Genomic DNA, 262,548 nt, shown 5'->3' with positions numbered 1-262,548 from the left:
ACAGTAAAGTCCAATAAGTCTTCTTTCTAATGATACATAATTTGTGTTTGTAGCTCACTGGGATCAAGAACTGTTACTATTTATAGTGAGGAATGTTTAAATCAATTTAACAATGTGCTTGACAGTGTAATGTGCAACGAACAACTGTGTTTTCAATAACTAACATTAACAAAGATGGAAAAACATACTGTAATTAATGTATTTTAACAGTTTGTTCATTTTAGTACATTATCTATAACTTATTTTTATTAATGGAATCTTTATGTGAAGTATTAAGAGCATATGTTTTATGCTTTTAATCTGATGAAAAAAAATCACAATTTCAAATATATATATAATAAAAATAATATTCATTCAATTATTTTCCTTCAGCTTAGTCCCTGATTTATCAGGGTTCACTACAGTGGAATGAACCACCAATTATTATTCCAGCATATGTTTGGAATAGTTACTGTATTTTCTGGAAAATAAAGTATAAAAAATAATAATATAAAAAAATTGATTCTGGATTTTTTGAAAATGACTTAAAAATATGTTCCTGACATCAATTTAAAACACTGCCTGATAACAGTCACTTTTATTATGTACCAATTATGTATCTTTTTTACTGACTTTGATTCTGCCAACAATGTATGAGAATTTTTCATTCATTCATTTTATTTTCAGCTTAGTCCCTTTATTAATCCGAGGTCGCCACAGCGGAATGAACCCCCAACTTATCCAGCTATTTTTTACGCAGCGGATACCCTTCCAGTCGCAACCCATCTCTGGGAAACATCCACACACACATTCACACACCCATTCATACACTACGAACAATTTAGCCTACCCAATTCATCTGTACCGCATGTCTTTGGACTGTGGGGGAAACCGGAGCACCTGGAGGAAACCCACGCAAAGGCAGGGAGAAATGAGAATTTTTAATTTAAATAAATATTATGAGCATTATCACCTTTCTCTTGATTTTCCTAGGGTTTTTTAACCTTTAATGGATAGAACAGTGAATTGAGAGGAAATCATGAGAAGAGAGGAATGATCGGCAAAGGACCTTGAGTTAGGAATTTGGGTCACTGTGAGCACCTTGATGCTATATCTTTACCTGGGAATTATAAGGTTGTATCTGCGTTCTGAATGATTTCAAGATGTTGAGCTTCAAACTTTTTGCATTCCATAGCAAGCAGTATGAGTGTAACATTTAAAAAAAATAAAAAGTCTTAAAATGTTAACAACTTATTTAAAAACTCCCATAATGTAAATAAGTTGTTATTTAAAAAGTATATGTTAGTAATTAAATTTTCACAAAAATGCCAGATAGAACCTTATAATTCTAAGGTGACGATATGTCACCTTAGAAGAAGCACACTAAACCACTAGGCTGGAGGCGCCAACGTCAGACCCTTTTTTGTTTCAATTTAACTTGTTTTAATAACTTCTATCAGCACTGAAGCTAGTGATAAATGATTCATTTTTATTTTGTTGAATGTTTAATTATTGGTTATTTTTTCACCCCATTAACCCTGACATGACATACATTTGCATTAAGTGCACAAAGATAATTCTGTTTTATTTTAGGATTTCTTCCTGCAGTCTACTTCCTTCATTCTTATGACAAATTATTTAACAATGAAACCAGAAAAAAAAAACAATGTAAGCTGAGCGATGATTATGCTTAGCTGTAGAAAAATGTGGATAGATCAGATGGAAAGCATGCATTGTCATGCGGGCAAAATTTCAAAATAATTTCTTAGTTATGACATTCAAGCTTTTTTCAAGGAACCGGGAACTACGGTGTTATGTAATCTACCTTTTCTAATGTTTGATATTGAACAGTCACTTCTATATTGAGTCTTAAGATATTAACATCCGTTAGACAAAAAACGTAACATTTGTTAGTGTTAGTTAATTCATTAACAAAGACATTTATTAGTTTATGTTATTTTATATAACATGATGAATGTAAAGAAATACACGCTTTGATTTAATTTATTTATTAGTGAAGTCACAAACTTTAAAACTTTTTTTCTTTACAAGTATGTTTATTTAAACTTTGTGCAACTAAATAAAGCAATGCATTCATGATTAGCTTGTCAGGTTTAATGACTTTACAAGGATAAACAGATGAATAATAAAAGTCAGGATAAACAAATATATTAGTAAAAGTAAAAGCTAGAATTAAGATGAATAATTCCTTTAGATTTATATATTTTTATGTCTTACTTGTTTACTAATGTATTCAAGAAATCAAATATTACAAAGCGATCCCATTAAATTTTGTTATATATTTTTTTTTCTTTTTTTTCCTTTTTTTTTCTTAATATATTACTAAAATATCTTTTTGTCTTTTTTTATTTTGATGAAATGGGCAGCACAGTGGCTCAGTGATTAGCACTGTCACCTCACAGCAAGATGGTTTCTGGTTCTCCCCGTGTTTGCGTGGGTTTCCTCCAGGTGCTCTGGTTTCCCCCACAGTCCAAAGACATGCGCTATAGGTGAACTGGATGGCCGTAATATGAGTGAGTGTGTGTGTGTGTGTGTGTGTGTGTGTGTGTGTGTGTGTGTGTGTGTGTGTGTGTGTGTGTGTGTGTGTGTGGGAGTTTCCTAGTACTGGGTTGGGGCTGGAAAGGCATCCATTGTGTAAAACATATGCCAGAAAAGTTGGTGGTTTATTCCTCTGTGGTGATGTCTGAAATTGAGACCAAGCTAGAGGAAAATGAATGAATGAAAAATTAAAGCAATATGTTCATTATTAGCTCATGTATTGTCAGGTTAAATGACTATTATAAAACAATAAGACTTTAGATATTTTCAAGACCACTTTACAAGGATGAACAGGTGAATAATAAAAGTCGGTATAAGCAAATAAGTAAAGCTAAAATTAAGAATAATAATTCATTTAAAAATGTCAAACTAATTTTTACTTGTTACAGTAATGTAGTTATTTGATTTGTTATCATCTTATATTATTTATTCATGTCATTGATACTTTAAATTTATAGATAAATCATGTTTGGTAATAATAATAATAGCTCCCAAATACATCGTAAAATATGAACTATTGAATCAACGGGTTACTTGTTTATTATATTTTAATATTCAAATATATACTTGAATTTCTTTTATTATTATTATTATTATTATTATTTAATTTAGATTTTTATTTTCTTTGAGACCTTTGAGCTGAATCAGGTCAGGTGTGTTTTTATAAAGCAAAGATTCATTTATACAAATTTTAAAAATAAAATGTATTTTCAATTATTTAAATAATTATTTAATTGTTTGAATTATTAAGTTTAAGTTTTTTTAATGTATAACATACATTTAATTTGCCTTTATTTCAGGTATTTTCTGGAAGGAAATCTTTTTAGGGGCCTTGTTTCCGTGTTCTCAAACTAAAATGAGGAACTAATCTTAATGTTAATTATAGACTAATGTTATAGCAACAGTAAACTTACCGTACAGATTTTTAGATTCGCTTTGTTTTCATTTACGGTTTGATTGACAGGAAGTCAAATGGACCGTGGGTCGGATTTCACCTGAAGGAAGTAAAAAGCTTTTAAAATAAGCACTTTAACCAATGACTCATTGTTTTCAAACATGCCAATACATAAGTTAAACAAAAGCCCTGATGAGGTGAATGACGACAGCATCTCTTGCATAAAGAAACTTCTTTCCAGGAACTCGCAGTGAAAATGCAAGACTGATGTGTCAGGTTGTTTAAGTGTTGATTTTTCATGTGGTGTTTTTTGAGGAGGTCAACCAATGACCCTGCCCTGCCCGTTTATTTGCTTGCAGTCTATGATGAGCACAACCTGTTCTTTGAATTCTCAGATTCTGTCATGATGTCTCATGCAATTGGCAGAACGTCCTAGAGCATCCTGTTTACAGTGGTTTGACTCTGAGAGTGTGTTCACAGTGCAGTTTGGGTTACCATAGCCCTCATTTTCCACACCATATCAGTGACTAAGAGAGTATTGTGTGCTAGAAACTGCTATAGTCCTAGTTGGCAACTTTTCCTTATGGTGTCGAGGATTCCGTGTGATTGTGAAAGCTGAGAGAAGCTTGGCCTCTGTAACCCAAGCTCCATAGTGGGACAGGTGTCTGGAGTGTAGGGTGTTTACAGTAAAGGGACACATAAAAAGAGGTATCTGGTTTGAAACAGCATACTTTGCTTTTATTGTCTGAAAAACGTGAGGAGAAATAACAAAAGAATATCTGGTTGGAAATTCCATCCATGGAGACAGACTGGATGACAATTACAGTAAAAAACTGCCATTAATAGAAAGCAGTTATGATGCTTTGAGCAATTATGTTTAATCAGAGTGATTATTTTTAATCAGCAAAGTGTCTATTATAATAGAACAGAGCGTAACCTAGGAATTATAATTGAATTGATTAGGGTTGAGATTGTTTTTTTTTAGATTATGAAAAGGAAATAATGAATCACATAAGTACCATGTACTGTAACAAAAAAAAAAAAAAAACTAATTTTACAGAATATATCCCTAAATTTTTAACAGTAAATTTTTGTAATTTAAAATTTTATATATATGTATTAAAATTATATTATATGTAGAACTTAGTAACATGACAAACAATCTCTCTAAATTCACAGTTTGACTTTCATTTTAGATACTTTATCATTAAAGACAAATTACTGACATTTTTGTTTTTTATACAGGGAAATTACAGTATTATTTATACAGTATTTTTTCTGTTATTTTAAATTATATTCAAAAATCCGTAAAAATTACAAACAATATCTGTAAATTAACAGCTTGACAGTTATTTTATGTACTTTATAAGTAATGACAAATTAAAGCAATTTGTCTGTTTTATACAATAAAATTGCCGTATTATTTATACAGTGTTTTTTCCTGTTTTTTTAAGTACATTTAAAATGACGTAAAATGAAAGTAATAAATTTTAATTACTTGCTCTGTAAAAAAAAATAAAAAATTGTAAAAAAAAATGTCAAATTACTGGCAGCTACGGCTGCCAAAAAAAAAAACATAAAATTATGGTAAAATTTCTTTGTTGAAATAAAGTTCAAAAAATAATAAATCTAGAGATATTCTCATTAAAATGTTTACAGAAAACCACTGTTATTTTTCAGACTTTTCCTAGATTATTACGATCAAATACGTTCAATAAAGTTATACACTAAGTGCGCTCACATGCACCTGTTCCGGATTCCGCTGATTGCACACACACAGTCGGAGGATCTTTATGAACTGATTACAGGCACTTTAAAAGCAGCATAGACCAATTGCTTAGTCTTGTTATACTGTTACTAAGAACATTATGACGCGTTTCTCTTCTTTTGCCTTGCCTTGCTTTGTTTGTTAATTGTTTACATTGTTTGCTACCGGGACTGACCATTTGCCTGTTATTTGACCATGACTCTGGATTCCCAGCATAATGTTACATCTGTTTGCCCCTGTGTTGACTGTTGTTTGCCTGACCATCTCTGTGTAATAAACCTGCATTTGGATCTGCACTCCTTTCTCAGCGTCCCATTCACGTTACAGTTCCATTTCATTTAAGATTTGGAACTGATCCATTCCATATAACTCAAACATGTTTTACATAAATACTATTCATTAAAATGCAACAACTGTAATTTTAAAGTTGAGAATTTTAATCAGTTGTATTTCGTTTGTTGTTTTTTCCAAAATTTTTTGATCCAAAATAAAACTATTAAATTATGATCATGAGCATGTCTTGGCATGTTATTGGCATGTTATTAAAGGTGTTAATGATTTAGGGAAAATTCTTTTAAATAAAATAGTTTTCTCTTGAACTTTTAGTGCAGTCACTTTATTGATGGTGTTTGATCATAATAATCTAAAGTCTGTATAATAACAGTGTTTCTTTGTAAAACTCTTAGCATGTAACTTTATGGAACAGATTTGATCGTAATAATCTAGGAACAGTCTGTAAAATAACATTGTTTTTCAGTAAACATTTGAATGAAAATATCTGTAGATTTATTATTTTTTACACTTTATTTCAACAAAGACATTTTACCATAATTTTATGGTTTTTGTTTGGCAGCCGTAGCTGCCAGTCATTTGACCTTTTTTTTTACGATTTTATTTCTTACAGTGTGGCAATATGATAATGTTTTATAAATAGATTTCTGCCTAAAATATTTCCTTTGAATCTTGACACATCTTGACATACTTTCATAAGAGTTTTGGAATGTTAGTGGCGAAAAAGGAAATAGAAATTCAAACATGATGTCACTACGTGTTCATAGATATTTTATGTTGAGCCAATTTTATGCACTGCTCTCTCCTAAATAGCTTTAAAAATAAAAAGACGAGCTAACATTTTCTTTTAAACAAAACTTTGTAAGATGAAGAACATCTGATGTCATCTTGATATTGTGTTATTCTGTGTTGTATTTAAGATGTGAAATAAATTCATCATGCTAGCCTACACTGTAAAAAGAATCGTATAATTTACGGTTTATTTCCGGCAGCTGCGGTGCCGAAAAAAGTAAAATAACGGCTGTTAATTACAGAAATATACCGTAAAATAACAGATATTAAATTACAGAAATTTCCTCAAATTTAAATTTCTAGTAAATTTCTGTAATTTATATTCTTATTTTACGGTGAATTTCTGTCATTTAATGATCGTTATTTAATTCTTTTTTACCCCAGCTGCCGGAAATTAACTGTAAAATTACAGATTTTTTTTTACAGTGCATACATATAATATAATATTAATTTATTCATTCATTAATTAATTCATTTTCCTTCGGCTCTATTTCAGAGGTCTATTTCAGACAGTCTAATACTCAATACTCAAAAGGACCATCAAAAAAAGTGTAACCAAATAGATAGATTAGATAGATAGATAGATAGATAGATAGATAGATAGATAGATAGATAGATAGATAGATAGATAGATAGATAGATAGATAGATAGATAGATAGATAGATAGATAGATAGATAGATAGATCGATAGATAGATAGGTAGATAGATAGATAGACAAATAAATAAGTAAAGTAAGTATCTTTTGACTTTCAGAATCTCTCCGTCACCCCGGATGCACATCATGAAACCAGTTTATTACCTAAGCTGGGAGAGTGCTTTATGGTAACCCTTGATGAATATATTTCTGTGTAAAATATTTCCTTCAAATCTTGACACTGCATGCTTTCATAAGAGAGTTTTGTAATGTTAATGAGGAAAAAGGAAATACATATTAAGCAGTAGATAATCAAACATTATGTCATTACGTATTCATACAGTAGGTGTTTTATTTTAAGCCAATTTTATGCACTGCTCTTATAAACAGCTCTAAAAATAAAAAAGAAAGTCCTCAAGTAAACATTTTCTTTTGAACAGAACTTTGTGAGATGAAGAACTCCATTTGATGTCATTTGGGTATTGTGTTATTTTGTGTTATATTTGAGAAGTGAAATTCAGCAAATTAACCTATATAATATAATATAATATAATATAAGATAATATAATATAATTGTTTTTAAAGCTGTTTTTATGTAAAAAAACAAACAAAAAAAAGTTTATTAATTTGCTAGTAAAAAAATCAGTATCAAGTGAAGTTTTATAAACTTCACTTCTAAATGTTCTTGAGTTGAGAAGGCTAAATTATCATTGGCAATCACACTTTTATACAATCAGTGTTAAAAACACGAATAAAAAAAATTATAATAAAAAATAAATAAATCACCCTGACATAACATCTCTAAACTAGTTTATTATCTAAGCTGGGAGAGTTTTATTCATCTTACTTATTCATCTTTCCACACTGACACCATGCATGTCTTATATTATTATTACATACAGTTGAAGTCAGGATTATTAGCCCCCTTTTTAATTTATTTTTTCATTTTTTAAATATTTCCTAATGGCAAGGCAGTGGTTCAGTAGGTAGTGCTGTTGCCTCACAGCAAGAAGGTCGCTGGTTCGAACCTCGGCTCAGTTGGCGTTTCTGTGTGGAGTTTGCATGTTCTCCCTGCCTTCGTGTGGGTTTCCTCCGGGTGCTCCGGTTTCCCCCACAGTCCAAAGACATGTGGTACAGGTGAATTGGCTAGGCTAAATTGTCCGTAGTGTATGAGTGTGTGTGAATGTGTGTGTGTGAATGTTTCTCAGAGATGGGTTGCGGCTGGAAGGGCATCCACTGCGTAAAAACTTGGTGGATAAGTTGGCTGGTCATTCTGCTGTGGCGACCCCGGATTAATACAGGGACTAAGCCGACAAGAAAATGAATGAATGAAATATTTCCTATATTATGTTTAACAGAGCAAGGACATTTTCACAGTATGTCTGATAATATTTTTTCTTCTGGAGGAAGTCTTATTTGTTTTATTTTGGCTAGAATGAAAGCAGTTTAAACATTTTAAAAGCCATTTTAGGGACAGAACTATTAGCCCCTTTAAGCTAATTTTTTTCAATAGTCTACAGAACAAACCATCATCATACAATAACTTGCCTAATAACCCTAACCTGCCTTGTTAACCTAATTAACCTAGTTAAGCCTTTAAATTTCACTTTAAGCTGAATAGAAGTGTCTTGAAAAATATCTAGTAAAATATTATTAACTGTCATCATGGCAAAGATAAAATATATCAGGTGTTAGAAATAAATTGTTAAAACTATTATGTTTAGAAATGTGTTGAAAAAATGTTCTCTCCGTTAAACAGAAATTGAGGAAAAAAATAAACAGGGGGGCTAATAATTCTGACTTCAACTGTATCTTTAATTAATATAACTTAATTTAAAATAATTGAATTTGGAAAATTTGTCCAACTGGTCCAGCACATTTAGGTAAGTCAACCAAAATCCATTATTTCCATGTCAGTTCCATGGTCAATATCTTCATTTTTATATTATTGTAAAGACTGACTGAAGAAAGGGTTCTATTATAGTGATAATGAATGATGGATAAACGTTAGCGAATTGTTCACATGCATTGAACATCAAAAAGATATTTTTTGCCAAATTTGGCTCAATAAAGTGATGTTTTGCTTGATGAGTTTTGGAACTACTTTTGTTTTCCAAACTCACATGGAAACACATCTTTCACCTGAATCATTTTCAGGGGTATTTATATATGGTATTCATATTCATAATGTTCATTCAAGTCCACACTTTTGTAAAGGAAATGCTATGTATGTATGTGTTCTAGTATCTTCTTTTCCCCACAGAATGATTATTGAAGTCGTGTTTATAAATAGTACATATTTATGGAACGATTATCTGCATACTTTCACGCTGTTTACATGTTGTATGTAGTCAAAACATAGTTCTATATATTCATGTAGTTTGCAAATGAATGTGAATTTAGATTACAAGATTTTATTTGTATTTATGTTCAGACTGTGTTTTGCATATATTTCCACAGTTTGGTCCTTTGATGTGATAGCATCCTTAGAAAGGCCTTTTAATTAATTTAATGACAGAAAAATCTTTGTTAGAGTACTTTATTAGACATTCAATCATACATCACTTCTCAAAACAGAAATTCCTCATACATGTCATCATTTAAATTGTTTATAATATACATAAGCATATGCAAAGATAATTTAAATCCACATTCCTTCATGTTTTCACTGAACATTTCATAGCTTTTCTGTATATTTACATTTAGCAAAGGCATAAACCATTAAAATAATACATAAATAACAATACATTAATAAAACACTTTAATATTACATCTTTTTAAACCTTCATACAATAATAACAACATTTTTTCGACAATGACCTGCAGTAAGGTAGCTAATGCTTACTTAATTTGAACGAATAATGTCAACTTCAATATGTGGATTCTTGCTCAGAATAATTAATAATGCAGTAAAGCAAGATCCAAAATGTATCTATTTACATGTCAAGTGTTCTTAATGTGCAGTCTGAAACATTCTTCCATTAACCAAAGAAACAGGAGGTGCTGTCAAATCCGATGACAGTAAACCTAAAGCATGCTGTTTTTCACTCGTTCGAAGATTTGCCTTACTTTCAGTGCAGGCACACAACCTTCACGAAGAATACTGATAGCCCCTAAAAAAGGAACATAATGCATGTTATTACTAATAACTAAATACACACACGCGTGTATATTATGAGGTATCAGCTGAGATATGAATTTACCTTCATCTATTTTCAAGCAGTTCACTACAGTTGACGCAACCACCTCATTAGATTCTCCATCACAGAGGACTCCTTCAATCTTGTGGCCAAGACGACTGTTTCAGGACAAAAGAAAACAATGCTCAACATTTCTCAAGTGAATGTAACAGACTGGATAATGTAAAACATAAACCGATACAAACCCTTGTTTAGGCTACATTATGTTTCTGTTCAGTGAAGTCTGTATTCACTTATATAACTGTATCTGAGAGTTTGTATACTTACTTGATGACCATATCATGGTGAGTACTGTCAGCTTCTCCACTTGGGTTGGCAGATGTAATGGCCAATGGACCAGTGAATTCGCACAAGTGAGCAGTAGCGGTGTGGTCAGGAACTCTGATCATAATGCTTTCTCTCGTCCCCACACGGTCATACGCAGGACCCACACCTGCAATCAGCATAATCAGTGAAAATTACAGAAGAAAACAGTCAATCATGTGTATTTGTATAGCACTTTTAAACAGTACACATTGTCAAAGCAGCTTTAGAAAGAAAAAATCCAAATAGTAAAATCAGATAAGTAACAGTGCTAGTGTTTATGTGAAACAACTTCAATATAATTACAAATTCTTAATTAAAATTTTTATTTGGTTGGATAAAAATATCAAGTTTTAAAATATAGTTAGGCCATATTAAAACAAAATGTTGACAATGACTGTACCGAGTTTGAGGAGCCAATCTCCCTTTGGAACAATGCAACTAATTCCTCCTGGATAGACGTTCCTCATGAACTCCCACAGCAGAGGGCTGAAGGGAGGTTTAGCTGCTACTAGCTGCTCCACACTTGAGATACAGATACATATTGGCTTCTCTGCAGGACGGTCCTAGCAAAGACAGAAATCAATGAGTCGGTTGGCAAAGGGCTAATACGTATTCAATTTTTAGGAAAACCGAAAAGTATGTACTTTGATAGTGTAGATCTTCTCAATTGCACTGGGGTTCTTGCATGAAGCAGCCAAGGCATAGACAGTGTCTGTAGGAATACCACACACTCCATTGTTTTCCAACAGTTTTGCAATCTTAAGGAGTCCGCTGGTTTCCCGGGAATTAGCAATTAAACATGGATACGTGGTCTCGGATTTGTTCTTTTTCTTGTCCTAAGATATGGAAAATCCATTCGTTAGTAGGAAGCTTTTATTTTCAACATTTTGTCATCACTGATAAATCAAATACCTTAATAAGGGCAGGTCCTACTGGTATCAGAGTCTTGGAGAACATGCCATTCACAAGTGATGCTAGCATTCCATATAAACATATGATGGCAAAAATTGCTAGCATGGCAACTAAAAAGATAAAATGACACATTATTTTATGCTGTTGCATTTTTATTGTCTACAATACTTTTCATTACAAAATGTATTGTTTTGCTGTACCTTCTAGTTGATAGGGAAGCCTTCCAAGAGTAGAGAGAAGAAAACAAACTATGATGACCTCCATGACAGTGATCAATGCCAAGTTAACAAGATTGCCATAGGCAGCTGTGAAAAAATCAAAACAGAGTCCAATTGTAAACTCCAAGATACTTTTGTGATAGGCTATCTCATGTGTTAAGAAACAAACCTACCAACTAGAATCAAGAAAGCATTGATGACCAGGAATGCTATAGCACCAGCAGCAAATCCGTATGCTGACTCTGTGGATAATTGCAAGCGATGTCCTGCAGGGAAACAAACCATCACATTAATATTCTAAATTTGAACATTTACTTGTTGTATTATTTCTATTTATTGTTCACATGACATATTATCTTTTCCTACCTGCAAACCGAAACCAGCACCAAGTTGCCCAAATAGCCACATAGAAGGATGGAACAACAGAGCCGAATTTCTGGCCACCTTGTACTTGTAGTCGACTGATGTAGGCCTGCATAATGGCTCCTGGGATGAGCACCCAAGGAACAGTTAGGTCGAAAAAGGCCAGGTTGGACTGATTATTGTGAATAGCTGAGAGCGCAGCCAACCCATTGCAGAGGTAGAATAAAGCATCGGGGATCTGTGCACCTTTATCCTCAGGCTCAATCAGTTTAGATTTCTTGAGGTAACTGAGATGTTTCTGCAGGGATTCATTGGAGACAGGTTGGGGTCCAACTGGAATCAAGGACTTCTCAGCAATGGTATTGATAAGGCGTGCAAAGGTGCCATAGAAGGACAGGAGAGTGAACAGAGAGCAGGCCACTCCAAAAAACATGTAGTAATGCTTGACTGGAATCTGGGATATGGTTGATATTGTCACCAGGGCAAAAAATGAATTGTGGATTAGCTCAAGTGTGTCTTTGTTTAGACTCGCGATGCAGAAAACCAAGGCAGCAGACAAGAAGAACCAGTTGCCAACCATGGCAGGTCTTACATTATCGGCTTCGATTTGGCCAGTGGTTGCAGACACCACATATTCTTCCCAGGTCTTCACCAACCAAAACATGCAGTGTAGGCCAAATTTGGTAGCATGGTAGCAGTCTTGACGCAGATACGCATAATAGCTGGATAAAAGTTGAGCAGCGGAATTTATGGTTATCCAGATAGCAGCTACCGAGTTTGATGGGAAGTAATGGAAGGCATAAAAGGCGAAAATAAATGGTGAGACTGTGTCGCAGAAGAATCCCAAAGCCATTGGTTCAGCATATTTTGTATTCTTCTTTTTCTCTTGACCTAGGCTTTGGGAGCTGCCGGCATTGGTGGTTCCTAGAAGCAGCACGTTAAAGAGAGGGTTTCCAAAACCCTTTAGCACATAACGTTGGGTCAGTCCTTTGATTAGCAGTGCTGATGAGCCATATATGGCAAAGAGCAAGATTAGAAGCTCCAGAATGCCAGAGACAACTAATGCCCACCCTGCTACTAGACCCACAGCTTCAAATATGAGCGTGAGAGTGATGGCACCAAACACAAAGGGCATTATATAATTTACTGTTGCTGAACAAAAGGCCAGAAGGAAGGAAAGCAGGATGTAAGGGACCAGCCCAGCGATGGCAGACTCCTTGATGTACAAGGGAATGTCAGTTGTATTGATACTGCCTGTGTTTGTGTTCATATCTAGAAATGTACTATTTGCCATTGATGATTCATTGAATGGGTTTGGACTTTGTTGGTTAGCACCGAGATAAATTCTTGTGGCCCCATAGCTCGCCCACAGAGCTGCATATCCTACAAATGACGTTCCACTTAGATGGTCATATTTTCGGAAGGACAGCAAGCCTGCCACAAGCTGACACAGCCCACCAATTAGAATAAGATGGACACCTGTATAAATGAACATAAGATTATTTACTGAGTTAAGCTGAAACTGAAAAAATTTTGTTAAATTATACATTAATTATATATTAACTATTTATAAAATAAATATTATATCAATGCACAACACCTGCTAATATATTCTCCACTCCTTCTGCAGGAACACCAGTCCTGGCCCCATGGAAGTTCTGCAGTAGCACAAGGAAAGCACTGATGCCATTGGCCAGGAGCCCAAGGACACCCGGTTCACCATAAAAACTTGCCGGAAAGCCACCGTCTGATGCCATGACTTTCCCCTTAAGTGTAGCTTTTTACTGATAAAAATAGGTTGTGTAAAGAGGACATAATGATTAATGGAACAAATTCACACAAGCATTTTACATTCTTTGTCAAGTCACCTCCAAATCAATGATAAAAAATTACATTTGTGCTTAAATTTACTTTGATTATAGCTGTCTAAGACAATTGAATCATTATGTGTTGTATTTAACAGAAGTTATGTGTATCTCGTGGATATCAGGCAGATAATCAGCACGATATAAAATATTTGTACTTTTAGTCATGATTAACATAAAATAGTTACTTAATTATTAATTAATAATAATAATATTACTAAATGTATTTTAAGAATTGAATATTTTCATGTTTTTGTCCTCGAAGATTTTAAATGAGACATTAAAAATGAACCAAAAATAAAACTGCCTATTCATGTGTGTTTAGTTTCATATTCTCCCACCTCCGTAAGCAAGTAATGCAGCAGTCTGGTTCAGCCTACAGCTGAGCAGTAGCCAAAAGTATTTGACATAGTTTATGTATCAGCCTTCAGGCTATTAACTAAAACTGTGTCTCTGGTGTAGAGGTAAGTCTTAACTGCATAAAATGTACTTTGTTCCAGTTCAGGTGTCAGTAAAGCGACAGGTTCTGTCATTTAATTTGTGTTATCTCAAACTGCCAGCAAACAGATGCCAATCTACACAGAGAGCTGTCTGTGGACAAGACTTAAGGATAACCTTACGGTAAGTTTGAGCTGACAGTAATGTCAAATTTTCAACCTGCTTTACTCCATATATTAACATAATCAATTGAAATTCTTCTGGCAAAGACATTTTGTTGTGGTGTATATATTCATAATAGGTCACACTTTATTTTGATGGTGCGTTTTTTGAATTTAAGCTACATTGCATCTACATGCCAACTAATTAGATTATAAGTAGAATGTTAGGTTGGGGTTAGGGTTAGTGTAAATTGACATGCACTTGCAAAGTTTCTTATAGTCAGTTAAGTAATTGTTGAAGTAACAGCATCAACAGATATTAAGCCGACAGCCTACTAATACTCAAATGGACCATCAAAATAAAGTGTTACCTTATAATATATTTAACATTTTTAATTGTATGTATCAATAGTATGTTTAAATAAAACATAAAAGAAGAACAAATCTTTAAAGAAATACAAAACACTTACCCAGTGAAGATCCTTGGTCTGGAATTAAGTATTGAGATGATTTTCAAAATGCTTTAAGTTTATAGAAACATTCTTGATGGACATGGGAGGAGTTACTGTGATGTCAGCCAGCCCATGCCCATCATTAACAGTGACATCATTGACCCTGTCAATAAACACTTTGTTTCCTTCTGTGAAAATCCCACCCAAGAACCTAAAAATAACACCTGGGAAATCCAGCCCCGCTTTTCTGGGTTCAGTGGGTGTATTATTGTCTTTTGTAGTCTAGGAACATATAAAAGAGACAGGCCATAGCTGACTCTATCACAGCAGCATCCTCTATCGTCAACCAGTCATCTCTACATTCAGTTAGAGAAAGGAGAGAGACTTTGAAAACAATCTTCATATCCAGATCCTGACCACAACAATCATCTTCAACATGCTTTCAGCGGTACAGGTATAACATTGAATATTATCATCGTCTTCATAGTCTTGGAGCTTTTAGAATTTTGTTTGTTTTCTCAATGTATGAAGAAAAAATTATAAAATTTTTCATTTAATAACTGGAATTTTTAAATAACAGAATAATAATAACCATGTGCTATTACCTATAATAAGTATACTTTAATATGGATTTAAGACATGCTGAATTAAGAAAAAAAAAAACGTACTTTAAACTCTGATGTGTCATGAATTTATTTAGATAGAACACAGTTGTCACTCAAACATAATTGTTTGTACACAGAGATCTTCCAGATACCTGACTTCCTTCTCGGCTGCCCGAGGACTGCATAAATCTGCACTAGATGGTGAGCAAGCTCTACGTGTTACAGCTCTCTACCTTTCCTCTAAACTACTGTTTTTTAACTCATGATTTAGATTTTAATAGAGATTTAATTTTAGATTAATCAGAAATGTTAATACATTTTTGTATAGACTGCCTTTTGAAAATAATCAAGTGAATTATGTGAATTGTTTCAGATTCATTTACATTGTCTCTTGTCTGTTTTCAGTGGCAGAGCGTCCTGCTCCTGAGGAAACAGTCACTAGCAGCTTTGGCAGGTTTATTCAGAGCGTACAGCCAAAGAATCTGACACCAACAGTGCTACAGCGCAGCAAACGCATGGTTTTAGACAGCATTGGAGTTGGGCTTGTGGGAAGCACCACTGAGGTGTTTGATCTTGCCCTTCAGCACTGCCAGGTAGGACAAGGTCCAACAGTAAATAGTAAATATAATAAATCAAAGCATGTCAAAAATGTATTTCTGATATGTTCTTGTGAATTAGCTGAATTTTCTGACCATCCATTTGTCTTCTTACCCCAGCACATGTATGCTTCTGACGACATCAGTTTTGTCTATGGGCGCCAAGGTGTGAAGCTTTCTCCAACGCTTGCTGCTTTTGTCAATGGAGTAGCAGTAAGTACTGCCTAATGTGTTGAGTTACCTGGACGATTTTGACACTTAATCTAACATTCCATATGTAATTTGACACACTTTTTTTTCTTGTGAAAATCCTGTTCTGCAAGTCCTGAGATTAGCAGCCTGTCAAAAAGGCGTATAAATTAAATTTGTTTTATAACATTGTTTTTGGCTGCAAATGTAGTAATGTGAAAAACTATTTTAATAAGTAGTGCAATGGCTCTTTTTATACTACCTGCAGTCATGCACAGCTTATCCTATGTTGTGTTTTTTGCTATGTGAGAAAAGACGACACTAACTATCGTTGAGTAACTGCCACAACAGAAAGACACTGTGTACATTTATTGACATTTTGGTTTTTGCACAGGCTCACTCGATGGACTTTGATGATACTTGGCATCCTGCAACTCACCCCTCTGGAGCAGTACTGCCTGCCCTCCTGGCTATCAGCGACATGCTGCACAGCAACAGCAAACCAAGCGGGCTTGACTTTCTAACCGCATTCAATGTGGGCATTGAAATACAAGGCCGACTGATGAGATTCTCCAATGAGGCTCACAACATCCCTAAGAGGTTAGAGAGAGTCCATCCATTTTTTTTAGCACAGCACAGTATAAACATTGCTGCATTACATAATTTTTGCACATTTACACCAGGCTGAGTAAGAACATTGCAGATTTTGTGCAAGGCTGTCAAAGCTCCTTCAGAGACAGGTGGTTATGCAAAGCAGCTCTGTTTGTGCTCCAAGAATATAGTTAAAGACTCATAATTTGTTATTTCCTGAGTACTGTGAAAACAAAAACCACCTGAATTCTAGAATAACATCTGAAACTATGTGAAGACTCAAACATTACGATTTGTCAAATTCAAAAGAGTTGCTGAGGCAAGATTAAAAACAGCTGTCTAAATATTTGATATACTCATTTTTGAAGAAGCAGCACACATTTAAAGAGCAGGGGAGCTATTTTGACCTAAGTGCAAATTAATCTGAAGATGTTTTGTCTTGCGTTAAGTGATGGATGTGCAAATTCATATCATGTGAAGATGTACGGCCAACAGAAGATTGAGCTTATAAAATAATAACAATGCTCTTTTCTGTCTTTTCCTTAAGGTTCCATCCTCCAAGTGTGGTGGGCACTCTGGGTAGTGCTGCTGCCTGTGCTCGCCTCCTTTCTCTGGATCGCAACCAAGCCAGTAATGCTTTGGCCATTGCTGCATCTTTGGCAGGTGCACCAATGGCTAATGCTGCAACACAATCTAAACCTCTTCACATCGGAAATGCTTCACGTCTAGGTCTCGAAGCAGCCCTGCTGGCATCTCGTGGGTTAGAAGCAAGTCCTCTAGTTTTAGATGCAGTACCTGGCGTTGCTGGCTTCAGCGCTTTCTATGAAGACTATGCCCCACGTCCCATTGGATCCCCTGAGGAGGATGAACACAGCTTTCTGATAGAGTCACAAGACATCGCTTTCAAGCGCTTTCCTGCACATCTGGGAATGCACTGGATTGCTGATGCTGCTTCTGTTGTGCACAAGACCCTGGTTGGGCTAAAAGGAGGCAGCATTTCTCCAAATCTGGTGCAGGACATCCTGCTTAGGGTGCCACTCTCCAAATACATCAATCGTCCATTCCCAGAGTCAGAGCACCAGGCGCGCCATTCTTTCCAGTTCAACGCCTGCACTGCTTTGCTGGATGGAGAAGTGACAGTGCAATCCTTCCACCCAGAAGCCATTCAACGGCCAGAACTTCATGCACTTCTCTCCCGTGTCCGTTTAGAGCACCCCAGTGACAACCCAGCCAATTTCAACATAATGTATGGTGAGGTTGAGGTTACCTTGGTAACCGGAGATGTCTTAAGAGGACGCTGCGACACTTTCTACGGTCACTGGAGGAACCCTCTTAGCCAAGAAAGCCTCCATAAGAAGTTCCGTAACAACGCAGGCACAGTGCTGTCCACAGAGAAGGTGGAAAGGCTCATTGAAGCCGTTGAGAGCCTGGATCGATCAGATGACTGTAAACAACTGCTTGCCCAACTGCAATAAAAAGTGTAATGTTTTAATTAAATGACATCAAAAAATGTAAAGCCAGTGAATTGTTATATAACTATACTTGTAGAATTTCTTTAATTATAAATACTTCTTAGATGTTACATTGTCTTACTTGCTGTACACACTGTAGATTGACAGTATGGCCTTATCTATTTGTCTTATTGCACATTTTTACAGTATTTATTTACACCGAATCTCATAATGTCTGACAAAAGTTGTTTGTGTTTGTAAATATACAAATCTATCTAGATATATATGAGTTGTTTCCCTCTGTTGAGCTCTTCTGACATATTGTATCATGTTATAATTGTGTAAGATTTTATTGTTTCAAAATCAATAAATTTCTACTTTTAAAACTATACATGTTTCATCCATTTTATTTTTTATTTAAATTATATAAACAATAATAACTAGGTTATTTTTGTGATTTTCCATTAAATATGTAGTATATTACTTTATACATTAGGTAGTGGAGCTTCAAAAACTGCCTCATACCTCAACAAGTGTGTGAATCGCATAACACACACGACAATATTTAGTATGAACTCAAGAAGATGGGCTGTGATAAAAATTCAAGAACAGGAAACACCACAGGACCACCTCATTCCACTGAGAATATATAATTAATTAATATTAATGAAAAGATTTAGAGTCAAATTGTAAAGATCATTTAAATATCGGGAGTGAAACATTGGGTACAGTTGCAATGTCTTATACTTCATACTGACTGAAGAATCAAAGCTTTACAGGGATGAAATACTTGATGAGTCAATATTTTTCCAGTTCTGGTGTCCATGAATGTTAAAACATCTGATGAAATACTCAATACTCAACAAAAATATTTGGTTGTTCAGCAGTTTAGAAAGCAAGCCTGGAGTGGGACTCCCTGGAGACTCCCTTTGCATCTCTGTAGTTTTAGACCAACCTTAGTTTATGACTAGGCCCACACGGAATCTGTGCATGCAGATTTCTAGATTTTTAGCCCATCTCTGGGTCTATTTATTTACTTGTGTAAATGTGTGTGAATTTATATTTATTCAGTTTTTAGTTAATTTCAATAATTTATTGACAAAAATGTTCATATGGTTTATTTATATTACAGTTTGTAAAGTAATATTTTATGTCTTGTAGTAGATATACATTATATGACAGACTTGCTTTGTTTACCAAAAAAGTGGTTCTAATTGGATATGCATTATAAACTTTAAATTCAATTCACTTTAATTCACCTTTATTTGTATAGTTCAGTGTGGTTTAATAATCACTACTGAGGGTCTAAACACTGGAGAGCAATCCATCGATGCATAGCTCTACCGATCCCAAACCATGCAAGCTAGTGGCGACAGTGGAGAGGGAAAACAAACTTCACAAATAGGCGAAAGTGAAGAAAAGAAAAAAAACCTTGAGAGAAACCAGACTCAGTTGGGCACCACCATTTTAATTTCTCCGCTGGCCAGACGTCTTGTGCAGAGCTGTAGTCTCAGCAGCGGAAGCTGGAAGCTAGGCCTCAGCAAAGACTCGTCTGTCCCTGGGGCGTCACAGGAATCAGTCTCATGCTCTCCACTCCTCCATGGCCACCGCAGCAGCTGCTCAGGATATGGCCAGGTCCAGGATATGGGAACCTTGGGATCATCTTGTCTCTGGTCTTAAATCGAATCAGTGTCTCTGCATAGTCTGAGGGCCTCGGGATGAGTAACCCCAGGTGGAAATGGAGAATAAAGAGAATAACTAGCTTAGCTGCTGTTCATAGTTTATATAAACTAGATGCAGAAACCTGTGTGAAAGCCCACTGAGTGTATGCTTTACTAAACAGATAGGTCTTTAATCTAGTTTTGAATTGGGAGAGTGTGTCTGAGCCTCGGAAGTTATCAGGAAGGCTATTCCAGAGTTTAGGAGCCATAAATGAGAAAGCTCAACCTACTTTACTCGATTTTACTATTCTGGGTACTACCAGAAGGCCTAAGTTTTGAGGTCTTAAATAAAAGTTAAAAAGGTTTTATTTTTCATTTAATATATTAAGTTTTTGGTTATGATACTCCAAAAAACATTCAGCATAAATCTGTAGATTTTATTTTACAAAATTATCCGCAAAAATATCAAAAAATATTCTGTCTAGCCCTACTTATGACTGACTATATTAAAATAATTCTGTCACATTATTTTAATTGTCCCTATAGCACGTTTGTTGCCTTTAAGTTACATGTCAACTACATGAATGTATAATAATTCTAATCTCAAATAATTCTAATTACAGTATTAGAACAGAATAGTAATTAGAATAGATTGCTTGACCCTACTGGCAACCAACAGATACTGAAAATAAGAGAATCTGCAAAGTACATCAACACTAACCGTAACCACAATGTGTACAATTAACAAAGACAACACAATATGAACAAAGAGACATAACTTACATAAAGTTACATAACTTAAATCATAAAAGGTTTACACCAAGAATGTGTAGTAATAAGAAGTATAATGGCTCATATATATGATATATATAATTGCTCTAGCAATATAACTACTAGAGTCTTTTAAATAGTTAAATTAAAATGTTTTTTGAAAATAAAAAGTAAGGGTGTATAGATGCAAGATTTACACAGGAAAAGCTATACATTAATAATACATTTACGGTGAGGGGGTTAGGTTCAAAAAGTAAGAAAAGAATACAAGTTTTGGAGGTATATAAAAGTTTAGATATTACAAAAATATATTTACATACTGTGACATGCTGTGAAAATGCCCTTGCTCTGATAAAAAGCATTTGCAAAATATTTTAAAAAGAAAAAAAAATCAAGGGGGACTAATAATTCTGACTTAAACTGTATATCTCTTTCCTTTACAGAATATTAGTAGTGGAATGGCTCAAATAGTACAATTATGTTTATTTCCCAATAATAGCATAAGTGTCTTATATGATACAATTGGGTCCTGAATCTTTTGACACTAAATGAAAAAATAAATATGATCACACCACAAATCTCTGCTTTTTACAAATATTTCTAATCAAGTCAAGACGTAGTGCTACTGAATCATCCAGTTGTATTAATTATCTTTATTTTAATTAAGCAGGTGTACACCATGCTTTTCTTTAATACTAATCCTTCTAGTCCTCATATTACGTCAATGCCAGTCCTACTTGCCCATTCTTTAGTGTTAGCCTCATGACAGGTGCTTGGCAATATTTCTAGATCTGCCTATTTATTGTTCGCACCAAACAGGACTAGTGGCTCCTGAACAGCTAGAGAACAAGTTTGATTATACACAAACATTAACAGTTGTTTGCAGACAATGTTGTCTTGCACTGGTGTAACGTCTTATCATCGTCAGTTGCACTCTCGCTGATTTTAATGAAAAATGTACTCAGTTTAGTACATTTGGCAGTGACAGTTTTGAGAGCTTAACTTTTTTTAATTCTAGCTTTTCAAAGCCACCATTGCGCTTTCTATATAGTCTAATTTTTTTATCACGTCACAAACAAGTAATTTGTTATATTTTAGCAAGGTGCCACTATGAAAAAAATGGAGAAAATACTGAGTACAAAGAGTTGGGGGATAGAAAAATAATAATAAAAAGAGTTGGGAGGTGGAACGGTGGCTCAGTGGTTAGCACTATTACCTCACAGCAAGAAGATCACTGGTTTAAGTCCCGGCTTGGCATTTTTTGCATGTTCCCCCTATGCGCTCGTGGGTTTTCTCCAGGTGCTCCGGTTTTCCCCACAGTCCAAACATGTGGTATAGATTAGTTCATTAAACTGAATTGGCTGTAGTGCATATGTATGGGAGTTTTCCTGTACTGTGTTGTGGCAGGTAGGGCATCCTCTGCTTAAACATATGCCAGAATAGTTGGCGGTTAAGTTTTCTGTGGCAACTTTAATAAATAAGGGACTAAAGCGAAGGAAAATGAATGGAAGAAAAACATTTGAGAAAGAGCTGCAGTAAAATAAAAATGAGAATGGCCCTGCTTGTACAGTCAGTCTGTAACAGCTTCTGTATTTCGACACAGTGGCATGACAACACCGTCACCGTCCTACGTAGCCAAGAAACACAGACACAAACTCTCCCACTGCTGCCAACTAGCCATTAGAGGTGTAGCAAAGCTGAATTCAAAGAAATAAAGTTAAATGTTTGAATTCATCTGGAAACAATTGGGTATTTTCCGTAATAAGAGTACTTTGAATGCAAATGTTCACTAAATTACTACCTTCATGAAAAATGGTTCAGGATATGGGTTATCTAAACAAAAGGTGGCTTTACTGTTAGTTAGCAGACCTGAATGTAAATGAAACGTTTCTGAGGACATTTTCCTGTAGGAATTTCCAACATTACTGGCAATAGATACAGTTCACGTGTTGAAAACACAATAGTGTGCTCTCTAGGGTGCTCAGATTCACTGACTCTCGTGATGATGTTACCTTTGTTTGAGTTCAGTGTTCTTGTCTTACATTGTTCCCTACCACAATATCCAGACTGTATTTGAGGCATAATCTATAGTGAGGACTGTCGTCAATGGCCAAGCCTTTACAATTACTGTAAACTATAAGAAATTCCAGCAAAGAATTAAATGACAGCTAAGAACAAGAATTAGATGACACCATCAATGTCAATTGTCACATTGTAAACTGAACATGTGTTTTGGTATTTCAAAGTGTTCCTTTACGTCCTTTACTAAGACAAAGATTATTAAAACTCGCATAATCCTTTTTAATATAGTAATTATATGACTGCACAGAAACAACTAAATCAGAAGGAATTTATAAGGCTGTCACTGTCAAAAATAAACAGCACTTAACAGATTATTTTGAGGGTGGGGGTTCAATTTTAACGAAGAATGACGTAAAAGCTTTTTCTAAATAAATACATTTGGCAAAATAATAAAAAAAATACCTTGTTAAGTCTGAACAAACAAAATAAAGAAAAAAGGAAACTCCTGAGTCCAGAGTCCGGTTTCTTCATGACTTCACTGTGTCTTGATGAGAAATCATAAAACTAATGCTAGAAAAAATCTCATTGAGTTTACAGTAATACAAGATAAACTCTGAATAAATACACCGATATCTTAAACAAGTCCAGCTCATTGCTTTACGAGAAGGAAGAGAAAGCTTTTACCTTTAAAAGGAATTCCTTCACAGGAATGTTTACATGCTGTTAATAAATGATCTATAAAAATGTATTGTCATTTTTCCTTTTAGTTTAGTTCTTTAGATACATCTAGTTAAATGAAAATAAATAAGAATTATTTCTTGGCAACTATCAGAACAAACAAGAAGAGTAAATTAGATGTTACAAATTGGTATAGAATTAAAAATCGCAAAAAATGTTAAGTGAAATTTATATTCAAATGTGAAAGGAGAATAATAAAAAGTAATTGCTAACAAGAATCTCCATTATACTAAAATAACAATTAATAACTTATTTGTTGGGTTTTGTATGTGTACACTGTATTAACAAAAAATGTACTTAATAAAAATATGTATCAGGTTCAGGATGTAGAATGAACTTAATGGCATGAAGAACAGGAAAATAAAATAAAGCATAACATATGGATTATGCCATTAAAGAGTGATTTATTTAACCTCCTGGCAGGCACAGGACATCAACAGGACGTGGGGACGTTGCGTTTTGTTAGGAAATGAAAATTAGGTTGATGTCAGAACCCAACATCAAGCCGAGGCCAAGGTCCAATGTCCAGCCTAAAATAAACCAAATATTAATGCCTGATGTTACTTATGTTAGCTTGACGCTGTGTGGACGTTACCACTATGACGTCTATCAGATGCTGGATTTTGGTTGGCTTATCTGATAAATATCAGTATTTTATGTCATAATGACTTTGGTTAAAGGATGTTGGATGTTGGCTCGATGTTCGATTTTCGAGCGGGGATGCAGACCTGGTGCTGTGCAATCTGAGCTGCATCCAATGCTTTTTAAAGGGCTCACCTAACCCTACCCGTCCCGTGACATCTCTCCCTCCATTTGAGTGAATTGTGTCTGACATTGCATCGCTGAGTGATGCAATCTCAGCTTGCATCATAAAGGCTTCATCCAGATACTGTTAGGATTTTCATCACTTTCTAACAACCTAAAATCAAACAAAAATCAACGTCATTTGACGTCATTATTGTACATCAAAATAACATCCTTATACGCTGCATGGTTAGATATTGAATTTTGGTCACCTGACGTCACAACCTGAATATAAACTAATATTAATGTCATATGATTTTGTGTCCCTGCTGGGCTAAGACATTTTAAACTGCACACTCATTATATTTCCGGGTATTTTTGACACTTTAAATTGAACAAACATTGCTTAAGTAAATGAATTGCTTGTGAGGTCACAATAAGACTTTAAAGACTTCACTCACAAGAGTTACACAAATTGTCATGGTTTGCATCTAAAATCTCTTAGTGTTTGTTTTTTTTCTTTTTTTTGTAATTAGAACCCCTTAGTTGTGTCTTGTTGATGTTGTTTATAATGAGATAGCTGTAGTTTAAGCAATATCTGTAAAAACATGCTTGTAAAATCATCACTAAAGTCCGATCGTTTAATTTGAGTTATTGATATTTGATTACCAATTGCATAATGATTACATAACAAGTGATTATGTATCCTGCTGAAAGTAGGGCAAGGAAATAGTTTCCTGTCAAGAAAGAAATACTCTATATATGATCAGTGACATAATGCTGTCTTGTTGCCTAGTGAAAATGTGACAACAGGAAATACTGTAATGCGATAATAAGCAACTGACGGGCATACGGAAGGAGGAAAACAAAGCATGTTTTAGATTCTTTAGCTCACTGTATTTCAGGAAATATTAGAATTGTTCTATTATTAGTAGTAACAAAATTATGAGGTCAGTAGATATACTCACAGTGCATTAATTCATGTTAACAAGCATGGATTTGATTATTAATAATGCATTAGATTAATTGTTTAATTATTGTTCATAATTAATTCATGTAAATACATTAACTAATGAAACATTATCAATGAAGTGTGACCATACTGTTTTCTAAATCTTCTCAGGCCAATTATTAATGCTTTGGACACAACATTACAGTACAGTGTTTTAGCATGACAAGACTCAAGCTAGGACAAAAGAGTTTGATATTGAAGAAGGAAAAAATTAGCTCAGCTGAACCAACCATAAAAATGTAAATTTAAATATATATTTGGAGAGCATTTGAGTTCACACTGGTTGTGAAAACAGACAATGTAAAATTGGGAAATGGCAATATTTCATCTAAAATGCAATTACATTTATACAAGTTAAACCACATTTTAATGACATTGCACTGCATTTAAACATGGTTTAGAAAAATAAATAGCAAGAGAGTACTGATATTTTATACTATTTCACATAGTATCTTCATGTGTAGTTACTTTGTGTATTTATTTATTTTTGTGTCTGTCTGTCTATAATTTGGTATTTTCTTTTTTTTTTTTTTTTTTGTAATTTCATTGACTTAAAATTGTTGAACAGTTTGTAATTACCGTGTACTAACTAAGAATGTATTGATAAATGGATCTACAGTATATGAACATGTTTGGCCATTAAATCTCCTAAAATTGGAGTTAGAATTTCTAAACTGGAATTTAATTTTTTTATTATAACCACTTGATTGTGTCTTCTTCTTCTTATGAAAAAGTTATGGTTTAAGCAATATAAAAGGTTAATTCATGCTTGTTTTGTAAAAACTTTGGCTTAAATCAGAACTTTTGAGAGAGCTGTCGATATTCGTTTATTATTTGCAATTATATTGTTATTTATACTGTATAAAGGTAATATTCTGTGAGGACATCTACAGAAATAATAATAATGATGTATTAATAATGGGTGGGGGATGTTTATATGTTTAGTGTTCAATATTTAGTGCTCCTACTGAAAGTAGGACAAGAAAATGGTTTCCTGTCAAAAAGAAATTATATAATCAGCGGTGCACCATTTGTAAAATTGTTAAAACAGGAAACAATGTGCCAATGAGACAGTGAATGACAGTACGGAAGAACTAAAAGATAAATATGCATGTTTCAGATTCTTTCATTTACTGTACAACATCCAGAATAAGTTTGATAACACTTGCTAAAATGCACATGCAGAATCAACTAAAATTATACATTATATAACTATAATTATTAATAATCTTGCATGACATTTAAGACATACTGATGCCTTAGATTTACTCAAATGTTCAAAACACTATATACTGTACATTGTTTTATGAGTATTAATCAGTCAGTCATGATTGTATTAAGGTGCAATCTGCAATGTTTATGTTACAAAGACTCATTAGTAGTGAGCTAGCATACAGTAGATTGTGCTCTGTCAAACAGGCGAAAGGCTTTATATTGTAGATTAGAGCTGTTGCCTTTTAAACACTTATTGTGAGTCATAATGCAATTACTAACCTCTTCAAATCAAATCAAATCACTTTTATTGTCACATTCTCAGCAGCACGTGTGCTATGATGAGTGAAAAGCTTAGGTGCTGGCTCCAGCCATTGCAAAATACAGACAGTGCAAATACAACAACAGTGCAAAATACAGAGAGTGCAAATACAACAACATACAACAGCATACACCCAAAAAAAAAAAAAAAAACAGGAAAATGTAAAATTGGCAGTGTTGAAAGCGATATGTACAATGAATAGCTATACACATAGTTGTAGGCAGTATTGTTTTAAGTATGAATTGGTTAAAGTGCAGTGCGTGCTACATATTGATGGGGAACAATCCTATGTAGGCCTTTGCGATTGCTGCTGGTGCTGTTTCCATGCCAGGTGGTGATACAGCCAGACAGGATGATCTCCACAGTGCAGGTGTAGAAAGAGCGGAGGATGTGGGGGCTAATTCCAAACCTCCTGAGACGCCTGAGGAAGAAGAGGCGTTGTTGTGCCTTCCTCTGCATCCTTGTGGGCAGTCAATATCAAATCCTCAGCGATGTGGACTCCAAGAAACTTAATAGTGATGACTCTCTCCACTGGTGTTCCGTTGATGGTCATGGGGGTGTGTTCTCTCTTTGCTCTCCTGAAATCCACCACCAGCTTCTTGGTTTTGCTGAAGTTGAGTGAGAGATGGTTTTGTGCACCTCCTCTCTGTAGGCCGTCTCATCATTATTGGTGATTATGCCCACCACCGTTGTGTCATCAGCAAATTTAACGATGACGTTGGAGCTTCATTTAGCTGTACAGTCATGTGTGTACAGGGAGTACAAGAATGGGCTGAGAACACAGCCCTGTGTCTTTAAATGTATCATACAGTAGGTGACTTTAAATAAACTTTGTCACATTTAAGTTTCATATTTACTTTAAGTGAAAAGAGTATACACAGTTTCCACATGCAAAGTTAAAAAGTCATGAGTATTTGTATGTATTTTATCTAAAGTGCTTCTACCATTTGTACACTTACTTTAACAAAGACACCAATACATAAAATAGAGACATATTTTTAGCATCTGATATCCAATACTGATATTAAATACAACAACAATGCAAGTGTTACATCCATACGTTTTAGTGGGTAGAGTTGAGAAAAGCCTGAAGTAGAAAGCTGAGTAGCCTCTGGGTCAGGCAGCTCTGGTTCTGTGGTCTCGGACAGATCTGGATGCTCTGGCTCAGGGGTAACTAGAGGATCTGAGGTCACTGGCAGTTCAGGAAGCTTTAGCAGGTCTGATGGCTTTTGCAGTTCTGATGACTCCAGCAGATCGGATGTGGCAGGTGTGATATCTCTGGTTCTGGTAACAGTTCTTTTTGGACCTCTAGCAGTGGCTCTTCTTAGAGCTTGAAGCTGACATCAGCGGCTCTGGCAGAAGGGGCTCTGGTGCCTGAGGCTCTGGAGATGGTGACTTTGACAGTGGTGAATGTTCTGGCAGTTCAGATTGAGGTGACTGGTCTGGTTGTTTGGCTGATGGTGGCCCTTTTTCCAGCTCAGTTGATGGCAATACTTGTAACTTGGGAATATGGACCATGGCAGGGAGAGATTTACGACAAGAAGCCATTTTGTAAACTGACTGTGGATTGGTGGTGGCCATCTTTGGAACTGGCGGACTGATGACATTTTTGGATAGTAGTAGACTTGTGGCAGCTTTCTTGGGAAGTGGAGGGCTGGCGACAGCCATTAAAGACATGCAGACTAGGATCTCATTGGCACTGATTTGGGTGGATGCATCCACACTGGAGCTGCCAGAGTAGTACTGGAGGTGCAATATCAAAGAAAGATGCTGCAGGAGCTGTGTTTGCTAGAACGCCAGCAAGTGTTGGTGCTGCAGGAGCCAGACCAAGAGAGTTTCCCTTAGTATGCTTGTTTCCAGTGTTCCTCATTCCACTTCCTGCAAATTATCAAGTCTTCAGTGTTTCCTGTTCCACGTTCCTGCATGTCATGCATATCAGAAGACAAAGACTTACTTACTGCCATCCATCAAACTTGTCAAACTTGCACAACTCTCTGATTGTTGTCTGTGATGATGTGACACAATAGATGCTGTAATCCCCTAGGGTTGATGAGTGCATTATCTAATGTGAAGAGTGTCATCAATGACCGACTTGATTCAGTGCAATCAGTGTGGTAATGGGAAATTCCAATTATGTGAACACCTTCAATGCATTCTTAACCTAAATAGTTGACTGTGTTAGAAAGTCAGTAGTTCACTTGGTTTGGAAACTCTTTAACCATTTAACATGATTCACAAAGTAAAACTGAACAGCACTAGTTGAATTGAAATAGAAACAAAGGATGTAAGTTTGTGTTCTTTCAACTGTGGGCTGTTTAATGTCATTTTGTGTAAAATGTTGAATTAAGGGAAAGTCTTTCCACACAAATGTCTAAGCCTGTTCCAAAATAAAAGTTTTGGTTAAAAGTTTGGTCTGTTGATCGACAAATTGAGTGTACAGTTTTTTGCTAGGAAATGCAGTCTTGAATTTACAAACAGTCAGCAAGTATACAGCGGAGAACAGATGTAACACACTGATCAAAGTTAGTTTTTAGTCACGCTCATAAAAGTAATATTCAACTTTAGTTTAGTTTTGCAATTATTTATTTTTGTTTTCAGTTGTGACATAAAGCACGAGTCTTCAAACACATGATTTTTTTTACAATACGTTTTTAACGTTATCAATAGTTTAACTCATTAATAACTACTTTTTTGCCTTTCATTTGGTGACAATGAGTGCATAATATTTTCCTAGTTTTTTTGCAAGATAGTGGTATTCAGATTAAAGTGTAATTTAAAGACTTCACTAGGTTATGTTTACTAGGAAAATTAGAATAATTAGTCAGTTATTGCATAACTGGTTTGTTGTGTAGACAATAAAAAAAATCCAAACATTTCTTAAGGACGCTAATAATACGGACCTTAAAATAGCTTTTTTTAATTATTAAAAACTGATTTTATTCAATACAAACTGTAAGAAATAAGACATATTGTGACTCCAGAATAATTATTTTTGTTTCATAGGTAATACTATGAACATTTCCTTGGTTTGTTAAAGATCACTTGGGAAACATTTTAAATTAATAGGAGAACAAAAAAAATGGCTTCAACTGTATCTGTTAAGGTTTACAGGTGTGCCTTGATGTACTTGAATGTTAAAAAATGTGTTATCCTACAATACAAAGTTTCTTCTCAAATAAATCAACATGGAAGATTATTTTGTGTCTAAGTTACCTAGTTAGTTTGTTTATGAAGACTGCAGAGTGATGCATGAAAAAAAAGTCTTCAAATAATTGTTTAAGATCTTGTGATGTATGTTGAAGAAGACACACATTTGGAAACTTGGTTTCATAACAGTATCTTTAAAAGTCATTGCATATTTTTCCACAGTATTGTGAAGAATCGTTTTTTCAAGTGCTGACTAACGGTTAGTAAATAATTTATCACTGATGTTTTTCTATTTTTACAAAATAAATTGTCTTGAAAACAAAAAAATTAACAGTCAGTGGGAATTAAGGAGACTATCAATGACAAAGATAAATATAAGTAGAAAAATGAAGCCGGACACATCATGGGGAAAAAGTTAATACCAAAAAGCTTTTGTATGAGAACAAAGTTCCTGTAAAGCCCAGGTTTTGAAGGTAATAGCATTCTCTTCCTTCTTAGTTTAACAATGAGTTAAACTTGTTTAAGACAAAGACAATGATTTCATCTAAAGAATGTGCTTCTGGCTACATTTGATAATATGCTGTTCAGACTGAACAAACTAAATAAAAGAACTAGAATAAAGCTGAATCATTTAAGGAATGAGAGTCCATTAAAAGATTTAAGTTGTACTGCAGGGACTTTCATAACTTGAGGAAAACTATTTAAAGAAAGACTGAATAAATGAGAATGAGTTTTTAGTTGTGCAAGTTAAATTGTGCATGAATAAACTCTGATTAGACTCTCTGATATCTAAAGATGACAAACCCGTTGTTGTACCAGGAAGGAAGAGAACTTTTTTAGTTTTAGAACTTATAGGCTTTACGGGAACGTTTTACTTAAACTGTTACGTGATGGACTATCAAAATATGTCTATATTTAGTCAAGTGTTTATTATATAACATCATCTACTGCTGCAACAAGTTTTTCACATATGTGAAAGTAAAAGCAACATAAAATCCACATGCTTTCTAAAATTTATCAATCAAGAGTTTAAGAAATGCTAAATAAGCAATACTAAACTTTGCACTATTACAGACATGTTGTCTTCAGAGCTGAGCAAGAGACAATGACTCTCCTCTATTTGCATCAGTATTTTGCATAATTAAAAAGGAAAATAACTCAATCAAGCATCATCAGCTGATAGTCACAATGTGTCATGTAAAAAAACATTTTAAACATTTAAAGGAAAAACGTGGAGAGAAATTTCTGCTTGAATATTTGATTATATTGTTGAAAGAGAGCATGATAAAAGTGAAGTAATGACATATTTAATATATGATTTGGTATAAGACATGAACTGTTTGCAGTGATTTTTCTTGTTTACCTGATTCACATGACTCCTAAGCAAATCTCACGAAACAAGAAAGGTTCTGTATTTTGGGTATACAAGTACACTTTAAAAAACAATTAGTCACTTTACTTGAAAAGTGAGCAAATCTGTTGCCTTAAATGTGAAATGTTGATTTTACTTTAAAAAAAGGAAGTTAACCCGTTGTAACTTGGAACTGTACCCATTCAGTAAAAATAATTGTTTTCATGGCCTAAATATATTTTAAATACATATTTAATATATGTTGTGTCTGTGTTGTTCAATAAAATATAAATTTTAAGTCAAAAATATATTTCTTAATATATTTTAGGGTGAAGAAAAATATATTTTTAATGTACCAAACAGTAAAATGTGTGAGGAGATAACAGTGTTCCATTATTTTAAATTTTTTTTAATGTATATATATATATATATATATATATATATATATATATATATATATATATATATATATATATATATATATATATATATATATATAGAATTAAAGTCAGAATTATTTGCCCCCCTTGAGTTTTATTTGTTTTATTTTGGCTAGAATTAAAGTTTTAAATTTGTTAAACATTATTTAAGGTCAAAATTATTAGCCCCTTTAAGCTTTATGTATTTTTTTACCTGACTAGTTAACCTAATTAACCAAGTTAAGCCTTTTAATGTCACTTTAAACTGTATATAAGTGTTTTGAAAAGTATCTAGTCAAATATTATTTACTGTCATCATGGCAAAGATAAAATAAATCAGTTATTAGAAATGACTTATTAAAACTTATGTTTAGAAATGTGTTGGAAAAAAAATCTCTGTTAAACAGAACTTGAGGAAAAAATTAAACAGGGGGCTATTAATTCTGACTTCAACTGTATGTGTGTATGCGTGTTTAATTTTTTACTGTTGAATCGAAAAGAAAATAAATTGTGTAAATAAAAACTTAATATTAATTACTTATTTTGCCATATTGGTTACATTCACCTAATCAATATAATTAAGCACATACTTTATAATTTGAAGTCAACAGGTTCACTCACTTTTATAATTAAAGTCAACAAATCGATAAAAAGCTATGGGTTTACTCACTTTCCTCTAGTAACATCAACTAATCACTTTTCATGGTGAAAGAGTGATCATTTCAAAAATTGTTAGCAAATTGATCAAAATAACTTACTTTCAACTAGATTTAGACCTACAGTTTTCATCACTATTCAGTTTTTATTATTTTTTTTACAAACAAAATGGTTCCCCTTCCCATATTCAAGACATGGTTACAGCTTTTGAGCTAGAAATAAAATGGTTTTCTGTCAAGAAGAAATTATATAAATAATCAGTGATGCACCATTTGTAAAAATGTTAAAACAGGAAACAATGTGCCAATGAGACAGTGAATGACAGTGCGGAAGAACTAAAAGATAAATATGCATGTTTTAGATTCTTTCATTTACTGGACAATATCCAGAATAAGTTTGATAACACTTGCTAAGAAGCACATGTGCAGAATGAACTAAAAGTATATATTATATAACTATAATTATTAATAATCTAGCATTACATTTATTTAAACTTATCAATAAAGACAATAATATAATATAGGCTACTGTATTATAATAACAGTTAAGACATAGTGATGCATTACATTTACTCAAATGTTAAAAACACTATTTGCTGTACATTGTTTTATGAGTATTAATCAGTCAGTCATGATTGTATTAAGGTGCAATCTGCAATGTTTATGTTACAAAGACTCATTAGTAGCGAGCTAGCATACAGTAGATTGTGCTCTGTCAAACAGGCGAAAGGCTTTATATTGTAGATTAGAGCCTTTTAAACACTTATTGTGAGTCATAATGCAATTACTAACCTCTTATCATACAGTAGTTGACTTAAAATAAACTTTGTCACATTTAAGGTTCATATTTACTTTAAGTGAAAAGAGAATAAACATTTTTCACATGCAAAGTTAAGAAATCATGAGTATTTGTATAATTTATCTTCAGTGCTTCGACCATACGTACACTTACTTTAAAAAAGACACCAATACATAAAATAGAGACATATATTCAGCATCTGATATCCAATACTGATATTTAATACATCAACAATGCAATTGTTACATCCACAAGTTGTAGTGGGTAGAGTTGTGAGAGGCCTGGAGTCAGGAGCTGAGTAGCCTCCGGGTCAGGCAGCTCTGGTTCTGTGGTTTAGCAGTGACCCTACTTAGAGGTTGACGCTGAAATCAGTGGCTCTGGCAGAATTGGCTCTGATGCCTGAGGCTCTGGAGATGGTGATTTTGACAGTGGTGAATGTTCTGGCAGTTCTGATTGAGGTAACCAGTCTGGTTTTTTGGGTGATGGTGGCCCTTTTTCCAGCTCAATTGATGGCAATACTTGGTACTTGGGAATATGGACCATGACAGGGAGAGATTTATGACAAGAAGCCATTTTGTAAACTGACTATGGTTCCTTTTTTGACACTTTTTGGATAGTAGTAGACTTGTGGCAGCTATCTTGGGAAGTGGAGGGCTGGCGACAGCCATTTTGGACATGCGGACTAGGATCTCATTGGCACTGATTTGGGTGAATGCATGCACACTGAAACTGCCAGATTAGTTTTGGAGGTGCAAAATCAGAGAAAAATGCTTTAGGAACTGTGTGTGCTAGACCGCCAGCAAGAGCTGGTGCTGGAGGGGCCAGACCAAGAGAGTTCCCCCCTTGATGCTTGTTTCCAGTGTTTCTTATTCAACTTCCTGCACATTATCAAGTCTTCGGTGTTCCCTGTTCCACGTTCCTGCATATCAATCATTTTAGAAGACAAAGACTTACTTAACCATAACCAGATCGGAATGCCATCCATCAAACTTGTCAAACTTGCACAACTCTCTGTTGTCTGTGATGATGTGACACCAGCGATGCTGTAATCCCCTAGGGTTGATGAGTGCATTATCTATTGTGAAGAGCGTCATCAATGGCCGAGACTTTGCAATCAGTGTGGTATTGGGAAATTCCAATTATGTGAACACCTTCAATGCATTCTTAACCTAAATAGTTGACTGTGTTAGAAAGTCAGTAGTTCACTTTGTGTGGAAACTCTTTAACCATTTAATATGATTCACAAAGTAAAACTGAACAGCCCTTTGAATTAAAGAAGAAACTAAGGATGTAAGTCTGTGTTCATTCAGCTGTGGGCTGTTTTCATTTTGTGTAAAATGTTGAGTGGATTAAGGAAATGGCTTTTCACACAAATGTCTAAGCCTATTTTGAAAAAAACATTTTTGTTGAAAGATTGGTCTGTTGATCAGAGTGATTGTGAATAGTGAACTGACCATAGCGAGGCAGTGGCACAGTAGGTAGTGCTGTCGCCTCATGCTGGGTCGCTGGTTCGACTCAGTTGGCGTTTCTGTGTGGAGTTTGCATGTTGTCCCTGCCTTCGCGTGGGTTTCCTCCGGGTGCTCCGGTTTACCCCACAGTTCAAAGACATGCAGTACAGGTGAATTGGGTATAGGCTAAACTGTCCGTAGTGTATGAGTGTGTGTGGATGTTTCCCAGAGATAGGTTGCGGCTGGAAGGGCATCCGCTGCGTAAAAACTTGCTAGATAAGTTGGTGGTTCATTCTGCTGTGGTGACCCCAGATTAATAAAGGGACTAAGCTGACAAGAAAATGGATGAATGAACTGACCATAGTTTTTGACCTTTTGTACAGTGAATCTCTAAAAGACAAAGATGAAGAAGAGGAGGAAGAAGAAGAAAATGAATAAAGACACAACTTGGAAATTTGGTTTCATAACAGTATCTTTAAAAGTCATTGGATATTTTTGTACAGTGTGGTGAAGAATCGTTTTTTTCAAGTGCTGACTAAAAGTTAGTAAATCATTATCACTGATGTTTTTTCTATTTTTACAAAAATAAATTGTCTTGAAAACAAAAAAATAAACAGTTAGTAGGAATTTAGGAGACTATCAATAACAAAAATAAATATTAGTAGAAAAATGAAGCCGGATACATCATATTTAAAAGACTAAAAGATCACATAAAAAGTTAATTCATTTACCTAAAAGCTTTTATATGAGATCAAAGTTCCTGTAAAGCCCAGGTTTTGAAGGTAATAGCATTCGCTTTCTTCTTAGTTTAACAATGAGTTAAACTTGTTTAAGACAAAGAAAATGCTTTCATCTAAAGAATGTGCTTCTGGCTACATTTGTTAATATGCTGTTCAGACTGAACAAACTAAATAAAAGAACTAGAATAAAGCTGAATCAGTTGAGGAATGAGAGTCCATTAAAAGATTTAGGTTGTACTGCAGGGACTTTCATAACTTGAGGAAAACTATTTAAAGAAAGACTGAATACATGAGAATGAGTTTTTAGTTATGCAAGTTAAATTGTGCATGAATAAACTCTGATTAGACTCTCTGATATCTAAAGATGACAAACCCGTTGTTGTACCAGGAAGGAAGATAACTTTTTTAGTTTTAGAACTTATAGGCTTTACGGGAAAGTTTTACTTAAACTGTTACGTGATGGACTATCAAAATATGTCTATATTTAGTCAAGTGTTCATTATATAACAGCATCTACTGCTGCAACAAGTTTTTCACATATGTAAAAGTAAAAGCAACATGAAATCCTCATGTTCTAAAATGAATCAACTAAGATTTTAAGAAAAGCTAAATAAGCAATACTAAACTTTGTACTATTACAAAAACTCAGTTTGTCTTACAGACATGGTGTCTTCAAAGCTCAGCAAGAGACAATGACTCTCCTCCATCTGCATCAGTATTTTGCATATAGTTAAAAAAGAAGATACTAGTTACTCAATCAAGCATTATCAGCTAATAGTCACAATGTGTCATGTTAACAATTATTTAAACATTTAAAGGAAAAACGTCGAGAGAAATTTCGGCTTGAATATTTGATGTTTGAATGTATTGAATGTTTGACGTTTATTGTTGAAAGCACTGAAAGCACTGTATGAAGTAATGAAACAATTATTATGTGATTTAATACATGACATTAACACTTTTATGACAAAACATCAGTATGTCCAGTGATGCAAACTATGATTCAGGTGAATCCCAACAGACAGGTTTTGTATTTGGTAAAAATCTATTAGTCACTTTTCTTAGAAAGTGAGCAAACCAGTTGCCTTAAAAGTGACATGTTGACAATGTAACTTGTAGCTGTTCCCATAGTAAAAATAAATTTGAAGGTAAAGAAAATAAATTTTCAATATACATTATAGAATGTGTGAAAAGATAACAGTATTTCATTATTTTAATGTATTTTAAATAACTAATTATATAATATACACTGTTAAAAATTGTCCTGTTAAAAAACAGTAAAATACTGGCAGCTGCAGTTGCCAGCAATGTACTGTTATTTTACAGTATGTTGCTGTAAAAATACATGGACTACATTGATTTACACAATACTCAAGTGAACTCATTTTGCTCACTGAAAGCAACTGCCTCAACTTGGTCAACTGCTGAATGAGTTTATGAAGTAATGTGCTATATATGCTTAGAAGCATACTTATAATGATAACTTATTTTAGTTAATTAGAAAAGTTTGGTTTAACTCTAATGTCTTATTTTTCACAACAGCACACATACATGTAAATCTGGAGTCACCAGAGAGATTCTGACTGCATCAGCAACTAAACAGCCGCTATCTTTAAATAGAGAAACATGCAGAATAACATCAGCAGTTCATTGTTCATCTTTAACTCATACACTGGCTCTACTCTCCTCCACAACAGTGACAGACAGAACAAATTAGCTTCAGGTTTTACAGTAAAATACTGTTTTTTCCTTGATTTAACAGTAATCTACTGGCAGCTGTGGTTGCCAGCAATATACTGTTTTTTAACAGTCTACTTCCATAGTTTAAATTAACAGTAAATTACTGTTAAAATACATTTTTACACTGTGTTTTTACCTCTCACACCTTTAACCCTTTAAACCCCAGAGCATATACTTCAGTTTTAATTGAAGTGTCCACACTACTGAGTGTTCAAGAAACATGGAGCAAAGCTGAAGTAAATTCATTAATTAACTGACTAATTAAATGATAATTGAGGATTAACAATGAACAAATGAAGAAATACTGAAGGGAAAAAACAAGAACAGAACATACAAAACTTTAGTCACAGCTTTATAATGAAATAACCTGAAGAACAACAAATGATTAAATCATTGAAATGATCAGCGGATGATTAAACAACTCTACAAACATCATCACCAGCTACACTTACTTAATACATGTATTTTTGTATAACATCTACTAAAGTTCTTCTTGAGAAAAAGTTAAAGTTTTACATCACCATCATGGAGAACAGAGTTTACTTTAGTTGGGCTCTTAGCCCTGTCATTTTTAACATTTATATATCGTGGCTGCTGCAATTGTTAAGAACTTTGTTTGAAAAGCTCCTTTGTTGAGGCAAGCCAGCCAAAAACCTAAATAAGATCTGATGATGTTCATGTTGCTATTAAATGGTAGAGTCTGTTCTCATTTCGTATAATAAAATTTACTGCTCCTATTCAATGTTAAATCTATTGTTTTACATTATATGTAAATATATATGGCAATGATTTCTGGAAGTTTTTAAGAATATCTTGGACAATAACACTGCTCTATTGTGTAAATTGCACTCAAAGAGACATCAATAATCAGCATATGAACCTCAATAATGGTGACAACAAATTTAACAAAATTAACTGTTTAACTCACAAACAGGCAACTGAAAGTCTACATAAACAACATAAACAACAGCAGAATCAAACACAAATAAAGAAAACCGTTAGACCATTATACAACATTTATTTATACCGCAATGCATGCTGGGATAGTTGTACAGTGCCACTCCCAGCATGCATTGCAGCATGAAACATTTGAGATGTTACCATTGTTGAGATACAAGGTCAGATTCATGAGGTCTGAGTGTGTATTTGTCATAACTAAACTGTATTTGTATGTTACTTCCTAACTGTTAAGTAATTACAGAGGTATCTTATCTGTTTCCACTTCTCATTAATTAAATTAATACCTGCAACTAGCATAATATCTATTGAATGAAGCCCTTCTTCCAGATTTATACCAAAACATTTATCAGAACTAATTTCAGATAAATAGAATTCTCTATTTATTGACTTCCCAACTTTATTGCTATAGTACAAACATTTTGTAAACTCTGTATTCAAGCAGTTGGAAAGTCTTCTTAAATGAGTTCAAGGGTGAAGAGCCCAACTAAATCAGCCCCTCACTCCACTACGGTGACACAAAAAACACCTTAATTTCTGTTGGATCTCAATGAGAATAGTATGGAAGTCAAATCAGTCAGTAATAAGTGTGTGTCTGCTGTTGTTTGTGGAGTTGTTTAATGATCCTCTGCTGAGACTGAAGCTGTTTTATTTGATTTGATTTTATTTAATGCTGTAACTTAAGTCGCTAATTGTATTTCTTGTTTATTTTCTTCAGTAATTGTAATTATTAACAGCAGGTGTTCATCAGTGTCTGAATTCACTCATTAGTGTTCATTAAAACTGTCAGGTGAACTATATTAGTTAACTAGTGTATGAAATAGTGAACAAGGACACAAAGTGTGATTTCAAACACAGATTTCAAAACATCGAATCTGAATCTGTTCGCTCACAGTTTTCTGCAGTTGGTTACTTTCTCGAAAACAAAAATGTTACCCAGAAAGCACTGTTTTTAACAGAATATTACTGTTTTAGTCAAAAAACATTATTTTACCGTAGAATCTGACCGTTTTTTAACAGCAATTTTTTACAGTGTAGTCTCACCAATTTCTGTTTAAGAAAAATAAGATTTTTTCCCCAACTTATTCCTAATCATAGTATTTTTAATAACTAATTTTTAATGACGGAATTCTTATTTTTTGCCATGACGACACTACATAATACTAGATATTTCTTTTATTTCTAGATATATTAAATACTAGATATTTCTCAAAATACTAGCATGCAGCTTAAAATGCAATTTAAACGATCAACTATTACACACACACACACACACACACACACACACACACACACACACACACACACACACAAACACACACACACACATATATATATATATATATATATATATATATTGCTTAAGAGGGCTAATATTGACCTTGAAAAGGGTAAAAAAATCTAAATTAATAATAATAATGTTAAATGTAAAAAATAAATTTAAAAAAACTAAAAACAAAAACAGCTTATATTCTAGCAGAAATAAAACAAATTAGTCTTTCTCCAGAAGAAAAAATATCATAGGCAATACTGTGAGAAATCCATTGCTCTGTTAAACAACTATGGAAAATATTTGAAAAAAAAAAACAAAACAAAAAAAACAGGACTATATATGTACACAACCTGTCAAAAGTTTGGGCTCAGCTTTTTTTCATGGTTTTTTATTATTCTGTTCATCAAGGTGGCATTTATTAAATGTAAAAAAAAAAATCATTTAGAAATATTTATTAAACTTTTAAATAACTTTTATTTTTATTTATAATAATAATAATAATTAATATTAAAGTGATTTCTGAAGGATCATATAACTCTGAAGACTGGAGTAATGAAGCTGAAAATTTATCTTTAAAAACTGGTATCAATGATTAATTTGTGATTATAAAGTACTTTTGAACAGTTATTTTATAGTGCAACAACATTTCACAATTTTACAACTTTTCCTGTATTTTTGATTAAATTAATGCAGCCTTGGTGAGCAGGAGAAGCTTATTTTAAAACATTTATAATTTGTACTGACCTCGAACGTTTGATCGGTAGTGTATACACTTTTAGATGGCACTGAAGTTTTTGGATATGAACTTTTTAAAAGTATGTTGATTAGTTGATGTGCAAATACAGATTTGTAAAAGATTTTTGAATATATTTTTCTTGAATTTAAATATATGCAGGGTAAACTATATATTTAAATTATGAAATGTATTTCTAAAATATTTTTAAAATATTTATTTTTACCATATATGGGTTAAATTGACGACATAATGGATATAACTCGAAGTCAACAGGTTTATCAATGTTTTATTTTAAGTCAATAAATGGATTTAAAGGCTATGGGTTTATTCACTTTAAGTAACATCAACTATCCACTTTTTATAGTGTAAAAGTAATTATTTCAATTATTATTATTAGAAAACTGATTAAAATAACTTTCAACTAAATTTAGACCTAAACTTTCTTCACCATTCAGTTTTCTACAAACAAATTGGTTCCTTTCCCCATATTCAAGACATGGTTACAGTTTTTGAGCCTTAAAAAATACTGACTAATAAAATATATCTATATGCACTCATCATGTGTTGGGGTTGAGTTTTTGCTTATGTACCCAGTTTTTGAGTATAATATTTTTTTCTAAAATTACCCCAACATTAGAAAATAATGAATCATTTCTATTTTTATACTTTAAAAAAGGTTGTACACATTTAGGGACGACACTGCTGGCACACATATGCATACTACAACACAAACTCTCAAACCAGATAACACTCGTTTTTGTTATCATGATTAACCACAAGAATATGTTTTCATATTTTTCTTTGACTAACCTGTGCCTTATAGTTACAATGAGGGGAGGGGTGGTGGGAGAAAGAAACCATTGTTCTATAATTGCTAGTACATTTTCATTTGAAAAAGGTATAACAAGACTCATGCTTGGCCCAAAATAGTTTGATACTGAAGTCATAAAAAATGAGGAAATGTTAGCTCAGCTGAAACTACCAGTAAAACACTTGGCAGGTGTTGTAATTGTATAATAAATCTTTAGAAAGGCATCTGAGTGTAGAGAGATTAAGATGCATGACATTGATGATAGAGCACCTCCTTCTGTTTATTGCTGGTAATTGGAGAATTACAAAAAAGTGATATCATCAGGGTCACAATAATCAAGCCACACACTGCCGGACACTTCTCTATTGTCACTCCATAAGCCGCCAAACACAACGAAATCAAATTAGTCTGCTTCAGTGTTTTGTCCTTTATGGTTTTGTTTCTATTCAGAACTGAAAAAAATAAAAATAAAAATAAATAAATAAATAAAAGGCGAACATCTTTTAAAATTCCAGTTCAAATCTTGAATTAGTAGAAAACTATATATAAGAATTGTACATATCCAGCATACGCAGAAAAAATTGTGTAAAGGTAAGGTGACATTAGTAATGTTTAGAACAAAATATAAACATAAAGGCGTCAACATCTCAAAAAAATATATTATTTTATTAACTTCAAAAGTCTTTGTGATGGCCTTTTTAAGTTAATATATTCATACTTTTGGGGCTTTTATGTTGCCGCTTTCATGAATATATGTTGTGACGGTGGTTGTTTGTAATAAATAAATCTTATATACAGTTTATAATAAGAAAAAAAAAAATAATTCAAATCTCAAAAACTGAACTCCGCGGGATTCGAACACGGGACCTCCTGCACCGCAGCCGAACGCTCAACCGCTGGTCCACGTGGGTACTGCACTAGCTGGCTTTCACACGTCCCTTAATCCCACTGCCAGCGGACCTCAAACAAAAAAAAAAAAAAGATAAATAGTTACCAGAATTAATAAATCTTTGGGCGCCAGACAAGATTAACTTGCCAAAAATTAAATTAAAACCCTGGATAGCCGCGGCAAACACTCAACCACCATACACACAAAGAGAAGAAAATAAAGATAACCCAACACACACTTTAAATTAAATTAACTGGTATATTTTTAACAAGCAGTACAACAAAAAGGTTTTCTAAATCAAAATATATACTTTTAATCACTGTTCAGTCATAGATCATGGTCAAAATTAGCACTTCTTAGGTAACAAAAGGAAACATCAAACAAACAATTCAAACACTTCAATAATAATGTTTAGATAACCCAAAAGAAAACAAACAAACAAACAAACAAACAATAATAATGTGTGGCTGATCGACTGGAAACAAGAGAGGGAAAAAAATGTAAAGAAAGCCTATGTGATAATGTTGTAATGTGTGTGTGGAATGTGTGGGTGTATGAATGGATGCAAATGGACAAAAGTTACTGACCCAGGGACACCGAAGCCGTTCTGCACAGGTCCACTTTTTCCATCGAGAATTTCAGACCCCTCGCACACAATACTTAGAGAGATCGCCTGGTCACCACGTCCACAAATTGCTTCCACCCCTCAGTTTTTTCCTCACACAGTCATTGAAACCAACAAGCTCTCCACCTTACACCGTTCTTCTCCTCCTTCTCCAATTCTTGCCACCAAATACCCGACACCAAAACAACCAAAAGCCCCTTCTCTGGCCTTTTCTCCCTCTTTTATAATCTCAGATTGTTTACCTGCCCTTCCGCTTCCTCCCGACCCCCGGAAGTATTGTCTGGAAGCGATAGGAAGGACCGGTCGGAGCAGCGCCCCCTAGTGGCACTTGAGAAAAATAAACAATAAAAAGCATCCATCTCGCCACACTCTCCCCCCCTTCGTGAGAACAACCCATGTTGTTCAATGCTCACGAGGATTTACATTTTTAAAATCTTTTTTGATCCTGCTGTGGGAGGATCTTTGTGCAATTCTTTCTCCCTTGCTTCCAGCTCCTCTGCCGTGGGGAAACATGGTTTAAGATTACACACATGAACATTTCTCACATCCTCACCAGTGTCTTCAAGAGATACCTGGTAGTTCACAGGGCCTAGTTGCTGGATAATGCGGTATGGTCCTTTCCACTTTGGAGCTAGTTTAGCACTGAAGTGATGTTGTGCACTAGAGATGGGAAAATTACGGACCCATACACGCTCTCTTTCTCTGAAGAACACGTCTCTTCTGTTCTTGTCATAGCTCCTTAACTGCCGTTTTTGAGCTTTTGTGTAATTTTCTTTGGCTTGCCTTTGTAATTGTATTATTTTGTGTACCATGTCGTATGCAGGCTTGGTTGGTGAGAGATCACGTCTGTGCAGCAGTTTATCCATGGGACTGTGGATTTTCCGACCTAGGTGAAGTTCGGCAGGCGTCATCCCAATGGATTCCTGTATTGCAGAATTTAAAGCAAAACGTAACTCTGGTAAGTATGTATCCCAGGTCTTGTGGTTGTCCTCCACAAACCCTGCAATCATAGACTTCAAAGTGCGATTCACTCTTTCTGTCATGTTGGTCTGTGGGTGATAAGCAGTGGTAAGCTTTGGAGTGATGTTCCATTTTCCACACAGCTCTGTGAATAAAGAAGAAACAAACTGCGCTCCTCTGTCTGACAATATGAAGTCAGGGACTCCCCACCGAGTCAACATTTCTTGTCTTAGTATGGTGGCAATGGTCTGTGCTGTGGCATGCCGCATGGGAAACAGTTCAACCCATTTGGAGAAATAGTCGACAAATACGAGTAAGTACTCATTTTGTTTTCCAGACTTCGGCATTGGACCCATTATATCCACTCCCCACATCTCATTTGGTCGTGATGTTGTAACTTGTTGTAACTTGCCAGCAGGTTTCCGGTTGTCCCATTTGGTGACTTGACATTTGGCACAATTTTTGACATATTTTTTTATGTCTGTCCACATTCCTGGCCAATAAGCAACATCTTGTATTCGCTTGTACGTCTTGTAAATTCCCAAGTGTCCGCTTAAGGGAGTATCATGGTACCATTCCAGTACTGTTGGTCTAAGAGTAGATGGAATGACTACTTTGTAGTGAACAGTTTCATCTGCTAGGTGGGTGATGTGATACAGCTTGTCTTCCAACACAGTGTACTGGGCTTGTTCCTGTTGCTCATTTTTGGCCAGAGCTTGAAAGATCTTCATAATGTCTGTGTCTTGATGTTGTTCCTCCCAGATGGTTTGTGGGGTGACAGGGAAATCAGGCAGATCCTTTTCCGTGGTGTACAAGTTACAGCCTGGCATGGAATACATACGGGACAACGCATCAGGAGCAACATTCAGCCGTCCTTTTCTGTACTCGATTACAAAATCATAGCGTTGCAAGCGCAAGGCCCATCTCATGAGTCGACTGGCTGGTTTGGTGGAATTCATGACCCATTGCAGAGCGGAATGGTCTGTAACCACTGTAAACATTCTAGGTTCCAGGTAGTGTTGCCACTTGTCTAAAGCCCACACCACAGCCAGACACTCTTTCTCCGTGGTGGAGTAATTCACTTCTGCCTTAGTCAAGGTTCTACTGGCATAAGCAATTACTTCTTCGCCACCCTGCTCTTTACGCTGGGTCAAAACAGCCCCTAGTCCTGAGTCACTGGCATCAGTATACACAGTAAAAGGTATGTTAAGATCTGGATGGCCCAGGATGGGAGGTGTGGTAAGACAGAACTTTAGATTGTCAAATGCTTGCTGGCATAGTGAATCCCACTTGAATTGTTGTCCTTTCTTTTTCAGATTATTCAGTGGTTCAGCAATGCGTGAAAAATTTGGTACAAAACGGTGATACCATCCTGCCAGTCCTAAGAATCGCTGAACATCCTTAAGGTTTTGTGGGACTGGGTAAGCGTGAATGACCTCCACCTTCTTGGGGTCAGCTGCAACTCCTTGGTGACTCACTACGTGTCCTAGAAAGGTAATTTCAGGTAGGCAAAAGGAACATTTTTTTAGGTTTAGGGTTAGACCTGCTTTTTCCAGTCTCTCCAAGATGGTCTGGATGTCGTGAAGATGTTGGGTCAAGGTGGGTGAGTAAATGACAATGTCGTCAATATAGACGTAGCAAATTTTCCCAAGTAAATCTCTCAGGACGATTTCCATCAAACGTTGGAAGGTAGCAGGAGCATTTTTCAGTCCAAAGGGCATAACATTGAAATGATATAACCCTCTAGAGGTGATGAATGCAGTCATCAACTTGCTTTTGTCATCCATTGGTACCTGCCAAAATCCACAGTTGAGGTCCAAGGATGAGAATGTGGATGCTCCAGAAAGAGACTCTAAAATCTCTGTGATGTTAGGTATTGGATAAGCATCACTTTCTGTCATCGCATTCAATTTTCTGTAGTCCACACAGAACCTAAGACTGTTGTCTTTCTTGGGAACAAGAACTACTGGAGATGCCCATGGAGAACAAGACTGTTCGATGACACCAGCCTTTAGCATCTCTTCAATCTGTTCCTCTACTATGGCTTGTTTTCCAGGTGTCAACCGATAAGGACGTTGCTTAACGGGTACTGGGTGAGTGGTGTAAATGCAATGTTGAAGAACAGTGGTTCTTCCAAGCTGAAGAGTACAGACTTTTGGGTTTGACTGGAGAAGATGAAGTAACTGTGGCTTACTTTCTAGTGGTAAGTGTGCTTCGGCAACAGCCATCTCAATCAGAGCTTGATCATCACTACTGGGTGCAAGTTGGGATACTACTGGAAACGGTAATGGTGGAGGAATAGAGCTGAGCAGAGATAGTGTCTTACTTGAATGTTGGGTTTGTGCATTTTTGTTCAAATGTTGGGATCTTCCCACAGGAACACTAGCATGTCCAGGTTGAAAAGGGTACTCTTCATTAGGGTTGGACTTAAAAGAGTATGTCTGGTCAACTACATTAATCTGTAGACCACTTGAATAAATGAAATCTAAACCCAAGACTACAGAGTAAGCCAAGGCTTTTGGAGTGAGAATGGCAGCTTGAGTAGGAAAAACTTTGTCATGCAATATGATTTCAAAATTAGTCCATCCTAAAGGAACTTCGGCTTCTCCATTGGCCAGATAGAGTGGGCCAAGTGTCCAGGGATGGAGGCTGGCTTGGGGATCGATCTCCTTCCACAAACTCTCATGGAGTAAAGTGTAACTGGCACCCGTATCCAATATGGCTTTTCCTCTCCAAGCCCCAATGTAAATTGGAACTATCAGCTGTTGTGGTATGACCACAGATTTAGTAACAGTCGACTTGGGTAATGGCTTTGAAGGAAGTGTAATAGACATGGCATTGTTAGATGGATTACCTCCGTGCTTTTGGGTCTGAAAATGACGTTTATTTCCTGTAGGAGGAGGGTGACTAGATGATTGAGTGGTTTGCACAGAGGAGGAATAGTGAGGACAACTACCTGGTGGATGCAGACCTTTGCATCTCCAACACAAAACTGGAGGTTTCTCAACTCGGTTGGGGGCAATTCTTTGTGGTGAGGGTTGAGTCACATGTTCTACATAATGTAACTGCTGAACATAATCCTTCTCAAGCTGAAGGCCCAGTTTAACCAACTCATCCACTGTATGGACACGGCTTCGAAGTTGGCTGGCTAGGTGAGGTTTTATGTTTTTTAGAATCATTTTTACTAATTCACTCTCAGTTAATGTGGGCTTCCATCGTTTACACATTGCTCTGTATGTAAAAGCAAAGTCTCTAATTGACTCTTTCTCTGCTTGTGTTCTAGTTCTAACCCTCTCTGCCAGCTCATCCTCATAGTCTTCTGAAAGGAAAGCTGAGAGAAAAGCAGTTTCAAACTCACTCCATGTGGAAATAGCAGAGCGAGCCACTTCCCACCAATCCCGGGCTGTACCGTACAGGACAGTGCGGAAGGTAGCTAGGATGTCTGGATCATCTAGAGGGTGTAAGGCGAGGAAATCTTTGCAGCGTGTTACATATAGCAGTGGATCAGCATCATCCGAAGGTCTTCCAAACGTTGGAAAAGTTAACTTTAAATGATCACTTTTTATAACAGGTGTTTGAAAAGGCATTGGAGCAGTCACTGAAGATGAAGACTGTGTTGAAACTGATACAGGTGCACTGCTTGGAGGATCAGACACTTGCTTTATAGGTGGGATGACATCACTTATTTCTGTTTGAAGATTGTCAAGTTGGTTTTTTATGGCATTAATTTCAGTGCTGCAGTGATTTAGATCACTGGAAAGGCGTTCAAAATTCTTGTCAGAGTGTTCCTTGGTAGCTCGAATATCCTTCTGCAATTCCAGCTGAGCTTGTTCTACCATGAAACGAATCTCTGAAATTAAGGTACTTTCACTCCTTTGGATTTCTTGTGTCACCATCACCTTCACAGCTTTAGTGAGTTGATCCGCTGTCTCTGTGTCATCTTTTCGTTGTGCAGTTAATGTGTTCAGGAGTTGCTGATAGGTGGATTCCATTTTTGCAAGCTTTGCTTCATGCAGGGAAAAAGATTTAGCCGATTTTTCGGTGAGTTCCTTCACAGCTTTATCTTGCCGTTTCAGACAGTCAAATACACGATCCCAGTTTCCTTGTACATGAGCAGTAAGTTGATGAATTTCTCTTCCAGGTGTAGGGAGGTATCCAGGAAGAGCATGCTGGGTTGCTGTGGAGGGCGGTGATTCTACCGTGGATGCACTTGTGCACAGTTGCATTGGGTCAGGTTGAACTGTAGAAGTAACACCTGGAGTGGTGGTGTGGAAATGCACTTGAGTCCTTCCATAAGGGTCTAACTGAGTGGGTGTGGAGTGGTATGTGGGAATGTTGGAAGGTGATGAGAACTGTCTTTGCTGTACTGGTGGCCAAACTGGAGTGGCTATATCTGGTGGATCAATATCCACGGAAGTTGAAGGGGAAGGATTGACGTTGGCCATGTTTATAGTGTGTATGAGTGTAATCTAAGGGTTTTGAAAAAATTTAAATCAAAAAAGAAAATGTTGTCTTTTTAGTCAATGTGGTCACAAAAAATATATATATAGAGAGAGATGTCAAAAGTACCACAAGTACCAAATTCACAAGGTATTCAAAATCAGTACAATTCCTGTACAATGACACAAATGTTCTATAACAACTTTTTTTTTTTTTTTTTTTTTTAACAAAATTGTTTTTTTTTTCCAAAGTCTTTGTCAGTAAAGCAAAACAGTTCAAAAAGTCAAAAGGTTGTTGTCAACTGAAATCAGTCAAACAATTCAAATGAGTTTCAAAGTTCAAAATTTCCCAAAATAAAGTAAGGTTTCAATGGTGTTCAATGTCTTATAAAGTGTTCAGTTTTTTTTTTTTTTTTTTTTTTTTTTTTAAGTGTTCAGGGCCCTACGTTGGGCGCCACTTATGTGACGGTGGTTGTTTGTAATAAATAAATCTTATATACAGTTTATAATAAGAAAAAAAAAATAATTCAAATCTCAAAAACTGAACTCCGCGGGATTCGAACACGGGACCTCCTGCACCGCAGCCGAACGCTCAACCGCTGGTCCACGTGGGTACTGCACTAGCTGGCTTTCACACGTCCCTTAATCCCACTGCCAGCGGACCTCAAACAAAAAAAAAAAAAAGATAAATAGTTACCAGAATTAATAAATCTTTGGGCGCCAGACAAGATTAACTTGCCAAAAATTAAATTAAAACCCTGGATAGCCGCGGCAAACACTCAACCACCATACACACAAAGAGAAGAAAATAAAGATAACCCAACACACACTTTAAATTAAATTAACTGGTATATTTTTAACAAGCAGTACAACAAAAAGGTTTTCTAAATCAAAATATATACTTTTAATCACTGTTCAGTCATAGATCATGGTCAAAATTAGCACTTCTTAGGTAACAAAAGGAAACATCAAACAAACAATTCAAACACTTCAATAATAATGTTTAGATAACCCAAAAGAAAACAAACAAACAAACAAACAAACAATAATAATGTGTGGCTGATCGACTGGAAACAAGAGAGGGAAAAAAATGTAAAGAAAGCCTATGTGATAATGTTGTAATGTGTGTGTGGAATGTGTGGGTGTATGAATGGATGCAAATGGACAAAAGTTACTGACCCAGGGACACCGAAGCCGTTCTGCACAGGTCCACTTTTTCCATCGAGAATTTCAGACCCCTCGCACACAATACTTAGAGAGATCGCCTGGTCACCACGTCCACAAATTGCTTCCACCCCTCAGTTTTTTCCTCACACAGTCATTGAAACCAACAAGCTCTCCACCTTACACCGTTCTTCTCCTCCTTCTCCAATTCTTGCCACCAAATACCCGACACCAAAACAACCAAAAGCCCCTTCTCTGGCCTTTTCTCCCTCTTTTATAATCTCAGATTGTTTACCTGCCCTTCCGCTTCCTCCCGACCCCCGGAAGTATTGTCTGGAAGCGATAGGAAGGACCGGTCGGAGCAGCGCCCCCTAGTGGCACTTGAGAAAAATAAACAATAAAAAGCATCCATCTCGCCACAATGTGTGTGTGTGTGTGTGTGTGTATATACATATATACATACATAAACATACATATGTATATGTATATATATGTATAAAAAATAAATAAATCAATAAATAAATTTTATATATATATATATATATATATATATATATATATATATATATATATATATATATATATATATATATATATATATAATTTTTTTTTTTTTTTTTTTAGCCGAGCACCTACAGTCAGCCACTTTATTAGGACCACCTTACTAGTACAGGGTTGGACCCCCTTTTCATTGTCATGTTGAAGAAACTATATAGCTATATTGAAACATCTGTTTATATTTTCCAAAACAACTAACCACCAAGTTAAGAGATCAGAAAAATGTGAATCTGTAAACATTTTTTATACTTTAAATGAGGAAAATATGTGACTGAATAATGTGACTGAAAACGTTTACAGTATACAGCATACTTTGTAGAAATTCTGTTAATTAAACTGTACAACCTAAAAGAAACAATACTCATCAAAAGGATAAGAATTAAGAATTGCTCTCTCAGAACAAAAATGCTTGATTTTATTTTGTTTTACATTTTTTATTTATGAGAAAATGATTTTCATTTATGACTTTTATGTTATGGATGTGACGGATGTGAAATTGCCCCTTTTGTGAGTTTGGTAAACCATAATTATTTGAGAACTTTGGCAAAGACAATTTTGAGTATTTTTTACATTCCTGTAAAATACAAGCCTACAAAAAAAAAAAAAAAACTTAGAAAGGGTTTTGCTATTTTGCTAAAATCTTTTTTTTTCATGGCAAGGTTGACATTCTCATGGAATTGCTCATATATATATTATTGATTTATTTTTTAGCTGTAAAATGAACCATACTATACTGTATTGGCAATACTGCTTCTAAAATATAGGTTTCTAGCATAAATTATTGTTTACCACTCAATAGTGTGCTCCCTAGAGGTGTTTAGATTCCCTGAATCTCTTGATGACTGTGATACTGTTTTCTTTTTTGTAAATTGTCTCTCAGAAAGTATACGCTGTTCTCATCTTACATCATTCTCCAACAAAATCCACAAAGCACCTACGTTGTCTATTGTAAGGAGTGTCATTTTTCTACCTTGACTAATGATTGCATTATTGTCACAATTGTCTATTGTGAAGAGTGTCATCATTGGCCGAGCCCTTGCAATTACTGTGGAAATAGGAAATTCCAGTTGTGTGACACCTTCATGATTCTATTGATTAGTAACCTATTTGAAGGAAAAACACACACAAAAAGCACAGGGGATTTTGGTTTTGAAACTGTATTAAATGATGCGAATTTCACGTGCTGTCAAAACACTGGTTATTGGTTTACATTAAAAAAAGAGAGATAAAAATTAAACGTGACTCAGTCAGTAGGAGGCTGTCAACGACTAAAAATAAATATGACGAAAACAAAGAAACCTCAAGCACATTCTTGAAAAGAATGAACATTTTCTTCAGGGGAAAAACATTTTTTTCGAGCTTTTGTGACTATGCTGTATCTTGAGAAAAAATCTTTAAAACAAATACTGCTGTTAAAATGTGGACGAGTTTACGATGATACAAGTTAAGATAAAGTGCTCTGATATCTTAAACTAGTGCAACTCATTGTATACCCAGAAGGAAAAGATAGATTTTACCTTTGAACCTAGGCTTTACTGGAACTTTTTACTCACTAAGTGATGAACCACCGATTAAAAAAAAAAAAAAAAAAAAAAACATTAAACTTGTGGTCAAACGTTTAGGGTCAGTAGTTTTTTTTATGTTTAAGTGTTTCAAAACAAGCCTCTCCTGCTCACCAAGGCTGCATTTATTTAATCAAAAATACAGGACAAATTGTACAATTGTGAAATGTTATTGCACTATAAAATAACTGTTCAAAAGTAGTTTATCATTTAATTTAATAATTTATTCCAGCTAGTTTTAATAACTGTTTATTCCAGATTTTAAAGCATTTATTCTAGCATATTTTTAATAACTATTCCAACTTTGAAAGATTAATTTTCAGCTTCATCACTTCAGTCTTCACAGTCACACAATCATTTAGAAATTACTCTAATATTAATTATTATCATTATTATTATTAATAATATGGTCACACTTTACAATAAGGTTCATTAGTTAATGTTAATTAATGCATTTACTAACATGAACAAACAATGAACAATACATTTACTACTGTGTTTGTTCATGTTAGTTAATGAAAATACAGTAGTTGATTGTTAGTTCATGTTAACTCAGTGCATTAACTAATGTTAACAAGCATGGACTTGGATGTCAATAATGCATTAGTAAATGTTCGATTATGATTAATAAATGCTGTACATGTGTTGTTCATGATTAGTTCATGTTAGTAAATGCATTAACTAATGAACCTTATTGTAAAGTGTTACCAATAATATTTATTATTATTATTATTATTATTATTAATGGTAATAGTAATAAAAGCAATAATGACTGGAGTAATAACAATTTGAAACTCAATCATTTAAAATAAGTTATTTAAAATTAGATTTTTTTATATTTAATAAATGCTGCCTTGATGAACAGAATCATTTTCGTAAAAAGAAAAACATGAAGAAAAAAACTGACCCCAAACCTTTGACCGCTAGTGTACACATAAAATAATAATAATAAATAATAATAATAATAATAAACATTATTTGTGTAATAATTTAACACATCTTCTATTTTTTCTATAATTAAAAAAAACAATTTCCTACATGAATTTACTCTGTACCAACATGAATTAATCTTGAATCAATATAAATAAATGTAGAGAATGTTTAATTAAAATACACTTAAATTATACCAAATATATTTTAGTCAACTAAATCTTGAGTAAATTTAGTCGACTAAAACTAAAATGAGTCAGAACACTAAAATAGGACTAAAACTAAAATGGAATTTTAATCTAAAGACTAAAACTAAATCAAAATTTGCTGTAAAAAATAACACTGCTTCAGAGCCACATGTTCAGAAATCACGCTGATAGTAGTTATTATATACACTGCAAAAAATTGCTGTTAAAAAACGGTCAGATTCTACGGTAAAATAATGTTTTTTCACTAAAACAGTAATATTCTGTTAAAAACAGTGCTTTCTAGGTAACATTTTTGTTTTCGAGAAAGTAACCAACTGCAGAAAACTGTGAGCTAACCGAGTTCAGATTCGATGTTTTGAAGTCTGTGTTTGAAATCACACTTTGTGTCCTTGTTCACTATTTCATACACTAGTTAACTAATATAGTTCACCTGACAGTTTTAATGAACACTAATGAGTGAATTCAGACACTGATGAACACCTGCTGTTAATAATTACAATTACTGAAGAAAATAAACAAGAAACACAAACAGTGACTTGAGTTACAACATTAAATAAAATAAAATAAAATAAAACAGCTTCAGTCTCAGCAGAGGATCATTAAACAACTCCACAAACAACAGCAGACACACTTACAGCTTATTACTGACTGATTTGACTTCCATACTATTCACATTGAGATCCAACAGAAATTAAGGTGTTTTTTGTGTCACCGTAATGGAGTGAGGGGCTGATTTAGTTGGGTTCTTCACCCTTGAACTGATTAATTCAGACTCTCCAATCACTATAATAAAGAGTTAACAAAATGCTTGTATTATAGCAGTCAAGTTGGAGAGTCAATAAATAAAGAAATATATTTGTCTGAAATTAGTTCTGATAAATGTTTTGGTATAAATCTGGAAGAAGGGCCTCATGCAATAGATTTTATGTTTAGTTACAGGTATTAATTAAATTAATGAGAAGTGAAAACAGAAAGATACCTCAGTAATTACTTAACAGTTAAGAAATAACATACAAAAACAGTTCAGTTATGACAAATACACACTCAGACCTCATGAATCTGACCTTGTATCTCAACAATGGTAACATCTCAAATGTTTCATGCTGCAATGCATGCTGGGAGTGGCACGGTACAAATATCCCAGCATGCATTGCGGTATAAAAAAATGTTGTATAATGGTCTAAGAGTTTTCTTTACTTGTGTTTAATTCTGCTGTTGTTTATGTTTAGACTTTCAGTTGCCTGTTTGTGAGTTAAACTGTTAATTTTGTTAGTCGTCACCATTATTGAGGTTCATCCGCTGATTATTGATGTCTCTTTGAGTGCGATATACACCATAGAGCAGTGTTATTGTCCAAGATATTCTTAAAAACTTCCAGAAATCGTTGCCATATATATACATAATGTAAAACAATAGATTTAACATTGAATGGGAGCAATAAATTTTATTATACTAAATGAGAACAGACTCTGCCATTTAATAGCAACTTGAACATCACCAGATCTTATTTTTTCAGATTTAGGTTTTTGGCTGGCTTGCCTCAACAAAGGAGCTTTTTAAGCAAAGTTCTTAACAATTGCAGCAGCCAAGATATATAAATGTTAAAAATGACAGGGCTAAGAGCCCAACTAAAGCAAACTCTGTTCTCCATGATGGTGACGTAAAACTTTAACTTTTTCTCAAGAAGAACTTTAGTAGATGTTATACAAAAATACATGTATTAAGTAATAAGTGTAGCTGGTGATGATGTTTGTAGAGTTGTTTAATCATCCGCTGATCATTTCAATGATTTAATCATTTGTTGTTCTTCAGGTTATTTCATTATAAAGCTGTGACTAAAGTTTTGTATGTTCTGTTTTTGTTTTTTCCCTTCAGTATTTCTTCATTTGTTCATTGTTAATCCTCAATTATCATTTAATTAGTCAGTTAATTAATGAATTTACTTCAGCTTTGCTACATGTTTCTTGAACACTCAGTAGTGTGGACACTTCAATAAAAACTGAAGTATATGCTCTGGGGTTTAAAGGGTTAAAGGTGTGAGAAGTAAAAACACAGTGTAAAAATGTATTTTAACAGTAATATACTGTTAATTTACACAACGGAAGTAGACTGTTAAAAAACAGTAGATTGCTGGCAACCACAGCTGCCAGTAGATTACTGTTAAATCAAGGAAAAAACAGTATTTTACTGTAAAACCTGAAGCTAATTTCTTCTGTCTGTCACCGTTGTGGAGGAGAGTAGAGCCAGTGGATGAGTTAAAGATGAACAATGAACTGCTGATGTTATTCTGCATGTTTCTCTATTTAAAGACAGCGGCTGTTTAGTGGCTGATGCAGTCAGAATCTCTCTGGTGATTCCAGATTTACATGCATGTGTGCTGTTGTGAAAAATAAGACATTAGAGTTAAACCAAACTTTTTTAATTAACTAAAATAAGTTATCATTATAAGTATGCTTCTAAGCATATATAGCACATTAATTCATAAACTCATTCAGCAGTTGACCAAGTTGAGGCAGTTGCTTTCAGTGAGCAAAATGAGTTCACTTGAGTATTGTGTAAATCAATGTAGTCCATGTATTTTTACAGCAACATACTGTAAAATAACAGTACATTGCTGGCAACTGCAGCTGCCAGTATTTTACTGTTTTTTAACGGGACAATTTTTAACAGTGTAGAATATAAAACAATTTAACATATATTTTTTTAAAGTTACAAAAAACTGCCTTGAAGAACAGAATCATTTTCTTAAAAAAACATGAAAAAAAAAAAAACTGAGCACAAACTTTTGATCGGTGTACCAGAAATCGCTCTAATATGAATTATCATTATTCATTCATTTAATTAATTTTCTTGTCGGCTTAGTTCCTTTATTAATCCGGAGTCGCCACAGCATAATGAACCGCCAACTTATCAAGCACGTTTTTACACAGTGGATGCTCTTCCAGCCGCAACCCATCTCTGGGAAACATCCACATACACTCATTCACACTCATACACTACGGACAATTTAACCTACCCAATTCACCTGTACCGCATGTCTTTGGACAGTGGGGGAAACCGGAGCTCCCGGAGGAAACCCACACGAACGCAGGTAGAACATACAGACTCCACACAAAAACGCCAACTGAGCCGATGTTCGAACCAGCGACTCAGCGTCCTTCTTGCTGTGAGGCGACAGCACTAACTACTGCACCACTGTGTCGCCCATATTAGCCCACTTCAGGCCCACATTCATTTCGTCAGGGCCAAATGAAGACCACAAGTGCCGCATAACTACCTAAAGTGGCCCACATTTGTATGCTATGGGCTCCACCACCAGTCGAGATCTTATGGCAGAGTGGCCCGTCACATGAAAGCCAGCATGGAGTTTGCTAAAAAACACCCAAATGACTCCAAATTGGTGATAAATAAGATTCTCTGGTCTGATGAGACCAAGATAGTACTTTTTGGCCTCATATTCTAAGTGGTTTGTTTGGAGAAAATCAGGCACTGCTTATCATCTGTCCAAATAGCCCCAACTATGAAGTATGGTGGTGGCAGCATCTTGCAGTGGGGATCTTCTTCAGCTGCAGGGACAGGAAGTAATCAAGGGAAAGATGAATGTGGCCAAGTACAGGGACATCCTGGATAAAAAACTTCTCCAGAGCGCTCAGGATCTCAGACTGGGCCAAAGGTTTACCTTTCAACAAGACAATAACCCTAAGCACACAACTAAAGTAACAAAGTGGCTTCACAACAACTCTCTGACTGTTCCTGAATGGCCTAGCCAGAGCCCTAACTTAAACACAATTGAGCATCTCTGGAGAGATTTAAAAATGGCTGTACACCAACATTTAACATCCAACCAGACAGAACTGGAGAGGATCTGCAAGGAGGAATGGCAGAGGATCCCCAAATCAAGGTGTGAAAAACGTGTTGCATTTCCCCCAAAAAGACTCATGGCTGTGTTAGATTAAAAGGCTGTTTCTACTAAATACTGAGCAAAGGGTCTGAATACTTAGGACCATGTGATATTTCAGTTGTTCTTTTTTAATAAATCTGCAAACATGTCAACAATTCTGTGTTTTTCAGTTAATATGAGGTGCTGTGTGTACATATATGAGAATAAAAAAGAACTTAAATGATTTTAGCAAATGGCTGCAATATAACAAAGAGTGGGAAATTTAAAGGGGTCTAAAAAACTTTCTGTACACACTTATTCTACTGTAGCGACACACGACATAAATAAACTCATTACATTAAAGAAGGTGAGAAGATGAACAATGTTTTTATTGTCATTAGGAGGAAAGAGGCTTTGCCAATAACAAAGAAAACTTTGCTAATATACTTTTACTAACAAAATATTGTAGCATGTCATAACATATTAACATCTCCATAACAGAATTTCAGTTCACAAGATGGTGATTTGACCCCACAACATTATTACAATGTTAAGTCATATACATTATGACAAGACTCCTGCTATACAGAGAGTAGATTTGTAGCTGATGATAGAGCACCTCCTCCTGTCTATTGCTGGTAATTGGACACTTCAATCAAGTTGTCATCAGGGTCACGAAAATAGAGGGAACTGATGGGACCCACAGCACCAGTCCTGTCAACCGGACCCTCCTCTATTGTCACTCCACAAGCCTGCAAAACACAACAGCATCAAAATATGTAGGACATAATACTTAAGCTACACAACCTTCAATATCTAATGTCTCGTGAAATTAGGACAATCATCTAATGAATAGTAAAAATAAAACAAAATTACATTTTTAACCCTTAACAATATTTTATTTGCTTTTGTTGTTGTTTCTTTATTTTTTATAAAGTGTTGGCCAAATGAAATCTACAGTTGAAGCCACAATTATTAGCCCCCCTTTGATTTTCCTTTTTTAATACTTCCCAAATGATGTTTAACAGAGCAATGAAATGTGCACAGTATGTCTGATAATATTTTTTCTTCTGGAGAAAGTCTCATTTGTTTTATTTTGGCTAGAATAAAAAAAGTTTTAAATTTTTTTTTAACACCATTTTAAGGTCAATATTATTAGCCCCTTTAAGCTATTTTTTTGACAGTCTACAGAACAAACCATCATTATACAATAACATGCCTAATTACCCTAACCTGCCTATATAACAGAGGCCAGTTAATAAGTGCTGTGCAGGTAAACCTCACTCCTCTGACCTCTAAAGGTGCTCTTGCGACAGACACTAGAAGCCATGGTCTTTAGCCTCCTTGGTAGAGCATCCGACTCCCATGCCTAAAGTCGCCGGTTTGATAGCAGCTCGGAGCTGGTTGGGTGGCATAGGACTGGCAGGGTTACACCTAATTAACCTAGTGAAGCCTTTAAATGTCACTTTAAGCTGTATAAAAGTGTCTTGAAAAACATAGTCAAATTTTATTTACTGTCATCATGGCAAAGATAAAATAAATCAGTTATTAGAAATGAGTTAATAATAATAAAAATGAGATGGGTTGCAACTGGAAGGGCACCAGCTGTGTATAAACGTGCTGGATAAGTTGGCGGTTCATTCCGCTGTGGCTACCCCGGATTAATAAAGGGACTAAGCCGAAAAGAAAATCAATGAATGAATGAACGAGTTAATAAAACTATTATGTTCAGAAATCTTTTCTCTGTTAAACAGAAATAATAATTCAGATAGGCTAATAATTCTGACTTCAACTGTATATGTAGTGAGACTTCAATTCTACTTCTCTTAAGCTGAAGCCATTTATTAAAGTCAATAATGGGGATATTATGTGAATAAAATCGTGTTTTACCTTGAGATGATCAGCAACAGCTTTCAGAGGGGTTTTGGTAATAAGGCATAAGTCGGCAGATCCTGGTGTTGGTGTTTGTGCTTTAGGTTCAAACTCCTTCCCAACCTGATGCAGGTTAATTTTTTGCTCTCCAAAACTCAAAGCTTTACGGTCACCCTATAATGGCAACATGAATAATTACACTTTGCTGCCACCAAGTGGTTTTGTTTTAAATGAAGTTGTGTATATGGCATTCTAGTACCTTAAAGGTGACGACCTCCATGCCTAAAACCTCGGAGTAAAATTTTGTAGTTTTGTTAAGGTCTCGTACTGTGAGCACCAGGTGGTCCAGATGGCTGATGAGAACTGGACAGGAACTTCTAAACCGGACTGATGAAAGTCCACTTAGAACTGACTGGAAGATAAACCAAGAATTTAACACATCATTTAGCTACATGAATGAATAAAAAATACAAAATGTATGTATTGTTGAGAGTTGTACAAAACCTCACAAAAGCAATTTTTTTATATTTGCATTTAGATCAGAGATGCCCAAACTAGGGCCTGCAGGCCAAAATTGGCCCACTGTAACCTTTGATTTGGCCCACCATCTCATCCGAGAAGAGAGTAAAAATGATAGGCAGGGTCGGGTTGAATCATTTTAACCAAGATCGTCCTTTCTAATTTAAAAGCCAACTGAAACTGTTTCATTTACATGTTAATTGTAAATATGTAAATAAATATTTTGTAAAAATGTAAATACTGTCACTGGAAGGATAGAGGACAATTGAGAAGACATCTGCAAGCAAATCAAGGCAAAATTTGGTGCAGCTTGACTAGGTTAACTCCATTCTGTTATACTGTAAATGAGATTGTTTTTACTGTAATAAGTTCATTATAAAACGTAAACATGTATAATGTATTAAGTTAATACAAAGCAATGTTTTCTAGTTATTTTTAAAAATCCATAAATAAATTTGGAAGTATCCATGACAACTATATTTACCTTCGGACTACTAGCCTCAATCTAGTTTGGCCTTTTATAAGAAAAAGTTTGGGCACCCCTGATTTAGATCATTTACATCACTTTTCAGACTATATATATATTTTTGCTATTCTTGTAACAGTAATGATAAAAGAAAGGGTGCTGTAGTTTGACAATTCATATTTTGTATGACAGCAATAAAAAGAGAAGACTGAAAGAATATAATAGAAAGAGAAGTATACTGTCCCATATATTCCAAATTCAGCCAGCACAAGTGCCTCTGCTTGCCTCCTCCTTCCTCCATTTTAAAAGACAGTATGAACATTAAATTATTATACTCATCCATGTTTTAAAGAAAAATTTATTTTCGCTATCACTTTATAAGTATTGTTTCCTACAAACTATGGCTTTATATTTATAATGTTGTATTGTCTGTTTAGTAGGATTTATTATTAAGTATGACTTTATTCTTTATCCCTAATCATACCTAATTGCTAAACTAAACTGCTTAACATTGTTGATGTGTGTGTGTGTGTGTGTGCGTGTGTCTGCTGTTTTAATGCATAAGTTCCCTACTGAGGAAAAAACAGCTAAAACCAGCCTAGGCTGATTGAATGGTTTTAACTGGTCGACCAGCCTGGTTTTATAGGGGTTTTGGCCTTTTCCAGCCTGGTCTTTGCTGGTCAGGCTGAGCTAAACCCAGCTGAAACTAGATGGATAGCTGATTTTGGCTGGTCTCCCAACCTGGATAGGCTGGTCAAATTAGTTCTAGCTGGTCATCTCCCAGCCTGACCATTTAAGACCAGCCTGGCATGGCTAAGACCACTCTAAAACCAGCCTGATCGACCAGCTAAAACCAGCCAATCAGCTTAGGCAGGTTTAAGTAGTTTTTTTCAGCAGGGTTATCATAATTAAATAATTTTATAATTATCATAGTTAAATAATTATTCATAAAGCATTACTGTCTCGCTCTCAGCAAGCTGTCATTCGTTTGACAATATAAGGAAAAATGGCTTTTTGTATTTGTTTTTTCACACACCCGCGTGGGTTTGTTGCTGTCGCTTTTTTCACAACACCATCCGTAATGACGTTGCTTCAGATAGCTCCTCCTCCTTCCTGGAAGAAAGCAGCCACGTGACCGTACCTTCCCTTACAGCTCAAATTTTCGAGGTTTTACTCGAGGTTTTAATAAAACTTTAAAAAAGGGCAGAACCACTAGCGTCTTTTCTAACCAAGTATTGACGAGGCATGCCCTGTACATAGATCGAAATCTGCCTTTGACCATTTAGAGCCGTTAATTTAAGGTGTTCCGTTATTAATATTTATGAGCCCTTCATCATAGTCCGATTCATAAATACCCTTTAAGGAAACATCTGAAAATGTGTTGTTTATAGTAACAATAGCATTAATCAACATCTAAGTAATATTCAACTTGTCTAATAGCATAACCATGTGCTACTTTTACTTTTCAGCTTTCTGAGTAATTATTATCAAATAAGGTACAGAAAGATAATGTTACCTTGCTGTTGGACGAGCAAGAACGCAGAAAAGTCGAGCAAACGCGTAAAGTCAAAGCCATGTTAATCAAAGTCAAATATCTCCGATTATAACACCTGTATAACCTGTCTGGAACTCCGAAATCATTGAAGTCTAACCGGAGAACTAGCCTAAACTCACCCTGCCGTAATAACCCTATTACACAAGCCATGCACAAATCGGATGGCTGAAGTAATGCCTATATATATATATATATATATATATATATATATATATATATATATATATATATATATATATATATATATATATATATATATATATAAACAATAAATCAGTTTACTATATATAAGTTTAGATACATGGATACATAAGTGAACATTGATGTGGAAAAAAAAAAAGTTTTTGTCCTAAGAAACAGAAACAGAGAGAAAAGAGAATATTGATTGACTGATCAAAAATATGTGTAGTGTGTGTGTGTGTGTGTGTGTGTGTGTGTGTGTGTGTGTGTGTGTGTGTGTGTGTGTGTGTGTGTGTGTGTGTGTGCATATACATTAAATTACTCACTACTAAAGCCGGATCTTTGTTATACAAGAGTAATAAATACAGACTTTTAAATGAGGAAAAATCAAGAGAAGCAAAAAATGTGAAAGATTTAGTTGAAATTTTGTAGGTTGGAATTTTTTAAATATATGTTTTGCAATATTTAGCTTGAATTTAATTGTATTATCTTTTAATTTCTAAATATGTTTGGGGACTAAAATATTAGTTTATTTATATAATAAAAATGTACTTAATAAATATATCTGTTTAGTAAATCTGTTTTGTTTAAATGCATCAAAATACATTGCCTATATTTATTTATTTATATAAAAACTAAATAACATCACATTTGATTATTAGTTTAAAACTAACTTATTTTTATCCGATTCAAACTTGTTTAAAATCTTATTGTATAATAATTTAAATCCTATCTTATTTTTAAACTGATCATATTTAAATATATAATAAATAAACATAATTCAATATTAAACATAACTTGCAAGAAAACCTAGCAAGATTACTAATACCTGCAGTAAACTACAATTAAAATAAAAAGTGAACATTGAATATTAGATTAAAAGCTTAACTTGAATAAGCAATCAGTTTTAAAATGATAAAGATCGCCATAGAAAAATTGCTGTGTTGCATTTAATAAATACTACAAGAATATTAAAAGCCCATAAATAATGCTGATTTTTATATTTATTTGATCCCAAAGTCTGAACTGAACTGGCTGATGAGGCTCTGGATGCAAAGTTCATGTTTGCCTTTAATCTTTGACCTTTAAATTCCCATCCAGCAGTACAGTATGTTGTGTCAGTATAAATCTGGCTATTATTAAGCCTCATTGAACAATTTCCCAAAAGCCAGTGCAAGGTGTAAAGACAACTGAGAATTGACTGTGTTTGTTGTGGGGCTGTTTGGGTTGCTGTTGATAAGCTAATGTGTGTGTGTGGTGCATTTATTTGCATCTAAACTCTCTGTATGTGTTGTATTTTGGACCTCTGTATTTAAATGTGCTCTCTCTCGCAGCATGTTTCCATCAGCCGTTTCGCCTGAATACGAGTTGCTTTGTTTAATGGTTTATATATATTTGGCTAGAAGAAAAACAGTTAAATTTTTTCAAACCATTTTAAGGTCAATGTTATTAGCCCTCTTAAGCAATATTTTTTGTATAGTCTACAGAACAGACCACTGTTATACAATGACTTGCCTAATTACCCTAACTTGCCTGAATAACCTAGTTAACCCTTTAAATGTCACTTTAAGCTGAATATTGAGAAATGTCTAGTCAAATATTATGGACTATCTTCATGGCGTGTCATTATTAGAAATAAGTTATTAAAACTATTATGTTTAGAAATGTGTTGAATAAATCTGCTCTCCGTTAAACAGAAATTGGGGAAAAGCATACAGTGGGGCTAATAAGTCAGGGGTGAATAATTCAGACTTCAACTGTACATCAAAACGAATATTTGCTGAATGTGAATTGAATGTCTTGATGTAGTTACCCTCTAGATCAGTTTGGGAATGTAAACAGTTTGCTGGTGTGACAGGCAGGATTGCAGAGTCGTGCTGTGTGGCGATCCTTCATTCACTCCGGACGGTCTCATTGACACACTGATTACATTACAGCGATCCAGAGTTCAAGCCAATTGAAGGACAGAATCGAGCTGAAACAGAAACAGCAGGAAAAAACCAAATAATATTTTTTCGTCTTGTTTGCACTCACCGGCCACTTTATTAGGTACATCTTATTTATTTGCCTTCAGAACTGCCTTAATCCTTCATAGCATAGATTCAACAAGAGATTTTGCGCCATATTGACATGATAGCATCACACAGCTGCTGCAGATTTGGCGGCTGCACATCCATGATGCGAATCTCCCGTTTCACCACATCCCAAAGGTGCTCTATTGGATTTAGATCTGGTGACTGTGAAGGCCATTTTGAGTACAGTGAACTCATTGTCGTGTTCAAGAAACCAATCTGAGATGATTCACGCTTTATGACATGGTGTGTTATTGCTCTTGTTAACACTGTTGTTATAAGGAATGGACCACCACAACCAGCCTGAACCGTTGATACAAGGCAGGATGGATCCCTGCTTCGCGTTTTTGTCGCCAAATTCTGACCCGGCCATCCGAATGTCGCAGCAGAAATAAAGACTTATTAGACCAGGGAACGTTTTTCCAATCTTCATAGCGTTCACTTTGTTAACGAGCAGTTGAACAGGTGTACCTAATAAAGTGGCCAGTGAGGGTATGTGTGTGTGTATTGACTTTACTAGTTTTCTCTGCGACACTCATTGCTCCAGAAACTTTCCATGGGCCCTATAGTAGATGACTATTTTTGTGTTAGCAGCTGCCAGCAGTCTTAATAACAGCCGGAGAAGAATGTGTGTCTATAATCTCTAAGCTTTTACTATGATGATCATATTATTTCTTAAATTTCCCATTAATTAAAACTCATTAATGCCTACCCCTACCTTAACCGTCACAGTGATGTAAAACAGATCTGGACTCTTCTCTATTATTATAGCTGATTATTAATGTGAATGGGCGATAACAGCCTTCTGAGTGACATTTACGGAGCGGAAGGCCCCTACTGGCCCATATCTATCAGCTATGGCACTCTATGGCACTGGACTTTTAGGTATTTTAGAGATGTGTAATAAATGAATGTATGATGTGGTTTTATGTGTCTTTGGCAGCGAGAAGAGGCTGAATCCAAAGCCCGAGAGGAAGCAGAGAAACAGAGGATCGAACGAGAGAAACACTTCCAGAAGGAGGAGCTGGAACGCTTGGAAAGAAAGAAGGTAAAATAAAAGTCCACCAATCAAGCTGAACACAGCATCACGCTCTCTCATTCACACACACACAAAGGCGTGCTCGCTCGCTTGGGAGTGATATTGTTAGACCGCCGGCTCCCGTTCAAATTACACCAGTTACCGACCGCTCCCATGCTTTATCCGGAAATTAATCCCACACTGCAAGAAATCTGGTCGGGCCCCGCAGACCTCTAATCTGGCATTACGGTGGCTCAGTGGTTCGCCTCAAAGAAAGAAGGTCGCTGGTTCGAGTCCCGGCTGGGTCATTTGGCATTTCTGTGTGGAGTTTGCATGTTCTTAGTGTGTGTGAATGAGTGTCTATGGATGTTTCCCAGTACTGCTTTGCAGCTGGAAGGGCATCCGCTGTGTAAAACATATGCTGAATAAGTTGGCGGTTCATTCTGTTGTGGTGACCCCTGATAAATAAAGGGACTAAACTGAAGGAAAATAAATGAATGAATTTTTTTAAATTGTTAAATATAGCACTTGGGAAATATTTCTAAAAGATTTAATTTCACAGGAGGGCTCAAAATTTTGTCTTCAATTGTATTTGAGATTTTAGTTCAGCTCTGTTGGTTTAACGTTTGTGTTTACATTTTTAGCGTCTGGAAGAAATCATGAAGAGGACTCGTAAGAGTGACGCAGGAGCACAGGTGAGATGTGTGTGTGTTTCATAAATTCATCTTAAACACACACAATGAAAGGAAATTAACCTGGTTTATTTATTTCTTTACAGAAAGATGTTAAAACTCCAACTGAAGTGAATGGCAGAGTCACTGACAGCGGTAAAAATCTATTTATAGTACTGTGAATATTTAAAAATCACTCTTTTATTAATATCATGTAAGTAGGGTTAAAATAAAAAAATACAATGTTGTTTTCCTCTCGTCTTGCTGTAATACAGAGAAATCCGTCAGAAGCTCTTCATACTGGTGCGACAAACCAATCACCAATGAGGTAATCGAGACGCTGCATGAATTGAAATTGACATGAAGCTGCATGAATTATGTTTTGCTTATTTTCCCGTTTGTGTGTCTTCCTCAGCTCTGTGTCCTGGGATGCAGCACCGGTCATTAACGGAGCTCCGCCCACTAAGCATCAGAATGGACTGTCCTCCAATGGAGACGCAGCAGACTTTGAGGAGATAATCAAGCTGTCCAATCACAGTGGGAACAGTGGGCAGAGTCAACCGGCTGACCCAATCATGACCTTCGAGGGAGGAGAACCGTTCATGATGAAGGCGGGGCCTATGAAACCTCAACATGTGGCAGGTAGAATCAGATTTTGTTAGATTACGTACAGTTGAAACCAGACGTTTACATACACTTTATAAAGAGGCACATAATTAGTTTTTTTTTTTTTTTTTAATGAGACTAAACTTATTTTTTAGGTAAGTTAGGATGATCAGATTTGTTTCTGTTCTGCTTAATAGCAGAATAATGAGAGATATTTTTGAGAAATAGTTATAACCTTTCTTGAAAGTCAAGTTTACATACAGTAAGATTATTCTGCCTCTAAAAAAGCTCAGATGATGATGTCAAGCTTTTGGAAGTTTCTGATTGGCTAATTGACAACATTTGAGTTAATTGGAGGCACAACTGTAGAATAGTATTGAAGGAAAACCTCAAACACACACTGCTTCCTTGTGTGACAACATGGGAAAATCAACAAGTCAGAATCAACAACAAAGCCAGATTACAATTTGCTAAATTACACTGGGAAAAAGACTAATATTGGAGACATGTCCTGTGCTCTGATGGAACTAAGATTGAACTTTTTGGCTATAATGAGCAGTGTTACATCTGGAGGACGAAGGGGAAAGCTTACACGCTTATGAACACCATCCTAACTGTGAAGTATGGGGGCGGCAGCATCATGTTGTGGGGCTGTTTGGCTGCAGGAGGGACTGGTCCACTTCACAGCATAGATGGCATCATGAAGAAAGAACATCATGGAGAAATACTGAAGCAACATCTCAAGACATCAGCCAGGAAATGAAAACTTGGCCACAAATGGCTCTTCCAAACAGACCATGACCCTAAGCATACTGCCACATTAGTTCAAATGTGCTTTAAGGACAACAGAGTGAATGTTTTGAAGTGGCCATCACAAAGCCCTGATGTCAATCCTATAGAAAATTTGTGGGCAGAGTTAAAAAAGCGTGTGTGAGCAAGACATCCAACAAATCTGACTCAGTTACACCAATTCTGTCAGGAGTAATGAGCCAAAATTCCAGCAAACTATTGTGAGAAGCTTGTGGAAGAATACCCAAAACATTTGACCAAAGTTAAACAGTTTAAAAGCAAAGCTAAACAAATACCAAAGAAATGTGTGTAAACTTTTGACTGTCTAGAAATTATTAAAAATTTTTTTTAAAAAATCTCTCTTTATTCTGGCATTTAGCAAATGTAAATCATTTAGGTAATCATAACGGACTTAAAATAGTAAACGTTTAGTATCATTTACCATCAGACATTTTTTAAATGATTGTGTTTCTTTTTTTAGAGTGTATGTAACTGGTTTCAGCTGTATGTTAGATCATATATGGATCAAATCTGGTCACCAGTGGAGTTGCTTTCCAGTGTTTCGTCTTTCAGCAGTGACATTTACATTATACTGAACTGAACTAAACTGAACCTAAAATAAAATGTTGAAAATAATGTATAAAGGATGATTAAGAGAGTCTCCAAGCTGATATTTTCCATGCATGAAACTGATGATTTCTGCAGTTTGTTGACTTTAGGACAGTGTGAATGACTGAAAAAAGCAGCCTTGGCATTCTGCAAAGTGTCTCTATTTTCAGTTTCATAATACCAGTCATAGATGTTGTTGGCAAGCTTTTAATAGTTCAATAAATCATCTTCTCACATGTGTTTCTGCTGTTTTCCTGCAGAGGTGCTGTGAGAGATGAGATATCAGAGTCTTCTGGATATAGAGAAGAAGAGAAGCCTTACTCTACCACCGCTTCCACCCTGACGTGTGCCAAACCAACAAAAACAGACTGCTTTAACTTTAGAAACACAGCCGAGCCGGACGCGCTCTGGAGAAAGTGCCAGAAGACGACCTTAAAGAGACACTTACATACATATACAACGTTTGCAAAAAGTCTCTGTCTATTTCACTGTGTGTGTCATGGTGCAACATTTGTTGAGTTTCTTTAACAAGTCACCTGCCGATCATGTGGTGCACCTTAAAAGAGTCGCTATATATTGAATTTTAGAAAAGACAACTTGGCTTATCTTTATGATATGAATTATTGTTGTAGTTGTTGTTGCTCTTGTTATGATGTATTGTTATCGTTCTTTTAAGTAGAGAAAAAAAGCAAACGTGTGTCTTGAACTATTGCGTTATTTAACGTGTGTCGCATCAGAAGAGGCCGATATTCTGTATGTTAATGTATATTTGCCTGATTATGACAGACCTGTGAATTAAATCTTTATGAAAGGGGCTGTTTGTCTAGAGTGGAGTGTTCGCTGTAGTTTAAGCTAATCGTAATAATGTGATTTTCATTTTAGTCTGGCTATATCATGATGGTAGAACAGTGCTTTATAATAATAATAATAATTCCTTACATTTATATAGCGCTTGTCTTGGCACTCAAAGCGCTTTACACATAGGGGGAATCTCCTCATCTACTTTTTTTTTTAATGCAAGAAAGAACATTACAAAGATATAATATGAACAAAGAGACAAAGAGGGTTACATAAATAGAATTCCAGCAAATTAAACAAGTTTAAATGATTTACACCAAGAAAGTATTTTACATGCAGTGTAATTGTTAGAGTCTTTTAAAGAGTTGACATAAATTTCAAAGTCCTTTCTGAAAATAAAAAAGTAAGGGTGTTTCTTTGAAAATTAACATATATGGAAGTAAAATGTTGCTATAAAAAAACAATAAATCAACAATAAATGTTCAATGAGAAGGATCTACACACAGAGAGTAACCAAAGAATACAATTTTTTGGGGAAATACAGAAGTTTGGAAATAAGAATTTTTTAATGAAATTGGAAAAGTCAACCCAAAACACTTTACAGTAAGTACACTCCCAAAATAAATGCTTTAGTGTTTCATCATATTGAGTACAAAATTAGCATTTAGGGGAAATATTGTTATTAAATTTAGCTAGTTTGGTATTTATTGGGAGGCAATCTCCTCATCTACCACCAGTGTAGCATCCACCTGGATGCAGCGACAGCAGCCGTTTTCCACCAGACCGCACACCACAGAGAGAGAAGACAGAGAAATGAAGCCATGATGGACAGAGGCCAGTGGGTAAATTTGGCCAGGATGGCGGGGTTAAACCCGTACTCTTTTTCGAAAGACAATCTGGGATTTAAGGGTATATGCTGAAGCATGTTAATAGGACTTTTAATTTACCAGTAACCTGGGTTAAGCGCTTCCGGCGAACTGTATGCCAAAGGAAAAATCTGCACGTTTTTAAGGTCTGTTTTCTTTAAAAATCAGCGATCTCCACTGGTGGAGTGATATCCGATATAAAGTAGGTCTCAGATTGTACAAGAAGCACTGCATTAAATTATATTTCCCCCGCCATGTCTTTATAATATGAGCATTTAAGTTATTTTACCTCATTGTATTCAATGGAGCGTCTGCGCTAGTCTGCCGATTCTGACGGGCGAGTGCGAGTAAAGGGTCTTTTGTCTCGTTTTACGCTTGAACAACTAAATGAATGCCAAAATTTATTTAACTGAATGTATTTTAATTGCATCACAACATCAATGCTGTAAAAGGAACCGTATAAAATGGAAAAAAAACCTCATAATAACCGGTCACCGGAAGTTAATAAGTATGGGAACAACACTAGCTCGGCATATATCCAATTATATTCATCTGTCTCCATATTCTACTGCATCCCAGAATATTACACAGCACCAAAAATGTAAAAATATATATTTATTATATTTAAGATATTTTTGTCAACAGCAGACGGCAACTAGCCGTGACGCAAATTCCGCGTCTCTGTGCTCCAATCAGATGAGCCCTCCTCAGCGCTCGCCATGACAACGAGACAACAGTGACGTGCCTTGTAAAAATTTGCATATGCATTCCTATAAAGCTCGTGTGCTCTCAGTCAGCGTTGTCAGTTCGCCCGGTGTAGCTGTTTGTACTTGACCAAGGTGAGTTCAATACCGACGGTACGAGTGGAGCTACGCCAAACTCACGAAGTCCGCTTCGTGATGCTTCACCCGGGCCCGTCTGTGCTGTAGTTCCTTGCGGTTTGCGTACATAAACGCAATATCGCGAAGAATATTACGTGTTTGTTGCTCGAAATGTGCCGCCGAGCAACATCCAGTGAATACTGGCACGGCCTGGCGCCCGGTCTTTCCGTGCACTCCCTGGGGCGAGGCGGCCTTTGAGCCCTAGGCAGGGAACAAACAACCCCCGAGGACCCTCAGGGAAACACGGGGGGCCGGTAGTGGGACCTCGCTGCGAGGGTTATGGTGGGTGGGAGTAGCGAGGCCCACTCATCTTCTATTTTAAACTATAGTTTCAAACTTTAGTTTACTATAGTTTGAAATAGAAACCATGATAACTGTTATGATATAACTATGCAAAGAGCCTAGGATGACCAAGAGCAACAGATTCCGCCATTTTGAAGTGAAAGCGATCGCTCGTGCATTGGATATCATTGCTGTCGCAATGGCAAACAGCGGCTTTGTTTTTATTTAATGTATTCAAAAAGCGCGTTATTGTTTCCCAAATTGCACTAGAGTATCGCCTCTTGGTGATTCTATGCTCTCTGCTCTTTGTCTGAATGTTGTAATGTTTTGCTTTGTTTTTCAGATGAGTTGTTGAGCAAAGATGGACTATTGAAGACAACAGTTGAAGACGACCGCGGGTTATCTCCACGAGCGCGCGCATCATAATGTTTCCGGTCTGTTTTCTGAGAGTTTGTCTTGTTTTAGATAAGTTTGCAGGTCAAACAAAATAAACTATACTCTTCCTAAACACCTGTCTCGTGTTTTATTTGTCCTCTACAGCAATACACTGTCATTTAAGTCTGTTGAATGCATTTGTATGCAACATGGTTTGATAATACAGTAGTCTACAAATAAATAGTTGTTATAAATGTACCTTCAATAGTCAGCATTTAGTGTAGGTAATCAAAAGTTAATCATATTTGTCCTAAGACATAAGAGTAATGTTATGGTTGTTACATACCTGTATTTATTATTATGCTGTATGTTTAAAACCAGCAGATTTACTATATATGTACCATGTCATTAACTTACTGTTATTCAAAAAATTGCTTAAAATATCTTAAGACAAGAATGGGTGTTGTCTTTGGTTTTATGTCAACCTACTGTAAGTTTTAGGGTGAATACAGCAGATATAGGCAACCTATATCATAATATTGGTAGTCGGAGTTTTTTAATGACCCAAATCAAGTAAAACGTCTCTTTCCAACAATAAAAATTTGTCTTGTGAAAAAGACCAGTGGGTTTGGTAAGAAAAAAAGTTAATGTCAAGTTATATGTATTTATAAAATAAGTTCATAATATTTAGTCATTAGATTATGTGACCGCTAGATGGCGCTCGTTTAAAAGGAGCGTTCATTTCAAAGGAGCGTTACCCTGTACTAAAATGGCGGATTTGTTGACGCATTCCGTCCAAAAGACAACATTAGGGTAGGCGACATTTAACGTATATAACAATGGACGCTAGTATTCCCATCGTATCATGCTCAACTCTTAATACTCTTTTACGCATTTTGAGAGTGTTTGCGTTATTTCAGAGAGATATTTAAGCACAATGAAGTAACAGTGCCATCTGTGTACTATATAGCTACACAATGCAGCATTTAGCTCGCTCGTAAACATCTCTGCTGTCCTCAGATCATTGTCTGAGCAGAAGTTTCATCATTAGCCCTGACTGTCAGATGCTCTTCATCTCAGGAGCTGTATTTTTAGATGCTTGATAACAGATAAAAGGTGAGTTATGGCAGGAGTGGACGCTGCCAGACGGGCTTATATCAATTTTGGCATGACAGCGAACAGGATACTAATGAGTGACAGAGAGTCCACAAAAACTGCTCTCCGGTTGCATTTCATTTGATGAATATTATCATTTAGAGCTTCAAGTCTTGCCTCAGGTTTTTCCCTCAAGTGTTTTCCGTCAGATTTGTCTTAGAAAGGTGAGAAATGTCTGAGTTTAAGACATACTTAAATTAATATAAGTACTGAAATATCCAATAGTACCTTTGTATAAGATTTTAGGTAGATCGTAAACCCATATTATGAAATCATGATCGACTTATTGATTGACTTATTTAAATATATAATAAATATAATTCAATATTAAACATAAATTGCAAGAAAACCTAGCAAGATTACTAATACCTGCAGTAAACTACAATTAAAATAAAAAGTGAACATCGAGTATTAGATTAAAAGCTTAACTTGAATAAGCAATCAGTTTTAAAATGATAAAGATCGCCATAGAAAAATTGCTGTGTTGCATTTAATAAATACTACAAGAATATTAAAAGCCCATAAATAATGCTGATTTTTATTTTTATTTGATCCCAAAGTCTGAACTGAACTGGCTGATGAGGCTCTGGATGCAAAGTTCATGTTTGCCTTTAATCTTTGACCTTTAAATTCCCATCCAGCAGTACAGTATGTTGTGTCAGTATAAATCTGGCTATTATTAAGCCTCATTGAACAATTTCCCAAAAGCCAGTGGTCAATGTGTAAAGACAACTGAGAATTGACTGTGTTTGTTGTGGGGCTGTTTGGGTTGCTGTTGATAAGCTAATGTGTGTGTGTGGTGCATTTATTTGCATCTAAACTCTCTGTATGTGTTGTATTTTGGACCTCTGTATTTAAATGTGCTCTCTCTCGCAGCATGTTTCCATCAGCCGTTTCGCTTGAATACGAGTTGCTTTGTTTAATGGTTTATATATATTTGGCTAGAAGAAAAACAGTTAAATTTTTTTCAAACCATTTTAAGGTCAATGTTATTAGCCCTCTTAAGCAATATTTTTGTATAGTCTACAGAACAGACCACTGTTATACAATGACTTGCCTAATTACCCTAACTTGCCTGAATAACCTAGTTAACCCTTTAAATGTCACTTTAAGCTGAATATTGAGAAATGTCTAGTCAAATATTATGGACTATCTTCATGGCGTGTCATTATTAGAAATAAGTTATTAAAACTATTATGTTTAGAAATGTGTTGAATAAATCTGCTCTCCGTTAAACAGAAATTGGGGAAAAGCATACAGTGGGGCTAATAAGTCAGGGGTGAATAATTCAGACTTCAACTGTACATCAAAACGAATATTTGCTGAATGTGAATTGAATGTCTTGATGTAGTTACCCTCTAGATCAGTTTGGGAATGTAAACAGTTTGCTGGTGTGACAGGCAGGATTGCAGAGTCGTGCTGTGTGGCGATCCTTCATTCACTCCGGGCGGTCTCATTGACACACTGATTACATTACAGCGATCCAGAGTTCAAGCCAATTGAAGGACAGAATCGAGCTGAAACAGAAACAGCAGGAAAAAAAACAAATAATATTTTTTCGTCTTGTTTACACTCACCGGCCACTTTATTATGTACATCTTATTTATTTGCCTTCAAAACTGCCTTAATCCTTCATAGCATAGATTCAACAAGGTACTGGAAATATTCCTCAGAGATTTTGCGCCATATTGACATGATAGCATCACACAGCTGCTGCAGATTTGTCGGCTGCACATCCATGATGTGAATCTCCCGTTTCACCACATCCCAAAGGTGCTCTATTGGATTTAGATCTGGTGACTGTGAAGGCCATTTTGAGTACAGTGAACTCATTGTCGTGTTCAAGAAACCAATCTGAGATGATTCACGCTTTATGACATGGTGTGTTATTGCTCTTGTTAACACTTGTTATAAAGAATGGACCACCACAACCAGCCTGAACCATTGATACAAGGCAGGATGGATCCCTGCTTCCTGTTGTTGTCGCCAAATTCTGACCCGGCCATCCGAATGTCGCAGCAGAAATAAAGACTTATTAGACCAGGGAACGTTTTTCCAATCTTCATAGCGTTCACTTTGTTAACGAGCAGTTGAACAGGTGTACCTAATAAAGTGGCCAGTGAGGGTATGTTTGTGTATTGACTTTATTAGTTTTCTCTGCGACACTCATTGCTCCAGAAACTTTCCATGGGCCCTATAGTAGATGACTATTTTTGTGTTAGCAGCTGCCAGCAGTCTTAATAACAGCCGGAGAAGAATGTGTGTCTATAATCTCTAAGCTTTTACTATGATGATCATATTATTTCTTAAATTTCCCATTAATTAGAACTCATTAATGCCTACCCCTACCTTAACCGTCACAGTGATGTAAAACAGATCTGGACTCTTCTCTATTATTATAGCTGATTAACAATGTGAATGGGCGATAACAGCCTTCTGAGTGACATTTACTGAGCGGAAGGCCCCTACTGGCCCATATCTATCAGCTGATAACCACTGATAAAGCTGATTGAAGCAGCTGACTGGACATGGTGAAACGACATTATTGGACCACACTAAGCAGCCAAACGTGGGGTCCCATATGTGACATGGCACTAGACTTTAGGTATTTTAGAGATGTGTAATAAATGAATGTATGATGTGGTTTTATGTGTCTTTGGCAGCGAGAAGAGGCTGAATCCAAAGCCCGAGAGGAAGCAGAGAAACAGAGGATCGAACGAGAGAAACACTTCCAGAAGGAGGAGCTGGAATGCTTGGAAAGAAAGAAGGTAAAATAAAAGTCCACCAATCAAGCTGAACACAGCATCACGCTCTCTCATTCACACACACACATAGGCGTGCTCGCTCGCTTAGGAGTGATATTGTTAGACCGCCGGCTCCCGTTCAAATTACAACAGTTACCGACTGCTCCCATGCTTTATCCGGAAATTAATCCCACGCTGCAAGAAATCTGGTCGGGCCCCGCAGACTTCTAATCTGGCATTACGGTGGCTCAGTGGTTCGCCTCAAAGAAAGAAGGTCGCTGGTTCGAGTCCCGGCTGGGTCATTTGGCATTTCTGTGTGGAGTTTGCATGTTCTTAGTGTGTTTGAATGAGTGTCTATGGATGTTTCCCAGTACTGCTTTGCAGCTGTAGGGGCTTCCGCTGTGTAAAACATATGCTGGATAAGTTGGCAGTTCATTCTGTTGTGGTGACCCCTGATAAATAAAGGGACTAAACTGAAGGAAAATAAATGAATGAATTTTTTTAAATTGTTAAATATAGCACTTGGGAAATATTTCTAAAAGATTTAATTTTACAGGAGGACTCAAAATTTTGTCTTCAATTGTATTTGAGATTTTAGTTCAGCTCTGTTGGTTTAACGTTTGTGTTTACATTTTTAGCGTCTGGAAGAAATCATGAAGAGGACTCGTAAGAGTGACGCAGGAGCACAGGTGAGATGTGTGTGTGTTTCATAAATTCATCTTAAACACACACAATGAAAGGAAATTAACCTGGTTTATTAATTTCTTTGCAGAAAGATTTTAAAACTCCAACTCAAGTGAATGGCAGAGTCACTGACAGCGGTAAAAATCTATTTATAGTACTGTGAATATTTAAAAATCACTCTTTTATTAATATCATGTAAGTAGGGTTAAAATAAAAAAATACAATGTTGTTTTCCTCTCGTCTTGCAGTAATACAGAGAAATCCGTCAGAAGCTCTTCATACTGGTGCGACAAACCAATCACCAATGAGGTAATCGAGACGCTGCATGAATTGAAATTGAAATGAAGCTGCATGAATTATGTTTTGCTTATTTTCCCGTTTGTGTGTCTTCCTCAGCTCTGTCCTGGGATGCAGCACCGGTCATTAACGGAGCTCCGCCCACTAAGCATCAGAATGGACTGTCCTCCAATGGAGACGCAGCAGACTTTGAGGAGATAATCAAGCTGTCCAATCACAGTGGGAACAGTGGGCAGAGTCAACCGGCTGACCCAATCATGGCCTTCGAGGGAGGAGAACCGTTCATGATGAAGGCGGGGCCTATGAAACCTCAACATGTGGCAGGTAGAATCAGATTTTGTTAGATTACGTACAGTTGAAACCAGACGTTTACATACACTTTATAAAAAGGCACATAATTATTTTTTTGAAAAAACTCAGATGTTAATGAGACTAAACTTATTTTTTAGGTAAGTTAGGATGATCAGATTTGTTTCTGTTCTGCTTAATAGCAGAATAATGAGAGATATTTTTGAGAAATAGTTATAACCTTTCTTGAAAGTCAAGTGTACATACAGTAAGATTATTCTGCCTCTGAAAAAGCTCAGATGATGATGTCAAGCTTTTGGAAGTTTCTGATTGGCTAATTGACAACATTTGAGTTAATTGGAGGCACAACTGTAGAATAGTATTGAAGGAAAACCTTAAACACACACTGCTTCCTTGTGTAACAACATGGGAAAATCAACAAGTCAGAATCAACAACAAAGCCAGATTACAATTTGCTAAATTACACTGGGAAAAAGACTAATATTGGAGACATGTCCTGTGCTCTGATGGAACTAAGATTGAACTGTTTGGCTATAATGAGCGGTGTTACATCTGGAGGACGAAGGGGAAAGCTTACACGCTTATGAACACCATCCTAACTGTGAAGTATGGGGGCAGCAGCATCATGTTGTGGGGCTGTTTGGCTGCAGGAGGGACTGGTCCACTTCACAGCATAGATGGCATCATGAAGAAAGAACATCATGGAGAAATACTGAAGCAACATCTCAAGACATCAGTCAGGAAATGGCACAAATGGCTCTTCCAAACAGACCATGACCCTAAGCATACTGCCACATTAATTCAAATGTGCTTTAAGGACAACAGAGTGAATGTTTTGGAGTGGCCATCACAAAGCCCTGATGTCAATCCTATAGAAAATTTGTGGGCAGAGTTGAAAAAGCTTGTGCGAGCAAGACATCCAACAAATCTGACTCAGTTACACCAATTCTGTCAGGAGTAATGAGCCAAAATTCCAGCAAACTATTGTGAGAAGCTTGTGGAAGAATACCCAAAACATTTGACCAAAGTTAAACAGTTTAAAAGCAAAGCAAAAAAATACCTAGGAAATGTGTGTAAACTTTTGACTGTCTAGAAATTATTAAAAATTTAAAAAAAAAATCTCTCTTTATTCTGGCATTTAGCAAATGTAAATCATTTAGGTAATCATAACGGACTTAAAATAGTAAACGTTTAGTATCATTTACCATCAGACATTTTTTAAATGATTGTGTTTCTTTTTTTAGAGTGTATGTAACTGGTTTCAGCTGTATGTTAGATCATATATGGATCAAATCTGGTCACCAGTGGAGTTGCTTTCCAGTGTTTCGTCTTTCAGCAGTGACATTTACATTATACTGAACTGAACTAAACTGAACCTAAAATAAAATGTTGAAAATAATGTATAAAGGATGATTAGGAGAGTCTCCAAGCTGATATTTTCCATGCATGAAACTGATGATTTCTGCAGTTTGTTGACTTTAGGACAGTGTGAATGACTGAAAAAAGCAGCCTTGGCATTCTGCAAAGCGTCTCTATTTTCAGTTTCATAATACCAGTCATAGATGTTGTTGGCAAGCTTTTAATAGTTCAATAAATCATCTTCTCACATGTGTTTCTGCTGTTTTCCTGCAGAGGTGCTGTGAGAGATGAGATATCAGAGTCTTCTGGATATAAAGAGAAGAAGAGAAGCCTTACTCCACCACCGCTTCCACCCTGACGTGTGCCAAACCAACAAAAACAGACTGCTTTAACTTTAGAAACACAGCCGAGCCAGACGCGCTCTGGAGAAAGTGCCAGAAGACGACCTTAAAGAGACACTTACATACATATACAACGTTTGCAAAAAGTCTCTGTCTATTTCACTGTGTGTGTCATGGTGCAACATTTGTTGAGTTTCTTTAACAAGTCACCTGCCGATCATGTGGTGCACCTTAAAAGAGTCGCTATATATTGAATTTTAGAAAAGACAACTTGGCTTATCTTCATGATATGAATTATTGTTGTTGTTGTTGCTCTTGTTATGATGTATTGTTATCGTTCTTTTAAATAGAGAAAAAAAGCAAACCTGTGTCTTGAACTATTGCGTTATTTAACGTGTGGCGCCTCAGAAGAGGCCGATATTCTGTATGTTAATGTATATTTGCCTGATTATGACAGACCTGTGAATTAAATCTTTATGAAAGGGGCTGTTTGTCAGTGAGTGGAGTGTTCGCTGTAGTTTAAGCTAATCGTAATAATGTGATTTTCATTTTAGTCTGGCTATATCATGATGGTAGAACAGTGCTTTATAATAATAATAATAATTCCTTACATTTATATAGCGCTTGTCTTGGCACTCAAAGCGCTTTACACATAGGGGGAATCTCCTCATCTACTTTTTTTTTAATGCAAGAAAGAACATTACAAAGATATAATATGAACAAAGAGACAAAGAGGGTTACATAAATAGAATTCCAGCAAATTAAACAAGTTTAAATGATTTACACCAAGAAAGTATTTTACATGCAGTGTAATTGTTAGAGTCTTTTAAAGAGTTGACATAAATTTCAAAGTCCTTTCTGAAAATAAAAAAGTAAGGGTGTTTCTTTGAAAATTAACATATATGGAAGTAAAATGTTGCTATAAAAAAATGTTCAATGAGAAGGATCTACACACTGAGAGTAACCAAAGAATACAATTTTTGGGGAAATACAGAAGTTTGGAAATAAGAATTTTTTAATGAAATTGGAAAAGTCAACCCAAAACACTTTACAGTAAGTACACTCCCAAAATAAATGCTTTAGTGTTTCATCATATTGAGTACAAAATTAGCATTTAGGGGAAATATTGTTATTAAATTTAGCTAGTTTAGTATTTATTGGGAAGCAATCTCCTCATCTACCACCAGTGTAGCATCCACCTAGATGAAGCGACAGCAGCCGTTTTCCACCAGACCGCACACCACAGAGAGAGGAGACAGAGAAATGAAGCCATGATGGACAGAGGCCAGTGGGTAAATTTGGCCAGGATGGCGGGGTTAAACCCGTACTCTTTTTCGAAAGACAATCTGGGATTTAAGGGTATATGCTGAAGCATGTTAATAGGACTTTTAAGCTGGGTTAAGCGCTTCCGGCGAACTGTATGCCAAAGGAAATATCTGCACGTTTTTAAGGTCTGTTTTCTTTAAAAATCAGCGATCTCCACTGGCTGAGTGATATCCGATATAACGTGGGTCTCAGATTGTACAAGAAGCACTGCATTAAATTATATTTTCCCCGCCATGTCTTTATAATATGAGCATTTAAGTTATTTTACCTCATTGTATTCAATGGAGCGTCTGTGCTAGTCTGCCGATTCTGACGGGCGAGTGCGAGTAAAGGGTCTTTTGTCTCGTTTTACGCTTGAACAACTAAATGAATGCCAAAGTTTATTTAACTGAATGTATTTTAATTGCATCACAACATCAATGCTGTAAAAGGAACCGTATAAAATAGAAAAAAAAAACTCATAATAACCTGTCACCGGAAGTTAATAAGTATGGGAACAACACTAGCTCGGCATATATCCAATTATATTCATCTGTCTCCATATTCTACTGCATCCCAGAATATTACAGAGCACCAAAAATGTAAAAATATATATTTATTATATTTAAGATATTTTTGTCAACAGCAGACGGCAACTAGCCGTGACGCAAATTCCGCGTCTCTGTGCTCCAATCAGGTGAGCCCTCCTCAGCACTCCCCATGACAACGAGACAACAGTGACGTGCCTTGTAAAAATTTGCATATGCATTCCTATAAAGATCGTGTGCTCTCAATCAGCGTTGTCAGTTCGCCCGGTGTAGCTGTTTGTACTTGATCAAGGTGAGTTCAATACCGACGGTACGAGTGGAGCTACGCCAAACTCACGAAGTCCGCTTCGTGATGCTTCACCCGGGCCCGTCTGTGCTGTAGTTCCTTGCGGTTTGCGTACATAAACGCAATATCGCGAAGAATATTACGTGTTTGTTGCTCGAAATGTGCCGCCGAGCAACATCCAGTGAATACTGGCACGGCCTGGCGCCCGGTCTTTCCGTGCACTCCCTGGGGCGAGGCGGCCTTTGAGCCCTAGGCAGGGAACAAACAACCCCCGAGGACCCTCAGGGAAACACGGGGGGCCGGTAGTGGGACCTCGCGGCGAGGGTTATGGTGGGTGGGAGTAGCGAGGCCCACTCATCTTCTATTTTAAACTATAGTTTCAAACTTTAGTTTACTATAGTTTGAAATAGAAACCATGATAACTGTTATGATTTAACTATGCAAAGAGCCTAGGATGACCAAGAGCAACAGATTCCGCCATTTTGAAGTGAAGCGATCGCTCGTGCATTGGATATCATTGCTGTCGCAATGGCAAACAGCGGCTTTGTTTTTATTCAAAAAGCGCGTTATTGTTTCCCAAATTGCACTAGAGTATCGCCTCTTGGTGATTCTATGCTCTCTGCTCTTTGTCTGAATGTTGTAATGTTTTGCTTTGTTTTTCAGATGAGTTGTTGAGCAAAGATGGACTATTGAAGACAACAGTTGAAGACGACCGCGGGTTATCTCCACGAGCGCGCGCATCATAATGTTTCCGGTCTGTTTTCTGAGAGTTTGTCTTGTTTAGATAAGTTTGCAGGTCAAACAAAATAAACTATACTCTTCCTAAACACCTGTCCCGTGTTTTATTTGTCCTCTACAGCAATACACTGTCATTTAAGTCTGTTGAATGCATTTGATCGAGTTTATATGTATATGCAAGTGTGTATAGGTTTGTTTGCATGCAGCAAGTTTATATGTATGTGCGTGTGTATGTGGGTGTATTCATGCGTCAAGTTAATATGTATATACACAAGTTTCATCTATGTTGTTTCGAACATTCAGTAGTATAGGTGTATATGCGAGTAATTTATAGGTGTATATACATGTGTTTTATGTATGTGTTTGTAAGCAAAGTTTGATTTAAATCCTACACGGCATCTCATATGTGTATATATATATATATATATATATATATATATATATATATATAATTATTTTTAATGTACTACTACTATTTATTGTTTTTATTTATTTATTTATTTTTTAAATAAATATATATAAATATATATGTTCTTTATAATGTAAACTTTATCGATGCTTTGCTTTGGTTGCAATACATTTGTCATGTCAATATACCAAATTGAACTGAGAGAAATATGCAACATTGTAATATGTGGAACTTCTCAAGCCAATATATCAAGTTTGAATTGAATTGCGAGATACAATGTAAAAATCCAAAAATAAACAGTTATACTTTGTTTCTTATATAAACTTTATTTGTTTACGCATGATTATTGTCACTTTATTTGCGTCTTTGTCAGTAGTCATTCATGAAGCCACTGTGACGCCTAGCGGTGCTTAAATGAAATACAAGTGTACAATGTACAAGACGTACCTAATGATACAGTATTATTGACACCGTGACATTTGATTTATGCTGTTCATATATGACCAATCTTCTGCGTCACTACAATAAATCACTCTAGTATAGATGTATGTAATCTAAACATACATCGTCAACAGGTCTGGATTTCTAAAATATCTTGGGATGGCAAACATGGATAGCAACAACAAGGTCTGATAACAGTCACTTGATTATTTTCCAGAGCTTATAGAAACTTGCGTTTGGATAATAATGGAAAAAAAAAAGTTTATTTCCCATAAAACTACACATTACATTTGTTTTGAGTAGTTTTAAATTGCATCTTGATATAATTCTTAGATTTAATTTTGATTTTAAAAAAGCTGACTTCAGCTTAAGAAAAAAGGCCCTGTTCAGACCTGGTATTAAGACATGTTTTTGTCAATCAGACCAAAAGTTTAGAATGCGAAGTACTGGCGTGAACAGGCTGTAAAATATTGAGTTTGTCAATTACAAAGAATTACAGGATAGTTGGGTTTAAATGAAAACTTCATTTCTTAAATTAATAATAAAACATAGCAGTTTTCTTGCCGCCCAAATTTTATTGTAAATTATAAATTTGATGATGCCAGGACAGAAAAAATCTGTGTAAAGCAACATCTGTGTAAGTAGTTAGCACTTGCGTTGAACCATAGATATTTACACTAGATATCGCATACAGACCCTAAGCATGTGTCAATAGCGCCGCCACATTTGTACAGTGCTCCCAGGACAAATGTCATTCAACTCAGTATCTGGATTCACTTGTTAATACTAAAGCCAATGTAAAGATGCTGGACCCGCTGTGCACGGGTGTAGAAAGAGCAAAAAATCAAAGCATAAAGGCAGAACATTTCATAGGTAAGATTTTGTTTTTTGTGCTCAACAAGTAATGTTATTGATGATAATAGTCACTTACTGCACTGAAAATGAGGCAAAATAGCAGCAACTCAAACTAAATACTAGGATTATGCTAGTTTTGTTGAAAAAAATAAGCAATGTAAATCAAAGATGACAACAAAATACTGCAGTGCCAGAAACTTATTGTCGGCTAAGTGAACGAGTTGTTTTCGATCATAGATATATGTAAATGTGTATTTGTCTCAGGCTCTGGATTCCCAGTCCTCCACTGCACCTTGGTCCCACATTCATTTCAAAGGAGTGCTACCCTGTACTAAAATGGCGGCTCTGTTGACGCATTCCTTCCAATAGACAACAATAGCGTAGGCGACATCTACGTTTCTGACATTTACGGTGCCAGAAACTTGTGTTATTGTTGGCTTAGTGAACAAGCCGTTTCCGATCATAGATATATGCATGTGTATATGTCTCAGGCTCTGGATTGCCAGTCTTACACTGCACCTTGGTCCCATATTCATTATATATAACCTATTTAATTTTACATCACAGCTTGTTCTTAAGATGTCCAAATATGTATTGCTAATTGGATTCATCAATTGTGAGGCTGGAAGATATTTTTCTTTATTCTGAAGCAGCACTTAACAGGATGGGGACACTGGTGAGGCCACAGAGAAAACGGTCAGGTGAGGAAATAATTTTATTCATTTTAAACACAGCAAAGTGGAAGCTAGTCAAAATCTGACTCAAAAATAGGCTATAAATATGATGCTGACAAAATTAAGAAATTCTATTGAGGAGCTCGCTCTCATAATACATGACCTCAGAACTGAAGAAGAGTGTGCATTTAATGAGGGTTGGCTTGCTTACGAGACATGAAATGTTGATGTATTCGAGAACATTATGCTTAGGGTTAGTCTCCCAAGTGAACAAAGAAACAATGAAAATAGATCGTTTCTAAAGGACACTGCATTTCTCACTCACATCAGCCTTAATAACCTCAGCTCATATAAGAAACCAACCATTCCATGAGAAAAAATAATTTCCTCCTCAGACGTTAATGATAAATGGTAGATAAATGGTGCTATTTTCAATGTACAGAACTGTTAGAAAAACTTCCATTTAAGTCTTCATTTTAAATGTTAATATTTACAGACTACAACATACAAGTCAATCTGGCAAAACATCCTTTACATTTTCCTTATTAGCATTGCACAACATTGCCTATACATAGCCAAGTTTATTACTTAAGATATATGAAAGATGCTTTTGAATCCGCAGACTGATGCATCATCGTCATTTGGGAAGACAGGCGAAAATACAACCTGATGTGTCCGTGTAGCATATTTACAGCCTTGTTGTTGGTTGGTTTGTTTAAAAAGTGTCTGATCACATGGCTTTTAAAACCAGGTTTACAGAAAATGGTTAAATGCCAAATCAAAGTCTATTCTACAGAGTATGACAAACTCACTTAAAACTATTGCATGAAATCTTTTTCGGATCATCTGCATTTCGTCATTTATGATGCAACTGGTACAACACATACTATGATTTCATACCAACACAACCAACACTGTATGAAACCACATAAACATATGCAGCACAGTGCTCTTTTTTTGAACAAAGTAAATGTACCATACAAAGGGATCTCTGCATTGCCTTAGAATTTTGTCAAATGTTGATATTTAATAGAAGTGAAGAACCAGGGCTGGAGCATGGCCTTCACCGTTTTTGTCCTGCAACAATACTTATTCCACTGTAAGATGTGTCAAAACACACTGCCATAAAGTTTGGGGGTGGGGAGATCTTGGCACCAGCAAATCTGATAAAACTTGATGGCTTTATATAAGATGTATGGGGGGGAAATCTCATTAAGAGTCCTCACATGACTAGGTAAATATAAAGCAAAGGGCAGAAAAATCTCATTTTAGCTAGACAACACTCTCACGGTTGGTGGAAATGAGCACCGCCCTGCGGCAAATAGGGCAGGTCGAGTTTTCTGATAGCCAGCGGTCGATACAGTGCACATGGTACTCATGAGAGCAGGGCAGCTTCCGCAGTTTGTTGCCTTCAGCATACTCTGTAATACAGACACTACAAGTTTTGAATGCATCGCTCTCGCCAAAGTTTCGCATGGATAAGTTGTCAATCTGCTCTTTGGTGAGACCTCTGGGCTGGTCGTCATCTTCCTCGTTGAGCAAGAAGAAGTGCGCAAGTCGCAGGAAGGGCAGTGATCCAGTTTCATCCAAGTTGATCGGAGCCCGTTGTCGCCCTCGGTTCTCCCGAGGTCCAGCAGCACCAGGTAGTCCACCTTCCACTTCCCTTTCCTCAGTCCTTGCCTCTAAACCACCCTGGTTCAAGCCTCCATGGCCGGGAAGATAGGGGTCTGCTTCACTTGCACCAGTTCCAGTAGAAGCATCAGGGTTTCCCAGTGCGTCAGAGAGGTCTGCTGGTGGGTTGTCTTCACGATTTGAGTCTGGAACTTCAGCTTCCATAAAATAGCTAAGCTCACCAAAGCCAGTCATGATCTGACGAATCATAGACTGCAGAGCCAAAGAAGTGGCTTCCCCAAGTCCTGCATCCGAGATCCTACGAATGGGAATGCGGATAGTGCTGACGTATGTTCTTACTCCTGCTCGCTCAGAACGGGAGAAGGTCCGGCGAAAACCTCCACGCTCAGTCTCGTATAATAAAGTGTTGTTTGAAGTCTGCGAACGAGACCTTGTACGATTTGCAATGCTGTCTCTCTGACGATACTCTCCGGGACGCACCCTACGTACCTGCAAATCCAGCATTATGGTTGGAGGACGACGTCCTGAGGCCCCTGCTTCTCCAGTAGTTGCCTCTCTTTCTTGAGGTGCTTCAGGTACGTCAGTTGCTGATCCCAAAGTATGAGTTTCCGTTTCCACTGTGCTCTGCCTAGATAAAAACAGTTGCCGAGTCCTTGAGCTTCCCTCAACCTGTGGCTCAGGAAGTATCTCAGGATTATGAGTAGGTATGCCGTGCTGGGTAGGCGGGAGTCCATCCAATCTTTCAAGGTTGATCGGTGAACGACCTCTTGCCGTGCGAGCCCTTGTCCGTCGCTGCTCTGGACTTCTGCTACGAGCCCTTATTTGACCCCTACGGGGTTGTTCCACTGAAGGCAAGTTTGGAGGAGTTGAGGTTAGTGGATTTGGTGCATCTACTGGTACATTATCATCTCTGTTTAGAGTCAATGTGCTAGGAACTGGCAATTCTGGCTCTACAATAACAGCCAACTCATCCACAACTGGCTCCTCAACTACCTCTGCAGTCTCCATAAGACTCTCAGGCTCAGAAACAGAGCCATCTGGTCTTTCCTGGCTGCCTTCCAACCTTTCTGTCTGTGTTTGCTGCTCAGCAATGTTACGATTGACATTGATCTCCAAGCTGAAACGGAAATCACCACTGTTGGGATTGGTTTGGCTCACAGCCCGCCATGACTGGTTACCCCGGTAACCACTCCTAGTTGTATTCCCCGTCTGTCGTACTGTGTTCAGCCAGTCAAGAAGGGTCTCCCCACTTGGGTTTTCTTCAGTGCCCTCAACCTCTGTCGCTGGGAATGACAAGAAATTGATTTTAAATACATGATTATCACAGGAAAGTTAAATGAATGATACACAAAAGAAAAAAAAAATAGCAGCTGACGTACCTCCAGGCGCTTCCCTTCTTTCTTCAGTGATGTTACTGCTGGGTGACTCAGGGCCATCCTTGACCTGCCTAAGTCGGTTCAACAGTTCATCTGCTGTGATTTCACCTGATCAAGAAACATGAGGGTTAGCATTTTATGCCACTGAAGGAGTGGAGACTTGCAGAAAACTTAAAAAAAGCAATTCAACTGATCAAAAGCATTGTTTACTGTGGTCAATTCCAAACATTTATACACACACAAATGTTCAATCTTTTCTCCAGCAGCAACTTCTTTTAAAACCCCTCAACCCTGATTAAATGAATAGCTAGTAGTCAGATTCTTTTTATCCTTAGTTAGTTTTAGCTGGCTATTGTGGCTATCTATATGTATTAACGGTTTTGATTTGGGAGATGCTTAGATATGCATGTGTGGGATCATTTTAATAAATGCATGCTTTCCCATATGCATTCATCAAACATCTAAAGGTAGGTGTAGTGTTATTACTAGGCAATTTAAAATATTATTAAATGTCATCTAGATAGTCTACATAGCTTACCCGAGTTGCGAGTTTATTACGGATTACCTATGATAACCACATATATATATATATATATATATATATATATATATATATATATATATATATATATATATATATATATATATATATATATATACATACACACACACACACACACACATACATACAATGTTTTACCATACATAATTAAATTTTTTCTTCACAACACAATATTTTTTAATTAAAATCTATGCATATATTAATATTTATATATTATTTGTAATACAATATTGTCATTTAATACAAGCCGTAAGATATCTATCTATCTATCTATCTATCTATCTATCTATCTATCTATCTATCTATCTATCTATCTATCTATCTATAGTTGTGTATATATATATATATATATATATATATATATATATATATATATATATATACACACATATCTTACTGATTGTATTAAATGACAATGTTATAATACAAATAATATATAAATATTAATATATGTAGATTTTAATATTAAAAAATTATTGTGTTGTGAAGAAAAAATCTAATTATGTATGAAAAGCATCGTCAATGCACCGTGATGCACCAAGATATCGAATTAAACTGAATGGATGGCATGATAATCGTAACTAAACCAAACTGTAAGACCGGTGTAGGTTCACACCCCTAATATAATGTGTTTTCATTATATAAAGTTATTTGTTTTGTAAGTAGTGGTGCCAGTAACTGTGTGTTCACACCGAAAGCAGTGAGAGCGTCCAAGGTCGCTCTGGCCGCCCTGGTGACAACGCTGGCTGCCTGTCAAAATTCGCTACATTAATCTCGTATTTAAAGGAGCAGTTGCAGCATATCAGTTACATTCCTGCATAAAACATGCTTTCTAGCGTGAAAACGTTGCACACTTCTTATCGAATTCATTTTACAATGGAAGATCAAGTTGCATGTGTTCTGGGTTTGCTCCATTTAATTATCCAATGTGTCTATGTCTGAAATATCCTAAAGCAGCAATACTATTTTGTACTGTTGGATGAGATTCCCGCTTTTTTAAAGATAAATATATAACATTAATGCACATCAGTAACTCGCCAGTAACGTATTTAATGCATATTTATGCAAGTAAGCATTGTAAATAATTGAAAATCTGGCGACCCCAATAATCAACCCCTTGGGAACAACCCTTTGGTCGGTACCAAAGTTCACAGGTCTGTGTTCTCTGAACTCCTCTCAAGCGATGGACTTCTTCATTCTGATTGAAGGTCATTCTACTGTCATAGCTCATTACCATAAAGTTGAGTTGATTTCAACTCTCCTCGATGCCCACAACGGCAAAGAGGTGCCATGCCGCTCCTTAAAGCTTATCGTCACCTCTTCTCATTGAAAATGAAGGACTTTCGGCTACTTTGACGCTCTCACCGCTTTCGGTGTGAACGTTACAGTAAACCTTGGATTTAGTTTAATTCAGATTTTGTTAATTTGGATGGGATTAAAATGTAGCATGCTAATTGTGCCCCTCTGTCTTAATATCAGCTTTTGTACATCACAACATAAATTGACATCCAATATTATCTCGGTCGTAGAGTTAGTCACAGAACTTATTTGTACTGACAAAAGTATGTGTTTCATTTGTTTTAAAGCCTTGCCAGCTAAACGTTAACGGCAGCTCTGCATTTTTTTTTCAGAGCACACACCCGACAAAAGGGACAAGAGCATTCCCCTACAAAGCCAGTCAAACATAACCAAAATACAAAATCAGGCTATCTTTAAAGTCTGATCACACCAAAACTGCCAAAACCATACAAGATTTACATAAACACAATTGAATGTGGTGTCTAGATAGAAAGGAAACAGTTATTATAAAAATGGATGCATTATGTGTGGGTCTTAAAGGGCCAGCAGACTAATAATCAACATGGTGCTGCTTGTCATTAAGAGACAATAAAAAATTTGTATTCTGTCAATATTTGCTAATTTTCACCTAGTCTGTATTCATTAATTATTATCAATTTGATGTTAAGGTGACGCGGTGGCGCAGTAGGTAGCACAATCACCTCACAGCAAGAAGGTCTCTGGTTCGAGCCTCAGCTGGGTCAGTTGAAATTTCTTTGTGGAGTTTGCATGTTCTCCCCGTATTTACCTGGATTTTCTCCGGGTGCTCTGGTTTCCGCCACAGTCCAAAGACATGTGGTATAGACAAATTGGGTATGCTAAAGTTGACCGTATTGTATATGTGTGAATGAGTGTGTATGGGTGTTTCCCATTGATGGGTTGCAGCTGGATGGGCATGTGCTGAGTGAAACATATGCTGGATAAGTTAGCGGTTCATTACGTTGTGACGACCTCAGGTTAATAAAGGGACTATCCAAAAGAAAATAAATGAATGAATGAATTTGATGTTAATAAAACTAAATGTTTTTAAAAATCATAAAGTATATTGTGATTTTTTTAGCAAAATAATTGCCATATTGCCCACCTCTAGCCACAGTTATGAATTGATAAATCATGTATGAATTGGACAAACAGTGTATGCATGCATACAATCAAATACTTTTGTGACGGAAAACTGACACACTGTAAAAATCTAATTTCTGCACAACCTCAGCAGAAAACCTCTACTCATTCATTTGAACTTTTACATTGCATTCATGATGAATGGTGTACCACCTAGTGTTAGCACATTGAAAATTAAACTATATTTTCCCAAGTTCAAACTTGAGAGGGGGATATAAAACAAAAAAAGGATGTCATTTTGGCATTAGAGCCAAATGTGAAAGCACCAACTGATTGCATGGACCCAAATATAAATTATATATATTAAGGGTGTCATGATCCTCCAAATCCTCGATTCGATTACATTTTCGATTCTAAAGGCACGATTCGATTTTCGATTATGAATAATTAATTAATTAATTAATGACCAATTAATTTTTTGTAGCCTACCGTTTAAACTACCTGACCTGGATGGTCTTTGTTTTACCCATAAACAAATCGTACAATAAATGATTAAAGGCAAGATACACACATAATTACCACCTGTCAATCACTTTTTCTGCGGGACTCGTGAATAGGCAGCGATCTGTGTCGTTATAATGGCATCGGTAAAAAAGACGCACAACCAACAGGAACCAGCCAACAGTATCTGAGGTGTTCACTAAAATGACTAAGTACAAGTGAGTGAAAGATTGAAGCAGTCCTCTGACTGCCTGGACCTGCTTTCTCGAGCGCATGGCTGTGTATGCGTCTGTGTGGTCATGTGATTGGCATTTTCCGCGAGCGGATTTGCAACGGGGGCGGGCGGAGGATCGCGATGCCGGTGTTGTCTATTGGACGAACCGTACGTAATACATACATAGCAGAGCTTGCAAAACTGTGTTTTTTTGTCGACAACACGAAATCCAAAATGCTTACACACCGGCGACATCATTGAAAGAGGAGAGGGTTTCTTTCGACAGGTCTCCTGCTTCTGCAGTTTAACAAGCACTTCAACAAGCCGTTTTTTTTCCCGCTTGGCAAGCCAAGCTGACGTGACATGGGGGCGTGGCAGCATCAACGATTCTATTTTTTGATTCGATAATCGAAATTGAGCATAAATTTCGATCGATTTCGATTAAAAATCGAAATCGTGACACCCCTAATATATATATATATATGGTATTCATATCACAGCTTATTATGTTCCCTATCTATCTCTTACTTTGATAATGGGACAGGCAGTAGCAGAAGTCAATATATCTTATAAGCATCTCATCTGTTACAATTACTTGTCAACACATAAAAAAATCAACAAAAAAGACGGATTACAAATGTATTTAACTCTAAATACATCTGTATTTATCTTATGTTCTTGTAATTATAATTTAGACTATATTTTATCTCCAATACCCAACTCAACAGAACTTAAGAGGGCTTTAAAGTGAGCTGTACTGTTGTCAAAACTTGACGTATACACACTGCTGATCACCAATTTGACCAAGAGAATTATTACTTGTAGAGTCATTGGATTTGCAACATGTGTTATTGCTTGTTTTGTATTGTGCGTTTATGTCACGTTTACAAAGATGTCACAGCAATAAAGGCGGTGTAAATAAAGCAATATGACTACTTACTTTAAGCAGTACTAAACTGCTGTAGAAATTAACTGAAACTGAAGCAACCTGAACTTTGCTGAACCATACTAAACAGTTCTGAGAGCTCTGCCAGGAAGCATGAGGACTCGACATGGGACGATAATCATTTTCAAGGTATACCGCGGTTTGGAAAGATCAAGGTTTTAAAACTGCCAACATATCCTCCTATACCGTTCCTAAGATACGAATTAAGATGAGAGATATAAGATTTTTTTATAGTTTTTTTTTTTTTGGTTTGTTTGTTTTTTTAGGACAACCAATCTCCATCTGTAAAGCTATCCAAAGATGCCGTCTTAAATTGTAAAGAAATCTGTTTTTGAAACAAGTCAATAATTTCTTTGATTTCTTTAGCCTGACATGTTTACTGCTCAAAAATATCTTAAATGTTTCTCAAAATAAAGTATATTGTTCAAAGTTTTTTTTACCCAGATATTTAGTTTTTTTTACCCAGATATTTAAAAAGAACTTGTTTTAGAGCAGTAAGCACAATATTGTCATACCGTGAAGTCGTGATATTTTTATCTAAGGTTGTCATACCATCAGAATCAAACACCAGCCCATGCCTAATAAAGACAGAGCTTATTAATATTCATAACCCTTCCAAATAAATTACAAACAAAGCATTACGATTATATGGCTAAATCATAGTGAGGAAATTAACTTCCCATTCTCTAGATTTTTTGCACCTTCCCAAGTCAAATGCATACCTATGTAGATATCAATAAAATGTAATCCTTGTCTAATGTTCAAATTGACGATCCTTTCCTTATGTTCATGGCAGTTTTTTGCCCACTGACCTCCATTTTTACAACATTTTTGATTGCAAAGCCTTGACAGCATACAATTGTATAATCAATCAGGTAAGTGTCATTTTACTGTTTGCATGTGCTAAAAAAAGGTTTCTGGCTTTTATATGAAGTTCTATAGAGTAAAACAGAAGATTATTGTGGCCTTGAGCATTTTGCACACTGCTTATGTACCCTGCACGCCTTGCATTTTATCCGCCGGCTGCACCTCGCGTTTTTGCCATTGCGCATTGATAGTTTACAGTTAAAAAAAGTCAACTCTAAGGGGAAAAAACAAGTCATGTCAGTCACATCTCTCAGCATTCAGTTTGATCGGCCCCTTACTATGTTTACAATGTTCTGAGAGCTGAGCTGCTTATTTTCATTCTCTCAGGCATATCAAAATAAGTGTGCAAAGATCTCTTTCACACACATACACACATAATACTCCATATAGAAGCCAGAAATTATGCTATTTTGCACTGCAACTGATGATCAACAGTAATCAAATTACCAGAAAGTGCCATTATAATGAAAGTCAATGGGACAAAAAAACAGCCAAGAAAATAACGAAAGTGTAGTTAATTTACCCAGAGGGTATTATTGAGTTTTCTAAAGCATTTTCCCAAAATATATGTCAAAATAATGTGTCACTAAAAATTGTTGCATTTGCTAAAACACAGACGAAGTCTGGATTATAACTCATCATTTCGCATGTGTTTTTTTTTTGAGGCCTGTGACTGTCTGACAGCTTTAAAAGCATTCAGGCATAAGAAATTGTACCGTTTGGAACTTTGACAAATTAACAACAATTAATTACTGAACTGTTTATAAAACGAAAACTATGCAGTAGAGCAGCACAATTAATTGAAAAGAGATTGCGATCTCGATTCGACCCCCTAGACGATCTTAATCCAGCATTTCTACGATTCTGTCAATCATAGTTTCAAGTTCAGCAGAGAAGCAAAAGTCGGCTGCACGAGTCTATTCATTGTTTCACACGCGTTGCTTAGCGACATGGACACCTCCAAATGATGTTAAAAGAATCACATACTGTATTTAATACTGTATTTATATGGTGTAATTCACCTAAAAATGTCATTTTTGACTTCATATAATGCTGTATTCGCGGCCGGGAAATCACACGTGACGTGAGCATATGCTCTGAATAATAGGTAATAAAGTTGTAAATAATGTTCAGTTTTTGGCACAGAGTGATCGTTTGAGAGCCGCGCACAATGTATGAACAGCACTTAGCAGTCAAAATGAAGCCGAAAGCGTGCACATCACTTAAATAATCATTTCGCATTTTAGAGTTTAATCAATGACAATAAATGTTTACAGTGTCAGTATAACTACTCTAGCCTATATAATGTAGATTTTACCAGTGAATTAAATGGTCTAATTATGTTCTCAATGACAGATTGCAAGCACAGGCCTATATCATAAACATAATTCAACATCAGAATTCATTTAAGTACAATAATTATTTATAGAAATAGACCTACACAATATTAATGTTGTTGTTTTACCACATGTTTGAGAAAAAAACAATAATCTCATATTAAGCTTTATTTTACATCTACAGAATCGTGAGAGAATTTTGATCTTTATTTTGAACAAAAACATTGTGATTCTCATTTTAGCCAGAATCGTGCAGCTCTACTATGCAGTATCATTTTACATTTGATTATTCAATTACTCTACACCTAAATAAAGTTCGACTTCTACAAAAAAAAGGATTATCTTTTTCTTTATTGAATTTATCTATGCTCATTGATTGTTTATTATATTTTACGCATTCCCCTACAGAATAATCCGAATCGAAAATTAAAAGTAGTTTCCAAACAGTTATTCAACTTCTCTTGTAAGATTTTATTCATATCGGCCGGTACTAGTTTCTAACAATATGATAACCTTGGATAGAAATATTACGATTTCATGATATCATGGTATTGTGTAGTCACCATTTTTGACTTTAACAATTAAATATTTTATTGAATTATTTTTTTTTATCATTCAGCTACTGTATTTGAATACTGTTAGACTCAGGAAACAAACAAACAAACAAAAAATTATTTCAACTGCTTTTTCTTGATTGTATTTATAGATTGTTATGCATCAAAATACTCACAAAACATGCAAGTAATAATATTCAAATTAAAAAATATATATCGCAATGCTAGATTTTCCAATATCGTGCAGCTCTAGAATTGTGATTACTGCACTAAAATAAGTTATTTTTAAATGTCTGGGTAAAAAACAAAAACTTTTTCCCCTATTAAATGCACTATATTTTATTTTAGGAAACATTTATAACATTTTGGAACGGTAACATGTCAGACTACATAATTAAAATAAATAATTGACTTCTGCTGTCTTCATTAGCTCCAAAAACACTGATTTCTTTACAAAATATTAAAGAAACACATTAAAAAATCTTACATATACCTTAAGAATGGTATAACAGAAAACCTTAGCAGTTTTAAAACCTTGACTTTTCTAAACCTCGGTAAACTTTGAAACCAATTATCATGCCATGCCTAATCGCAACATATATCGCAGATTAAAAAACATCACAATCTTTGATTTTTCCAATATTGTGCAGCCCTAAATCACAGTCAAATAAATAGTGCTGTTGTTTGAAAGTCATGTGCAAATATAAAACCAACTTTACCTCAATAAAAGCACACAGAGGTTTAAACAAAGTATCAAATGCATTCTAATGCACCTTTAAACGCCTCCAAAAATGTTACAAACCATAATGACCACAATGTATCCAAGTAAAGCACTTTAAAAATCATTTAAATTGTCTTGCATGATAAAAAGATGAATGAAAATTGTTTTTACCAGGGGTGCCGAGTAGATTGTTGTCTCTCATGAGCCTATAATCTTCCTCGCTAAGATTGTTGACAAACTGATAGAAAGCCTCCTCTCTGTCCAGACGGTCCAGCTGCCTTCTGCGTTGTATTTCAGACTGATCACTGCTGCCTTGATCTGCATTATCCTGACCCTCCATCACTGTGACCCAGGTATCAGATCCAACTTAAACACAAATCAAGAAAGAGCATTGTGTCAACTTGTCACACGCATCGAGAGAAAAATACGCATTAGCAAAACCATTCTACGTTACAGTCAATTGTACACGACGTTGGCTGCTATATACATAAATATAGCAACCATATAGGATTGTTTGACACCATCGTTAATACGAGCATGAAACGGTCACACAGTCCCTGTATGCGAACGTAGCTAATAAAACTGGTCAAAACGCCAAAGCGCTGGGTGACTAGAATAATATTAGTAAACCACTGAAGTGTAACTTAAGGTTGTGAGTTAAACTGGTCTATTTTGGCTCAGTTGAAGTATAATGAACTGACTGCAGCTGATACTGAAAACAAAATGGCATCAGCGAGCTAAACATGCTAATAGCTAAAGCTCGAGTATTTCAAGGAAAACAGCTCTTACATGTGCCCTTGATACCGCGTACAATTGCCAGATAAAACGCGACACTAGTGTAAGTAAAATAACAAGTGTGCTGTTAGAAAATAACTAAATAACCAATTTTACATCAACGGTGTGTTTCACAATGTGTGACGACAAGTCGCTCGCAACCATGAACTAAGGGAAGGTTGACGGCTAATATTAGCAGTAGCATGAGCTCAAATTAGGCTCGAGTTAGCTCGCATAACCCATGGAGCACAAGCATTCTTTATCATGCTAAGCTAAACCGAAGCTAATGTTAGCACGGCTAAGAGTTTAAAAAAACAGCCAACCGTCAGCGGGCTCTCCATTATTTCGCCGATCACAATAAACCGATAAGTGAAATAAGTAAAAACAAAGAGGAATACCTTAATAAACCCGTCGACGCCTTATCTAGTTACAGTTAGCGACCTGTAGATGTTTGTAAGTTTTAATCTTGACAGCTATTCAGGAGTTCATTTTCTCAGGCGTCTCTTCGGCATCGAATCTACTTCCGGTGTGCGTAATAGTACGTAAACGTGTTATAACGTAAAAGTCCCTTTTATAAGCTGAGGGAAAGAAACAGATGCTCGCTTTCTCTCTTGTATTACCTACAAGACTTTATAAACGTTTGTGAAAAACTATATTAATTGCACTATTCCACAAATATGATTGAAACTAACTCTATTCGAAATAACGTTTTTATAGCAAACATGTCTAAAGTAACACGTCTACTGAAGTTAATGCTAAATTATGACAATATCGGATTAAAAGGACAATACATTACTACTAATAATACTAAATTGATAATACTAAAAGGACAAAAATGATAATTTATAGGCACCACTACTACGAGCTTAACTTTTATTTTGAAATTGTGAAAGAGACACCGGAAAAAACAAAAGTGTCAAGTTAACATGGCCGTGAGTGGAAAGTCACGAATGATCCAGCGATTTGTAATTTCGGTTCATTTTAACATCGACATCCTGTAAGAATTGAACTCGTCATTACATTTCCTCCTTGTGAATTTCCTTAAAATTATTGAAAAGTGACTATTTAATAATATTTTATCCGTTTATTCTTGTTTAAAGCTCACTAAACATCATATGTATGTACAGAACCTGCTAAACAAATAAATAAATAAATAAATACACAAATATATACATAAATGAGTAAATACATTCCTGAATAAATAAAATAATAAGTAAATACGCAGATAAACAAATGTTAATTAAAAATCCACAAATTCCTGCATAAATAAATATTTAATTAATAGTGCAGGCAGGTAAATAATTAAATAAATTACACGAGGGGAATAAGAAAATGCTAAACTGAAAGTTTATTTTAATAAACATTTAAAAAAAAAAAAGGGGGGGGGGGGGGATACACATTCAGTTTGCATTGTCTTAGTTCGTGTAATTTATTTAATTATTTGCCTGCCAGCACTATTAATTATTTAAAAAATATGCAGGAATTTCTGGATTTTTATATACATTTATTTATTTGCATATTTATTTATTTATTAATGTTTTATTTATGCAAGAATTTTGGGATTTGTTTACTCATTTATTTATATTTGCGAATTTATTCATGTATTGTTTTTGCAGGTTTTACCCTCCATACATATTTAATCTATACCAATAGATAAAAAAGCATAAACACAAACATTGCTTACTTATTTATTTTTAGTGGTTGTTTTTTGTTTGAGAAAATTATAAAGCCGAGAAGTATTGCACGAAAGTGGACTAAGGAAAGCCAGGAGAACAGAAAAAAGCGCAGCTTGACCTCTGTCCTTCTGGCTTAGTCAGTTGCATGTTTGCTTATCCAGGATGAGAATAAGCCCCTTTTTCAAGCCTGATGTAGATAGCCAGGGTAAGTGCGTTTGTTAACAGACCACAGGATCCATCACAGAATCGATCATGCAAGTATGGATAAACCCTACTGTGAGCCAATCAGATAACGAGTTGAAAAACGCCTCTCTCGCCCACCAATCTGGGAACTCCCATTACTTTCATTCAGAAAATTAACAGAAACATATATAGATGCATACTTTGTCTTAAATGTGACTAGTGGACATTCATGGTACTAATTTATTGTGCAATATCAAACACCAAATATTTGATAATTTATATACCACTTTCATTCATTTCATTATAATCAATAAATTAACAAATGAATTCTTCTTAATTAAGTCCATGTAATCTATAATATGCTGTTTTATCATTAAAAAAAAAAAATATATATATATATATATATATATATATATATATATATATATATATATATATATATATATATACATACATACATACATACATACATACATACATACAGTTGAAGTCAGAATTATTAGCCCCCCTGTTTATTTTTTACCCAATTTCTGTTTAATGGAGAGAAGATTTTTTTTTAACACATTTCTAAACTTATAGTTTTAATCACTCATTTCTGATAACTAATGTATTTGATCTTTGCCATGATGACAGTAAATAATATTTGACTATTTTCAAGACACTTCTGTACAGCTTAAAGTGACATTTAAAGGCTTAACTAAGTTAACTAAGTTAACTAGGTAGGTTAGGGTAACTGGGGAAGTTATTGTATGGTTTGTTCTGTAGACTATCAAAAAATATATATAGTTTAAAGGGGCTAATAATTTTGATCCTAAAATATTTTTAAAAAAAATTTAAAACTGCTTTTATTCTGGCCGAAATAAAATAAATAAGACTTTCTTCGAAAGAAAAAAATATTATTAGACATACTGTGAAAATGTCCTTGCTCTGTTAAACATTATTTGGGAAATATTTAAAGAATAATTCTGACTTCAGCTGTATATCCTTTTCTTTCATGAATTTTTTTAACCAATTTATCTTGAACATTATTTAAAAATTCAAACTAAGCACATATAATCCACCACTGCATTTTTCTTTACACATAATTTTGTTTCTAAAACATGTCAACTCTTTGACACACTCAGAAAAATAATGTTTGCTGCTCGTTCAAACACATTTACAACATAATTATTGAGGGTTTTTGGGGGGAGGCTTAATTGATTTATGTTCAATACACTTAAATTTGTAAAAACTAATGTTAATTTTAATCCTTCATGTTTTTTCCAATCCAAATCGATTGTATGGATGCCAGCATGTTTTTACAGTTCAATTAACTGCCTTACACATTTCTAAATCATTCATTCATTCATTTTCTTTTCGGCCTAGTCCCTTTATTACAGTTTTTCTCAAATGCTAAAACACATTTCACAAATGTTCCCTTCATGTTCCCTAATGTCTAAACACAACACCCTTTTCTAAAGCTACATAAACACAAGCACACCATCTCACTTCAAAACTCAAACTTTCACACCAAAAGAGCAGCTTAAAGCATTCATAAATGTAAACACTATACACATAATTACACACTACAGCAAAACAATTGAAAACACAATGCTCAATTTGTGAGAAGGTTCATTGTTTCATAACTGCCAATGCATATTTTTAGAAACTTTACAGTAACAGATCTTTTTAGATCTCTGCAGAGGGTTAGGCATTTAGATTTGTGTGTTTCATATGAAATGTATACATTTATAGAAATAATGCATGTACATATCTGTAACACAACTCAATGCAAAAACAGAACAACAGTACTCTTGAAAACATGATCAGGGTGTGAAGTTTTTTTATTTACTTTATTCACACCACAGTCACTGTGCAGCATCATGTCACTAAGCTGCATCGGGCCACATCACCTCATCCACATTGCAGGCTATGTTGTCTTTTGCCAGGCACCACGAGAAAAACACCCGGGAATGGCAAACCTGCCTTGGAAGGCCTCCACTGTGATGTCAACACAGGCCAGCTCTATTGCCCTTAGGAGGTTCTCTCTAGTGTATGGTTGTCTGTCATAAATCTCCACGATGAGAAGAACTCCTCTGTAGGGTTCAAGAAAGGGGAGTAGGGTGGCAGAAAGACGTTTAACAAGTGGTTACTCTTGGTGATGAACCACTCTCTGATTTGGTTTCTTCTATGGAAGTGAACATTGTCCCAAATGATCACATGCATGTGTTGTGCGGGCCCAGGATGGTGTTGTTGGTGGTCCAGAAGGATGTCTCTTAGCTCCTCTAGGAAATTGAGAAGACATTGGGTGTTGTAAGACTCAAGGACAGCATGCCGGTGGGCAAACACCTCTGAATCCATGGCAGCACAAAGAGTAATATTGACAAGGTCAATGACTGTTGCCCGCATCTTGTCCTTAATTATGGTGTGAAGTTGTCTTGGGGGGGACCTTCTCTCCCTCCTGGACCTTTTCCTCTCCCTTGTTGGCCTCCTCCTCTTCCTCGTTGGCCTGTTCATCATCTTCGTTGGCCTACTTCTCTTCATCTATAGCTGTAGCTCTTCTCCCTCCTCTGACTCGAATTCCTCTTCCCCTGACTCTGCCTTCATCCATTGTGTTTGTTTGTAATCTTCAGTAAACTGCACTCTGAACTTGATTTCATACATGTGGTCACAGCATTAGAAACAAGTGTCTTCAATTTTGAGGCACTGTGTGTAATGAATGATGCCTGGTGTGTTCATTGTGTTCTAATATTGCTGACTTTGGCAAGCATTTTCATCACATGAATTTTCATTTGAGAATATGAGCAGAGTTCTTTTGCAACTTGTGTTTTAGCAAGGAAAAATGTGTTTAGATTTATGAGAACGGAGAATTGTTTTTTGTGAATTGTGTCTTCATGAAATGTGTTTATGAAATTAGAAAATGGTGTCTAGATTTAGTAAATGTGTTTAGACAACTGGTCATTTGGTTTAGAGCGGGGGTTCTCAACTGGTTTGGCCATGGGACCCACATTTTTACATGGTCATCAACCCGCGACCCAAATTTTTTAGAAACTATAATATAATTTTAGGAATTATAATTCATTTGTATTTATTTGTTAACATACACAAGTAGTGACATATAAATCATAAGAAAATCATCAAGACTTACAAATAAAAAATATTTTATTATTGTCATTTAACAAAATGTCTCAAATTATACAAATATTACATAGTAAAAATGACAAAGGTTTGGTTTCTAAAAGTGCTCTTTTGAGCGCACATCACTACATATGACACACATATAACTTACATATGAGGTTTTAAGCCTTTTTTGTCATCAATATATGTAAATCCATACTCTACATATTCGGGGTTGTACTTGCGCTTCGACATATTTGTTGCTATAATTAAATGAAATTTCACATGTCAAAAGGTACAGTTGTGGCTCGCGCATTTCAAAATAAAAGTCTTGTATAAGCAAAATAAGTTAAAAATTAAACATTTGTTTGTTTGTTTTTTGACCACACTCTGCGACCCCCTGAAAATGACCCACCAGTTGAGAAACACTGGTTTAGAGGATTTGCTTTTGTGTTTTAGCATTTGAGAAAAACTGTAATCAGGGGTCGCCATAGTGGAATGAATCGACAAATTATTCACCATTACGCAGCGGGTGCCCTTCCAGCCACAAAACCAGCACTGGGAAACACCCATACACTCATACACCATGGCCAATTAAGTTTATTCAATTCACATAGCACCCATAGGAATCCCACGTGGACATGAGAATATGCAAATTCCACACAGAAATGCCAACGGACCCCGCCGGGGCTCCAACCAGTGACTTTCTTGCTGTGAGGCAACAGCGCTACCCACTGTGCCATATTTCTAAATAATTTTAAATTAATAATAATACATTTATCCAATGTAAATAATCTTAGAACTCCAAACTCTGCTTTCTTTATTTGTGTAACCATAAAAATAAAAACAGAGACAAATGGTAACCCCTCTGTATACCTCTATTAATATCAAATTCTATAATTATCTGAACTGTTGAATCTGTCTGATGACATTTGATGACAGACTTAACAAGTGGATTGATTATCCTACCCTCTCAAAATAAGCAAATTAACAGGATATCCAGCAGAAAACCTCAAATATGTTGTCTGTATAACTGAAATCACCTTTTATGAATTCATTCACTATTCTATTTTTAAAGGAGTGAATGAAAACAAGTGAATTTGAGCACCAAGAGTACAGAAGAGATGCTGTTTACTCCACTTTAAGATATCCCCTTGCCATGTCTAGAAAAGCACTGAACAGTTTTTGAGGTCACCTCTTCTGAGATGTGTATGTTTTTTAGAAATAATAATAGCTTGATTAGGCCTGAATGTTGGATCAATTTGTTTCTCTGCTAAATAAATCATACAATCAGGTCAAAAGTTGAAGAGTTCAGATGCAAAAACGTAAAAAAAAATGCCTATTTGAAACTTTCATTTGTTTTTGTTGATTCACTTTAAAGACCATGAAAAGAACTTATACTTTGCTGTAAAAGTGAAATAACCTTCACACAGGAGTCTGATGAAAATTCTCATTTTTAGAAAAAATTTTTTGACGGCATTTAGAGGTTTTTGCATCTAAACTATTTTTTTTTTCAGATCTTGTTAACTCAAATACGTCCTCTCTCTTATTGGAACATGATGATATTAAATGTTTGTATGTTTCATCACTCCCCCAGATATTTATTTTAAGAAATGAAGTTAAAGACGGGTTGTCAGTTTTAATCCAGTTAAGCAGTTTTTGCAGAAGTTCAGATTTGACATTGATGTTTCTCGCACTTTCTGTGAGGCTTCTTCTATTTTAGGAATGTCCTTTAGTTGGATCTGTTCAGTTTGATTAGAGTGCTTTAATTGTCCAAAAGGTTTGTGGTGATTTCTCTTTGTGTTATAGACACCCTCTTTTGGGGTTTTACGCTAAAGAATATAAATACCTTCATTTAAGTTTCTGTATAGCCATCACATTATTCATTATACATAAATATTATGCATAAATGTAAACATACTAAATGTAAAAGCCTATTTAATGCCTTTTAAACAAGAACTGTAATGTCATTTCTGTGTGGTTTGTATTATATTTTTGCTTTTATTTACATTGTAATGTACAAAAAAAGGTTGTTGGTTCGAGTCCCGGCTTGGTCAGTTGGCATTTCTGTGTGGAGTTTGCATGGAGATGCAGTATAGAATAATTGAATAAGCTAAACTGGCCGTCACACGTGTATGTGTGTGACTGTGAATTTAAGGGTGTTTGGAAGTTTAGGCCTACTGGGATGCGTCTGGAAGCATCTGCTGTATAAAACATGCTGGATAAGTTGGTGTTTCATTTCACTTTGGCGACCCCAGATTAATAAAGGGACTAGCAGAAGAGTTAGGCTTGATCCATTTGTGTATGTTTTAAAGCTGATTTGCCAGAAAATAGTTGTAAAAAGGTGGTGCTTCTAATTCTCCTTGTGGATTTGGTTTCTGTAGGTTGTCAATTTAATTCTTGGGGTCAATTTAATTATTGGGGTCAAAATCCCCAAACATCATTACAGAAAACAATAAAACTTATTGATACCTTTTCAAATATTTCTGAACACTCAACTGGAATAAATCTGCTATACTCCCATAAAAAGTTCTCCAGTGTGGATGTGACATCCCAAACATCAAAAATCTTTCTGTGGGATTTGTTTGAACTACATCACATATTTGGATATCAATGTTTCCGCCAGGCTGTCAGAGTTGTTTGCACTTAACTACTGATGATGATCTTCAATGTTGGATGAACTTACCACTATACATCATGGGCAGAATATCAGTAACCAAAATGTCCATACTCCCAAAAATAAACTATTTATTTTCAATGATACCAACACAACCCTCACATACCTGGTTTAAATATCTAGATTCAATTATAACAAAATTCTACTGGAAAAACAAGACCCCAAGAAAATGAACGAATGAAAAAAAAAAATAAAAAACAGAATTGACTGTTTTGTTTGTGCTTTCCTGCTTGGTAAATCCCTCATATTTATTAGAACTTTTTGTCAGTTCATGTTATTTAACATTTACAGCTGTCTATAAGCAATAAAACAAAGCGTTTAAACATTCATTTCACAAATAAATCATAATTTATTTAGAAATTACACAGGATTCTAATGCCATCTTGTGGTAAGACGCGGAAATTCATTTGGCGCTTGAACTCTCACAGTGCATTGTGGGTATTCTAAAGAGAGGCCGTTGTACTCGTTCTTGCTGTTTAATGTGGTATTGATTGAGTGTACTTGAAAATGTCCACTATAGTTTCGGACACGACTACAATTGGCAGCTCTCTCAAACAGTGCACTTTTTACAGGAATAGCTAAGTGGCGATTTGTAATAGCCTACAGCTGTTGTCATTAAGTGGCGATTTGCAATAGCCTAAAGCTGTTGTCATACAGTTTATGTTTTTATATGTAACGAATCAAAACTTCTTATATTTCCATAATTCTATATTAGGGGATTTTTCCCTATAGTCTCGTGGACTACTCTTTATTTAATTTTGAATTACCATTTTGCTTCAAATAAAACACTGTCTTTTTTGTAATACTTTGTTGTATAAGATATTTAACAAGATATTTTGTTACATTTATAACATATTTAACAAAAACAGTACATACCAATAAAAAGAAAAAAATAGTACAGAAGTGTGTGTGTGTGATGCAGTGGCGCAGTAGGTAGTGCTGTTACCTCACAGCAAGGTCGCTGGGATCGGCTGGGTCAGTTGGCGTTTCTGTGTGGAGTTTGCATGTTCTCCCAGCGTTCGCGTGGGTTTCTTCCGTTTTCCTCCACAGTCCAAAGACATGCCATACAGATCATTTGGGTAGGCTATATTGTCTGTAGTGTGTGAGTGAGTGAACACAACACACACTAAATACATATTTTGCAACAGACCATGAAAGCAACTATTTTATTTACTAAATATTGTTGTGAAAATGAAATTGAACTACTATTTCCAGCTTCATCCTTTGGCCCTGAAAAAAAAAAAATTTCCTGTGGTTTGTAATGCAATGGGCAGCACTAATATCTTGATGCCTCAGGATGTTGATGTTGCCATCCACAATGCAGATCTCTCGCAACGTCCCCATACAGAATGTAACCCTAAACTATGATTTTTCCCTCACCAAACCTGACTGATTTTGGTGAGAATCTTGGGTCTCTGAGGGTTCCAATAGGTCTTCTGGGATGACTGGAATGCAGTTAAACAGATGATTCATCATAAAAATTTACCTTCTGCCACTTTTTCAAATGATCAGCTAGAAGTCACGTCATTATTTGTTGCTCTTGCAACTGGGATCAATGACAAGACTTTTGTCAGGTAGTCTAGCAGAAAATAAATACATAAATTAAAAAAAAAAAATACAGTCTGCCAATGGGGTGAGCAAAATAATCTTATGTCAAAAGGAAAATCAGGATTATTTTGCTTACCCCATTCTTTGGTTAAAGGAAAAGCTTACTTAATTGTTGCATATTATTTCTTAAAACAACACGTTTTAGAGATTTTCAAGAAAATGCTTCTTGCTTTTTAAATTTTTTGATATTTGAACTAGAAATAAGACTAAAAAGTCAAAGTAAGAAAAAACGTTTTTGCAGTGCAGCTCATTTCAATATTCATAACTGAATAACTTGTTATTATTAGTTATTTATGTGTACATTTTAGAGCTAATTTGGTACAGTTGTGCACATTAGGATGAAAACAAAGATTATTTAAGAAGAAAAAGGCAAAGGAAATTTTTTTTTCTTTTTCTGATGTTAATTGCTGTGTACAGTCAATACACACATAGCAAAATTTTCTGGCCCAGATCTGGCCCACACAATCAGCTTTAGCTTGGTCCACATGCCGCAGTGAATTACGGTACATGACTAGAAGTCTGGCTTCCATACAAGGTCCAAATATGGAACATATCTGGGCCAAGTCTTAGCTAATAACCCATTACTGGGTCTGAACTGGGCCAGTTATGTTGGTGTGTCACGACTCACAACTGCGTTGAATTTGATAAACTGGGCTTTTTCTTGAAATAACCTGATCGGTAGAATTTTTCTTTACTCAAAACTACTTTAAATGTACTTTAAAAGTGGATCAAGAAAGGCCATACTTACATGGCTCACATTTACATTTTTAACATCTGGTCCAAATACTACATTTGATAAAGGGTCCAAGCCTTTTATGCTGCCTTAAAGACAGTGCCACCTTTTTTTTCTGTTTGGCCCATATGCTGTATGCCAGTGCCGGACGAATGCCGGCTGTGCCAGCTTTATGCCAAATCTGGGCTAAAATTCTTTGCTACCTGGGTAGGTACAGTATAATGACAAGCCAATGTGCAGAAATGATGAAATCAGATGCATAATTCAAACCTAATTAAAAGCTTGATATATGGACTGTAACTAATCTCAACAGTGAAATGTTATTACTTTTGCAAGAACAAATAAAGAGTAACAATTTCCATCTCAAAACTTGATGAAAAGATAATTAGTGTAAACAAACAAGTATTTAAAGTAGAGACTTAATGAAGTTCCTGCGACGTGATTGACTAACTCCCACGAAGATGAACTAAGATTAAACAGTGCCGCATCCCCACGTCAACTACTGACTGAAATGGCATTTTTGTAATAGATAGCAATAGTTTATGCAGACCAAACATTTAAAATAAAGAATTTATTGTACGTTGATTTAGAGGTTTGCATACTGTATCATATAAAGAGTGCAGTAAACTTTCAAAGTAATAAAACAGAACAAAAAATAAAAAATAAACATAAATTAAACATCAAAATATGACTTAATGAACACAGAATAGGTTAAAAATAACATTTCCATGTTTCTCTGTGTTTGATTGTTTTTTTTTTTTTTTTTTTTTGATGATTTTAATACTGTGCAAACTACGGTGGCCGAGAGAGCTTTACATGCTGCAATTTAGGAAAATGTATGCAACTACAAAAAGTGCCAGCTAATTGAGAAAGGATCATCATCCATTTGATAACACACGTTGCAAATTCTCATGACTTAAACAGATTTTAAAAAAATGTGCTGCATTTTCAAATTATGCAAACAAATGATGAAAATTCCTGCAGTTTCTCACAACATTCGCAAAAAGGGTATATGCCGAGCAAGTGTTGTTCCCATACTGATAAACTTCCGGTGAACTGTTATTGTGAGTTTTTTACATTTTATTCGATTCCTTTTATAGCATTGATGTTGTAATGTATTAAAAATACAATCAGTTTAATAGACTTTGGCATTCATTTAGTTGCTCAAGTGTAAAACGAGACAAAAAGCCACTTACTCGCACACGCCTGTCAAAATCGGCAGGCTTGCGCAGAAGCTCTTATAAATATACTGGGGTAAAATAAATGCTTATATTATAAAGACATAACGGGGAAAATTTTTCATTTAATGCAGTGCTTCTTGTACAGTCTGAGACCCACTTTATATCGGATATCACACAGCCTGTGAAGATCGCTGATTTTTAAACAAAACAGACCTTAAACGTGTCGATTTTGCAATGGCATACAATTCACCGAAAGCACTTGACCAAAGTTACTGGCAAATTAAAATTTCTATTAGCATTCTTCGGCATATACCCTATAGTACAGAACACAATGGAAATGTTTCAAGGGGACCCTAAAATGTGATGGACTTCACTATTTAGGTTATAGTTATTTAGGCTAAAAAATACAAATAACAAGGGAAACAGGATGTTAAAGTAAACAAACCAAAATCTCACCTTTTAAAGATCACCTACAACGTAACTGAGGAATAGGCTGGTCTCAATATGCGTTCTTCAGTTTTCTTGTGTAACGTCATCAGCAACCATCAAAGTTCAGTTCCAAAACTGAACATCACAAGAATGGAGGACATGTGAAAGAACCCGGATGCGTTCTTGATATTAAGGATGTGTGGATGTAGACCTGATCGTAAAACTCATTCGAGTCCCAAGTCCCAGCCCAGCAGGCACACAACATCATAAGATGTGAATGTTAGGTTAGATTTAGGTTGTAACGTCAAGTGACCAAAGTTCAATGTCTAGCTACTGTCTAAGGACAACGTTATTTTGACATCTATTAACGTTGTTGAATGAAATTGATATTTGGTTAATTTTATGTAGTGTTGGAAAGTGACCGAAATCCAACGTCGAGCCAACATCTTAAACCAATGTCATATTGATGTCAAATACTGACATTTATTTGTCAAGTATGGCAGATCGTCAAGCTGTAATATCATTAGACGTTGATGTTTGCTTGTTTTCAGGTTGGACGTCATGTTGACGTCCTCATTGCGGCTGAATAAAGGAGATGGGAAGCGCAGCCTTCTATACCTGTTTAATGTTAAAGTTCAGATTTATAACTCAGATAAACTATATTTATCTCAGGAGATTCTTTAAATGAGACGGTGAAAGTAAACATTAACATGAAAATCTTAATAACGGCATAAATACATTAAAGGTGTTTATTTGTCGAAATTCATATTAAAATCTGTTTTATTTGTCTTGTGCAAAGTGTATTTGTAATGTTTTTGTGCTAGTTATAAACAGTGCATCCAAAAAGCATTCAAAGCACTTCACTTTTTTTTTTAACCTTTTTTATTTTACAGCCTTATTACAAAATGAAATAAATTTATTTCCTCAAAATTCTACACACAATGCCCCATAATGACAATGTGATTTTTTTAATTGTTGAAAATTTATGAAAAATAAAAAACCTGAAAATGTACACATGTACATAAGTATTCACAGCCTTTGCCGTGAAGCTCTAAATTTAGCTCAGGTACATTCTGTTTCAATTGATCATTCTTGAAATGTTTCAGTAGCTTAATTAGAGTTCACCTGTGGTAAATTCAATTAATTGGACATGATTTGAAAAGGCATACACCTGTCTATATAAAGTCCCAGGGTTGACAGTGCATGTCAAAGCACAAAACAAGCATGAAGACAAAGGAATTGTCAGTAGACCTCCGAACAGGGTTGTCTCAATGCCTGGGGAAGGTTACAAAAAAATTGCTGCTGTTCTGAAAGTTCCAATTAGCTCAGTGGCCTCCATCATCTGTAAGTGGAAGATGTTTGGAACCACCAGGACTTTTCCTAGAGCTGGTCGGCCATCTTAGCTGAGTGTTCGGGGGAGAAGGGCCTTTGTCAGGGAGGTGGTCAATAACCCGATGGTCACTCTGTCTGAGCTCTAGCTTTCTTCTGAGGAGAGAGGAGAACCTTACAGATGGACAACCATCTGTGCAGCAATCCACCAATCTGGCCTGTATGAGTGGCCAGACAGAAGCCACTCCCCACCTGGAATTTACCAAAAGGCATCTGAAGGACTCTCAGACCATAATAAACAAAATTCTCTAGTCTGATGAGACTAAAAATGTAACTCTTGGAGTGAATGCCAGACGTTACGTTCAGAGAAAACCAGGCACCACTGATCACCAGGCTAATACCATCCCTACAGTAAAAGATGGTGGTAGCAGCATCATGCTATGGGGATGTTTTTTCCGCAGCAGGAACTGGTAGACTAGTTAGGATAGAGGGAAAGATGAATGCAGCAATGTACAGAGACATCCTGAATGAAAACCTGCTTCAGAGTGCTTCTAACCTCAGACTGGGGCGATGGTTTATCTTCCAGCAGGACTATGACTTAAAGCACACCAACAAAATATCAATGTAGTGGCTTCACAACAATTCGGTGAATGTTCTTGAGTGGCCCAGCCAGAGCCCAGACCTAAATTCTGTTGAAAATCTCTGGAGAAATCCGATAATGGTTGTACATCATCGCATCCCATTCATCCCATCCCTTTCCAGCTTGAGATGTACTGCAAAGAGGAATAGGCAAAAATTCCCAAAGACAGGTGTGCCAAGCTTGTGGCATCAGATTAAAAAAGACTAGAGGCTATAATTGCTGCGGATGCACAAAAAAGGTGCATCAACAAAGTATTGAGCAAAGGCTGTGAATGCTCATGTACATGTGATTTTTCAGGTTTTTTATTTTTAATAAATTTGCAACAATTTAAAAAAAAAACCTTTTCACATTGTCATTATGGGGCATTGTGTGTAGAATTTCGAGGAAATAAATTAATTTAATCCATGTTGGAATAAGGCTTTAACATAAAAAAAAAATGTGGATAAGTGAAGCGCAATGAATACTTTCCAGATGGACTGTATATTGAAAAGAGGAAAAACAATACATTGTTGTATGAATGTTGTAATGTTTATATAATTTTCTGTTAGAAATGTATGAAGATCATGTGATCATGAGGAAGAAGGCAGCATGTCATTTCACAGGACGTGTTCTGTGTTCTCGAAGTCTTACAAGTTCATTCTTCCAAAATAACTTGGCAGAACTGCTTTCCACTAGAATGCAAGTCCATTCTCTGCATTCTTGGAATTGAGAAACAGTCAAAGTCACAGCACAGCATTGTCTGTTACGTTTTAGAGCACCACTGAAATATTTCCATTGTGTTCTGTTCTTTTATCAAGTGTTTTGTGAAAATGTTTTCATAACTTGTTTGCATTGTGAAAAAATGCCTGTGTCCTTAATGCTGGCTCTACCGCCCACCATTCCCACAGCACAAATGAAGCAGATCTCCCTTACTACAGTCAGAACTTTATTATTCACACTTATTTATTGTGAGTTAATTCAAGCTTTTCTGCAGTGATGAGGCACCCACGATGTTGTTATAAAGTTCGCTCGCGTGCACGCGTGTGTGCGTGTGCACACACACATGCATGCACGCATACACACAAACAGACATTTAGCTTTGCACTGTTTTTGCACGGCGAATGTGACAGAATACATGTTAATATCCACTCCTGTATGATATCCATTATGTATAATGCACAAAATAGACCTAATTTAAGCCCACAAAGCAGGATTGAAGCATCTATTATAATTGTATTGATGATAAGGGCTGTGGTGTTGAATTACGTAGCGATTTTACTTCCTTTACTGTCTTTATTACAAACATGTCCTGTGTTAAAAATGTTTTAAACTTGTATTATATTTGATGATGACTGATGATCACAGAGAGCTAAACAGATCTTTAATCCCAGTTGCTTTGCAGACATCCTGTCTTCATATGATTGTACACGTTACTATGGAGACATGTTAATATACGTCTGTCAATCAATTCAGTGGGCGGGGAAACCACACTCATACGTCACGTTGCGGTGGGACTCAAAGGGTCTATTTTGACGGTCCATGCGCAAAGCGCAAAACGCAGGGCGCAAATGCTTTCAGGGCGTGTCAGGGCGCGTTTTTGCTAATTTAAGGACGGGAAATCTGCCTTGCACTTTGGCGCATGGTCTAAAAGGGTTGAGTTTATTTTCTTAATGAGTTTTAGGTGTGTTTTGAGAATAAACCAATTACAGTCCCATCTCCCATTCCCTTTAAGAGTCAGCTACGTGGAAAAAAAGTCTAAGTGGAAAAAAAGAGCATTTCACAAGCAAACAGTTAACAGTTAACAGTTTTTTAACAGAAAACTGTTAAACAGAGCATCTACTGTGTGAGAATGAGAGATAATAGATCACTTTCACTTTCGCTCTTGGATAGGGAAACCTTTATGCTCAGACATCAATTAGACTATAAATAAATACTTTTGTTTGTTAAGCGCAAATATTCGTTTCAAAACTATTTCTATATTCAGTTATAATTTCCAGCAAACGAATAAATGAATAATAATAGCAAAATGTGCTCAAAAACCTGAGTTATATCCTAAAACACATGCCGTGCCCCATATGGTCTAAAACCTGACAGGTGGGCAAATCTAAGCTTGTTTTTAATAAAACACATATAAATATGGATATAATAAATAATACTGCTAATAATAATAACATTATACAAAAGTAAATTGTTATGAATGAACTGAAAAAGCCTCCCGAGATGACAAGACATAAAAGCAGTGATTTTTCATAATTATGTAGGCTAGAAAATAATATGTTTTGTAATATTTTAATCCTTTATATTTATATCCTATATCTATTCTTATTATATCCTATATATATCCTTAATATTTAAATTTTTTCATATGTAAAGATATTTGCCTATTGCTCTCTTGTGTGTATTAAGCAGTGTATAAGCGAGGCGCAACTCTGCGCCGGAGTTTAGACCGGGTTAGTTTTGGTCTAATGAAAACTCTATCATAGTTTCTCAAAATAGCAACGCACCAGCGGTCCGCCTCAGAACGCCTTCCTTTTTAGACCAGAACGCCTATGGGCGCAAAAATGAGCGCTAATGCATTTGCTATTTAAACAGCGTAGCGCAACGCCTCAAAACGACTCTTGCGCCAAGCTTAAACTACCAAAAGACTACTGCGTCACGCCTTGCGCCACACTGCGCCGGGTGTATGATAGGGCCCAAAATGTGATTTGGATCTCATTTTAACGTCAGGAAATAAAAAAAGAGACTTATTGTGTTTCCATCACCCCAATATGAAGGTGGACACACTGTACCTACACAGTTCTGTCCAAACAGCTTACGAAAGATGATTTTCATCATAGGTGCCCTTTAAATGGGCCATATGCACAGCTAGTGTTTTTCAGCTAATGATGAACTTCTGGTGAAAGGTTTATGTGATTATTTTCAAATGTATAAGGTTCCTTTTACAGCATCGATGTTGTAATGTAATTCAAATATAATCAGTTAAATAGACTTAAGCATCCATTTGGTTGTTAAAGCGTAAAAAAGACGAAAAATCATTTAAACGCAGGCATCATTATTAGCAGCAGAATATCGCAGAGACTCCATTAAAAATACTGGGGTAAAGTTAATTTCCATTTTAAAGACATGGCGGGGAAAATGCTATTTAATGCAGTGCTTCTTGTTTGGTCTGATACCCACTTTCTATCGCTGTTTTTGAAAGAAATCAGATCTTAAACTCTGCAGTTTTCTATGGATTGACAGATTACCGGAAGCCCTGGGGCTGGCTGACTGAAATTAAAATTCCATGTGCATATATTGTACCCCATTGCAGCACGTTAAGCACTGTCGGCCACCAAAGCAAACTTTCCCCTGACATTAACCATTTAACCATTTTTTAGCCCAAATTTCCTTGTTAATAATGTCCTATATGAACATATTTTGCATTTATTTTCTCCAAGTTTTTGATTATTTTCAAGAAAATGACATTTGATTATGCAACAATTATAGTTACCGGTGGGCAAATATGTTGTAAGCACCATTCGATGTAAAAATTGAATAGAAGAAAAACATTTGGCATCCTTATTCAACTGCTTTCAAGAGATCAGTTCATGTTCATAAACACATTTATTTTGTTAAAATTTGAAAACCAATTGATATGAACCCACACAAAAATTATCTCTCATTCATGAATATGAAATCACAAAGAACTAATTCGATTTGTCTTACAGTGATGAAACACACACTAGTTTCCCCAACAGTCTATTGTGTGTTTCAATTTTTGTAATAATTATCTTTAACTATATATACATATATATTGTCACCTTGGAATTATAAGGATCTATCTGCATTCTGAATGATTTTGAGATATTGAGCCTGAAGTTTTTGCATTCCATAGCAAACAGTATGTGTGTAACATTAGTTTAAATAAAAAGTCTAAAAATGTAAATAACTTGTAATTAATTAAATGTAATTAAGTTGTCATTTAATAAGAATATGTCAATAACTCAATTTTGTCAAAAATGTCAGATAGAATTTTATAATTCTAATATGATTATATATATATATATATTTTCAAACTATAAATATACAGTTCAGTCTGAATTATTAGCCCCTGTTTATTTTTTTCCTCGATATCTGTTTAATGTAGAGAAGATTTTTTCAACACATTTCTAAAAATAATAGATTTAATAACTAATCTCTAAAAACTGATTTATTTTATCTTTGATAAAATAATATTTGACTAGATATTTTTCAAGACACTTCTATACAGCTTAAAGTGACATTTAAAGGCTTAAGTAGGTTAACTAGGCAGGTTAGGGTAATTAGGCAAGTTATTGTATAACAATGGTTTGTTCTGTAGACTATTGAAAAAAAATAGCTTAAAGGGGCTAATAATATTGACCTTAAAATTGTGTTTAGCAAAATAAGAAAACTGTTTTTTTTCTAGCCAAAATAAAACAAATAAAAAAAAATATTATCAAACACACTGAAAGTTACCTTGCTCTGTTAAACATCATTTGAGAACTATATATATATATATATATATATATATATATATATATATATATATATATATATAGTTTGCAGTTTTGCAATTTTGTTTTGTAAAAGTTTTTTTCTCTATTTGCTATAAAACAGAAAATCTTTAACCCGACAAGAGTTTTCAAAAAGTTTCAGTGACCTGATACTTTGTGTGTGGACGAACAGCAGCAGAAAAACTGGAGAAAAAGCCCAATAGCCATGTCTGTGTGAAAAGCAGGGCTGAAGGTTGTGACTGAATTTGGTTGTAGTTTTGTGTTTTTCTTCAGTAATTCTGCTTTTTAACAGCAGGAGTTCATTATTCTCTGTGTTATTTTAAATCTTTGTGGGAGTGGGACCAGTAGGAGAAGTTAATTTTATTCTGACGGTTTTGCTGTGTATCAAATTGTGTTTTAAAAAAAGTCTACTTTAAAGTAAAGATATCAGTTTAAAGGGTTATTTTGAAATGGGGTATTATAAACACAAAAACAAACAAACCAAAAAAAATTAAACCTGGCCAATAACTAGGCTCACACGGATTCTGCGCGCACAGAATTTGACAGATTTTTAGCCCATCATTGATTCTGTTTATTTACTTGTGTAAATGTGTGTAAATTCATATTCATTCAAATTTTTTATTAATTTCAGTGATATTTTGACTAATAGGAAAATATTTATATGATTTATTTACAATATAGTTTGTAAAGTAATATATTCTGTCTTTTAGTAGATATATTATATGAGACTTGCTTTGTTTCCCAAATAAAGTGGAACTAATTGGATTTGTATTGTAAACATTAAGTAAAAGTTTAAAAGGTATTACTTTTTATTTCATATATTACGGTTTTAGTTATGATACTCCCAAAATCATTTCGCATAAATCCACAGATTTTTTACCAAAATTCTGCGCAGAAATAGCAAAAAATGTCAGCAGATTCTGTCGGCCCTACCTATAACCTTAATTAATTAACTTTTTAACACATTATTCCCTAATTTGCCATTGTTTATGCACACAAGGTATTTGCCCACCGCTTGAACATTTGGCAAACTATACACAAAACTATAGATCTTTTGAAAGATTTGTTCTGTTTGGATGAATCTAGAGAGCTTCATGATTATGTTAATATATATCTTTAAACAAAAAAATGTTTTTATTAACATGAAAATAGCCTTTATTTGGGAGGATTTGCCTCCATTTTTCATCCTGAAATTAGAGGTAGGAAGTTAAAAGCGCTATGTGACAGGAAGTAAATCAATTCCTTTTTTTGTTACTTGAAATTTTTTATTTGGTTGTTTGCTTGCATGTCATTGAGAAGTTTAGCATGGATAACATGTAGAAAATAACTTATAAAAGGAAAACTTTGGCAATTATACAGGGTGGGCCATTTATATAGATACACCTTAATAAAATGGGAATGGTTGGTGATACTAACGTCCTGTTTGTGGCACATTAGTATATGTGAGGGGGCAAACTTTTCAAGATGGGTGGTGACCATGGTGGCCATTTTGAAGGCGGCCATCTTGGATCCAACTTTTGTTTTTCCAATAGGAAGAGGGTCATTTGACACATCAAACTTATTGGGAATTTCACAAGAAAAACAATGGTGTGCTTGATTTTAACGTAGCTTTATTGTTTCATGAGTTATTTACAAGTTTCTGACCACTTATATAATGTGTTCATTGTGCTGCCTATTGTGTTGGATTGTCAATGCAACCCTCTTCTCCCACTCTTCACACACTGATAGCAACACCGCAGGACAAATGCCAGCACAGGCTTCCAGTATCCGTAGTTTCAGGTGCTGCACATCTTGTATCTTCACACCGTAGACAATTGCCTTCAGATGACCCCAAAGATAAAAGTCTAAGGGGGTCAGATCGGTAGACCCTGGGAGCCATTCAATTGGCCCACGACGACCAATCCACTTTTCAGGAAACTGTTCATCTTGGAATGCTCGGACCTGACTCCAATAATGTGATGGTGCACCATCTTGCTGGAAAAACTCAGGGAACCTGCAAGCTTCAGTGCATAAAGAGGGAAACACATCATCATGTAGCAATTTCAAATATCCAGTGGCCTTGAAGTTTCCATTGATGAAGAATGGCCCCACTATCCCTGTGCAGGCATTTCTCCTGCAGTGTTGCTATAGTGTGTGAAGAGTGGGAGAAGAGAGTAGCATTGACAATCCAACACAATGGGCAGCACATTGAACACATTTTATAAGTGGTCAGAAATAACTCATGAAAAAATAAAGTTATGTTAAAATCAAGCACACCATTGTTTTTCTTGTGAAATTCCCAATAAGTCTGATGTGTCAAATGACCCTCTTCCTATTGAAAAAACTAAAGCTGGATCCAAGATGGCCGACTTCAAAATGACCACCATGGTCACCACCCATAGATATATACATTAGATGTCGCCTACCCTGTTGTTGTCTATTGGAAGGAATGCGTCAATAGAGCCGCCATTTTAGTACAGGGTAGCGCTTCTTTGAAATTAATGCAGTACCAAGCTGTAGTGGAGGACTGTGGCCATCCAGAGCCAGGGAATTACACATATATATAATATCTATGATTGGGAGTATTCCCGGAGGTCAGTATGAATTTTTTTTTTTTCGCACTGGCATTCCTGATTAAAAGCTTGTGTTTGTGTGTGTGGAAATGTACTATCTGCCCTCCTTGTTAAATTTAATAAACTAACATAAGCCTGGTGTTTAGTTTGAGTTTGTGCTACTTTGTCTTATGGTGAATGCAGTAAGTGACTTTGCTTTCTTTGTTTGCTGGTTACTACGCCCTTGCACAGCACTAAAGTCCAGCATTTTCACGTAGTAACACAGTCTTGAGTAGTGCGGTTGAAAGACACTTGTCCTGGGAGCACTGTACAAATATGGCGGCGCTATTGACACATGCTCAGGGTCCCTATGCGGCATCTAGTGTATGTATCTATGGTCACCACCATTTTGAAAAGTTTGCCCCCTCACATATAGCAATGTACCACAAACAAGACGTTAATATCACCAACCATTCCCATTTCATTAAGGTGTATCCATGTAAATGGCCCACCCTGTAGTTGCCGGTGGACTTAAATGGGTTAAACTTCAACACAACCCTAAAGCAAGACTTTATAATAAATCATTATCAATGGAATTAAGAATGTGCACAGTGATGAAAGAAACGTGACAACATTCAAAAGGCAGCATTCAAAATCTCCTTTTTAATTCGTATATGTACTCCATAAACATTATTACAAAACTCAGCAAGTTACCAATATTACATTTCACCATACAGGCTTGATCACAAATATTTAAAACCTTTGCAACAGATACAACATAAAATAATACAAGAAAAATTTACATGAAAATCTATAAAACAGCAAACAGTTCACAATTTTGTCTGTACTGTTTTTTTTTGCCTATATGTTTTTCACAGTAACACAACACTCTCACAACAAGATCATTTTCCTCTTACAAAACTTGCAACAAAATGTAGTTTCTTTCTTTTATTAATTTTTTGTTTTCGTAATTTTTTAGGTTTTTAAAACCAAAAGCTTGTCATTATACATCCTTTTCACTGCCTGCAGAGGCACAAAAAAGGTTTCTCTCTCTCTTCCACACACACATACACGCACACACTAATACTTCACAGCACTTTCTAAGAAAAATATACACATACAAAATATCTTACAAATTGGCACAGAGAAAAATATACAATATTTTTGTGACGTCGAGAGCTAAGAATCCCTCTGGTTATCAACTCTAGACGATATTTATAAAGCTCAGTAATTTCTCCAACGAAAAGGCAAAAGCAATTCCAATTAATGACAACGAATCGTGTTGTGAACACATCAAACAGAACCATATATTGTACATTCATAAAGAGAAGAGAAGGGTTTTCAATTCTAATATTCACTGATTCTTCAATTCTGGGAGAATACAATTACCCTCTTAGCACCAGTAGGAGGAGGCAGCTTAACAGTGGCACGCTGTAAAAAACTTGAAGTACATTCAGTCGAAAACAGGCAGAAATAAGAAAAGGCAGGCGAGATGGCCCGTGTGCAGTTTCCTCATCAGCATCATCTCGGTGCTAATTATGGCCGGTTATAGGCAGAAGGGGACGGAATGAACTCTTCCTAAGGTAAAAGCTATCTGTAAGGCATTACTTTACCTGAGATGTCCTCCTAGAGCAACTCTTGGTGTCTTCTAATAATCTACGTGCGCTAAATTAATCAGAATGCGCTTGACCTCCATGCTATAATTAAGATGACGTTTTGTAAAGATGACCTATTACTACTATAGTAATGATGCGACACCAATTTATTTAATTAAATAAAACATAACCTATTGGTAAACGATTGTTTATGGCAAATAGGTAAATAATAAAAAGGTCATCATTTATAGATGCTGAAACATCAAAAGCACCCCATTCAGAAAAAAAATATTACGTTCTCAGTGTCTGTTACAGTATTGTGTGACCCTGACAGATGCCATCCTCTATTATTCGTGTCCATTTTTCTTCATCTTCATTTCTCTTTTCAATTCAAAGCCCATGTAATGCTGAGGTACATTGAATGTGATATGAAAAGTAAAAATTGGTCAGAGTTTAGTTGTTTTGGTCGAGTGGTTGTACCACTGTCAGCTGCAGGTGCTCTTCAAGCGATAGGGTCCCCAAAGAAAGCAAAACAACAAACCAAAAAGAAAGGTCAGATCTTAAAAAAGAGAACAGCCAGCATTTATCAGGATAGTCATAGAGATTATAAATGTGCACAGGTTTTACATTTGGCACACAGGTAGAATTCATGTTTTCCTTCAAACAGTGCATTTTTGTACAATGATACTGAATAATAATAAATCTGTTAGCAGGGGCCTGTTTCAGTAAGGAGGTTCAACCAACTCAGAGTTTAAACTTGAACTCTGAGTTGACTTCAGGAGAGATTAAAAAGAGTTTTCGGTTTCAGAACAGTTTATCTAAGTTAGATCAATCAAGTCTGAGTTATTCATAGGCATTATCAAGCTACCATATTACCATCTAAAAAAAAAATAGCATTTTTTCTCCAGCTGAACTTGATGTGCTCATGCAAAGTTATAGCAAATTTAATTTATAGCATATATTTAAAAAAGCAACACCACTGCATCAACAAAACAGAGAGTTTTAAGTATTTAAAGTACATAAATATTGAAGTATAATAAAAAATAAGTAATTAAATAGACGTTTATAGACTTTTCACCTGAAAAGTGGGAAATTGGCCGAAATTTAGAAGTTGTTTCAGATGTAATTGCATTAATTTCAATAACTAGGCTACTGCATGCACGTGCACACATAGGACTCAACCTGAGCAGTGCACATGCCCTTTTTAGTCTTGGATAGAAAATGCTCTTCCAAAATGATCTGAAGTGTCCCCGTTTGTTCTAGTTTCTAAAACAAATTTGACCAATCAAGAATGCATAAAACCTTAGCTTAATGTTTTGTTGAAATGTTTAAGGATCCAATTTTCACACAAGTTGATCAGTTTAAGATAAATCTTCTGAAACTTAGTTTTTAAAAGTTTTAAAAGTGCACTTGTGTGTCAGATTTTTATTGATCAAGTGGTAGAGGTTGATATGACATTTAGAATGTAAGCAGTACTAAAAATATAGTTTTTAGAATGTGTAATAATCCCATTAATCTAGTACATGTCCCTGTCGAAGGACAGTGAATTTTAGCTAATTATTTAATTTTTGAAGTAATACCAAAGATGAAACTTGAAACTAGAGTATTGAATCTAATTTTAATTTTCCCAAAAAAGGACAAGCCATTCTCGTAACTTTGTTCTTTGTGTGACTGAAATATAGGCAATGAATGACTAAGGCTAAGGCGAAAAACATGCTTCGTCTTTAAAAAAGGGGAGGAGACCATCAGAAACTCAGAGTTTACAGAATAAACCCTGCTCCTGATCAGGTTAGGTAAACGGAGTAAGTTACCACCGTAACTGACTTTGAGTAAAAGTTACCTCTCTTTCTGAAACTGGCTTGAATTACCCTGCTTTCTCGAGTTTGACAAACCTGCCTTTTTGAAACGGAAATCCCAGAGTTTCTCTCATTTCAGGGTTAACATACTCTGAGTTTTCACTTAACCTCCTTTCTGAAACGGGCCCCTTGAGTATTGTTTCAGACAACCACTATTAATCATTATTAATATATAAATTAAAATAAAACAGAAGCATTTTGCGATTTCCATGGCACAGTCTCTTTTTAAGACAATCTAGAGTACAAATCCTGTAAAAAGCAGTAGTTAAGGGGAAATCATAAGTACATTCCAACAGTAAGAAAGTAACTGGAACAACGTTAATCTGATATGTCTTCATTACAAAATGGTCCCACTGTGTGCTGTCGATATTTAAGAATGTACCAGGCATCCTAGACAAGGTCATCTTGAGCATTTCACACTTAAAAACAAAAGTCAGGCAGTGAAGGGGTAAAAAGAAAGGAGAGGGCATCTGTTTCAGCATACATAATCAAAAGGGGGAGCTTGTTTCACACAAAGACATTTTTTAATAGCTACATGTTTGAAGAGAGAAATATAATTACATAAGGGCAGAAAGATCCACTGAAAACTGAAAAAAAAAAGACCAAAAAGAATTTGCACTTATCAAAGTTTCTTTTCTTCTTCAGACAAAAACTAATTAGCAACTGTGAGGGAAAAAGAAAACAGCAAAACAGAAACGCAGAATAAAAATGCAGCCATGGTAATTTCAAATCTCAATCAAGCCTTGCACAATCAATCAATAGGTAGTTTGCGAGTACAATAAGTTTCTCATGCAAGATATCAATATCCTCTTCGGGGGGCAAAAAAGAAGGTGGGGATTCTAAAGCATAACATAATTCCATGCATCTCTGGTCTTGAGTCAGTGTAGGTATGGTACGAAATGAAGAGGAATCGGGGAAAGTGAGGAACGTGCATCAGCAGCTAGATATAAAATATTACCTCAGTTTCTCAAAAGAAGCCATTAACGATATGTCCTTGTTTGGCTCTCGCTCAGGTCGCGTGCCCTTTAGATTTTCAATCCGAGGGAATTTCGCACTGGTTTTGTGACGGTACATCTTTTTATGTGCAGGCCCATTTATACCTGGAACGCCAAGGTTAGGCTTGTCAAACATGTTACAGCCCAAAGCCAGCTGAGGGAAAAAAGGTAAGGAGGCATTGAACTTTGCCTGATTTTTGACACTTTTCGTCCCACCTTTTCTGCCTTTTGTGCCCCCTGTACTCAAAGTGCCTTTCTTCTTCGGGTCAGATGAAGTTCCTGCAAGGATTTTCAGAGTCTTTAACTTGAGACTGTTAGCTTCTGAGGGCAGGCTTACGTTTGCTGCAGGGCCCCAAATTGGCTCAACAGAGGCCATCATGAATCTCTGTACTTCGGCCATCCCTGAGACGATATTTGACAAGATGTTGGATGGCTCTTCAAACTCTCTCTGGTCATCGTGGACTTGACTTGTGCTCTCTGAACAACCTATTCCTGTCCAGTCCTCAGAGCTACTGTCCTTAAGCAGATATGCAATGCCTTCGGTCTGGCTGTTACTGCCTTTCTCGTCCAATAAAGTCTTTAGCTTTTTAGACGTTCGTGAATTCTGACGTGGAATTTTTCCCTTGTCTGTCTTGGGAGCTTTGGGGGCTTTGGTTTTTTTGGTGCCCTGCCCTGCAGGTGGCTTGTTGCTATTTCTCCTCTTTGCCTTAGTCCCCTTAATTGCATTTACCATATCGCCATCAATGCTAGATAGATTTTCCTGCTTTGTCCCCAAGTTGTTTTCACCATTAAACACGTTCAATTGATACGTGTGACCTTCAACTGAATATCTAGCTAGATCTTGCTGCTTTATCATCTTGCATTTCCAGTCCATGTTTTCAGTGCATGACATCTTAACTCCATCTTGGAGGTCAGTGGCCTTCCCGACTATCTTAATCTCACGGCCCATAACTTGAGGGGATAAATTAGGTGTCTCCGGAGGAGAAAGTTCTGACAATGATGCGTGTCTGAATTTATCTGGTGTGAAGTTGGAGATATCTAGCAAGTCTGTAGACTCTCTCAGGGGTGTGATTGCATCAATACTCTGTTGAATTACAAGTTTGGGACTGTAGTGGGCCAGAAAGTCCTCATTCACATCATCCTCACCATCTTTTTCACAAGACTTAAGACTCAGAGAGCTGTAATTGCTGGAAGCAGCTGACAGCGAACCAACTGAGTCGAAACTGATGAGTCGGCCATTGTCGGTGTGGAGTGTGGCTCTTTGAAACTGTGGCTGCCCCTGACATGCCTGAAACTCAGCATCAGGAGGCAGTGGCTGCTCAGGCATGTAATTCTTTTCATAAAGCATTCTGTTGCTCTCTAGACTCAGCTGGCTGAATCCTGACACAGTCAGACTCTCAGACATAGGCAAAGCCATCTCTCCATTGAAGCTGTTAGGTTGAATCGCAGATTCAGCAACATCTGCAGTGGTAAACTTCTGGTTGGAATGAAGCTGGGCTTGCCACATCTGGGTAAGAGTCGGGCAATTCTGAGGAGACTGCTGGAGCTCTGATTCTGACGGTGGTGAAAGAACACAGCTTTGTGCTAGCTGAATTGAGGTGAATTGCTGCTTTTCCAAAGAGAGTTCCAATGAGTGCTGGGTCTGCTGGGGGAAAAACGGGATACCGGTGCTACCTGAAGAATCAGAGGCATCCAGCAGTGTTTGAAGGTAGCCTCCAGGAATAACCGAAACACTTGCAGCCACATTCTCCGATGATGACTCTTTGTTACAGGAGCAGGTGTTAGACACAAAAGCAAATTTTTCAGTGGCATTAGCTGTTTGACTTTCACACAAATGGGAAATGTGTGCAGCTGGGCTGACATTTTTATCTTCTGCACCTCCTACTGTGTCCATATTTTTCTGCAGCGAGCAAACTTCTGTCAGGTCTGTCATGCTTTCGTTATTCTCCACAAGGTCTCTTATTTTCTTGCTTCTAAGTCTGGCTTCACTTCTGAATTTATGTATTCTGAATATTTTATTCCCTATTCTCCTTTCCTCCCTCTCTTGTGATCTGCTCTTCCGGGCGGCAGTGTGTATGATGTCATTTGAGTCTAATGTGCTTGCACAGCTGGTGGCTATTGTTAATGGCATTCCCATGGAGGCAGTTTCATCTGTAGAAGAAACCTCCTGCCTGGGATCAGAGGCAAAGGGGCCCTGCATGTTGGGTGATTGCTCCACAGTTTGAATTCTCTGAATTCTGAGCCTGTTTGCTAGCTTATATTTCCTTTTGGGGGGACTGGATCTAAAGGCATGATGGTGAGAATTGTGTTTATCTCCTGCTGCCAGCTTAAGCTGTTCCTCTCTTTCTCTCTGCTTCTCCTGCCAGAAATCTTTCAGAGGTGAAAGCTTCTCATATTTGTTGATTGTATCCTCATTTAAGCTCACCGTCGTGTCGGATGAATCAATTCTGCCAAGCTTTACAGCCATGCATTTATCTCCTTTGAACCTATTAACGATAATGTATTTGATTATTACAGGTGGATCCTTGCGAGAATATTTGCGTCTCTTTTTAGGGCACCAGTCAAGATCCTCTTCTTGCTTTGGACCAATCGGTGGTTTCTCTCGCTTTTCAACGTTTCTTTCTCCATCAGTGGACTCAACATAATACAAGTAGTCGTCACTAAACCTAAATTTTCTTTTGGCCCGCAATCCGTAGTTCAGATGGTTAGAGCAGCTTGCGTTCTTTCGAGTGAACAAGTTTTTAGGTCTGTTGTCTTGGAAGGTGTCAAAAGAGCAAATGGTGGAGGAGCTTTCATCACTATACTCGCCTGAATCATCAGCCGAGTTGCTTGAATCGATGAAGTAGTTCATTTTAGGGCTGTAACTAGGCATCTGCTCTGCGGAGCATTCGTTTACATCCCCTTTGTTGTCATTCTGAAATCCAAGCTCCTCTGATTTAGGTGGTGCCTCATCCACAACTCGTTTCACTACACCGCTCTCTTTCTTTGTGCAGTTTACCAAGACACTTGGGAAAAAGTTAAACTGGGTTTCTTCTTGCAGAACATTGGTTTTCTCCCTAATGTTGTCCTGGAAGGACTCGTAGCGGATTTTTAACGAGCACACATCACTGCTCAGAGTGGAATCATCATCATCATCAAACATGTAATTGTCCACATCCTCCTCGGAGAAGAGATTTACAGATAGCTCATTCTTGGAGCAAAGATCCAGCAATTCCATTTTACTCTCGCTAATGAATGACTCAAAGTAGCCCCAGTCCTGATTTGGATTAGTAAGCAAGCCATCTTCACCAGTGCACTTGTCTAATAACAGGCTCTCATACAGGTTTTTAGAGGCTGGATCATCTAAGTCTATTTTCTCTGTGTCCTTCTTTTCCAGCAACTGGGTTTTAGTGACAGGAAAGCTCAAAAGCTGATCAGAGAGGAGCTGGTCTCCATAACTTCCTGTCTCACTTGTGCTCATGCATTGCATGTTAATATCAGAGATAGGGCAGGTGCTGTAGTCTCGGTTCATGTCAGTCATTTTGAGGTTGATACTGGCCTCTACATTAGACATGTCTTTAGTTTCAACGTAGCAGCCTGGACAGGTGCGACTCTGTTGAATTAAACAGTCCTGTGTGAGTCCAGTTATGTTTGCAGGTTCTATCATGGTGAAATAAATCTGAATGTGGTTTTCCTTGGAAAGGCCCCGGGGCTCAAGCCCTTGACAGTACAGGGAGTGAGGGATATTTTGTGGTTTGGGGACACATCAGTTGGGCGGTCCTCCAAAAGAAACTGTGTTGACAGTGGCCAAGGTAAGTGGTGCTTTAAGGCGAATTTAACGCTGTGGCAGTACAAATTGCCTCTCTTTGTGCTCACTGCAGCAGCTGTGGAGGATGTGTGTAAGGCAGCATCTGCAACATCATAAAGCTCTGTGGGCACATACCACTGTAGACAACTCTTCAGATCACGTGAACCTAGGTAAAGAAAAAAGAAAGTATAGGATTAATGCGAGAATATTTGAAAGACAACTGAACAATTTGAACTTCTATAATGTGAAAACAATAGTTATTACAAAATTGGGATGTTATATTAGTAGAAAAACGCGTTTGAGATTAAAGTTTAATTGTTTATTTGATGAATTGTACATAAAATAATATCAACAGGGGTTCCCATGGGTCATGGAAATTCTGAAATATTATGGAATTTTATAAGGTTTATACCAAACATTCAAAGTCAGGTTTATATATATATATATATAAATATATATATATATATATATATATATATATATATATATATATATATATATATATATATATATATATATATATATATAATAACAGATGATCAGAAGTCAGGTTTATATATATATATAATTACAGCCGGCTTCCTCCTTCTTGACTTGAATTATTTACCTTATACGTCACTTTTTTTATTTATTATTATTATTATTATTATTTTTTTTTTACAGTTTTTGTTCTTGGGCTCTTTAGTGAACACCTGAATGTGATTCTGCAAGCTGAATCAGGCCAACAAGCTCCAATGGACCATCACAGACTGTCAGCATGGTGTGTCCCAGCCTTAAGCCATTATTCGAAACAGTTAAGAATTGACTTTTATTTGCTTACATGGAGATATCGAAGATGCTCATTCTGTCATCTCAACTTAAACATCATTAAACTGAGCCCATCACAGAAATTAACAAGTATACTAGTTGATGTGGTTATTTGGCTTTGTTAGTGCATTTACAGCACTATTTACAGCAGTAGACCTGCACTGTCTTTCGTATGATCACTGTGTGATTTAAAGGGATTCCGATAGGGAGACCCACTCCAATTCACTGTTGTTTTTGCATTTTTTTATGCACCACTCCACTAAGGGTTTTGTACTGCAACCAAAAACATTTCAACAGATGATTTGTTTGACAGCATCTACTTTCTATGATGCCTGTAAACCACATTTACTAGTTCTAACTCTAGTGAATTGGGTGGTACAGTGGCTCAGTGGTTAGCACTGTCGTCTTACAGCAAGAAGGTCACTGGTTTGAGCCCCAGCTGGGTTAGTTGGCACATTTGTGTGGAGTTTGCAAGTTCTCCCTGTGTTTCCTCCTGGTGTTTCGGTTTCTCCCACAGTCCAAACAGTTATACAGGTGAATTAAATAAGCTAAATTGGCTGTAGTGTGTGTGTGCGAGTGTATGGGTGTTTCTCAGTAATGGATTGTGGCTGGATGGGCATTCGCTGCGTAAAGCATATGCTGAAAAAGTTGGCAGTTCATTCCACTGTGGCGACCCTTGATAAAAAAAGGGACTAAGCTGAAGGAAAAAGGAATGAATAAATGAATGAATGAACTCGTGACTCTAGTGAATGAGTTATTTCTCATTTCCAAGCTGTTTCCAAGTGGCCTGGAGCATTATGGGGGTGTATTTCATTTGATCTGTTGCTTCTGACAGCAGCAAATAGTTTTCTCTTACATTTGTATAGGGGGCAAACAAATTTATTCTCGCCTAAGCATCTGCTAAATGGGTAAATGTTAATGTACATTTTTTTTGTAAATCAGCCACCCTACAAAACAAACATCTGAAATCTGGAACTGCTGTTAATCAGATTTGTGAAATGTATCTTCTAGGATGTTCAATCAGTTGACAATTGACTGGATCACATAAATCCATGAGAAAGTACATGAGAGTATATGGGTTTTACCAGTGTTTTGGCAGGTGTCAATGTTCTTATGCACTTAACCTCTGCCAGGCTTGGAAGACATCAACTGCCTTGTTGAAGCAACAGAACTGGGGTGAACTTGCAAAGGAGAAGAGGGGGAATGTGCCCAAATGGGATTCCTGTTTTCCAAAGGTTCAGCTCTTAGGTGATTTATTATCTGCACATGTGGCCTTGAGCTACACACAACTCTCAATAACTACATTACTGTAAGAGAAGCACAGATGGTGAAATTGAATCATGAATATAATTATACGCCAGATTTGCTTTTCAAATATGAAAACCACAGATCTTGGACCTTTTTTTTGAAAAACAAAACAGGTAATTTCTAGTGAAAATGTCATTTTTCTATACTAAGAAGATCCACCATAACATTTAATATTGACAAAATTTTAATTTTGGGGTTAACAACTATTTTTAACATCTGATTTGATCTGGTAGAATGTCATGTTTGCTCTTATTTTATTCTCTGCTTTACAGAATATTCAGCAGTTAGAGTGCACAGGTTTCATCAGTCCACTGGGACAAAAATCATACTATATGCTACAATAAGCTATTCCAACACTTTAATGAAGATATTTGAGTGTTTTGTGTGCAAGTAAGCAAGATGTATTGAAGGACAGTGTATTGCTTTGTTTTAACGGCTATGATTGCAAACTAATCAATAATCAATAATCCGCGTTACAGACTATAGTCTCGCATTTCTTCAGCACAAAGATAATTAAGATGGTTTATTTATGCTTACTGAAGTACAAATATGTTTATTTGAAACGGACAATTTATATTTATTAACTTCACATGTATGTTTATTTTCAAAGTGTAGTATTTTAAGTGTTACCCAGTTTGTACAAGGGCTACCAGCAGCTGTGAGATTTCAGTGTTATTTTTTTTTATACAATACACTAGGAACTACTGTACATTTCTTGCCATTTAAGTAAAACAAAATGAGCATTGCAATAAATATTTTTTGTTGTTTTCTCCCTGACTAATTACTGTTCCTATTGCCTATAAAATAAAAAATAAAAAACGCGTGTCAAGCCATGAGAAGCGAACTGAACCGAACCGAACCGAACCGAAAACTGTGTTAAAAAACCGAGGTATGTATTGAACCTTGGGCTAACTGTATTGTTGCATCCCTAAGAGAATGTTATAGATTTTACCTCTACAAATATATCACCTATAATTTGTATAGGTGTCCATTTGGCTGTATATGAACACACACATAAGGTTGAAAAAATGTAAACAGTGATTTTTGCACTTTTTTGACAAATTATTGACTATTATGACATTTTATATATAGTACGTGGAATCCAATTCTAATTTGCATATGTTTTCATATATCATGCCATATATCAGCTTTCTATACGGGGACATTATAGGAAAAAATACAGTAAACTGACATTATGATGGAATGAATACCAGAATTGTCTGTACCGTTCCCTCTACACTTATGTATAGAGCATAATGAAACCTTTATCGTATATTTTAAACAACAATATTTAATGATTGTTGTTTATTGAAACGATGTGCATCTAGTGTGCTAGTGATCTTAAGTAATGTTCCTGTAGTATTTGTATGATAAAAGGATTATGTGAACCAATGATCCTGCAAATGCAAGACATCTTTAAGGAAATGAACGCAGCATGCAGAGTTTTGAACACTGGAGAGCCTGCGTTAAAAGTAGTGAGTGTTTGGAGTTTTGCTTCTAGAGTTTTGAAAATTGACATCGGGGTTCTGAAATGTGTGGCAAAACAATTGAAAAAAACTGTAATATACATACAGTACAATAGTTCTTTCTGTCTGTCTACACTATTCCTGTAAAAAACAGCACTCGTACAGCCTCCTTACCCTTGTGTATTACTCCGCCCACATAGAGTGACACTAGATGAATAAATTCACTACAGTTTTACAACTGTTGCAGCTGTTGGACCACATAATGTATTTTGAGGCTTTTTCAAGCGAGAATGTAATTGTTTAGATTGTTTTGTTATTTATGAGGACAGTGCCTATTTTAAATATTTATAATTTCGGAGATACAGCGAATCGGCATCATCAGTCTGTCATACTGAGCAGAGTAAAGACAGTTGACATTGTCCATCCACAAGATGGCGACAGAGACTGCATAATACACATAATACTACTGCTGATCAAATCATTATTAAACAGGTAAGTGACATTCTAAAGTGCGTCGCAAACTAGATGCACCACTCAGCGCCGCGACATGCCGTGCACATGACAGTTGAAAAAATCACACACCAGACGTACACATTCGCATGTTATTTAAAATAAAACTATTCAGATGGCGCCCTGTGGTGCTGCAGAAATATGAACAGTGTCCTGAGTTGTGGCTGGGCGCCGCAGACAGCCGCCGACTTGCGGTGCCGGTGTGTGACCTCTGATAGAAACCTATATTTAGAATTCTGAAATGCATGGCACGATGCGGTGCGTCGCCGAGTAGCTCTTTTGGTACGGACAATTTAGCCTACTCAATTCACCTGTACCGCATGTCTTTGGACTGTGAGGGAAACCAGAGCACCCGGAGGAAACCCTTGCGAATGCAGAGAGTTTGCTTATTATAATGTTATTATTATATTATTATTATTATTGTTATTATTATACACAACATCTTTTATTTGGCCCAAGCAACAATCATTTTTGGTAATTCCTGCAGCACGAGGACTTTATGGTTGTTTATGGGTGTCAAAAGTGGCGGATCAGTTCTGGGAAATATCTGACTGCGTGTCACAGCATCCCAAAGGACTAAAGCGCTAACTAGAGAAATCTCAACTGTGCTGAGTGATAGCGCTTCTTACTGAACAGCGCATCAATGACATAAGCGTGCCCAGGCCCGATTGTAATGTGAATTGGGGCTGTCGGGGGAGATGGGAGGATGGACAAGCGTGCTTTGGCCCGGTTCGAAGCAACTGTACACAGTGTGAGTACGCCCTGAGAGAAACGACACATGCCTTTGTCAGCAAAAGCTGCTATATCCTGGGAACCAATCAGAAGGCGCGAATAGATTAATATGTTTTCAATGTAGCAGCACGCTGATACACTGGCTTTTTTTAGGAGATTTTTATTCCGCTTCCGATTAAGATTTTAAAAGACAGAGTTTGATGAACTGGATGAGCCTGTCCAACTGTCAGTGAATGGCAAATGGAAACATCCCTTAGCTCAAAACTGTGCATTATAAGTAAAAGAAAACACACTGTACAGTCGAAAGTGTAACATGCATTCATAACTTTTTTTTTTTTTTTTGCGCAGTGACGCTACTTTGAATAAGTCAAATTAATACATAAAACGGCAATTCCGTTTCACGAAAGACTAATATACTGTTCTTTTATCCTACATCGATGCTTTGAGGATAAACAAGAGATGAAAAAAAGACCTAGACCTTGAATATGGTGTAAACGTATACATTTTCATATGCATTTGTTTATATGGCAAAACATGTCTTTTTCACCAAAGAAGATCCATACTGACCCCAAAGACAGATAATGATAAGATCAGGGCCTGGTGTGTGGACTTTGGGGGTTTTACGGTGTGGTCACATGTTGATTGGTCAGTTTGAATGTCTCAGTATTTGGGCTTTGGTCACATCGTCAAGAAAGATACAAAACAGCTGTTAAACTTTGTCTCTTTTCCTTCTCTGTGCTTTCCTGAGCTCTGCTCCTCTCCTTCTCTGGAGGTTATCTTCTCTAACTCTACTGCTCCCAAGCTTGCTCTTTGTCTCTCTCTTTCTGGTAACTTTATTTTTACATTTAAGCTGGGTATTATCATACGTTTTTATCATTTCATATTTTAGCATTTTAGACAGTTATTATTAGTAATCAATTCAGTTGTAACCATGGAGAATTATTATCATTAAATCATTTCATTATCAAGTATTAGTGAATTATTTTTGATTTAACATCAACACTTAATTGCTCCATATTGCAATATAATACAAACACTTAATATCAAAACTCTCTCACATTTTTAGCTATTAATCTTGCCCTTATTTCCGTTTTTGGTATAAGACTGCAGAAGAATGGTTTGACTAGAAATGTACAGTTTTCTATCAGGCTCCAATAATTAGGTTCAGAAGTTTCATTTTATAGATTATGAAAAGGTTATAAGCTGGTAAAAATGTCACTTTAGACAATTCTTTGGTTTTTAACAAGGTAGATTTTCTTTTGCGTCAAAATCAGCTAAATCCACCTATTGGGACAAAACATTGTAATTAGTTGAAAATCACTAAAGATGCAATTAGCAATTATTTACCAAGCATAAAACACATTAAACAAACCACCTACTGTAAAATTAACAATACATAAATCTGTCAAGTAAGTGGCGGTTCATTTCACTGTGGTAAACCCTGATAAACTAGGAACTAAGCAGGAGGAAAATGAATGAAATCTGTCAAGTAAGTGCATTAAACAATAACATTAACATTGACATTAATTAAAACTTAACAGTCTGTTGTCATTTCTGACATTTGGGATTTAAATTTAATGTTGGTAGAACAATGTAAACAAAAATTGCAAACATTCTAAACTAAGTTTGTTAGATTCAGTTAATGTAATGTAAAAACATTTTGAAACATCAATATCTGTGCATTGTCCATGAATTTAAAAAGCTTATCAGCCATATAGGTAATATAAATTCATATAAATAACGTATAGTTTTATACATTATATTTATCTTTCAAAAAAATAGCTTACATCTGCAAATAAAACACAAGATAGGCCTACTAGGCAAAAAGGGGATGTCTTTCAGACACTTTTAAAAGTTGTCATTCATTCATCCTCACCATTATAAGAATGGGTTTTAACCACAGTGGCTTGAACTGTAGTTCTGCCGAGTGACTAAAAAGTAAGCAGCATGATGGTAGAAAATGCTCATTTACAAGGTCTGATGGTTTTAGACCTTTAGGTTCTTCATTTGTTTAAAGTTATAATGTATAAAATATAGTTTTGTTAGTGTTGTTTGGTTTAAAAAATATATAAAATTTGTATTCTGAAAAAAAATTTATACATGTATATTTTTGTTTGTATATGATGCAAATTAAAGTTCTTCAAACAAAAATCAAAGTCTCCAAAAATAAATAAAATCATAAAAAAATATGGACAGGAATGATGTTGGACACATTAAACCACAGATACAAGAAGTTTGTATATTATTTTATGTAAATAACAAACTAAAGCCCAATATGCTACTTTCACACAGTCAATGCCAAAATGAAGCTGTGTTCCTAAGATTTCATTGTGCAGCTGCCTGAAAACAGCTCTTATCACCTTATGGGCACTCAAACACCTGAAGTCTGGAAAATATAATCATAGGACATCCATCAGCTTACAGACTTGTGTCTAGTCCTTAATGGTCTCTGGCATTTGTGAATAGAGGCGAAGGATCAATTTATCTCCGCCGGATGTTGGTAATGAGAGTAAAAGAAACGCTGGATGATTTATTAGTTCTCTGTGCAAATCAAAGCTCAGTGAAGATGTTTTTTTTCAGTCCATGCGAGTGGGTCTTCTTTCTGTACTTATCTCTGTGATTGTGACAGCGTGGCCGGTTTAGCTCTGGGCCACAGCTCCCTGAGCTGGAACTGAGAGGAGTGAGGTTATGATAAACTCAAACTTACCCTGCTGCTGACAGGTCCTGAGTCACAACATCATACACCAGAAACCTGCTCTGAGAACTAGTGAATAAGAAAACCACTGATCCAAGACTGCAGATTAATACAGCAAGGTTAAATCTCAGGGTGTATATAAAAAAAACAATACAACTGTGTGTGTGTCTGTTTTTGTGTGCATGCTTATAAATATTGAGGGGTTGGACAGTGAAACTGTAAAACTGATCAATTTAGTGTAGTATTAGTAGTAGTGTAGTAAATTTGACATGCCTGCTGGCCAATCTTAACTAATTGCACATCCCACCAGAAAAGCTGAGGTCACATTGAACCTTGCTCCCCATAGACTTCCATTCATATGCACGCAAATCCGTCTGACCGGAAACGAAAGCTTGTGCGACAAGTTTTGCAGTGCACTGTGTTGCAAAGTTAAAGCTTGGTGACTCTGACCTGCGAAGATGCATGACTCGACTGCGTGAGACCAATCAAGGATCAAAACATGACCTCTCTGGACAAAATTTTAAATATTGACCAATAGCTCGCTTTTTTAAATGTCTAATCATCTTGTTTATCCTGCCCCTTTTCGCAGCGCCATACTACAGAATTCCACAAGCTCAAACTCTAGTGTGACCACAGCTTGAGAGTGTTGAGTGTGAATGTTTATTTGGCAGAATAATAGCACAGTTTTGCTTAAAATATTGCAATCCACTAAACATTTTGGATGACATATCAACGGTATCCGGGGTAATGTCAGCATACCACCAAGAACAACAAACTACATCCAACAAAAATAACTGTGGACACAAGATGAAGCTGTCTGAAGCGACTATGTATAAAAAAACACATCAACTCTCCAGTTTCCAACAAATCTGCTTGTCGGGAGCTCCACAGGGTCAATATACTGTCCCAGGCTGCTAAAGCTAAACCTTTGGTCACTTGAGCCAATGTCAATCGCCAATTTCAATGGTGCCAGCAGCAAAAATCTTGAGCTGTGGACAATGTGAAACATGTATTGTTCTCTAATGAGTCCATCTTTACTGTCTTTCTCACACAAGAGAGAGTTATGGTGTGGAGAAGCCCCAAGAAAGCGTACCAACGAGACCTTTGCATGCCAAGTATGAAGCATGGGAATGGATCAGCGATTGTTTGTACTGCAATACAATGGCATTCTATAGGCTCAATACTTGTGCTAAATGGGCCAATGACATTGTATTCTGAAGGCGGTACTGTGTGACAAGATGATGATACACCAATACACACAGCAAGAGTGGTGACAGAGTAGTTTGATGGATATGAAAGTGAATTTGAACATCTCCCATGGCCTGCACAGTCACTAGATCTAAATATTATTGAGTCACTTAGGGGTGTTTTAGAGGAGAGAGAAAAGAAAACGTAGCTCTCACTTAGAGCTCACGTAGATCTCTAGTTTTGATAGTTTATTATTCCTAAAATTTATTTTTAACGTACCTAAAGTGAATACCTGCAGACGTCAGTTGTCATCGATTAGCTCCACTGTTAAAAATGTATGGCCTGTTTCCACTGACTGGTACAGTATTGTACGGTACGGGTCCCCTTTATGAGTCTTGCATTTCTACTGCCTAAAGGGTACCAAGGGTACAGCTGAACAGGTCGTTCACATATCATATGAGAAGCTCTTCTCACAAAACAGATGCTTTATACACATAAATACTTGTGTATAAATGTTAATTACTAACCTATGAACATGATTTGATTATAACTGCAGATCAATGATGTAAAATAGCCTATTGTAACATTTGCGATTACAGTATATAAAATAAATAAATACAACAAACAGTATATGAACACATACAGACCCTTACAGTCTCCGATATGCTACCAATTACAGGAAAACTACACACAGCATACATTTAGTCCTTATTTGGGTTCAAAAACAACACGCAACATAGCCCACAGTCAGTGCAAACCTTTCATCTGTGTCTGTAATCTTCACCAGCACATATAACCTCTGTTAAAAAGTACTTTCGTCATTCCATCATCTGTCAGTTTGTTCATCTTTTAGTTTGCTGAAAGAATCATTTGCTCCTTTATTTTTTCCAGCTTTTATTTAGTTTTTTCGTGCTTCACCCTGGGGTTTGTTTATGAAAGGATCGGATGTCAGAAGCACTTCAATAATCATGCACATGTAATTATCAGCAGCTCAAGAAGTTCGTTATTTCAAATATCGACGCAGTCGTGAGCTCCTTGGAGAAAGGGAAACCGCTCGCACTTTGTTCTTGGCATTGTAGCTGTTCATCAAGACATCGACAAGGTTTGTCTGACCTCGGGTCAAACATGGCTCGTTATAATATGCAAATAGTAGTATGATGTGGTATCTTGGCTGTGTATTTCAAAATGGCGGTTCCTTTGTTTACATTCTTCTGCTTGTGTATGTGCGAGTGATGCTTCTCTGTAAACCAACAACGTTCAGCTGTGCGTCTAGCTTCACCTTTTGTGATCCTTTTGTCTTTGCAAAGGATGTCCAAAAAGTAGTATGGTACAATTTGCTTTTAGGTACCTTTTGACAGTGGAAACGGCCATAAAGTGTACCGAACTGGTTTCATTGGAAACGGGCCATTAATGGTATGTTAGTGGCAGCTTTTTCAGTATCGTACAGTTTATGTAGTCTCATAACAATAGTTCACGTCAATGTGTCTGCAGTCTGTGTGATGCATTTAGTGATGGATTGAGTTTGCTTTTCAGTTGTTTTTTGTTGATGCTGCTGCAGTCATTCAGTGTTCCCCTTCGGGGGGGACTTCAGCACTATAAGTGGATTTGATTGTAAAATCCACGCATTGGGAGGATTCGGATCAGAAGCCGCTTGTCTGGAGAGTATTGAACGGGCCAATGAATGAAATTAATTGGCAGCGTAAGCTTGCGCAGGTGTGCGACATCTGCAATTATCTCAGCATATAAGCACACCTGAAGCCAGCAGACGCCATCCTTTTCGCTTCAGATCCTTTCTGAGTGAGTCGATGAGGGTTCCTCTTGCTGATCAGCACTTCAGAGCGAACGAGTGTGTCTCCCGGTCCAGAGTGGGTCTTCGCGGTGGCAGACGGTCGAGCTGGGTTACTCCCTTGCCTGCGGTTCTTTGGGTCCGGTCCTCCAGAGCGGTGCGTATAGTTGCAAACTTTCCTAAAAGAGCAACACAGTCGTGCAGCACGTCCTTTTCAGGATGGCGCTCCGACTGTGCGTTTCTGGATGCGGGGGTTTCCTGGCTCCGGATGATGGACACGATCACTGCATTGCATGTTTGGGGGTCCAGCATGTTAATGCGGTGCTCGCGGGCGGTTCATGTCGTCATTGCGATGCCATGACCGTTGCACAGCTAAGATCGCGGCTAACTTTCGCAAGAGAGCGAGCCACCCCAGTTGCCTCCTGTTCTAAAAAAGCAGCGGGCGCTCGGGCAGATCTGAGGGTTTCAGCGGGAGATAATCCGCCGCCCACGGGCTCGCGGACCTCTCGCTCCTCACGGCGCTCCATCCAAGCTTCGGGTAGTGAGAGTGATCCGTCTAACCAGATGGTAGCTCTCAGACTCGCTGACACCGGAGATCAGATGTCCTCCGCGGCATCGGAGGGTGGGCTTTCACTGTCCGACGAAGATCCGGACCCGCTCGCCCCCTCCGGGCAGGTGAGCGCTGTCAAATCGGATCCTTAAGCGGACATGTTAGCCGTGCTTTCCCGGGCTGCTTCGGCCGTGGGGTTGGAGATGGTTTATCCCCCAGCTCCGCGGCCGGACCGACTAGATGGGTGCTACGTAGAGGACCAGAAGGCGAAGCCTTCGAAGCCTTTCGTCCCCTTCTTCCCGGAAGTGCACAGTAGGCTCACGCAGTCTTGGAGGGCACCTTTCTCTGCCCGTGCTGCGTGTGCCTCCGCCCTCACCGCCCTTGACGGCGGAGCTGCCAGGGGGTATGAGGCGATCCCGTCAGTGGAGCGCGCTATCGCGGTCAATCTTTGTCCGCGCGGCGCCTCTACGTGGCGGGGTTTGCCCCGCCTCCCGTCCAAAGCCTGTAGGTTGTCTGCCTCCCTCGGAGCCAGAGCTTATAAGGCTGCGGGCCAGGCTGCTTCTGCTTTGCACGCGATGGCCACCTACCAGCGCTACCAAGCGCAGGCGCTGGCCGAGCTGCACGAGGGCGGGTCCAACCCAAGCTTATTACATGAGCTGCGCACCGCGACCGACTATGCTCTTCGGACTACTAAGTCCGCCGCGTGTGCGCTGGGGAGGACGATGTCCACACTTGTGGTTCAGGAACGCCACCTCTGGCTAAACCTGGCCGATATGCGCGACGTTGACAAAGTTCGCTTTCTTGACTCGCCCATATCCCAGGCTGGCCTGTTCGGCGACACCGTCGGTGAATTCACCCAGGAATTCAAGGCGGTGAAAGAGCAGTCGGATGCGATGGGCAATGTCATCTATCGGCATGGCCGTAAGCCCGCTCCGCCCGCCGAGCCATCCACCTCCGCTGTTCCTCGCCGAGGGCGCCCGCCAAAGAGTGCTGCCCCGCCCCCGCCTGCGCCTCCGGCCAAGCGGGCGCGGCGTTCACCTCGAAAGCAGGCAGCCCCTCCTGCCCAGGGCGCCGTTAAGTCCGGTAAACGGACCGCGAAGCGTCCCTGAGACAGGCCATCCGGAGAAGAGGAAACTTGCTCTTTTCCCGCTGGAGGGCGGGGCCCCGATAACAACGGTACTTTTCAGTGCCACCAAAACATCAGTAAAAGAGCACTTTTTCCCTTCCCCGGATGTGACTGCACGAGTTCTGCCAGTCCGGGACGCGCTCTACGTGCTTTGCCAGTGGATCACGAGCGCTGGGGGGACGGTCTCCCTTCCCTCAGCCCTCCAGCCCCCTCTCCGGAGTCAGGGTGCGGAGCCAGAGCGAATTGCTCTCCTCCAGCTCTTCCGCGGGACCCTCGTGCTTCCCGGATCAGCACACCCACTCCGTGCTGCCCCACCGCTGGTACGTCAGCGATTGTAGCGATGACTCCATTAGCGAGGGCTCTGCCTGCCTGGTTAGCGCGGGCCAGCCCCTCGCGGTGGCTCATACGCACAATCAGACTCGGTTACGCGATTCAGTTCGCGAAACGGCCCCCCAAGTTTACGGGCGTGTATTTCTCCAGGGTCAACCTCCTGTCGCCCCTGTCTTGCGAGAGGAGATTGCTGCCCTCCTGGCGAAGGGTGCAATCTAGCCGGTTCCTCCAGCCGAGATGGAGAGTGGGTTTTACAGCCCATACTTCATCGTACCCAAAAAGAGCGGTGGGTCACGGCCAATCCTAGATCTGCGCGTTTTGAACCGCTGTCTGCACAGGCTGCCGTTCAGAATGCTCACGCAGAGGCGCATTCTCCAATGCGTTCGTCCTCGGGATTGGTTTGCAGCCATAGACCTGAAGGACGTGTATTTCCATGTCTCCATTCTTCCACGCCACCGCCAATTTCTGCGGTTTGCGTTCGAGGGTCGAGCGTGGCAGTACAAGGTCCTCCCCTTCGGGCTCTCTCTGTCTCCGCGGGTCTTCACCAAACTCGCGGAGGGTGCCCTAGAGCCCCTTCGGCTCGCGGGCATTAGCATACTCAATTATCTCGACGACTGGCTGATTTTAGCCCACTCGCGGGAGCAATTGATTATGCACAGGGACAAGGTGCTTCGGCATCTCCGCCTACTGGGGCTTCAGGTCAAGCGAGAAAAGAGCAAACTCGCCCCCGTGCAGAGGATTTCTTTTCTCGGGATGGAGCTGGACTCGATCACCATGGTAGCGCACCTCTCCGAGGAACGCGCTCGCCTGTTGCTGAACTGTCTGAGGGAGCTCGACAGCAAACTAGTGGTCCCACTGAAGTTCTTTCAGAGGCTCCTGGGGCATATGGCATCCGCAGCCGCCGTCACGCCGCTCGGGTTGCTCCATATGAGACCACTTCAGCACTGGCTTCACGATCGGGTCCCCAGACGCGCATGGCACGCGGGCACACACCGGGTCTCGGTTACTGCACTGTGTCGCCGCGCCCTCAGCCCTTGGAACGACCCCTCGTTCCTACAGGCCGGTGTGCCTCTAGGACAGGCGTCCAGCCATGTTGTTGTTTCAACAGACGCTTCCAACACGGGTTGGGGGGCCGTGTGTCGTGGGCATGCGGCTGCGGGCCTCTGGAAGGGTGCCCAGCTGCATTGGCATATCAATCGCCTAGAGCTGTTGGCAGTGTTCCTCGCTCTCCACTGCTTTTTACCGGTGCTGGAGCGGCAACACGTGCTGGTCAGGACGGACAGTATGGCGGCGGCGGCGGCGTATATCAACCGCATGGGGGGTATGCGCTCTCGCCGCATGTCTCAGCTCGCCCGCCGTCTGCTCCTCTGGAGTCACCCGCGGCTGAAATCGCTGCGCGCCATTCACGTCCCAGGCACGCTCAATCGTGCAGCCGATGCGCTCTCACGACAGCTGTTACGCCCTGGAGAATGGAGACTCCACACCGAGTCTGTTCAGCTGATATGGGCGCGATTCGGGGAGGCCCAGATCGATCTGTTTGCTTCCCCCGAGAACGCTCACTGCCAGTTGTTTTTTTCCCTGACCGAGGGCTCTCTCGGCACGGATGCACTGGCCCACAGCTGGCCTCGGGGCATGCGCAAGTATGCGTTTCCCCCAGTGAGCCTGCTCGCGCAGTTTCTGTGCAAGGTCAGGGAGGACGAGGAACAGGTTCTGCTAGTTGCGCCCCTTTGGCCCAACCGGACCTGGATATCAGAGCTCTCACTCCTCGCGACGGCCCTCCCCTGGCGGATCCCTTTGAGAGAGGACCTACTCTCTCAGGGACAGGGCACCATCTGGCACCCTCGCCCCGATCTTTGGAACCTCCACGTGTGGTCCCTAGACGCGAGGAAGACTTAGGTAACCTACCGACTGCGGTGGTTAATACCATCACTCAGGCTAGAGCCCCCTCCACGAGGCGCGCCTACGCCCTGAAGTGGAGTCTATTCACTGAATGGTGCGTCTCTCGCAGAGAAGACCCCCGAAATTGCCAGATTAGTGTTGTGGTCTCTTTCCTTCAAGAGAAGTTGGACAGCAGGCTGTCGCCCTCCACTCTCAAGGTTTACGTGGCCGCCATCTCCGCTTATCATAGCGCGGTAGCTAGCGGCACCGTGGGAAAGCATAACCTGGTCATCCAGTTCCTTAGGGGTGCTAGGCGAATTAATCCATCTCGCCCCCCTCTCATGCCCTCTTGGGATCTCGCCCTCGTTCTCACGAGTCTGCGATCCGATCCCTTTGAGCCACTCGAATCAGTATCTCTAAGATTTCTGTCCCTGAAGACAGCTCTGCTGGTTGCGTTGGCCTCCATCAAGAGGGTCGGGGACCTGGAGGCATTTTCGGTCAGTGACTCGTGCCTGGAATTCGGGCCGGATTACTCTCACGTCATCCTGAGACCCCGCCCCGGTTATGTGCCCAAGGTTCCTACCACCCCCTTTAGAGATCAGGTAGTGAACCTGCAAGCGCTGCCCCCGGAGGAGGCAGACCCAGCCCTTTCTTTACTTTGTCCAGTTCGCGCTCTGCGCATTTATGTGGACCGTACTCAGAATTTTAGATCATCTGAGCAGCTCTTTGTCTGTTATGGCGGTCGGCAGCAGGGAAGTGCCGTATCGAAACAAAGATTATCCCACTGGATTGTGGATGCCATTTCACTCGCTTATTCGAGTCGAGGTCAGCCGTGTCCCCCGGGAGTTCGTGCACACTCCACTCGGAGCGTTGCATCCTCTTGGGCGCGTGCACGCGGCGCCTCTCTAACAGACATCTGTAGAGCTGCGGGCTGGGCGACACCCAACACATTTGCAAGGTTTTACAATCTGCGAGTGGAGCCGGTTTCCTCAAGGGTATTAGGTAACCCTTTGGTGATTGAGGGGACAACTCGGTAGGGTGTTGAAACACGCTTGCTGCGCCATTCTCCCTAACACGGAGGTACGTGCGCCTTTTTTATCTGTCAGTAAAGTTCCCCATCAGGTGAGCCCTGCAGATTCCTCCGTGGCCCCCAGCACTGACTCAGCGGAGGAGTCACTTGCTGGCCCACTACGTTGTAGGTCTGCCCGCTGGTCAGCCCGCGTTTTGGGTATAGGTGCCTGCTATGCGTGATCCCCACTAGGCGATCCCATATGCTTATTCCGCCACGGTTAAGTCCCCCCCCCTGGGCGGACCCGTGTCTTCCCTCTCCGCTAACCACTCTTTTGCTATGCATACTCCCCCTTTTTAGGGCTAGTCCATATGTAAATTCTGCCATCTATCCCCCCTTGGGTAACGGATGGCCTTCGCAGCATCCTCCCTATCGGGATTGCACGCTTCCCAACGTACTGTCGTATTTCCTAGAATTATCTAGATGCTCACGACTTCCCAAAAAATATATCTAAATCCGTAAAACTTCTGTTGAAGTAGGATAAATTAGGGCCAGGGACACGTTGGAGGACCGCGCCCCCCATGATGTGGGTGCGTCACGCTTGCTTGACTATCTCCTCATCGGGGGTGTTGGTAAGGTGCAGTCATTATGGCGCTTTCAATGGGCTCCCAATGCGTGGATTTTACAATCAAATCCACTTATAGTGCTGAAGTTCCCCCCGAAGGGGAACGTTCAAGGTTACTAAAGTAACCCTTCGTTCTCCGAGGAGGGGAACGGAAGCACTATACTCCGTCGCCATAATGACTGTCCCTTAGCTGTTTGAAAGTCTCTTCAGCTTAAAAGGATGCTTATATGCTGAGATAATTGCAGATGTCGCACACCTGCGCAAGCTTACGCTGCCAATTAATTTCATTCATTGGCCCGTTCAATACTCTCCAGACAAGCGGCTTCTGATCCGAATCCTCCCAATGCGTGGATTTTACAATCAAATCCACTTATAGTGCTTCCGTTCCCCTCCTCGGGGAACGAAGGGTTACTTTAGTAACCTCGAACGTTCTTTGATGCGCACAGCTGGTTGATGCTGTCTCTAACTGAAATTTTGCTAACATCTCCAAGAATATATTTTGCCTGAAGGTGGTATTTCAAACTTGTTGTGCTTAAGAGGAAGCACAGATTCTCACTCCAATAAGTGCACACAACTTTGTTATAATTCAAACTTTCATCTGGAATCTTTTTATAATGATTATTGCCATTCTGCATTCGCATCATGTCCTGATCCATCAAATATTATCATATTATTCATCACAGAATGATAGGGCTGCTATTTATGATTGAAGATTAAAGAAGTTATGATGAAGTTATCATAAAAGCAAGTTTAATTTACTTGGGCAGATGGGAAACATTATGTTCATTGTCAAACTAGAGAATGACTGAACCCAAAGTGCGTAAATAAGTCAGCGAAAGATAAATGAGGAAGAGTCGTGGTTAGGAGATGGTGTTCTGAAGCTGGAGTTGCACCTCTTCTACAGCTACATGGGAGCGTAATTGTAAATGTTTATCAAAAGCAGTTCATTCTCTGTGTACATTACCTAATCAGCCAGCAGTTATCATGCAGGGGCATTTCCAAAAACAATTATTAAAAAAACTAAGGTCACGAGTTCTGTTGTCACAATTATAGTTCATCGATTTGGTATTTCCCCAATCTGTCGTTCTAACGCAAACTGCAATGCAAACGTGTTCCAACATTAACTTTGAATGATTAGTAAAAAAGCCTAAAGATACCTCTCTCACACGTAAGTATTCTCCATGTTTGTAAAAGAAACATAGGCCTCATTTGTGCAATTTACGTTAACACGAAAAACAAATGCATGTTTTTACCTTGAAACTTTTTAGCTTAAAACTAATATTGTGTGTGCGTGTAAAACAATACCATTTAAACAAAATGAAAAATAATCATTTAATTCTAATTTTCTCTAAAGAATTTGTTACTCCGCCTCATTTAATGCATTATTCTGGACGTTATATGTTATACTTAATGTGGTTCAAATGATGCATCTGCGATAAAGCAACTAGGGTTTTGGGAAACATATGTCTCTACATTATTCATTTCTCGAATGTACTCTGATACAGAAATACATTAAGTGAACTATAGTTCAGCCACAAGCTACATCATTGTTTGGGAAATGCTTTCTGGACAATGCTCTTTGTCACACAACGAAACATGCAAGGTAGTTCCATGAAGCTAAAAACTCAGCCAAGAGTCCTGATTTAAACCTGATTGAAAATCTCTGAAAACGTCTAAAAGCTAAAGTTAGGGCTAAGAAACTTAATACAGTCTGCCTACTTAACCCTTTAAATGTCACTTTAAGCTGTATAGACGTGTCTTAAAAAATATCTAGTAAACTATTATTTATTGTCTTCATGGCAAAGATAGAATAAATCAGCTATTAGAAATGAGTTATTAAAACTATTATGTTTAGAAATGTGTTGAAAAAAACTTTTCTCCGTTAAACAGAAATTGGGTAAAAAAATAAACAGGAGGGCTAATAATTCGGGGGGCTAATAATTCTGACTTCAACTGTATATGTAACACTGGAACATACAACACTGGAAGTTTCTCTAGTGTATCTGTACTTTAAAAAAAAAAAAATGTTAACTGATTATCTTTTAGTCACCAAACATTTTTTTTTCTGTTATAATATTTCAGTGTTTATTATAAATGATTCATAATTGTTTTATACATTGCTTTGGCCTCACAATCTTTAATCAAAACAACGTCCCCCGACATCTCCTCTTCTCTGGTGAAAGGTTTGTTGGCGCAAGGGTGAGACAGTCTGTCACTCACTTGTGATCACAGCGATAGCAAACAACAACCATAAAGCCAATTTCTCATATTAAAAAAATCAACTGCTTTCCTACTTTTTTTTTTTGGCACTAAACCTGGCACTAAAATGTGAAAATTACAGTTGTGCTGGCCTCAAAATAGCAATAAATCATGCCATGTCCTGCGCCTTATTGCACTGGGTGTCTGATAGAGCCCTAGAAGTTCAATCAAAGCAGGGTGACTCTGCTGCTGGAATCAGCTTCCAGAAATGTGCTCCAACATTAGGCACCTTGAAATCAAGACTGAAAACACATCTGTTTAGTAGTGCCTTTATCGAATAAGCACTGTGCAACATCCGACAGATACCACTATAACGTTTCTTTCTTTTCGTTTTCCATTCCTTTAAAATAATGTTTACTCTTTGTTAATTTTATTTTCTTATACTTGTTTATTTTATTACTGTTTATGCAAAGTGCTTTGAATTACCATTGTGTATGAAATGTGCTACATAAATAAACTTGCCTTAACTAACAAAAAACTTGTAATAAACTGCCACTACATTTTCTGTTATTTTACAGACTTTTTTTCTCTGTATATTATTTATTATACATTCAAAACTACTAACATGTCAATGAAAGTCACTTTTTTTCAAGTTTCAACATCAAAATTTGACAGATTATGGTCCCATAATGCAATTCACATAAACAGAAAACACTTGTGAAGCACAAAATACGTAAATCTTAGCAACAAATAGGAAAAAACTAAAAAATTATACAATAATAATAATAATAATATAAATAATACATTTAATTAATTAGTATAAAATGCCAAAACTAAATACAAGAGGGCTTAGGGAAAGGATTACATAGTTTATGGGCTTTTTTATGCAAAGGCTTTAGGGATTTGAAGATGACCATTAAAATAATTTTGAAAAAGTAAAAACTTAACCCAATAGAGGTTGATTGCAGAACTTTGCATATCCCTTGACAGTCTTTGTGAAGCATAAGTCATAAGGAACTGCAAACATACCCTTTCACAATCTGCCATCCTCTATTCTAATCTGTCAATCACAAGATATTTCTTGCGATATTGTCTTCCTGGAAACAGTGGTGTTTACAACGCACTACAGTATGTTGCAGTAAGCACTTCTGATAATGAAATAATTACTGGATTTGCTCAGTTTGTCAGTTTTATGACATCCAATCTTTGAGAAGCATTGAAAGTTTTGTTTGAATCGCTGAGAAACAAGCAAACTAGACGTTCAGAAGCAGAACTGTATAATTGTTGTATTTTGCTATGAAATTGTTTGCATTTATAGATTTTTGACAGGCAGAAACTGTGCCCACATCATCTATATATATTTTCTGAAGTTGTGCATTATTCTATTATTAAACTCATGTTTTATTAATGACATGGATCAATGTGGGATCACTTTCAGCTGACTTTAGGGTGCTTCATTTCCCGCTTTCATGCTGCGGTCACACTGGGCTTTTCCTCCCATGGACTTCCATTCATACGCACGCAAATGCGTCAGACCGGAAACGCAGGGTCATGCGTTAAGTTTCGCAGGTTGCTGCGGTGCAAAGTTCAAGCTTGGTGAACTCTGACCTGCGAAATCACATCACTTGACTGCGTGAGACCAATCGAGGATCAAAACATGACCTCTCTGGACAGAAATTTAAAACATGAAGCAATCCCTCGCTTTTTTAAATGTCTAATCATCTTATTTAATCCCGCCCCTTTCGCAGCGCCGCACAACAGAATTTCGCACACACAAACTCTAGTGTGACCGCAGCTTTATCAAATCTGTAAATGACAAAGCAACTCGAGCTCATTAATACTGGTTTTCTGCAGCTCAACCATTGACTACACAAACTGTCAGCACTCTCTTAACAGCTAAGACAATTCTTTTCGGCCTAGTTAATCTTGGGGCGCCACAGCGGAATGAACCACCAACTTATCCAGCATATGTTTTACGCAGCAGATGCCCTTACAGCTGCAACCAATTACTGGGAAACACTATACACACACATACACTACGGACAATTTCGCTCTCCCAATTCACCTATACCATATGTCTTTGGACTGTGGGGGAAACCGGAGCACCCGGAGGAAACCCACGCCAACACGAGGAGAACATGCAAACACAGAAATGCCACCCGACCCAGCCGAGGCTCGAACCAGCAACCTTCTAGCTGTGAGGCGATCGTGCTACCCACTGTGCCACCGTGAGGCCTCTTTTTTTTTTTTTTTTTCAAATCAAGCTAAAAAAACCCTTTCAAATTGAAAGAATTCTTGTTATTTGTGTTTTGTTTACTTTGAGATTTATAAAGATTTGAAGTTGTATTGAGTCAAGTATTTTAATTACTTGTTGATTAATTAAGTTACTTTTCACACAAAGTTGCTGAAATACAGCGCTATGGCGCTATGACTGTGACTCAATATTGGCATGTAGATGTCTTCCGGAGAGGATTTTAATCAACCATGTGAATTTTCAGGCAGGTGAGACATTGTGTGGCTGAGTTATAAGCCAAACTTCCTGTTGCCAGCAGGTGGCGCTATGACTGTGACTCAATATTGGCATGTAGATGTCTTCAGGAGAGGACTTTAATCAACCATGTGACGTTTCAGGCAGATTAGACATTGTGTGGCGGAGTTATAAGCCAAACTACCTTCTGCCAGCAGGTAGCGCTGTGACTGACTCAATACTGTTATGTAGATGTGTTCAGGAGAGGATTTTAATCAACCTTATGAAGATTCAGGCAGATCGGACATTGTGTGGTTGAGTTATAAGGACTTCCTGTTCCATGGCGAAGCGGTGAGGTTTGTCACACGCCCCTGTGCGAAAACTCTAGATCTTCACAATATATCATCGCTAGAGCTTTCAGATGACACCACTCAAATTTGCTGCTGATACAATAAAGTTTGTGGAAGGAGTTTGTTACAGTGTAAAACATGTCATTTCCTGTGGCCAGCAGGTGGTGCTATAACTGTAGCTGGATATTGGCATGTAAACGTGTTCAGGTCAGGACCGTTATCAAACGTGTGAATTTTGAGGCAGATCAGATAATGCATGCCTGAGTTATAATGACTTCCTGTATTGTGGCGAATCGTCAAAGTTTGCGAGGCCGCGGTGGACACGCCCATCGACAAAAACTCTGGATCTATGCAATTTTATATGAAAGTTTTTTCATAACAAAAGTAAAATTAAAATGCCTAAAAAGATCAAATAATAAATCAAAATTTTAAAACAACTACCCAAATGAAAAATCAAAAGTTCAAACAATCAAACAATAAATCAAAAAGTATTCTCAAATGAGAAATCAAATATATTTGATATTCAGTTTTCATTATCAACTCGGTAAAATCAACTCAGAAATCATGGTAAACAAGCAGTGCCAATGAGGATATGCAGAGCCAATAGCTCTTAAATTCACAGACCTAGCAAACTTTTTTCAATGTAGCAGTGAGATTTTCTAAAATGAACAACAGATTGCATTAAGTTGCATAATCTGTGTGTAAGAGTAAGTAATGTGTGGCTGAATGTTTGACAAAATTTACAACCTTAATATTAATCTGTGCTACACTAAATCCATGTGGTGTGACCATTATGTGATTTGTTGGTTTTGTTTGGTCGGTTTTTGTCTAGTTTTACCTTGTGTCCCCTGTGCCTGACTGAGATCCCAAATTACTTTGCATGGTTTTGTTCATTAATTACTGTAGTTCCCACGCCTCTTCTCATTCTCCCCGATTGACAGTCTGTATTTACAGCATGGCAGGTATCCTCCTCAGTTACCATGTACAGTATTGTTTGTTTGCATTCTGGCGGTTGTTTCTATTTCTCTTGTGAATTCTCTTTTTGGATTTACTATCAAAGCTTCCTTTGTTCCTATACTTGTTCTTCATGTGCTTTGTAAAGCAACCGTAGTGCAGATTAATGATATTGTGTTCAGTGTGTACTGTTTGATATCATTCCCAATGCACACAGGCATACTAGATTATGGAGTACATCGTTGGATACAGTGTTTACTTTCATTTTTTGGAGAAAAAATATGCAAACAAACATACAAATAAAAAAATAATTAATTTTAATAATAAAATATTTTATATTGAATATATCATATTAATTATTTTTGTTAAAGAGAAACGCAAAGTTTTTATTATAATTTTTATTATCATTAATAAACTTGATATATATTAGGTATTGGGTATTAAGGATTAATTATTAGTTATTTATGTAAATGATCTACAGTGCATTTGGAAAGTATTCATAAGTATTCACTAGTATTCACTTTTCACACATTTTTTGCTACAGCCCTAGTCCAAAATGGATTAAATTAATTTATTTCCTCAAAATTCTACACACAATACCCCATAATGACAATGTGAAAACTTTTTTTATGAAATTGTTGCAAATGTATACAAAAAAAAAAAAAACTTGAAAAATCACATGTACATCAGTATTCACAGCCTTTGCCGTGAAGCTCTAAATTGAGCTCAGGTATTCTGTTTCCATTGATCATTCTTGTGATGTTTCAGCAGCTTAATTAGAGTTCACCTGTGGTAAATTCAGTTAATTGGACATGATTTGAAAAGGCATACACCTGTCTATATAAGGTCCGAGGGTTGACAGTGCATGTCAAAGCACAAAACAAGCACGAAGACAAAGGAATTGTCAGTAGACCTCCGAGACAAGATTGAGGGGAAGGTTACAGAAAAATTTCTGTTGCTCTGAAAGTTTCAATGAGCACAGTGGCCTCCATCATCCGTAAGTGGAAGATGTTTGGAACCACCAGGACTCTTCATAGAGCTGGCCAGCCATCTAAGCTGAGTGATCAGACGTGAAGGGCCTTAGTCAAGGAGGTGGTCAATAACCCGATGGTCACTCTGTCTGAGCTCCAGTGTTTTTCTGAGGAGAGAGGAGAACCTTACAGATGGACAACCATCTGTGCAGCAATCTACCAATCAGACCTGTATGGCAGAGTGGCCAGACAGAAGGCACTCCCCACCTGGAATGTGCCAAAAGGCATCTGAAGGACTATCAGACCATAAGAAACAAAATTCTCTGATCTGATGAGACTAAAATTAAACACTGGACTGAATGCCAGGCGTTACAGGTGTTAGGAGAAAAACAGGCACCGCTCATCACCTTTACATGCCAAGCTTGTGGCATCAGATTCAAAAATACTTAAAGGGCCATGAAACCCCCTCGTTTCAGCAGGGTGTTTTCACACCTCTAATTTGGAAAAAGTCAGAAAAGTGGGCGTGTCCAGCTCTGTTTAGGGGGGAGTGTCAGAGGAACTAAAGTGGGATGGTGTGGGAGTGTCTATTTGGGCACGCGCGAGTTTCAGTCAAAATACACACATATGAGAAAGTGATGGTGTTTAACCTACATGGACATCTGTAGTCGAATTATTTGCCAAATTATTAAATGTTGGACTTTAACTGCAGTTTGGCTCTTTCATTCAGGGAATTCATTCATGCCCCTCGCGACAAACGAGATATTTGATTCGAGGAACTGCTCTAAGCATGTATTTTTCATGCAATGTTTGATACCGCACGGCGAATGAGAGAAAAAAAAACTCAGCATTTCCCGGAAACTTAGATGCACACGGCAGGTAGCGTCAGAAAGCCGCGTGTGTTATTCCGGTCACAAAATGCGGTGCTATGTTTGCACTCAGTGCAATAGTTAACTTAATTCGATACGAACAAACTGAATAAACAAAGAGCACTGGTCGCTCACTTACCAAATCTGTAGAGACAGGACAATCACCAGCAACTAGAGCCGCGTCTTTATGAAGAGAAGACTAACGTTACAAGCGAATCCGGATTTCAGCGTTTGCAGATGAGAACAGCTCTCAGGTAAACAATAATCCTCCTTAGACACGTAAGTTATTGTTGTCGAGCGTCGCGTACACTGTTAATCCACACGTGATCCAGCTGAGCTCTCACAGAGAGAAAATGAAAACGAAACTTAATGGCAGCAAACTATAAAAGCAACACTTCACGCTTCTTTTGCCAACACAACGTGGCGTCTCTGCAGCGTAAACGCAGTGACACTAATGAATATTAATGAAGTTGCACAATAGAGCGCGCTGATTGGTTTGAACCAAGCCTTACTCATGCATTAATGCATCACACTGTAAGACGTAATAAGACTCACTCTGGCAGAGACACACAGTCTGCACGCTGGAATACAGGCTATTATGTCATGACCGTGACGCAGCTTCAAAAATTCGTTTCAAACAGGAAGTACGAATTAGCTTGAAATAACGCAAAAACAACCAATTTACACTTTTTTGTGAAATATAGGTGTCCTAATAGTGTCCTAATAGTGGGACACATATACGACTGTCAACAGCTCAAAAAATGTGTTTTGGTGTTTCGTGACCCTTTAAGGCTGTAATTGCTGTCTAAGGTGCATGAACAAATCATTGAGCAAAGTATTGAGCATGTGATTTTTCTGCTTTTTTTATTTTTTATTTATTTTACAAATTTGTAACCATTTCAATCAATCTTTTTCACATTGTCAATATGGGGTATTGTAATTCTATTGTGTGTAGAATTTTGAGAAAATAAATTAATTTAATCCATTTTGGAATAAGCCTGTACCATAAAAAAATGTGTAAAATGAAAAGCGCTATGAATACTTTCCAGAGTATTATATTTTATATCAACATAGGGGAAAAAGTCCATGTAAAACAAGAACATAATGTATTTTTTACAATTTACAGTAAAATACCACAGTTGAATTTATTACCTGTCTGTTCCAGTTTCATTGGTTTCTACTGCACCGAAAGCCTGAATGATAAAATAAGCTTGTTTCCTGTCCATCAATGGGAGTCTGACCAGCTTGTAAGTTGCTTCATTATGTCACTTCTTCCTAGACAAACAGAAAAACACAATAAAGATAGCACAACATGAGTTTAAACATAAAAACTGTAAATATCCTGAATTGTACACAATTTCTGAAATAGGTCAATGAGTTGTGATTTCTCACTTTTAATTCATTTTATAAGGACAAACCAAGACATTTACAGTTTGAAGTTGAAAGCTGCAAAACAAGACGTAAGTACAGAGCCAGAGCTTACATCACCACGGCAACTGCATGCAACAATCTACTATTTTAGGCTTGATTTAACACTCATACTACAGTTGCTAACCCCTGGAAACTTTGTATGTATATTTAGCACTCCACATATTTGTTTATGGTAATTACTTCAAGCCGCCACAATTTTTTTCACTGCAGGCAAAAGGAATAGAGCAAAATAAATCAAGAAACAACTCACAAGAACCAAGATACTTTATGGATTGTCCCTATACTAGGTACACATATGCAGACTCCTAATCATTCAAATTTTTAGACACTGATTTGGACCAACACGCCCTGCCTACTACACCAAGAGTTCTTAAAGCAGCGAACGCGGTATTGAAATTCACTACATTGCAAGAAAAATACTAAGGAAAATATAATTATGCAAGTATAACCTTACTATATTTCTGCACAGATACATGCAGAATTTTGTAAAAATATAATAATAGTGATAAAATTAGGTTAAAAAAATAAAATGATATTTGGTTAACATTTACCAATACATTTTGCAAGCTTCAAAGCTACATTAAATCTCCAATGTACATCCACTAAAAATGTTGAAAATATTCAGTAGATAATTGTGCACACTTTTCAATATAATATTGACAATATTAATCATATTTACATAAATATAAGTAGATAACTGCTCAAGCGATTGCTGATTGGACGAGTACAACCAGCCTGATCTCATGAGAAAACGTAACTATTTTACGTTTTCTTAAGTGGCTAATTCATAAGTGGCTAATTAATAATAGCAAAGTCGAGTAAAGGAGGTCAAGCCTTCTCATTTATGGCTCCCAAACTCTGGAATAGTGGAGTGGAGAGCATGAGACTGACTCCTGTGACGCTCCAGGGACAGACGGGTCTTCGCTATGGTTCAGTTTCAAGCCTCCGCCGCTGAGACTGCAGCTTTGCACAAGTCGTTTGGCCAGCAGAGAAATGGAAATGATCGTGCTCAACTGAGTCTGGTTTCTCTTGAGTTTTTTTTTTTTTCTTCACTTTCACCAGTTGGTGAAGTTTTTTTTTCCTCGCCGCTGTCGCCAATGGCTTGCATGGTTCGGGATCTGTAGAGCTACGCATCGATGAATTTGCTCTTCAGTGTTTGGACTCTCAGTAGTGACTATTAAACCGCACTGAACTGAGCTAAACTGAACTGAACTTAAACTCTGAAAATTAAAATATTTACTATGATCTTTTATGTGAAGCTGCTTTAACACAATCTACATTGTAAAAGTGCTAAACAAATAAAGGTAAATTGAGTTTAATTAATTCGGATACATTCGTATAGGTTCTGTCATACGAAAATGTACGATTTTAAAACGGAGGCGTGGCACCCAACCCCGCCCCTGAACCCAACCATCATTGGAGAATGAGCAAATTGCACGAGATTGTACGAATTCATACGAATTAGCCACTAAATCAAAAAGTTACGAATTGCCCTGAAATTGTGTTGGTACAGCATGGCATGAAATGCAACAAAGAACAAAGTGAACTCTGAAAACTGGACTGACACAGTTTCAATTTACTAGAACTTCTACTTTGACACAATCTACATTGTAAAAGTGCTATATGGCACTTTGGCTGGGTCAGTTGTCATTTCTGTGTGGAGTTTGCATGTTCTCCCTGCGCTTGTGTGGGTTTCCTCCTGGTGCTCAGGTTACCCCCACAAGTCCAAAGACATGTGCTATAGGTGAATTGGGTATGCTAAAAAATTGACCGTAGTGTATGTGCGTGAATGAGGGTGTAAGGATGTTTCCCAGTGATGGGTTGCAGCTGGAAGGGCATCCTTTCACAATTCAAAGACATGCAGTACAGGTGAATTGGGTAGGCTAAATTGTCCGTAGTGTGTGTGTGTGTGTGTGTGTGTGTGTGTGTAGATGTTTCCCAGAGATGGGTTGCGGCTGGAAGGGCATCAGCTGAGTAAACACATGCTGGATAAGTTGGAGGTTCATTCCGCTGTGGCGACCCTGGATTAATAAAGGGACTAAGCCGACAAGAAAATGAATGAATGAATATGCTGGAGGTGCATTCCTGTGGTGACCCCAGATAAATGAAGAGACTAAGCCAAAAAGAAAATGAATGAATGAACATTTAATTGAAAAAAACATCACTAGTTTAAATAGCTTTTTTTTCTCTGGATTTGAATTTTCCTCAAAACATTTGAAATAGAACACACAAACATATTTAACACTGTTCTATTAGTGTCTAGTTATTTTAATGACAAAACGTTATATACTGTGCCCTTAAGTCAATGATTGTATAAAATACAATGAAGTCTAAATTACAGTATGACAATATATTATATAGCCTTTGGGCATCATGGTGGCGCAATGGGTAGCACGATTGCCTCACAGCAAGAAAGTCACTGGTTTGAGCCATGGCTGGCATTTCTGCGTGGAGTTTGCATTTTCTTGTTCTGTTGGCGTGGGTTTCCCCACAGTCCAAAGACATGTGGTTTAGGTGAACTGAATAAGCTAAATTAGCTGTACTGTATGTGTGTGAATGCAAGCGTCTATGGGTGTTTCCCAGTGTTGTGTTGCAGCTGAAAGAGCATCCACTGAGTAAAACATATGCTGAATAAGTTGGCGATTCAATCCGCTGTGGCCACCCCTGATTAATAAAGGGACTAAGTCATTAAGAAAGTGAATTAATGAATGAGTATAGCCTATGTATATAGGGATGCCACAATGCTTGGCATAATATTGAATCATTCAGTTATATATAACAGTTATATGAATATTCTGTTAAATACTCTCTGATCTGGCTCTGTGCATGTTCGAATGCACGTCCGTTCATGGAAACAAGGCTCCTCATAAGTAAATGTCCCTTCTGTAAGCACTAAAGTAGGAGATGCTTTCAAGTGAAAATAAAAGTGAAACAGTATGCAGAGTTATTTGGTTGTATTGTTCAGTTAAATTATTAGGTAAAAAGCACTGTTTATTTTAGTATTATCTTTGCTATATTGTATTCACTTCAATTGTATTTTGCTTGTAGTTTTTTTTTTTCATTTATTTTTGACAGTGCTTTTTACTGAACACACCATCTGTTTTGTGTTACCCCTAGTGTACATATACAGTTGAAGTCAGAATTATTAGTCCGCCTTTTATTTATTTATTTTTTTGTTTTTAAATTTTAAATATTAAATATTATTATGTCCTGTCATGATGGCAAAGATAAAATAAATCAGTTATTAGAAATTAGTTATTTAAACTATTATGTTTAGAAATGTGTTGAAAACAGTTACTGCATCCAAATTTACCAGCTTCTATAAATCAATAAAATATTTTAGGGTGCTTTCACACCTGTAAATCGATTCAGTTGTTCCGAAACAGGGATTAAAATTGTTACATTGTTGCTTTTTGCTCTTGGTGCGATTCGCTTTTACACGACAAAGTTTCTAAACGGACCAAAAGAGCTAAAACAAGTCATGATTCCCGTTCAGCTGTCAGGGAAGGTAGTGGTTTGATGGTGTTTGACAGGGTGCACGTGACGTGTCTGGAGAGTGGGGAGGGATGCGGTGGGGAAGGGTCAGAAGGGTGCACGATTTATTTGAGGACCGGGAGGGAGACACATGATTACCGGGAGACTATCACTTGTTTGTGGGCATCCTGGAGTCTCTGTGCATTTGCGGGAGACTACCGAAACTTCCAGGAGACTTGGGATGTCTGTTTAATGACCTCCTGCCCTACTCATAATTCTGTATTCACATAGCTGTATGCCTATTACATTTCCTTTTTATTGTTTGCTTTCTCACTACAATCAATCCGCTCCAAAGTTCATTTTAATCGAGCCGAGACCACCTCATTCAAGCGATCTCGGAGCGATTGTTTTGGCGCGGATCCGAGCGCGATTGCTGGTTTCACATATGCCAAACAAACCGCGCAAACTGGGCAAACTAGACAGGTTCCAAAACAAAAGTGTAGTTGTGAAAGCACCCTTAAAGTCTTTTTTCTTCTTTTAATGAAACATGTGGCTTCTGTGAAAGCAGATATCCCCATTAAACAACCCCAGGGTTGATGGTAGTTTTAAATATTACAGCTACCTTAGATTTTGGCCTTGATGTTGCTGTCTTTCCTGTCAGAAACACACCTTTATTGACACACAGGTTGTGAAACAAATTTGTTCTTGCAGAAAGACAGACAAATCTCAAAAAAGTGAGCCTGCAATATTGCGTGGATTATCTGGCACCAGAATCAGCCTGAAACATTTAACAAGTAAAGTCGAGCTATTTCCTGGTGAATTAAATGTCAACTTATGGATGTTGATTGTACTGAATATCTCCAGCGTGTGCATTTAAGAATAAACCTCTCTCTGGTAATACGTTAAAGCACAGGGAGTTTCTTCTTTTGTTGATGACCTAGCATTGTACAGAGGAAGATTTGCATGGAGCTCTTGGACCTTAGTCAGGATATATATGTTTTCTTGAGGAGAACGAGATATATTATGTATTTCATGCATATATATGTATAAGTATGTATTTCACTATGTTCTCCATTTATGGAGAGATACACAGTGCTTATATATTTGCAAGTCAAACCTTTTGTGATCTTGGTTCTGTTCAGTGCAGTGCAGTAGGGCTAGCACTGGTATGAGTCCCAGCTGAGCCAGTTGGCATTTCTGTGTGGAGTTTGCATGTTCTCACATGTTGGCATGGGTTTCCTCCAGGTGCTTCGGTTTCCCGCACAAGTCCAAAGACATGCGGTATAGGTAAATTAAATAAACTAAACTAGCCGTAGTGTATGAGTGTGTATAGGTGATTCCCAGTACTGGGTTGCAGCTGAAAGGGCATCCACTGTGAAAAACATAACATCTGCGTAAAAACTTGCTGGATAAGTTGGTGGTTCATTCCGCTGTGGCGACCCCAGATTAATAAAGGGACTAAGCCGACAAGAAAATGAATGAATGAATGGTTTTCTCATTAATTTCAGCAAATTGCAAATGCCTAAGTACATCTTTGCAAATGACTAAGTACAAGTAGCCGACATTAAGCACAATTTCCAAGTAAATAGATCTAGTTGATCTAAACTGATTGCTGATTCTCAGTTCAATGGTTGTTCTCTCCAAAATATGTCAGCGTCATTTCATTGTATATGTCATTACATGCACAATAGTCTGTTCAAATGTCTAAATTAGTCGAGAACATAATACCATGAATACCATATATGAACGAACGAGGAATTTCTCACATCTCAAGTGACCAATCAAGCACGGTAGGCTGCATATAATTTTCATTGTTTTTTGTTTGTGTGTTTATATTACAGTATAATTTATTTTATTCTGATGTATGGAAATTACTTTACAGTTTTTCTTGTTTGCTTTGACCTGGTTAAAGAAACTAGGTTCCACTTCATTTTCATTATCACTATCCCAGCAGAGCAGAAGACCAGTCTTACAAATGTGTAAACCCTTTCTCATTGGGTTGACACATTTTCCCCACCATTTTTCAAAACAGTTAACACAGATGTTATTGTGTGTAGTGTTTTGAAAAAAGTGTGTTTTAAACCTGCAATTTGAGTGTAAAGCAGGAATTGTGCTTGTAGTTTAGCAGAATTGGTTCAGGGGGTTGGTGCATCAGTTACATGTTGTAAAAATTGTATCTGTAGTACAAGAAATTGTGTGTAAACAACTAAGAAAAACTTTAAAATACCGTAAAAAAGAAAATAAAAATAAAAAAGGAAAAAAATTAAAAATAAAAAAGTAGCAGAAAGAAGCAGAAAAAAGAAAAAAGTTATAAAATACTGTAAATATTAGAGAAAACACATGTAAACTAATATACAGTCAAATCTATTGGGAGTATAGGACATAGCCATATTGACCTCCTCCATCAATGCTGGCACAGAACAACACAGACCATCCATCGTTTATATAAGGTTTGCAGAATGATGGCTAATTGAAGATTTGTGTGAAGGAGTGTCAAACCGGTGCTTCAGTGATTTCATACTGATGTTGGTAGTTTTTAATAGTTAGGAATAGATGGATTCTGTTTGGTTACCAAAACTAAAACAATGGAGTTTGGACTGCTTGAATGACATCTGTGTTAACTGTTTGGAAATATAGTGGGCAAAATGTGTCAACCCAATGAGAAAGGGTTTACACATTTGCAAGACTGGTCCTCTGCTCTGCTGGGATAGTGATGAGGAAAATGAAGAGGAACCTAGTTTCTTTAACCAGGTCAAAGCAAACTAGAAAAACTGTAAGCACATCAGTGTTCAACTGTTCTTATAATTGTCTACTGATGTGATGGCTTGTGTGTGTCATTTGAAAACAAAACACCATTTTGAGAAGAAATCACAATTTTTTGAATGTAGAGTTTCATTCTGAAGAAGAATTAAAGAGTTTTGCCCAATGTGTGTGCGTTTTATAATTTGTGTGTAGAGTTCTGACAATATGAGACCTGCTTACAGAAAATGTGTGTAAACAATTGGAAAAAAACTGTAAAAAACTGTTTTCAAAAAAACTGTTTTCAGCCACAGTTTGAAAAATGCCATGAATGCAATATAAGTTTAATCAAAGCATTTCTTATTCTGGATCCAATTCTTTACAAAAAGGCCACTTTGACAGCCCAAATAGAATTCACGCTGAGTTCTGTATTTGGTTTTTTGTTGTCCATTGTTTAATGATTAATTAAAAGAGCTCATATACTTGTTTGCAAGTTGTGCTGTTTGAAGGTAAAACTAGCTTTTGTTGCATATTTTAAATGTTTTGACACGGTATGTGCATTTTGCAAGCATAATGTTTCATTTTGACCATGAGTGCCGCTGTTTAGGCCTGTGTGTTAACTGTTTTGGAAATGTGGAATTTCAGTTGCATCAAAGCAAACAAGAAAAACTGTAAGTCATTGTGGTCCAGTGGTAAGCACGTTGCGTTATGATGCTGCCAACTCGGGTTCGAATCGTAGCTAATTTATTTATTTTTAAATTTATTTTTCATTTTTAGTGTTAAGACATATAATACTGTTTGGGTTACTTATGTAGGTGTAAATATTTTATTAAATTTTTTTTAGTGTGACCACCGTTACAAAGGACTGGATATCTATAAAAAATAAGTACACATAATATATATTATAATAATATACATCACACATAATATATATTTAGATAATGCAGAAAAAGGACATTGTGATGTTTGAAACAATAGTGTTGGCAGATTTTGCTACCCTTTAATCTTCTCATATTACGAAAAAACATTTTAAGTTCTAAAGCAGCTGTTTTCTTGAAAAAGACGTGATCATTAGAAACTGAATTAGAAATGACCTTATTTTAATATAGTCAGTCGTGATCTGAGGTGGGCCGGTCTAAGGCTTGAAACTCCAGGGCTGAAAAAGAGTTCCACTCCACCCTGCTGTATTATCATCATTACTTGTTTAGCACAAAAGTTCGTAACATACAAAAACGTGAAAAACAAAATCATACCTACGAAGTGTTCTGCTTTTGTGTTTTGTTTTCATTGTTTTCTTGTTATTACACCCATACACAGCGTTTAGATCCAGCATCTTTACATTGATTTTAGTCTTGACTAAATGAGGTTAAATGACTTTTGTCCTGGGAGCACTGTACAAATGTGGCGGTGATATTGATGCATGCTCTGGGTCCACATGCGATATTTAGTGTATATATCTATGTTTCTTCTAAGTGCAGTTGAATGAAATCAAAGTCATACAAAACTATGTTTAGACGTCTGTCTTGGATACTACACTTAAAGGATTAAAGTCTTTAATGAATTAAAAAATCCTGAATAGATTGATATTTTACAGCTGGCAAAATGGTTTAACAGTATAAAAAATAAACTAGTAGAAAGTTAAATAATAAAAATAAATGATAAAGGGAAATATAAAAAAACAATAACAAAATCAGTGATCAGAGGACACAGAAACAATAACTGCTGTCTTTCCTTTTGTAAAATTGGTAGAAAAAAGAAAACACCTGTAATAAGCTTGGCTTTACCAATCTGCTCCAACTAAATAGGTCTCAAGAGTCGAATACCAACTTGTAGCTTTAACAAACCCTTTGTCAAAATGTAATTGACAATTGCCCGTTAGCCTATCAAAGCTCATTATGACACACTGGTAAACTAAACACCCTAAGGCTTCAGAATCAAAAACACTGCTGTTTAAATCAAGATACATCTATCTAATATAGCTCCGCAACTGTTCCAGTGACAAATCATCAATACATCTTTAGCTTGAGTTTCCTCAACAATATTACAGTGTGATCATCAGTATTTGTTTTCTGTTATTGCTTTTATAACAGTGATGTTTCTTTCAGAGTTTCTTTTGCACTTTAAAAAGGCATTAAAAGTGAATTAATAAATGAAGATTGCTGATATCCAATTGCATATTGGTTGGATACTTGTCCAAAAATTCCAATCACTGAAGACTAACACTAACCCTGAGGGAAAAATGCTGAATATATAAGGAACAAATCATATTATAAAGAGTGTTGACATCTATCAAGCCCCTAAACAAAATCTATTTTGTTTTGTTTTCTGTAACGCAAATTACTCACACATACAGTACATGCACGCAGTTAAAAGTTAAAAAGTGAATCGTGTTTTCAAATGTTGTGTATTTATTTATGTTTCTAAGTAACTGGATGAGAATGATTATGTGAATCTGGGCAGTTGACATTATCTGAGCAAACCTGTCTCACGACAGTCTAAACCTAGCTCACGTTTCGTTGGAACTCGCAGTTCCTCTCTACTAAGCAGGATTACTGGGGCAACAACGGCCCACATTAGTAAGGTAAAACTATCCTGTCTCACAACTGTCAATGCAGCTCACGTCCCGTTATCTTATGTGAAAACTATCATAAAACCTGACAGGAATTTGAGGGAACCGTTGGCAAAATAGTTTTTTAAGTTTTAATGCCAAAACTGCAGTCCTGAATACACTTACAAAAATACACCCCATAATTCATATACATTTTCTGAATATTAAAACAACACAAATTAATTTAAGACTAGAAGCACTACCTGAAAAAACTCTTCAATCACAGTTTTAAGAGCAAAAAAACAATAACTTCTAGTTGATCATTTGGAAAAGTGGCTGAAGATCTTTCAGATAAATCATCTGTTGAACTGCATTCCAATCATCACAAATCATGGGTGTCGCTAGGCTCATTTTAAGGGGGCTGTAGCCCCTTTATATTTCTATTGAGCCCCCCTAAAACTTTTCTGATTAGCTCATACACTATAGACCAAATCATGGTCTCTGTCCCTTTAAATTTGATATGAAGACGGCGGCAGAATTCGGCTCTTCCCTGACTTTCGCTTTTCATTTGATCAGCTGTGCAGAGCGAGAGAACGAGGTGTGTGTTTATCGATAAATTGTTATAATATCTGCTTATTTGCAGTTCTTTGCTATAGATACACTTGTATCACTTATACCCCAATGCCATATAGGAGCAATCGAGTTTCCAATTTACTTTTTCCTCAGTGCTCACCTTTCAATAACACAAAGAGTTACACCAGCGAAAATTTAACTCTTAATGAACATTTTTTTATTTTTATTTCTAAAGGAACTACCATTATAAAGCACATTGCAGTGCATGTGGCATTATCTATACCAGTCAGGCACAGAAAGGATTTTTTGATAAACACAGTGTCAGAGCCACTTAGTAAATTTTATCATATTAACAGTCAGAGTCACTGACAGGGATAGAAACATCATGTGTTGTCTTGTATTTAAAAAAAAAATTCCCATTTTAATATTATGATTCGTGACAGTTCGTGAAATATGTAATTTTGTTTAAAAAAAACAGGAGAGGGCACATTCTTCAGCAGGATAGCGCTCCTTCTCATACTTTGGCCTGTACATCAAACTTCCTGCAAGCAAAGGTCAAGGTGCTCCAGGATTGGCCAGCCCAGTCACCAGACATGAACAATATTGAGCATGTCTGGGGTAAGATAAAGGAGGAGGCATTGAAGATGAATCCAAAGAATCTTGACAAGTGACAAGACTTTTGTCTTAGCAAAGTCAGACCTTACTGTCCTATTTAAATAATTAAAAATCAAGGCATGATCATGTTTTATTTTGGTAAACTGAGCATGAACTAGAGGCCTTTGCCTTTCATATAAGCCACTTCTAATACCAAATGATCAACTAGAAGTTAAGCTATTATTATTTGTTCCTAAACCTTGTATAGGCAATAAGACTTCCGTCAGGTATATATATATATATATATATATATATATATATATATATATATATATATATATATATATATATATATATATATATATATATATATATATATATATATATATATAAATTATTCAGATAATATACAGCTACTAATACTCACACATTTAAAGGTCAAATGTATGGATATAGTTTAAAAAAAATGCAGATTTAAAACTAATCAAATATATCATATATAATTTTCAGTTTACAATTTGATCTTGACATTTTAATTCATTTAATCTATGGTACATTTCTTCATATACAATGGAGAAAAAATAAGTATCACATTGTGGTTCCTTTTATAACTGGTATGCAATGTAAAATCAATACCAACCACATCTGTTTTATTATTGTGCTATTAGGTAATTGGCTGCTATTATTAGACAACACAGTGGGGTGTTAACTCATTTTAGTATAAGGGCCGAACTGAAGGAAATGTCCTGTTGTGTGGGCCATATTACCTTTTATTAAACGCTAATTGCTTCATAATGATGTATATGGCTAATAACAATTTTACTGTGTGTAAAATATATGTTTTTGTGTATTTGCTGGTTTAGGCCAGTCATGGACAGACCTTATTAATGTGACGCTAAACCCACCAGCAAATGTTCCTGTGTTAATTATTGATTCATTGACTCATTTAGAAATGAAACAAGTGAGTGTGCTTATGAATGGTCCATTGAGTCATTGATTCAACTGATTTGTACAGTCAAAAATAACACACTTCGATGGTGTGCAACCTTCTGCTCCATTTTTGAAAACATGTTTAAAATTAAAGTGTACTAATACTACATTTTTGTTGGACTGTTGTATTAAATCAACTCATTTGAGAGCGCGCTCATAATATGGGAGTGCACGCTTACTCATGTGATGGCTAACTATATCACTGTAATATAAAAACAACTAATGCAAGACATTTATGCTTATGTTTATGTATTATAATCATGAATTATAATCTCAGTCTAACTGCATTCTAATATGTCTATCTCAAAGCGAATTCTTGTGGACTCTCAAGATGTGTGTCACAACAGTAAACATTATATCAGATATGTATTTATAAACATTATTGTGAAATAATCCAGCATGTATTCTGATTATTTCTGATCATATAAGTAACCACAGAGCATCTAAAAAGAAGTCCAAGCTGTAAATCTAGTGTGCTGTTGATCTGAGAGCTGAAAGCAGGCGGACGGGAAGGGCTGAATTAACCATCTGTTCTCATATACCTCTCATTTTCCCTCTGCTGATATTCACTGCTTCATTGAAAGCTGCTTTAGTGAGGAGCTTTTGGTATCTCACTCCATTATATGCATCTTAATACATTCAATATGCTTTAGCACAAGTGAATTGGCCTGTAGTTCTTTAAAAGTTGAATAAAACCAACTGATTCTTTGTTTGAGTATAAAAGAGCACTCCACTAAAACAGACAGATAGATGATAGACAGTCATACAAGTAGATAGATAGATAGACAGACAGACAGACAGACATACGGACGGACGGATGGATGGACAGATGAAAAACAGACAGACAGATATATATAGACAGACAGAGACAGAAGGATAGATAGATAGATAGACAGACAGACAGACAGACAGACAGACAGACAGACAGTTAGATAGATAGATAGATAGATAGATAGATAGATAGATAGATAGATAGATAGATAGATAGATAGATAGATAGATAGATAGATAGATGATAGATAGATAGATAGATAGATAGATAGATAGATAGATAGATAGATAGATAGATAGATAGATAGATAGATAGATAGATAGATAGATAGACAAATGGATGGATGGAAGAATGGATGGACGGACGGATAGATGGATGGATGGATAGATGACAGACAGACAGACGGAAGGACAGATAAATGGATGGATGGAAGGATGGATGGATGGATGACAAACAGATAGATAGATAGACAGACAGACAGACAGACCGACCGACCGACCGACAGACAGATAGATAGATAGATAGATAGATAGATAGATAGATAGATAGATAGATAGATAGATAGATAGATAGATAGATAGATAGATAGATAGATAGATAGATAGACAAATGGACGGATGGAAGAGTGGATGGACGGATGGAAGAGTGGATGGACGGATGGATGGATGGATGGATGACAAAAAGACAGACAGACAGACAGACAGACAGACAGACAGACAGACAGACAGACAGACAGACAGATAGATAGATAGATAGATAGATAGATAGATAGATAGATAGATAGATAGATAGATAGATAGATAGATAGATAGACAAATGGATGGATGGAAGAATGGATGGACGGATGGATGGATGGATGACAAAAAGATAGACAGACAGACAGACAGACAGACAGACAGATAGATAGATAGATAGATAGATAGATAGATAGATAGATAGATAGATAGATAGATAGATAGATAGATAGATAGATAGATAGATAGATAGATAGATAGATAGATAGATAGATAGATAGATAGATAGATAGACAAATGGATGGATGGAAGAATGGATGGACGGACGGATAGATGGATGGATGGATGCATGACAGACAGACAGACGGAAGGACAGATAAATGGATGGATGGAAGGATGGATGGATGGATGGATGACAAACAGATAGATAGATAGACAGACAGACAGACAGACAGACAGACAGACAGACAGACAGACAGACAGACAGACAGATAGATAGATAGATAGATAGATAGATAGATAGATAGATAGATAGATAGATAGATAGATAGATAGATAGATAGATAGATAGATAGATAGATAGACAAATGGATGGATGGAAGAGTGGATGGACGGATGGATGGATGGATGACAGACAGACAGACAGACAGACAGACAGACAAATAGATAGATAGATAGATAGATAGATAGATAGATAGATAGATAGATAGATAGATAGATAGATAGATAGATAGATAGATAGATAGATAGATAGATAGATAGATAGATAGATAGACAAATGGATGGATGGAAGAATAGATTGATTATGTATGTAAAAAAGATTTGTAAAAAAAAGTTATGTAAAAAGATTTGTTTATTTGTCTACTAAGTTGTTTTGCAGATCAAAATGTTCTTCTCCTATAAAAAGCCTCAAGCTTCACAGACATTACTGCTCAACAGATTTCTCTCAGTGAAGTGACACCTCGGGCCCGACGCACTAGTATCTAGCAGATTGGGTGATTTTAGACGATTGGTCATCTTCCTCTCGCTCTATCCGCCGAGGAGATCCAGTGAGGTGTTAAAAGTTGATTAGGTGTCTAAAGGTCATATAGCCGAAGCTGTCACTATCCCAGAGAACTGCAGTCACAGACTTAATGAGCCAAATCCTGCTGTATTTACTGTGTTTAATGGACATTTGGTCATAGGGCCTGGAGACGAACCGCTGTAGTGACAAACGCACTAATTGACAAAAACCCTAGCCAGAATAATTATTGACAGAAAACAGCAAGTACCAGATGCGTAGATCCAAACCTTCTGTTTTTTCTACAGCATTCATGTGATAAAAAAGGTCAGTTAGTTTGAATGCATTTATTATATACGCATTTCCTGTGTTTGTTTGAGGGAATGTATATTAGCGTTGGCCATTTCAACCACAGCAATCAGGAATGTTCAATCAATGCCAACAGAGTGTCAATTTGACACACTATCACTTCAGCACTGTCATCAATTCCATTTTTACTGCTGTTTTTTTTCTTGTTGTCCTTTAACACAACAGCTGCTGGGTAAAAAAAATGGGAAGAAATCAGCTGCTTTTTATTAGGTGTGTCACAACTATTGGGTCTGTAGGACTGCTAAACAAAAATAGCACTGGCGATTAAGAAAGCAATATGAAAATGTCCTGTGTTTGCTGTGCTTGGTTGGAAGCCTGTAAACATGGCCAAGACAGTGTGATTATACACTCACCGGCCACTTTATAAGGTACAACTAGGTCCAACTGCTCGCTAACGCAAATTTCGAATCAGCCAACCACAGGGCAGCAATCCAATGCATTCAGGCATTTAGACATGCTCAAGACAATCTGTTGTAGTTGAAACTGAGCATCAGAATGGTGACGAAAGGTGATTTAAGTGACTTTGAAAGTTGCATGGTTGTTGTTTGACAGACAGGCTGGTCTGAGTATTTCAGAAACTGCTGATCTACTAGGATTTTCACACACAATTATCTCTAGGGTTTATAGAGAATGGTTTGAAAAAAAAATCCAGTGAGCTGCAGTTCTGTGGGCACAAGTGCCTTGTTGATGCCAGCGGTCAGAGGAGAATTGCCAAACTGGTTTGAGCAGATAGAAAGACAACAGTGACTCAAATAACCATTCGTTACAACCGAGGTATTCAGAAGAGCATCTCTGAACGCACAACATGTCCAACCTTGAGGTGGATGGGCTACAGCAGGATGGTAGGGTATGTATTTGATATAAACAACATGAAAGCATGGATCCATCGTGCCTTGCATCAATGGTACAGGCTGGAGGTGTAATGGTGTGGGGGATATTTTCTTGGCACACTTTGGGCCCATTAGTATCAATTGAGCATCGGGTCAACACCCCAGCCTACCTGAGTATTGTTGCTGACCATCTCCATCCCTTTATGACCAAAGTGTACCCATCTTCTGATGGGTTCTTTTAGCACGATAACATGCCATGTCATAAAGCATGAATCCTCTCAGACTGGTTTCTTGAACATGACAATGGATTCACTGTACTTAAATGGCCTCCACAGTTCCCAGAACCAATCCGATAGAGCACCTTTGGGATGTGGTGGAACAGGGGATTCGCATCATGGATGTTGTGCAGCCAACAAATCTGCAGCAACTGCGTGATGCTCTCATGTCAATATGGACCAAATTCTCTGAGGAATATTTCTAGTACATTGCTAAATCTTTGCCACAAGGCATTAAGGTGGCTCTAAAAAGCGAAAGAGTACTAGTGAAGTGTCACTACTAATGTGGCTGGTGAGGGTATATACAGTGCCTATAGATAATCATCATATCCTGTGAAAATCTATAACTTTAATCACATTTACATTTACAACTTTACAGGCACAGGTTAGGAGAAGGCTATAAAAACATTTCAAAGGCTGGAAGTTATTTGAAATGTGATTTGATTTCGGTCTGTATGATGAATAAAGTAATTAATACAAAGGATGATTTTCTATAGGCACTGTAGCTATTAATATTCAAAAATATTCAGATGTGGTAAACTAACCACCACTGTTGGGAATATGCCATGGTTTCATAGTCCTGTCTAATTTATAGAGAAAGCAACAATGGTCAGACGGTCTGAGATGAGAGGTGCTGATGTAGAGCACACTTTTGTCATTCAGACATGATTCTATTTAATGAGCAGTGCCAGGAAGTATAGATTAGACAGTAATTCAGTGTAGCAATTAGGCTCTCATAAATCAGACAGACCGCACATCAGTATTTTCGGCTGAGGGTGAGAAATTGAGCTTAAGCAGTAAACTGGTGTTTTATTTGGGTCGTTAACCTTCATCTGAGGAGGTATCTGCATGACTACTTAGCATCTCACCCAAACATTTTAATAATTTTTAAAATAATGTATTCACTCTCAAGAAAATACTTGGTGTATATGACTTTCTTCTGTCGACAAACATAGTCAAAGGATTTTTACATTTTATTAGCGGTGGAAAACCTTAAGGAATTCACCATCCGATCAGATTTCGGAAGTCACGATTCAATTTGAAATCGATTCTGACCAGCATTTTGTTTCTATTTCTTCGGCTGTGCAAATACCTTTTTCCAACATTATATTTAACTAGAATTTGACTTTTTATGCAAGAAGGTCACTGGCTTGAGCCTCGGCTGGGTCAGTTGATGTTTCTGTGAGGAGTTTGCATGTTCTCCCTGCATTTGCGTGGGTTTCCTCCGGGTGCTCTGGTTTCCCCCACAGTCCAAAGACATGCGGTACAGGTAAATTGGGTAAGCTAAATTGTCCGTAATGTATGTGAATGACTGTGTATGGATGTTTCCCAGAGATGAGTTGCAGCTGGAAGGGCATCTGCTGAGTAAATCATGTGCTAGATAGGTTGGCGTGTTATTTTGCTGTGGTGACCCCGAATTAATAAAGGGACTAAGCCAAAAAGAAAATGAATGAATGAATAACTTTCTATGCTTTTGTTTATGATTGGAATGCACGTATAACAGTACTGCCATTTAAAAAATAAATTTATTCTATTAACATATTTACATTTAGCATGAACAAGCCCTAAATAAAACTTTGAAATGCCAGATTATGAGAAGAAAATATAAAGAAAACAAAAAGAAAGCCTTACGCCCCAATCACACAGGGCGTCAGAATCAACGCTTGCCATTCACTTTTAATGAGTGAGGTCAGGCGTTGCCAAACTGCATTGTGGATCCGTCTGTGCTGCTTCAGAGGCGTTGCTCGCTGCAGAAGTTGGGACTACTTCAACTTTTCAAGCGCCGACGGAAGCGTCAGCCAATCAGATCGCTGTATGCAAATACACCAGCTAGACAGAGGCCTATTGCTGACTGAATTTCATTGGCTGACGCTGCTATGAAGATCGCTTCAGCCCCAACTTCAGACACGCCTTCAGTCAAGCGTTGACGCTGAAGTCCCATGTGAATGGGGTGTTACTGTTTTATTATTTTGTTTATAAGCTTTTAACAATGAAATATGTTCAAAGCAAATATAATTATATAAAAATAATATTAAGAAATTTTATTGCAATTGCTTTCAGCTCAGACCCACAGATTTTAAAGATCTAGATTTAAAACATAGTAGCCATAGTAGTACACAATGCTTCATTGATTTTTACTTTCATTTTCATTTACTGTCCACGTTTGCAGAACACAAGCCACCAGACTGACTTACAACTCTGTTGTAGTCAGGTTTCATGCATCATGTTAATTGCACCCTGTCTGCATTATGTAGTGATTTATAAAAACACCGGATGACAAGAGCAACATGCGCAGTGTCTGTGATGACTCCAGGTTTTGCTTTGTGGCATGGCAGGAATTGGAACAACTCACACCGGACAAGAAGCACAGCACCGTGCCACACAGTGACTGTATAAAATATGGACGACGCGACATCGCCTTTTCCCATTGAACACTTTAAAGCCAAAACACCTCAAGACGACCACAAACTGTCACAAAAGACTGCTGAAATTGGAGCCTGGACATGCGCAGTAGGACTGCCTGATGGAGCCAGAGGAGGAGCTGGGGAATCAAGCTTCCAACCAAACGCTTGTAGGTCAAATCAACTACGCTGCCTGAACTTCTCACTTGACTGCCGGTATCTGCACTATAACAAAGGCTTGCTAATGTAAATATAAGCACTTACATTTAAAAACAGGTAATAATATATGATATTTAAACTGTGTGATAAAAGCCTGAGTAACCCTTTTGTTTCGGAACCTGTCTCGTTTGCCCCGTTAGCATGGTTCATTTGGCATAGATGAAATCAGCAATCGCGCTAGGATCCGCGCCAAATCAATCGCTCCAAGATCGCCTGAATGAGGTAGTCTCAGCTAGATTGAAACAAACTCTTGAGCCTATTGATTGCAGTGAGAAAGCGATACGATAGAAGCGCGGTTATATCACAGTGTTTTATGGATATGTAATAGGCATACGGCTATATGAAGAGAGATTTATGAGTAGGGCGGGAGGTTTCAGGAGTCTCCCGGATGCCCACAAATGAGTGATAATTTCCCAATTTTCCGGTTAGAAACTTTGCAGTGTGAAAGCGAAGCGCACCAGGAGCAAAGAGCAATATTGTAACAATTTTAATCCCTGTTTTGGAACAACTGAATCGATTCACGGGGGTAAAACCACCCTTAGACTAATATGAGCACAAAAAATATTTCTCTTATAACAGGGTTGTTGGTATTTGTTATCTTCACAGGGGTAGAAATAACACTTGAACTAAATATATATATATACTAAAATATGAACAAAAATATATAAACAGCACATACATTTTTTGAAAGGTTTTTATTTTTAATTAGCAATCAACAGGACCTAAAATATAGCCTACACACCATAGATAATGATAAACCGTGCGGGGAAAATCGTGTGTATAAAAGATTGATACAGCAAGATTTCTAAATATCAACAGGATATTTACACATCCTATCCCTGCCCTATATAAAATAATCCTCGTCAATTTGTACAATAAACTTCGCAGTATTAATACATCAACTGATGTCTATCACCTGCTGCAACATCGCTTGTATATTGTTTATCTTTTCTTTGCCTCCGTTTTCATTTGGTTTATTCAATGCCTTCATTACAGTATTTCTGGCAAAGAGGAATTTACATTCATTTTATTGTTTATTAGGAGTTTTGAAATAAAAAGCTAATGGTAAATGATGTATAAAAAATAACAAAACATTTACAGCTTTATTTGTTATTTAGGATTCGGTTTCTAGAATTTTAATATTTTATAACAGCAAATTCATTAGATTTACTCAATAACATGCAGAAACTCAAAATGCAGAGACGTCCTTTTAATCAACGTTACAGGAGATCAATGTATGTGTCGGCTAACGTTCGTTTTGTCTTCCTAATTATCATTTCAGACCCATAAAAAGAATTACTGCCATAACGATCACCTGTACTTTCCCCGTCATGGCTAGGATAGACATGTATCATCAAACTAATAAAGCCCCATAAAGCCCTGACCTTACCGGATAAACAGTGTTCCACCAGATCCTGTATGTCAGAACGTAAAGTTTACTGCTGAGCTCATTTTATCATGGTAAAATAACACAGAAATCGAATAATAACACTTTAATCCTACCGATGCTTCGCTGTCTGCTTTGAGAAACTGTCAATACCAACTGTCAATCTTGATGACATGCCCATCATTAAATTACTGCTAAAACATACTCTCTACAAAAATAAAGATCTGCACCTTTATCAGCATGATAACCAGTGCCTTAATTGACCAGAACCATCTTTCGGGACATTTTATTGCAAGTGTAATTATTTTTTTTATTTGGGCTCAAGTCTCATTCATTAACACGGAGGAGGCGGGCTTTATGACTTTTAGTACTGCAGCTAGCCCCAAGGGGGCGATCTAACGGCCGAGACCTTCACTCAAAAGCAAGCGTGTGGCATACTTGGTGTCATATATTTAAAACAATTAAGTGAATCCACTAGCTTATGTACATGTGACAGTCAGTGCTTATTTCCAGACTTATGTGCTTATTTCCTCCCCTATTGGGTAGGGGAGCTTTTATGAAGCTTCGAGAAGTGCATAACTCAGTTGTAAAAATAAGGTACATGTGCATTCGTAGTGGAAGCTCCAGGAATAAACCCGTCTCATGGGAACCACTTACCACAGTTTGTTTTTCCAAAGAAAACAACAACGAAAAAGAAAACTAGTCGGCTTGGTGTTGCATAACATTGTACAATATACAACCCCAAATCAGAAAAAAGTTGGGTCAGTATGAAACGCGCAAATAAAAAAAAGAAAGTAGTGCTTTCAAAATTGACTTTGATTTGTATTTCATTGCAGACAAAACAACAAACATTATTTAATGTGTTCCTTATTACTTTGATTGTTTTTTTTTTTCTGAATAACCACACATTCCAATTTCGCTTCTTGCAACACTTTATAAAAAAAAGTTGGGACAGGAGCAATTTAGGGCTAGTAATCAGGTAAATTGGTTAAATAATAATGTCAACAGGTGATAGTAATTATGATTTGGTACAAAAGTAGCATCCAATAAAGGTCAAGTCCTTTAGGAGCAAAGATGGGGCAGGGATTGCCCGCTTGCCAACAAATGGATGAGAAAGTTATTGAAATATTTAAAAACAATGTTGCTCAAAGAAAGATAGGAAGACATTTAGATATTTGACCTTCAATAGTGCATAACATTATTAAATGATTCAAGGAATCTGGAGGAATTTCAGTGCTTAAAAGACAAGGATGAATGCCTAAGCTAAACAACCATGATCTCCAATCCCTCAGGCTGCACTGCATCAAGAATCATCATTAATCTATAAGCAATATCCCCACATGGGCTCAGGACTACTTTGGCAAACCTTTGTTAAATATTACAATATGTAGTTACATCCACAAAAGCCAGTTAAAACTGTACTGTGCCAAAAAAAAAGCCCTATGTTAAAGGGCCATGAAACCCCCTCGTTTCAGCAGGGTGTTTTCACACCTCTACTTTGGAAAAAGTCAGAAAAGTGGGCGTGTCCAGCTCTGTTTAGGGGGGAGTGTCGGAGGAACTAAAGTGGGATGGTGTGGGAGTGTCTATTTGTGCACGCGCGAGTTTCAGAGTCAAAATACACACCCACACAGACAGGAGAAAGTGATGGTGTTTAACCTACATGGACATCTGTAGTTGAATTATTTGCCAAATTATTAAATGTTGGACTTTAACTGCAGTTTGGCTCTTTCATTCAGGGAATTCATTCATGCCTCTCGCGACAAACGAGATATTTGATTCGAGGAACTGCTGCAAGCGTGTATTTTTCATGCAATGTTTAATACCGCACGGCGAATGAGAGAAAAAAAAACCTCTGCATTTCCCGGAAACTTAGATGCACACGGCAGGTAGCGTCAGAAAGCCGCGTGTGTTATTCCGGTCACAAAATGCGGTGCTAACATTTCTGCACTCGGTGCAATAGTTAACTTAATTCGATACAAACAAACTGAATAAACAAAGAGCACTGGTCGCTCACTTACCAAATCTGTAGAGACAGAACAATCACCAACAACTAGAGCCGCGTCTTTATGAAGAGAATACTACAAGCAAATCCAGATTTCAGCGTTTGCAGATGAGAACAGCTCTCAGGTAAACAATAATCCTCCTTAGACACGTAAGTTATTGTTGTCGCGCGTCGCGTACACTGTTAATCCACACGTGATCCAGATAAATGAAAACGAAACTTAACAGCAGCAAACTATAAAAGCAACACTTCACGCTTGTTTTGCCAACACAACGTGGCGTCTTTGTAATGTAAACACGGTGACAATAATGAATATTAATGAAGTTGCACAATAGAGCGCGCTGATTGGTTTGACCCAAGCCTTACTCATGCATTAATGCATCACACTGTAAGACGTAATAAGACTCACTCAGGCATAGACGTCCAGTCTGCACGCTGGAATACAACGCTATTATGTCATGGCCGTGACGCAGCTTCAAAAATTAGTTTCAAACAGGAAGTACGAATTAGCTTGAAATAACGCAAAAACAACCAATTTACACTTTTTAGTGAAATATAGGTGTCTTAATAGTGTTTTTAGCAGTGTGGGACACATATACGACTGTCAACAGCTCAAAAAATGTGTTTAGGTGTTTCATGACCCTTTAACAATGTCCAGAAGTGCTGGTGTCCCATCACACAGTAAAAATGTGGTCAGATAAATCAGTACTTCAGGTATTTTTTGAGAGAAATTGACGCTTTGTGCTCTTGACCAAAGAAGAAATGGATCCTCCAGACTGTTACCAGCAGTCAGTCCAAAAGTCCGGGTCATGGTATTGGGTTGTGTCAGTGCTCTTGGCAAATGTAACTTGGATTTCTGTGATGGCACCATTAAGGCTGAGAATTACATAAAGTGTTTGGAGCACAATATGCTGCCTTATTTTTCATGGACACCCATGCATATTTCAACAAGACAATGCAAAACCAAATTCTGCACACATTACAAAGTCCTGGCTGCAGAGGAAGAGGATACAGGTTGATTGGCCTGTCTGCAGTCCCAACCTGTCTCCAATAGAAAATGTGTGGCGCATTTTGAAGTACAAAAACTCCATACTGTTGCCCAATTTAAGACTTGTTTGCAGGAAAAATGGGAAAAAATTACCCATGAAACACTTCATTATTTGATGTCTTCAGTTCATAAATGTTTTTTAAGTGTTGTGAAATGGCAAAATTACAAACTGGTAAATGCTTTACTTCTCCAACTTTTTTTTTTTTTTTTTGAAAATGTACAGTACATGTTAAATTTGAAAAAAATAAATAAATAAATCACGGGGAACAAATTAAATAATGAAAAAAAAAACGTCTGCAATGAAATCCAAGTCAAAATAAATTTAAAAAGCACTACTTTTGTGTTTATTTGCATATTTCAATTTTGTCCCAACTTTGTCAGCCGAGAAATTGTTGAGAATGCACATTCTGCCACTGGAGGTAAGTGATTTTCATTCATTTTCTTGTCGGCTTAGTCCCTTTATTAATCCTGGGTCGCCACAGCAGAATGAACTGCCAACTTATCCAGCAAGTTTTTACACAGCGGATGCCCTTCCAGCCGCAACCCATCTCTGGGAAACATCCAAACACACATTCACACACACATTCATACACAATGGACAATTTAGCCAACCCAATTCACCTGTACCACATGTCTTTGGACTGTGGGGGAAACCGGAGGAAACCCACGCGAAGGCAGGGAGAACATGCAAACTCCTCACAGAAACACTGACTGAGCCGAGGTTCCCAGCGACCCAGCGACCTTCTTGCTGTGAGGCAACAGCACTACCTACTGCGCCACTGCCTCGCCAGGTGAGTGATTTGTGTTTCTAATTTAAAGATTTAAAAAAAGCTGTTACAAAAACACATAAATCCACTTTGTTAGACATAAGGTAACACACTGGTGGAATATAAGCGAGTACAATGAGTATACAATGGATATTATGTGCTGTTGAGGTCATTGCCCAACACCATTATACAGCATGTAAGAGTAAATGAATAATAAAAGTCTGAAAGAAGAAAATCATTTACAGCAATTATGGCTTGAGGGTGAGTAAATTATGGGGTTTACATTTTTTGACTGAACTAATTTTTAAGAAATTTTTCAAAAAAAAAATATAGAACAATAATAAAATGTTCAGTTTACATTAAAGTTCTCCAGAGACCTTATAAGAATGTATCAAACTGTAAAGCTTGAGACGGTGATGAAATCTGCACTGGAAAAAAAAATTCTCATCAAACGCACCAGTCAACTCTGTTCATAATTGTATTTCAGGATGTGGCTTGAGGCCCTAATGTATCACCCTGTCTCAAGAGACAAAGACTCTTAATCTGATGCTTTTTTCTCCATGCCTTTCAATCTGGTAGAATCCTGTCCAATTCAGCCCTTTGTTATGTATCTGCCTGACTGGTGCATTTTGGTCAAGATGAACATCCTCATCTCATCTTGCTCAAATCTTTACCTTTTATCTTCTATTGCTCAAAGCGCTTTAGAATCTACACCACTTCAGAATAGAAAACGATCACTGGAAACAGGAGGCAAAAAGAGGCAGCATTAAAAAGAAAGCAATTTCTGAGATCTTCTGTCTTTGCCTTGAAACATGTAATAATACTTTGCATTAAGGAAATGCATGGCCAAAGTTTTACATATTACAATCAATACACAAGTTATGGTGGTAACAATTCTCATTACTCAAGGGTACAATAGAAACAGAAGAAGCAGATTTATGTTATAGCAATAACACAATCGTCAATGCTGAGAATTCAATGCTCAAAAGCAATTATTTTTCGTATACATAATTACAGTTATCCTCTTGTTTTAGCAACATAAAGAAATTAATCACAGTGCAATTTAATGCTGTGCAATTAGACAGGCACAATATATATTGGTGGCTCAATTTTCAATATCAGCGGATTAATGCTATTTTTGTGTCTTTGAGTTTGTCAAGGTTTTTTAAACCCCAATACCCAAAACTTACCTCAGACAGGCTTAGTAACAAAAAAAAAATCTAAATTAAATAATAATCCTAATGAAAAATAATTTTAAATAAAAAATATTCAACAATTCACATTCAACAACTTCAGACTTCCAAAGCTTCTTCAATATCTCAATTTTTCAAAAACACCTCCCAGATATCACAAAATTCAGAGGATTTTTCCTTACTATATATGTAAGCTTTCTAAGAGCCAAACATGTTATTAGGTTTCTTAACCAAAGTCCAATGGAGGGGCTGTTAACATTTTTCCAACATAAAGCAATACAACGCCTTGCTTGTATTAAACATAAACAAATAAATGTTCTTTCTTTAGTAGACAAAGCACAACTGTCTTCATACATATTTAATATACATAATCCAGGACATAAAGGAATCGGAATGGAAACAAATTGTGAAATATATTGAGTCACCTCTACCCAAATCTTTTGTATCTCCTCACACTCCCGTACACAATGAAATAATGTATCTTGTATCTTTTTGCATTTCAAAACAAAAGATCAGGGATATTAGGGTTGAATTTATTAGTTATATAAGTTCTCATTACCTAATTATATTGCAGCAATCTCAAAAAGGAGTTTAATGTTTTTGTTTGTGTGTAACAGGTATTACATTTATTTATGTTTTTGTTATAAATTCACGCAAAATCTTTGTTTTGTTGGTCATTAATATGTGGGAAATAAAGAGAAAATGTTTTATTTTTGTTTTGACGCGTTTGGCGCGGTGACGTCATTGACGTGCGTTGCCGCGATGACATCAGTGACCTAGCGCACGCTTTGCTTCAGTCTGTCGGAGGACAGAGCAGAGCGAGGTAGGCATTTACTCCTGTCCCGTGGAAAAATGTGTATAAAGTACAAAAATATGTAATTTAGATAAAGTGAGTTTTGTTATAATATGTTATTTATGTTATATAATGTACATGAGTTATATGAGTGTGTTTGGGTTCTTTATATCGTGTTTTAACCTGCCAAACTGTCATTTCAAGCAGTGCACAATATTAGCATGAAATTTAGCCTGTGAAATGTGTATTTTAATTGCTGATTTTCAATCTCTTTTGTGTATGAATGTTTAGCAGTAGCAGGCGTAAGAGGAGTTTTAAGAGAAGACTAACTGCATGTTCTGTTTGTGCAGGTATTGTTTTTTGTGTTTTATGTGTCTGATGTTTAATGTGTTATATAAAATACTGATAAATGTTATATGTTATATATTAAGTGGAGTTTTTGTTACGCATTGGGAAGTTAGAATATTCACTAGATTAATTAACAGTTTTATAATGACTTATCTTCTTTTATTATGTAATATTTTATATTTACTGTTTTGTTTTTGCTTGAGTCTGTCTGAGGACAGAGCAGAGCAAGCAGTAACAGGCGTAAGAGGAGTTTTAAGAGAAGACTAACTGCATGTTCTCTGTTTGTGCAGCACTTGAATAAATGAGATCGCTGAACCTGCAGACAGACTCCAGCTCTTTACTTTACTCAACACAACACAACGCAGATGGGTAGTCGAGCCGTTAAGACCGGCCTCGGCTACATTGGTGCCGTGACCCGGATGGGAGTGAGGTTTAGGGGGGTGAGTGTAACGTAGGCCAGCTAGTGTGTGCTGTGCAGGTAAACCTCACTCCTCTGACCTCTAAAGGTGCTCTAGCGACAGACGACAGAGGCCATGGTCTTTAGCCTCCTTGGTAGAGCAACCGACTCCCATGCGGAAGGTCGCCGGTTCGTAACCAGCTCAGAGCGGGTTGGGTGGCGTAGGACCGGCGGGGTTACATGTGCATTCAAACTAATTAAATTCCAGTACTTGGGAATATAATATCCTCTACTGGAATATCCATTTTTGTAACTTGGATCCATGCTAGTCTTTTATTTTCAGAGTTTTTTTTATGATTTTCTCTTAATATGTTGTATAATTGTGTAATTCGTCCTTTGATGGAACAATCTTGTTCTGTAAGAGTTTCCAACGACGACCCTGGGGGGAGCTGTGTTAAATTTTTTAAATGTGTAAAAAGATAAATGCTATTTTTAATATTACCTATTTACCCCCAATAATGATATAAGACGTGAGCAGCAATTAGGGCTGAGCAATTAGATCAATTAACTCGAGTGTGAAGTTTACATTGATTTGTTTGAATGAACATCGGTTTTCATCCTAAAGCCTGACGCTCGCCTCTGGTCTCTCATAGTTCCGCCCACATTTGCCATAGAAATACACAAACAACATGGCAGCAACATAGAAAAACTAATTCAATTAATTAAATACAACATGGCTGTACAAGCACACCCAACAAAAAAATGGCATAATTCACTGCTCTCAGTCACGCATTCACTGTCAGACACACAAATTTGAAACTGCGCACCACACTTTGTATTACTCACGGTGGGAAGTAATGAATAAGACAATAATGGAGAAGACAATCATATGAAAGAAACTGTTAACAATGTAATGTTGGAACTTAATGCTGCTGTTTCCAAATAAATTACGCGACCCAGCCATAAAGAAAAAAATATTCATTATTAGGTACCGTAAATATAAACGCTGTGACAACTTGCTCAGTGCATAAATGTTAGAGTGCTGTCACACCTTGACTTTTGTTTCAAAACCTGGTGCATTTCCCCAGTTAGTGCGGTTCATTTGGCCTCGGTGAATGCAGCAATCGCGTTCAGATCCGCGCCAAAACAGTTGGTCTGAGATCGGCTAAATGAGGTGATCTCCACTCGATTTAAACAAACTCTGGAGCGGATCGATTGCAGTGAGAAAGCAATACGATCCGAGCCAGGCTATATCCAAGTGTATTATGGATATTTCATAGGCATATATGGCTATATGAAGAAACAATTATGAGTAGGGTGGGATGTCATTCCTACCGGTAAATGTGCGTTTCATGTCAAATACGAAAGTGCTGAACTATTAACGAGAGCTGTTTATCCGTTGACCGAACTGCAGTCTTAGTTTATCAATTATTTCTTTCTATAATGTAAAGCCTATAATGCATAAGCCATCTGATATGTATGAGAAAGTCTTACCTCTCTGATCTATATTTAGTGACAACGTCTGAGGGTGTCACCATTCGAAATGAAAGCACAGCTTTTCTCTTATAATGTCTTTTTGCTCATCTTCATAAATTAAAAAAAGGATGCGTGACAGCCGAGCAGGACTGTATAAAGGACTGTATAAAGGACAGGACAAAATAAACCTTGAAACTCTGACCAATGTGAGGAGAGTTTACTTGCATGTGACTTGTTTTATCTCTTTTGGTCTGTGTTTGATGGGGTATAGAACTGTATTCACTAGTTCAGACTTGATTACGGAGCATCGGTAAGAATTCACATAATCCAGGAGTCCATTCAGAATTTTTAATGGGTGAATTTAAATATGCATGTTTGTGGTTTACTCATAAGTTTGGCTGTAATACATTTGGCGAGTCAAATACCTCTCACGAGTCCCCCATAGCACTCAAGCGAAATTACAAGTTGCATCAGTCTCTGGGTGTGGGACTAAGGTATAGCTGTCAATCATCCCTAAAATACTATTAAATCCCTAAACATTTTCCACAGTCAGTTAAGAAACTTTGCCGTGTGATAGTGAACCGCACTAAGAACAAAGACTAACACTGTAACAATTTTAAACCCTGTTTTGGAACAAGAGAATCGATCCACAGTTGTGAAAGCACCCTAAAGTCTGATTTAAACTTCTGCGTCAAGCGCATGCGTATGCTACGATGCAGCCTACACATTGACGCATAGCCCTACGCCCTGGCCATCAGCGTCACTGACGCACACCTCTCAAAAAATGTTACTACAAGTGGCAACAACGCGTAGCGCAAGCTCTGTAATTGAAGAAACTCGACACAGAGGAACATTAACACGTCAGTGCCAACGAGTGTTTCGGAAGTGTAATTGCAGAACAACAGTAACAACGCGCAAAAGTATAAATGCACCGCTACGCACGTTGCATGCGCCATAGGTCACGCCGATCACTTCACGCAGAAGTATAAACCAGGCTTTGGTCTACCAGATGCAGCATCCCGACGCAAATAAATGCAATAAAATGTATCCCACTAGCGTAGTTTGAGTCATAAATAAACCTCTGATTATATGTTCATGTTGAAGTAAAACGTACAAAATAATAGGGAAATAAAGGATCTTGGAAAAAAATCTCCTTTTTAACAATCATCACGAGTTTACTTTCATTGTATTTTAAAAATGGTTTAAAATATTATTTTTAATATTATTATTATTGTTATTATTATTATTATAAAAGCCGTGTATGCAATTGTTAATAGATCTTGTCCAATTTGACAGCTAGCAAGGTTCTTTAGGGTTTAGGGTAAGTTTTTCTCTAGGATTTTTTATATTCTCTAATTATATAGTTATGATATGCTTATGCTAGTTATATAGGTTAATAACCTTCAACTTTTTTGTGAGTGGATAAAACCATTTAGATCGTAAATAATTTTTTGTGTGTGTAAAAAAATCTGGGATCTTTTAAAAAAGCCATATCAAAATGTATAAAAAATGTATAAGGGCTGCAATGTAAAAGATATTAATAAATAGTATTAGATATTATAAAATGGGTGGCTCATTGGTTAGAACAGATTAGTTATTTCACAGCATGAAGGTCGCTTGTTCAAGTCCCGGGTGGGCCAGTTGGTATTTCTGTGTGGAGGTTACATGTTTTCCCTGTGTTTCCCCCACAGTCCAAAGACATGTGCTATAAGTAAATTGGATTAACTAAATTGGCAGTAGTGTATGTGTATGAATGCAAGAGTGTATGGGTGTTTCCCAGTACTGGGTTGCGACTGGAAGGGCATTCGCTGCTTAAAACATATTCTGCAATAGTTGGCAGTTCATTCAACTGTGGTGACCCTTAATAAATAAGGGACTAAGCCAAAGGAAAATGAATGAATAAATTATTAATATTATTATAAAATGTCCTATATTATTTTACATTACACAGATAGACAAATAGAGTCAGGCAGACTTTAGATGACAGACAGACAGACAGACATACATACAGACAGACAGACAGACAGACAGACAGACAGACAGACAGATAGATAGATAGATAGATAGATAGATAGATAGATAGATAGATAGATAGATAGATAGATAGATGTATTGCATCTGTTCATCATGCCAGCTGTCTGTTACATCTCTATGTGTTATGAACTGCTTTACTCGCAAACAGTAATAACTAAGCTAATAAGTTGTTGCAGAGATACACACCGCACTGATATCCTTCATTTGTGCTATGAAGTTTTCAAAGCAGCAGTGGATACTGGAGAGCTGCATGCTGTGACTCAAATGAAGCGCTTTATTCACACACTGGATACGCAGATGTGCATTGTGATATTGAACATTATTCTATCTATCATTTCTTGTTGTCTCATTAAAAAAAAAGTGCAGTACATTAACAGGAAACATCCTTTAGATTTCGTGGTATATATTTGTACAGTTGAAGTAAGAAATATTAGCCTTTCTGAATTATTAGTCCCGTTTTTTTTTTTTCTTCACCAATTTCTGTTTAACGGAGAGAAGATTTTCTCAACACATTTCTAATCATAATAGTTTTAATAATTCATTTCTAATAACTAATTTATTTATTTTTTGCCATGATGACAGTAAATAATATTTTACTAGATATTTTTCAAGACACTTCTATACAGCTTAAAGTGACATTTAAAGGCTTAACTAGGGTTAAGTAGGTTAACTAAGCAGGTTTGGGTTATTAGGTAAGTTATTATATATTGATGGTTTGTTTTGTAGACTATCAAAAAAATATATAGCTTAAAGGGGCTAATAATATTGACCTTAAAATGGCTTTTAAAAAATTAAAAACTGCTTTTTATTCTAGCTGAATTAAAAAAAAAATAAGAATTTTTCCAGAAGAAAAAATATTATCAAAAGTAATGTGAAAATTTCTTTGCTCTGTTAAACATAATCTAGTAAAAATGCTTTAAAAAGAAAAAAAAAATCAAAGGCAGGCTAATAATTCTGACTTTAACTGTACATAAATATAGGACTATTCCTTATTTTTCACACAGTATTTTAATAGCAATCCAAAGAACAGTGTCTAGCATTTATCCAGATTTAGTGACACACTTTATCACACTTTATCCCCAAGAACATATTTTAAAAGCACTTTTAATAAGCACTCTTTTTTATATTATTTTTCTTTTGTGTGATGAAGTCTTTATTTAGTAGATTGTATTTAAAGGTGTACTGTTTAAGTTTGACACTTAGTGCTTGAACTAGGTATTGCACTCCTACTTCAAAACACATGCAAGCACAGGTTGCCAGATTTACAACACCAACAGCAGTGTGCCTGACTGTTGAGCTTAAAGGCTGATTTAAGTCGTGTTCTAAATAACAGCTGTATTTAAATTTCTGTCATGTTTCGTCTAGTGCAGCTAAATTGCTTTTCACTGGAAATTTCGTAACGTAACGTGTTGTTAGGACATAATGTTACAATATAATCTGCTCACCTAATGTTTGCATTTGTAATATTTATATTATTTGCTAATTAGTAACCACCTCATATGGAAGTCTGCATCTCATTTTTGAAGGCTGTTACTGTCCACCAGATGTCGCATTTTGGTCATGAACACATACTTTGAGAGCCTTCCTGACTGAATGAAAGAAATATAATTGACTAAACTGGCACTGGGCGGGTTAAAGGTACCAAAACAAAGGCAGACATTCCGGGGGGTAACACATTTTCAAAGCAGAATATCTGACTTCAGCATTGTTTTTCAGATAAGCAAGAATGTTCACTTGGCATGTTTCTTAAATATCTGCAATCATATTATGGTATTTCTATGCTTTAGAAGAGTCAAAAACGTACATACAGCACCTTTAATACACAAGATATATTGTTAGTTGAATTTCCATACCCCAGATTATCAAAGGAGAATTCCTACTAAATTAAATAATAACTTATGAGTCTCTCAAAAATGCATACAGTAGCTCATTAAAGTCCTGTAAAGTGCATAAAAATATGCATTTTTATTCGATGTTTGATCTCAGCCGAAACACAATAAGAGGCTGGGACATAGAGTAGCTCCTCCCCTTTTTACAAAACACCCAATAGTGTTTAATTTTATGACAGCTCTGCCAGTGAGAGCGGTTTAGCTCAGGCGCATCAAATGATAATCAAATGAGAAGTGTCTTGAAGGGGGCAGGGCATGCCAGATACTAGAGAGCATTTGATTGGTTATGATCAAGTAGCAACATCCCACTCTCCCTCGTGAAGCTAATACGGAAGTAAATGAAACTGCAATTCATCGAAATTCCACTAGTCTTGGCTCCATAATACAGCAGATCTTTATTGACCCCAATGTTAAAATTTCCAACTTTACAGCAGAAAAAAAGGTGTTTACAGCCTGGTACAAAGAACTATTTTGCTGTATATAACTAATATTACACATCATGACAACTGAGGGTGAGGGGGGTGAATCTTTTTTATAATTCATCCGTTTCATTTATATTAAGTTATATTAAGTCTGCATAATTAAGGGCGTGGCCACTTGAGTGACAGCTAGGTCTCGCTGGTTTCTGTCTCGTCATATCAGCTGATTCCAGCTGATTAGCTGCTGAACTTGGCATATATATTGGATTTTTTATTCCATGTGGCTTTACACAGTTACATGCACTTTAGGAAATTTTTCTTACAATTATCAGATTATATGGCATGGTGTGTGCACTTAATTGAGCTCACAATCCATTCACTAGCCTCCATTTCCCAGGTATATAAGATATGCAATATCTATAAATGTATTTGTTTTATTTAAGACAAATTATTATTTATAATTTACTTTAAAACTTGAATGCACAATAGAATCTGACAGATTGATTAGCTGTTGGCTATTTACCTTAATCTTAGCCGACGAGCAGGCACAGCCATTTGAATCTTATTGGCTCGAGACTTCCGGTCTCATTCACTTCCATTCTTTTTTAGACATTAAAAATTGCTTGTTTCACTGTTTGATGTTACAAACTGATATTTTCTTATTATATTATTTTACTTGGTCTGTATAGTCATGCAAACATTTGTTTTTTTTAAAGCAAGTAGTTTGACTGTTTTCTGCCGTTTATTATTCCTAGTCATTTCTCCCATAGGCGACTGAATCGGAAGTTCTAAAACAGTCGCGAAAACAGGCGCACTTCCGCATTTTAGAATAAGGTCAATAGAACCTATATAGCCTTGCATTGACTAACACAGACTATATTTGAAATATTTGGAAGTAGTTAACATTTTCCTCCAGTAGAAAAGCATCATAAGAACAATGCTTAGTGACTCAATGCAATACAACAGTGTTTTTAAAAGACTAACTACTTTATTGATGTAGTATACAACCAAGCACATGTGGTCAGAACAAACAAGTAGCAGGTAGTGAAGTATTACGCATTTCTCCCAAAAGAAAGCCTGTTTAAGCAAAATGCTAGCAGGCACTGCAGCTCAGCTCACCCTACGCCTCTTTGCACTTTTTTTGTTTACACCTGGTTGGCGCAATGACACACAAACAAAATGGCGATGGTTGGCCATGCCCAAATGTAGCTTCATTTGGCTCTTCGGAAACCTATGGGTGACATCACGGATACTACATCCATATTTTTTACAGTCTATGGTTATAATGCGATGAGAAACTGTAGTGTGAGGTGAATAAACCGTTGATCCATTTGGGCAGAAGTGACAAACTATTATGTTCATATCAGCTTTACATCTTCTAAATGTGAATTTTAGCACTGTTTTGGGGAACACTAGCATATAGATATCCTTAATACGAATAATATTGATACTAACATCTAAAAATACTAACATCTTTTATGTTCCTCAACAATTATTTTCCTTATACATTCTGTCGTAAAGCTGGCAAGTCTTAAGCTAACAGCTTATTTCAATCAATTCTGAGTTCATATAACTGCTCTCTGGTTAAATACAAGGAATCTTTCAGTAACATCTTAGTTTAGATGAATTAAAACACTAATTACATTTATGTGAAGCACATAAATAACTAAATAAATAAAGCAAGCAATTAGGGATCAAATCAAAATGTACATGCACTACTTAACTACTATGTCTCCAATAACATACAGTACATTTATAATAACTTATAATAGTGGCTTAATTCATAATAGCTTATAATAGATGAAAGAGACAAGGAGAGGTGAAGAAAGCGAGAGGTACACAAAGTGTGTTATCACTTCTAAAAATGGTAATTAATGTTTGATCTTGACATTTGCAATCTGTGGCTCTTTCAATTCGAGCTCAGCGCTTATTAACACACACACATATTAGAGTTGCTAATTAAAGAAATAGCCATTTTAATAAACCCCGGTGAAAACCCCACTTGTGCTGGAGTCGGTCTTTCTGTAGCCTGCCAATTAGAGGGAATTTTATTAGAGCTCGCTGCATCTGAAGTGTGACTGGAATAACAACAATTCTCCAAATGGCATGTTTTCATCGTGCTATCCGCCGCGTGGCACGGGGTCCAGAACGCAGGCTTGGAAATTTTGGTGCAAGGAGGCTCCCTGGCAACGCTGGAGCCAGAAACGGCGAGAGAATGAAAGAGCGGATGAGTGACACACTCTCTCATATCTGCACTCCAGGGAAATAACCCTGTAATCCAGCATGCACTATTACATTGACAGGCAATGGGCTTCATCCGGCGAGGATATGAAACTCCCCCTCCACGATTCCAAATAGAAAGAAAAGTAACAAAACCAGAGTGACACAATAACTCAAGACTCCATGCAAGCATCAGTGGTACTGCACGTCTACATGAGTGATCTTAAAGCGATGTGGCATATGAGCTGAAGAAGCTCAGAGGACGTCTGTCGCCTCGGTGTTTACCTGCTGCTGCTGACACAGCCCTCGCAACCTTTCCTTTTTCCACGCCGCGCTTCAAACGCTCTGTTCTCCTGGCTTTCCTCATTATCTTTTGAACTCTTCGCAAGTGACAAGGGGAAACCAAAAAGGTATCAGTGCTATGTGGGCGGCTTTGCCATTTTGTCTCCAACAGGCCGGCGAAACATTGACACGTTCAGATATAGCTTATCGTTACTTGAAGGGGAAATGCAAAGCTCCTGCTGTCAGAGTGGTGCAATTAATCCAAATTCAATTTTGATTTCAATTTTGGCCTCCAAAGGTTATGGAATAACTAATGGGGATAAAATTAAATCAGTAAAATCATGTAATATGACTTTAGCTTACCATTACTCAAAGGGAAATGCAAAGCTCCTACGGTTCAACTCTCTTCGGAGTAGGGCTGTGCAATTAATCCAAATTCAATTTTGATTTCGATTTTGGCCTCCAACGGTTATGAAATAACTGTAATCGGGATGAAATTAAATAAGCAAAATCATGTAACTTGACTTTTGCAGCATGGTGCTTGATTTATTGAAGTGTATCAGATTTATTAATGTTTGAAAGAGAACGGGTGCAGATCACAGACATGTAAAGTCATTTTTTAGCTCATTCATTCATTCATTCATTTTAATTTCGGCTTAGTCCCTTATTAATCTGGGGTTGCCACAGCGGAATGAACCGCCAATTTATCCAGCATAGGTTTTACACTGCGGATGCCCTTCCAGCTGCAACCCATCACCGGAAAACATCCATACACACACACACTCATTAACACACACACTACAGACAATTTAGCCTATCCGATTAACCTATACCACATGTTTTTGGACTTTTGAAGGGAAACCAAAGCACCCGGAGAAAACCCTCGCCAACACGAGGAGAACATGCAAACTCCACACAGAATTGCTAACTGATCCCGCCGGGGCTCGAAACAGCGACCTTCTTGCTGTGAGGCATTTGTGCTACCCACTGCGCCATCGTTCTGCAATTTTTAGCACAAGGTATGTGCCTAAATATATGCAAACATTTTTCTAAATGCGGTAAATCCTCATTTGTTCTACAATAGATTCATGTTAAAAGTGACAGCAGGTCAATTCCCTGTTGTGTGTATAATTGTTATGAAGCAGCAAAAAAAAATGAGAACAAAATAACTCACTTCTCTTGACTGAACTACTTTTGGAGTTACATTTTTACAGATTTGTTTAATTAGTATATTTTTATTCTATTGTGTTTTTTTATTACTTTAAACAATTTTGAGGACTTGAGGACAAAATTTGTTTGTTTTTATTTTCTCATTCTGCTTTGGCATTGAGAATTGTGAACATTCATACATCTCTAAAATGTATAGAAGTAATGGCAGCATTGCGTACAGAAATAAAATATGAATATGATCTTTAAATAAATAAATCAGAAATATTTTGGTCATATGGCCCACTCATAATCACTTTAAATAATCAGGATTTCATGAGTTCACACTCATCGACATTTGACTAAATAGAAAATGCATGTTTGCCGTTCTGTCCAGGAAGAGAGCTCTGAGCTCGGAAAGACAACCTAAAGGTTATATACTCCGGCACAGCCCATGCATGTTCGCATAGCCCTCTCATGAGCACCTCTCAAAAAATGCAACAACGCGTAGTGCAAGCTTTGTGATTGGTCGGCTTGGTAGGGCTGATGAGTGTGGGCGGAGGTGAGAGCTGCGCGAGCCCGATGGAGCGAGTGTTTACAAGTGTGGAGTCTCGTGAAGGAGCTCCAAATGGAAACTGTTGTTTTGTGTTTACCTTATGATTAAGTTGTTGCACGTCCGCCAATTCCTGCCTCAAAATGAGCGAGTTTGAGCCACTAGTACATTAAAGTAGTGTTCAGAAAAAACAAAACACCAGTGAAGAAACTTGACACAGAAAAACATAACTGCCAGCTAGCACTTCTGAAGTGTTATTGCTCTGCAAATACAAACAGCGCGCAGAAGTATAAATGCACGGCTCCGCGCACTGCATGCGCCATGGATCGCACCGATCACTCGACGCAGAAGTATAAACCAGACTTAACTCATGTAATTCCCCTTTTCAGGACAGAGAGAGATAGGGTCTGAGTGCAGTGTCTAGCCAGGCTCCAGAACGCTCCTCCCAGATTTAAGTAGGTATCTGGTTTAATAGTGTGGAGTTGGGGTGGTGGAGGGATGCTGAAGTCAAGAGAAAATGGAAGTATGACGTGTTTGACTATTTAAAGGAGTCTGGTCCTTAGCTGATTGGATAATGTAATGATTATTAATGATGAATTAACCTCATCAAAAAATTGATCGTACTCCTCCTGAAATTTGTTTATAAAACATCATTAAATAAAGAATTACACTATTGACCAAAATAAATAAGATTTCTTTTTTCTATAACAAAGCCGGGAGCCCTGCTTTGGGGCAAGACATTTTCACTGGGATGATTGAAAAATACACACTATCTGATATTAACTGTGTGTAGGTTTTAAAGGTGAACTATGTAAGTTTGACCCCCAGTGGTTAAACTAAGTATTGCATGCCTGCTTCAAAACACATGCAAGTGCAGGTTGCCAGATTAACGACATCAACGGGAGAGAGCCTGACTATCTAGCCTAAAGACTAATTTAAGTCGTGTTCTATATAAAAGCAACAGCAAGCGATATTTTCCATATTAAAAAAAGGAATATTAAAAAGAAGGAATATTTTCCATATTAAAACCAACACCTGAAATTTATATTTTAGAAACGCCTTCTATTTCTTGCAGCTGAACAACTGGAAAAACTGTGAAGCACCTCAGTGCTTAATTCAACGTTAAATGCTGGTGGTGAAAGTTTCAATGCCATTTTACATGACATTTATTGCCATACTACTGAAAGCAGCAGCAGATAGTTTGCATCAGATCTTGAAAATAAAATAAATCATTTGATGTTGAACTTTAGAACTGTGACTCGGTACAATCCAACACATATCAGTTATTCAGCATGTACGTTTAATCATGAAACAGAGGTTTGATGTTTATTATTTCAATTATAAACCTTACCATTTAGTTGGAGTGCAGTGAGTGCGCTATACTGTGATTACTAAATAGCTGTATTTAAATTTCTGTCTTCTTTCGTCTGCTGCACTAAATTGCTTATCACTGCCTATCTCCTCACTTAGTGTGTTGTTAGGAAACAGGGTTACAATGTAACCTGCTCACATAATGTTTACATTTGTAATATTATATATTATTATTAATAACTACCTCATGTGGAAGTCTGAATCTGCATCTCATTTCGGATGCTGTTACTGTCCTCCGGAGGTCGCGTTTCAGTCTTGGACACACACTTTGAGAGCCTTTCCGACTGAATAATTGAAGTACGTTGTTTTACACAAAGGCAACCCAGGGTGTTGAAATATAATTGGCTAAACTGGCATTGGGTGGGTTAAAGGGACCAAAACAAAGACAGACGTTCCACCACGTAACAGACATTTTCAAAACAGAATATCTCAGTTTAGCATTGTTTTTCAGATAAACAAGAATGTCCACTTAGCATATTTCCTAAATATCCGCAAACATATTCTGGTATTTTTATGCTTTAGAAGAGTTTAAAACTTACATACACCTTTAAGACTAATAAGTCACAACTAAGATGGATGAAAAAAAAAGAAAAACTAACCAATTAACCTCTGCTGTCATTTTGGTATTTCTGCCTGGATTTTACCTACCCAAAAACATGTAAATGCTAAAATTTGGTATCATTTTAAAGAAAACCCTTTGAATATTCATAAAACACTATTGAAAGTGTTTAAAATAACTGTATATGTTGTCTGTGTTATAACAAACACCTAAAAAAAGAGGCACTTTTTGTATTTTTTTCTAAACTCAAATTTGAAAGTGTACCTTTTAGGCTCTGTGTGGTCTAGCGTGCTGTAATTATTTTGGGGGTTCCTGCACATGTCTGTAATCATAGGAAAAAAGAAAAATGTCTCTACCATAATATATGCAAAAGTTATTGTATTCCAACTGATGAGAGGTGCTATACAAGCCACCGGGATCGATGCTTGTTTTCATATTTTATTATTTCTTTTGTTTGATCAAACATAATTCACTGTGTTTGAACCATGTCAGACATATAAAAGGATTACTTGTGCACATCACCTCAAAAACAGAGGAGAAATGGCCCTGAAGCACACATCATAAGGTAAGAGATGACAGCTGTCTGTGCTATCTGGGGCTGCTTATTGATCATAAATGTATTGTTTTCACTTCTGTGCCATGGATTCATCCGGCAACTGTTTGATATGTGAATATAATTCAGTAAAATGAATGCTAGAACAGTATGAGCACCGGCAAGAGCTTTCATTTGAGCTATAACTTGTACATGTGTCATTTTAAAAATATGAAATGAACCAATATTAAATACCTAGCTCGGGTATCCAAAATATTGCGTATTTAAGTGTGAATAACTTTTGTACAGTAGAATAATAACCAAAGTGATGCATATGTGCAAAAAATATAGATTCTACACTTTCAAACGAAACCACTTAAGGGGGTCTGATGCAATGCTAGCCCTTTAAATCTTAAAACGAAAGTCGATGATGTCACGGACCCGGTACCGGGTTCGCAGAGTTTAACTGGCTAAGAGACCAGATTTACTCAACTCACAGTATTCTAACAGAATGATATGAGCACCTTGAATAACACATTGCTGCATGTGAAAATTCATTACAAACATCATAATTCATTACAAGCGTAAATAAAAAATGCTTTAACAAATGTCATTCACAGGCCTATTAAAGTCCCAAAGCATCTTGCTCCATAGACTTCCATTGTAAGCGCATTTCTGCAAGCACAATTTTATTCATTTTTACAAACTAAGAATTGATTTTTTCCCCTTGTAGTCACTGATAGCATGTCACAGATGCTGCCTGGAGAGTTTAATTTGTTTTGAACCCAGAGCATTCCTTTAAGAAACATGTTTTTAAAATGTCAGGCTGACGCATTACGCATTGTGGCGCATATACTGCGTTGACATTAATTAACTGCACTTAGCAATGAGAGAAATCAGGCCTTTGCATGTTATGTTGTGTGAAACAACCCACTCACAACACTGGCTTTTCATTCGGGTCCAAGGGTGGCCATTTCTTCATCCAGCTCCAGTTAAATCACTCAATGGAAAAGGGCGCTTGGTGCACGAAATGCGCTGCTAAGCTGTCCCTGCACAGTTTGATATTATATTAGCATTACAAAGGTTTTCTCACCATCTGTGACACACGGCCAGGGGGGAGGGGGAAGATCATTCTCTTTTTCGTACGCCGAAAATTGCTGTTTGCTCAAGAATGTGACACGGGATTGACAGAGGAGATGTCTTTACACAACAGAGGTGCTAGTTACAGGGCCATGCAACCATTGCAACATCCTTTAATTCCCAGAAAGCAACCAGGGGGCAGAAAAGTGGTCCAAGCTGGCACGAATAAGCACTGAAGACAATTAACAATTGAAAATGAAAACGTTTCTCACATTGCGTGAGTATACATGCGTTATGGATAAGGAGGTGAGCTCTACTTGGCGCCAGTTCCTGATAGAGAAGAATAGACTTGGCAGCTCCAAATGCATCTCCACTACGGCCCGTTGTCACTAGCCTCTGGTTTGGTGCCAATCGCCTACTTGTCGGAGAGAGATTTGCCACAAAGAAGCTGGCAGGCCTGGGAAATACTGCTGATGGAGCACGATAATGCAGGCCTTGCCTTTGGTTACTTGGACAGCATTTGAGAGCAGCCTGAGTCAAAAAAAAACAGGCTTTACTGTGCCACAAATGCAAAATATGCAGTGGGACATTTTGTGTTTCCAGTTCTGCGGGACTATGCTCTGTTTTTCATTTTATTTTAAACTGAGTAGTAACAAAATGACTAAAATATAATTATTTATATATCGTTAGACATATTAGCATTAATGCCAAGTTATAATTAGGGCTGTCGTGGTTAGGAAATTTCTTCCGCGGTAAATCTGGACACTCATTAGCGTGCCAATTAGCGTACCAGTGACGTGCGGTGAGGTTTGTGGCTGGTGAGGCACTGACTCTTCAGGGCTCGAAATTAACTTTTTTACTTGGTAGCACCGGTGCTCCCAACTTCAAATATTTAGGAGCACCAAAAAAATTTTAGGAGCACCCACCAAAAATAAATGAGCACCGCTGCAAATTGTTTTTTAAGGGATTTATTGTATTTTAAAACAGCATTAATAGGACTGACAAAAACCAGAAACAACTATCTAACTAATGCTGCGAAGACATTGATATTGGTGTGCAATAATTCCAAAATGAATGTCTAATAATTAGGCCATAGAATATTAATGATGATGAAAATGACAATAATAGTAATAATGAATTACATTTCTCATTATGATACTGCCTTGAATGTGCATGAATGTAGGTTATCTGCTATAAAAAGTCTGTTACTTTATGAAAAATAATTGTATAGTTTGCATCAAACAAAAATGAAGCATTGCAGTAAGAAATATTTATTTTGTACTGCTGTTTATATATGCATGTCAGTTTAATAAATAATGTTTCTGCTACAAAACAAACAAAATATTATAATAAATCATTCAATTCAATGATGAAAGCTGCAAAGCAGTCATCAGTAAATAAATAAATAAAATAATATACACCTCAAACAAGAATAGACAAAAGAAAGTAAGTAAAGTCTCACTTCTATCACTCTTTAAAAGTTTTGGTTTTAGTTTGTGTCAATTTAAATGTTCAGTCTGAGCTGATCTTCATTTTTCTGTGTTAGTGTAAAGCTGGCGAGTCAGCCGACCCAATTTATGAGCAGGCAGAGCAGGATTCTTGCGCTAACCATCGGCGCAATACCGGTCTTTGTTATGAGCCGCAGTTTCAGTGTAAACTTAGTAAAGGCGAGCTTCTTTGGCGATTATATGTACAGTATTAGATTTGACTTTTAGCGGACATTTGCGCTGAACACGCAGTGAATGCAACGCATGGAGATTCGGGCACCTTCTCCAAGAAGCGCGTACTCGATTGATCTCAGCTGGCGGATTATTATTTACCACGTGACGTGTCATGATTGCTTTCATCTGCGCCTCAACTTTAGGTGAGGTTTGCAAACCTGTTTGCTTTAAGTTTTTACTCTTCAGCCGTTTGCATTTCCCGTGGTCATAAAAGCTCCTTCCCTGTCATTTGACAGCTGAATACTTTGAGTGAGTGACAGCTAATATGAACCAATATAGCGGCAATGAAGAGCGATTCAGCACGTTTTAGAAAAAACCAAAACAGGTCGCACTACAACCATTATCTGCAGTCGCACTAATGCTCCCAGATATATTATGAGGTCGCATAGATTAATTTTCGGGCGCATATGCAACCAAAATGGTCGCAATTTCGAGCCCTGCTCTTTCAGAGTCAGATTTACAAATATATGCACCCAATATATTTGTCAACTAAATTGTGTTTCATACATCTTATCATGGGCAGCACGGTGGTGCAGCATAAAGGCATACAGCATAAAGGTCGCTGGTTCAAGTCCCGTATGGGTCAATTGGCATTTCTATGTGGAGTTTGCATGTTCTCTCCATGTTCGCGTGGGTTTCCCCCACAATCCAAAGGTATGTGCTATAGGTGAATTGGGTAATCTAAATTGTCCGTAGTGTGAATGAGAGTGTATGTGTGTTTCCCTGGGTTGCGGCTGGAAAATATGACTTTTTAAAATATGATTTTTTTGGGGTGTACTTAACTAAGAAAGTGTTGGGAAAAGTACAACTTAATGGTGACGTTGCGCAAGAAGTTTTTGAGAAATGCAGCCCAGGTCATTTAGGCCCAATCCCAATTCTACCCCTTAAGCCTCATTTACAGTTTTTATATTTTGAAATTGCTTATTTTTAGTTTAGTTTTTATTAGTTTCAGTATTATTTTTAGTTTTTTTTTTTCTAAATAAGGATATTTGTTTGGTGCAAGATTTAAAATCATCAGAATCAATTTTGTATAATAAAAACTCAGTCGTACATTTTTTGAAACCTGTATTTAAAAAACACTTGACCCCTACCATCTACCCATCATCAAATACAAATACAACAGCCCACAAGATAGCAGCCTTAAGTACAATAAGTGTGCAAGGCTGCTCTCATTAGATACACAGTAGTGATGAAAAGTTCAGATATTACTAATAAAAACTAAAACTAATGAAAAATCCAAAACTGTTATAACCTTTCTCGATCACATTCAAATACCTTTTTTAAGTGTCTGGTATAATGTTAATGTTGGTAATTTTGTGTGTTTACATATTACAGATAATTATGACCAGTGTGTAAATACACAGTACAGTTACGATCTTACTGCCACATTATACAGATATGGCTACTGAGAATGTGTGTTTCTGCACGTGCAATACTGCAATTTGTCAACCGCAGTCACACGCTTTACTGTGGTTGTATAGGCCTCGTTTTCCTCTAAAAAAAATAATTTAAAAAATAAAAAAAACATTTCTGTGCTTTACGCAATAGCCACCAGGTGGTGCGAGGAACAACCGCTTTTCCATTGACTTAGTTGTCATGGGTGTTCATATGGGTTAGATGCGTGTTTAGCTAGGTTTCTTTCTTTATTGATTTGTTTTGGAGATAATGTATACATAATTGTATTCAAATATGAAAACAACAGAAAGACATAAAACCAATATAAAACAAACAAAAGCTAGAACAATTTAGGCATATACATAAATAAAATGTCAAGCAGGAAATTGTCTATAGCTTTAATTATGAAGACAATAAAATATAAAAAATAACAAAAATAATATTATAAAATAGAGCAGGTTGTGCGCCTCGCGTACACATTGCTTAAAACACGACAGGTGTCCAGCAATACGCAAGTATCTTAACAAATAAAAAAATAATTAAATGATTAAAATATTACTTATTTTTTACATAAATATAAAAACCACTGCCTCCATGCCTTGTTCATCTCAGGGGGCTTTTTTAAGTTTAATCATGACAACTTGCATTGTATAATGTTATTATTATTAGTAGTAGTATTTATTATATGCATGTTTATATTTGTTCGGGAGAGTGAAATCATCAGAAACTGGGCTACCTTCTTTTCTGTCATTGCAACACCACTTTACAAACGGATAGGGAGAAACCATTGGCCCACCACATTCTTACGAACATATTTTATTAATTAAATATCCACTAATAAAGTTCTACATTAAAAATTTCATTTTTACATTTTACCACGTCATATAAAAACATAAACATTTGTTTGAGGACATAGAACATGTTTTTTTTATACATGTTTTTGTATGCATGTGTATGTGACCAGGCGAAGGAGCGCTCGCTTCACAGCTCTTGATGCATATTAAATGCATACTAAAACTTTTTTTTCTGTATTTGCTTTCTGTGCATGAATGTTTTATTGTAATTTTGTGGTTTTATATAAAGCTGATTTTACTCTAATTGTCTCTTATTCCAAAGAGGTGCGCTATCTGCACTTCACTCCAAAATACTCAAAACAATTTGCCCCCTGCTGGCCATGTATTTCTTGTGTTAGACCATGTTGTGGTTTCACGTATTTACTGCGGAGGTTGTGCGATTTCTCTTTAAAACACTTGCGCGTTCTCAGTAGCCATACCTGTATCATTAGGATAACATGATATTGTTGCCTTCTGTGATTTCCTGAAGATAAACAGCAAAAAACAATGCAACTGCAATTACTACAGCACTTGCCGTTATCAATTTTATTCATTTCTTTCGGCTTAGTCCCTTTATTCATCAGGGGTCGCCACAGCGGAATGAACCGCCAGCTTAAACCAGAACACCTGGATTAAACCCACTTGAGCACAGAACATGCAAACTCCACACAGAAATGCCAACTGACCCAGCTGGGTCCCTTATTCAGGGTTTCTGCAGGTTTCACAGAGTTAAATTTAGGACTTTTAAAGACCATTATGAAATAAATTTTAGACCTATAAAGGGCTGAAGGCTAAGGAATTTTTCAAATGGCCCATATGGAGAAGATTTTTATTTGCCCTATCAAAAAAAAGTAATTTAATAATACAATAATACAATAATAATTAAAAAAAAATTTTATATTTTAGATTTGATTTCTTAGCTATTTTTTAATATTGTGTAAAAACAAGCAAGCTTTACTTGTATCCATACACTTTTTTCCAACATAAACTTTCTTTAAAATAATTTAAAAATGAACAAAAGTTTTTAAAACTATAATAAACTAAATCTATGCACAACAGTCTGTCCAATTTGGTGTCCTCAGCAGTAAATACATGGAGAACGGTTAAACAAATGTTACTGTAAGGAAATTAATTAAACCATTGATTAATAGAGTTAAAAATTACCTTGTTAAATACAAAGTTTAAAGTTTTATTGATGATTGTTGGTGATTGTATAGGTTTTGGCCAGATTTGGTGGCAATACATGAACAAAAGAAAATTAAGACCTGTTTGAAAAAGATTTAAGACCAACAACACAATATTTCAGTGAATTTAAGACTTTTTAAGGCCTAAAATTTGGATTTTTAGATTTAAGACATTTTAAGATTTTTTAAGATCTGGCAGAAACCCTGCTTATTGCTGTGAGGCAACTGTGCAACCCACTGCACCACCGTGTCACCCCCATAGAAGTCATACAAAGTAAGAAATCGCGATGGCATATGATGACGTGTGCGGGTGTTGTAGAGCTGTTCCATATCTAATAGGGTAAATTTTGAAGTCGTTCCCCTTCACACACAGGAAAAGGGGTAGGGCTACAAAAATAGAATTGGGATTAGGCCTAACAGTCAGTCACAAGTCTAGAAGACACTGACAGGAGCATGAATGCACTTTTTTGATGGAACTAGACTGCTAATCCTGTCTGAACAATGTTTATTCCATAAATTAGAAGTCGAGTTCAAAAGTTGCTGGGTAAACCAAACAGGATTGAATGAATAGGACTTTTATTAAGCCTAAAAAATCTGCCCAATGCTATTCTGTATATTTTCTGATGCAACGTCTGATGGATCTCCCACAGGCATCACATGAGGTCTCTGTTATGACTTGAATTCTGTGCAATGACAGAAAAAAAAGTTATGGCTGCAAATAAGGATAGTTTTGCAGTTTATAGCTTATTCAATTAATCTACTGAATAATTTTTCTTATAAGACAAAGCTTTTATTATAAAAAGAATAAATAAGTATAGAAAAGAATTAATGGATCTAAAAGTTAGTTACAGTCTTAAAAAGGGGCAATGTACACAAGTTTTAGCCATTTAGTTGTTAAGTTTTATCACATTTAATTGTGCAGTTTTACATGAGCTTGAAAGAGCTGTGAGTTTGTCTGATGTTCTAATTAACAAACAACAGCTTTGACCACTTTATTAGAGATATAACCAAATTCACATAATCAACATCCTCAGTGACGTTTTAATACAATAACTGGTATAACTTACACTCACCGGCCACTTTATTAGGTAAACCTGTCCAACTGCTCGTTAATGCAAATTTCTAATCAGCCAATTGCATGGTTGCAACTCAATGCATTTACTGTAGGAATGTAGACATGGTCAAGACGATCTGCTGCAGTTCAAACCAAGCATCAGAAATGGGGAAGAAAGGTGAGTTAAGTGACTTTGAACATGGCATTAACCATGCCAGACGGACTGTTCTAAGTTCTTCAGAAATTGCTGCTCCACTGGGATTTCTCGCACAACCATCTTTAGGGTTTAAAGATCTTTAAAAGAAAAAAGAATATATCCAGTGAGCTGCAGTTCTGTGGGTATAAATGCCTTGTTGATGCCAGAGGTCAGAGGAGAATGGCCAGACTGGTTTAAGCTGATAGAAAGACAACTCAGTAACGCAAATAACCACTCGTTACAACCGAGGTATACAGAAGAGCATCTCTAAATGCACAATGCTTCGAACCTGATCTGATGAGTCTCGATTTCTGTCACGACATTCGGATGGTAGGGTCAGAATTTGGCATCAACAACATGAAAGAAGGAATCTATCTTGCCTTGTATCAACGGTTTAGACTGGTGGTGGTGGTGGTGGTGTAATGGTGTGAGGGATATTTTCTGGGCCCATTAGTACCAGTTGAGTACAGTGTCAACGCCACAGCTTAAAGTATCGTTGCTGACCATGTCCATCCCTTAATGAACCCATCCCACAGTGTACACATCTTCTGATGGCTACTTCCAGCAGGATAACACGTCATAATGCCATAAAGCGTGAATCATCTCAGACTAGTGTCTTGAACATAACAGTTCACTGTGCTCAAATGGCCTCAACAGTCACCCAATCTCAATCCAATAGAGCACCTTTGGGATGTGGTGGATCGGGAAATTCGCATCATGGATGTGCAGCTGACAATACTGCAGCAACTGCGTGATGCTATCATGTCAATATAGACCAAAATCTCTCAGGGATATTTCCAGTACCTTGTTGAATCCATGTCACAAAGGATTAAGGCAGTTCTGAAAGGCAAAATGGGGTCAAACGTGGTACTAGTAAGGTGTACCTAATAAAGTGGCCAGTTAGTGTATCACTTAACTTCTGGCCAAAAACGTAGACTGTATACAGATATACAATTTCAGTGCAGATACTTAAAATAATGAAAAATACTTAAATCAAGGAGATATTTTTTATCTATTTTTTTGTTAAAAAAAACATAGTAAAAACAAAACAAAGTAACTTCCAAACTTCATGTAAATATTATATTGTCAAATTTCAATATTATTAACCACAAAAAAAGTGGCCAACAATCGCTCCTTATTCATTCTAATGAATGCAGGTAGATTCAATTACATTATACTGACTGTATCGTGAATATACTGTAATTGAATCTACGGAGTATGTACTATGTTTGTGAATAATAAAGAGATAAATCAACCTGGCGAATGTGTGCGTGTGAAGATGAGAAAAGTGTGAATGAAGGGGGTTTGATCCAAAGCAGTCTTTTCTCCTTCTGTGCTTCTCATACAGAAGCATTTGCTACATGCTCGTGCTGCTGGCAAGGAAAATGAACGTTAATACCAATATCTAGAGAATGGACGTTTGATGAACACAAACCTAAAATTCAGTGTTCTTTCATAAAGCAGCTGTTTAAATAAAGCCTTTATGAAAAAAATACAGTATATCAGCAACACTGATGGCTGTTTTTTTATGTCAGAATTCTGTCTTTGCTCATCATTGTGAACATTATGTTTGTAATCTTTCAGATGACTATTAACAATTCGGTAGACAGGAAGGAGGTATGTCAGTAGGGGCAATCACATCTATGGAAGAGTTCCTAGAACTACTTGCAGAAATTGTCTTTTTTGGCAATAAAATTTATTTAAATTAAGATTTAAATTGTGTCTATTTAGTTTTTTCCTCCATAAACTTACATTATCACAAAAACCTATTTATATACAGCTATCGTATTCATGGAGGATTTCTAGACTATTTTGTCTTAAAGCTACAAGATTAAACAAAAAAAAGTTAAAAGTTTGGATATTTTTCTATAGTTTTGTCATAATGTTTATCATTTTCTTAAGATTTATTTTATTACTGAGTAGATTAACTTAGTACTACTTTCATAAAGTACTTAATTACTGTAAATTCCTTCATTTATTATGTTAAATTGTTCCCTGATACCTACACAGTAGCTATGTCTCTTAGGTAAGTTAAAACATTCTCTAGAAATGGTTTTATCTGCTCATTTATTCATTCATTCATTCATTTTCTTTTCAGCTTAATTCCTTTATGATTATTTATTACTCCATAAAATACTCCTAGAATCAGAAGGTCCTTATTTACCATATTTGGAATGGTTGTGGAGATTCATGCAGCTCTCAGTGCTTGTTTTCTCTCTCTCTCTCTCTCTCTCTCTCTCTCTCTCTCTCTCTCTCTCTCTCTCTTTCTCTCAAATGGCAAAATAATCATACTAAGCTAAGTACACAGTGCTTAAACGTGCATTAAAAACAATACTCAGCATTCTACATTCTACTGTACGTTCATCAAATTTCACAATAAACACAACAAATTAACATTAAACATACCTTATGCCTTTTTCTGGTGGCACTGAATAAAATGTATAATCCATAGATTGAATAGGGTATAATCTGTATATCCTGCATTTTACAGTCTGACAAGTTGTTGCTTAGTAAAGCAAAGAAAACAAACTGCAGCTGGCTTTGGCTTTTTTGCTACGTCTTTCGTTTTTAAAATAAGAGTCCCACATAAATGGTAAGTTTATTGTAAACTTTGATACACTTAAAAATAAAGAGGGAAAACAGGTACCTAGACCTCAGGCAAACAGCTAAAGGTCTGGAAACTTTGGCTGCTTTAAATGATTAAGGACTGCTCTAGATTTCATAATTCATTCACGAACATCTCAAAAAGTTTACAACAATGGTGCATCAATCTCCTAAACAATTTTTAACAAAACACATAGCAAATTAGTTGAAAATGTATGTAGACTGTGTTCTAAGATTGAGTTCTTCTTTTGGGGATGCATTTCTACATGAAGATCCCTGAAACTGTAATGACATAAAGTGCAACCCATTTGTTTTCCTTATAAATATATACTTCTATCCTTATATATAAAATCAAATGGTTCTGTGGTAACTGTAATTGAGCATTCACAAATAAAAAGACCTACTACATTATTAAAGTTTGTCTCACTCTAATCTGTATGATCAAAATGTCAATATTTTAAAGTTAAATGTCATCAGACAAAAGTGATTTATTCATTCACATATAAATCTCCAAATCCTTTTAACTTTACAGTTTGAAGAATGTTTATCAAAACACAGTGATAACACTGTATATGTAGTCATCTAATAGCTTCTGTCATGAATTTTCAATCAAAAGTACATTCAGTAGAATTCACTGCAGCCTATCCAGATTATCTAAAAAATGTAGTATTTTTGATGTTAGTAAACGCCTAACAGATGGAAGCAGGAACATCATGATCAGTTATTGAAGATAACAATATTTGGCCACACGTATCTTTCATAGAAAAAGTCAGTTCCAGAATGCACTGCAACTAGGCATGGGCCGGTATAAGATTTTGACAGTATGATAACCTTGGATATAAGTATCACGGTTTCACTGTATTGAGAATACTGCTCTAAATCTATTCTTTTTACATGTCTTGGTAAAAAACATAACCCTTTTCCTCTTTGTACACAATATATTTTAATTTGGGAAACATTTTTAAATATTTTGGAACAGTAAACATCTTAGGCTAAGTAATTCCAATGAATTATTGACTTCCGCTGCCTTTATTTGTTTCAAAAACACAGATTTTTTTTTACATTTACATTTATAATTTAAAACGGCAACCCTGGTATCTTTTCTGCTGGAAATACTGCGGCCCTAAAAAAAAAAAGTAAAAACATATCTTACTTATACCTTAGGAAGAGTATATCATAATTTTGACGGTTTTAAAACCTTGACTTTTCCAAACCCCGGTATACCTTGATCATGGTTATCGTCCCATGCCTAGCTGCAACTTCCTCAAAAACAGGCGAAACAAAGTTCAACTATGAAAAATATTGAATCAATAATTAACTGAAAGAAGTTTCTTACCAAATTTGCAATTATTTAATTGGAAATACAGTAAAACTGTCAAAAAATGTTAAGCAGTGCAACAGTTGTAAACATAGACAATAGAAAATTATATTTAAGCAGCAAATCACCATATTAGAATGGTTTCTAGAGCATTATGTGACTCTTTAATGCTGAAAATTTAATTAGAAACATTTAAAACCATTATTACTATATTTTGGATTAATTAAATGTTAATTTACCCAGGACTATTCTATGCATTATTTTTGAATGAGGTTTGAATTTAGCTGTTCACAGTACTTAGCATCTGAATAAAGCACATATATTAAACGTTTAACCTTTTTAATGTCTTGTCTGCATAATTGTACAATGTTGTCGATTGATATACCCCGACATTTCCACATGCAATCAACAAAATGTCTATCAATAGATGAAAAATCCCAAGCAGAGAATGTAGTGTTAGATTTCCAGGTACTAATCAGTTGTGATCCGCCAGGCCGGATGCATATGCAAAAATCCCTGCTGTGGGAGGAGGAGAGAAGCTGCAGAGGAAAGACAGGAAAGCATTGCTAATTGTGATTTTCTTTCCCGTGATACTGAAGCAGCTGGCTGCGTTTATGCAAGGCTCGGTTGAAACACTGGGGGTGTGGAAGGTCTGCAGTGTGTGTGTGCGTGTGTCTGTCTGTGTGTAAGCTGAGCGAGGGGAAATGGAGAAACAAAATGCTGCACAGTACTGAGGATCAGAAGCAACAATGACATACTGATGTGGGAAGACAATCTGCTAAATCAAGCCATCTTGTATGATTCCACAATGCCATATGAGCCCGCACACACTCAAAATAATCATAATATTAATTTATAATCATATAAAAAGTAATGTTATCACAATCTCATGTTTCTAATTAAGTTTTTAAGTAAAATATCAAATGACTTTGTCCAGGTTTTAGTAACACAGTAAAAACAATTCTATTTTAATATTCTTTATGTTTATAAATTACATACAGTGGGGTAGAGCTGCACGATTCTGGCTAAAAAGAATCGCGATTTTTTTGCTTAAAATAAAGATCATGATTTTCTCACGATTCTGTATATGTAAAATAAAGGTATGGTAAAAACAAACATACTGTATGGCACAACATCGATAATAATATTATGTGTAGGTCTACTGGTTTTTATAAATAATTCTATTCTACTTATAATTATGATGTTGAATTATTATGTTTGAGATATATGCTTGTAATCTGTCATATTAGACAAATGTATTCAATTTATTTGCCATTATCAGATTATATTCAACAATATATGGGCTAGAGTAGTTATACTGACATTGTAAACATTTATTTTCATGCACAACTGTGGGTTTACTTTGAAAGAAAAAACATTTTAAATGCTTGCCGTAATCATAATGCGATATGATCATTTTAATGAAGTGCACACTTTTGGTTTAATTTTGACTGCTAAGCGCTTGTTCATACTTCGCGCGCGGCTCCCAAACAATCACTCTGTGCCACAAACAGAATATTATTTACAACTGTACTACCTGTTACACGCAACATATGCAGGTTCTGTTCACTAAAGTAGACACGCGCACGTCAATCATTAAGTAGAGCGCGCGCGCCCTCTCTCTAACAGCTCACGGTCAGCAGCTCACGTCACGTGTGATTTTCCTGGCCGCGAAAACATCATTATATGAAGACAAAAATTACATTTTTAGATGAATTATACCTTAAAAATACATTATGTGACTCATTCAACATCATTTGGAGGTGTCAATATCACTGAGCAACGTGTGTGAAACAATGAAAAGACTCGTGTAGCCACCTTTTCTTCTCTCCTGAACTTGAAAATATGATTGGCAGAATCGTAGAAATGCTGGATTAAGATCGTCTAGGGGGTCGAATCGAGATCGCGATCTTTTAACGATTAATTGTGCAGCTCTACAGGGGGGAAAATAAGTAATGGACACATCACCATTTTTTTTAGAAAACATTTCTAAAGGTACCATTGATTTGAAATGTTCCCCAGATGTTGGTAACAGTCAAAGAAATTCATATACACCAAGAAAACAAATCTAATTACTTAAAAAATTTAATAATGCAAAATAAAATAAAATGGCGCAGGGAAAACGTATTGAACACATGAAGAAAGGGAGGTGTAAAAAGGCAGTGAAAGCCCAGACAGCAGCTGAAATCTAACAGTAGTTATTCAGCAACCCTCTGCTCTTCATCAGTGTAAATTCGGTTGAATTGCACTAGAGTTCATTTTCCCTCTTGGTGCTGTTTGTTTGAGCAGGTGTGAATGCAGCAATCGTACTCGAGTGCGCACCAAAAGCGGACCAAAAAGCATACCAAGACCTGCTTGAAGAAGTGGTGAGAATATGATCTGAACTAAAACAAACGCAACCGCAAAAAGTACTGCGCCTTTTAGACTAATCCAGCTGCCGTAGGCCGATGCGCTGTGCATTATGGGATATGGAGGAAAAATATTTGTTGACAGCGCTTTACCAACAGAGAGAGAGGGAGAAGGAAACACATTACCTGATGGATCATTGGTAATATTTCCAAAAGATGACCATGTCGCAGTTTAGCTAAATTAATTCACGCCTTCTCCTGAAGTGACATGCGGTGCATTAAAACATTGTTTTCCAGTCACAGCCGCGCTTCATTCTCGAAATGTATAGTTTGTCTAAAGCAGGGATACAATCAGTCAGCGCAGTCGTAGCTCCATAATAAAAAGCGACATTTTGTGTCTGCCAGTTTGTTTACTTGCGGGAGTTCTTTGGCATTTTCCCGCACACGAATTCTGACCAATCGATAAGCAGTTTAGGATCTCTGTTCAACAACATCTGGCCAATGAGAGATGTGGATTTTGTCAGATGACTGCATTTTGGTTCTTTTCAACTGGTTTGGACCAAAGCCAGCAGTGTGGTGTGAAAACGACCCAAAGACGGCAGAAAATGATACAATGTATCATTTATTGCCCTTGGTCCGTACCAAATGTGAAAGCACCCTTAATATTAGCAGCTTCAGTCCAACATCTACATCAGGGGTGTCCAAACTCGTTCCTGGAGGCCCGCTGTCCTGCATAGTTTAGCTCCAACTTTCAACACACCTGATATGAAGTTTCTAGTATATCTAGTAAGACCTAAATTTGCTGGTTCATGTGTTTTTGATTAAGGTTGGAGCTAAACTCTCTAGGACACCGGCCCTCCAGGATCGAGTTTGGACACACCTGATCTACATTATCAGGATGATGAAGATGAAACCAGGGTGGACGATTCAGCAAGACAATGGCCGTTTTTCAATTCCAAGAAGGCAGAGAACGGACTTGTGTTCTTGTGGAGACGGGTCTTGCCAGGTGTCCTCGGAAGAACGAACTCAGGAGACTTTACCCGGCGAGAACACGTCCTTTGAGAATTGAGATGCTGCGCTCTTCCTGATGGTCACATGAGCTTCATGTGTTTTAAATGTTAATTTGTTTAAACATTACAGCCTTCATACAACGATTTATTGTTTTTCCCCTTTCCAAATGTATACTTTGTATAAAAACATTATAGATATATGTTGCACAATATAAATAAAACAGATTTTAATACGAATTTCACCAAACAAACACCCTTAATGTTTATTCCTTTATTAAGATGTCCATGGTAATGTTTACTTTCACCGTTTCATTTAGGGAAACTCCTGAGGTAAATAAGTCATATCTCTGAACTTTAATAATAAATCTAAATAAAATGTAGCACTTTCCACCTCCAGCCGCAATGACTTCTGGGACTTCCAGAGTGAGTTCGGTGCTCAAGTCTGCATAGTTGCGTCCTCGATATCAAGATCACATCCGGGAAGTTTCATGCGTCCTCCGTACTTGCGGTCTTGAGTATTGGAACTGAACTTTGGCAGCTGATGATGACGTTGCACGAGAACTTGAGGACGCAAGACCGCTGAAGAACGCATATTGAGAAACAGCCAGAGATCCAAAACACAGTCAAGGAAACTCAAATGCTTTCAGAGAAAGAAAATCAAGCTTTAGAATGGCCCAGTCAATCACCTGACTCGAATCCAATAGAAAATACAAATTAAAGATCAGATTTGATGTTTTTAATGTTGGGGTTTTACCAAAATCTGGTTCAATTCGATGTCAACAGCTCCTTTAGAAGTTTATTCCCAGGAAAAAAAACATGATGTGTTCAATACTTATTTTCTCCTCTGTATACTGAATAAATTAAATTAATAGTTAAGGCTATAATTATTATAATTAAATTACACAGATTGCAATATCAGCATTAAGGCTTAAGTTAATAACAAAGATTAGCCTTACAGATCAAGCAGCAGGTGTACTGTGTTTATACTATTGAACTAACACTGCAAGGACTGATCTGTTTTGATGTCGCAATATCCAACATTGCAATTTCTGATTCAGTTAACATGTATCTATATTTGGAATGATCTATCTATCTATCTATCTATCTATCTATCTATCTATCTATCTATCTATCTATCTATCTATCTATCAATCTATCAATCTATCTATCTATCTATCTATCTATCTATCTATCTATCTATCTATCAAAACCAATGCTGGTATACAGCGCAATGATTATTTGTGAGGATACAGACTTCATGTTGAACAAATTCTGCTGTGTGGATTCTGACTAACTTGTCTGCTTCAGGCTCACCATTGCACTTAACAAAATTGTATGTAATTGGCAATAATGTCTGACACTTTAAAAAACACAAACATGTACATATCTGATGCTTATCATAGAGCACTCACATTTTAGCATTCGCTCAGTTTTCTGTCATGCAGCTGTCGCACTTCTAGTAAAAACAACAGCTTTTAGCATTCATTTCATAATGCTTCACCTGTTTCCATATTTTGCTACATTCCAGCCTTTATTACTATATATTCATTCATATATTTTCCTTTGGTTTAGTCCCTTATTTATCAGGGGAATGGACCAATAACTATTACAGCATATGTTTTTACATGCCCTTTCAGCCTTAACCCAGCACTGGGAAACTGTTAATATATTATTTTCCTTAAAAAATTTCTACAAACAAAACCCCATAAAGACAATGTTTAAGAACTTTGTTTGTAAATGTATTAAAGATAACAATAAAAAAAAATCACTTGTACGTCAGTATTCACAGTTGTTACATGATATGCAAAATTGACCAGCAGTGCTGAATTCAGTTGATTGCACAATATATGAAAAGACTCACACCTGTCTATATAAGGTCTCATATTTAAAAAGATGTAGGGAAGATTGTATGGCGGCACATATCTGGGGAAGAATACAGAAAAAAACCTTGCAGAACTGAAGGTCTCAATAAGCACAGAGGGCTCCGTCATCCATGAATGGAAGAAGTTCAACCCAGGCTCATTTTGAAAACATAGTCCCATGGACGTTTCTTTAGACCGCAAAATACGTCCTGGGGGTTACATATTTTTGCAGTATTTGTTTTTGTGAATCCATTTTTGTATCTCAAAATTCTTTCGCCAGTGCCGTTCGCGCCCACCCTGTTCTCGTGTAAACCTGTTCTCGGGTAAACCCACCAGAGGCCGCTGTTGACTGTCTGTCTGACTGACTGACCGAATGACCGACAAGCCAATTGACCAAGCCACCCTCCTCCTTCCCAAAACCTAACCAATTTTATTGATTGACCCGCCACTCACTTACTTCCCTAAACCCAACAGACGATTTACAAAAGCCGACCAGAAAAACCAAAGCCCTTGTCTGATTTTTACCATGTTTTTGGATTTTACCACATTCTCACCCTGTTATTAACTTGTTCATTTTATTTTTTGGATTCTGTTTTTATTTTACCTGATTTCTCCTCTGGGCTCCTCAAGTATATACATGACGAGCTAACTGGAGAAACTGGCTGCAGCGGGAAAGCCCTCCACACGGAGGTAAGCGGTCAGCTGGTAGGCGCAAAAAGGAACGGCGTCATACCGCCCCGTAGTGTTCGCTAAAGAAATGAAATGCAGTCATACGTACCTTTGGCTAAATAATTTGCTTCCTTGTGTAACAACATGGAAAAAATCAACAAGCCAGAATTAACAACAAAAAAAGCCATATTACAATTTGATAAATTACACTGAGAAAAAAAAAATGTCCAGTGGTCTGATGGAACTAAGATTGAACTGTTTGGCCATAATGACCAGTGTTGCATTTGGAGGACAAAGGGGAAAGCTTACACGCTTAGGAACACCATCCCAACTGTGAAGTATTGGGGCGGGCAGCATCATGTTGTGGGGCTGTTTGGCTGCAGGAGGGACTGGTCCACTTCACAACATAGATGGCATCATGAAGAAAGAACATTATGTAGAAATACTGAAGCAAAATCTCAAGACATCAGCCTGGAAATAAAACTTGGCCACAAATGGGTTTTCCAAACAGACCATGACTATTAGCATACTGCCAATTTAGTTAAAATGTGCTTTAAGGACAATAGAGTTAATGTTTTGGAGTGGCCATCACAAGCCCTGATCACAATCCTATAGAAAATTTGTGGGCAAAGTTGAAAGAGCTTGTGCGAGCAAGACAGCCTACAAATCTGACTCAGTTACACCAATTCTGTCACGAGGAATAGGGCAAAATTTCTTCAAACTATTGTGAGAAGCTTGTGGAAGGATACCCAAAACATTTGATCAAAGTTATACAGTTTAAAAGCAAAACAATACCAAGGTAAAGTATTGAACTTTTGACTGTCTAGGAATTAATAAAATATCTCGAAAAAAAAAAACAATTCACCCACTATTGTGGCATTTAGCAAATGTAAATTATTTAGATAATCCTAACGAACCTAAAATAATAAACGTTTAGCATGATTTACCATCAGACATTGAAAAAAAATGTTATGTTCCTTTTTTTAGAGTGTATGTAAACTTCTGGTTTCAACTGTATTCATGCAATTGTATATTTTATAAATGATTCACAGCCTTACAATATCAACCCAACCAATCTAAACTAATGTTTTTTTTCTTACAAAAATAGAGCTATTCAAGCCATCTGGTGAATTTTTTGTCATATCACAGTAAACCAAAATATTGCAATGTCAAACTTTTCCAATATCATGCAGCTCTAGCAAGCGGTCAGTAGTAGTGCAAGTGGAACAGAAGTTGACAGTGGCACAGAATTCATTTTACACATAAAATGCAGCCGGATGTATGCCAGGGCCGTTATTTGCAGTTTCCCAAAAATGTAGCCTTGGGCACGAATCCCTAATAAGTGCTGGTTTACTAACAAAGTGCGAAAATGTGTGCAGTATGATTATACAGTGGGTCAAAAAGCTAAATTACTCACCAAATGCAAATAACAGCAGAATATAAAAATTCAGAACACATAATTGCATAACTAATGCTATCTATCACATATAACCTCTGCTTTAATTTGGGTCTTGTGGGTAATGCGGTCTGTACTCTCTCTCTTCATAAAGACTTCATTTCTTTTGTGCAATCTGCTAAGTCATGTTCCACAGATGATTAAAACCATTCAATTAATTCACAAGACACTTCTTGTGTCCTGAGTTCAGTCGTGTGCGGCATCCTAACAGAAAATGGTTTGAAACTGGTTACATACTGATGTTTCCCCCCCCCAATAATGTCATAAAACATTAAAAATGTGAACACTTATTGTGCTCCATCATTTGGGAGTAGTGTATATGGAGTGTGACAGTGCTACTGAAAAATCCATACAAACAGCTGAGGCTGGCGTCACCACTCCATCGCTGACATGCTGTTACGTGCCTACTGTGATTATTTTTGCAATCTGACCCAAACCGCAAATAACCTACATGGTTTTCAAGCATAAACAATAAAATATGATTGACTGCATCGTTCGTGTAAACCTGATGACATTTTACCCGGCTAACTTTTCTTTTTATGTTTCATCACCGGAAAACAGTACATAACGACCGTTAATTTATTATCTATTTTTGCTGTATAGACCATTTCAATTGTCAAGTCATTGGCCCAACATTTCTCGCTTGTTATCAAACTCATAACTGTACCAAGAGGCAATTCAATCATAACTTAATGTTAAAACAGCTATCATAACAATATTTATTAGTATGTGGCTCTTTTTGGATTCTCGGAAGCTATAGAAATTAAAAAATATAATACAGGTAACACCTTGGAACCATTGTTTTCGTTTACATGCCTTAAATTTGTGTATATCAGTGGTTCCCAAAATTTTTTTGCCTGAGACCCCCTTTTTTCCCAGAAAATATTGTAAGGACCCCTCCACATTTAATGATATAATCGCTCATATAAGCTTGCAATAATGATGACAAAAAATGTTGTTTTCAACCAAACAGTATGTTTATTACTATATCTAGATATGTTTATTTATGCAAAAATAATAGCCTAATGTTTCCCAGAGATGGGTTGCAGCTGGAAGGGCATCCACTGCGTAAAACATGTGCTGGATAAGTTGGCGGTTCATTCCGCTGTGGCGACCCTGGATCAAAAAAGAGACTAAGCCAAAAAAAATGAATGAATAAATGAATGAATAATAGCCTAATGTAAAATATAAAAGCAAAACATCAGTAGGCCATTTGTTACTGAAAAACGTAAGCCTTTGGCCTTTAAATTGACCCTATTTGACAATTAATAACAAAAATATCAGTTTTAACACTGGTGTATAAGGGAAAAAATAATATAGGTTATTACAATTTCGTACTTGCATGTTATTTGTTATGCTCTATCAATTAGTGTGAGGACTGCTGCGAGGCGAATCAGTGAGACTGTCTTTTTTGTGGAGGACAAATTACAAATTTGTCCATTTTTGGGCAGCTAGGGCAGTCGACCTCAACCTTTTTATCACCACGCACCGGTCAATGCTTGACAATTTTGCAGCAGGGGGTTTGGGGTGTTTCGTAGGTTGCTATGCGACCATCAATCGTTTTCTCAGAGGATGACAAACTGACAAAACATTGCTGTCACTGTCTGATACAAGTTTTATTTATGGAGAAAAGTTCAAAGGACTGCAGTGTTTGTGTGTTCTGTATTTGTCTGAAAAAAATTGTCTTACAGAAATGTGAATATTCCATACAAGCTGAAGCTGATCGGGCAATACTTGTTGCGGCCACCCCTCCTCCTCCCTCCGGCCCGCAACTGACATCAAAATATAATGAGATTCGACTTACTAAAACATTTATTTTTGAATCACTATCATTAGCTATGTTTTTATCCAAAAATGTAAATTAATTTTATGCACAAAACTGGAATATTACATAAAACATATAATAAATATCTTTTTATTGAAGTTAAGACTATACTTCGACTATACTATCGAATAAAGCAACTTGTGGTTTTGACCCCCACCTACTGAACATTTAAAGTATTGTACTATATATACCTTCTGTTTCTCTTACGCCCCATTTACACAGGGCGTCAGCGTCAACGCTTCCCATTCACTTTGAACTGCATTGTGGATCCGTCGGTGCTGCTTCAGAGGCATTGCTTGCTGCAGAAGTTGGAACTGGCTCAACTTTTCAATCACCAACGGAAGCGTCAGCCAATCAGATCGCTGTATGCAAATACACCAGCTAGACAGTGGCCTAATGCTGACTGAATTTCATTGGCTGACGCTTCTATGACGATCGCTTCAGCCCCAACTTCAGACAAGCCTTCAGTCAAGTGTTGACGCTGAAGCCCTTTGTGAATGGGGCGTTAGTGTGCAGTCAGAGTAACGCACATGCAGATTATTTCTTGGGCTGAATTAAACGTTGAAATGTATGTCTATAAGTGCTCTATTTTTACTAATGCTCTATTTTTAAAAATATCCAAGAACCATTTGATTATATACAGTTTTATACCACCTGTATTACGTTGTACAAACACTTCTTCATGGCTTACACGTTATGCTCGTGTAAATATGATCATTTTGCTAATGTTCAATTCAAACGGTTTCATTTAATAGATTTTCCTCACATGCATAATAAGATTTGTATAAAAAATGTGCATTAGTAAAGTTTTACTGCTGGCTGAACTGAATATGTTAAAGTAAATGCGAATATACAGTACTAATGGTGGGCCATTAAACTGAGACTCTTATTGTGCGATAAAAAAAATTGCCGTTAATCTATTCTCAAAGTTGGGTTGGGAGCTGGGTCTATTCTACGCAAGCTATGATGACTTTCACATTGATATTTTAGTGCAGATGTATACCTGACCGGTGAGTCGTATGACAAAAAAAGTGCCCTTCTGAATCAAATCAGCAGGATGCCCTTCTGGATCTTTCACTTACTTCGAACACACTACTGACTACCTTTACATGGAAATCTGTAATCTAGTAATTTGCCTTAACAGACAATAATATAATTAAGGTGTTTTTATGTAAAGTGCTTTCATGTAAGAGTTTGCTGTAATTTTGGGTGACTTTAACTGCAGTTGGGCAGTTTCAAATTCATTCATGAACATTTTATTCATGCACCTACGACAAACTGAGGTATTAGACGCAAATAAGGAGTAAAGACTAGCGAGAGTGTTACGGAATTTAATAACGCATGCCAAATGGAAAGAAAAAACTTTCCCATTTCGTATTGTGTGTGTGGTCCTTTACTGTGTGGATCTTGGCAAAAAGTATGGCAAAAAGTGCTTCATGACGGTAATAGTTTGATTGTGGTGTTTACTTCAATAATGCCACTAATATCTGCATACTCCACATCTTAATTCAATTTCTGTTTAGTTCAGTTATGACTTTAGCCAGATTAGGGTAATCAAAAATCACTGTTTGAAGCTTATAAGGCCTACAGTTCAAAATTCATGTTTAACTGAATAAACATTTAGTAAACACAAGTACATCTTATTGAACCTCATTTATTTTCATCACCAATCACCAATAAATTACTCTAACGAGGATCGAACCCGGGTCCGCGGCGTCTTGACCTAACGTGCTAGTTGAGTTTAATGAGTTTTATCATCATTAAAATAGATAGAAAGAGAAGAGTTGCGGTAAAATAATGAATAAAAAGGCTGTGGTCAAGTAAATAAATAAATTTGTAAATAAATAATAAATAAGTGTGATTGCTGAGAACAACAGATTCTGGAGCAAGGGACACCGGCCCTCGCGGCCAAAAAACGGACCGGCCCACCGGGAATTCTCCCGATTAGCCAATCCGGGCCTGGTAGAACAGTTTCTCAAGCAGTTTGTGATGCATTTTGAAAACAGGAGATGAGCCCCTGCGGTCTAATGCGACACCTGGCTTGAGAAACCCGGTCAAAGACTTACTTTTAGTAATTATTCGGGTAGCACACATATTCTGAATGCCTTTGGCAGAATTCAAATGGGCCATTTGAATCTAAATTAATTACAATATTACAGTGAGATTAATCTAGATTGAAAACATTAATCTATGCCCACCTATAGAATATACACATACTTTCACCCTCTTTGTTGAAGTTTTACACAAAAAAAAGAACGATATTAAGAACAATTGCCAGTAAAGTCAAAAAAAGGTAAGCTATCTGTTAAACTTTTGGTTAAGCAACAATTGCTTGGGACATAATAATTATTATTATGCCTATTATTAAATTGTATTTTCATAGCGATTTAAAATACCCCTTCGATATGTTCAGCAAGAAACAACAAGAAAGGAGCTTTGACAGCATATACTCTGGGGAAGAATGTCTGACTGCATCAATTACATCAGGTTTCCACGGTTTTTCTTGTGCTTAAAATGTTATAACATCAGTCACTGATATGGCCCCCCAGCAGTTTGAGTTTGAGACCCCTGTTTAAATTGATAGTTCACACAAAAATGAAAAGTCTGTCATCATTTACTCGCCTTTTACTTGTTCCAAATCTTTATGACTTCTTTCTTCTGCTAAACACAAAAGAAAACATCACATGTAACCATTGCCTACAGTCATGGAAGTCATGGTTACAGGATTTCAGCTTTCTTTGAAATATCTTCATTTGTGTTCAATAGAAGAAAAACTCATAAAGGTTTGGAAGCACTTGAGGGTGAGTAAATAGTAGGGATGGCACAATAATCAATATAATATTGAACCTTTTTGTATGACCTCCACAGTTCAATACGCATATGTAAACTGCGGATATATATATATTTAGCACTTTCCCATGTCCTTTATTACACTCTGCACTGGCTCATGTGCATGTTTAAATGTGTGTTCATGCACAATGACCAATACATGAGTGCTGGTTATGCCTTAGAATGTAAATGTTGAAGAAATTGTGATGTCTGTAACTTTCCCTGTGTGATGCATCTGCAGATACAGCAGGTAAAGAATGTCAACATGATGTCACATTGATGTTGTCCCCTGTATCGTAGAGGCGTTGCATTTTGTTTGGAAATGAAAACATCAGAACCCAACGTCAGGTCGACGTCACTGTTCAACTTAAAATCAACCAAATATCAACGTCTTATGATGTTACAGATTGACGTGTGGATGTCACGACTATGACATCTATCAGACGTTGGAATTTGGTTGCCATACCTGACGAATATATATCGACTTGGGTTTTGGTCACTTTCCAACACAACCTAAAATCAACCAAATATCAACATCACTTGACAATGTTATTGGACGTCAAAATAACGTTGCCCTTAGACACTGGCTAGTAGGGCTGTGCGTTTTTGGGAAAATATCTAATTGCGATTGTTTTTTGTTTTTTTACAGAAATTGCTCTTTCGATTTGATTTGTGATTAAATTTTGTCAAGCTTCATCTCAATATTCTGTATCGTAGCTTCATACTGCTAAAATGCAGTTAGTGTTAGTTAAAAAAGGAACTGAAAAGATGTTAACTAACTCAAACTTCTATTCAAATTTGTTTATAAATATTCAGAAATTAAACACAAATTTTTCTCTAGAGCAAAAAGTAGTGAGTTATGGCGTCTCCTTGTGCCTTTGTGATGTTTTTTCATACTGTGTAACAACTGTGAAATTGTACTTTTCTGTTGCTAGCTACCAGATTGAGTGTCACTGGCAATGCTTTCAGCTGACTTTTTAGCTAGACACACCTTATATAGCCGCTGTGGTGCTTTTTTAGGTGCTGGTTGTTCTATTTCCTTGTGCTGTGGCAACAATTCTGCGACAGCTCTTATAAATGACCTGTTTTTATTCGGTGTCTGTGACTTTTATTTTAACGATCTAGGCACAAAGTGTAGTAAAGCGAAGGGCACAAAATCACTAGGAGCGTGTCTGAATCCACATCTGCTATTTTAAGGAAGGAAAAATACGCTCTGTGTTGCAGCACATGGTCTAACAGGGTTGTGCTTATTCTCTTAATGAGTTATGGGTGTGTTTTGACAATAAACCAATAAGAGTCTCATTTACCATTCCCTTTAAGTTGTGTCGCGCCATGGCACATTTGCTATTTACATGGTGTACTTTGTAAGTGAAAAATCTGAATGCTTCACTAGCAAGAAAACAGTTAAACAGACCAGCGCAAGGATAAAGAATAAGCCTCCTCTTTTCGACCTTTACTTTCACTTTCTCTTTCTTGCTTTTGTGGATAAGGAAGCGGTGTTGTACGCACAGACATCCATTAGCCTACATAGTTAGTTTTGTTTGTTAAGCACAAAGATTTGTTTTAAAACTATTTCTAAATTCAGTTCTAATTTCCAGCAAACAAATAAATTAATAAATGGTACAAAACCTGACAGGTGGGCAAATCTACGCATGTTTTCAATAAAAACCAATATAAATATGCATAAAATAAATAATACTACTAAAAATAATAACAATTTACAAAAGTAATAAATGGAAAAAAGCCCCCGAGAGGCAGTGATTTACATATTGATGTAGAAATTAATAATTTTTGTAATATTATATTTCTTTAATTCTGTTTCACTAGTGAAGATATTTGCGTATTGCTGTACATCCTGCATGTTATGAGCAATGTGTAAGCGAGGCACACAACTAACATGCTCTGCGCAGGACTTTAGACCTGCTTTCAGCTCTACAGTTTGGTCTACTTTAGTTCCTCAAAATACGTAGCAACACGCCAACAATGTGCCTTAACACCTCTTTTCTAGACCAGAACACCCAAAGTCCACAAATGGATTTGCTATTTAAACAACGTGGTGGAAAACGGGAAAATTAAGGTTGTGTTGATCTGAAAATAGCAACACGTCGGGGCAAACACGTCTTGCACCTTATTGCGCCGGGTGTATGATAGGCCTCTAAGACATATATATTCCATATCGCAGTCTCATACAATTAGCTAATTGCAATGTTTTTAAATGTGTTTCGTTTTTAAATAATTGCACAGTCCTATGGCTAGAAATTTTGGTCACCTGATGTCACAACCTAAATCTTACCTAAGGACGCACTCACACTATGCTATCCAAATTGTGCCCAGGCCCGTTTCCTGGATTGTTCGAGAAGTATGAGTGCTCTGAATCAGGTTCAGGTGCAGTTCAGTTGGCTGGCCCTGGCCCGGTTGGAAGAGGTGTGCCAGAGCGCACGGTACGCTTGTAGTGTGAATGCAAAGCACCCCAGAGCCCGAAACTGAAGACGAGATGTGACTTTAAGGGGCTGTTTGACATGTTTTTATTAATCAATTTACTGTTTAATGAACGCAAATTGTCGTAGTTTATTAAAGATGCAAACTCCTCACTGCACAACAGCTGCACCTTTAGCAAATCTTCTAATTCCTGCAGCACGAGGACTTTATAATTGTTTATGAGCGTCAAAAGTGGTTGATCTGTTCGGCGAAATAGTTCACTGCGTGTCCCTGCATATCAAACCACTAAAATTATATAACTAAAGAAATCTATACTGTGCTGAGAAGGGCGCTTCTTACTGAACAGTGCATCATCGAGGACGTAAGCTTGCTCAGGCATGAATGCATAGTGAATCCGGGCCGTCGGTTGAGATGGAAGGGGGGACAAGCGTCCTAATATTAACATCTTATAATGTTGTGTGCGGTGGATTGTCTTAAAAAGAAACTTCTTATTCCTGCTATCAGTGTTTTTAATGTTAATTAAACAAAAGATAATGAAATCACTCGCTGCTCTTGATTAAATAGCTGTTGTAACCTCAGCAATGTTTCCCCTTAATTTAATTTATACAGTGATACATGCAATTCATATGCAGTATTCTATGAAGTGTAATATTTGCTTATATTATTTATTTTCTGTAACTAAAAACTACTGCTAGATACCTGAAAACCTAAAAAGCACTGCTATTTTAGTACCACATTTTGCTATACTGCATTCAGTGCATACAGAATTATATATTCCTATTGATGGTGTCCTGTTTTCTTATTAAATATACCATATACCAAACTGTACCAAAAACACGACCTTAAAACCATGTGCATAGTGTACCATTCAAAACTTTTGTGTGAACTACCCCTTTAAGTTTAATTGTCAACCTACAGTCAAACTTTGTACCCCAAGGGTATATGGAGTCTAATAATAGCTTGATTAATGGCACATACATCTGCATACTGAGTATAAACAATATTTATCATGTCTTGGCCAAATGTATGCTTTGCATCGATGTTAATCAATATGCCCACACAATGCAGATCATTATTATCATATGAGAAATAATCCGTCCACAGAATTGTGGAATAGTGTGTGCTTTGGGCAAAGAGGATTCTGTGTGGTTCTTCCGATAGAAAGCAAGAGGCTCTAGTTATTTGGTTTGTAGTAATCAAGGGTATTGATTGGTGGGTGCAGATGCTTCAAGAGGTCTTTGTGCAAGAGAAGGGGGCATGCATATTCTTTGGGGCATTAGAGGTGTTTATTTCAGCAGCCTCTAAGACAATCCTTCCACTGAGTGAGGTAACGAAAAGCTGCTTTTATTGAGCTTAGCCAATCAATGCTCCTCTGTGATAGTGTACAACCCCCAAAACAACAGCTTTAAAGCCCAGCTCTCTAAGAGCATGACCCAGTGGAGGCCAATTCCCAATCCCAGAGGAACCCGTGCGAGCTTGTAAAGGGACGTGCCATTTTAGTCTTAGGAACGGCCAATTAAGAGTCCAGTGCGGTGGGTGGGGGTGCGGGCATCCCATTAAGTGGATAAGTTTAATGAGTTATTTGTATGGTTGACGTCTTCTATGAGTTGGAAAGGTTAGGCGCCTCTACTCAGCTGCCCTTTGGAGTTGTGGTGAAAACTACCCCATTTACACACTCTCCCAAGCAACCATAATGAGGGTCACACCGCTCCGTGTGTGTGACTGGAACAAACAAGCCGCTCAGAGCCAAACATTAAGTCCCACTTCCTCTAAACCATGAGTCATACTAGTAAAAAGACCTCTCGATATTAGGTCTGGGTGATATGATAAACCCACAAGTTGTCTAGTATACTATATTCCAAATTTAGTTTGACTTGTAGTTCATTGCAGACAATGTGAACACAAAATATTTCATGTTTTGTCTGGTCAACTTTATTTCATTTGTAAATATACATCCTTTTCTGTTATTCAGACCCACAACACATTCCAAAAGAAAAAGTTAGGATAGGAGCAATTTAGGGCAGGTAATCAGGTAAATAGGTTAAGTAATCATGTGATTTGAAACAGGTGATGTAAACAGGTGATTTTGATTAGGGTAATTATGATTTGATACAATGGCAGAATCCAAGAAAAGTCTAGTCCTTCAGGAGTAAGGATGGACCAGTTTGCCATCAAGCATGTGAGAAAGTTATTGAAATATTTGAAAACAATCTTCTTCAAACAAAGAAAGACATTTGGATAACTCAACTTTAACAGTGCATAACATAATTAAAAGATTCCGATTCCTCAGGCACCTCTGCATCAAGAATTGTCATTAATCTATAAGCAATATCATCACATGGGCTCAGGACTACTTTGGCAAACCTTTGTCAGGTATTACAATACATAGTTACACCCACAAGTGGCAGTTAAAACTGTACTGTGACAAAATGAAGCCCTATGTAAACAATGTCCAGAAGTGCCGTCGACCTTTCTGGGATATAGTATAGATTAATAAATGAATTTATTAATTTATACCGGAAACCGGAGCACCTGGAGGAAACACATGCGAACGCAGGGAGAACATGCAAACTCCACACAGAAACACCAACTGACCCAGCCGAGGATCGAACCAGCGACCTTTTTGCTGTGAGGCGACAGCACTACCTACTATATATATATATATATTATTTTATTTTATTTGTTTTATAAATAAAGGTTTAAATGAACATTTCATACTATCATTTTAGAGAAAATGTCAGACTGGTGGGCCTTCAAAAATTTGAGACATTTTTGAGACATGAGTGGGCCCCGAAGTGAGCAAGGTTGAGAACCCCTGCTCTACTCTATGTATGGCATAATATTTAAAATGTCAGAAACAGGACACAATTCAAGTGAGCCCTAATAGCAAGCAAACAACCTGAAATATTAAATGTATTGTGCACAATGCAATATTAGCTCAAAGTATGCAATACATTTAACATTAATCACAAGATATACTCGTCATTTCCATCCAGGCGAAGCACTGATGTGATATTATTCAACTGAACAAAAGAACGACATGACTGCGAAACAAAGCTATCCTTTTGTCAGGTCTCTTGTGTCAATGGGCAGCGGGTGCTTCTTAAGAGCAAGTATTGGACAAACACAAACAAATGAGGCAGCTTGCAGTGACTCAGTGCTCTAATGAACCACTGTATTGACTCACTGAATTTGTGCTCGGTCTAAAATGTCTATGTGGCTCCCAGCTGCCACTCTGAATACCAATTACTGTGTGCTTATAGAAGGAAGGTGGGGGGTTGGGGGTCTGGTGGGGTGGGCAAACACAACTAGATCAGTACTGCCTTTACAGTCGGAGGGAGATTGTTGGCGGCAGAGAAAGGTTCAGTGAGAAAGGACACTAAAAAAGAAGAAGCAACGAGACAGTGTTTGCAGCTTCTGTAAAGAAGTTCTTTCGAAACAAGAACCGATGTTTGACAAGCAGCCAGGATACAGAGCAGTTCAAGGGCGTGTTGCTAATACATGGAAACCAGACACGTGGACATTGTGGGAAAACAGTGTGCTTCAGATTACTTTAAAGAGGCTTTACAGAAAATTGTGATGTTGATGTTTATAATATCTTAATACAGTTGCTCCCAAACTGTTTCATTCTAGGACCTACACAAGTTGAACTTCCTCACTGAAACCAAATCGAATAGATCCTCGATTAGTAGAGAGCAGCATTTTCTCCTCATCGTATTAATTAAATAAATAATAATCAACTGCAATTCATAAAGGCTGAAATAAAACACTGACAATATAATTATTTAAATGTCAAAACAGCAGCTAATATATATGCCTATGTTGGTCATGGAACAACACTCTAATCAGCTAATAAGAATAAAGGGATATGTTTAGGCAAGGCAAGGCAAGGCAAGTTTATTTATATAGCACATTTCATACACAATGGCAATTCAAAGTGCTTTACATAAACAAGAATAAAAGAAACAAGTAAAATAAAAATAAAAACAAATAATAAAAATGCGTAAAAACAAAACATAAAAACAGGTAAAATGTGATATAAAAGAATGAAGAAGAAGAGAAAAACATGATAGTGCAATCTGTCGGACGCAGCACAGTGCTCATTCAGTAAAGGCACAGCTAAACAGATGTGTTTTCAGTCTTGATTTGAATGTGCCTAATGTTGGAGCACATCTGATCATTTCTGGAAGCTGATTCCAGCAGCGAGGGGCATAGTGGCTAAAAGCTGATTCACCCTGCTTTGACTGAACTCTTGGAACTTCTAGTTTATATGATCCTAATGATCTGAGTGATCTGTTAGGTTTGTATTCAGTGAGCATATCTGTAATGTATTGAGGTCCTAGGCCATTTAGTGATTTATAGACCAGTAACAATACTTTAAAATCTATTCTGAATGTAACTGGCAGCCAGTGTAAAGACCTGAGGACAGGTGTGATGTGCTCTGATTTTCTGGTTCTGGTTAGAATTCTGGCTGCAGCGTTCTGGATGAGCTGCAACTGTCTGACTGTCTTTTTAGGAAGACCAGTGAGGAGTCCATTACAGTAATCCACCCTGCTGCTGATAAAAGCATGAACAAGTTTTTTCTAAATCTTCACTAGAAACAAAGCATCTGATTCTTGCTATGTTTTTGAGATGATAGTATGCTGATTTACTGACTGCTTTGACATGACTGTTGAAACTCAGATCTGACTCAAGAGTCACACCAGAGTTTACCGTTTATGTTAAGTTTAGGTTTAAGCACATCTACAAGAGTGTTATCAAACTATTATTAGACTCTGATTTGGGAAGTTATTTAAAGTTATGGTTGGGTTAAGGGGTAAGGAATAGATATGGATTACATTATCTAACAAAACTTATGTTCCAGCATCAACAAATATATTGATCCAGGATCACATCATACTTGGCTAAATCACGACAAGCGGTAAGATTTAAAAGGTCTCCAGAGGAATATTTTGAGAGCAGTGGCACTGGTGACAATAGGTTCTACAGTGCATCCGGAAAGTATTCAAAGCACTTAATTTTTTCCACATTTTTTAATGTTACAGCCTTATTGCAAAATGAATTAAAGTAATTTATTTCCTCAAAATTCTACACACACTACTCCATAATGACAATGTGAAAAAATAAAATAAAAAAACAGAAAAATCACACGTACACAAGTATTCACAGCCTCTGCCATGAAGCTCTAAATTGAGCTCAGGTACATTCTGTTTTCATTCTGTTTTCATCATTCGTGAGATGTTTCAGCAGCTTAATTGGAGTTCACCTGTGGTAAATTGATTTGAAAAGGCATACACCTGTCCATTTAAGGTCCCAGAGTTGGAAGTGCATGTCAAAGCACAAACCAAGCATGAAGACAAAAGAGTCTGTAGACCTCAGAGACTAGACAGTTTTGACGCACAAGGCTCACAACAAGGTTACAGAAAAGTTTCTGCTGCTCTGAAAGTTCCATTGAGCACACCATCATGCTGTAGGGATGTTTTTCAGCAGCAGTAACCGGCAGACTAGTCAGGATAGAGGGAAAGATTAATGCAGCAATGTACAGAGACATCCTTAATGAAAACCTGCTTCAGAGAGCTCTTAACCTCAGACAGTTCATCTTCCAGCAAGACAATGACCCAAAGAACCCAGACAAAATATCAATGGAGTGACTTCACAAAAACTTGGTGAATGTTTTTGAGTGGCCCAGCCAGAGTTCAGATCTAAATCCTATTGAACATCTCTGGAGAGATCTGAAAATGGCTGTTCACCATCACTTCCCTTCCAACCTGATAGAGCATGAGAGGTACTGCAAAGAGAAATGGGCAAAAATTCCCAAAGACAGGTGTTCCAAGCTTGTGGCATCATATTCAAAAAGATTTGAGGTTGTAATTGCTGCCAAAAGTGCATCAATAAAGTATTGAGCAAAGGCTGTGAACACTTATGTACATGTGATTTTTTCAGGTTTTTATATTTTTAATAAATTTGCAACAATTATAAATAAAAAAAATCGCATTATGGGGTAATGTGTGTAGAATTTTGAGGAAATAAATTGATTTAATCCATTTTGATTTACAGATGCACAATACTTTATGGATTTCAAAAACCAAATATATTTAGTGCGAATACAATTGTATGAGTAGTCAGACTTAATACATTACATAATATATTTAAATACACTAATAGCCTAATTCAATTTGAATATCCCACATTACTGCCAGTGGTACCAGTTTGTGTTATTACAATAAAAATCATGGTAATAGTGATTTATGTAAAGAAATGCCTTCTAAACTTCTAAACAGATTTGGGCCTTTTGTGGTTTGCATTTGCTGTAGCTCTCAGAGCACCATCTTTTTCATATAACCGAGTTGATGAATGGTCTGTGTAGCATATGGATCAAACAAGTGCGATTTGTAGAACAGAATGTCAATGCTTATCAGTTTGTGAAATTCGTAATGCACCGATTTACTGTCATTAGTCTGGAACAGTGTTATGAGAGGAACAGCTGCACACTTTGTGATTTCCAAATAGTTACTGAATACAAATTTGAAGAACATTTGAGACCCACCTTTTCATACTACAGTATGTAAACCACAGTTTGAAAACCCTTGTCCCAACATATCCATTTCTTCTAATCACATTAAGATGAGCAATAATCTACTTTACATTTTGTGACTATAGAAACAATAAAGCAGAGCATACTCTACAACAGGGGTGCCCAAACGTTTTTCTAACAAAAGACCAAGAACCAAACTTGATTGAGGGCTGTGGGCTGAAGTAAATGTACCAAACTGTTAATTTAAAGTTTCCATGAGTAATTTCCTAATTTATTTTCTAATATTTAAAATAACTACAAAACTACAAAATCATATTTAAACTCCAGTATATTTAACTAATGACTAATGCAGCATATATTTAACATTTTTAAAAGAACTTATTGCAGTAAATACATTAACAATCCTATTGATATCAAAACGGAATTCAATGCTGAAAACACTAAGCCTTGATTTGCTAGTTGATGCTTTGTTGCATTGCCCTCTATCTATTGAATGACGGTATTTACATTTTTAAAAATCAGATTCATTTACAAAGCAAAATAAATTACAAAACAAACCAACAAAAGGTTACATTTAATTGGAAATGACGATCTATGTCAAGGGCAGGGGCACAAGCCTAATCCAAACAACCATGGTCTCCAATCCATCAGGCAGCACTGCATCAAGAATTATTATTAATCTATAAGTGATCACCACATGGGCTCAGGACTACTTCTGCAATCCTTTGTCAGGTATCCCAATACATAGTTACATTCACAAATGCTAGTTACAACTGTACTGTGACAGAATGAAGCCCTGTGTTAACAATGTCCAGAAGTGCTGTCGACTTCTCTGGGCTATAATATAGATTAATAAATGAATGAATTCAACATAAAATATTGCTAAATAAACTTTCAAGCGTGTAACTTTCTCTTCGTACTGCTATTCTCATTTTTTTCTTTAGTGTAAAATTGTGCTCACTTACAAAACAAAAGAAATTACAAAGCAAACAAAATAAGGTTACATTAAGCTGGAAATTATGATCTCTGCCAAAAATATTCATCCCAACCACCTCCCCATCCTTTTCCTTCTCGTCTCAAATGGGATGGTGGGCCAAATCAGAATTTAGCATAAGCCAAATTTGGCCCCCGTCCCTAGTTTAAACATCTCTGCTCTACAAGTTCTATGTAGTCTATGTAAGCAAGATCTCAGCTTGAAGGTCTGGAAACTTTGGCCTCTTTGAATGGTCAAGGACCACCTGCAATGCTACAGTATATGACTGACAGATAAACCAATCAATTATGTTTTGTTTTGTGCTACATCATGTTAAGCGGATTGGAAACATCCTCTGAATAATAGCCTGTCGTGCAACTGTGAATAGTTAATTCATGAATGTCTTTCGAAGTTTACAACAACGACAAATCAATAGTTTAAATGATCTGTCAGCAAAACATATAGGAAATCAGTAGGACATATAGAGATTTAATCATTATTTTAATGAAGCGTTTCAACATAAAGATCACAAAGACTCAGAGGAAAGATGGCTGAGTGAAAGTTTGAAATGACTTTCTCTTATCGTTATGACCACTATGTCAGAATATTTGAAGGTTTTAATAAAAGCATACGTGTTTGTCAACATTATCATTACAATTAGCAACAAGGCCTGTGACTGAACACCTATACACTATCATTTACACAAATACAAAACGGACAATTTCATTCATTCATTTTATTTTCAGCTTAGTCCCTTTAATAATCCAGGGTCGCCACAGTGGAATGAACCACCAACTTATCAAGCTGTTTTTTACGCAGCGGATGCAATTCCAGCCGAAACTTATCTCTGGGAAACATCCACACACACTCATTTACACACACTCATTCACTACAGACAATTTAGCTTACCCAATTCACCTGTACCGCATGTCTTGGAAACTGTAGAGGAAACTGGTGAACCAGAGGAAACCCACACAAATACGAGGAGAACTTGCAAACTCCACACAGAAATGCCAATAAACCCAGCCAAGGCTTAAATCAGCGGCCTTTTTGCTCTGATTTATTTTAAGTTATTTACAGTAATTGGTTCGATACTGAATGCCCATGCCAGCATATAGCTCTTACCGAGTTTCCAACATCAAAAAATTAATAAAAAAATAAATGCTTTCATTCAGCTTTTGTTTTAATCCATAGTTAGAAATAGGGTTCAGTACTAATTGTTTAATTTCTTAATTATTTATTTAGGTGTGTTTTGTGAAAACACAGAAAAGGTAACAAAAGCGAATGAAACACAGAGACTGTCATTCTGCCTGACATATCTTTCTATGTTCTGCAAAAAAACTAAAACAGGTTTAGACTGACAAGAGGATGAGGAAACAAAGACTTTTTTAGGATAAGAATTGCTATTCTTTTCATATGTAATGGATTTATTTTTGATTTGTCAAATCTATTAAAGAGCCCCTATAATTGATTTTGAAAATGACCTTCAATACAGTGAATGAAAGTGAATGAAGTGAATGAAAACATCCAGCTAAAGTTCAAATCTGACAGTGCACCGTGATTAAAACTATGGATTTTTTGATGAAACAGCCAAATTATAGTCGAAAAAATGAATCATGTTGGGTTCGTACATATTTTGCCTGACAGCATGGACGTCGACTGAGTACATCACCAAATATGTAGTACCAGATCTGGTAAAATGTGAACGCGCCTTTCCCTTCAGACACTAGTGGAGTGAGAGGTCACGACATGAAGATGACGATCACTGATAGATGGAGATTCAGCTGCAGGGAACAAAGGGAATAAAGTTCATTTTCACAACTATACCACAGTATAGCCAACCATGTGCTGTGCTGTTCCTGTCATTTTTCTGATGATTGATACAATAGTCTAAGCTGCAAATTTGCCAGTTGTTTGCTATTAAAGGAAGGAGCATCAGAGACTATTATGTATGGGACTTTGTCAGACTTTCTCAGTAACTTTTACAGTTCATATAGACCAGTTTCTTTTTACTTTGGATCAAAACATGTCAGTGTAATTAAAGTTGTTGCCTTGTTCTCTGTAGTTTGTGAAATATGTGTTTAATAGTGTGTTCTAACTTGTAACAGCTCTGTGCATCTTGTAATCCCTTATCTATTATAGATCAGTGCTTGTACTGTATCTCTTAGGTTAAATCTGTATGGGGCTATTCACATATTGCATCCAAAACCACTGTGAAAATGCAGCGTGTTCTACTTTCTTTACCGATTTAAATGCTTTTGTGAGCTTGCCACCATTAGCTGTTCCTTACATCCCTGGTGTGGTCAATTTTAAAAATGGTTAAACTTTTGCCACTGTGTGGATTAATACTGTACGTGTGTCATTATCATTACTTGGGGTTAGGTTCAAGAGTAGAGTAATACGCTCATGTTTAACTGCATTGCTTTATTACAATCCTGCATTGGGCTCTCACATATGCTGTGCACTCTGAGTACTTGATAAGTGTGCTGGCTGTTTCTCTCTGTCTCATGCTAAACCCAGTCAACAGACTGGGTCATCGGACCAATCAGAGCAGATTAGCCCCACACAAAGGAGGGGTTTGGGAACAAATGAATCGCTGAAGGAATTATATGATAGTGGGGATAATTGGGTAAAAATGCTAATTTTTACACAATGAAAGTGTTTTTTGACCTTGCATGCATATCAGCCTGTTGTTGGAGACCCCCAAAACCAAAAATATGACCTTTTATAATGCAAAATAAGGGCTCTTTAACCTGAAACCTCACATTGCAACAGACTCCTGACCCTTTTTTTTAACCCATTCTCATTATTAATATGTATCCCTATATACATCTCTGGCAATCATGAAATACATCCCAGGAGGTACGTTGTTTTGCAGTTTTTGTTTTCGCAAATCCACCAGAGGCCGCTGTGTACTCTTTTTCAGATCTCAAATTTCTCTTGCGAGTGCCATTCACACCTGCTGTTTTCACGTAAATCCAAACAGAGGTTGCTGTTGACTGACTGACTGACTGATCGGTTAATTCCCCCACTCACCCCTTCCCTAAACCCAACCAATAGTGTTTATAAAAGCACAGATTGACCTGCCAACCCCCTTCTCTAAACCCAACCGACAGTGTTTTCAAAAGCAATATAGAAAATGAAAAGCCCATGCGGTCACCTGATTTTTACCATGTTTTCACCTTGTTATTTACTTCTTTTTTTTCATATTTTTTGCCTTTTTTTGTTTTAACTGCTTTTTGGAACCGTTCTTCAATTGACTTCTGGATACCCTGTCATCGCAGTCAACTCCTCTTTCCATTTCAAGTCCGCCAACGCATGCTGCAAGCCACTGGGCAAACTGGTAACAGTGGTAAAGCCATGCACATGGAGGTAAGCGCTCAGCTAGTATTGCGAAAAGAGATAGAAGCCTTCGGCGGTGTCATACTGCCCCATAGAGTTCGTTTTAAAGATGAAATGCATTGCTCTGGCTACATAATTCATGCTCTCCAGAAATGTATACGAGGGTACGTTTTTTACAATGAGCCTGAGTTGTTGTTTTTTCACATTAAAGAAATCAAGAAAACTCAGTCAGTCTCTAATGAATCCATTTCCAGCGCTCATCAAAATGAAGGCTCTTAATTGGCTTTGATGTTTCTATAAAGAGCATTTACCAAAGCCTTCTTTATAGTGAAAAACATTTCTATATAAGAAAAACAGCAAACCATTTGACACAAATAACTCCTTAGGTGATCACAAACAGCAGTATAAAAATTTAGAGGACATCTACACAATCTGTCCATGTTCCAGCTACCTGTAGGTCCACATGGTCCTTGCATGTAGCATGTAAACAGCTCATTTAACACAGGTAATGGGCAATTTGAACAGGTTAATCAAGAGTTGGTGTCTGCCTGCGTGTCCTGCTGCGAGCTGACCACGGCAGCCATCCTCACATTTCTCCTGACAACCCTAATGAGCATCCTCACATTCTGTACGATAGCACTAATTTGAGAAATTTCCAGCACAAAGACATAATTAGACAAACTAATTAGACGCAGTCTTCGCTGCACAGAGATCCTCCGCAGTTCAAGTTATCCGCCTACCTGGCGTGTTCTAAAATAGGCAAGAGCCGTCAAAAACATATATGTTAATTCAGCTCAGCAAGCACGCATTACACGGTGCGCATAAAAGCGTGTACACAACCGTAACATTGTGTTGAGGCTTTGTTCAGGGCTAACACGGTCCTCAAACACCTAATGGCTAGTGTATCCAACACATTAAACCATACATTCTGCATTCTACAATGTTCAAGTGTGAAAAGTGTAGCAATATGAATCTCTACGGAAGCATTAAACTAGAGTCAATAGCACACAGAAGGGACGTATGGATATTTAAGCCTCTGGAGAGTTAATTATTTATCGCAAATTGCCACTAGAAGAGCTTTAAAATTGTGCCGTAGTAGGAAGAACCTGAAATGAAGAGAGGCCATGGAAAGTGAGAAAGTGAGATAGGCTGGAGAGAATGAGATGTAATTGATTCCAAATGTGATGGGGGAAGTCACGGTCTCCAGAGAAATGTAGAGCTCATCGCAGCGGAAACGGCAGTGGAATGTGGCTCTATGAAAATTACAATTAAGACTCTGGCTGTATTAAATACTGTGCTAAACTAGACATTAACGGGAAGAAAATGTGATGACATGAAGCCCTCAGAGAACAGAGAAGAGCATGAATATGTGATTTAGGGAACATTACAGCGGATGTATGAGATATGCAGTTCAATATTACAAATCTTGATAGACGATTCCCTGGATTAAGCTGGATTGAGTTTAAATTTGCATTTTCATGAAAAGCAAGTTGCTTTGGAAAGTTCAAGGTGTCGTATAATAAAAATCTGGATATACAGTAGTAGGGCTGGGCTATATTGCAAAACAATTATCACAATATCATGTTTTGTATCATTTGATATAGATAATTATTAAATATATATTTCAACAATAAATTTAGGAATACTAGGATTTGTTTTATTTAACCACTTTATTTTAATACACCAACATTACTAAGGCAAATAGTTATAATAGTCGAAAACAAAAATGTGCAAACAAAATATCTCATCTCTTTATAATAAAATAAACATAAGTGTTAAAGAGATTCTCAAACTTGATGAATAAAAAGTTACAAAGTGTGGGCAATGGTAAAACGTGTACGGAACAATCAAAGCAAACTTTAATATGTGAATAATAATGATACAGTAAACCTCAAACTAAAGTAAACAAAACAAATTATCATAATCAAATCTGAGCTTTCAAGTAAAGGAACCAACCATCATTATTCAAATACTTACTGCAACTACTAATTGTGAAGCTGAATGACTACATTACCCCCTATGCTAAATAAATCTTTCAGATGGGAAGCTTGTGGCTGGGATGCACAAGAAAAGAAACCAAAAAGCCTCTCTGGCGACATCCTTACATCCTTTTTTATTTACAATCTCCCCACTGCTGCTAGCCACCGCACTCATTTATGCATGTGTTGCTATTATACACGACATTTAGAAAAGTTGAGATGTTTTCAACTAGGAGTGGCTGAAAATGTGTGCCTCACCTGTGTGTCGCTTGCACATTAAACACCATATGCTTTTAAAGCACATGCTCAGCAGCCACATTTTTATACAACTGTAACGCTTCATACTGAAACCTATTGATAATGGTGTTCGGTCAATAAATATCAATACCAATTTTATCACCCAGCCTTATACAGTAGCTAGGCATTGTTGAATAATTAGAGTACAGTACATGGAAATGACACACTGTAAGCCTCAGACACTATTGTTTTCTCATTTTCATATAAATCTAGAGTGTGGAATTCTGGTTAGAAAGAGGCCAATCAGTACAAAACAGAGCATTTGATAGGCTGATTGATTATCTAGTGAGCTTTCATCAGTTATATTGTTTACTCTAATTTCTAAGTGAGACTCTTGTTTTGAAAGAGAAACTGCCATTGTAGAGCTCTCAGCTATTGTAACCAGGCATGAAGCATCTCATCTCATCTCATAATAGCTGTTGTTAAACACACAATTCGCAAAGGATAGATTAGAAATATATGTATTTTATTCCTGCCGGTGTTTTCATATGCATTAAACCCACAAAATACAAAGATAAAAGCATCTCTTTCAGTCTCTTTGACAGGTATAATTACAATTTAGCTTATATTTCATCCACAACACTTAACTCAGGAGCTGTTATGAACAACTGGCTTAATCGCTCCTAACATGAACCTCTTCCTGTGTTTCAATTAAAACTATTTTATTCAACCCAGGCTTATTATTGAAACGTACCTCTATATACCTTACTGGAGATCGCCAAATATGAGGTACCTTTTTTTTTTGCAGTTTTTGTTTTTGCGAATCCACCAGAGGCTGTTATGTATGCTTTTTCAGACTTTAAATGTCTTTTGCGAGTGCTATTCATGCCTGCTTCTCATGTAAATCCATCAGAGGCCACTGTCTGACTGACTGACCGACCGATTCATCCCCCCACCCATCCCCTTCCCTAGACCCAACCAATAGCATTTTTTAAAAGCACAGATTGACCCGATCACCCACTTCCCTAAATCCAACAATGTTTTCAAAAGCAATCCAGAAAAAGAAATGTACTCGAGGCCACCTGATTTTTCATGTTTACAGATCTTACCATGTTTTCACCCTGTTATTCGGTTGTTTTCGGGGTTTTTTTTGTTTTGTTTTTTTGGCTTTTGTTTTTGTTTGGTTGGGTGTGTGCAGGGGTATCGCAGACTAAAGTGAAGAGCAGGGGGTGGGGGGATGAATGTTGGTTGCATCGCAAACGAATGTTCCCCCCCAACTCCCCCCATTCCCCCCAGGTGGTCATACCACCCCGTAGCTTCGTTTTAAAGACAAAATGCTGCCTTACGTGGCTCTTGCTACATAATTCACGCTCTCCAGAAATGTACAAGGGGGTACGTTTTCACAATGAGCATTTTAATGATTTCATTAATTTGTTAAGAGTAATTTCTGGTCAAACAGGCAGGTCTTGATATTAACTTTTTGGTTCACCAGCCATTAGGCTGATAGTTCTCCAACATTACTAGCCACACACCATTTTCACTTTCAATTTTGTTGTTGGGAAAATATATTTTATATGCATACATTTGACTTTGGCATGCTAAAACTACTTGATTGACTTTGTATGTTGTCCAAATGCCTCATTAACTTTTTTTTTTATTATTACTCATAACTTTTTAGGGCTCAACACTAAGTATACATACACTTTTTATTCAACAAAAATGTTCCTAAGAAAACAATTGATATTTTAAAAAGTATTCTAATTTATTTAAAACTATACACAGTAGTTTATCCAGGCTAAAGGTCCTAGATCATCAGGTAACTATAGATAAAGGTAATCTCTTATTAAAACAATGTTACTGTAAAGGATGATAAATACACCATATAAACAAAAATAAGTGAAAGCAAAAGAAAACATGTGAAAAACCTGTGTGCGATAGTGAAAGGATGATCAGGCACACGGTTAATGTTAGGCCCAGTAATAATCTGTTCAAAGCATGGTAAAAGCGAAAGCAGCAACTGTGGGTGCACAAGCACCACTTTTTTTTAATCTATTTCAAAGAGAAATGATCGCACCATTTGCATTTCCAGGCACGGTTGTTTTGTGCAAGGAAACGGGAGCTTTTAAGCACTCGCGCAATTCACGTCAGCTGTGCCTCGCTCACATTGTCAGTGAGCCAGGATCGCCTGTGTCTCACTGTGCCCCTGATCATCCTCTCATTCGGTATTCACCTGCTTTCTTTTGCTTGCGCAAACCAATGACTGTAAAAAATATGGACGACGCGACAGCCCCTTTTCCCATTGAACGCCTTGAGGGCAAAACGCCTGCTTGACGGGCACAAACTGTCGCAAAAGACTGCTGAAATTGGAGCCTTGACATGCGCAGAAGGACTGTCTGATGGAGCCAGAGGAGGAGCCGCGAAGATGAGCGGAGTCGAGCTTCCAACCAAACGCTTTATGTAAAATCAACCACGCCCCCCGAACTTCTCAGCATGCGTTTGCTGTCATATCAACACAAATGGATGTAATAACGTTAACAAATATGAGGGTTTTATATATTCAATCACGCCAGCTCCGGGCCGCAGCGCATAACGTACTCGCGGCGTCGCGGGCTGATTCCGGCTCGCATGCGGCATCGCCGGCTCGCTCGGCCGCCGTATCTGGCTCGATTGACTCGGGCTGGAATCGGACAGTGAGTCCAGGCATCCGGAGTAGGTCCAGCAGATCAGTCAGTCTGAGCTCTGAGGGGTAAGTGTCCGGCAGGCGAGAATCTAGCCGAAATGGCTCGAGTGTGTTTTGCTATCTGGGTGGTTAGGTGTGTATCAGCAAACTAATAAAGCCCGAAAAAAGCCCTGACCTTAGCGAATAAACAGTGGTCCACCAGGAGTCAGAAACTGTAGTTTACTGCTGAACTCATTTCGTCATGGTAAAATAACACAGAAATCGAATAATAACACTTCAGTCTCCTGCCGAAGCTCAGACGCCGCGCTTTGAGAAACTGTCTATCACAGCTGTCAATCACGATGACACGCCCAGCATTAAATTACTGCTAAAAACAAACTGTTTACAGAAATGAAGATCTGCACCTATTTCAGCACAATAACCAGTGCCTTAATCGACCAGAACCATCTTTCGGGACATTTTATTGCAAGTGTAATAATTTTTTTTATTTGGGCTCAAGTCTCCTTCATTAACACGGAGGAGGCGGGCTTTATGACTTGTACTGCAGCCAGCCCCCAGGGGGCGATCTAACGGCCGAGACCTTCACTCAAACGCAGGCTTGCGGCACACTTGGCGCAAACAGTTATCAAATGTGCTGCTTCTCAGTTCTAAGATCACATTTGCACACATATTGACAAATGCTCTTCATACATTCATTCATTCATTCATTTTCTTTTCGGCTTAGTCTCTTTATTAATCCAGGCTCACCACAGCAGAATGAACCGCCAACTTATCCAGCACATGTTTTACGCAGCGGATGCCCTTCCAGCTGCAACCCGTATCTGGGAAACATCCATACACACTTATTCAAACCCATACACTACGGACAATTTAGCCTACCCAATTCGCCTGAACCGCATGTCTTTGGACTGTAGGGGAAATCGGATCACCTAGATTAAACCCATGCGTACCAAGGGAGAACATGCAAACTTCACACATAAACACCAACTGTCCCAGTCAAGGCTCGAACCAATGACCTTCTTATTGTGAGGCGACAGCACTACCTACGGCGTCACCCCAAACGCCCTTAAACTAAATTTTAATGTTGAGGGATGAGGCAGCTCTGGCAACTTAACAATTACTTTCTACCAGGCGAAGTGGTGGGTGGGGGTGTCTGTCTAACCTACCACAGCTGAAATCTACCTGTAATAACACCGACGGGGTGTTAATGTCAAGCCCTGCAAACAGATAAGAATAAAAATAAAAATTCCTTTGAAACTACAGAGGTTAGACTTTTATTTGTGTACACAAAACTAAAAAAAAACATTTGCTTTCGTGAAAAAAACTAAATACAGTGAGTTTTGTACCATATCAGTCTCCACGATCCTCCTTCAGAACTGAATTACAGAGCAAAGTCTACATCTCCTACCAGTATGCATTGTTGTTGTCAACTTTTGAGACATGTTGTGGATGAATGATTTTCTGGTTGCCCACTGGTGTATCTGAGGTGACTTTCCATGACCTTAAACATGACGCAGCACAAAGCGTAACAATCTATAGTAAGTGTATTAGTAATAAAACTGCACCAACCGTTTGAGTAGGAAAGGGTTCATCAAGAGTTTAGCATTATGAAACAGGTTAAGTAGCACTTTCCGTTGCTCATGAAAAGCCAGTTCCTGCATTTATCCATCTTTGCTTACAAGTACTCAAATACACATGCATTTCATTATAAAAAATAAATAAATGAAAGCAGCGGCTCAGTGCATCTTCATTAAAGCACTGAAGTGACAAATAAAGCCGGAATTACTTTGTGCACTAGGCCTGAGTGTTGTTTTGTCTTGGCTTTTCCCATAAGTCTCATTCTTGAGTCTAAGCACGAGGGGCAGCTGATTTAACATGCCTGCTTCTTTTCAAAAACAGAGCATTTCAAAACATGAGTGGTGCATGTGTACAGTTGTACTTTGGTTAAAAATGACTGTCCTTGCAAATGCATTCGTTAGCTTTGTTCTGAAGGAAAGTGCATTGAATATTATTTATGCTCTTAACCAGTTAAACTCCGCCTGATAAAACATTTTATCCGCCTGGATTTTGCCTCCCCAAATTTAAAAGCTTCCCAAATCTACATGCAGAGGTGTAAAAATTTGGTATAATTTTAAAGAAAACGCTTTGAATAAAAAAAAACACAACTGAAAGTGTTTAAAATGACTATATATGTTGTCTGTGTTATAATAAACATCTAAAAAAAGAGGCGCTTTTTGTATTTTGTTTTTATAAACTCAAATTTGAATTCTGTGTGGTCTAGGCTGCTGTAATTAATTTTGGTGGTTCCTGCACATGTCTGTAATTATAAGAAAAAAGAAATATGTCTCTACCATAATCTATTCAAAAGTTGTAGAATTCCAACTGATGAGAGGTGCTATACAAGCCACAGGGATCGATGATTATTTTCATATTTCACTATTCTTTTGTTTGAATAAACATAATTCACTGTGTTTGGACCATGTCAGACATATAAAAGGATTACTTATGCACAGGGCCGGAGTGGGACTCCTTTTCAGCCCTGGAGTTTCAAGCCTTAGACCGACCCACCTCAGTTCACGACTGACTATATTAAAATAAGGTCATTTCCAATTCAGTGTCTAATGACACTATCACGTCTTTTTCAAGAAAACAGCTGCTTTAGAACTTCAAATGTTCAACAACCTTACAGTTTTATATGTCTTCACAATAAAAATGAAAAAAAAAAAAATTATAATTTTTCAGGTGGGGATCGAACACGGAACAACGACACTGTAACTCAACGTGCAGACCACTGTACCACAATAGCGCTGTTAAGCTTGAGTGGCCGGAATGATAGTTACATCATCATTACCTTGCAGCCTGCATTTTGCTCACAGGGCTGCGAGACAGTAAATAAGAAGAGCGGAGCTGCTGCAAAATAATGAATAAAAAGAGTGAGGCTATGGTCAAATAAATAAATAAATTTTAAAAAGTGCGACTGCTGAGAGTGAGCAACTAGAGACATTGGCCTTCGCAGCCAAAAAAACAGACCGGCCCACCAAGAACTCTCCAGGTCCCCCCGATTGGCCAATCCGGGCCTGCTTATGCACATCACCTTAAAAAACAGGAGAAATTGGCCTGAAGCGTACAGCATAAGGTAAATTATGACAGCTGTCTGTGCTATATGGGGCTGCTTATTGATCATAAATGTATTGTTTTCACTTCTGCGCCATGGAAACACCGTGATTTATTTGACTACTGTTTGATTTGTGAATATAATTCATTAAAAAAAAAAGCTAGAATCGTATGAGCACCGGCAAGAGCTTTCATTTGAACTATAACTTGTACATGTGTCATATATGAACCATATAAAAAATATGAAAATGAACCAATGTTTAATACCCAGCTCGGGTATCCAAAATACTGTGTATTTAAGTGTAAATAACTTTTGTAAAGTAGGAAAAAAAAACAAAGTGATGCATATGTGCATAAAATATAGATTCTACACTTTCAAACGACACCACTTACAGGGGTCTGGTGCAATGCTAGCCCTTTCAATCGTAAAGCGAAAGTTGATGACATCACGGACCCGGTGCAGAGTTCAACTGGTTAAAGGGATAGTTTGTGCAAAAATTAAAAATCTGTTTACATGTTAAAAACTGATTTTACATTTTTTTCAGTTTTAAACAAAAGAAGATATTTCGAATAACGCTGGAAGCTTCAACCAATTGACTTTCATATTATTTTCTTTTCTACGATGGACATTGATGGGTGCCAGCAACCAGCATTCTTCAAAACAGTGGCACCTGCTGCCGTACGGCTATATGCACTGTACTTACATACCATGAAAGGACGTGATTTAGAGCTGCTTTTGTATTTATTTTTTGCACAATTAAAATTGGTTATTAGCCAGAATACACTAAGATATATTGACAAAGCAAGAAAGATTGAGAATATATAAAGGTGTGTGTTTAAAAGTGTGTATGTGCTTGCATGGTGGGAGATGGGTAAAGAATCTATTAGCTTTAGTTTTGCTGATGGTTTTTCCACACACTAAAAATACAATTCAGATAGCTATTGTTAAAAACAAGGTTCAAAATGAGTAAACGCTCTTTAAAGCAGTTAAACTTAATTGAGCCATTCGCCAAAAGGCCTAAAAATAAGGAGACAAATATTGCTTGGGTGGAGACCGAAGTCTCATCGGCACCTAAGCCAGAAAAACTCCAGATCCAGCCTGTTTTTTTTTTTTTTTTTTTTAATCGGACAATTCAGATCTAGCTGCCAGCTGAGCAGCCTCCTCGCATGGAACTGCAACCATTTAAGGTATTATAAACAATTTTACTTAACAGACTAGCATAAATAAAAAGACCATTTTCACAACAAGTTTCTGAGTAGTTCTCTCACCCTTCCAATGAGTTTGTTCTTCTGAGGTAATCTGGGAACATGTACTGCTGTGAATACTTTGTTAACGCCTGTCCTGTGTATTCAAATTACCTGATTAAATTAATTCAATTGTAATTAACTGGTACAATGGATGATTTTGTCATTAACAGTGAAAACCGCTTAATATAGGCTTCTCTGAAACTATGAATATTTCTCTTTAATTTTATTTAGGCTAGATTATTATTTAATTAAACACACCAGTTTGTGCTTTGATTATGTAGCACTTCACCTCAAATTAGAGGTGTGAACCTATACTGGTCTTAAGGTTTGATTACAATAATCATGCCTTCGATTCGGTTCAATAACACGGTGCATTGACAATGCTTTCCATATACAGTGTTATATTTTAGGGGGGAGGCTATAACATGCTGTCTGTATAAACACACAGACACACAGCATCACACTGTCTCTCATTCAAACACATACACAAACATAGACAGCAAGAAACACACACACACACACACACACACACACACACACTTAAGCCCTCGCAACAGGGAGAGCTCGAGCTGAGCGGAGCAGAAAAACTAAAAAAAAGAAGCACTTTTTTCGACGGTCCCTTACTGAGAGCTCCTCTCAGCGCGAGCTCTCCCGGCTAAACGCATATTGCGAGGGCTTAAACGGAGCAGTGCTCGTAATGCCGAGCGAAAAAAAGAAAGACAGCTGTGAAACATAACCAGCTTTGTCTTTTTGTAGGAAACACACTTTAGATCTTTTTAGGGTAAGAGGTTTTTGAGTTATGGCAGTCTATAACTGAATGTGTGTCAGGAATATCGAAAACAAAACCAATTGAACTGTGCTCATTTCTGGTGCCCCCCTGGATATACAGCGCCCTTAGCATTTGCCTATGGCCTATGCCACGGGCCGGCCCTGTTCCACGATGTGCCATCGTGGTGCACCGAAAAAACAATTAATTTTGACACCCCTACCTCAAGTTTTATTCATTATTCTTGTTTATCTAGTAGATAATGGATAAACAAAAAAACATATTAAAAATAATATACAAAAATAATAGTGGCTTTCCACTACGCGAGTGGATGCTTTGTTTCGTTCAGTAGAAAATACTGCTTCACTGTAATTGTTGTATCACAAACCTCTGTCATATATTTGCAGTTTTTTTGATATTTTATCATTTTAAAGATTACATTTTGAGCATCAGTTTTTTTCTCGGTGCAGATGTGCTTCATTTTCTCAGTCTCACTCACGCCAAGTTTGGGTGAGGGAGTGTTTAAGCAACCCTGGCAGGAAAATATACATTTAGATTTTAAAGAAAATATCTTAATATTAAAAAGGGAAACATAAGTTTGATCTTATCAATGTTGCAATGAATGCCCTTAAATATTCTAGCCTTTATCCAGTTTTTCTTTATCAGTGTTTCTTGAGACTGGAATACGAATAGGGGATGATGGGGCAGGGCAGGGCTGGATATGTGAGTGCCTTGGAATAAAATTCTGCAACTCCTGCGCTCCTGCTTCAAAATATCTTCTTTTGGGTTCAACAGCAAGAAACTCATAAAGGTTTAGAATAAATAATCAGGTACTGAACTACGCTTGTAATGCTCTAAATAGGAAGGTAGGATGTAATAAAGCATGTTATAAAAAGGAATTTTTATTTTCATTTATTTTCAAGCAATGTGTAAATGCCTTTAATTGGGTTATCCAGGTAGTTTGACCTTAAATTAGCTTAAGAACACTAAAATTGAAAGTAACTTTGTCACATTTAATTATTTTCAATTTTTTGCTTAAATTTAGACATCAAACTGAGTTAAAACAAAAGATGAAGCACATTACATGATATGTGATATTCTGTACATACATATACAAATTCTATATTCATTCTGCATCGTTGCTCAGCAACTATAAACTATAATTTACCTGTTATGACATTCTACATTCTGGACATAATTTGCACAATATACCGAAACACAGATATATCTTTTTAAAAGTAAGCTTGTGAATTTGTTTTTTATTGAATTACAGTGAAACTATTCAAAGTAGTTAACAGTTTCACTGAAAAATATAACATGGATGCTAAAAATACAGGGACAAGCTTAATGTTAAAAAGTCTGACAGCCGCCTTAAGCACAAGAATAAATGCCTCTCTATTGACTATGCTTGAACAGATGCACACAAAATTATCTCAGAACAGTTGTGCTCATGTAAACAAAGTCAGTTATGTCTTAAGTAAAAGTAAGCGGCTTTACGATTGAATCAGATGTGAAACATGATAAAAGACCATTGTTACCCTAACAAATGTAATAATTAGTTGTTTTTCTAAAGTTTTCCTATTAGTCTTTTATACCTTATTTTAATGCTTCTTTTAAATGTTTTCTTTCTTGATTTTGTTGCTTCTTGTACTTACTGTACTGCTTTTAAAAATCATATATACAGAGTAACAATTAATAATATACATTATTATTAATAACTGTAATTTATTTGAAAAATAGCATTTATTCTGCAGGTTGGTGATCTTTTTATACTATAGCACTGAAAAATGATTATTGGATTTACTTATTTTTTTTAAAGGTAAGTGGTTGTAAACAATTTATTTATTTTCTACTCAGCTTAGTCCCTTTATTAATCTGGGGTCACCAAAGCAGAATGAACCGCCAACTTATCCAGCACATGTTTTACACAGCGGATGCCCTTCCCTTCAATCTCTGGGACACATCCATACACACTCATTCACATTCACCCATGGACAATTTAGCCTATCCAATACACCTCTACCGCATGTCTTTGGACTGTGGGGGAAACTGGAGCATCCGCAGGAAACCCACGTGAAAGCAGGGAGAACATGTAAACTCCACACAGAAACGCCAACTGACCCAGCTGAGGCTCGAACCAGCGACCTTCTTGCTGTGAGGCGACAGCACTTACCTACTGCACCACTGCGTCGCCTGTAAACCATTCAAATGGGCTGATTTTAAACAAAGAAATTCAATTTAGTAATGTTTAACTTAACTTGTTTGTTTAAATTCAGCTTATATAAAGTGGTTACATCTGTTATTTTTGTAGAGTTTTCTTGTAAGAAATTGAAAGCAATCTATACTTTTTATATTAAACAATTCATCCAAATTCATCAGATCCATACCTCAAAAACCACAATGTGAAATACACCATGGCTTTTATGATCGACTAAACCACCAGCTGTCATAAAGGCCAATGCTGCTCATCAATAGTGATCAACAGATATCAATAACAGCATGTTGCTAAACCAAAAACGTAATACCACCCCCACCATCCCCCCAAAATAAATCAATAAAGGAGGTATGCAATGCTGCCCTACATAAAATGTAGTAACTTACAGGGCTAGGTAGGATTTTAAACAGAATTGTTGTCATCGAATCATGTGCAATGATTAATATGTGAGTCACACTATAACTACCAAGATTATTAACACAATTATTAATTAACATGCCACATCAAGTGATTTGCCTTTCCTTTGATTCATCAGGAAGCAAATGTAAGCCTTAATAGAGAATTAATTGGCGATGCTGAAAACGCTGGAGCAGATCTGTAGGTTAATAATGAATAAAAAGAGGTTTTCCTTCTCTTCCTCTGCAAACCCTGGTTGGATCATGTGGTGTGTTTGAAATAGTCCAGTGAGGTTGTGTCAGTGAGGTGGAGAAACAAACCCTTGACAGGTCCCAGCGTGCCACCGCATGCTGATGACAGCCCTGTCTGCCAGCTGGCTGAAGCTTCCTGGCTAAGAATGAGCCTACAAACAGGTGAAAACCTCACTGCCTACAGTGAGAGATGAGACACAGTTTACAGGAAGGGTCCACGTTAGGCCTGGGAGCTATGATGGCTTACTGTGCAATCAAACTCTGTAATGAATGCCTTGTTTTCTGCAAAACCATTCAGTAACGCTTGTGTGCAAACTTCCTTACATCAAGGGCCCTATCATACACCCGGCGCAATGTGGCGCAAGGCCGGACGTAACTGTTATTTGCTAGTTTCGGCTCGGCGCAAGCGTCGTTTTGACATTTTGCGTCACGCTGTTTAAATAGCAAATGCATTTGAGCTCATATGTGCGCCCATAGGCGTTCTGGTCTAAAGCAGGCGTGTTTTGGCACGTTGCTGTTTTGAGAAACTTTAATAGTCTGTTCTTTAGACCAGAACAAAGCCGGTCTAAAGTCCGGCACAGAGTGCGCCTCGCTTACACACTGCTTAATACACACAAGATGTAGAGCAATACGCAAATATCTTTAGATTTGAAAAAGAATGGAAATATTAAGGATATATATATATATAGGATATAAATATATAAGATTAAAATATTATAAAACATATTATTTTCTAGCCTACATAAATTTAAAAATCACTGCCTTGAATCCTTTTTCATCTCGGGAGGCTTTTTCAGTTCATTTAATTTGCTTTGGTATAATGTTAATAATATTAGCAGTATTATTTATTATATCCATATTTATATTTGTTTTATTAAAAACAAGCTTAGATTTGTCCACCGGCAGGTTTTAGACCATATCAGGCACAGCATGTGTTTTAGGATATAACTCAGGTTTTTGAACACACTTTGTTATTGTTGTTCATTTATTTGTTTGCTGGAAATTAGAACTAAATTCATAAATAGTTTTGAAACAAATCTTTGCACTTAACAAACAAAATTAATTATTTATAGGCTAATTGATGTCTGTGCATACAAGGTTTCCCTATCCACGAGAGCGAAAGTGAAAGTGAATTATGAGATGCCTTATCTCTCATTCTCGCGCTGTAGATGCTCTGTTTAACTATTTTCTTGCTAGTGAAATGTTCAGTTTTTCCACTTCCACTTACTTTACATCATGTACATAGCAAATGCGCTCATGGCGCGACGCAACTGGCTCTTAAAGGGAATGGGAGATGAGACTCTGATTGGTTGATTTTAAAAACACACCTATAACTCATCAAGAAAATAAACTCAACCCTTTTAGATCATGCGCCACGGCTTAAAGCGGATTTTACCATCCTTAAATTAGCAAAAGTGGATTCCAACACGCCCTGAATGCGTTTGCGCCCTGCGCTTTCCGCTTTGCGCATGGACCGTCAAAATAGAGTCACAAACCACCAATTAAAAAACATTGTCAGGTTTAGACAGTTAACTGTAACGTATGTATTTGCTGCAAACCTTTAACAAACAGTTCTGTCTTGGAATCTGCCTGATTATAAAAAAAAATGGCACCTGAGTTGCTTTAAAAGTGTACTTTAGGGCTGCGACAACAAATCAATTACTAAAAGCTTTGGCAACAAATTTCATAATTGATTCGTCATGTCACGCGACAGAGGGACATTTGATTATAATTTTTTTTTTTTTAAAACTGGATAACACTTTATACACAAATGAAACTGTACTTTAAATGAAAAATAAATCTTTGCAACCTTATCTAAAGTGAAATCACTGTAGAGTTTACACATTGCATCTTATATTGTTAATTATATTGTTGTTGTTGTTTTATCTAGTTGGGTGTCGTATTTTGACACTCCTGTTATTCAGCAATGTTTAAACTTTACAGTAATTTTACTTTTTAGAAAAGATTGCAAAGATTATTGTTCATTGGATTCTGAGCCTTTATTTGTCATTTTTAAGGGATTTATAAAGCATAAATAGTCCTCACTTTAAATTAGGTCACAAAACTGTGTGAAGTTGAGTTAATGAAGCATTTATTGATATATTAATTAACAATTAGTATATGCCTAAATAATAAGATATACAAATGTTGATTTCAATAGTTTATTAATCATTTACTAACTCATTCTGAATGATCCTAAAAACCCTCAACTACTCTTAAATACAACTGGTTTGTAAATAATGTGATACTTAATTTAGTAATGAAAAATAAATCATTTACTAAGAATGAAAATACAATTATTAAGCACATTAAACAGGTGCTTATTAGTCAAGAATACAGCATTTGTAGCTGCAGTTATAAACTGCTTGCTAATGTTTATTAATGTATGCTTAACAGAAAATGAATTCATTATTTTCTAATACTTAATAAATGATTTATAGTGCGTAGTTATTATAAAGTGTTACCAAAAACTGTTTAGTTCTGCGCCTCATAGACAGGGATGAGGAGGAAGGGAGCAACAGCAGGGTAAATCACTACAGAATCCTACTTTTGATTTGTTTTGAAGTGGGAACCGTAAAATCCCTGGTGCTGGTGTTTTTACTTGAAATTCAGCTTGACATGGGTGACAAGTTAGCTAGGGCTGGGCGGTATATCGGGTTCTCGGGATAAATTGATATGATTTCTCAATGCGATGCGGTATTATCCAATATTGTTTATATTGATATGGTTTGAGGCCACAAGTGAGCATTCTGCGTGAAACAGACCACTTAGCAAGCGAGCTTAACTTGCACAAATGTGAGCACACTGCGAAGGGAGCACATTTGTAAACATGAAGATGGCTAAAACTGTACTGTAAAAATACTTTGAAAACAAATTACACCTAAGAGAGATGACTTAAATGCCTTTTTAAATAATTCCAAGTTTAAATGTCAGAATGTTTTAAATGAATAGGGCATAGGGAGGATAACGAGGAATAGAACACATCCAGGAACTATGTTTCTAACTATTGCTCTAGAGGCAAGTTTGCGACGCAGCTTTCGAATGCTTGTTGGAATGATGGATTTGGGAAACACCAATCAACGAACTATGTTTGTAACGACAGAACTTGTGATCTTAGTTGGCTAATGATGGTTTTCAGAAACGCACCCCTGTTTCCTTTTAAGAGTTGAGTTATGTAACAGGTTTTAGTCTTGCACTAATAAAAGCACCATTCAACTAAATGCACTGAAAAGCTGACCAATAAAGTAAACCCACAAGACACATCAACACTTCTCATATATTTTGTTTGCTTGACATCTAATGTATGGTCTAATACAAGTTAACAGACATCAAACCTTTATAAAAGAAGACAAGTAAGGAGCATGAAACACTGTTAAACTGCTCGTTTTTTGCTGCTTATTTGGTTATGTTTGAAGACAGCCTCTCTGACCCGATCCACCACTCCAGTGGCAGATCCTGAAACCAGAGCCGGCTGAGAGACACAAAGACTCTAGTGTCACTGCAGTCCACTGATGATGGGGGGTTGGGTAATGAAAACGCCACTGAGCACACAATTAAAACCCCCAAGATGAAGCACAGGTCTTTCTGTAAAGCCTCTGTAGATTACAGAGAGTAAAATCTGTATTTTGGCTTTGTAAATGCCACAGTTGGCCTTGTACATTTTTTTTTTTACCACAGTTGTAAAGAATATATTGTATGTATTTAAAATACATCTATAGAAGTGTGTTATCTATTATTGTGTGATACAAAACTACAGATACAGTACATGTGAATCTGGTTTTACTATTCTGATTACTGTATGCATCACAGTAGCTTAGAAATGAATTATCCAGTGAGTGGCAATACAATGTTTATGCTCTATCACCTTTGAAGACAACATCAAGACCAAACGTAAAGCTAATCTGCTGAAATCAGCAGTAAAATATATTCATTCATTCATTCATTCATTCATTCATTCATTTTCCTTCAGCTTAGAATTATTTCAGAGGTCTCCACAGTGGAATGAACCGCCAACTATTCTGGCATATGTTTTACGCAGCAGATGCCCTTCCAGCCACAAGCCAAAATTGATACACTTATACACACTCATACATTACAGCCAATTTAGTGTATTTAATTAACCTATAGCACTTGTCTTTGGACTGTGGGGGAAACCGGAGCCCACGGAGGAAAACCCATGAGAACACGGAGAGAACGCCATACAGAAATGCCAACTGGCCCAGCAAGAAATCGAACTGGTGACCTTCTTGCTGAGAGGTGACAGTGTTAAACACTAAGCCACCGTGCCGCCAAGTAAAATAGAGTATATACGTTTTTGCTAAAGCAATCATGCCATTATTTCGTAAGAATGCTACACAAGTTACTCAACAAGTTTACTGCAGTACATCAGAAACGCCATATATCTGGATCTGGTTACATGATTTGCATAAATATAAATACATTTTGATAAAACTACCCTGAGCCTCTGTGAAAGTAACCACACAGTCAATCTTTTATCAAAGTTTGTGTGAACATGAATATGATTTTTATGCCCAGTGAATCAGTTTGTTTTCCAAGTGTGGGAGGAGGCATGTTTCATAGACTATGTTTACATGGACATCAGTAATCGAATTATTTGCCTTAATCTGAATAAGACAATAATATGATTAAGGTGTTTACATGAGTTGCCTTTCTGAATGTTCCTTTCATGATACTGTTTTACATGTTATGTTTCATTTTTAATTTGTTGACTTTAACTGCAGTTAGCCATTTTCACTTTCGTTCTGGAACATTCCATGAATGTTCCAGAATGCTAAGGAACATTAATGTTAAAATAACATTATATTATAATGATATAAATATTATAAATATATAATTTTAAATATTATATATAATATAATATAAAGTACACTGTGTTCCCTTTGAAGATGTACCTGATGTGTCCTCGGGAGTTTGTTTTCCATATTAAACTTGCGAAGTCTGAACTTACAAGTAAAGGATGCAGGACTGAACTGTGAGTGTAGGCTACTTAATATTGATCCAATCAGAAAGGCAAATGTCTGTAGCCCCGCCTCCGTTTTTCAGATGTCTCTGTTTTCCCCCATCCACACTGAGACGGAGCAGCAAAGTTTTAAAATGAAAACAGCCTCTCCAGCGTTTCCAAAATGCTTCGTTTTCAGCGCTCGAAAACTCCGGCGTAGTGTGGACGGATGGCGTAGCCGTAGCAAAAAGTGCGGGTTTTAAAACAAAAACGTAGTAGTGTAAACGGGCCCTAATAAACTTTGATGCCAAGTATGGTGCAGTTGATGCTGATGCTATCATACCAAATCGCCAAACAGTTTGTGACAGGGCAAAGCAACAAGCTGGCGATGCTAAGGAAAATCATACTATTTTATTAATGATACGAAGATTAGCTCACTGTATCTGCTGTTAATAATGAACTGATGGTACATCCACGTTAGGTCTGCGCTGACCTGTCATCATGCTTTAAATGAAGAATTAAAATGATTAAAGTAGAAGTCGGGTGCGGATATATCAGATAAAATTATATGTGTGGGGGGGTGGCCGGTGGATGACTAGCATGAATCTGCGGATTTGGGTGACATTTCCGCCGATCCGCGCATCTCTAATACACACAAACACACAGCTTGACTAAATTACTACTAAAACAACTAAATCTGCATGCGTTCACCCTTGACTTTTCTTCCCCATAGACTACCAATCATATGCACACGAATGCGTCAGACCGGAAACGCAGGGTCATGCGTTTCGCAATTCCCTGCGGTGCAAAGTTTAAGCTTGGTAAAGTCTGACATGCGAAATCGCATCACTTGACTGCGTGAGACCAATCGAGGATCAAAACATGACCTCTCTGAACAGAAATTTAAAACATGGAGCAATTGCTCGCTTTTTTAATGTCTAATAGTCTTGTTTAATCCCGCCACTTTCGCTGCACCATACGACAGAATATTGCACACACATACTCTAGTGTGACCGCAGCTTTATACTGTTTAGATCAGGGTTGTCTAGACTTGGTCCTGGAGGTCCAGTGCCTCAACACACCTGCAGGGATGTTTCTATAAAGCCTAGTAAGAGCTTGATTAGCTAGCCCAGGTGTGTCCAGGACCGAGTTTGGACACCCCTGGTTCAGATACTTTAAAATAATGTTGTAAATTGGTAATTATTTACTATATTATTTGCTTTTACTGATATGGATGTCAATGGTTACAGATTTTCTACATTCTTCAAAATATCTTCTTTTTTGTTCAACAGGACAAAAAGAACTCAAGGCTGAGTAAATAATGACAGAATTTGTGTGTTTGGGTAACTCTTTTTAACTTCAAGAACATGCTCTGGCAGTGTTAGAAACATTTATAACAGTGCAACACAGGGCAAATTTGGATTGCTGGCTGCACATCATGATGATGTTCTCTTTTTAATTGCACAGCAGCTTTCCATCTCTACACAAATGCAATTACAATCATATTTCATCAAGAAAAGACTATACACTTTGTGATTTTTGCCTATTGTTTTGATGAAATCAGCCATCGCATTGCACCTGCAGTCATCTGTGAATCACCACACTGTTGACAACCCTCAGAGTCGCACATGGTTAGAATGTGATTTCATCAAAAGCTCTTGACCACACTACAGCCCAGCAATTTGCATGTAGCGTAAAACCACCACACCATTCACAATAGAAAAAAAACACAGTTCCATCAAGAGCTACTCTAGCCCAACAGCTCTGCTTATTTTGATGTTCGCTTTCACACAAAATTATCACATCATAGAGAGAGATGTGTACAGTTACACCAGTCACAGCCTATTCAATGTGCACACTATTTAAATATCATTTTAAATGTGAGGGAAACAAAGACATGCACTTTAGCTTGTGCCAAGAATGAGCAGAAATGTGTGTTGATTGCCAGAGAACTGGAAGTAGCTATACAGCAATGCTGAAGGAATTGATTCAGTTGTAATCGCATGAGATCCCAACTAAAAGTCAATAATGAATAAATAAATCATTAGAAAATGTCCAAAGCCAAGCAGAGGACATCATAAAGGCAGTTGTAGTATCCTGAGCATCATAAAAACTAACTCCAAGACTAGTATGCCCTAGGGCAGGCCTAGATTGGCTAATCCAGAGGACCAGGAGAATTCCTGGTGGGCCGGTCTGTTTTTTGGCCACAAGGGCCTTTGTCCCAAGCTGCTTGCACTCTCAGCGGTCACACTTTTTTCATTTATTTATTTGGTCCCACTTTATATTAAGTGTCCTTAACTACTTTGTACTTGCATTAAAAATAATTACAATGTACTTACCGTGTTAAAAATGTATTGCAGAACACTTCTGGTGCTTTTGAGTTGGGATACAGGTCAGGTTATGGACAGGATTGGTGGTATTGGTAGATTTAAGGGAGGGCTAAGGTACAGTATAAGGGTTGGTCAACTGTATACAGATGTATACAGATGTCATACAGATGTAATTACACACAGGTATTTAATTAAGCATAAGTACAATGTAAAAACATGTATTTACACAATAAGTACATTGTAACAAATTATTAAAGGGTCACGAAACACCAAAACACATTTTTTGAGCTGTTGACAGTCGTATATGTGTCCCACACTGCTAAAAACACTATTAGGACACCTATATTTCACTAAAAAGTGTAAATTGGTTGTTTTTGCGTTATTTTAAGCAAATTCGTACTTCCGGTTTGAAACGAATTTTTGAAGCTGCGTCACTGTCATGACATAATAGCATGTATTCCAGCGTGCAGACTGGGCGTCTGTGCCAGAGTGTGTCTTATTACGTCTTACAGTGTGATGCATTAATGCATGAGTAAGGCTTGGTTCAAACCAATCAGCGCGCTCTATTGTGCAACTTCATTAATATTCATTAGTGTCACCGCGTTTACACGGCAGAGACGCCACGTTGTGTTGGCAAAACAAGCGTGAAGTGTTGCTTTTATAGTTTGCTGCCGTTAAGTTTTGTTTTCATTTTCTCTCTGTGAGAGCTCAGACTCACGTGTGGATTAACAGTGTACGCGACGCTCGACAACAATAACTTACGTGTCTAAGGACGGTTATTGTTTACCTGAGAGCTGTTCTCATCTGCAAACGCTGAGATCCGGATTCGCTTGTAGTCTTCTCTTCATAAAGACTCGGCTCTAGTAGCTGTTGATTGTCCTGTCTCTACAGATTTGGTAAGTGAGCGACCAGTGCTCTTTGTTTATTTACTTCATATTTTATTCGTATCAAACAAACTATTGCACCGAGTGTAAACAAGTTAGCACTAACAGTTACAACCAAACTATAACCTCGTGTTGGATTTTGTGACCGGAATAACACACGCGGCTTTCTGACACTACCTGCCGTGTGCATCTAAGTTTCCGGGAAATGCTGAGTTTTTTTTTCTCTCATTTGCCGTGCGGTATCAAACATTGCATGAAAAATACATGCTTAGAGCAGATCCTCGAATCAAATATCACGTTTGTCGGGAGGGACATGAATGAATTCCCTGAATGAAAGAGCCAAACTGCAGTTAAAGTCCACCATTTAATAATTTGGCAAATAATTCGACTACAGATGTCCATGTAAACACAGTCACATTGTCCGCTGTGGTTGTGTGTTTTGACTCTGAAATTCAGCGCGCCCAAATAGACACTCCCACACCAAGCCTCTTTTCTTCCTCCGACACTCCCCCCTAAACAGAGCTGGACACGCCCACTTTTCTGACTTTTTCCAAAGTAGAGGTGTGAAAACACACTGCTGAAACGAGGGGGTTTCATGGCCCTTTAAGTTCAGTGTAAGTACATATTAATTAAGGTCACTTAATATAAAGTGGGACCCTTTATTTACTTATTTGACCAATGCCTCACTCTTTTTATTTATAATTTTACTGCAACTCCACTCTTTTTATTTATTTCTCGCAGCCCTGTGAGCAAAATGCAGCCTGCATTTAATGATGACGTAATTATCATTCGACGCCAAACAGCGGCACCTTGCTCATCCGCAAAATCATTTAAGAGATACACTAGAGGTGAAAAATAACGTAAACGTTAAGCTAGTTAGGAGCAGTGGAAAGCAACCATGTCTGCAAACCACCGTTTATGTACCGAACGTTTATTTGTTCTGTAGCTCTTCCACAGCAGCAGCCTCTTGTCCAGTTTGCTGCTAACATTGATGAGCCAGGCCCCGTAACATTACCAAGCACCAATCATGAGCTCAGGACACTCGAATGGGCAGGTAGGATTGTCATTGAGTGAAAATAAGAATTTGAATAATGCATATTAATGAATATTACACCTGAAAGTCATACAATTCCCTACATTAATAAATCTGACATAACTTGATCAGAAATAAAATTGAAAACTGGTCAGCACGTTGTGTTACGATGCTGCCGACCCGAGTTCGAACCTCGCCTGAGTAGTAGTTGTTGTTTTTTTTGTTTTTTTTATAGTGTTAAGACATATAATCTTGTTTGGGTTACTTCTATAGGTGTAATTCATTATAATATTTTTTTGTGACCACCATTACAAAGAACTAAATATCTATAAAGAATTTTGCACATAATATATATTCAGATATTGCAGGAAAGGACATTGTGATGTTTTAAAGAATAGTAATTGCAGACACACGACACACATAGGCTTTTTCTTAATATGCGTTCTTCAGCGATCTTGTGTCCTCGTGTAACGTCATCATCAGCTGCCAAAGTTCAGTTTCAATACTCAAGACCGCAAACACAGAGGACGTGTGAAAGTTCCCGGATGTGTTCTTGATATCAAGGACACACTGATGAAGACTTGAGCACTGAACTCACTCTTGAAGTTCCAGAAGTCATTGTGAATGGAGGAGGCAAGCGCAGCATTTTATACAGATTTATTATTAAAGTTCAGAGATTTAACTTATTTATCTCAGGAGTTTCCCTAAATGAAACAGTTAATATAAACATTACCATGAAAATCTTTATAAAGGCATGAACACATTAAGGGTGTTTATTTGCTAAAATTCGTAATAAAATCTGTTTTATTTGTATTGTGCAATGTATATTTGTAAGGTCTTCATGCACAGTATATATTTTAAAAAGGGGAAGACCAATAAATCGATGTTTGAATGCTGTAATGTTTAAATAATTTTCCATTAAAAAAATGTTAAGGTCATGTGACCATCAGGAAGAACCAGAGAAAAACAAAGCATCTCACTTCTTACAAGACACGTGAATTCGTCTTCCGAATTTGTTCTTCCGAGGACACCTGGCAAGACCGGTCTCCACAAGAACGCAAGTCCATTCTCTACTTTCTTGGAATTGAGAAACAGCCATAGAGGGAATCCAGGAAGACGTAAAGCAATAGAAACACAGAGACGCTGGAAGAGGAGAAACACTGGAGATGGATGAGGTGAATGGTCAGGGTGTGAGTTTCAGGACCGACTTTGGCAGAGCGAACGGAGTAAACTGGGTGACTGTCAGACATAAATATGCTCACAGATTACAAGTGAGAGATTTTTGAATGAAGGGTGTTACTTGATTTTAAATTAATCAAAGAAAACTACTATGATTATTTATTGAACACCACCATTGATTAGCTGAAATTAAAACACACATTGCCTAAAACGAACAGTCACTCTTTCTTATAAAAAGTGAATAAATAACTTGCACTTTTGGAAACACAGAAAAGTATTTTCAATGTTTTTAATATCAAATGTAGAAAATAAGCAGTATCTCTTCTAAATAAAATAACTCTTATATATCCTGTAAATAGTATTTTAAACAGTGCGTTTCTTGCATCTTCTGTATACAAATATTTTAATGTAAATAATAACATAAATGTAAAGGAACATGCCGTCTCAAAGCATCTCGAGCGACGCTTCTGATCATCTGTTTAGTGCAAAGTAAAGCTCAAGAATGGGTTCATCGTCCTACTTGATCAGATGTGGCTGCAAAAGTATGAATCAGGCTTGAAGGCTTAACAGAGCAAGGTCACATGACCCCACACAAAGTAGGGAAAGTAATAACAAAACAAAAAAAATAGATCAATTATACGTTCAGAATGTCGATTGTCGATTTCTATTACGTTTCGGGTTATCACCCAGTCCTAGTATACCCCAAACTGTTTTGTGACTATGATGCACCATTATGATCTAAAACGCCAATTATACTACTGTACTGAAGAGTTCACAGACAGCAACAAACAAGCTAAACACAGCATCACACTCTCTCATTCACGCACATACATATGCGTGCTCGCTCGCTCAGGAGTTGGGAGCGATATTGTTAGGCCACCCACTCCCATCCAAAATTACACCAGTTACCGACCGCTTCCTCGCTTTATTTGGAAATTTATTTCCACGCTGCAAGAAATCTGGTCAGGTCCCATGGCTCCTGAGGTACAGCCGCAAAAAATGCCAACCTCTAGTATGAAGTTTGGGTATGGTATGGTAATTTTATTAAAATGTGGCTGCTGAGCACAATCCTTGGAAGCAATGGCAACAAGCTTAGCTTTGTCATTTCCAATGGAGGCGCGCAACTTCCATTTTCCACTCGCAAATTTCCATTGATGACGCACTCATTGATGCAATGTGCACAAGTTGTGCAAGCGCTGCACAGGAACTGTGCACTTTTGTAGCCGAGCCTAGTTAAAAACATCTCAAGTTTTCCGAATGTAGTGAGCGCACCGTGATTCATGCAAGTAGAACTAACCAATCTACTTCCCACTTTGTATGGAATATCCACATTTAAGTAATAACGGCAGACTAATTACCTCAGACACTGCAGCGCTTTTCACTTTTCTCCATAAATTTGCATCGGAGCTGCAGCAATGTTTTTTTTTCTGTTTGTGATCCTCTGAGAAAACGCTTGATGGTCGCCTAGTTACAAGAGATGTCAGTGGAGCATGAGCACAAAGCTCGTTTGTCACTTCGGGTCAGAATAACAACACACACAAAAATAAATGCTGTATAGCAGCAGTGAAGAGATTGTAAATTAAAAATCATGTAAGGATGCCACCAGAATGGCTTTTTGGTTTCTTTTCCTGTGCATCCCAACCACTAATGGTAATGTAGTCATTCAACAATTTGATCAGTATCGGCTGAAAATTACATTTCATGATTTGATTAGGCGTAAGTGATCTCTGCGCTCCCAACACAGCAGCTGTCTGGAGCTGCGATCATTCTGCTGCTATCAATAGTTGGAGATGAGCAAAATATTTGAATGGCCTTGCAAACTCACTTGTATTTAGGCCTTTTTACATATAAGAACTGAAAGTTCTATGTTTTTTACTATTGCAAGTTTACCAAAACCTGGCTCTATAGGGAAATAAAAAACATGCAACTTTTTTACTTTAATATATTTAATAATATAACTTGTAATATACTTTTTGCAATAAACAGTAGTTTATACACCCATTTTCTTTCAGGAAAGAAGAAGTAATGGATTTACAGGTGTGCATCTTAACATTTTATGCTTCAAATTTGACTGCAAAACTTTTTCTTCATGCTGAATTATTCCTTCATCATTTGAAATGTTTCCAAAAACAATGTATTATCTGTTTTATCTATAATTTTCAGTAAAGCTGCTTCAACCATTACACTAAATAGTAATAAGAGATATGTTTATGGGATATTTTAGCATCCTCAATTAAGGAGAGATCTCCACTTTATCATATTTTAAGAGTTCACACTTAGCTGATGATTGATTTTAAAGCTTGTTTGGCATGCCGTCCCGGGAGAGAGCCCTGAACTCATAACATCCTCGATACCGGGGAGTTTGAGCTCAGGTAGATCTCGAGAACTCCCCTGCTGTAGTAACCAATGGACAGTAAGTGATTGCTCTTGAGAAAGAACTAAATACTAGGAGCATGTCTGTGGTGCTGATTTGGATTATTCAGTTAACTTAAGTTGCATGTTTTCGGACGGTGGGAGGAAACAGGGGAACCAGGAAAAAACCCATGTGAGCACGGGGAGACGTGCAACCTTTGCACAGAAACGTCTGCTGGTTTGGTAAAGCCTGGAACCAGAAACGTTCTTGCTGTGAGGGACTAAGCACTGGGCCACCGTGTCACCCATCTAGAAAGGAGGAGGAGGAGAAGGGGTGGAAGGGGGGACTCTTCAAAACGAAGATAGCAGTGGATTGTAACCAGGGCCGGAGTAAGACTCTTTTTCAGCCCTGGAGTTTCAAGCCTTAGACCGGCCCACCTCAGTTCACCACTGACTATAGTAAAATAAGGTCATTTCCAAATTAGTTTGTAATTACACTATCACGTCTTTTTTTTTTTTTTTTTAAAAAACAGCTGTTTTAGAACTTCAAATGTTCAACAACCCTTACAGTATTATGTGTCTTAACAATAAAAATGAAAAAAAAAAATGTTACGAAGGTGAGGACCGAACCCTGGTCGGTGGCGTTATAACCTAACGTGCTAACCACTGTACCACATCTACTTATATCATCATTGACCTGCAGGCTGCATCTTGCTCACGAGGCTACGAGAAAATAGATTAAAAGAGCAAAGCTGCGGTAAAATAATGAATAAGAAGACTGTGGTCAAGTAAATAAATAAATTATTTTAAAAAAGTGTGACTGCTGAGAGCAACAGATTCTGGAGCTAGGGACACCGGCCCTCGCGGCCAAAAAACGGATCTGCCCACCGGGAATTCTCCCGGTCCTCCCGATTAGCCAATCCGGGCCTGATTGTAACCCAGGGTATTTGTAGTAGTTTAGGAGTAGTCTGATTGGTGCATTGTGAATTGGATAATGCGGATCCAGCCGCTAGCAATCATAAGCACAAGCTCCCCTCTAAATTAGTTTATAAATAAACTTCACTTGAAGGGAAAATTCACTATATGCAATAGCGAAGTTATGTAAATCAGAATCGGTACAAGAAATCGGAACTCGTCATCGACTGCAAAAATCCATATCAGAGCGTCCCTAGTAGATGATACCAGCTATATATACAACCAGGTGAAATGACAAAATAACAAATTACAGACATAAAAGTGTGTAATTTTCTTCTTTTAAATTCAGACGAGATAGAAATGTCGGGCCAAAAACCTGAAGAAGAAAGCTTCTGGAATATAATTCGAATCTGTGTGAATATACCATTGCTTCATCCACAGTCAAAGAGTTGAGTGTTTTATTAGACAGCAACTCAAAATCACATTTCCTGCTTCTTTTCACCTTGGTAGCACTGCCAACATCTGAAATATGTTGTGTAATTCTGATGTCAAAAAGCTAGTGCAAGCATTTATGACTTCAAGACTGGACCATCGCAATGCTCTATTAGCTGATTTTCCAGCATCTTCAATAAACAAACTAGTTAGTTCCGAATTTGCTGTTAGAGTTGTCACCAGGTTAAGAACATATGATCATATAGCAACCCAATTGTATCTTCTCTACACTAGCTAACTAATAAGTTATTAACTATAAAATACAACTACTTACCAACACGGCTTTCAATGATTTAGCTCCTACATTGTTTTATCACAGAAAACAAATGTCATGTTTTTTCCAGTTTATAATTTCCATATTAAAGTAAATGTATGTTCATCTTTGTATGAGCAGCTACATATTTATTTATTCATTTACTCTATGTTTCTACCTCAGGATAACCATCCTATAGTAAACAAAAATTATGCCAGCTCTGCATGTATCTTCTGAAGATTTCAGAGATTGAAAAAACCTGCAAGGGCCTCATTAGATGTGACCTCTAAATCAAAATAATACTTACATTGTAATCATGGTCAAACAATATAAGAATTAAATACCTAACAAAAGTCTTGGCGTCGATCCCAGTTGTAAGAACAACAAATAATAACACTTCCAATGCCAAATGATCAACTAGAAGTCAAGGTATTATTTGTTGTTTCTACAACTTGGAGAGGTGACAAGACTTTTGTCAGGTAGTGTATGTTCATTCATTAATTTTCTTTTCAGCTTAGTCCCTTTATTAATCTAGGGTCGCCACAGCAGAATGAACCACTTATCCAGCATACTGTATGTTTTACGCAGCACACATGCAACACACATACACTACGGACAAGTTAACCTACCCAATTCACCTACGGCGCATGTCTTTGGACTGTGGGGGAAACAGGAGCACTCAGAGGAAACCCACGGGAACACAGGGAGAACATGCAAACTCCACACTTGCTGTGAGGTGAACGTGCTACCCACTGCGCCACCGTGCAGCTATAGTAGTGTATGTTACATAAATATATTCCAAAATGAAACATGCATTCAGTGCCTATAAAAAATTATCTTACCCTGTGAAAGTCTTTCAACACTTTACACGCTGCTTTCAAAAGACCTTCAAAGTTGTAGAAAGGCACGGGTTAGGAGAAGCCTTCTGAAACATTTCAAAGGCTGGAAACATTATCTGGAATTTGATTTGAGGCTGTACGAAGAACGAATAAAGAAATTATTACAAAGGGGTATGATAATTTTCTATAAACATTGTATATAGAAAGAGAGCGGTGAGAAGCAAACTGAATGTTATCTGAAATGCTTTATGGGAGTGGACATCCCCTGCAAGCTCTTTCATCATCATGCGAAATGTACTATTTATCTCCCCAAAATGTTACAAAATTATTTTATGCAAATACCAATAAGCTGAAGTAATGATGGTGTCAACAGAAGAACACAACATCAATTTACAACCTCTAAGCTCACATCATGCCTGTGTTTTTAAAGGTTCAAGACACCCTGGAATACATTTTGGAGATATTAACAGATGTGTGTTGAGCTTGAGTATGTGTATTGAGCTTCAGTTAAGACGTTAGTCCATGCTAGCTTTGATTGTGGAGAAAACTGGATAATTTGAAGCTTTTGTCAGCAAATTTCATCTTTGGGTTTAAAATAATTTTTGAGGCAGGATGAAAATCGGTGACGTATCGCGAATCTGCTAGTGGAGTGATGGCGCGTCGGTTTTTTATTATTACTCATGCTACGCTTTCTTATCCTATGAGAAGACCCTGCTTCTTTATTCATAAAAGCACATGCTTTCCGAAGGCAAAACAGACCTGCCAAGTTGTGAGACCCAATAGCCCCTTTCACACAGTGATACCGGTAAATATCCGGAAAATTTCCGGAACTGCTTTACCGGTATATTCAAAAAAGCGCTGTTCACACAGGCGAGGACGTTACGGAAATTTTCCGGAAAAGAGCATTCACACATCCATTCCAAAATACCGGTAAATTCTGACATCATTCACCACAAATGAGCTTTAAACGGCTGCGCTTGTATTTGTAAACATTTGACTAAATTACAGACTCTGTGGATGATCAATATTGTGAACAACTTTCGCAGGATCACTTTTGCATGTCGAGATGTTCATAATATGTGCGTGTGCAGGCTCTCACATGCTGTTTCATGGGCACACGCAAAGCTTAAAGGTAAACAAACAACGGCTTATCATAAGCATCTCATCGATGATTATTTACACCGTTGGCATAAAGAAGAACACATAAACGTGATCTGACTAACTTCTAGCAGCTAAATGTGTCTGGAAAAATATTCAAAGGTTTTTATTCTCACAAACCGCGCGGACGTAAATGCGTCTGACTGTTGTGATTGGCTAAAGCAGACGTCTCACGTCAGCACGTTCTAGACGTGCACGCGCTTATTACGGTAATCTTCCTTCTGCATTCACACAGCGCAGCCTTTCGGCAAATTGCCGGTAATGTTACAACTTCTCTTTCCGGAAAATAGCCAGAACGAATTTACCGGTATTTTCAAAAAGGACCTGTTCACACATACAAGCTTTCCGGAAAATTGCCGGCAATTTTCCGGAAAGGTCTGTATGTGTGAAAGGGGCTAATGACATGCCCTGACACGGGTCGTATGTGTTTGTTTCCATGATCCACGGAGGTTGTTGCATGTTTTCCCCACGATTCTGTCAGGGCCGAGACAGCAAAGCTGTTGGTTTGCAGCAAGCATTTTTGAGAGCTGTATGAGACTTTGTCTTTTATCAGTTGAGTTCATTCCCGTTCAGACACATCGCCTATATATCCTTACTGCTGTGTTTGAACCAGTCGATTGTTCGCACATGCTTAAAATCCTCCAGATTACCAGCAGGCATTCAGGCCCGGGGATCAAGGTGAAGAGAAGTCCTTCTTATTTATAGTGTTTATATAAACACAATTATCTTTATGGTGATATAACAACTTGTGGTTTGTGTATAAAAATTGGGCAAAGCAGTGGTACAGTAGGTAGTGCTGTCGCCTCACAGCAAGAAGGTCGTTGGTTCGATCCTCGACTCAGTTGGCGTTTCTTTGTGGAGTTTGCATGTTCTCCCTGCGTTTGCGTGGGTTTCCTCTGGGTGCTCCAGTTTCCCCCACAGTCCAAAAACATGCGGTACAGGTAAATTGGGTAGGCTAAATTGTCCGTAGTGTATGAATGTGTGTGAGGATGTTTCCCAGAGATAGGTTGCGGCTGGAAGGGCATCCGCCGTGTAAAAATGTGCTGGATAAGTTGGCGGTTCATTCTGCTGTGGCGACCCCGTATTAATAAAGGGACTAAGCCGACAAGAAAATGAATGAATAAATAAATGTATATAAAATTACGAAAAACAAATGTAGCAAGACAATAAATTACTTACTATTTATTGCTTAACATTTTAACTTTGTAAGCTATAAAATCTGCTTGGGATGAAGAACTTTCAGTAGAAATTCCAAAATAAATTTGGGAACAAAGTCAGTTTTTAGATTCCAACCTGTCTCATTCCTACTGTATGTTATGTTTCCCAAATTACAGAGTTTCTGGAAAAAAATATAAAATTTTTTTCAGATACATTAGAAATTTCAATTGAACCAGAACCTATATTACTTATATTTGGAGTTTCCAATTTTTGAGACTTACATGAGTACAACAAGTTTGTTTCATATGAGCTGATCACTGCCAAAAAAACGTACCCTTTTGTCTTGGAAAAAACAAGAAGTTCCAACTCTTAAATTATCATATCTGATCCATACAGTAGGTTTTATCCTGTTTAGAAATGTATAAAAAAAAGTTTATATTTGACACTGACCTAAGTTGTTCTTTTTGTGTGAATGCTGACGAAATGGTGATACATTTGTTTTGGTTATGTCATCACATTCAGGAGTTTTGGAATAATATAAATATTTTTTCTGTTAAGGTGAAGATTCCACCAGAATTTTCTATACAAGTGAAAATGAATATATTTGGGTATTTTAACTCGAACCCCACAAAAGAAAATAATGTTATATATATATATATATATATATATATATATATATATATATATATATATATATATATATATATATATATATATATATATATATATAAATTTTATTATTTTCTTAAGTGAATTTTACATTCAAAAATGCTAATTTTCAAATAGTAAACCTTCCTTTATGGTCTTCATTAAATATATGGAGAATTATAAAAAGTTGATTTCAGGATCGAATAATAAGAAAGCTTCAAAAACTCTCAAAATATGATCTGCTTTTAATATCTTCATATGAGTAATGTTAAATTAACCCTTGTTTATATTAAAAACATTATTTATTTTCTTTTCCCTTTCTATCTTCTCTTTATTTCCTTTTTTTCCATTGTGCCATATTATACTGCACTTTTTATCTTGTTGATTGATATTGTAATTTCATGTTTTATTTACGGTTATGTATGTTCCTGGATTGAGAAATAAAAAAGTTTAATTATTCTGACAAAAGTTTTGTGTACCCTAATAGACAAGGTTTTGTTATTTGAAACAATGTAGTGCCCTTTTGTTTTTACTTTCTACAAGCGTGTGATTAATATGTTTACTATGCCTTTAGTACTTACTTGTACCATTGGATAGCACTGGTGGGTGGTTGGTTGGGGAAATGCATGTTTATTTTTTGTCTAATTATTATTTTTATGAGCATTGGTTGTTGTTGTTTTTTTAATGTCTAATTGTTCAAATATAAGTTTTATGTTTATATTTAAAAAAAAAAAGGTGTATTCAGGAGTAAATATCTGCTAAAATTTTTAATAAAAAACCATTTAAACCACAAACCCGACAGTTGCAAACCATAGTCAATTATAGGACAATGTCCAATGAAAATGAATATATTAAAAAGGCCAAAGATTAATTCTTATTAATATGTCCATGATTTAATTTACAGGGGAGCTGAACTTTTGCCCCAGGTGAGAAGACAGTAGGGTGCCTTGAGCTATCAGTATGAGGAGATCTCAGGGAGTCAACACAAGCATGAAATAACAGAGGCCTGTGCATTGGCTCTGTCCCCCAGGAGTAGCCTGAGCTGTCTCCCCCTCCGGCCATGAAAAGCAATCAAAAAGCTGAACAATCTCCCATGGACCTCACCTCACTGTTTAATTACAGCACAGACTCACCGCGGCACTCTGCCTCACTTAGCTTATCCACGGTCAAGAAAAAAGACATGCTGCAATGTGACATTTACATAGGAAAACACAGCTGTTGAAAAAGACATGGACTGAAAGAAAAGTAGGATTTGACTTGTCACATACAGGTATATATATCCCAGTACTGGGTTGTAGCTGGATCCGCTGCATAAAACATATACTGAAATAGTTGGTGATAAATCAGGGACTAAGCATAAGGAAAATGAATAATTGAATGAATGAATGAATGAATGAATGAATGAATGAATGAATGAACATACAGGTATGTAGTGATTCCAGTATGAACTGTTAAATGCAAATGGTATATCATAAAAACGATTAATGGACCTTTTTAAAGTGCATTGGGTTAGAGTGCACTGACCCCTGGATTTACCCCTCAAATTAAAAAGCTTATTTTTGCCCATATTTAGAACATTAATGTAGATTAAGGAGCTCTAGTGCTCTGCAACCACCCAGCAAGCACAGGACATCAACATGACATCACATTGACGTTGTACACCAATACCGTAGGGATGTTGCATGTTGTTTGGAAATGAAAATCGGGTTGACGTCAGAACCCAACGTCAGGCTGACATCAATGTCCAACCTAAAAATCAACCAAATGTCAATTGATGTTAAAGCTTGATATTGTGTAGGCGATACCACTATATATATATATATATATATATATATATATATATATATATATATATATATATATATATATATATATATTTGTATTAGAATGTTTACCAAAGCTTTGACAATAGTAACGACCCACAGTTTGAAAACCACTATAATGCATAAATGTGTATTGAACACTTATAGTCTACATGTGATTGTTGCCTCATTACAAATTTCACAGTATACATATTAAACTAACATAAAATATACACTCAAAAGAATATTTTGCTGCTTGTTTAAACTACTTATCTAAAATGAGCTGAATTGACACAATTGTCAAGTTTTTTGAGGGAAAGCTTAATTTTTTTTTATCTTCAATTGACTTAAATTTGTAAAAACAATTAGGTTAACTAAACCAATTTGTGTCAGGACAATATGAAGGAATTATGTGGGACCCAGTATTTTACAGCGTAATTAAAGAGACCTTAAGTCTCTTTTCCAAATTTTGCATTCTAATGACGAGCTGTGATAAGATGAGACACTTCATGCCTGGTTACACTTCCTGAAACTATAGCTGCGTTCGACTTCATGCAGCGTTGCGCAAATCAACCGAAATCTGTTTTAAAGCGGAGCATGCTGGTTAGAAATTTTATCCAGATTGATGCTGCGCTGATGCCATGTGACTGTCACATGTGGCATCAAAGTACCACAAGAGTGCTCCGAGATCAGACGATGGATTCAGACCATGCAGCATCTGAAGAGCGACTGCACGAGCTCTGATGATGACACCGATAATACACGATTAGCCAAGTTCACCACATGACAACAACCACGTGTTTTGGGTTAATTTTTTTGACAACTTCCAATTCATAAATTTCAAAACAAACAATTAACTTTTTATATCCTCTCCACCTTGCACACATCATGTTTATTAAAAGACTACAAATATCTTACTGCAGTAACCATGTTTTGTTAAAAATTCTGGTTATAAAGGCTGGCTTGTTTGCACAGGTTTATTTTTGATCTTTTTATACTGACTATTTACTGCATTCAGCTCCATGAACGATTTAAATTATATACTTTAGTAAATAACCTAAATATTAAATCAAATAAGTCTTACAGTCTTGTAGTAAAATAATTATCATCATTGATCCTATCACCATAAAGGTTCCTTAACAAATTAAGTTAAATAATTATTTTACTAAATAATTATAAAATGATTTTTAGAATTATAAAATATATATTTTATTTCCTGTCTAGCCGTTTATACCAGGTATTTCTGGTAAACTTCTACTGAAAATGTAGCTCACTTATTTTAGGAATGTCCTCTTGTTCAATCTTTTTGGAATGCTTTCATTATAAAAAATAATATTAATCATTGTTTAAGACTTAATCAACACCTTGTTTTGAGTTTTACACTAATATTTATTGGAAAGTTTTATATCTATAAATGTAAAAAAATGTAAACCCCTTTTTAGCATATCTTAACAAGACGTATTAGCCAAGAGTGATGTTTATACTCCTAGAATTTGTGCTTATTGCTTTGTATTTAAATAGGCCTATTCGTTTTTTTGTTTATATTACCCTCTCCCCTTATTTCTCTCATGCCTTTGTTATATATTTAATTTATAATTCCCTTATTGTTTCAAATTGAACTATAGTTTGTAGAGACTGTATTCTGTTTTATTTGTAAATCTTTTGTTGTTATAAATTAAAAAAAAGTAAAAAATGATTACACCATGTGATCAGTCATCATGACTGCAGCAACTTTGAGCCCCGAAGTGTCCAGCTGTCTGGCTTGACAGGTCCGTTTTCAACTCCGCCCCCACCTGCGCTCAGCTAATCTCATTCATCACCGGCTGCAGCTGTGCTTCATGTCAAATCCACCTTGATTCCAGTATTGTTTTCAAAGTAAAAGTCCCACATACATACATAGTAAGTAAAATGCAAGTATAGAAAAAAAATCACTGTTGTAATCTCAATAGAAAAGTTGTGGCCAATCAAATGTAGCCTTAACCATGCATATTAATGATCCCATCATCAGAGTTTGTGTTTTGTTCTGATTGGTTTGTTTTTCACTTGGCTTTTACACTCATGGGATTTACATGAGAATGTGGAAACAGGTGTGTGAGGCTCACAGTATGTCATTTCCATACTGAACTCTTTATTATTCAGCCATATCCATATGTTCATTCTGTGGCAGTTTTTTAAGAGCAGGCCAGTGAATATTCTAATAACAAGACCAGTGTGAGAATAAATATGAACTAAATTATAGAGGAGCTTATAGGTAGTTTATTGGCACAATAATCGCTTAATCAGGCATAAATACTGATGCAAGAAATCTCAAAATGCCAATTAATCATCCAATTAATCAGCCTTGGTCTTACAAATTGAATCACTCAGTTTACTGTGACTCATCAAAGGTACTGTAGGTTTTCACTACATAATCACTTAGCAAAACTGTTGTTGTAATGTGGCTAATAAGGGATTTTTCCTACCGCAGTAGCTTAGTTGTAAAGAAGCTTTCAGAAATCCCTCAGGCCAAGGACTTTCAATTAAAAGCGCAAAACAATAGGCTCACAACAACAGCGACAACGCTCGCAGACAAACACAAATCAATGCAACTGAAGATTCAATGTTATGTTTTATGAAGAGATGCATGAAAAAAACATAACAATGAGGGAAAAATGAGTGAAATGAAAGGAATGCTTCATTGTGAGGATTAAAACAAAATTCAGAACCAGAAATGAAATGTCTGGAATAAAGTGATGAAAAAAATGGATGCATTTTAGCTGCGAAAACACAGTTTCACAACATAATTTCTCTTGCAAAATGTGATTTTCCCTTGGTTCAAATACTTCACAATGCCATCTGGTCCCCTCAAAAAACATTCATCCTTATAGCCATCATCATAGGGTGCATTGTTGTGGCAACCATAGGAAAGAAAACCAGCAGACGCTATGACTAAACACTGGAAGAAAAAAAAAAAAAGAAAATAGCCCATTGATAGACTTGTGACTCAGTGAGTGAGCGGCACAGATTGGGCTGACATGGTCCTCAAAACAGCCAACGTATTCAATCGGAATGCAGTTTTTTTTATCCTTTAATAATATTACACACACACAGTTTCTATATGTAATCAAACCTGCACAAAACTCCTATATAACGTAAGAGTACAGCATCTCAAACACATTCTATAGTCCACACAAATCTACAGAGCATTGAAATCTCAAGCAGAACATGGATAATCACTGAAGGTCAGGAGTGATCGCAAGGTTTTAAGGCCAAGCTGCCAAAAAATGTCAAGTCATTACTGATTAAGCATGAATTTGTTCTTGAATTCTAAAGCATTTAAGAAAAAAAAGTAAATTTTCTTACTGTAACTGAATAATCATTGCTAGTAAATGAACTATTTTATGCATAATAACACACGTGTATTAGGCATGGGTCGGTATAATATTCTGATGGTATGATAGCCTTGGATAAAAATATGACGGTTTCATGGTATCACGGTAGTGTGATTACTGCTCTAAAATATATTCTTTTTAAATGTCTGGGTAAAAAACTTTTTTTTTTTCGTCTTTGAAAACAATTTATTTTATTCTTTGAAAGATTTAAAATATTTTGGCGCAGTAAACATGTCAGGCTAAACAATGAAAATTAATCATAGACTTTTGCTGTCTTCATTAGCTTCAAAAACATAGATTACTTTACAATTTAAAATGTTATCTTTGGATATTTTTTTCTGCTGGAGATACTTTTGTTCTAAAAAACAACAAAAAGTACATAAAAAATCTTCCATATACCCTAGGAATGGTATTACAGAAAATTCTGGTGATTTTTAAACATTGACTTTTCCAAACCGTGGAATACCATGAAAACGGTTATCGTACCATGCCTAACATGTTTACTTTATTATTTAATTTTTAAAACTGATCTTATAAATCTTTTTTTTATTTTTTATTTTAGTATAATAATCAAGCACTTAGTGTCTGTAAAACCTGATTAGCTTTTTATCTAGACTTTTACACCACATTGATAACAAAAGGATAATTCACCCCAAAAAAAATTATAATCTGTCATCATTTACTGTCATCTTTAATGTTTATGAGTTTCTTTCTTCTGCTGAACCAAAAATATATATATATTTTGAGGAAATCCAAAAACCTGTAACCATTGACGTCCATAATATTTGTTTTTCCTCCTATAAAAGCCGATGGTTACAGGTGTTCATCTTTCTTCAAAATAATCAAAATGTTCAACAGAAGATGAATTTAAATATATTTTTTTATTTGTGCAGGAACTACCCCTATGGCATTAAATGCCTTTTAAGTGTTTCTGAAACTATTATGCACACAAATGTGTTAAACTACAATATTCAGGCATCCCTTGTAAGTAAGCAGTCCGCTTCCAATGTTCCCTATAGCAAGCCGACAGTTTTTTTTCATTCCCAGTAAAACAACTCTATTAAAAAAACGGTAATGTTGAAATGTAAACGTAGGATGCTCACTATTTGTTTGACACCATGATGTCCCTTCAGAAATCTGTTTATGTAAGCTGCTCCTGAAACCATGATGTTCCAAAAATGCTGTCAATGTAGGGAGCTCACTACAGCATGTCTTTCGACACATGCCAAAAAAAAAACCTTGGTTTCGAGACAAGTGTCAGAAGTGTGCAGGGTTTAACGAAGCCAAAAGTCGCAGTACTACACACTCTACGAATACCACCTAATCACATCACGTAATATCAGTGTTCACTATTTAAAAGCAGTGATGAAATGCATGCATATTGATAAAGTGTTGCGTTTTCATTCGTATCTCACGCAGAACAGCACGTCAGATCACTTACCCACTCTTGAAGCAGCCAAATAGTGGTTATTTCTTCACACCGAGAGCTTTTCGCCACATACCAGCTTAAATGTTGAAATAATTTCCTTTATCAGAGGCACTTGTGCATGTTTTCGCGCATCCCGGGCCTCCAGTCAGAGAGCAGGTGGACGCGCCTCCCGTCAGTGATGGAGAACAGCCCGCTGATTCTCTTTCCTCTATCGCTCCATCTCCGATGACAGCAGGGCCGTGTCGTTAAAAAGCGGCGCTCTTTAGCTCCAGCACGTCTCCATCTGTAAATCAGGTGCTGGATGCTGCCATTGTTCGGGCTGCTGGATCTCGGTGTGATGGGCGCAGTCTCGTAAGCGCGCTCGCTGTTCCCCTCGCGCGTCTCTCTCCGGCTCGTGAGAGTGCGCGCGCCCTCAGTGCTCACAGGCTCGTGACGTACGTGTGAATGGGAGGTGCTACAGGTGAAAAGGCCAAAAAGTTTGCTTTATTCCTTTTTTCAAAGTGAAGCGTTACCGCAATCACAATGAATACACAGACATATTATAACTTTACTAGGCATAGGCCGGTATAAGTTTCTGACGGTATAATAACCTAGAATAAATATCCATGGTTTCACTGTCCAAATGTAAAATACAGTAAAACACCCTAAATCTGTTGAAACACGTCGATCTGATGGCGGTTAAGTTTGCAGTTGGATATTATTGGGAAATCGCTGACAGGAACAACTTTAACTTTCACTTCACGCATGGTTTGTGAATGAACAGACCACGTTGCCTACTAATTGCAGACGCGATGAGGTGTTTGCGCCGAGTTTAAAGTAATCCATCACAGAACTGAAGTGTGCATTACTTCAATCATTTTAATATAGCATATTATTAATGAAAGGCAAAAATAATAGTATAATATTGAGAGATAATTTTAATCTCGCGGCCCACCTGCAGGATCGCTGAGGCCCACTAGTGGACCACAGCTCACCGTTTGAGAATCCTTGCTTTATCGGATGAAATTAACCATTTGCAGTTGGACACAATCCAGTGGACATAATTCGGAACAGCAGCTTCCTTTATTGAAAAACTGCAGATCATTTTTAGAATTTACAGAATAATCTCGCGGGCCGGATTAAATCTTTATGCGGGCATGATCCGGCCCGCGGGCCGTACGTTTGACACCCCTGGGCTAAATAGTTAAAATGAATTATTGATTTCTTTACAACAAATGAAAAATACATTAAATAACCTTACATATACCTTAGGAATAGTATAACAGAACATTTTAGCGGTATTCCAAACCGCGGTAAACCTTGAAACCTGTAATCTTCCCATGCCTAAATCTGACCAGGCCATATTTCTAAACTTTGCAAATTACCCATTGTGTACATAACTGCACAACAAATACGGAGGCCGAGAGAGCTGCAATTTAAGAAAGCACATACAATTACAAAAAAAACACCAGCAAATAAAGAAACAATCTTTATCAATTTGACAGCACACGTTTTGCAAATTCTCCCAACACAAACAACTGAAGAAACGTGCTGCAACTGGCCCTACCACCATCATTGCAACTGCTGCAGCCATGGTTAATGAAACACATTATTTAAAATTATTTAAAAATTTTTGTCATTCTAGTGCTTTATAAATTATAAAAATTAAAACATGATTTCAAAGGAATTGTAACTAAAAGGATCACTTGGGTTCTAAGGAGACATCAGTAATCAAATTATTTGCCTTAATCTGAATAAGACAATAATATGATTAAGATGTTTATTTGAGTTGCTTTTTGAATGTTCCTTTCATGATCTCCTTTTACATTTATTCACATAATTCGATTAATGTTATTGCAGCACCACGATATTCACATTTTGTTACATGTAATTTTGGGTGCTTCATTTTTTAATTTGTTGACTTTAAGTGCAGTTTGGCACTTTCATTTTTATTCAGGAACAACACCAAGATATTGGATGTGAGTATGAACTGCTAAAAGAGTGTTGTTTTAATACAATTTTTTCTCCTGTATGGTGAAGAAAAAACTCTGCATTTCACAATGCAGGTGTCTGTGGTCCTGCACTGACTCAGTAGGTGCATAGAATAGTATCAAACAGCCGTGTGTGTATAGACCAGGGGTGTCCAAACTCAGTCGGGCTGGTGTCCTTCATAGTTTAGCTTCAACTTTCTTCAACACACCTTTCTGGAAGTTTCTAGTATACCTGGAAAGAGCTTGATTAGCTGGTTCAGGTGTGTTTAATTGGGGTTGGAACTAAAATATGCAGGACACCAGAGTTTGGACACCCCTGGTATAGACTATCCTCTCACAAAATGTGGTGAAAGTCCTACATGATGGTAATAATTTGCGGTGTTTACATGTCTGTACTGCACTTCAATAATGTGACTAAAATCGGCCCTCCACATGTCTTAATTAGATTTCTGTTTAGTTAGATTATGTTCTTAATCAAATTAAATTAATCAAAATTGCTCTTAATCAGAGTATTGTCTTAATCATATTAAAATTGGATTAATGGTGTCCATGTAATCGAACACAATAGAAAATGTTCATGTTTTGTCGGTCTTA

At 36.9% G+C, this 262,548-nt stretch overlaps 5 protein-coding genes across 10 annotated transcripts; 1 reads left to right on the top strand and 4 right to left on the bottom strand.

The window, feature by feature from the left end:
• Nucleotides 1-9,443: 9,443 nt before the first annotated feature.
• si:ch211-153b23.3 lies at nucleotides 9,444-14,886 on the bottom strand. Its single transcript, XM_009307784.5, has 11 exons — nucleotides 14,854-14,886; nucleotides 13,520-13,703; nucleotides 11,923-13,398; nucleotides 11,730-11,822; nucleotides 11,539-11,643; nucleotides 11,339-11,448; nucleotides 11,071-11,262; nucleotides 10,827-10,989; nucleotides 10,388-10,553; nucleotides 10,124-10,218; nucleotides 9,444-10,033 (listed from the first exon to the last, which is right to left on the bottom strand). Exons 2-11 carry the CDS (start codon nucleotides 13,674-13,676, stop codon nucleotides 9,948-9,950), a joined length of 2,643 nt encoding a protein of 880 aa, XP_009306059.1. The 5' UTR covers nucleotides 13,677-13,703; nucleotides 14,854-14,886; the 3' UTR covers nucleotides 9,444-9,947.
• Nucleotides 14,887-15,171: 285 nt separating this feature from the next.
• Nucleotides 15,172-18,656, top strand: irg1l (immunoresponsive gene 1, like). Its single transcript, NM_001077607.1, is given in 6 exon segments — nucleotides 15,172-15,289; nucleotides 15,578-15,641; nucleotides 15,846-16,033; nucleotides 16,157-16,249; nucleotides 16,620-16,825; nucleotides 17,364-18,656. Coding segments are annotated over 6 exon segments (1,497 nt in total). The 5' UTR covers nucleotides 15,172-15,271; the 3' UTR covers nucleotides 18,292-18,656.
• Nucleotides 18,657-56,410: 37,754 nt separating this feature from the next.
• glod5 (glyoxalase domain containing 5) lies at nucleotides 56,411-60,560 on the bottom strand. 2 transcript variants are annotated; one of them, XM_073921430.1, is made up of 4 exons: nucleotides 59,936-60,560; nucleotides 58,174-58,326; nucleotides 57,933-58,088; nucleotides 56,411-56,794 (listed from the first exon to the last, which is right to left on the bottom strand). In XM_073921430.1, the coding sequence occupies exons 2-4, from the start codon at nucleotides 58,192-58,194 to the stop codon at nucleotides 56,672-56,674; spliced, it is 300 nt and encodes a 99-aa protein (XP_073777531.1). In that variant the 5' UTR covers nucleotides 58,195-58,326; nucleotides 59,936-60,560; the 3' UTR covers nucleotides 56,411-56,671. The 2 variants fall into 2 exon arrangements, with proteins under 2 accessions (XP_073777531.1, NP_001018514.1); NM_001020678.1 differs by having other exon boundaries at nucleotides 60,416-60,538.
• A 21,209-nt stretch (nucleotides 60,561-81,769) lies between these two features.
• On the bottom strand, nucleotides 81,770-94,174 carry rlim (ring finger protein, LIM domain interacting). Of its 2 annotated transcripts, none has more exons than XM_009307767.5 (4): nucleotides 93,646-94,174; nucleotides 93,028-93,222; nucleotides 84,758-84,862; nucleotides 81,770-84,661 (listed from the first exon to the last, which is right to left on the bottom strand). In XM_009307767.5, the coding sequence occupies exons 2-4, from the start codon at nucleotides 93,194-93,196 to the stop codon at nucleotides 83,019-83,021; spliced, it is 1,917 nt and encodes a 638-aa protein (XP_009306042.1). In that variant the 5' UTR covers nucleotides 93,197-93,222; nucleotides 93,646-94,174; the 3' UTR covers nucleotides 81,770-83,018. The 2 variants fall into 2 exon arrangements, with proteins under 2 accessions (XP_009306042.1, XP_686027.4); XM_680935.11 differs by having other exon boundaries at nucleotides 94,029-94,174.
• Nucleotides 94,175-114,849: 20,675 nt separating this feature from the next.
• Nucleotides 114,850-260,377, bottom strand: nexmifb (neurite extension and migration factor b). Of its 4 annotated transcripts, none has more exons than XM_073922551.1 (5): nucleotides 259,997-260,377; nucleotides 147,409-147,531; nucleotides 118,869-122,605; nucleotides 118,616-118,757; nucleotides 114,850-116,301 (listed from the first exon to the last, which is right to left on the bottom strand). In XM_073922551.1, exons 3-5 carry the CDS (start codon nucleotides 122,296-122,298, stop codon nucleotides 116,187-116,189), a joined length of 3,687 nt encoding a protein of 1,228 aa, XP_073778652.1. In that variant the 5' UTR covers nucleotides 122,299-122,605; nucleotides 147,409-147,531; nucleotides 259,997-260,377; the 3' UTR covers nucleotides 114,850-116,186. The 4 variants fall into 4 exon arrangements, with proteins under 4 accessions (XP_073778652.1, XP_073778653.1, XP_073778650.1 ...); XM_073922552.1 differs by having other exon boundaries at nucleotides 147,409-147,527; XM_073922549.1 differs by having other exon boundaries at nucleotides 118,616-122,605.
• Between the last annotated feature and the right edge of the window lie 2,171 nt (nucleotides 260,378-262,548).

Source organism: Danio rerio, chromosome 14, assembly GCF_049306965.1.
Source record: "Danio rerio strain Tuebingen ecotype United States chromosome 14, GRCz12tu, whole genome shotgun sequence".
Lineage (NCBI taxonomy): Eukaryota > Metazoa > Chordata > Actinopteri > Cypriniformes > Danionidae > Danio > Danio rerio.
Note: the sequence above shows the minus strand (reverse complement) of the source record. Positions and strands in the feature narration are given on the sequence as shown.

What these genes read in the sequence shown, in the direction of transcription:
- si:ch211-153b23.3 (XM_009307784.5), bottom strand. Translation starts at nt 13,676, where the DNA reads ATGGCATCAGACGGTGGCTTTCCGGCAAGTTTTTATGGTGAACCGGGT. An exon ending in AGAAGATCTACACTATCAAA is followed by an intron (nt 10,990 to 11,070) that starts GTACATACTTTT and finishes TGTCTTTGCTAG; the next exon opens with GACCGTCCTGCAGAGAAGCC. An exon ending in AGATTGGCTCCTCAAACTCG is followed by an intron (nt 10,554 to 10,826) that starts GTACAGTCATTG and finishes TGCTGATTGCAG; the next exon opens with GTGTGGGTCCTGCGTATGAC.
- glod5 (NM_001020678.1), bottom strand. Translation starts at nt 60,475, where the DNA reads ATGGCTTTGACTTTACGCGTTTGCTCGACTTTTCTGCGTTCTTGCTCG. An exon ending in CTTGCTCGTCCAACAGCAAG is followed by an intron (nt 58,327 to 60,415) that starts GTAACATTATCT and finishes TTTATCTTCCAG; the next exon opens with TCAGTTCTAAGTGGACTTTC. An exon ending in CTGTTGCTGATCATCTCAAG is followed by an intron (nt 56,795 to 57,932) that starts GTAAAACACGAT and finishes TGTGTTTTGCAG; the next exon opens with GCTTGTGGAGTGACAATAGA.
- nexmifb (XM_073922549.1), bottom strand. Translation starts at nt 122,298, where the DNA reads ATGATAGAACCTGCAAACATAACTGGACTCACACAGGACTGTTTAATT. An exon ending in GCTTCTTTTGAGAAACTGAG is followed by an intron (nt 116,302 to 118,615) that starts GTAATATTTTAT and finishes TATCGCTTGAAG; the next exon opens with AGCACCTGCAGCTGACAGTG.
- rlim (XM_009307767.5), bottom strand. Translation starts at nt 93,196, where the DNA reads ATGGAGGGTCAGGATAATGCAGATCAAGGCAGCAGTGATCAGTCTGAA. An exon ending in CAATCTACTCGGCACCCCTG is followed by an intron (nt 84,863 to 93,027) that starts GTAAAAACAATT and finishes TTTCTTGATCAG; the next exon opens with GTGAAATCACAGCAGATGAA. An exon ending in AAGAAGGGAAGCGCCTGGAG is followed by an intron (nt 84,662 to 84,757) that starts GTACGTCAGCTG and finishes TGTCATTCCCAG; the next exon opens with CGACAGAGGTTGAGGGCACT.